The 288,358-nt window shown below is 38.7% G+C and overlaps 2 protein-coding genes and 1 pseudogene across 5 annotated transcripts; all 3 read right to left on the bottom strand.

Moving 5' to 3' along the window:
* Positions 1–10,891: 10,891 nt before the first annotated feature.
* Positions 10,892–11,122, bottom strand: LOC113183246 (TP53-regulated inhibitor of apoptosis 1 pseudogene; annotated as a pseudogene).
* Positions 11,123–57,416: 46,294 nt separating this feature from the next.
* Cdca7 (cell division cycle associated 7) lies at positions 57,417–67,621 on the bottom strand. The gene is made up of 10 exons (XM_026389578.2): positions 67,548–67,621; positions 64,042–64,164; positions 63,388–63,624; positions 61,254–61,508; positions 60,691–60,768; positions 59,751–59,954; positions 59,234–59,371; positions 58,548–58,697; positions 57,986–58,122; positions 57,417–57,465 (listed from the first exon to the last, which is right to left on the bottom strand). Exons 1-10 carry the CDS (start codon positions 67,566–67,568, stop codon positions 57,435–57,437), a joined length of 1,374 nt encoding a protein of 457 aa, XP_026245363.1. The 5' UTR covers positions 67,569–67,621; the 3' UTR covers positions 57,417–57,434.
* Positions 67,622–113,059: 45,438 nt separating this feature from the next.
* Map3k20 (mitogen-activated protein kinase kinase kinase 20) lies at positions 113,060–287,679 on the bottom strand. 4 transcript variants are annotated; one of them, XM_026389532.2, is made up of 20 exons: positions 287,529–287,679; positions 276,112–276,304; positions 206,389–206,476; positions 197,444–197,545; positions 193,034–193,099; positions 188,079–188,107; positions 187,838–187,975; positions 180,760–180,846; positions 175,249–175,323; positions 169,806–169,912; positions 162,135–162,270; positions 150,159–150,203; positions 148,336–148,366; positions 148,101–148,240; positions 143,122–143,184; positions 141,753–141,845; positions 125,400–125,516; positions 123,078–123,152; positions 119,011–119,161; positions 113,060–113,775 (listed from the first exon to the last, which is right to left on the bottom strand). In XM_026389532.2, the coding sequence occupies exons 2-20, from the start codon at positions 276,268–276,270 to the stop codon at positions 113,075–113,077; spliced, it is 2,403 nt and encodes an 800-aa protein (XP_026245317.2). In that variant the 5' UTR covers positions 276,271–276,304; positions 287,529–287,679; the 3' UTR covers positions 113,060–113,074. The 4 variants fall into 4 exon arrangements, with proteins under 4 accessions (XP_026245317.2, XP_026245315.1, XP_026245316.1 ...); XM_026389530.2 differs by lacking the exons at positions 113,060–113,775; positions 119,011–119,161; positions 123,078–123,152; ... (4 more) ...; positions 148,336–148,366; positions 150,159–150,203 and adding an exon at positions 153,007–158,500 and having other exon boundaries at positions 287,529–287,663; XM_026389531.2 differs by lacking the exons at positions 113,060–113,775; positions 119,011–119,161; positions 123,078–123,152; ... (5 more) ...; positions 150,159–150,203; positions 287,529–287,679 and adding exons at positions 153,007–158,500; positions 286,832–287,328.
* Positions 287,680–288,358: the final 679 nt, after the last annotated feature.

Genomic DNA, 288,358 nt, shown 5'->3' with positions numbered 1-288,358 from the left:
CAAGTTCTGTTGTAGGGACAAACGAGGCAAGGCACCAAAGATAGCAGGAAACAGTTTTATTTGGCTGCAGCTAGGTTCAGGGGGCACAGCTTTTGCTGTAATCAATTAATCCCCTGAACCCCGAGTTCAGGGAGTTTCAGAGTTTTATACCCATCGTGTAAGGGGAGGGATTCAGAAGTTCACATAAAAGCAGCTTTTTCTTTCCACTGTTCTGGGCAAGTTAATTCTTCAAGGACAACACCTAAGTAGGGAGAGCTTCTTCTCCCCTTTTTATTCTCTCCCTGCCAGCTGTTACCATGGAGCCCAGTTGATAACTTATCTTAAAAATGTAGACATCTCTGTGAAGCCCAGCTCAAAGTCAGAGCCTTGTTTGCACATTTCTTCAAAGTACTATACTGGATACGATTGTGAAAAACTAGTAAGGGGATGTCCAGCACCTGGAGTGCTGGTATCTTCTCGCCCAGTGACCAAGTAAACAGGTCGACACGAAAATAGGAAGTTTATCTACAATGGACTCTTTTGCTGACAGTCCTAAAATCAGCCATGGTGAAGAGGGCTTTTCTGTGGAGAAAGGGGGTGCCACTTCAGTTCAATATCAGGTCAATATCCAGCTGAATGGAATATTCTAACTCTTTAGAAAGAAGAGGAAGGAGAAGGAGAAGAAGAGGAAGAGGAGGAGGAGAAGGAGAAGAGTAGGAAGAGGGGGGAAGAATAGGAAGATGGGGTAGACTGGGGTAGGAGGAGGAGTGGGGGAGGGGGAGAGGGAAGGGGGAGGAGAAGGAGAAGGAAAGAGGGGGAGGAGGAGTAGGAAGGGGAGGAGGGGGGAGGAGGAGGGGAGAAGTAGGAAGGGGGAGGAGGAGGAGGAGGAGGGAGGAGGAGGAGAAGTCACACTCAATAAACAATTTAAAATGCTGGACCCAGGGCAAAGGCAACTGGGCAAAGCCAAGAGGCATTAACACTGGGACCTCAGGAATATTAACTCAGAGTGTGTGGCGTGATGGAGAGTTCTGGGGACCAATTTGTTTACATTCAGAGGCTAAAACACCTTTTTAAAATGCCAAATGTGTGGAATATAAAGAGAAAGAGCAAGGTGAGTGCAATTAGCAAACATAGAAAATGGAGGACAGTGGAATTTTGGTATTTGTGTTTTGACCTCAAGTAGTGATAAGCAGGGCTGAGTCAACCCAACTTGGGGACTTCACGTCCAAGGCTTGTCCTCCACAGCTGCACTGCAGAAGTGCCCCAGGGAGGCCCACAGGCCACAGGCTGCCAATAGCCTGGGCTGCTTCAGACTCCCCAGCCAGGGAGCCCAGTGAACAGCAATGGTGTCGCACACTTCAAAGAGTATGGGGGCATTAAGTTGGAAGACCACTAACCATGCAGTTTTTTGACCTAAAATGAGTTATTTGCATATTAAGTAATGATAAGTAGCATTTCAAAATAGCACTTAAAGAGACATTACAGTCCACCGTGTCGATTCTTAGGCATACCTGTAAGGTTCTCTGTGGGTTTTTCTAGTCTTCCTAACATGAAAGAAAAAAATTTTCCTACATCTTTGAACAGGTCCCTGATTGGTGTTTCTTGATGGTCCTTCATGTGGAGTAGGGCAAGTGCATGACATATAATACAGTAACATTTTGGGTAGATTCCTTTTTCATACAATTTTCATTAGTGCTATAACCTATGCAGTTTATCTGAAAATGAAAGAATCAATTATTTGTCATATGAATCCCCATCGAGAACCTTTGCAAATGACCTGAATTAAAGAAATTAGAAAATTCACAATATGAGAACAGAATTTATTCAATAAAACATCTCTTCCAGGCATAACTGTACTGGGTAACCTCAGGGGTGCAAAGATAAATAAAATAGGACCCTTGCTCTTGAGATGTACATGGTCCCCATGCAAAAGGCTGACTAAGATACCAGGTAGAAAGAACGAAACACATTAGCCAGGCATGATGGCTCACACCTGTAATCCCAGCAGCTTGGGAGGCTGAGGCAGAAGGATTGTGATTCCAAAGCCAGCCTCAGCAAAACTGAGGCACTAAGCAACTTAGAGACCCTGTCTCTAAATAAAATATTAAAAAGTCCTGGGGATGTTGCTTAGTGACTAATACCCGCTGAGTACCAAAAAAGAAAAAAGGAAATACCGTAAGTGAGGGCTGTCTGTGTGTGTGTGTTTGAGAGCAGAGAGTAAGGAGCAGTTTGGGAGGAAATGAACTTATATCAATAAGAATGACTCTACTTAGGGGGGCTGGGGTTGTGGCTCAGTGGCAGAGTGCTCACCTCGCACATGCGAGACCCTGGGTTCGATCCTCAGCACCACATAAAAATAAGTAAGTGAAATAAAGGTATTGTGTCCAACTACAACTAAAAGTACACATTTTAAAAAATAAATAAAGGATATATATATATATATATATTTTTTTTTTTTTTTTTTTTTTTAAGGATGACTCTAACACCTGAGGAGAGGCATGTCACTATAGATCCCCAGGAAACGGTGGCTCAGTCCCTTTGAAGGTTGGAGGAAGAAAATGAGAGGGCAGCACTGAAGCAGGGAGGGCCCAGGTCCCCAGCTGTGTCTACCTGGCTGTGCCAAGGTGGAGTATCTCTGGATCTGAATTTTTCGCCATCAAACATCTTGTCCAGGCCAGGAGCTCTCGATGCTGGCCTCCTACATTACAGCAGACTCACCACTCTCAAACCCAGGTGTCCTCTGCAGGCTTCAGCCTCAGCTGGTCACCATGTAATAATTCCAGAGTAGTTCCAGGAGGACCAGTTTTCCCCAGACCTTCTCAAAACCTCAAAACCTCTCAAAAGTCCAGGAATTCACTCTGCCCCAGAGATTCTTTGGATTTTTGACATCTTGAGTAACAAGATGAGTAACTGACAGGCATCTGGTTAATGGTGATGGCACTTATCTATCTACCCATTCATTCATTCATTCATTAGCCAGGCACTAAACACCCACGTGTGGCTTGGGAATGTAAAGAAAAGCTAAACTCTACTGTCTTTATGGGAACAGATGATTCAATTAGCAACGAAGGCATTATCGTTTAGGTCTGAAACATTCCCCAAAGGCTCACGTGTGCAAGACTTGGTTCCCAGCTGGCGGCATTGGGCAGTGGTGAACACTTTAGAAGGTGAGGCCTAGTTGTTGGAAGACGTGGGTCACTAAGCACATGTCCCTGAAGGGGTCATCTTGTGCTGGGTCCCTTGCTCTCCTTATCTCTCTCTCTCTGCTTCTCTGTGGCTATGAGGAAAGCCATTTTGCTGCTCCATAAGTTCTACCATGACGCTCTGCCTCACCTCAAGCCTAGTTTTTCCTCAAAAGAAAAAGATTTCCCTGCAGGTTTAGTTTCTGAAGTGCCAGAGGAATTTCTGATTGGTGAAGATTTAGTTGACCGTTAGAGACTCGTCTCTGGGGCAGGGCAGTGACTTCCATGATGAGCCCAGCTTGGCCAGGGCCTGTCTTATGATCCAGTACTTCCTACAGATCAAGTGAGGTGTCCTGCAAAAGCATGAACTCCCCCACATGACCCATAAGGATTAGAGAGAACAACTCCCTGAAGAAAAGAGGTGCTATTTCCAGAAGATGGGAGGAATCCTAGGGAACACAAAGCAATAAACACCCACCATGTCAGGTCTCCCCAAACCATTCCAAGTTCCCAAGTGTCCATGGATTCTTCTGGTCCGGGTTCATTTCACAGCCGCAAAGTCAACATGATTGTGTGAGCAGCTTCTAACTGGATGCCGACAGTGCCGGTCCCTTCAGTCTGCTCATGAGTCACAGCCTGCTAGAGCAGCTCTGAAATAGAGCCAAGAGGAAAATTCAGGCAGAGAAGCCAAGCTGAGCCCCAACCGGGGAGGAGCCCTGGAATGCTTGTATCTTCAAAGCTGCAGTCAAGGTCACTGACCTTGACTGAGGAGGATGGACTAAGGGCACAGTGAGTGCTCAAGTTTGCAGAAGCAGTAAACATTTTATGGGGCTAGGTGGGGGGACTGTGGGATAGCTGAGCATCAGAGGTGTTGGGGTGATGGGAACCGAAATGGGCAGCATGTTGAAGTGGCGATATTAACTTCCTCACCTCTATTTTACGGAGGGAGGATTTTTCTATGTCCTTTTGGACACTGTATTAGACAGCTTTCCATCACTATAACAAGATACCTGAGATCATCAATAAAGAGGAAAGGTTTATTTGGGCTCACAATTTCAGGCGTTCCTTTCCAAGATGGAGCAGACCCATTGCTCTAGCCTCCGGTGGGCAGCTGGTTAAGGTAAGGAGCACGTGACAGAGCTATACACCTTGTTACCAGAAATCAAAGAGAGAGGCAGGGGCCAGATTCCCAATTTCCCCTTTAAGGCATGCCCCCAGTTATAGGCGGACCTCCCACTAAGCCCTGTCTCCAAAGGTTCCACCACCTCCCAGTAGCAACTCCCTGGTGACCAAGCCTTAACACATGGGTACTGGGGGGACACTCAAGATCTAATCTACAGCAGATACCATTCCTCACAGTCCCTCCCTTACTCTTCTCCACCTGGCAGTTTCTCTTGACCCTTCATAACCATCCTTACTGTAGTGGCACCCCTTTCTCCACAGAAAATCTTAACTAAGTTTCACCATAATTGATTTTAGGACTATCAGCAAAAGAGACTCTACAAAAGAGTTCAATGTAAGTAAACTTCCTATTTTCCTTTTGCTCTATTTTACTTGGCTACTGTCCTGGAAGAAGTCAGCACTCCAGGTGCTGAATGCCCTTTTACTAGTTTTTCACAAACATTTATCCAGTATAACAGTTTGTAAAAGTGTGTTTGCAAATGCAAAGTATGATTTAAAAAAAAGAATACAAATTCTTTAACAAGTCCTCTGACCTTGAGCTGGGCTTCACAGAGATCTCTACATTCCTAAGATAAAAGAAGTTACCAATTGGGCTCCATGGTAACAGCTGGCAGGGGGAGGGAAGAAAGGAGATAAGAAGCTCTCCCCTTCTCAGGTGTTGTCCTTGAAGGGTTAACTTGCCCAGAACAGTGAAAGAAAAAGCTGCTTTTTTTGTGAACATCTGCAGACTGTGAACTTCTGAGCCCCTGCCCTTACATGCTGGCTATAAAATTGTGAAACTATCTGAACTTGGGGTTCAGAGGATTGATTGATTACAGTGAAATCTGTGCCCACTGAACCTGGCTGCAACCAAATAAAACTGTTTCCTGCTATCTTCTGTGCCCTGCATCGACTGCCCTACAACATTACCACTGCACTTTTACTTATTTTCCTTGTTTATGCTTTGGGTCACTCAATAGATTATAACCTCCATGAAGACAGGGATTTTTGCCCATTTTGTTCACTTCTGAGTCCCCTTAGATAATGCCTGTCACAAAATTGGCACCCAATAATTTTTGTGACATTAATTTGTTAATGGATTGAATGCCCAAGAAAGAGACACAATCTCAAAGGGATTGCCATCTGTGAGAGAGAGACTGTTTCCAGCGTAGCACCCTGAGCTCTCCTCTCCCCATCATTCCTGTCCTGGGAAGTTATAGTGATGTACAAATTGATGGGCTTAGGACAAAGAATGAGCTGCCTGCAGGAAGGAAGCTCTCCTGCTCTGCTCCTAACCCCCGTGTGTGTCCAGTGGAGCAGACTTTGGGCAGCATTGCCAGGGCTGGGGGCAGGAGGACTTCCATCTATCTCCTGCAGATATGTCCTATCTCAGTACCACATTGCCCACTAGCCAATGTGATATTTGGATTCTATTCTGATACTGACCTAACTCTTTTGTCTTATTTCTCTGTTGGTTCAAAACTATTTATTGGTCCCTGTTGAGTTCTCACTCTTCCTCGTAATACCATGAGTAGTAAGAATGGGCTGTTATGAAGCATCATAGGATGGCTGCCCAGCTGCAAGTTGGATTTCCCAGACCTTAAGATGCTGCATTTCAGGGCTGGGGTTGTGGCTCAGTGGTGGAGTGCTCTCCTACCACTGGGTTGGATCCTCAGCACCACATAAAAATAAATAAATAGATATCATAGAAGTATTGTGTCCACCTACCACTAAAACAACAACAACAACAACAAAAATTAAATGCTGCAATTCACATGCAAGAGATTTTAGGGGACGCTTTCAGAGGCAAACCCCTGTGAGGAGGCAGAGAGAGGAAGAGTTGAACTGTGAGGCAGAGCAACCTGGGCCAGTCCCACATGGGCCCTGGAACTGACTGTGCCTGGGCCTGGGCCCTTCCTCCTCTATAACAAGTTACTGAATGTGGAGGCCACCAGGCAGAGAAAAGTCACCTTGGCCAAGGGCAAATCCCCTCCAAGTCCTGAAGGGGATTTGTAGGGGAACCTCCGAATGGATCCACTTGCAATCCCCCAATGGAGAGCCCTGCGGGAGTTTAGAGGAAGACGTGACTGTGAGCCATTGAGATCGTGAGAAGTTTCCTGTTGAACTGGAATCCTGTCTAAGCCTGAGGACCTACAGGCCTATTAGTGGCACAGAGGGCATCAGATTGGCCGGAGCAGAGGATTATTTCTGGGAAACAGCTAAAGGAAGTGAGGTAAGGCAACTCATGTATGCAGAATTCACCTCACAGTAGTTACCAACAACACCCAGTGGTGTGCACAGCTCTACAGTTCTAGAAGTGCCCTCAGCTGCCTGATCGCACACACATCATCATGACAGCAAGACCCATGGGGAAGGCAGGAAATGGGGCAGTGAGGCTTTGTACAGGGGCTGCCTCTTTCCTATCTCCCCCAGAGTGAAAAAAGGAATTTTTTGCAGGGAAATTAATATGGTGACTGTGGGAAGGATAAATCCACATGTGGGGACAGGAAGCAGGAAACGTGGTTGGCGAGCTCTAACAGGTGCACAGGTGGAGAGTGACAAGGGCCCGGAAGTGGAAGGAAAGAAGAGAAGGGGTAGATGTGAAGCCATAACTACCGATCCAAGCAATTCAGCCAGTGCCCAGAAATGGTGAAAGGAAGAGACGGAGGAATCAATGATCATTCACAGGTTTTGGCACTGGGAATTCGGATAATGATGTTCCCATGAATATGAACAAATGCTAATCATATTATTAATAGTTAGTCATTGCTGAGTTCTTACCATTGTCGGCCGCTATTCTAACTGCTTACATTAATCGTTCACTCAAATCTCAAAAACTCTAACATGAGAGCTATTATCATCCCCATTTTAGAGATGCAGAAAACAAGCCACGGAGGGGTCGTTTGCTTTCCCAGGGTCTCTCATCTGATCCGTAGCAGAAGTGAGAAGGAATGGAACCAGAGATGGAAAAGGGAAAAGGGGGTGATGAGCTTGATCTTAGACTCTTTGACATAGTGCAATGGCAAGTGACCCAAATGGCCACGAGTGGTAGACAGTGAGAGATGTCACAAAATGGGTCTAGGCTAAGGACTAGGCTGAGCCCTGATCGGGTTTGCTGGGGAATGTTGGTTCCAGAGTCCTGATTGTCCTGCCCAGTCTCCAGCAAATGTGAGAGTTGGTGACACTAGGCAAGTGAGAACACACTCTGACCTGGTCTCCCTGGCTAGTCTGGTGATTTATCTGTGTCCACACTAGATGATAAACTCCATAAGCAAGGATCCCTATCTTATCTTATCCCTATCCACAATGCTTTGTGCTGTGTTTGACAATAAGTATCTGAGAATGGAAAAAAGGCAGAAAGAGAGAGGCCGACCATGGAGTCAAGATCATATAGAGAATCTACAGATTCACTAGTGGAGTAAAAGCAGAGGCTCAGCAGTGTTAGATGGTCAGAAGACACCAACTCATAAGAGTTGCTTTTGCACATCTCTTCTCAACATTGGTAGCTTAAAATCAGCATTAGTGGAAATATTTAGATTGTGGGAATGGACAATTGCTATCTGTCAGGGATTCCTTTTTTTTAATATCTTTATTTTTATTTTTGTTTTTGTTTTTATGTGGTGCTGAGGATCAAACCCAAACCTCACATGTGAGGGGCAAGTACTCTACCACTGAGTTACAACCCCAGCCCCACAGGGATTCCTTTTTTCAGAAGAGATGGCTATTAGTTACCGTCACACCACTAGATAACACCCAGATACCATAGAGGAGGAACCCTAGATGTAGTGATTCAGAAGTTGTAGACAAGGAAAGGGACTGTTGCACAGACACTAGCATGTGATCCCCTCTGCAGAGTCCACACTTTCCAGAAGAGTCCACCCGACCAATGCTCAGGCCTTCATGTTAAGGGCATTTTTTTTTTCTTTCCCTCTTCTGCTTTTCTTTTTCCCTCTTCTGCTTGTTTCTGCTTATTGTTATCACACCTGGAAAGTGAAGATGCAGATGAGGAGTTGATCAAGAGCAGGCAACAGAGAAATGTAGGGTTAGGATCTCTTTTAATTTTTTGAGGAATTTTTTGGTTTGGATCTTTAACTTTCGCAAGGAGGCGGGGAAAATGAGAGAATAGTGTTCTGCTTTATGCAATATGCTTTGTGCACAGACCAGAGGAAAGGGCTGTCATCCTGCTGTCCTGGGAGGAAAGGCACTTTGAAGGGAAATATCTGACTCCTCCCACATTTAAGCACTATAACCATAACCATTGGCAGGAAGAGTTGAAAATATCTGCACTTCCTCACCTAAGGCAGGCAACAGTCTTAAGGGTTTTTTGTCCACAACCCACCCAGCTCTGTATGTCTTGGTCATACATATTAACATGGACTCAAAATTCAAAGAAAAGCAAATCCAATCATAGTTAAGTATGGAAAACACAATGTTTACGAAACCATAGTATGACCCAATCATACCACTCCTTCATATTTATCCTATAGAATTAGAGTCAGCATACAGTAGTGATAGGTGCATACCTATGTTTATAGCAGCACAATTCACAAAAGCCAAACTATGGAACCAGCCTAGGTGTCCATCAGTGGATGGATGGCTAAAGAAAATGTGGTATATATACAAAATGGAGTTTTATTCAGTCATAAAGAAGAATGAAATCATGTCCTTTGCAGAAATTTGGATGGAACTTGAGGACATTACATCAAGCGAAATAAGCCAAACTCAGAAGGCTAAGGATCTTAGGGGGAAAAAAAAAACAAGATGGGGGCGATCTCATGAAAATAGAAGAGAGATCAGTAGAGTATAGGGAATAGGGAAAGAGAGAAGAGGAGGGAAGGAGAGATAGTGGGAAATAATACTGACCCAATTATATTGTTCTATACACGTACAAGTATGTAACAACAAATCCTACTATTACATATAATTATAATTCAGCAACAAACTATGGGAAAAGACAAAGTTTAATGAAAATTCACAATCTCCCCAGGGCCCACCTTCAGTCTGATAAATAATAGAGGCTATTACATTACTGAGTATAAGCTTTACATTGACAAAGCCGAAGCTCTTTTATGGGAAGTTAAAGAATTTTTATGCATACCAGTAGATTGTCATAGCATGTGCTTGTACCAACAGCACACATCAGAATTCAGATCCAGCAATGCAGCCGCGTGTTTGTGGTCTGTCCTGGCTGTGGTGACATACCACAGAAGTTGTCCCATGTATATGTCTTACATGCAGATAATTTTCAGTGAAAAAACTAAAAGGTCCATTTGAACTGAAGAATGTTTATGCTCAAAAGCAGTAAAAAGGAAGCAATAAACCAAGAAGTATACCCTTTTTTAAAATATATGCATTTATTTTTTAGTTGTAGGTGGACACACAATATTTTCATTTCATTTTTACGTGGTGCTGAGGATCAAACCCAGTGCCTCACACATGCTAGGCGAGCGCTCTACCACTGAGCCACAACCCCAGCCCATATACCCTTTTTGAATGATAAAAACTAATGTTGAAACTTAATCCATCATCATGTTTACAGACATTTTGGGGGAGGGTGGGCCAACAAGGCAAATGAAGAAAGCACCTTTTCCTCCATTCAACCAGACGCTGTATTTTGGCTTTTTTATGATACACAGGATGACTTAATTTATTAACTTGGGTTGATAACTGGTAACAGCAAGTCTTTGTAGTTTAGATTCTTTTTCTACAGCAACCCCAAACAACGCAGTTCCTGAACTATGCTGTGAGCCTGAAATGGTGTTCATGTCAACATTCTAGAAGCATTCACGTCCTACTCTGACACCTCTTGGTAAGGCAGGGAGCAGTCGTTAAAAGCTGTCTTCCTCTTTGCTAACCCAGGCCACCAGCAATTTTAATTGTATAAAAATAAACTGGATGAAACTGTTGTGCCTGGATACCTTTTTAAAGCATTAGCTCCTGAGAGAAAAGAGAAGTCCTAACCAATTGCTCTCATAATAATGACCCCAATTCAGTGTACATAATGTCCTTTGCAGCAAACACCAAGAAATCAGGCAACTCTGATCACGATAAGTAGTTTATTATTATTTATATACAAGATATATTCAAAGTTGATTCCAAACTACCTTTTGCAACCATAATACCAAGAAACTGTTCAATTTTAACACACTAAGGGTCTGCAAATGAGAAATTGCCTCAAAGAAGGGAGTGGTTCATCATCTTTTAAAAGTGAGAGGAAAACATCAGAAGGAAGAAAAACACAGCTCCCTCTGAAACTCATCAAATCCCACAGCTATCTTCACAGCCTTGGTGGACAAAATCCAGAGCCCTCAGTTTCCTAATATAGGAATCCTTTTTCTTTCTTTCTTCCTTTCTCTCTTCCTTTCTTTCTTTTTCAGTTGTAGATGGATACAATTCCTTCCTTCCTTCCTTCCTTCCTTTTTTCCTTCCTTCCTTCCTTCCTCTCTTTCTTTCTTTCTTTCTTTCTTGTGTTGAGGTTCAAACCCAGTGCCTCACATGTACTAGGCAGGCACTCTACCACTGAGCTACTACTGCAGCCCTAGAATTCATTTTCAAGGTAACCGTCAAGGTCAAGAAGAGCTTTCAGGCTTTTCTTTGCTGCGGCCCATGAATTCCAGTTCTTCAATGGGACTCTCTTTCTCTTTCATTGCTTTCTGAACATGCTGCCGGTAGCAATTGAAGAGATCTGTGCACCGGACCCTGGAGCTGTCTCCCTTGAGGAATTTCTCAGCAAAACAGCAACTGAAGCATTGGTTGGACTTGTGCTTCATATGGGTGCATGCTTCCCTGACACTGTTCATGGCTATGATCAAGAAGTACATACTTTTAAAACAAGGCAATTAGGGGAATAAACCTAAGAAAAAGTTTAAGTGTCACAAGTAGGTCGATTCTTAATTTTTAAGGCATAATTCTTAAATTTTGATTTAAAATACACATTCTGAGGTCTTTTCTACAAATTTAATTTAGATTTTAAAACCAAAATTTTCCAAGGAAATTATGAAGTGGGATAAAATATTATTTCACAGTTAAACTTGGCTATTAGAAAATCAGTGCATATATTAATCTACACATTTTAGAGTTTAAATTTTGATATTTCTTTTATATATATATATATATATATATATATATATATATATACACACACACACACACACACAGCATTTTTATGTATACCTCTATTTTATTATTTTTTTATATGGTGCTGAGAATAGAACCCAGTGCCTCACATGTGCTAGATAAGTGGTCTACCACTGAGCCATAACCCCAGCCCTAAACTTTGATATTTCTTTATTACTCTTCTATAGTTTGATGCTTAGGCCATTTATGGAATGTACAGAGTGTATCATAATATCAGAATAGGATATCAGAGTTTAAGTTAAAATATCTAATCTAATCACTTATATTCTCTACTAGATTGTTTAAATATTCATTGAATCCCTAAAAAAATGAAGTTATTTAATAGCTATTTATATTCTTAGATAAAGGTTTTTCAGGTAAACATTCAGTTTTCTGTTTGGTCTGGGGATGTGGCTCAGAGGTACAGCACTTGCCTAGCATGCACCAGGCCCTGAGTTCAATTCCCCCAGGACTATGACAAAAATAAAATTTTAAAAAATAAATGTCAGTAGGACACAGTGGCACACATCTGTAATCTCAATGGCTTGGGAGGCTGATACAAAAGGATCGCAAATTCAAAGCCAGCCTCATCAACAGTGAGGTGCTAAGCAACTCAGTGAGACCCTCTCTCTAAATAAAATACAAAATAGGGCTGGGGATGTGGCTCAGTGGTTAAGTGCCCCTAAGTTCAATTCCTAGTACCAAAAAAAAAAAAAAAAAAAAGTAATATGTCTGTTTGATGAAAACTCTAGTTAACTGGCAGTCAAAGCTACTCAATAACATCTGGGTGAAAATGTTTACATTCAATGATGAATTAATACTCCTATCTTTTATATTCTACTCAACAGTGGGTTTTTCCAAATGGTAGGGTTTGCAGATTAAACTCAAAATGTAGTTAACTTTATTCTATTATTCGACTTCTCATAATACAGACCAAGAAAATAATTCTAAAAATAGAAAAAACTCATGTTCAAAGATGTTGGCCTCAGCATTATCTATCATTGAAAAAGTAACCAAAACGTCCAACAGGATAGGAATGCAATCTTGAGTTCACCAGCTCCATGGAGTGACTTGTGAAGTGTGAAGATCATGGTATCTGGAGCATATCTTGCCTAAAGTCAAGACCAGATATCTTTTCTTCGTTTTTGTTTTTGTTTTTTGTTGAGAGAGCAAAAGGGCAAATGGTGATGTTTTGATATGTATAACTGATCTCCTGTGATTCATTCTCCTTTGGAAGTTCTGAAAAGTATAGTCAAGTCAGTATAGATATTTAAGAAGACCCTGTGGTTACCTAGAGAGAAGGGAATATGGCAAGAAACACACAGTTAATTCCTCTTTCTCCATTCATTTATGTTCTCTCTAGGCTTGCATACTAGAAAATATTTTTGGAAACATAAGCATTTGAAAATTTAACAGTTCATTAAAATATAGTATAAATGAAATGAAATGCACTGAGGCCAAGAGGCAGAAGTGTAGAGGTCACCAGACCAATGGCGCTCACCAGGGCTGAACGGCAGCCTGGGGGAGCTGGGCAGGACCACACAGAGCTGACCACAGTTACCCGTAAAGTTTTAAGGAATGGACAACGTGCAATTGCTGATCCAGTCAGAGGATCTTTGCTCACTTCATCATCTGCTTCCTACATAAGCTGTTCCTGAATGGGAAACAAATGCAAGCGCATCAAGTCTGGGAACAGATGGTGCTTCTGTATGATGAAGAAAAAACGAGGGTGAGACGGACAGCAAGCAAAAAAAGATGGGCTCTCTTCCCCTGCCCCCTGTCTGCCCTGCTTCCTCCTCAGCTCCTCCCACCTTTGTGAGGATGAAAGATGCTATAGGTTAGAGAGACAGAAGACAAGGCTTAACCCTAAATCCCCTTTGTGCACGTTAGTAGAGCTCTTGTCTCCCAAAGTAAAATAAAGAGGCGAGGGCAGCTGTAAAATGGCAGCGAGGCCGGACACAAAGAGCTCAGGGCATATGGTGACCTTCCTCTCTCTGGGATGGGTTGAGCCTCACTTGTCATGCTGGGGGGTTGTTGTGAAATATCATTTGGATGCTATTGTTTGTCTGTGGCCCAGAAAAAAAAAAAAAAGTGACTGTCTTGCTGAGCTGGAGGGAAGAAGAATCTAAAAAGGATTTATGGAAATGCCTGGAAATTTTGCCAAAATGTCAGTGTTTTAATTGTCTGCTGAATCGCATCTGAGGCGGCTCTCTCTCTCTGTGGATAGGTTTGCAAGTGCGAGTGGATGTTTATTTTCCTACTTGTTCTCTGGTCTTCTCAGCCTTGTTTTGGATCCGGATTTGGATCTATGGTCTTACGTAAAAGTGGTGTGGTATGTGTTACCATGGACGTGGCAGGCTATGGTGACAAGAGGCACACAAATTAGATTTTCCAGGGTAGTTCTCATTTCGAATGCTCTGTTTTGGGGCCTATTAGTACTTGTCAGACCATATGTCACCCAGGTTTTGGATGCCAAAAATGAATCAGTAAAGGTCGTTGTTTATTATAAAACAAGTACACAGTAAGCATGAAGAAACATTGGGGAAAGGAAGAAAGAAGGCAGGGAGGGAGGGAGGGAGGGAGATGGGGGGAGGGGGAGAGGGGGGAGGGAGGGATGATCAGGATGCACAGGTGGAGTCACAAAGCTAAGACTTAATTCTAACTTTACTATGACCTGGTCGTGTGTCTGGCACTTGGCCAAGAAAAGTAAGTTTCTGAGCCTTTCGTTTCTTCGTCTAGAAAAATGTCTGGACAAACCAATTTATTTCTGAAACCCATCCAACTCTATAGTTTAATAAAAGAGGGCTTTACCCAATGCTTTTAAGCCTCTTTCCTTGGCTTTTTGTACAATGAGTTCATTGTGACTAATCAGATCGACCAGTCCTCTAAGCAAACATGGGATATAGCACCTAGGTACCTCTATCCTACGTAGGTGGCAAGCCCAGCACTGGAAGTCGCTAAAAGCACAATCTTTAATTGGGGCGAGGGAGGGGGACACTGCAGAAACAGAATTATTTAGATTTATTGCATTTCTTTCAGGAGAAAAAGGAGTATTATTTTTAGGGCAGAGGAGATTCCAAGTTGCAGAGGCAAAAGTTAAAGGAAAATTTAGTTAAGAATTCGAATAAATGACTTAAGAAGAATATACTAAGTGAATCCAAAAAAGTATCAAAGTGAAATATGAGAAATTTGGGACTTGCACAGGGTTGTTTTATAATGAAAAAAAGACATCTGAACTTACAGTCAAAGAAAGAATGCCTTGTAGTTAACTGCATGCACTCAAAATGTGGTCCGACTTAGAAGACAGGAGAAGTACTCTGGAAAATATTTTTTTGATTCCCATATTTAATAGTGCTGGAAAGAGTACTGTCATCTCAGGCAGGAGTTAAGTAAGAGCTGATAGAGATATAAGAAATGCATTCCTTCACAGCCCATGAGCTCAGATGAGCCCTCAGAGCTGAGACAGAGGTAAGAAACCACAGGCCCCAGCGGCCCTGGCCGTGCCAGTGCTACAGCCTCTCCCTTAGCAGTCTTGATCCCAAAGCAGATTAGGTGGAGTTTTCCTCATGATTAAGAAGCAGGAAGCAAGGAGACCGGGGAATGAGGAATGCAGGAGACTTGGGAGGAAAGGAGGCTCACCTATCCCAGGAAGGTATACATGCAGCAGAAAGCCAGTATCAAGCAAGCAAGTGTTTGCTACTGGCTACATTAGCCACGGTTATCTTTTCAGTTGCTTTTAGTTAACTTCTTCTGTTTTTATCCGGTAATTTTTCTTGATAAGTTGGCAAACAGTTAAGTAAGTTTATATAAAGTGATTTTTTTAAAAAAATAATTGATCATTTAAAAAAAAAAAAAGATACAGTGGTGCATATCTGTGATCCCAGCTACTTGGGAGGCTGAGGCAGGAGGATTGTAAGTTCAAGACCAGTCTCCTCAAAATAAACAATAAAAAGGACCTGGGATGTAGCTCAGTGGTAAAGGGCCTCTGAGTTTAATCCTCAGTACTACAAAAAATAAATTTTAAAATATGAAAGGAAAAGAATAAGAAAGGAAAGAAGAAAGGGAGAGAGACAGGGAGGGGAAGATAATGCATCATACCCCTTCTGGACCCTTATGTAAAAAAGTCTTTATATATTCTAAGTCCAGGCTCAAAGCATGATCTGTAGCTAAAATTCTTGCCTATGATCCAGGCCAAGAGAGCTCACTGCTGGTCACCAGGACATAAATCTGCACCTGTCTTTACTACCTGTGTAAGTTCCTAAGGCAGCATCTAGGAATGGAAACCAAACAAAATGACTTAGTTTCCGTATGGCACTAAAGTGTGACATGAAATAGTGATTCTACTACTCTTCACCCTCTACCCAGTGAATCCCCTTCTTCCTTAGAAAAACTTAATAAAGGCCAGGTATTGCGGTGCACTCCTCTAATCCCAATTATTTGTGATGTTTGAAGCAGGAAAATCACATGTTCGAGGCCAGCCTCAGCAACTTAGTGAGACCCTGTCTCAAAAAAAAAAAAAAAAATACAAAAGGCCAGGGATGCAACTCAGTGGTACAGCACTTGCCTGGCATGTTTGAGGTACTGGATTCAATCCCCAGTACCAACAACAACAAAGCTACCCACCTTAGAGTTAGTACAATTTTGTTTGCTCTCCTACTGCTCTAAGTATCTGTTCTGTCTGGAATAATAATAATAATAACTGTCATGTCTTGAACACTTTCTGGGTAGTAGTCTAAGCACTTTATACCCATTACATTTTTTGACCCTCCTAGTAACTCCTTCAGGAAGTTGCTAAATATTAGCCCCGTTTTACAGATGGAAAAAAAGAGCCAAATGAGGTTTAGTGATGCCGTGGCCACATGACAGGAATCAGTCACAGGCACTGCAACTCCAGCATCTGTCTCCTTAATCCTCACACTGTGTGATGTAGAAGATTTTTTGCTGGAACTAAGTCTCTTTATTTTAGTTTAAATTCTTCCTCATTAAACTACATGTAATGCTTCTACTTTTATTTCTTCAATGAAATCTGAAATCAGAATCAGGTAAAAAAAAATCAGGATATATATATATATATATATATATATATATATATATATATATATATAAGAGAGAGAGAGAGAGAGAGAAGTTCAAACAACTTCAAGTCTGAGAATGCTTTGGAAACATATTTGTTCATTTTAAAGGATTTTCAGCAAAAAAAGTTAGTGTTTTTAATCTCTACTCCCACATGTTTAAAATAAAACGCTTTTATTAGAGTAAGTCATTGAAATAAGATGCAAATAGTTTGAAAAAAAAAAGGAAAAGGAAAAAAGACTCCTGAAAATGACCCTGTGCCACTGTCTTGGAAGAGAATGGTAAGTAGCACACAGATATATAAGCAGTTTTTTAAATCTAAAAAAAAAAATTAATTTGGGGGTTTAGTTTGGATATTTTCCACACACGTCTCTCATCCATAAGGATAGCCACTGGGAGCGTTTTGAAGCACTTCTTCCAGTAAACATTAATATTTCTAACAACAACCATATTGTTTATATAATTTAACTCTTGGACCATGAATGTTGTTTTGGTTGTCTGTTCTTTGTTTGTTTGTTTAAGGACTTTGTGCCATATAGCCTTCGCAGCCTTGGGAGAAAGTGATTGCATTAATATGTCAAGAGAGAATACCCACAGTACCAAAAGAGCAGAAGGTTCCTTGAAGAAATTAGCTCTGATTCCAGTGCAAGTCCACATTCAGCATCTCACTATTTCTCCTCACAGCAAGGGCCACTGCAGCCCCAGAACAATTTGCCAAGCAAAAAACTAGAGCCTAGTTATTGAAATAAACCAAACAAAAATCTAATCCTGCAAGAGTTTCGAGGTCCTGAAAATGAACAAAGGAAATCAACCATTGCAAATGTCTGAGTTTTAAACTTTTAACCCAAGGTTTGACCCTGTGGAGATACAGCCTCATTTGATCATTTCCTCTCTTGAGTTATTTTAATATGCTTGGTATGACATAACCACTACCAGAATACAGTTCAATGCACTTGTTTAAAACATCTTAAGATGTTGAATTGGAATGAGAAAACAGAAAGAGGTCAGTACAACCCACCATGGCATTCTAAAGCGTGAGAAGTTCATAGAAAGGAAGTTCATAAAGTTCATAATTAACTAAAAATAGTTAATTAATATAATTCACTATTAGTTCTGTCAAGGACATCTACTTTTTATTGTTTGTCCTGCAGTGTAGATGACAGAATATCCAATGATTAGGAATTATTTGGTTCAGGTAAATATACATGACTTACACAGATGCTCAACGTAAGATGGGGTTGTGTCCTGATAAACCCCTGGTAAATTGAAAATATCAAGTCAAAAACACATTTAATGTGGGCTGGGGATGTGGCTCGGGGGCTCGCCTGGCATGCGTGCGGCCCGGGTTCGATCCTCAGCACCACATACCAACAAAGATGTTGTGTCCGCCGAGAACTAAAAAATAAATATTAAAAATTCTCTCTCTCTCTCTCTCTCTCTCTCTCTCTCTCTCTCTCTCTCTCTCTCTCTCTTTAAAAAAAAAAAAAAAAAAAACATTTAATGTAAGCCAGGCATATGGGCGTGTACCTGTAACCCCAGCAACTCAGGAGGCTGACACAGGAGAACCACAAGTTCAAAGCCAGCCTCAGCAACTTAGCGAAGCACTAAGCAAGTCAGTAAGACCCTGTTTCTAAATAAAATACAAAAAAGGGTTGGGGATGTGGCTCAGTGGTTAAGTGTCCCTGAGTTCAATCCCTGGTACCAAAAGAGAAAAAAAAAAATAACACACATACACACATTTAATGTAGACTGACCCAGGGTTTCTTTTTTTTTTTTCTTTTGTAGTTGTAGATGAACAGAAAGCCTTTATTTTATTAGTTTATTTTTATGTGGTGCTGAAGATCGAACCCAGTGCCTCATACATGGTAGGCAAGTGCTCTGCCTCTGAGCTACAGCCCAGCCCTCACCCAGGTTTCTTAACCTGGCTGTTGATTAGAATCATTGAGTGGTTTTCTTAAACATACTGATGGCCTGGTGCCAGCCCAGACCAATTGCTTCAGAATCTCTGCAGGTGGAGCAAGAGCAACAGTGTATTCTTAACCAAACAATAGCATTGTACAGTGTGTGATGCACTGGTATAAACAGCACAGGCTTTGGATTCTGACAGTGGCTCTAACCCTGGTAACTGTGCACATTGAGGGCTGGGGATGTGACTCAGTGGTAGAGCACTTGCCTAGCAGGCACAAGGCCCCAGGTTCACTCAAAGGTAATTGTAACCATTAGACGAGAATATACTTGGAAAATGTTTGGTAATTGTAGATATGAATGTAGTTTCTTTCCCTTTACTCTTTAATGTTTTTTGTGCTCTGAAAAAAAGAATCTGATTTTGCTAAATTATTTCAAGAAAGTTGTTCAGATATCCAAAAGTCTTTTCATTCCATTCCAGAATTGACTTGCCAAATGCTTCAGAGTCCCTGGCTAATCAACCACCTGGTGACCCTGTGCGGGAACAAGGAAGTGTGAGTACCATGTTAGGGAGCAATGAGTCCCTATTTAACAACACTGTCACAAGCCATGCCATGAAAGGAATAGAGATAGAAAAGTCTCACTGTTTTCTCTAACCGATCTGAGTCAAAATGCAGATTCTACCCTGAAGCAGCCCATAGCATGCTTGCAAAAGTTCCTTGTTCATGACTCACTAAATAATAAAATTCTGATTTTCATTTCCAACAGTATACTACTGTTGGCTTGTGACAGGAATATGATAAAGGAATTTTCTTTAAAATAGGGTGCATAATGTGATCATAAGTCCACAATATATTTCACCTTAATGCCTTGAGAAAGGTCAGGACCTTCTCTAGGAGGCACAGAGGAGGTGAATCTTTTCCAAGTGGATGCTGCTGGATAAATCAGAGATTGCTGGTGCACATAGTGGGTCTTGCATAGAAGCAGACATGCTTTCCTGGTAGCCTGTCCAGTGGAGGATGAGGAGTTACCATGTGCTGGGCCCTTCTCTTTAGCAGTGTTCTTCTTCCATCTTCAACTCAAGTCTTAAACCACGAGACTTCCCTGCCCCACTTAGCATTCCAGAAAGAATTAGGAATTTTGTTGACATCTATTACCACTTCAGAAAATTGAGGAAAAACTATTTTATTTTCATCATAATTGAGTGCCCTAAGCTAAATACTATCCTCCCTTAGTGTTCATGATTTTGATCTGAAATGATATGTATGCTTTGAGGGTTCAAGTGTGGATTTTTACCAGTCAGAAAAAGACTCATGAGTATCCTTGTATCAAAGACAAGAAACTTTAGCACCAACAGCCATGACAACTGCATCAAAAGAAGGCTACTGGATTATACTTCAAATAAGTCCACATTTCTCATTGCATCTGTGGTATATTGCAAGACTGAAATCGAGCTTTTCAACATAATATGTGTCTAGATCAAACAGTATTAAATAATCATTAAAATCTGTTTTGTCCTTCTTGAATTGTTGCTCATAGCTTCACATTGTCCTATGTGTATTAATGGCATGTTGGATATTATAGCAAATGTGAATTGCAACTGTCTTGTGTGGTAGACAGTTTACTAAAGTATTATCCAGAACACAGGCTATCTGATTTACTAACTTATTATCCATTAAAAAAAAAAATCCCTGGGTAAATAAATGTGTAACTAAAAGAATTGTTACTCTGTATAATCAGATGAATAGATACAAACAGGGAAGATTGCTGTCATTATGTTGTATATTGTGCTAAACAGATGCACATGATTTTTTTCAAATAGTGTGCTATGTCAAACTGCTTCCTTCCGTCTGGGCTGGACTTTTATCAATAAGATGCTTCATATTTCAAATCAATCGTTGTTCTGAGAAGGCTATTCTTCTCCCCATCTCTCCTCTGTCTTCTACCCTCCTGCCCTTGTCTTGCCCCACACTCTTTAGCCAACAGGCTCAGCACAGCTGAGCTTTATAGACCTGTTGTTTCTAGTCATTTCTAGTCACTGGGTCTGCCCTTACCCTCAACAGTACATCATGCCCCAGGGCACATCAAAAACACCTCATCACAGTGAGCAGAAACTGAGTCTTCAGGAGCTTGCCAGCTGTGCCTGATAACTACTCTGGCAGTCATGGCTGAACCACATGAGTCTCATTTGTGCTTTGGATTCTCGAATAGGAAACAGTGGTGATGCCACTAATCCACCCGGTCCTCATTCATTCTGTCCTGGACACGTATCTTTGATGCAATAGGTAGGATTTCTAAGAGCAGGTAGTGGTCATGGACAGGGACAGTAAGAGGCTCTCTCTTTCCATCCATCCCATCCATCCATCCCAGCTGTACCAGAAGCTCTCAGGCCCCTCAGGAGGCAGGCAGTAGGCAAGGATGTGGAGGTGAAAGCTTCTCAGTAGATTAGAGTCCAGCAGCAGGGCTTGCTGGCAAAGCACCAGCTATAATATAGATAAGTGGTGTCAGGCTCAGGTATCAGATGTTTTTGGAGCACAGAGGAAAGAACCAACGACTGCACCAAAAGCTGGAATCAAGGAAAAAGGTAGCCTTTGGACTGAAAAAGCAAGGGATGTCAGAATGAATTCTAAGGTTTTAATTTGGCAAGATGTGCTAAAAAGCAAAAGGCATTTATTAAGATAAATAACTAAGGATGACGTGGTTTCTGCTGTGTCCTCAGCCCTATTCCCGAGAAAATTGCTTCTATGAAATCCTTTAAATTTTTCTTTTTGTTCAGAAATAATTCACTTACCATACAAATGTAAGAGTCGGTGGCTTTTAACAGAGTCACAAAATTGTACAACCACCACCACAATCAATTTCAGAACATTTTCATCACCACAGAAGAAAATGCATATTCTGTAACTGTCCCTCTTCAGTCCCCTACTCTCACCCCTAGCCCTAGGCGACCACTGATTATTTACTCTATCTACAGGTTTGCCTACTTTGAGCATTTCATGTAAACGGAATCATATGACTACCTTTAATCATATAATGTAGATACCCTAATATCTACATTAGGTGAATAAACCTAACATAGATGTTTGGGTAACTGAAATGTTCTGGAAAAAGGTCCTACCCTTGGCCACAGCTGACAGATTGGATCAGTATGCTCTTGACATGAGGGTAGCCGATCCATACACTTTGCAACAACCAATGAGGTGATCTGGCAGGAAACATCTGTGCTAGATGATCAGATTCTCTCTCATTTGAACTTCAAAAATACTAAGAGAATGAGGCAGGCTTCAGTAAAATCTAAAGCTGCTCCAAGATTCCCTGAGCTGGAGTTGCCCTACCCACGAGGGTAGGGAGGCAAGCTGAGTTATGCAGAAGTAGACACAGCCGTGAGCAAAATGAGAAAGAAGAGTCTACCCGATAGCAGAAGCTTTAAGGTAGAAACAAAAATGCTGGCCCTCAGCAAGTGCCAAGTGGGGCAGACCCTGGAGGAGAGCTGGGAAAGTTAGCAATGGCACCCATCTGCCACCTGCTTCTCCACAGCCACCCCCACTTCCTGGGGTCATTTTATAGCTCGCCTGATCCAGTACATGAAAGTGTCTTCTAGACAGTAAAAAGCGTATACAAAGATTGCAGTTTGAGCCATTTGGGGAAATCAGCCAAGTTTAGCTTTGTAAAACAGTTTTGGGTATTCATGATCAATTTTTCAAGTAAGGCTGCATTTGGGTCGGGACCCGTTCTAAATACTTCATCAGCCCTGCCGGGCTTGGGCAATGGGACTTTGCAGCAGGAAATCTCTAAATCAGAAAATGAGATTCTGGGAGAGGTAGAGACAGCACCTCCGAGGTGGGAGAGGGTGCTAGCAGGAAGAGAGAAAGAAAGACAGAGACACATCCACAACCAAATTGCATATTTCCCCATGGGCCTCTCTGAGGAGCCCAGACATGGCAGCCCCACCAATCTCTGGGCCACCTGAGGTGCTAGTGTCATCTGTGGCTACATCATCTGATCCAAGTCCACATAATTAGCCGCAAGATGGTGAAACAGAAAGCCATGGGGAAAGACCACATCAGTGCAACTTGCCTTTGGAGATGAATTCAGACCACCCAGAAAGGCACTCAATTCTGTATAATTCAACAAATCCTAATGCACAACATCATCAATAACAAATTGGTGTAAACCCCAAATCAGACCCTCTAATTCTGAAACAAACAGAAACCAACCTAAAGAAAGAGAGATGTTACCAATAGATGCCGCAGTGCTTGGGCAGCACGTATACTATTGACTCAAAAACCAGAGAGCGGTCATCTGAAGGATTTCCCAGACTCTGGTGATTTGCTCTCATTTGGTGAATTGTATACATAGGTACAGCACGGGCAAGGGAAAGGTTGTTAGGACATAGCTCCTGCTCCCCTGAGGCTCACAAATGAGTTAACATTCATATGAAACCACAGCAACAAAGCAGTACATAATGAATGCTAAATTATATAACCCCAGCTATACCGATTTAAAATTTACCAAGTAATCAATTAAGGCAGGCTGGAAATATCAAGAAGACTGCACAGAGTAAACAAAACTTGAGCCTCAGAGCTTGGAAAGAGGACTTTGCATTTGATGGGAATAAACATCTGGCACATAGTAGGTGTTCAAGCAAAATTTGTTGGCTAAACATTGTTGAACAAAGGAATATAGATAGGCATGGGCAAGGTGGATGGTCAGTAATGTCAAACTGCAAAACCACATATCCTTGTCTTCCATCTGAAGCATTTTCTTTGTAAGTGCCCAAGAAAAGGCATTTACAAAGCTGGACACAGTGGTATATGCCCATATTCCCAGCTACTCGGGATGCTAAGACAGAAGGATTACAAGTTAGAGGCCAGCCTGGACAACTTAGTAAGACCTTGTCTCAAAATAAAATAAAAAGGGCTAGGAATATATCTCAGTTGTAGAGTGCTTACCTAACATGCAAGAGGTTCTGGGTTCAACTCCTGGCACTGTAAAAAAAAAAAAAAAGACGTCTATAGTAATTTTATTTCTTTTTACATTTCCACTCCAAGTGAAGGAGATATAAAAAAGAAAAAAAATGCCCTGATAATACAGAGAAACTGACCACTTCTGCCACTACCCTTTATAACTATTTAGAAATAAAATTTCAAGTCTACACTTTACAACTTGCACTATTTATTACTGTGGTTCCCTAACTCATGCACTCTGCACTTTAGAGGAGACTATCTGCTCTGGAAATCTCTAGAACCTCCCTTTAAAGTTCTGAATGAATGTTTTCAGTATTTAAATTTCTTTATTACCTAAGTTAAAACAAAAGAAAAGTCTTTGTAGTCTTTTCCATGAAAAGCAAAGAGAACCCTCGTGCAACTCTTCCATAGATTAAGCAAAGCAAAGACACAAGTAGTCACAGGACTGCAGTGATTAGTGATTTATAAACCAAACACAAAGAGTTTGTGTTTGCTTCCTCTTGTCAATTGATTTTATTCACTTGTAGACGAAAGTCTACAATCTACTTTCAGTGTAAATGTGTGATCAATTTCCATCTTCAGAAGCACAAATTTTAGAAACTCTCAGTGTATTGGGGCCACTGCCATTTCCCTTCCAACCAGGAGTCACACAGGTATGTAGAAATGGAGGAATTATTATTTTACACAAGAGGAAACTGAGGGCCAAAGAGGTTACCTGATTTGTCAAAGCTCATTGCAGCCCTTAGGTTCAGGACCAAGCTACAGAAATGCACAATTTTCTTCACACCTTGAACTTCACTCTCTCATTCATACTCAGCATTTCTCAAAGTGTGCTGCATGGAACACAGGTGCCTGGTATAGGGGAACTCTGTGGATGCAAGGAAGAAATTCATGGTGAGAAAAGTTTGGGAAATGCTGGATTAGATAAAATTGGGTGTTTGGTGTTTGGTTTGTTGTTTTTGCTGTTTCATATTTTTCTTTGAACTGCAGAACTTCTAGGACTTGTACCAAGCTTTCTTTCCACAAAGTTGGGCACCACATATACTGACTCAAAAGCAGTGTACTCGTCTGGATAGTGTGCACAGCTTCTTTAACTATGACCACAGAAATAACTGGGAGCTCCGGAGGGACAGCAACAATCCACCCAACACAGCTTCAAAAATGCTACCCGAGCTCACTGCTTCTCTGGTATTTCACCGACTGAATGGTTTGTATATTATGTGTCGGCATTTTGTGATGCTTCCATTTTGTGATATCTCCCTGCAAACTATACTGTAGCTGAACACGGACCGCATAGGGAGTGGGGTCTCTTGGCACTGATATCTACGGTGGGAGGGTTTTCTGTTTCTCCTTCCTAGAACCCAAAGTGAGAGCTGCAGAGACCCAACAGTGACCCAGAGCTGATGATTGACTGCACGAGGAAATCCAGCCCATCCTAGCCACAGGCACCCACCGAATGTACCTTCGCAGATGTCACAACAGAGTGCAGTTCTGATAGAGAAACAGAGTTGCTCCTGGCGGAGGAAGGGAAGTGGAGGAAGAAGGGCCCTTATTTCCATATCCATCTCTCTCTCTCTCTCTCTCTCTCTCTCTCTCTCTCTCTCTCTCTCTCTCTCTCTCTCTCTCTCCATGCCTTTGCAAGACTCCAGTCACTTGGTCTTAAAATGCCTTTCCAGCTGTTTCTATAAAGGTATTAACTGTTTTCCTTGTCCAGAGACCGTGGGAGGGGAGACCTCTGTTTCTGGTTCAGCGACATCATCTGTGGACCTTGTTACCAACCTCCGCGACCAGAGAACGCAGAACTGGGGAAGGTTGGACCCGGTTACCCGGCGTTGGGTGACCGCCGTCGGGTTTCCAGAGTCAGAGCTCCCCCTGCTGGAATCCGCGGCACTTGGTCGCCCGGTCAAGATGTATTTTATCTCAGCAAGAGGACCCGACCCGCAGCCCTGATTGAGCGAGCTTTCAGCCAGCCACTTTACCCTCATACAGAGGCTGTTTCCAAGGACTTGAGCTGACATCGCTGTTCAGCCATTTGCGACTCTTCCTTCCCCTTCGCTCGGTCCCCTTTACTGAAGGGTACTCCAGCTGGCCCTGCCCACGTCTAATCAGACTCCCCTAGGCTGGGAATTGAGGTTTGGGGGATTTCTCAAATTAAAACAAGGAGATCCTTACAGGACAAGCTTCTCAATAAGAAAATACGTTTTAAAAAAAAATCAGACTGTATTGCTCACCTGGATGGAAGAGAGACCTGCTTTTGTATCGTGGTTTAAAAAAAAAGTTTTCCTTCATTGGGAGCCAGGGGATGAGTGTGAAAAAAACATCTCAAGGAAGTTCCCCCTTTGGAGGGAGGACAAATGGCACAAATGTTGGAGACCTGGTTCCACCTTGCTCTGATTGCTAAGCCTGTCCTTGCTGTAGGGCCCTGTGGTCTCTGCCGAGTAGAAGAATGAATGTGCCTTTCTCTCACTTCTAGCGTCATCTGAAGAGACCAGAGTCTCCATAATCTCTGGTGGCTGAGAAATGTCATTCCCCTCAATCTAGAAAATTCCCCTAGATAAAACCAGAATAGACGCCACCTATTTGAAATTAAGAATTCTGTGCCTCTTTTCATTTGCCAAAGGGGAAAATGAAGGGAAAGAAGGAAGGAATAGAACTGAGACCGTGTGAAATGGTTATCTGGTTTATCATGTGAAATAGGAGCAAGGTTTTCTGCTGTTTTTCTCCACCAGATGAGGACCCGTTATGATCCATTGGCACAGAATTTGGAGGCTCTTTAGGATCTTAGAATTAGGGGGGCATACTGCGGTTTCCCTCCTCTGAGGGTAAAATATGTGCCCGTTGAAAATAAGAAACAGAAAGACACAAAATGAAAAAAAAAAACTAAATAAAGGCATACCTCCTCCAAACCAGTGAATAATTATTCAGATTTACAAAAATGAATAATAAAGAAGCAGATCTTCATTTTACAGAAGGATGCACCATGGGATTTCTTTACATTCCAAGTTCCTCTAATGCATAAAACATATGATTAGATTTACAAAAACTTGATTCACACCGTTTTTTTAGGAAAACATCTTTGAGGCAAGATTAGGTGTGATTAGATGCAAGAAGAGCTCTTCTCAGAAGGGAAAACGAGCTGAGCTAACAGGCATGGTAGAGTTAATAGGAACTCTTCTTGCCATCTGACAGAATTGGTTTCAGTTTGGGGGAGTTCTTGAAGATTTCTCAGGTAAGTCCCAATGACTACTCACAGGGATGGGACTGTATCTCCTCACTTCATGAAATGCATGTTCGACCTTCCCTAACTTGTGAGCTCTAGAAAAATCCCAATGAGGTCTGTCTCCTGCAGGGTAAAGAGACCCTGTAGAGTAAAGGTTTTCTTGTCTCCTGAATACAAGGTCTTCCATTGCTACAAGACAAAACACCATCAGCAGAGAGGGAGAAAAAAAGAAAAATCTCTGGGTGCCATCAAGTACATTTGGCTGAAGCTAAAAGAAGAAATCTATCATTCTAAATTAGTAAATTTGTTCCAGGGAGCACCAAGAATACTCTCTGAGCCTACAGAATAGAGCTGGGTTTTTAGTTGTAATTTCCACTATTTCCACAGGCCTGTCTTTCCTATGAAGTTCTGCCAAATGGCCATGTAGAGAATATGTACCATGATTTCTCATTTCACTCTCCCTGGTCAGAATCCAGCATACACACACATACACACACACACACACACACACACACACACACACACACACACATATACATATATGTATGTGTATGTGTGTATATGTATTTGGGGAGTGACTGGGGACTCAACTCAGTGATTTATCACTGAACTACATTCTACATTTTCTGCCCTATTTTGAGACAGGGTCTCCTTAAGTTGCTGAGGCTGGCCTTGACCTTGTGGTCCTCCTGCCTCAGTCTCCTGAATTGCTAGGATCAAAAATGTATACCACACCACGCCCAGTTTGGAATCCAATTTATATTCAAATACAGATTTAGGATAATTGTCTGTGCTAACCTTTAAGAAAAAGAGTTCATATATTCTCCTTTCTGATGAGGAAATACTCCCCTGCTCCATTTTGAAATGTCTAGCAATTTTTTGTCATCTTCTGGTCTAATTCCTGATTTGCTTTGCACTTTCGGATCTGCAGGAAAAAAGGAGCTATGAGAATCCACACTCAGGTTTCTCTCTCACCCTTGTATTCTCCCCACAGCAGCAGTGTAAGGAGGAAGAGAAGGGGACATTCTATTCCTCTCTCTTCTGCTTTCTTCTTACAGACTCAGAGCGGCAACGATGCTGGAAACCTGTGCACACGTCCACTTCCGGCAGATTCCATTTCTGTTCGTGCTACAGTATTTGTTTATGATCGTGCACAGTTCTGGTGATGCAGCACATTTGCAGCTCATGAATATTTGATACTGAATTAAACAATTTGTCATTCTATTACATAAAGAACACAATTTAGTTCAGAGCAAACCATTTGAAAGAGAACTCATTATTATGATACCACGATTTTATTTTATTTCATTGTAGTGTTTTGATTGTTAAATAGACAATACATGTCTTTCTTCCCCTCTCTCTCTTTTAATTTTTTTTGTCTAAAAGATGAAACCCTGCCTTTTACTTTGCAAACTACATTACTTATTTTCATTTAAATAAGAAAAAGTACTTTTCTAAAATATGAAATTGTTTAATTTTGGACAAATGGAAAAATAATGTTTTGCCATGAGACAGTACTTCAGAAATTAGAGAGGGAACATGAAGAACATGTGTTCCTTTAATAAATAATTTTTTTAAAAGACCATGTTTGTATTTAGTAACAATTTAACTAAAAGACAATTCTGAAACTCCACAGCAGCCCCCTTCAAATGTGTGTCAATAGAGAACCTGTGATTGCATTCTACACAGGTTGCTTTAAGGCAGGCGTGGATGTCTTATAAATGTTGGGTCTTTTTCAACGTGACCGCTCCAACAGGGTCTTTCTTTGCACTTCTGATCAAGGTACCTCCTGTGAGCAATGATGAAAATAACTAGAATTTTTGTTAGGAGAGCTGGAGAAGCAATGTGCTCTTATTTCTAGAAATGACCTGGGTTCAGGGATAAAAGATTACCTTGGGAGCCCCTGCCCATGTACCCCACACTCTGCTGTCCAGACTAATGTGCTGGCAGTGACTTTGGGCAGCCTGTTCTGCAGCCTGGGCACCTGTCACTGATGAGAGGAACATGGTCAGTAAATCCAGAGTTGCTCACAGGGAAGGGCCGTAAATTTACAGAGGTAGAAAATTTTTCACAAAAGTGGTAAGTATGTGTGTTCTTCTGTATGCTCATCGATTTCACTTAACATAGCTATTTTCTGGTTTGATTTTCTTTTCCCTTTAATTTGAGAAAGCAAAGCAAGAAACGGTTTTGTAGTTTTTTTTAAAAAAAAAGCCAATAAAATGAATCAAATTACTTAAACCACTCTTTGAAATCATAAAGATTTTCCCCTTTACTTTCAATAATCTATAAGAATTGTCCATGTAAGATATTTTGTTAAGCTAGAGAACTGGTTTTCTTTTTTTTTTTTTTTTTAAGAGAGAGTGAGAGAGGAGAGAGAGAGAGAGAGAGAGAGAGAATTTTTAATATTTATTTTTTAGTTCTCGGCGGACACAACATCTTTGTTGGTATGTGGTGCTGAGGATCGAACCCGGGCCGCACGCATGCCAGGCGAGCACGCTACCGCTTGAGCCACATCCCCAGCCCGAGAACTGGTTTTCAATGTACCCCAAATATCTCTTTGTTTTACCCTGTAAGAATTTTTCCCTCAAGAGTCAAATTGCTTTATAAAGGTCCAGGATAATATTTCTCATGCCCAATATTTGCTGATTCGCATACTAATAGTGAATTGTAGGGGTTTTTTTTAATTCAAATGCTTTTTTTGGTGTACAATTTAGATTAATTTATGTTCAGACATAACTAGGAGAACTAGACCCTTGCCTTCTACTTTACTGTGTAAAACATCAGAAATATTTGGAATTTCTCGGTTGTCTCTTACACATAATGATCCTACTGTATGATATTCGTTAAAAACTGACAAAGATGAATGATCTATCCTTGCCACTATCCAAAAAGAGCAGAAGGTTCTCCATAATTTTTGTTAAGTTTTCAAGAATACAGAGGAAGGACAATACTAATCAAGTCATGCTTTCTTTTCAATAATCTGCTTTAAGTCAATAGATAACTCTACATGTGTTTCTCATTATTTTTCGCATGATTAATCAATGCCCAGCCCATTGAAATTTGAGTTTTAATATCAGTTGCCCATTACTGATGCCTAATTCTCAAAGACAGCTAATGCAATTTTTTTTATAACTGTTATTAGCACAGAAACTGGAGTGGTGGAACCCGTTCAGACCAAGCTCTGTCTCTCTCTTGGATTGGGTTTTTTGCTTGGTAGGTGGGTTGGGTTGATCAATGTGGGTCATTTCAGGACCCAGTATCTTCAACTAAAAAATTAGGCAGTTGGAAAACGTGATCTCTAGACTGATTCAATTGCCTGTCCCTTTAAGGATCCGTTTATCAAACAAAACTTGGGCTTTGGGGGGGCGGAAGAGCTTTAAGATAACCCTTGTGTGGTCTCATCAGCCACCTGGTGTCACTGTCAGCTCACCTGCTGGATGTTGCTTACCTTCGAGAACTGGGGTGGGCCTGGCTGTGCTCTGTTGTTTTGTGCTCAAGTAATCTGATTTCCTTTCCTGTGTCTTTTCCCCTGCATCAGTAGGAGCCTAAGCAGGACTTCCTATTTGTTCTCTCTCCCTTCCTCCCTCCTCCCCCAACACACACCTGCAGCCTCTCTCTGGCTCCGTGGTTTTCCTCCCTTCCTCTTTCCAGGCCTTGCAAACGTTTTCTTCTCTGACTTTTGTTCACTGTGCCATTTTCCCCAATTATTCCCTTCTAAGTCACTTCAGATCCAGGCCTTGAGGCGGATCAGTGTGTCCCCAAAACTCCTAGGGCTCAGAGGATCCTGTAATCTGTTGGAATCAGGTTTATTTATTTTTTATTTTGTTTTTGGGTGCTGGGGATCCAACCCAGGGCCTCATGCATATCAGAAAAGTGCTGTTCCATTGAGCTATGTCCCCAGCCCTCAGGATTATTTAATTCAAAGAGTGTGGTTGTTCAGAGTTGTAAAGCAGAAGATCAAGAAGAGAGAGAAAAAATAATACTGTGATGTGGGTTCTCTAGGATCTCAGTCAGGTCCAAGGCCTTCAAAAGACAAAGGCTGGCCTCAGAGAGCAGTTTCTTGGCAGGCACTTAAATGTGGAAGGATCCACACCTGTATCTGGCCTTCTCCCATGGGCCAGGTGAGGGCTTCACTTCACAGGGTCTTTGTAAGCACCAAATCAGTGACTATCATAACTGGGTGGTGTCATTCCCATTGACCAAGAAAAGCACACCGATGGGCATGTCTTATTGTTCCCTACATCCCTCTAAATGCCAGTGGGAACAAATGGAAGGGTCACCAGTCTCTTACCCAGTCATCCTTAAGGAAACAGCTTTATAAAAAGCTTTATATGAGGGGCTGGGGATGTGGCTCAAGTGGTAGCGCGCTCGCCTGGCATGCGTGCGGCCCGGGTTCGATCCTCAGCACCACATACAAAGATGTTGTGTCCGCCGAGAACTAAAAAATAAATATTAAAAAAAAAAAAAAGCTTTATATGAGATGCAAACCACACAGGAATCCAAGGTTAACCACATGAAGATTCAAACTGCTTTAAGACTCAGTAGAAATTAAAGCATTTTATAAATATAAAGGGAGGTAGGTCATGCCCAGGATGTAACAGATATCCACGGAGTAGAAGGAAACACTGACCAGAAGTGTTTCCCCTTGTTATTACTGTTTTGTTTTCTTTTTAAATCTATTGACCTAATTTTCTACCAACACCAAATCGTGGCCAGAGTGTGATGTCCCTCACGTGGTCAGTGCTTGCATCAACCTCAGGAGACTCTTCCCCACCCCTGCCAATACCTGGCTTTTTCCCTGGCACATGTAAGAACCTATCTTGATTCTAGCAGATGGGAGGGCTTTTGTTGGCCCAAGCTAAGGTGGTTTGGGATCTCTGTCACTCTCTGAAGAACCTAGTCTTGGGCCATTTTTCCACCCTGGAAATCCCCAGGGTCAGAACCTCAAATATGTCCTTGCTGAACTGGTTGGATCCAGAGGATTTTGCTTAGGTTCCAACATGTGCAGTGGGAAAGACTGGAAAAATCCAAAACTGAGCCATAAAAGCCAAGTTCACGTAGGCCAGTGGAAAGCAATCCTAGAGATCTGTGGACTTAACCAGGTATATAGAGGAGAGACTCAAGCTCAGTCCAAATCCTGTTCTAGATATCCACTGCTAAATGAGAGCTCCCCTGGGAGCCCTCGGCACTTCTAGACCAACCAAGTTCATACACATTTATTGAGGACCCACTCCAGGTCATACCCTGAGGATACACAGGAAAGACTGCCTGGCCCCAGGCTGGGTTCTGCAGGGAACCCTAGGGATCCAGAACCACATCAGCTCAGGCCAAAGGAGCCCTGCCACCTGTTAGACATGGTCTGGTTTGCCATGGGCCAGAGACCCCACCCCAATAGCACCATAGCGGCTGGGAAAACTGTAAAATGCAGGGTCAGTGAGCAGAAAAGGGAGTGCTCCCTGAAGCTGCTCGTGGGCCTCAGCCATCTGTCAGAGCACTGTGCAACACAGCATACTGACTTCCACTATTCGCTCGAGAAGCGAGCCTGCCAAGATGACCTGAAATCACTTGAAATTGGTGCCATCCTTGCAATTAATGAGGGGTGACAGTGGCTGCAGTTGTGGGTAAAGCCTCTCTGGGGGACAATTTCCTATTTGGATACACTCTAATTCATTCTGTTTTGTATCTAAATCACAATAAACACCCTCCAGCTCCAGTACACAAACTCTGGTTCTTGAGGCTCTGCCAGACCCGGACCCCACTCTGGATCACATGCAAGAGCAGGGGTTCGCCACTCGCCAACTGCTTTCTTGCTCTGTGTGGGACCTATCTTCTTGTGCAAGCTACCTGCAGTCTCTAAGAGCGCCTGGGGTAAGGCACCAAGAGCTGGGAAGCACACAGTATTTCAGGGTCTCCTGTAGTTCTCCGTGGGACTGATCAGAGGACTTTTGCTGTCATCTAAGATCTTTGCAGGCACATTCCTTGTTCAGACCAGCTCACCTTTTTAAAATAAACAAGCCTCATCAATTGTGCCAGCCGAGGTTTTCTTTGCATTTCACGATTCAGCTACCTTATGTGTTTTTATGGCAACCTCCCTCCCACCCCACCCCACCATTTATCACGTCATCTTATCACAGTCTCTTTGGGAGACGCAAATAGCACACTAATGTTTCCTTTTGTTAGGGTGAGTTGTCAATCTCCTCCGAGAGGGAACAACTACAGACAGCTCTTTCTTTTGATAATCTTCCTGACACTTGCCTGCGACTGGCTTATCCATCACACAGAACCCAGCTCTGGGAGAGAGGTGCATGCCGACAGTCAATCAGTGTGGATGTCACTTTGTGTCCATCAAGAAAATATGTAATGTGAACTATCATGTATTTTGTTCTAGTAAATAGCCTTCCTTTCTCCCTAAATCTTGTCTGGTTTTCGTGGGCTGACAGTACAAACACAACACGCAGAACTCTGCCCTTTTAACATGCACGTCTGAAAGCTGTCTTCTTTGTGCAGTTTCAGCCTACTGATGTGCTCTGTTATTTTCAGTGATGAAGGAGGGGGAACCACAAACATGGAGACTCAAAATGCTGTCAGTTTGGATCAAGAGCACCTTGTTGGAATTAAGAATGCTGGGCTTAGTGTGAAATTGCTACCAAGTTACTTTGTCAGCCACGACCTTCCAGCCACTAGACATCTTTCCATATGCAAAACAATCCAAAGAACTTGTAGAAGCTTTATTTTTATTTAAAAATTATTTAAAAATAAAGAGCCATACAAATACAATGAAGTCATAAGTTTGTGTAGATCAGCTCAGATCAAGCCCCCAAATTTTTCTTGGCAACTTTCCTTTTCCCATGTGATCAGGGAAGCAAATCATATATGAAGGGGTTCAGGGATATGGGGATGGAACAAGAGAAGAGGTTTCATATTTACATTTGTACTCCGGGCAGGTATGCCAATCACTAGCTACGGATTACCCCATTCCTTCTTTTCTAGAAATAGAAATGGACAAAAGCAGCCACCAACCGCCAATTGTGACTGTCCCCAAAACTGGCTAAGATCTGTGGCTAGCATTATAATGAGACCTCTGACACATTTAGATTCAATATCTAGGCTTTTAAGTAGAAAAAATTGGTAGAAAACCTAGTTGTCTAGGTTAATATATCATAGGGATCTGTACTCTGGGATCCTCTGCGGTCTTTCAAGCACAAGGCTGGTCTTTGTATTTACCATGAAGAAGCGTCTAATATAGGGTGGAGGGGAGCAGCTGTATCTCTACTAAAGGACAGTAGGGACAATGCACCCCATCTTCTATTTCTAAATCATCACACTGATGTCAAGTATCAGAGATTGGTACCATGAGAAACCTAACTGCATTATTTAAATTTTTTTTCAAATGTTTAAATCTTAAAAATAAGTATTGATTTGCTTGGTTATTTAAGACAATAAGAAAGATTTGCTTGCTTCTTACTTTCACTTGCACTCAATCTCTTGGCCAGGAAGGGTTTTAGAAGAGAAACTTTGTGTACCTTCACTGCTTTAGAGAGTGTTTTTTTGTTTTGTTTTGTTATTGTTTTTCTAGGCATGTGTTAGGATGGGAGAAAAGGAAAAAAAAAAAATCATGTTCAAAACCCTCTCAGGCCAACTTTGCTCTCCTTGGCTGAGAAAATTAAGGTTTTGGTGTGCTCTGCCAAAGCGAGTGAATTGAATTGAATTTGTTTAAATGGAAGAGAAACTGGTGCTTCTTGGCCTCCCACAAAGATCTAGGGATTCCATGACAAAGAAATAATAATCCCCGTGGCTTCTAGACTAAAAAGAATTCTGTTGCATTGATGTAAACAAACATCCTAATAAAACACCCCTTCTTCTTTAAATACATATCTCTAAGAATTATTTTTACTTGTCTTTTTGACTGAAATTAAAAAAAAAAAAAAAAGTCTTTCAAAGATAAATTAAGTGACTGACCAGAAAAATGAACCCCCGAATGAAAATTCAGCAAACCTGCCAACTCACAGTGCTGGGGTTTTGTAAGAGAATCTCACTCCTAATAAAAAGCATAGAGCATTACACGGAAAGCCTGGGCTGGGCTGGGAAACAAGGGCAGTGATATTCATGGAGGAGAGAGGAAAGCCATGCGTGTATGTGCTCACGGGCACTTTCCAGTCAAGTGGAAGAGGTGACATTACAACCACTTCACTCAACCACAGCACTGGAACCAGATACATTTTTTTTTTTTTTTTTTAGTTTTTTTGTTTTTTCTCCCCTGGGAATTGAAGGAATCGAATGATCTGTGAAGAAATTCTCCAACCACTAGAAATGAAATCTGGGGAGAATTTTTAAATGACACACATAGTGTGTGGCTCCAAGCATACTTTATGTCTCCTGCTCCCAGGTTATGTTGGATTGGGAAGGCTAGAATAACAGCACTATAGACAGTAACACACACACACATACACATACTCACACACACACACACACTGTCCTCTAGCACTGGCTACAAAATGGGAGCAAGCTACAAAAACAACAAAAGAAATGGAGATTCTAAAATATAATATTTCAGAACATTCTTAATTGCCAGGCCCAGAGGCACATGCCTGTGGTCCCAGCTACTTAGAAGACCAAGGCAAGAGAACCCCTTGAGCACAGGAGAGTGCAAGGCCAGCAGCCTGGCTAACCGAGCAAGACATCATCCCCCAAAACATAAAACAATAAAGGAATACTGGGGTACTCATAATTAGTTACATTGAACAGGATTACAAAGCCTTTGGAATATGTTGGTTCTTAGATGTTACCCTAAGGGAAATTTTTAAATATAATCATGAGGGAACAAACAACACTAAATGTAGAAAAAGAGATTTTATAAAAGAGATAAAGAGTCTATAAATTATGCTATACCTAACAGTGAGATGCAGCCACTAAAAGTGATGGTTTTGGAATTGGAAAATTAACCCAGTTGTAGAGCATTGACCTAGCATGTGTGAGGCCCTGGGTTCTATCCCCAGCATCATCCAAAAAAAAAAAAAACAAATATATATGAGAAAAAAAAAAAAAGAATAGCGTCACCTTAGATTGGGTAGAGAGAAGTGATAGCGGGGGAGAGGAGGGGATGGGGGAAAGGAACGATACTAGAATGAAACAGACATTATTATTACTGTGTGTATATACGTGACTGCATGACCAATGTGATTCTGCAACCTGTGCACTCAGAAAAGTGAGAAATTATATCCCATCTGATTCAAATGTATGATATGTCAAGGTCATTGTACTGTCATGTGCAACTAATTAAAACAAATAAAAAAATTTTTTAAAAAGTGGTAGTTTAGTTTCATATTTATTGACAGGTATTATATAAAGTAATAATTATATAAATTATATACTTACAATAACATAAATATCATTTTGCTGATATTATATAATAAAAATGCATGCCTAGTATACTATATAAACTGATATAGAGATCAGATTGCAATATTGAATGAAGATCTAATTCATTTTGTGCAAATGTGTAATATACCCAAAACAAATCTTAAAAGATAAAATATAGAAAAAAATACAAATGTAATCTGTATTATTTGTCATATATTTTGCATAAATACATGTATATATTACAAAGTATACAAAGTATAAAAGGATAAGAGTGAAAGAAATCAGAAACTGGTCACTTCTCGGGGAGAGACTTCAGAGATTATTACTAACAGACTACATACAATTTGCTAGGGTACAAGAAACATTTTGATGCAGGTAGTGGTGACATGTGTATAATTTTTAAAATGTTGAGAAATCCACTTATGATTTGTATAGCTTTTTTATATGTACATTATACTTTGATTTAAAAAAAAATCCACCAAGTGCAGTGGCATATGCCTGTAATTCCAGCAACTCAGGAGGCTGAGGCAGGAGGATCACAATTACAGGTTAGCCTGGACAACTTAGGGAGACTCTGTCTCAAAATGAAAAATAAAAAGGACTGGGGATGTAGCTCAGTGATAAAGTGCCCCAGGTTCAACACCCAATACCCAAAACAAAACAAAACCATAGGACCAAGATGCTAAGATTACTGTCTTGGAAGATTTTCATCTTTTGCAGTCTGTCTATATCTATTACTTGAATATCTTACAACAATCGTTATGTGCATTTTTTTCTTCCTCTTTTTTTTATTGGTATCAAGGATTGAACCCAGGGGTGCTTTACCACTGAGCCACATCCCCCGTCCTTTTTGTTTTGAGATGGGGTTTAGCTAAGTTGCATAGGATCTCGCTAAATTTCTGAGACTGACCTCTAACTTGCCATCCTCCTGCCTCAGCCTCCCGAGTCACTGGGATTACAGGTGTGCACAATGGCACTCAACTATTTCTTTTAAATTCTGAAAATAATAATAATAATACAGCAATTGTTTTGGAAAAATAGTCAAGCCATAAAAAAACAGGATCATAATGACTTCAAAATCAAGATATAATTTCTCTCTGCCAGCCTCTTTTCTCAATTGGTGGTAGGTATATAATATCAATATCATGTTTTCCAAACATTCTAAAAATGTTCCCAACCTCAATGAAATCAACGGTTTTCACTCGGTGGTTAAAAGGTGTAAGTAACATGGAGACCTAATCCTCCTGCCTCATTAGGAAAATATCCAGCCCAAAGAGGTCATAAACCAGAGCAGTGTCCAGCCCGGGAGGGAAGTGAATGAGAGAGAGGATGAAGGAAGCCCTGTCTCAGATTCCTGCCGCTCTGGCCTAGAAGTTGAAGGGCTCCGTTGAGGTGTGTTGCTGTGTACGTGCCAGGCTCTGTTTATTTCATGTTCTGAATGATTCCTTTTTAACCTACCAAGTATTTATAGCCCATAGAAACTCAGAGATGAAAGTTTTTTTTTTCCAACGTGCAAAAGCCACAAATGACAAAATCTTGTTAGAGTGGCCAAAGCCAGGAGGCCTCTCAAGCCCGTGTATGTGTCTGTCCGTCTGAAGCCCCGTTCATTACAACGGAGCTTTTCTGGGCTGGTCCTCAGAGGAGAATGGGTGACCCTAGGAAACCACTGCCACCACTGTGTTGTGAGCTGAAGGAGAGCCATTGAACACAAACAAAAAGAATGCTTCAAGGACGCATTGCAACACAATCAGAACCATGCCACAGGCTCTGATGGCTAGAGGGGACAGCAGGAGTGACACAATTAGGGACAGGAGTGGTTCAATTTAGGGGGAAAAAACCAACAGAAGTATGCGGTCTGCCGGACAAAGAGGCCTAGTTCTAAAGCACCCCCAGAAAGCAGCTTCCACAAAGCGCTGACCATGTGCACGGAGCAGGCTCTGCAGATGGCTCTTTAAGCCCCACTCAGAGCTGGCACTCTAAAAAGAGTTCGGGGGCAGCAGGCTTGCAGGCAAGGGAGAGTGGAGCTGCGTGAGAATGTGCGTGTGCCCTCACGTACCAGAGACAGTGCGGGCCAAACAAAGCCCTACCTGGCAGGACTGGTGAGTCTCCAGCCTGCTTCTGCTCTCTTCCTCCTCTTCCCTGTCCTGTCCACCCCCCCAGCACTCCCCACTTTATGCATTTTGAAGTGATAAGCCAGTTTAGAATGCCCACATCTCATTTATTCAGCCATTTTGGTCACCAAGCTCACTCAACCCATCAGTGAACACTTCTCCTGTAGACAACGGTCCTCAGAAAAGAAGAGCTTGTGGTGTTCTGGAAAAAGCTGCACCATAGCTACCAGGAATACTAAGGGGGTACATTATACCCGCCCCCACTCCACCCCACCCCCTGTGACAATGACTAATATCAAGAAGAACGAGGGAAGCTATAGATGAGCAGGATACTTGGAATAAAATGCCATGTTTTAACCAAATTGTTCTCCTGGAATTCCAAGCCTACATTAGTCCTTTATCCAGATGCTCACGACCTACCTCCCCAAAATGAATTTCCACCAGCCTTCAGTGTGCTCCTGAGTGGGGGGAGATGAGAGGACTCTTGAGTGCTTCATTGTACCACACTGCTCCTGAGCAGGCAGAAGGAGAGCTGTGGGCGGCGGAGAGCTAACTACAGACTCTAAACATTGATGTTTACCTTTTCTTGCAGTTCGTGGGGGGACGTTTTCCTTCTTCAAATATGAGCACAGTTTGCAATAACATGAGTGAGAGGAATGTACTCGCATCTTGTGGAAAAGATAAACACTGTAAATCCTGTCTGCTTTCTTCCAGAAAAAGGCTCTCTGGAATAGCAGGCATAAGAGCAAAAAAAAAAAAAAAAAGTCTCAGAAGGAAAAAAAAATGCAGACTTCAAATTTACCATTGCTTACTCAGACATGCAAAAAAAAAAAGTGGGGTATTGGATTAGGGGCCTCTGAGCATGGCTGTGCAGTTTGTGTTCTGAACAAACCTAGGGAGCAATTCTCAGAGAGGCCGTGATGGGCAATCTAATCTCTACAGCAATACGAGGATGTATTGCTCGATTCTACCAAAGTAAAGGAATGTGTACTGAGAGATGTTGTTATTCTGAATCCATGTCAGTGCTTGCTCTTCTGTCCTCTTCTGCATGGAAACCCAGGTAAAATGACAGTGTCAGGCCTGCACATGCCTGTCCCTTTGTCTAGCCTATGCCCCCAAAGCCTATCTCCCACACAATAAGGATGTGTCTTCATACTGCCATGAAAGCCATAGCTCACCATCCTGCCTCCCGGTAACAATAATGAGTGTTCCCATGCATTAAATTTCTACCGCGAGCCAGGGCCTGCTGTGCAGAGGGCCTGTGAAGTCTGTGTAATTTAAAGAGGTATGTGGCCCAAAAGCAAACTCAGGTCTCCCTAAGCCTGGAAGCCATACTCCCTCTCCAGTGACAATGGGGCCACTGCGTCCCTCTACTCTCTCTGTCCTTCTCTCAGTTCCCAGGGGCTCAGAATTTCTGCTACTTTCACCTCGAGCATGATTTACCATCCAAACTCCTTCTCCTCCTAATGAGTTATTAGCTCAGTATTGCTTCCTCAAAATAGGCCAGCCCCCTGTCTCCAGTTCCCTTCTTCCCCACGGCACGGTGCACTCTTGTGTACATGCTCCTTCCTGTCCAGAGTCTGCCCTGCTGCACTTCGAGCCTTTGGAGGGCAGGGCTGTGCCTGTCACATGGACCACTGGGTGCCTAGTGCCTGGCACACAGTCAGGCCTATCAACATCTGATAGAGTGAGTAAATGGATGGTCAAGGAGGGGCTAAGAGAGGCAGATACTGAAGCAGATACTGTGGTTTCAGTTGAATCCTCTTCAGATTGCTACTAGCCTAATGGGATCCTAACTGTGAAGAAAATCCATTCATTCCTTCCTTCAGGAACCATTTTCTGAGTGCCTTGGAGGGGGCAAACACTTCAGTCAGCCTCCCTGTGCACTAGCCTCCCCAGGACAGCCTTCAGCTGGCTACCTCCTCACCTCCCTCTTCAAAGAGATTTTTCTAGACATTCCCTGGATGAGGAAATCCTGGCCTTCTATCCCACAGGGCAGCCATCTTCCCTAGATTCTCCTGCATAAAACGCAGGCTGCTCACTGCTTTTTAATGTTACTGTGACTCTGTCCCACCACTAAGTACAATATTACTCGTTAGTTTCATGTACAATGATCATATTATAGTGATATAATACACTGTGACAATCTTGATACTCTCGTCTGACAAGCCAACAAACCTGACAATCTCATTTTAAGGCATCTGCAATTTAAAGAAAAAAAAATGTACACTCTAATGTCATTGCGCCCTCCCCATTAGAGGAGGGGTTGGACCCACTTGGAGTACGACATTCTGAGATGCTGTCAGAATTTTTAAAGTTAAACAAAAACCCTCTTGGTATTACAAGTGAGAAGACAATAGCAGCCACTACCTGAATAGATAGCTGTCACTCCAGAAGACAGCCTTCGGGCTATTCAGAGACGTTGCTTCTAAGGGGAGATATGCTGGGCCTTCAGAGGGTGTTTCCACTGGGTACCAGATTCCAGCTGCCGATGGGGTAGGGTCCTCCCCTGGCATGGTTGGCCCCTCATTGCACGGATTCCTCTGTGTCTAGGGAACAAAGGCTGCAGGGGAGGAACTGAGGTAGCCTAGTTATGTTGTAAGGCTAGATTAATCCAGAAAACTGGTGTCACAAAGCTCTGTCTGGCCATGCCCCCCCAAGACTTAATGCTTCCGTTTAACTCCATGTATTTTTTAAAACCATGCCTGCCCTCAGATTTTTTTTCCTGCCTTTTGTACATATAAACTCCTAGTCAAAATTAATTGCTTGCATTCTTGGAAAAAAAAAAAGAAAAAAAATTACTTAGCTCCATGTTATAAATAGAAGAGCAAACATTCTAGCCAGTTCTGATCCCTGCGAGGAGGAAGAACCCCCAGGTGCTTGTAAAACCATCCAGTGCGCTGGCATCAGAGCAGGCGCCATGCTCCGCAGCTGGTTTCGAAAGAGCCAAGCGGAACCTGCAGCTCAGCGGTCAGAGTCAAGGCCTCGCACTTGCAGGGACCGCGCGGCGCGTGTCTGGAATCATTTCCCGGCCTTAATCAGAAGCTCTGTCCTTTCCCAGGCAGCAGCCGAGTGCCCCTCCGTGACCCCAGCACGCAGCAACACCGACTCTGAGAAGATGCTCACCTTTGGGGAAAAGAACGCTCTAATCTTGATCCTGTTCCCACGGCTGCAAGAATGCCCCCCGGTTGTGTGTCCTCAGTCTTTTTTCTTGTTTGCTTTTGTGGTCTGGGTACACTGATCCTTTCCTGCCTGGGTGAGAGAGCAGCGCGGCCCGCGGGGCTCCCTCCCTCGCCTCCTCATCTGGGTAGCAGGCTTTTTTTCAACCCCCAGTCCTTCTTCACAGGTAGGAAGCACATCACAACTCATTAGTAATTTACTGCTACAGTAATTTTTATAATTACTGCCAGGAGGCCTCATTAAATTTGATCTAATGAATAAATATTGTATTTTTCAACGTGATTACCAGAACAGCTTAAGCTGAGTGCCATAAACAATTATTTTCCTCACTACTCAGGATGTTGGTGACTATTGATTTTTATTTCATAAAGAATTTACTGTAGTAATACCAATATAAATGACTTCAGGAATAGGCAGCGGCCCCCGTGTCAATTTGCAAAGCAACATCTATCCCCAGAAACAGCAAAAGGGCACGGCTGGGAGGCAGAAGCAAAGAAAAAAAATCTGTCCAGAAGAGAGGTATGTGGAGTGTGTGTGGCCAAGGACAGGGCTACCTGAGCACACCCTGGGGCACAGACTTCAGATCCTGGGCTTGAGATTTTTTGACGGGTTGGGTAGCATGCTCCAGGGCTGAACAATAAAACCGGCAGTCGATTTTTTCTCATTTTACAAGAGTCAATAAATTCTGCTCAGTTAGAAATTTCCAAAGTAAAACATGAAAACAGGCCCTAATAGGAGACTCCCACCAAACCTTATTCAGCTGTTTTTCTTCACCTTTCAGTCACTGTCTTGTGCTCTCCTAATTCCTCCCTGCCCTTTTTCTGTGTCAATGGAATTTCACATTTTAACTAGTGGGATGGATATTTCTTTCTCTCTTTTGGTTTTTATTCCATCTAATGCCCCATCCTTTTTATATCATAAGCCATGGAGAAATGTGTTGGGAATCTCCTGGTTTTGATTTTTCTTTCTCTAATCCAAGAAGCACTTTGCTACCGCAGGTGACATTTATTTCTGTGGCTTACCACTCCAACCTCTCTCCCCTCAAAGAACAATGGGCCTCAACACTGGTGCCATATTAGAATCATCAAGAAACTTGTAAAACATGCTGATACCCCAGGCCCTTCCCCAGAGACCCTGATTTAATTGGCCTGCAGGTCAGGATATCACTACTGTTTTTGGAACTCATCACAGTTCCAAATAGGCCACATCCCCTATGTCAATTTGCAAAGCAACATCTACCCCAGAAACAGCAAAAGGGCATGGCTGGGAGGCAGAAGGAAAGAAAAATCTGGCCAGAAGAGAAGTGCAGCCACGGTCCTCTGCCCTAAAGGGATAAGTAGGACAGGAAACAGAGTTCCAGCCCACAGACGGCCAGAGAGCCTGGGAGTCGCTGTGATGAGGTCACTTGGTCCCTCTCAGAACTTGAATGGTGAAGTCCTAACCCCTTCTACCTGAGAAAATGGCCCAATTGGGAGAAATGGACTCTTTAAAGAGGTGATTAAAGTAAAATGAGGTCATATGGGTGGGCTCTCCTCCAATAGGACTGGTGTCTCTATAAGAAAGGAGATTAGGACACAGACAGGCACCGAAGGAAGACAGGGAAGAGAGGACAGTCATTTACAAGCCCAAGAGAGGCCTCAGAAGCAGCTCACCCCGAGACTTTTTTCCAGCACTAGGGATGGAACCCAGGGCCTACATGCATGCTAGGCAAGTGCTCTGCCACTTAACTACGTCCTCCACGCTTTTTTTTTTTCTTTTGAAACAGCGTCTTGATTACTTGCTAAGGATAGCCTCAAATTTACAATCCTTCTGCCTTAGCCTTCCCAGTAGCTGAGATTACGAGTGTGCACCACCTAACCCGGCTACTGCTAGCATCTTGATCTCAGACTTCTAGCTGGTAGAAATGTGAGAAAATATATTTCTGTGGTTTAAGCCACCCAGTTTGTGGCACTTCGTTTTGTTTTATTTTTAAAAGTTATTTTTAATTGACACATAAGTATGGGGTACAACGTGCTGACTTCGATACATGTATCTATTACACCGTGATCAAATTAGCATACCTATCATGTGGTACTTTGTTCTAGGAAATTATCACAGGAGTCTTCACAGACTGCCAGTGGAGCCTAATGGAGTCATCTAAGCCTCAGCCTCTCAAGGCTGTTCGCTTGTATTTAAAAAACAAACAACAAAAAACGTTCAGGGCAAAAAACTAATTTGTAAAAGCAGCTGCAAAACAGCATATCCAATACAATCCAAGTTTTGTTAAGAAAAAAGTTGTACATAACCAACCAAATGCAGAAAAATTTAAATGCTAAATGCTAAGTGTTAAAAATGTTAATCTCATTTCAGGGATGAGATTAAAATTACCTTTATTTTGTCTTTTGTGCTTTCAGCATTTCCCACATTTTCTACACTACACATGGTTTAACTTTGTAATCAGGAAAACAAAAATAACACAACTACAAAAATGTAGTTTTGGTTTTTTGTTTTTTTTTTCCTATAAGGAAATGAATGGTAGAATTTCTGTTGTGGTAGAGGAGGAGCGGATCTTTGAGGTCATTGGTTCTCCTCATCAAGTGACTCCAGTAGGATCACCATATCTGATCGTGTTTACTTCCCTGGTTTTTGGAAATCTTTATAAGTCTTCCACATTTTCAAGATGGTTATACTAGACCCTCAGTTCTCAAGCACAAGATGTTATTTGTGCCCACCTGCAGTCAGACCATTAACCAGATATTCCTAGAGAATCAAAGTTTAAGAAGAATTTGTGAAGAGGGGAATATAAATATGAATATGTCTCCCTTCACTCCAAGATGAAGGACCACAAAGGGTGGGGAACTACTCTACCCAGCAGGATAGTGAAGAAGCCAACGTCCACCTGTTGATGTGGGACAATGATAAAAGTGTGAGTGGGAAAATATTAAAAGCATGTATATGAATCAGGCAACCAACACTTCTGCCTTCACTCTACAGATGGAATGATAGGCAGCTAGGAAATGTGGGGAAATGTGGGCTACAAATGATGGCTTATTTACCTGTCCTAGGAAAAACAACGGTGTAGCTAAGTGTAGGAGTGATTCAATGCCTTCGGAAAAGGATGAAGAGGTTCCAAGTAACAGGTAGAGTGACAAAGAATGAAGGAGAAGGTGAAAGAGATTAAATGCACAATAAAGAAGGCATATATTTCAATTTCCTTTCAAGAAAAAAGAAAGGCAGGGGCTGGGGATGTGGCTCAAGCGGTAGCGCGCTCGCCTGGCATGCGTGCGGCCCGGGTTCGATCCTCAGCAGCACCACATACCAACAAAGATGTTGTGTCCGCCGAGAACTAAGAAATAAATATTAAAAATTCTCTCTCTCTCTCTCTCCTCTCTCACTCTCTCTTTAAAAAAAAAAAAAGAAAAAAGAAAGGCAATCTGAAAATCTGAGAGAAATGTCACAATTTCTGTAAGAAAGTTAAGAGAAAAACAAAATTTGGGTTTTGAGGGTGCAGGTGAATGGTAGAGCACTTAGCTGGCATGTGTAAGACACTGAGTTCAGTACCCTGGTGCCAAAAAAAAAAAAAAGTAGTAGTATTTTGAGATTATAATAGAGAATCCCATTGATGGTGACACTGGGAACATTTTCATTTGAGAGACCAAAGGCTGTGATCAGGAAGGGAAGGATGTAATTATGAACGTCACTCAGAACTCGAATAAAGGGACCTACATTGTTTTTATTAATGTAAATGCTATTTACTTCCTCTTGTTCTTTAGAACTATCTTAGAGATCGGGCTCCAAAGACTATATTGACAGGATAAAATATAAATATTATCACCCTTAATCACAGAAAAAATAAAGAGGTGCCAGAGGTTGTTGCAGAAGTGGAGAAGAGAGGTCAGGAGATCAGTGGATAGTTTCTCAAGTTGAGAAATCAAGAAATATTGGAAAGAAATATTATTTAAGATATCGAGATTACTCCTTGAAAGATAAAAACTGAAGTTAAAAGTGGTTGCCAGGGGCTGGAGATGTAGATCAGGGGTAGAGCACTTGTCTGGTATGCCTGAGGTTCTGGGTTGGATCCCCCACACTACAAATTAAATAAATAAAAAATGCTCTCCCTCAGGACAGTAGGATTGGGGTTCTAGAGAAACAAGTAAAGGAGTAGATTCTTTTCATGATAAATCCTTCAGAACCATTTGATTGTTTTTTTTCTTTTTTTCCACATTTTTTAAAATTGGTGCATTATAGTTTTTTAAAAAAATATTTATTTCTTAGGTATAGTTGGACACAATACCTTTATTTCACTTATTTATTTTTATGTGTTCCCACCCGTGCAAGGCAACTGCTCTACTGCTGAGCCACAACCCCAGACCCAATGCATTATAGTTTTACAAAATGATGGGATTTGCTGTTACTTATTCATACATGCACACTATTTGATTGTTTTAACCAAATATGTGCACTTCTTTAATTTAATTTTAAAAAAAACTTTAAAAATGATCCATGAGGGGCTGGGGATATAGCTCAGTTGATAGAGAGCTTGCCTTGTATGCACAAGGCCCTGAGTTCAATCCCCAGTACTACAAAAAAAAAAAAAAAAAAAAAAAAACAAAGAAATTTAAATAAATTACTATTGCTTCTTATTTTATAGTGTATTTAAATTGATTTTCCTAATAGTGAGTCATTATTACATAACTCAAATGTAAAAAAAATGGGAGGGATGATAAAATTATACTGACTATAATCTTAAAAATAATAACAATACTTATGTTTAATACCCATGAGTAACCAAATTCTTAACTGTGTTGATTTGTGAGTAGCAGGATTATGGGTGATTTTAATTATTAAATTCCAATTTTCTATAAGAAGTAACTAAAAGATATTTTACAAACTTTAAAATATACTGAACAAAAATAAAATAATGATAAATTTAAAAACATAATGAAAATAGGCTTATTTCCCATTTTGCTCTTTTTTCCTCTTCCTCAACATTTCAGTCAGCATGGTCAAATGGAATTTTATCTGTGGTTAGTTTCTTGTCAGTGTTGCAGTGCCTGCATCACTGTGGGTAAGACTAAGTAGGGCAGTAATAATCTTCAGCATTTACAAAGACAGAGGGTCACTGAGTGGCTGAAAAACCCAAAGAATTAGCAAAAGTCCTTAGGAATGCACTGGTGGGAAAACAGTCCCTCAAAAATAATAGTAACATCAATATGCAAAATGAGCTGTATGTCTAGAAATAAGCAATGAACAATCTGAAAGTGAAATTAGGAAAACAATTCCAGCATCAAAAAGAATAAAATCTTTAGGAATAAATTTAACCAAAGACATTCAAGACATGCATAGTGGAAACTATAAAGCATTGTTGAAAGAAATTAAAGAACACCTAAATAAATGGAAAGACATCTGTGTTCATGGACTAGAAAATTTAATGTTGTTAAGAAGGCAATATTCCCTCTATGGAACTACAGATTCAGTGCAGTCTCTATCAAAACTCCAATTTCCATTTTTTGTACAAAAGAACAAATTGATCTTAAAATTTTTAAGGTATTGCAAAGGACCCCAAATAGAAAAAAAGAAAACTGGGTGGATCATCCTTCCCAATTTTACAACTTACTTCAAAACTATAGACCAAACTATCCTATGTACATATATGAATAAACCATAATGAATTTTACCTTCATGTATATCTATAATAAACTAAAAAAGTACTGATATTGGCATAACGACAGACATAAAGACTAATGAAATAGAATTGGGAACCCAGGGGGTTGGGTTTGTGGCTTAGTGGTAGAGTGCTCACTTAGTATGCATGAGGCACTTGGTTTGATCCTCAATACCAAATAAATATAAAATAAATATATGTGTCAACCTAAAAAAAAACTAAAAAATTAAATAAAACACAATTGGGAACCCTGTAATAAATTCTTACAGCAATGTTCAATTAATTTTCAATAAGAGTGCCAAGATCATTTAATGGGGGAAAGAATAGACTTTAACAAATGGTGCTGGGACAATTGGCTATCCATACACACAAAAATCAAGTTCAATCCCTTGTCCACACAATATACAAAAGTTAACTAAAAACAGGATCCAAAATCAACATACAAAAATCAATAGCTTTCCTATACATCAATAATGAATATGTTGAAAAAGAAATCAGGAAAACAATCCCATTTACATTAGCCTCAAACAAAACAAAACAAAAACCTAGGAATAAATCCAACCAAGGAGGTGAAAGACCTCTACAATGAAAACGATATAACACTAAATAAAGAAACTAAAGGAGACAATAGAAGATAAAAAGATTTCTCCATGTTCATGCACAATCAGAATGAATATCGTTAAAAGGGCCATCTGGGGCTGGGGCTCAGCGGTAGCGCTCTTGCCTGGCATGTGTGAGGCACTGGGTTCGAGCCTCAGCACCACATATAAATAAATGAAATAAACATCTATCAACAACTTAAAAAAATTTTTTAAAAAAGGGGCCATTCACATGGGCTAGGATTTTTAGCTCAGTAGCAGAACACCTGCCTAGCATGTGAATCACTGGGTTCGAGCCTCAGCACCACATAAAAATAAATGAAATAAAGTTATTGTGTCTGTCTACAATTAAAAAAAAAAAGGAGGAAAAAAAAAAAGGCCACCTACAGATTCAATGAAACCCTCATCAAAATACCAATGATATTCTTCACAGAACTAGAAAAGATAGTCCTAAAATTCATTTGGAAAAATAAAAGATCCCATATAGCCAGAGCAATTCTAAACAAACAAAGCAATGCTGAAGGCATCACAATACCAACTTCAAATTATACTCCACAACTATAGTAACAAAAACTTGGTACTGGCATAAAAACAGACATATAGACCAATGGTACAGAATAGGAGACACGGAGACAAATCCACACAAATGCAGTCATCTGATCCTTGACAAAGGAGCCAAAAACATACTGTTATGGTTTAGATGTGGTGTCCCCCAAAAGTTTATGCAATACAAGAAGGTTCAGAGGAGAAATGATTGGGTTGTAAGAGTCTTAATCCAACCAGTGAATTAACCCCCTGAGAGGGATTGAGTGATAACTGTAGTAGGGTGTGGCTGGAGGAGGTGGAAATTGGGGCATGGTTTGGGGATATGTATTTGTATCTGGCTAGTGGAGTCCACCATGATGTGAGCTGCTTCCCTCTGCCACACTCTTCCGCCATGATGTTCTGCTTCACATGGAGCCCAGAGGAATGGAGCCGGCCTTCTATGGACTAAGACCTCTGAAACTATGGCTCCCAAATAAACTTTTCCTCCTTTAAAATTGTTCTGGTCAGATTTTTTAGTCACAGCAGCGAAAAAGCTGACTAAAACATACATTGGAGGAAAGAGCCTTTTAAACAAATGGTGCTGGAACAACTGGTAATCCTTATGTAGAAGAATTAGACTACATCCTTATCTCTCACTCTTCCCAAAAGTCAATTCTAAATGGATCAAAGACCTAGGATTTAGAGCAGAAACTTTGCAACCGTTAAAAGAAAATGTAGGACCAATTCTCCAACATATAAGTACAGACAAAAATTTCCTCAATGGGATCCTTAAAATTTAGGAAATAGTACCAAGAATTAATAATGAGGTGGTATCAAGTTAAAAGGCTTCTGTACAAAAAGAAAACAATTAAGAATGTGAAGAAAACTTACAGAATGCAAGAAGATCTTTGCTAGCTACTCTTCTGACAGAGGACTAATATTCAGAATATATAAAGAACTAAAAAAACTTACCACCCAAAAAACAAGTAGTCCACTCAGTAAATGGGCAAAGCAACTCAACATACACTTACTCAAAGAAGAAATACAGGGCTGGGGATGTGGCTCAAGCGGTAGTGCGCTTGCCTGGTATGCGTGCGGCCCAGGTTCGATCCTCAGCACCACATACCAACAAAGATGTTATGTCCGCCAAGAACTAAAAAATAAATATTAAAAATTCTCTCTCTCTCTCTCTCTCCTCTCTCACTCTCTCTTTAAAAAAAAAAAAGAAGAAGAAATACAAATAGTCAACAAATATATGAAAACATCTTCGACATTTTTAGCAATCAGGGAAATGCAAATCAAAACTATACTGAGCTGGGCACGATAGGTAGTTCAAGCCTGTAATCCCAGCAGCTCAGGAGGCTGAGACAGGAGGATCGTGAGTTCAAAGACAGCCTCAGCAATGGTGAGGTGCTAAGCAACTCAGTGAGACCCTGTCTCTAAATGAAAAATGCAAAATAGGGCTGGGGATGTGGCTCAGTGGTCGAGTTCCCCTGAGTTCAACACCAGTACCAAATAGTAATAATAATAATAATAATAACTATACCAAGATTTCATCTCAATCCAATTAGTATGGCAGCCACCAAGATTACAAACAATAATAAATTCTGGAGAGGTTATGGGGGGAAAGGAACACTTTTACACTGATGGTGAAACTGTAAATTTGAACAACTGCTATAGAAATAAGTATGAAGTTTCCTCAAAAGAGTAGGAATAGAAGCACCATATGACCCAACTATATCACTCCTTGATATTTTTCCAAAAGAATTAAAGTCCTAATAATATAATGATATATAGCAACACAATTTACAATAGCCAAATGATGGTATCAGCCTAGGTGCTCACTGATAGACAAATGGCTAACAGAAATGTGGTATATGTACAGAATGGAGTTTTATTCAGTCATAAGGAAGAATGAAATTATGTCATTTTCAGGAAAATGGATGGAACTTGAGAGTATTATGTTAAGCAAAATAAGCCAAACTGAGAAAGTCAAAAGTTGTATGTTTTCTTTCATATGTGGATGCTAGCGAGGAACAAAAAAAAAAAAAAAACAATTTGCCAGGAGATCTCTTGAAAATAAGAGAGAGACAAGTAGAATACGGAAAAGGACCATGGGGAGGGAAGAGAGAAGGAAAAGACAAATTTCTAGGGAACAATATTGACCAAATTACATCGTTTTATGCATGTCTGAATATATAACAACAAATTCCATTATTGTGTATAATTATATGAATAAAAATATAGAAAAAAATGAGGAAATGATACTCCTGAATCTCTCAATTACTTGTAAAACAATTCACAATTTTGTACATTTTAAAATGGTTAAGATGGTAAACTTTGTTATGCAGATTTATTTTATATATATATATTTTTAATTGTCAATGGACCTTTATTTTATTTATTTACATGTGATACCAAGAATCAAACCCAGTAACTCACAGATGCTAGACAAGCGCTCTCCCACTGAGCTATAATTCCAGCCTTTTGCTTTAGTTTTTTAAAAAGTTAAGGAAAAAATAATAAAATAACAAATGAGAAACAACAGGCAGAGACCTAGCAAGCCTGATACTGTTTCCAAAGCCCAGTTGTCTGATGAAACAAACTAGGTTGCAACAGAACCTCTGCCTTACCATTTCCTAAGCTCTCCATTTCCTAAGAGTCCCACATCTCGCCTGCTAAAATCATTAATAGAGTTCTTCATGTCTGTCCTAATCATCCCACCGACAGATAAAATTTAGTTAATATCCTTTTCTCCCTCCCCAACATTGAAAAATAAGATAAATAGAATCTATCTCCATAATTTCACTTAGTCATTTAGTTCAGTAGCATCTGTTTATCATGATTTATAAGAATTTGGCTGGCAATGAGAGTTGCAGGATGCATTTGCATAAAGGAATTTTATTTACATATTTTTCCTCCTTGAGCACTAGGATGCTCAAAATGGCCATGTCTTGGAGACTTGAGCAAGCTCCAGTGGTGATTATTACTTTGCTAATATGCAATGGTCATTAAGAAGTGAAAAACATTTACAGCTATTCAATTTAAAAGACAAACTCGAGGATCAGTCTATTAAAGTAACCAAATAAAAATAAGAGATAACCAAAATACGGATTCCTGTTGCTATGGCTTGCCCACGAAGCATGAACTTAACTTCCTTCGCAGAAGCTCACAAAGCAGACTGTCTTTTGAGTGGCCAGGGAGGAGAGAAAAGCAGTCTTCACGGGTATTTCCTTTGCAACTCTGAAGCTAAATTCCATGTTCATATAAGGAAGTGTATTCAGAATTCTTTCTGCAATATTCTTTGTATGATAACCTTTATTATGCTTATCTCTCCTCTACATATTAAGTAAAAGAGGAGAAAAGAATACCGTGCTATGCCACCATGCATCTGAAAAGCAAGAGGAGGATACAATAATACATATGTTTTTGCTTAGATTTTACAAAATCAAAATACAAATCATAAAAATGATTTTTAAAGTGATTACCTATAGAACGAGAGAATGCTCCGGGTTTGGGCCAGGGATATGATTGACTCCACTAAAAACACCTTATTTGGGGTCAGGCACAATGCCACATATCAGGAATCCCAGATTTTGCGGAGGCTGAAGCAGGAGGAACACAAATTCTAGGCCAGGCTGGACAATGAAGTAAGACCCTGTCACTAGATAAAAAATAAAGAGAGCTGGGGATGTAGCTCTGTGGTAGAGCGCCCTTGGGTTCAATTGCCAGTACCACAAAAACAAAAATTAAAAACCAACTTACTTTATAGACTTGACTTCAGAAATGTGTATCTGTTTAAGATGCATTACCTTATAAGACAAAACAAAATCTTAACATTTAAAAAATTAAATATTTTTTTTAAAAAATAGATACTGGAATATAAACAAATCATGTGTTACAACTTATTATTATTACTTTTTTTAAAGAGAGAGAGACAATTTTTTAATATTTATTTTTTAGTTTTCGGCGGACACAACACCTTTGTTTGTATGTGGTGCTGAGGATCGAACCCGGGCCGCACGCATGCCAGGCGAGCGCGCGCTACCGCTTGAGCCACATCCCCAGCCCCCCAAAATTAAATCTTTAAAATCAAAAGCCAAAAGGGGCTGGGGTTGTGGCTCAGCAGTAGAGTATTTGCCTGCATGTGAGAGGTGCAGGGTTCGATCCTCAGCACCACATAAAAATAAAAAAAGCCAACAATTTAATCTAAACATGTATCAAGTTGGCTTAACTACATAAAGAGGGACTATTTAAATTATTTTAACATACAGTTAAGTTGACTGTATCTAGAATTTACACTAAGGACAAAAAAAATGTTTTAAGTAAAAATATTAATCTTTTTAGTAATAACAATGGTATTACAATTCAGAAATTATATATATGTATATATAGCAATATATCTATTAATATATTTATGTAAACATACTAATATATAACCAGATGCACATGAGTATACAGATAAATAATGGATTATTGAATTGTTTTGTTTGTTTTACAGTAATGAGGATTGAACCCAGAAGCACTCTACCACTGAGCTATATCCACAGCCCTTTAAAAAAAATTTCTTTTTTTTTTTTAATATTGAGACAGTTCTTGCTGAATTGCTGAAGCTGGCTTCCAGCTTGCAATCCTCCTGCCTCATCTTCCCAACTACCTGAGATCACTGTCACTGCACCCATCGAGGAATAGGTTTTAAAAACAAAGGGCTTTGAGGGCTGGGATTGTGGCCCAGCGGTAGAGCGCTCGCCTAGTACGGGCGCGACCTGGGTTCGATTCTCAGCACCACATTAAAAAAAATAAAATAAAGGCATTGTGTTGTGTCCATCTACAAAAAAGATTCTCTCTCTTAAAAAAAAAAAAAAAAAAAAAAAAAAAGGGCTTTGGAGAAATGGCTAACTCAAGGTTTGGAGCAGAAAGTACATAAGGTCTTCTTGCCTGGAACCGGAAAACAAACAAAAAGCTATTAAAGACCTCTGAGGCCAAATCTTAGTGCTGAAGAAGTTGTACACATAGTATAAATGCCACCATATACAAAAAAAAAAATGCAAGGAGGGCTGTAGATGGTATTCAGTGGTAGAGCGTTTGCCTAGCATGTGTGAGGCTCTGAGTTCAATTCCCAAAACTGCAAAATAATTTAAAAAAAAAAAAAAAAAAACTAGTGCTAGTATTAATGGATTTTTGTCATCTCCCTTTTACCTCACTCTTTCTCTCCAAGTCTTTCATCAGCTGGATATCTTACTAGATAAAGGCCTCTCCTTGGAACAAATCCATTTCTCTACAAATTCCTAACTCCCTGCTGCCTCTCCAAGCTGGTGCCATCTTGCTTTGTCTCGTAGCCAACAGCTCCTAGTCATTTCTGCCCTCTGCTTTCCTTCTTCCTTCTCCATTCTTGTAGGTCTCTAAAGAGCCCTCTCCTGGATGTTCATGCCTGTAGTTTAGAAACCTCAGGGGTTTCTAGCATCTATGCTGGATGATCCTATAACCTTGTTTCTGTCCATCCCACTCCCTCACTCCTGAGCCTGCTCTCCATCCACCTTTATCTCCAGCACAAGCCCTTGGTCCTTATGAGCCCTGTGGCTACCTAGTCCCTTTGCAGTGGGGTTTCTCAGCCAGGCTTGACCTAGTACCCAAAGGACCTTGCTCTCCTACACAACAGGATCAACACTCTCCTCTGCATTTTCTACTCCTGCTATTTGCTTAAATAAAAGATAAAGTCCTCTCCCTGATATCCAGTTCAGTCAGCTCTGCCACTTCAGTTGTATAATGTTGGGCATTTTTCTCAACTTTTCTATATTTACTTCCTCATCCTGCAGATACCTGATAAATGTTTGGTTAACATTGACATAAAATAACCTGTGCTCATTTTTTTTTTTAATTGAGAACTTGTTCTTTTCAGTACCTAATATTTTTCCCCCAAAAAGCACTGAACTTTAATTTCATTCTCTCAGTTTGTAAAAGACCAAATTTCCTACCTTCCTTCAGGGAGTAGCTCCCTTTCTTCTAAAAGCAAAAAAAGCACCATGAAAGTTTTCTTAGTCTCTTCAGAGTAAGCGGCAACGAAACGAAATGGTAGCCACCACCTCTACCTCCATGAAGAGCTCGTGGAGCACAGCTGTCATGTACCTCCTTCCACATCCACTGTTCAAACTCTATTTTTTACAAATCTGATGGTGTGGAGCTCTGCAATGGGACCTGTAGGTTCCAGTCAAGGCCAAGACCAAGCAATTGACCTGAGATTTCCTTATTGTTAAGTTACCACAAAGTCCATGGCTGAGAGCCAGTCCCACGTATGCAAAGCTGAGGCAGAATCACTTGAGCCCAGGATTTCAAGGTCAACCTGAGCAAGAGACCACGCCTTTAAAACAAAAGGAAAATCCCACAAAGAAATCCATATATTCATCCAAGATTGAAAAGGTTTGATAAGAAGACACCTGTTTTCTTTCCTTCATCCCCCTTAGGACATTATTTTTAGATTTTTACCTTAGTTCCTCTTCTAGACAAAATCTTTTAACACCTAAAATTTTCCAAACAGGCTGGGGATGTAGCTCAGTGGAATATGGGCTTGGCCAGGAACAAGGTTCTAGGTTCAAATCCCCAGCACCACACAGACAGACTCCAAATAAGTACCAATTTGCATAACCTCTGAACACTTAAAGCTTCCCAATTACATCTCTAACACGGTTGAATTACAATTTAAGATCCCAAGGGCTGGGGATGTGGCTCAAGCGGTAGCGCGCACTCGCCTGGCATGCGTGCGGCCCGGGTTCGATCCTCAGCACCACATACCAACAAAGATGTTGTGTCCGCTGAAAACTAAAAAATAAATATTAAAAATTCTCTCTCTCTCTCTCTCCTCTCTCACTCCTTAAAAAAAAAAAAATAATAATTTAAGATCCCAAGAATTTATGAAGAAATATCAATTTAGTTTTACAACTTCTTTTGGCTTGGTCTTCTCTCCAGGTGTGCATAAGTAAATATAGCTTTTCACACAGTATGGTGTAAGACATGGTCAGCTTTTTATGTAAAGCTCCAGGCTATAAATATTTTAGGTTTTGATAACAATGCCTGTCCCCCCACCTTTTTTTTTTTTAAAGACAGCAAACCTTTAAAAATGTGGGGGGGAAAGGGGAATTGCACGGAAGAAGGAAGGAGACCCTCATATTTATACAGATTACATGTATGATGATGTGAGGGAAAAGGAAAAAAAGTGTGTCACATTAGATTGGGTAGAGAAAAGTGATGGGAGGGGAGGGGAAGGGGGGATAGGAAGGACAACAGAATAAAATAGACACTAATATTAATAAAATAGACACTAATATTGCTGTATGTATATACGTGACTGCGTGACCAATGTGATTCTGCAACCTGTACACTCAGAATGAGAAATTATACCCCATTTGATTCAAATGTATGATATGTCAAGATCATTGTACTGTCATGTGTAACTAATTAAAACAAATTTAAAAAAATAGAATTTTGTAAAGAAAGTTAAAAAAAAAAAAAAAGACAGCAACCCTTTAAAAATGTGGGGGGAAAAATTACATATGCACCATTAGAAGCTAGGCTATAGCAAGATCTGACCCAGGCTGTGGTTTGCCAATCCCTGATCTAAAGAACTGGGTTATTCAAGCTTTTAGATCAGTACTTTTGTGTCTTCTGGTATTCAAGTCCTGGAACAGGCCTCAGGGAACAGCAAGCATTTAATATTCAAATGATTGATAAAAGCAGCCAAGTATTGCAAAATCACCATTAGTTCCTGGGGCAGTATATAATAAAGGAAAAAAATAATACTGTGTAATTTCCTGAGAGCATATTGTGTTTAATCAGGTGACATGGTTGCCTTAGTCCACTTTCTGATCACAGGTACTGGTCACATCACCAAGAAAGACACTGCTCAAGAGAGGGTGGCCCTTAACCTTCAGAAACAAGCCAAGAGGGAAACTTCTAAAGTTTAAATGACATTTGTGTAAATATGAGGAAGACATTATTTTTTTTAAAAAAAAAAAGACATTTTATGACAAAATGTTTTACTATTAAAATAAAAACCTTTGTATAAAAGTATTACAGATCAAAAGCTATATTTACACTTATTGATTCAAAGTCCAATTAAGCATCAAACTCTGAAAGGGTACAGCAACAGGCTATACATGCAATACACTGGACACACAAACACTTAAAATTCCACTTCTACAATATAATGATTTATGTGAAAGGAAAGAAAAAGACAAAATCTTTTTTAACAACCCAAATTTTCCAAACAACAGGCTGGAATATGGGCTTCGCCAGGAAGAAGGTTCTGGGTTCTAATCCCCAGCACCACACAGACAGACTCCAAGTAAGTACCAATTTGCATAACCTCTAAACATTTAAAGCTTCCCAATTACATATCTAATAAGGCTGAATTACAATTTAAGATTCCAAGAAATCTGCCCAGAAACTACAATGGCAGACATACCAAGTTAAAAAACCATTGAAAGTTATTCATCTCTGAAAAGGCACTTCTCATTGTTATAAAAAAATGCTTACAACCTGAAAAAAATCCCTGTACACAGCAACACCCAGGGATAATATAAGAAACTGCAAAGAACAATAGTCTAGTTATTATCAAGTTTCTAAAAACTTTTACAGCAAGAATTTATATCAGACTACTCTGAGGTTCCCCATCCTAAATTCCCAGAATTTCTCTTAAGACAATTGTTTTAAGTAGTGCAGTGTCATGTTGCCCACAGACCTTTGGAAGATTGTAAACAGGATGCACCACTTCACTTTAGGGTGGAAGAAATCAGAGGCAACAAAGTCTCAACTGTGACAAGTTATATAGTAACCACAATACATGCTGGTATTCTCATGAGAGGCATTCACAGGAATATACTTCATTTCCCAACAATTACTAGTTTTTCCACATTGTTCTAAGATTTTCATGCCTTGATTCTGTTAAAAAGGTCAATTAGTGTGAACATTAAAGTCATAACCATTGTTTTTGTATAAACAAGTCAGAGGGCTGCTCTCTGGAACTCGACAGAACAGTTAGTATTTTTATACCATGTTTTTAAGTGCTCAGGGTTTATGGGTAGATTTCAGGGCTATTTCAACACCAATTAAATCAAATATGCTGTTAAAACTCTGATTTAAAAATAATTCTGAAACTAAGTGACTAGAGAGGACTCCTGGAAAAAGAGAGAGGGGCTATGTGATGGGGTCCAGGGGAAGCAGAGGAGAAACTACACGAGGGTGAAGTATAACCAGCCACATGTCTCCCGTGATGTTCCAGAAACATGTGCCAGTCTAATGAGATGAACTTGACTCGAGTTTCCCATAAGGCAGACTGATGGTCAAGACTCTTAATCAATGACAAAACCGAGAACTTTAAGGGCGGTGCGAGAAGCAGAAGGCCAGCATCTGGTGGGTATCACGCTTGCATTTCAAATTCCTGTTTCAGGCTGTGAAAGAGAAAGAGGGACATATTAGGATATAGTCCGTGACCTAAGAATTGTCTTTTGAAAGCCAAATTCAACTGTTGAAAACATGTTTTGAGATATATAACACATATATGGTCAAGTACATACATCAAGTGTTCAACCTGAACTTTACACACCGGCCACCCAGTCACTACAACCCAGATTAAGATATACCGTTTCCAGGCTAGGGATATATAGCTCAGTTGGTAGAGTGCTTGCCTCGAATGCACAAGGTTCAATCCCCAGCACCATCCAAAAGAAAAAAAAAAAAAAAACCAATATACCCTTTCTAACACTACCTATACACCCATTATAGTCTTTGGTTTTGGTGCTGCTAGGGATCAAACCCAGGGTCTTGCACATGAGGTAACCATTTCTATCCCTGAGCTATATTCCCCGACCCTCCTTGGTTCATATTTTTTTTTGTATTAAGATCTTTTTTGTATTATGGGTCTTTGTATTAAGATTCAGGTGTGGAAGAAAGACAAATAACTGCCATTACCTTTTCAAGTAATCATGAACATTCCCAAAGCCATGATACTTGGCTAAATACACAAGGACCCCAGTTGCACACCGTCCATCTCGTTGGCGGCAGAAGCTGCAGTTGCAGATTCCTCGACAAGGTGGGCAATGCCAGTTCTGAAAGAGCATTGTGTAAAAACACCATGAAATTAAGCCTTACTTTCCCCATACTTATCTACTCCATTTTATTTCATCTTTTTATTTAATGTGGGTATCATCAATCCATTTTTTAGATTAAAAGAAGTCATAAAATAGCTAATATGCATGAGTCATGCCCATTGTTTCCTTAAAAAATGCAGGAAAGACAGTTACACAACTTCCAGGAATAAATAGGGTCAACTTTCTCTGAATAGCTGGGTCTGAGCACTCTGGATGGGGCTCGTACCTGTGCAGCACTAACACTGAATTAATCTGACTCCCCCAAAAGAGCATCTCAAAACTCTAGGGCCTTAATCCCTTCCTACTACCCTTCTTCTGGCTTTATCAGCTTATGGCTGGACCTTCAAGCCCCCATGACCAACCCCTTTCTCCAAGGCACCTACTGGATTTAGCAAAGCATCCTTGACCTCTTCACCATAACGGTTTCGAAGGCAGGGACCACAGAACTGGCCTCGAATGCCCCAGCATTCTGGGTTTCTGCAGTTTGTTTTGGTATCAATGGTTTTCTGTCGGCACTGATGACAAGTAGATCCCTACCAATAAAGAGTAAATAAGAAGACATGAAAACACAGCTTTATGTAGAGAAATATCCTTGGGGCTAGGGTTGTGGCTCAGTGGTAGAGCGCTTGCCTAGCATGAGTGAGGCACTGGATTCGATCCTCACATTTTGTCTTTGAATCTCATTTCATATCTCTATACGTAGGTATATGCCAGGGCACAAAAAGTATCTCAAGCAGGATGATTGGCAGGTGCAATAGTTCTTATAACTAACATAGTTAAAAAAAAAAATCCAGCTCCAATATATTTTTATCTTTAATACACCCACCACTGTATCACCCACATGTATATGTATCCATGTACACAACAGATACACAATAAATGTGTCAAATAAATACATTTCTAAATTAAAAGATTTGCCACTACTTCATATTTACCAGGAAGATAATTCAAGTGACAGAGGGCATCCCTCATGCCCAGACCTTTAGAACATGAGCACCACCCTAGGGATAGAAGCTGTCCCTCCTCTCATGGATGTTTACATTTCCAAACATAATTTAGAGGCTCTCACCAGTGAGCGGTTATATATCTTCTCTCGAGAGTTGCTGCAGATGTTCTCCAACTCATCCTCTGTGATTTCTTCCACTGGGCGAATTATATGCGGAAGGGTCATGGATCCTGGGCGCCGACTTCTGGGCGTATCATCATCCTGAGAAACAAGAAGCATGAAACAGAGTTCCTTACTGGCTCTCTCCAGTTTTGAATCTTCAGATACTTGATTTGTCATTATTCTGTACTGAAAATTCAACCTGGAAAATGCCTCTTGCTCATGGAGAGCGGGCCAGTTGTAAGTTTAGTGTACGGATAACTGGACAACATTATGGAAATGATTCCTACAATTAGAAAAGCAGAACTACCTCTCATCTGCTAACACAATCAAATAAGTTTATGTGACATTAACAATTATGGATGGGTCATGAAAAGCATTTAAATTGTATCATAATTGGTGTTGAGGCTGTGTGTGTTCACGAAACAGGGCCGACAGAAGAAGAAAAACAGAAGAGTGAGTACCAATGTGGAGAACTCACGTTCATGTATCCGTCCACAGTCTTCCTCTTTCTCACCAGCATAAACTTATCATCTTCCTCTTCTTCCTCCTCCTCTTCTGTGGGAAGAGCACTAAGGGACCCCAGGATCCGGGACCTTGACCTAGTCAGAGGACGAGCCCTCCGGTCAGGGTTCCTCCTGGAAGCCACACCTGGGAATGTACGCCTTCGGGGTGTCTTTGACTGCTGAAAAATACATGCAGGAGGCACCCATTCATTCCATAACAAAAAGAGGCAACCCTTTGAAAAAATGTCACATTACACAGAGAATGAGCCCCCAAATCCATATTATGGTCTTTGGAATTTTAAGCCCATTTTCTCTCAAATCAGTCTACGTATTACTCTACTTAATGCAAAAAAAAAAAAACTTACCTCCTGTTCCAACAAAAATTTCTCTCTGATTCCGCCTGAGCTCTGAACCCACACTCTACATTGCATAGAGTGTTTGGTTTCCTTCTCCCCTTCCTTGTTGGCTGCCCTTCCTCCTCCTCATGGGAGTCAGTATAAAGCAGACTTTTCTTTTGTTATCACAGTTGTCTGAGCTTCATTTTCAGGAAACCATCATACATGATATTGGGCCATGAGCTGATAAACTTTTTCCTTTTTTCCCCTCACTCTTGGATTTTAAATACATCAATCACCCATCTACCATGAAGGAGAAATGTGCTAAAGCTGAAACAAGCCTTTAATCCTCACCATGCTGAAGGGCTTTGCCTAACTGGGAAGGAGGGAAATAGCCACTCTAAAAGGGTATGAGCTCCACAGGCAGTAGGAGCTGTAATCCAGAGCTACCAAAAAAGAGTCTTCTAGTTACCCTTTGACCATCTAGAAGACCAAATAGGAAACTGCATTGTAAAATCTCACACAAATCTGTCCTAGGCTTGCCCAAAACAATACTGTACAAACAAGGACTTACATTTACTGATCTTGGGCCTGGGAGGGAACGTCTTCCAGGGAAGGAACCAGGGAAGCTTTCTAATTCTGACATGAGTTTTGCAAGCTAAAAAGGGAAGAAATTAAATAGAAATTCTTGGTTAAAATAAGTGCTAAAGGGGCCGGGGATAGCTCAGTTGGGAGAGTGCTTGTTTTGCATGCACAAGGCCCTGGGTTCAATCCCCAGCAAAACACACACACACACACACACACACACACACACAAAAAAAAAAAAACCCTGAAAATGAGCAACTTATTTGTGAAAACTACACTAGCAGCTTTAAGTTAACAAATTCAAAAAGAGTTTCTGATGTCACCTCTGTGCTTAATAGATTTTAAAAGCAGTTTGAGGGGAAAAAAATTGGGGGGGAAGGGAGTACATGAGATTGTACCCAGGGCCATGCACCTGCCAAGACTGCTCAATCACTGGGCTATATCCCCCATCATGAAGACTTCACAGCTACACAGAAAATAAAGAAACGAGTCTAAGTAACAAATTGCTTAGAGAAAAATTGGAAAGTTAGTTCTGACATGTTCAAAATTATTACATACCATTGCTTTGTTCTGCTTTATATTTAAAGCCCTTTTCTCAAGAAAGTTCATGCCACTTTCATCTTCTGAATCAGAATTGGAATCAATAGTGAAATTCTCTGAGGGCTTGGGGGGTGCCACTTTTTTGTTGGCTGCACTCCTGGTGTTTCGTGCTGGGAACTTCATCGCCACCCTGAGAGGTCCAGAAAGTTTGTACTGGCTGCGGGTCCTATACTGGCTGCGGGTCTTACAGCCTTCCCGGTTTGCCTGCGATCTCTAGTTAATGAGAGCAATTGAATCATTAATCACTTGATGGGCAGACAAAGTTGCATCAGTGTGAGTATAAAATCACTTCTGAACAAAAGACACTTTAACAAACAAAATATAAATGAACTGACAGTGCTGGGTAACAAAATCAAGAATTGCTCAAGTAAATGGAACAATCTGATTATAGTTTGGCTACATGTAGCTTATCTGGGACACACTGTTCTCAATCTGTGCTTTATAGGCTCCTGGATGGTTCAGAGTCAGTTTTTAAAATGTGAAGAATCCTGCTCTTTTTCATTTCTTTAAAAAAAAAAATCTTTCTGCATTTAAATAGGATTCTTGGAGGAACAACTGTATTCTCTCATAAATGTGGTTTCAATCCTTATGGCAATACATTAAACTATATTAAGATGTCTCAATTCTCTGTCCACTTTTTTTGGGGGGAGGGTGATAGGAATGGAACACAGGTGTGCTCTACCACTGAGATACATTCTCAGCCCTTTTTTGTTTGTTACTAGAGCTTGAACACTTTACCACTGAGCTACATCCCAGCTTTTTGTTGTTCTTATTTAGTTTTAAGACATAGATAAGCTGCTTAAGACCTTGCTAAGTTGCTAAGGCTGGATTCGAACTTGCCATCCTCCTTTCTTCAGCCTCCCAAATCACTGGGATTATAGGCATGCAGCTTCTTCTTTTATTTAATTGAGACAGGGTCTTACATCACCTCACCTGGCTCAAACATTTAATGAGCTACGGGTGTGGCTCAGTGGTAGAGAGCACACTCAGCATGCATGACGCTCTGTGTTCAAACCCCAGCACCAACAAAAAAATGTTTCTCAAAGCCCAACAAACAGTTCTTAGTACTATTCATGGATAGAGAGAACACTAAACAAAGATCTTTCATGAATCCTTAGCACTTTTAATCAACGGACATTATATTAATCACAAGAGGTAGTGTCTATAAAAAACTGAAACATTGAGCACAAATTATTCAGGGCATTGCCAACAGGTCACATCCAGATTTACAGAATGGTCCCTGTGATAAAATGTTCCTAAGTGCCAAGGTAACTCAACATCACTTATTAGAGCAAATACATACTAGGATGAATAGACAGTGATAAAACAGTCACGGGGCAAGCGCTGTCACTCAGTGCTACTCAAGTGGTGACCCACAGGCAGTGGACCCATCTCAGACCACAGTGAGCTGAAGAGCATGCATCTGATTCTAATAACACACCTTCCTTTGGAAAAAGTCTCTGGGACAAGAAAATGTTTGCAGAATTACATGGTGTGCTCAGGGTATGGGGTCAAGTAGAGAAGCAGCAGCATCAGTCTGAGCAAGGTGACAGAGCTTAAAGAGGACAGAACAAGCACAGGAAAAGACTATCCAGTTGCAAATTCAGAAGCAGAAAGGATTCTACTTGTCCTTGTATGCACTTGAGCTCTTGTATAGGAGTCCTCACACATTCTCGGGATTCAGGTAATAATCTAACTCTGGAAACTAGCTATTATCAAAGGCCTGATCTCTGCCAGGTATAGGGCTGGGCACCTGCATGTAAATGTCAATGTAGCTGATCTTTAGGATGTGTGTATTTCCTCTGACTAGGTTGGATCTCTGTGACAATGAGAATTGGGAGGTTGGCCAACTTTAGTTTACAAGTTTCTAAGATTGTCAGGCCCTACAAAATGTTTTTAGACTTCAAAGTAGGACTACATTAGAAAAACTGCTTTAAGACATGAAGAAAATACTCAAAATTTTAAAAAGGTCAACAAAATCTTCTGGCATGACTAAAGGGAAAAATCGTAAGAAAAAAAAATTTTCAAAAAAGCGAGTGTGTCATGCCTCTAAAATCTTACTTCTTGACATTGGTGAAACTCTCAAACTCACCATTCCGTCTTGTATCTCACTCTCTGAGAAACCGCAAAATGATTCATCATCAGAGTCGGCATGAAAAATACTGGCCAGTTTGTTAGTGACATCTGGCCTTGGTTTCTGTAAAAATCCACAATGGTCTAACACATCTTGCACCTCACTTTCTGAAAAGCCGCAGAAAGATTCATTATCAGAGTCCTCATAAAAAACATTTGCCAGTTCTTCACTGATATCTGACCTGAATTTAGGTTTCTGTAAAATAAATAAATAAATGTGGTTGTACATTTTTTTTCTTTTTCAAGAACCAATTTTCCATAAACCGTGCAGAGAGCAAATCACATTTACAAGTGCACTACAAGAGAATAGCTTTTGTTACAAAGAAAAATGGTTCTGAGGTTTACAAATGATTTCTAAGTTGTTATGGCAAATCATCAGGCATGTTAGGTTAGGCGACATTTCAAAAGGATAGAATAAGTAGCTAATCTATCTCCAACAATTACTACCTAGAACCACAGCAAAAAGTGAAATGAAATTACAGTGCATACTGTATTTTCATAACGGCTGTATAGAAATGTAGGCAAAAAGCAAGCAGTTTTAATCACGCACAAAGCATTTGGGGCATTTTGAGCACTGCAGACTCAATTCTGTTTATTCTCAGGCAGCACTTACCGTGTTTGCAAAATTATCAGAAGCAAAGCTGTCACAACTGTCATCAGAGGATGACGAGGTTTCCATGGAAATCAACTTCATATATCTGAATTTCTTTAAGTTCTTTACTCTGAGATCCTTTTGCTGCAAATGGAAATGGCAATACTATTAAGTGGATGTTTACTATAGTATCCAACTAAAGACATCACTTTTGAGTTTAGTAGGTTTAAACAGCAAAGTAGGTATGTCCATTTCTCATACTATACAGAGAAAAAGGAAGATTTGCAATTGCTATAAATATCTTCAAAACCAGGTCAAATTCTACCTTATCCCTTTGGAGACAATTTTAGTGATATTTATCAATTTATTCAAACATCTTCCCAGCTACCTCTTCCCAACCTTAAATGCCCAAGTTCTTAGCATTATAATGAGCCCCACAGGAGCTTAATGCTAAATTTTTAAAATCCAACCTCACTTTTAAAAATTAAATAGCACTACTAAAAGAAAATTTCAAAAGTACAAAATGCCTGAGCGATTTTTCTCCCTCAGCCAAAATCAAGCTAATGAGGTCTTTTTTGATGTAAGCTTTAGGCTCTGTACTGTGATGCTAATTTTCCAAACTATGAAAATCAGTCAGGACCTCTACTTCAAGATGGCAGGCTTCCCAACAGGCCGCATTCCCATCAGGAGTATGATTTCAGCACAAGTCCTTACAAATCAAATGGTATAAGAAGTCTTAGGGGCTGGGGCTATAGCTCAGTGGTAAAGTGCTTGCCTCACATGTGTGAAGCACTGGGTTTGAGCCTCACGACCACACATAAAATAAATAAAGATACTGTGTGTTCATCTACAACTCAATAAATATTTTTTTTTAAATCAAGTTATAGTTCAACTAGCACTCCAAAGCTAGGCGGAGTACCTGATTCTCTTTTAGCACTCTATTACCATAGATTGTCAGTTGGTAGAATGCTCATCTCACAAGCACAAGACGATGGGTTCAATCCCCAGCACCACACACATGCACAAAAGACTCAAGTACTTTAGGGCTGGGGGTATAGCACAGTGGGAGAGCACTTGCCCAGCAAACAGGAGGCCCTGAGTTAGATAGTCTGGGAGGGCAGGGGACTTGAGGGTTTTTTTTTGTTTTTATTTTTTAAAGTCCTTTGATAACATGCAAATTATTGGTAAATATGAAAACGCTTCATTCATTCAATGAACAGTCTTGCATTGCTTATGAGAAAACACAACTGGGATCTATCTTTTGTAAAAAGAGTAGTCATTTCTACCATTTCTTTAGTCTTTTTTTTTTTTTTAAAGAGAGAGTGAGAGAGGAGAGAGAGAGAGAGAGAATTTTTAATATTTATTTTTTAGTTCTCGGCGGACACAACATCTTTGTTGGTATGTGGTGCTGAGGATCGAACCCGGGCCGCACGCATGCCAGGCGAGCGCGCTACCGCTTGAGCCACATCCCCAGCCCCCCCATTTCTTTAGTCTTTATCGAGACTTAAGCATTGCTTTAGTTTCTATGCTTCTATTTTCTTTCTGTAAGACCATGGAATAACAGTTGAGTCCTTACACCCAAATCTTTGAAAGTCAACTTTGGTGTCTCACAAAACAATGCTAAGATGTGAGGTGTCAGGTAAATCAAAAGAACATTCTTTTTTTTTTTTTTTGAGAGAGAGAGAGAGAGAATTTTTAATATTTATTTTTTAGTTTTTGGTTGACATAACATCTTTGTATGTGGTGCTGAGGATCGAACCCGGGCCACACGCATGCCAGGCCAGCACGCTACTGCTTGAGCCACATCCCCAGCCCCGAACATTCTTTTTTTTAAAAAAATATTTTTATATGCAGTGCTGAGAATCGAACCCAGGACCTCACATATGCTAGGCAAGTGTTCCAACACTGAGCCACACCCCCAGTCATGGAGAGAACATTCTTGATCACCTTCACTCCACATTCCACATTTCAGTCTCGCAAATTACTGGCAAGAATTTCCATAGTAATTTCCCTATGCCCCTAAGAGAATGCCATTCAATCCTCTTAAGAAGTTTCTGTCTTTTGACCTTTTAGCAAGGTAGGAAAACATGGTAACAGGCAGAGCTACAAAATATAAAAGGTTACATGTAAATGTATACAATTCATGTTAGGAGCGGAAAGGTATCTCAGCGGAAGCAATTCATGGCCCCAGGTAGGTGGAAAAGACTGCCCAAGATCACAGGGCTGGAAAAACTCAAGTCTGCAATCTCTTAAAACAGCAGTGCTCTATGCATTACTTCAGGGATTCTCACCAATCTACCTGCAAGCCATGAGAGGCCCAAGGCAGCCTCAAGGGAGGCATTTTACTGGAGCTGTCAGGGAAAGACAAGCGAAGATTTAACAAGTCAGCGCGTGCCAAGAGTTATTTACCTGGCAAATGTACTTTTGGAGGAAAAGACAGAGACAGCAAATGGTCATGACAGACATGAACTTTTCTGGCAAGCAGAACAACTAATACCATTTATACTGGGTTTTGTATTTCATACCAGGCACTAAGTCTGCTCTAAGTCTTTGCAACAAAGGTGCTATCATTACTTTCACTAAACAAATGAGGAAACTAAAACTCAGAGGGCATTACTCAAATCACAGGGTGGCCCAAACACCAACCCAGTTAAATCAGATTCAAAGCTCAGCTAACATGTGGCTTTCTTCATTCTGGAAGCCCGAGCCCAGTGCCACCCGGCCTACGGCCAGGCTGAAACCACGCCCCCCTCCCACCCATCCCAGCCTCCCCCACGTGGGTCCTTAACCCCTGCTATTTATTTTAAGCAGTCATTCTCTTCCTTTCCACCCAACCCCCACTCTACTATCCGCTTCCTGGGCAGGCCTACATTCTGGCTTCCGTTAGAGCAAACAGTAACGTTCCATTGAGTGCAACTCGCTACTGCGAATTGTGGTTGGGAGGTGAGAGAAGAAAGTGAGGAATGAGTAAATGGTCGCACATGGTTTGGATTATCCAGGAGGCCTTAAACTGCAATTAACCACTACCTGGGACAAACGAAACAAAACTTCTCCCGTATACAACCCAACTTCTAAAAAGATGCGTTCGCAAGACGCTCAGCAGTTAGAAGCAGCCACCGAGGATGCGCATCCCACGGCCACCCACTGGCCCAAGAGCTGCATACAGGAGAGAGCTGGGCTGGCGGCTGCCGTGCGTGTGCCCCGAGTCTGGCCAGTCCCCGGCCTCTGGCCAAGAGCACGTGCATCTCGGGCACACGTGCCGAGGCTCCCCAGCGTGGCCAACCATCCTACAAACAGCTCTCTTCTCCGCAACTATCCGCACGCCGGTGCGCATGCCGGCGGGTTTGCCACTGGCCCTAAATTCCCCCAGCGGCACAAAAATCCAAGACTTGCCCCAAAGGGCGACGCCCAGGGCGACCACCAGTTGATAAGCACACTCCGCGGCGGACTCGGGGGTGTAGCCTCCAGCCCGCTCGCGTCCAGCCCCCAGCGCACCCGCCCCTCAGGTTCGCCCGCCCAGCCCTCACCAGCACGCGGCGACCCTTCATGCTGGCGGCGGGCACCCAGGCTGTGCTCCGAGCCGGGTGAGCCGAGCAGCCACGCGCCGCGGTCCTACAGAGGAGCTGCTGAGGGAGCCGAGCTGCTGGCAGGAGGGGCGCTCAAACCTGGGCTCGGAGGGGCGGGGCTCGGGCCGGCTTTCCCGCGTTGTGGTGCAGGTCCTGCAAGGTTAGCTAACAACCCGACCGGGCGCGAGATCTACTCAAGCCCAGATAAAAAACCTTAGCCCCCCACATATTCTGAGCTCAAAGGATAGCCTTGGTGACTCCTAAAATTACCTTTGAAAAAGTGACTCTTTGGGAGCTGTGAGGACGATGCTCTCTACACAGCTACACGGTCCTGAGCGAGTGGCGCGAAAGTAGTTCGTATTGCCCCGGGGTTAGAAGACTGATTTGCATGAATTCCGTGGCTGGGGAGGAAAGCGGAGACTGGGATATTTGGAGAGCGGCGCTGGAGATCGGTTTACGCGTTGGGCACTGGCCACTTCCCTTGCACCTTGCGGTTTACATAATTAAAATATATTTATATCAAAGAATCCAACAGGAACCACCCTTTATAAGCCGAAGTACCACCTTGAGGTGTAGCCCCTCTTTATCTGGTAACCACACCATTGTCTGAAGCACTTAAATGATTTAAACCCCGACCTTTCCAGAAAGCGCAGAAAGTTGACTTGTTTTACTTAAGACCTGTAGTATTCAAAGTTAAAAACAGCCCCTGCAGTTTAGTGAAGACCTTTAAGTGGGATTAAAAAAAAAATTAAAATAAGATTTTAGAGAACATCCGTTGGAGATAGAAGCTGCAGGCTACATTAACATGGCTTAGAGATATTTCCTTCTGTCAGAATTAGGATTAACTGAGTCAAGATATGTTTAATGCCCTTTGAATCAAACCAGGCAAGGCGACAAAGTAAAGTGTGAAGCTTTTGTTTGTGTATGGGTGGGGTGGATACTGGGGATTGAACTCTGGAGCACTGACCAGTGAGCCACATCCCCTTTGTGTTTTATTTAGAGACAGGGTCTCACTGAGTTGCTTAGGGCCTTGCTTTTGCTGAAGCCGGCTTTGAACTGAGGGTCCTCCTGCCTCCGCCTCCAGAGCCACTGGGAATTGCAGGCGTGCACTACTGCGCCCAGCCTTTTTTTTCTTTTTTTTTTTTTTTTTTGTAAAGAGCAAAAAACTTGCTTTCAGAAGAAACAGCAAGAATTTGGGTTGCTTTAAAAGGCCCCTAATTATGACTTTAAATTTTAAAAAGTGCTTCAAGTGAAAACATTAGCATTTCCCCAGTATTTCAAATTTTTTCTGTAGGGACTAATTCCTTGGTAGTTAACAGCATGGGAGGACCTACTGAGTGCCTCTCTGGATATATGGAAGATAACAACCTATAAATAAATAATGCATAAGAACAATGGATTGGGAGGAGTCTTAGAGCTTTTCTTAAACACTCCAGCCCAAAGGTCACTTTGTCTCTGTGCAAGAGCCAAAGAATTCAAGATCTGGAAAGTAGGGGCCAGGAGGAGAACCTGTTGGTCTGTCTGGTGAAATTACTGGTAGTAATAAATATTTGTTGAATGAATGAACAACTAAATGAATGAATTAAAATTGTCCTTAGTGCAGTGTCCTTGGAAGATAGTTTTCTGCCATTAAGATTAAAATATTAGCATTTGTAATTGCCAATCACATAAACTAGGGAAGATTAAGTCACTTTGCCTATGAAAAGTTCTGATAAGAAAATTCTTAGTCCTCCTGAGGCACTAGATAATAGTTTGGCTTACATGCTTTTTAAAGATAAGCTCTGATTCTTTTTTTTTTTTAATATTTATTTTTTTAGTTTTCGGGGGACACACATCTTTGTTTGTATGTGGTGCTGAGGATCCAACCCAGGCAGCACGCGTGCCAGGTGAGCGCGCTACAGCTTGAGCCACATCCCCAGCCCCTCTCTGATTCTTTTTTAAGAATATTTATTTTTTAGTTGTAGTTAGATACAATACCTTTATTTTATTATGTGTGGTGCTGAGGGTCCAACCCAGGGCCTCCCACTTGCTAGGTGATTGCCCTAATGCTGAGCCACAACCCCAGCCCAAGCTCTTTGATCTTTTTAAAAAAGACATGTACTATTTTTAGTAATCAGGAAAATGAAAACTTAAAACAAGGAGATACAGTTTTGTTCTGACTGGCAAAACTATAAAGTCTGATAAAACGAAGTTTGAGTAAGGATTCAAGCAACTCTCACAATAATGTTAGTACTGTAATTTTTTTTAATATTAGAGAACAATTCAGAAATATTTAGTAAAAACCCAGCAACAGCATTTCAAGATATATAACTAGAACTGTTTTTTCTAGAATAGGTTTGAATCTGTTGGTGGATTGTGACATCAATTCAGTAGTTTGCAACTAGCATATTTTTCTATATCATTCTATGTGTGTGTGTGTGTGTGTGTGTGTGTGTGTGTGTGTGTGTTCATTTACCTTAGTAGTTTTATTTTATTGTGATTGGTAAGAAACACTTAACATGGGCTGGGGATGTGGCTCAGCGGTAGCGTGCTCGCCTGGCATGCGTGCGACCCGGGTTCGATCCTCAGCACCACATACCAACAAAGATGTTGTGTCCGCCGAGAACTAAAAAATAAATATTAAAAATTCTCTCTCTCTCTCTCTCTCTCTCTCTCTCTCTCTCTCTCTCTCCTCTCTCACTCTCTCTTTAAAAAAAAAAAAAAGAAACACTTAACATGAAATCTACCCTCCTAAGAAATTTGTAAGTATACTGTTTTGTTGACTATAGATACAGTGTTGAAAAGCAGATCTCTAGAATTTATTCATCTTACTTAACTGAAACTTTATGCCTGATGATTAGTAGTAACTCCTCACTTCCCTCTCTCTCCCCGCCCTAGATAACTACTATTCCATTTCAATTTTGTGAAATTGACTATTTTGGATACTTCATATAAGTGGAATTCTGCAGCATTTGTATTTCTGTCTTTGCAGTGAAATAGAATATGAGAGCAGTATGAGTGTTGTATCCTGAAACTTTTCTTTCACTTTTGTGTATAAGTTTGTGACTTATATAAAATGTATCTCTTGCTGTGCTGTGAAGGACCAAGGTATTGCCTTAGAGAATGTGCAGTGGTGAGTCATGTACAGATGGACCTGCATTTTTTCATTCCGTCAAGAGTATTGAAGGCTAGTAAGCCAGACAGGTTCTGAATACTCAGAAGGCAAAGTCTAGACCCTTTACAGTCTGTGGGAGGAGAAGAAATAAACACATAAGACAATTTTAGGTGTGATCACTTCTGAGAAGAAAAGTAAAAGATGAAAAGCAGAAGCAAGATAAAGAGCAAGGAAATGAAAGAGGTACTCATTTCCATAAGTTAAAAAACTAATGTTAGGCTAGGCATGGTGGCCTATAATCCCAGTGGCTTGGGAGGTTGAGACAGGAGAATCGCAGGTTCAAAGCCAGCCTCAGCAACTGCAAGTCACTAAGCAACTCAGTGAAACCCTGTCTCTAAATAAAATACAAAACAGGGCTTGGGATGTGGCTCAGTGGCTGAGTACCCTTGAGTTCAATCCCCAATGCCAAAAATAATAATAAAATGTAAGTTGTGGGCTGGGGATGCGACTCAAGCTGTAGCGCACTTGCCTGGCATACGTGCAACCAGGGTTCGATCCTCAGCACCACACACAAACAAAGATGTTGTGTCCGCCGAAAACTAAAAAATAAATATAAAAATAGATAAATAAATAAATAAATAAAACGTAAGTTGTGAAAGTTTCAAAAACTTTTTTTTTTTCAAAAAACAAAGAGGAGAGGTTTACTGAGAGGAAAGAGGGGAGGGTGGGACCTTTGACTATCATAAATGCTTTCATTAAAAATAAAACCAGTATGAAGCAAATATAGAAAAGTGGTAAATATGAGCACTTGGGTATCTTTTATATTTTTAGTGTAAAATATACAAAATTTTTTGTAAAATACAAAAAATGGACTAGGGATGTGGCTCAGTGGTTGAGTGACCCTGAGTTCAAGCCCCCATACAATAAATAAATAAATAAATAAGTCTTGAAAAGAATGTATCCTGCAAGTATATATAGTGTGAAATATGCATTTCATTTACAGGGTCCAATAAATGGGAATTAAAGGTTTTAAGTCACTGTATTAATCATACACTGGTATATATTTTTATTTTGAATGAAAGACCCACAGTGAGTAAGCATGGGTGGAAAATCAGTGTGTGGATAAAGAGTGAGGCCCAGGCTTCAGCAGCAGATAACAGGGAATGACATTTTATAAACACATGCCTGATGTATACAGGCAGAATTTGATATAAAGGCTGTAAACACAACAAGTACTCAGTAAATACTTACTACCAACTAAAATGATTGCAAGCAAATTTTTTTTTTCAGTACTGGGGATTGAATCCAGGGGTACTATCCCTTGTCCCCAGCCCTTTTCATGTTTTATTTTGAGACAGGGTTTCCTACCTTGCCCACGCTGGCTTTGAACTTGCAATCCACCTGCTGCAACCTCCCCCGTTGCTGGGATTACAGGTGTGTGCCACCAAGCCCTCTTAAATGTGTTAAGCATTCTAAAATATCAGTCTCCTGTTACAGAGCTTTGAATTGCTTGAGCTGTTATGAATTTTAAGGATTGTCATGTATTGTCCTGTAGCTTTTATTCACCTTGCACAAAGAATTCTATTTTCTGTTGTCTGAAACTTGACCTTAAGGTTCTGAGCATTCAATACTTGTATAGTGAGGTGAGCTAAAGTCAAACTTTATCAGGATGACTGGTTTTAGGACAAAGAATGCAACATGGAGAAAGATGTATCATTTTTAAATGAGATTTCAATACAATGCTAATGTCGGGGTAGCTATGCACACACCTCAGTGCACACACCTCAGTCCACACACCCTGCTCAGACAGAGTAATATGAACCCAGCAGCCAGTGGAAACCAGAGACCTAGAATAGACTAGACACCCCTGGAGACAAAGGGCTGGAAAGAGTTTTCACTGTGGCATGTACAGACAGGTGGCAGTTTGTCAGGTCATAAATCTCTATTTTAAATAACCCCCTAATTATAGATTTACCTCTGCTGTGCCTGCTTTCAGGATGCATAAAGGCAAGAAACCTAAAAGGCCGAAAGTTATGCTTCCATTGCCAGAAGCCACTCGGTGGGAGGGCCCAGTCCTTTACCACCCAGGCTCAGTTCACAAGTACTAGCCCAAGAACCATATCAGTATGTTTGCTTTTGATTATATGTCAACAGTGTCTCAGGTAGGTCAGTTTGCTGACATCCAATACCTGATTAGAGAGAGGACTATGGGAAAATGAATGCAAATCTGGCCATCTTTAGAGAAAATATTTGCTTTTTTCTTGGATGAGCATTGTCCATTGTGAAGTACATAACTGCAGGTGTTAAATACTTTTAAGGCTTTTTCCTTTTTCCCCTGTGGTGCCTGGGATTGAACCCAGGTCTTGTGCATGGCCTTATGTATATTAGGCAAGAGCTGCGACATTGGGCTATACTCCAGGCCCTGTTAAGTACCATGGATAAGGTAAATTCAAGCTTTAATTACTGAATCAGTCAGTTTTAACATTAAGGAAGATAAATTACAACTAAAATTTAAGTCTGCCTATTTTTTTTTAAATCATCTGTAATTCCCCTCTAACTTAAAAAAAAAATTGCACTTGGCAGAATTTTTGTTCATATTTACCTAAGAGTTATTTGTTTATTTTTAATCTGATCATTTCCCCCTTTGGGAACAACTGGAGTATACCCAAAACAAGTTGTGAAAAACCTCTGTCCTTTGCATTTGTCTTAGTTGTGGCTTACCAGAGTCATTGATTTCTTCCTCAAATATTTTTCCTTTTAAGCAACTCTTTGGGAAAAGAATCATTGCAGAGAAAGGAAGTTTAACTATTATCCAAAAGGAGACTTAGAATCATTTGAAGATTGTTTAATTTCTGGAGTGAATGAAATGTAAAATATTGGTGAGGGGCCCCAGGGAAAAGCAATTCTTTCTTTAGGTATATACTCAAAACATTTGAAGACAGGAACTCAAGCAGATACTTGTACACCAGTGTTCACAGCAGCATTGTTCATAATAGCTAACAGAAATAATCCAAGTGTTCATCACAGATAAATGAATAAAAATAAATTTATAATATGCATACAATGAACTACTATTCAGTCTTAAAAAGACATGAAGTTCTGATGCATAATATAATGTGGGTGAAACTTAAAAACATTTAGCTAAGTACAATAAACCAGACACAGAAGGCCAACTATTGTTTGATTCCACTTATATGCGGTGCCTAGAATGGGCAAATTCATTGAGATAGAAAGTAGGATAAAAGTGGAGGGGAAGAGGAATTAGGGATTATTGTCTAATGGATACAGAGATTCTGTTTGGGATCATGAAAAAGTTCTGGAAATGGAGAGTGATATGGTCTACAACCTTATGAATGTACTCCCTGTTACTGAATTGTATACTTAAAAAGGTAAAAGGGTCATTTTTATACATGCGATTTTTTTTTATTGGTATCAGGGATTGAACTCAGGGGCACTCAATCATGGAGCCACACCCCCAACCCTATTTTGTATTTTATTTAGAGATAGGGTCTCGCTTAGCTCCTCACCATTGCTGAGGCTGGCTTTAAACTGTCTCAGCCTCTGGAGCCGCTGGGATTACAGGTGTGTGCCACCATGCCTGGTGCTGATATGTGAATTTTACCATAGTATTTTTTTAAAACCTACCAAAAAAACTTTTTCATAAAGACTTATGAGGTCTGGTTAAAGATGTTGACAGTAAAGAGAACCACATTCTAATCCCACCCTCTCCTCTCCCAGCTTTTCAGAGAAGAGAAGAAAATACTCTTGGAAATGTGATCTAATTATTAATACCTTTTAAAGTCATCATAATTCATAGTTTCATAGTTTCTTATCACTATAACAGTATAAGGGGTTGTGATTTTTTAAAAAATAAAAATAATTATGTTTCACCATCATGGCACATAATCTCTACACCCACAAATATGTATTTACATGATGGGCCATCAGGAAGAAATGTGACAAAAACATCCAGAATTATCACTTTGGCCCAGGTGTATAGAAATCAAGCCTTGCAAAAACAGGCATCCCTCTCCATTGGTGAGGGTCACTTAGGATGAAGGGAAATGACCTTGACAGGATAATCCATCTGAGTTAGATTCTTAGAACACTAAGGAATATTTGATACAAAGGGATGTTTTTGAGAGGTACACAGAATGAGTCTATTCCAAATGTCGGAACTTATCCTTCCTGGAATTATAATTGAGAATGAACTACTTCTTTAGGCATTAAATAAAAGAGCTATGAAGCTGGGCATGGTGGCACTCACCTGTAATGCCAGTGGTTCTGGAGACTGAGGCAGGAGGATCGTGAGTTCAAAGCCAGTCTCAGCAAAAGCAAGGCACACAACTCTGTGAGACCCTGCCTCTAAATAAAACACAAAATAGGGTGGGATATGACCTGATTTTTAAAAATAAATAACAGCAGCTTTTACCTCAAGGCCTGTCCTAAGGAAGGGGGCGTGACCCTTGTCCTTGGAAAGACCCACAGAGCACTCCTAGGCACATTCCCACCCAGCTGAGTTGTTTATCTACAAACAACTGGAGAGGTCTGTGGCCCCAGGTGTCCCTGACTCAGTCAGGCTAGGTGGGGATCCATAGCAACCCCCTAGCAGCCACCAATCAGTATGAGACAGAGAAATACCTGGGATGCCAGATAATCCTCCCAGTAGTTTATGGTGTTTGATAACATGTTGGGAAGCCACGTAGTTCAGCTCGTACTCCCCTCTTGGCTTAAACCAATCAGTTCAAACAAATTCCCCTCTTGTACTAACCAATCACCCTTACCCAACTTGTTCCCGCCAGTGAATGTGCTAATCATGTTTTAGAGTTGTTATTTGATTTTCCCGCGGTGTGTGATGATTTGCTAAGAGATGCTATGATGTATGTGAAGTCCCTGCCTTCCCCAAAGAGTGAATAAAACTGCTGCAAACCCTGGGCTTGGGGCCTCTCAGCGTCACCAGTTGCTGTGTGTGTGCGTGGAGGACCGAGCTAGCTCGCAATAAACAACCTCTTTGCTGCTTATATCAATACTGGTCTCTGGTAGTCTCTTGGGGGTTCTTGTAAGGGTCCGGCGGAGCGTCGGAGGGAGAGACCACACAAGAGACCAGCCTCATGCAATTGCAGGGGGGAAGTTTTATTGAACCAGCATGCTGGGGCTCAAGGCTCACTCAGGAAGGGAGAGCAGCCCAGAGCCCAGAGCAGAGGTCAAGCAGAGCTTAAGTACACTTTTTGGAGAGGGGGGGAGGCTTTGCATACATCAGAACAAATCATCATGAGGTGCGGGAAAATTGAACAACAACTCTGAGACATGATTAGTACATACATTGGCGGGAACAGATTGGACAGGAGTGATTGGTGCTCCTAAGTGGGGTACACATTTAAACTGATTGGTTTTGTGGCCTGGATGCCTACGTCTGAGCTATTTGGAGCCCTTAGCTAATAAACAACCAGGGAATCAATGGAAATATTTACTGGGCAGTTCAGGTATTGTTCTAACAGCTACAGAGATTACAGGTTCCGGGGGTAGCAGAGGAATTTCAACAATACCTGGCCTATTATTATTATTTTTAGCCCAAGCCTTTCAATTTAGAAACTTTACAATGCCCAATCTTTTACATTTTAACTCAGACTCTTGCAGCTTAGAATCAGCTTAGAAATTTTACCTTTACATTCTGAATTCTAGCATAACACAATTGTCAAGGGATTTGGGGCTCTTTGGATTTGGGGATGATCTCATCTCAAGATCCTTAAATTTAATTATATTTCAAAAGACACCTTTTCTAAACACAGTCACATTCATAGAAGTTAGAGAAGTGTCATCCCATAGCAGTTTATGTTTTATGTCAGAAGAATAGGTAAATAAGCTTTTTTTTTTTTCCCAGTGATTCAGATTGACCCCAGGGCCTCAAGCATTCTAGGCAAGTGCTCTACCACTGAGCCACAACATCCCCAGCCTGGAAAGTGACTTTTTTTTTTTTTTAATATTTTTTATTGTAAATGGACACAATACCTTTAATTAATTATTTTTATGTGGTTCAGAGGATCAAACCCAGTGCCTCATATGTGTGATGCAAGCACTCTACCACTGAGCCACAACCCCAGCCCCTGGAAAGTGACTTTTAAACACAATTTGATCAGGGTGTGATGGCACATGCTGATAGTACTAGCTACTCAGGAGGCTGAAGTAGGAGCAAAAAGTAAAATAGAGCAATAGGAAAGTTCATGACCAGTTCCAAACCAGCCTGTACAACATACCAAGACCGTATTTAAAAAAAAAATTAGAAATATAAATAAATAAATATCAGTTGGTTAGAATGAATCATTGTTAATCACAGGATTACCTCTGGAGATTCCAGAAAGACAAAGAGAAAAGGCTGAAATCTTGTCATTTGACCAGCAACAGATACTTATACAGTAGCTTCAGAAATCTCAACCTAGGATCACAAGCCTGTGGTGTCTAGAAGACAATTTAGGTTACAGGGAAAAAAAAAAAAAAAAAACAGAAACCTGTCTGAGATGACTCAAGTAAGAGGAATAAAAGAGATTCATGAAAATCTGTCCCAACCGGCAGGACACATCAACGTGGGCAGAGAACCTAGATGGGGAGGAATGAAGGGACAAGAAGACACGAAAGGTGACAGCAAGACAAAAGTTCTGATCAAGCTGCAAACTTTTATTGTTCACACAGGGGTATTTATATGCTGGGGATGGGGAAGCTCTCTAATCAGCAATTGCTGGATGTGGGTGGTAAAACTGCCAGGTGCAAGATGTCTGATGATCCTGATAACCAGATGTTCCAGGGAGATAGGTAGCTGCAGGATGCCTCCCAGGCAGGATGTCTCCCAGGGGGCTATCAGGCTAATCTTTGAAGGAGAATTTCCTTCTAGTCCCCAACAAAAATCCAGGATCAAATGTTAGGCTGTAATGTGTCTTGTTCATGTGGGGAATGGGGTTTGGGTTTGTAGAAGCTCTCAGAGTTCTTCACCTGATTCTCTACCAACAATGTGATTGGCCTACGCTCAACTGTGTTTCTGTCTCCCCAAAACATTATTCTTGGAAACTATAATCATCTTTGTACATAGCTGGTTAATGTCCCAGAGGACCAGCAGACCACATCCTTTATAATTATCTTTTCTACTAAGAGAAAATCATCATTGCTTATCTGTTTTATACAATTATAGAATGTCTAGTAGCTAATCCCATGAACAAAGTCCATTTCCCTACAGAGTTGATGATCCTTAAATCACATAATCAAAACAGTATCCCATAATCATCTTTTTGCCTTATTTCTAAATTTTGGGTAATTCTTCAAAACATCCTCCCTTGTAATCAAAAATAAACTCTGAGCATCCTTATGAGATAGTCAGTAAATATAGAGCTATATGCTGTTTTTTTTTTTTTGAATTTTTAATATTTATTTATTTATTTTTTTGGTTCTCGGCGGACACAACATCTTTGTTGGTATGTGGTGCTGAGGATCGAACCCGGGTCGCACGCATGGCAGGCGAGCACGCTACCTCTTGAGCCACATCCCCAGCCCATTTTTTTTTTTTTTTTTTTAAAGAAAGAGTGAGAGAGAGTGAGAAAGAGGGAGAGAGAGAGAGAACTTTAATATTTATTTTTCAGTATTTGGCGGACACAGCATCTTTGTCTGTATGTGGTGCTGAGGATTGAACCCGGGCCGCACGCATGCCAGGCGAGCGAGCTACCACTTGAGCCACATCCCCAGCCCAAGCTATATGCTGTTAATCAGCTACTAAAACCATAAAATTAAATTCTATCTAGAGATTATGTTAGGAATCTAAGGCTGTATGTTCAAATAATCCACAGGAAGGCAGAAAAAAAAATAAGGGAGAAAATAAGGAGGGGAGAACCCCCAAATAAGGTGGCAGACCTAAGCCTTAACATATAAATAATATATTAAACATAAATGGTCTAAATATACCAACTAAAGAGCAGAGATTTTTCAGAGTTAATTTTTGAAAACAATGCAACCATATACTGTCCACAAGAAATGTACTACATATGAAATAATACTGGATAGTACATATATGTGTATATATTGCATAGATAGATCATGAAAACATCAATAGAAGGAAAGTACTAGGTGCAGTGGAGCACGCCTGTAATCCCAGTGACTCAAGAGGCTGAGACAGGAAGATTTCAAGTTCAAAGCTAGACTCAGCAAAAGAGAGGCGCTAACCAACTCAGAGAGACCCTGTCTCTAAATAAAATACAAAACAGGGCTGGGATGTGGTCATCAAGTGTCCCTGAGTTCAATCCTCAGTACCCACCCCACCCCACTTCCCCCCAAAAATAGTAAAGTAAGAATGGTTACATCAATATCAAAACAGAATTTGGAGGAAAGAAAAATTTAAAAGACAGTGAGGGGCATTGTGTTGAGAGCCACAGTTTAGTCGGAATGACACCTGGCATTTTGCTAGTGGGAATGGTTGGAAGGTGACCCTGCTCCGGGATTAGGACGGCTCTGGGATTAGGGAGGATCCTGGGGGGGGAATAGGGTGGCTCCAGGATTAGGGTGGATCCTGCTGCCTCACTACTTTTGAGTTCCCATTGAGTTTTCGAGGGGTTCTGAGAGAATTGGCACGCAGAGCCCAGTGGAGGGAGTGTGTTCGAAGGAAGTGTGTGTGGAGTGCCGGTGAAAGTTCGGGAATAAAGACGCTGTTTGAACCAACAAGGCTTTGTGGCGGCTCGGTTATTTGTGCCCAGCCAGACTGCGGCAGCATTGTATTGTGGAAAATCAGTCATTTTAAAATCAAAACATGGTATTATTATTTGTATATTCCTAACAATGTAGCCTCAAAATGTGAGAAGAAAAAATTAATAAAGCAGAGATAAACAAATCCATAATTACAGTTGAAGACTTTTAACACTCTTAACCAATGATAGAACAACTAGGCAGAAAGTCAACAAGGAGATGGATGAACTCAATACCATCAATCAATAGAACCTCATTAACTTTCACAAAACACTCCACCCAATATCAACATTATGCTTATTCTCTTCAAATACCCAGAGAATATGGTCAAATATACCATATCATGGGTGAAAACACAAACCTTAAGAAAATTTAAAAGAAAGAATACTACAGAATGACTTTTCTGACCATTTTGGAATAAAGCTAAACAGCAGGAAACTAAAAGGAAAATCTCCAGATATCTGAAAACTTATTTGTGCCCTTCTAAATAAACTCTGTGAAAAAGAAAGCCTCAAAGGAAATTTTTAAAACATACAATTCTTAATGAAAATGAAAACTACAACATATAAAAACACGTGGGGTACTGATAAAGCAATCTTGATAGGAAAATTCATGGTACTAAGTGCATATATTGAAAAAGAGGGCAAGTGTCAAATCAGTAGTTAAAGCTCCTCCTTAAACTATCCTGAAGAAGAAAAGCAAATTAACCCAAAACAACTAGAGTGATAATGACTTAAGCATAGGTCAGTGAAATTTAAAACAGAAAAACAATGGAGAAAACCAATGAAATCAAGATCTGGTTCTTTGAAAAGAAATCTCTAATAAAACTGCACAAAAAATAATAGAGGATACAAAATCAACAATATCATAAATGAAGTGGGGAATATTGCTACAGACTCTATAGACCAAAAAAAAAAAAAAAAGGACAATTAAGAAATACCTTTAGGGCTGGGGATGTGGCTCAAGCGGTAGCGTGCTCACCTGGCATGCATGAAGCCCGGGTTTGATCCTCAGCACCACATACAAAAAAAAAAAAAAAAAAGATGTTGTGTCTGCCGAAAAACTAAAAAATAAATATTAAAATAAAAGAAATACCATTAATATAAATTTGACAACTTAGATAAAGTGAACCAATTCCTTAAAAATTCAGCAAATATAAAACTGATAATTTTAATTATTAAGGAAATTGAGTACATAATTTTAAAATTCACAGCAAAAGTCATATGCAGGCTTGTATCCTTTACCAGAGATTCTAACAAATGTTTAAAGAATTAATATCAATTCTATACAATTTTCTCAAGATAATAGAAGAGATACCTCCCAACTCAACTTACAAGGACACTATTCCTGATGCAAAAAAAATAGATAAAGATTATGTAAGCCTATATTTTGTTATGCTCGAATTCGGGACCCCCAAAAGACCACCAGAGACCAAGATGGATGTAAACAGCAAAGAGGTGTTTATTGTGACTGAGCTAGCTTGGTCCTCTGCGAACACACACAGCAACTGGTGACGCTGAGAGGCCCCGAGCCCAGGATTTGCAGCAGTTTTATACATTCTTGGAGAAGGCGGGGACCCCCACATACATCATAGCATCTCTTAGGAAATCATCAGACACCACGGGAAAATCAAATAACAACTCTAAAACATGATTAGCACATTCACTGCCGGGAACAAGTTGGGTAGGGGTGATTGGTTAGTACACGAGGGGGATTCGTTTGAACTGATTGGTTTAAGCCAAAAGGGGTGTTCGTGCTGAACTACATGGTTTCTCAACACTTTATCAACCACCATAAACTACTGGGAGGGTCATCTGGCATCCCAGGTATTTTTCCTGTCTCATGCTGATTGGTGGCTGCTAGGGGGTTGCTATGGATCCCCACCTAGCCTGACTGAGTCAGGGACACCTGGCTCCGCAGATCTCTCCTGTTATTTGTAGATAAACAACTTAGCAGGGTGGGAATGTGCTTAGGAGTGCTCTGTGGGTCTTTCCAAGGACAAAGGTCATGTCCCTTCCTTGGACAGGCTTTGCTCTGAGGTAGAGGCTGGTTTTTCAATTCCTCATGAATAAAGAAGCAAGAAATTCTCAACAAAATATTAGCAAATAGAATTCAGCAACATATAACAAGAATTACACACTATGACCAGGTGGGGTTTATTTCAAGGGTGTAAGGCTGGTTTCATATGTAAAGAGCAATCAGCAAAATCTACCAATCTATAGGCTAAAGAAGAAACATTTCATGATCATATTAAATATGCAGAAAATTCATTTGAGAAAATTGAGTACCTACTAATTAAAAAGAAAAAAAAACTCTCAGAAAAATAAGATTGGAGGGAAACTTCCTAGCTTCATAAATGTTATCTACAGGAAACCTACAGCTAACATTTCACTTATGGTAAAAGACTCTTATCTCCTATGACTGGGAACAGTCAAGGATGTCTGCTGTCATCACTCTTATTAACATAGCTTTAGAAGTTCCAGTCAGCCCAATGAGTGGAGGGGGGGGGGGGAATAAAAGTAATCCCAGTGGCTCAGGAGTCTGGGACAGAAGGATTGCAAGTTCAAAGCCAGCTTCAGCAAAAGCAAGAGACAAGGAATTCAGTGAGACCTGTCTCTATAAAAAAAAAAAAAAAATACAAAATAGGGTTGGGAATGTGGCTAGGTGGTGGAGTGCCCCTGAGTTCAATCTCCAGTACCACCCTCCAAAAAAAGCCATAGAAGGAAAAGCAAAACTGTTCTTAAGTGTAAGTGGAAAATCCCAAGGAATCTTTTAAAAAAAGAAAAGACCACAAAAACAAAACCCTCTAGAATGAATAAGTTGCTCAGCAAGATTTCAGGAAACCAGGTGAACATAAGAACATAGAGCACTTGCCTAGCATGTATTGAGGCCCCAGTTTTGATCCCCTGTTCTCTATTGGAATTTGTAATTCACTGGTTAATTTGGGAGATAATCTATTTCTGAGATCTTCTGGTAGCATCCCCAAAGTCTGGATTACTTTGTTCCTGTGGTGGGTGTGTCCTCAGAGACAGATAACTCTGCCTAAATTGAGGAAGAAAGGTAATCCTATTTCCCCTGAGATTAGGGAGGGGGAGAGATTAGGGAGGAGCAGGGAGAGAGGAAGAGAAAGAAACATGTCCATTTTAAAAATAAATTACAGTGGCAGAGGGCTACATTCAAAGCATAAAGTGGACGACTGTGACAAAATCACATCAAGCTATCATGGCACGCCTCTCAGAATGGCTAAAATCAAATATAGCAATGTCATCAAATGCTGACGAGGATGACCAACTGGATTACTTGCACATTACTGGAGGGAATATAAAATGATATAACCACTCTGGAAAACAAAGTTTTCTAAGATAGAAAGCATGCAACTACCATGCAAGCCAGCTTTTACACTCAGGGTATTTATTACAGACACATGAAGACTCATGTTCACACAAAATTCTGAACATGAGTTTTCATAGCAAATTTACTTATAATCGTTAAAAACTGGGGAGAGGAGCAGACAACCCCCAATGAATGAATGGTTAAATAATCATGGTACATCTGTCTATACCTTGGAATATTGCTCATAAATAAAAAGGAACAAGTTGAAACGTACAGCAACCTGGATGCATTGTGAGAATCATGCTACGTGACAAAAACCAAATCTAAAAAGTTACATGTGGTGTGATTCCACATGTCATGTTTTTTAAATAATAAAACCATAGAACTGGAGAAGTGAGTAGCAGTTGCTAGGGGTTAAGGAGTAGGTTAAAGCAGGAAGAAAGTGAATGTGACTATAAAAAGGCAACTTGAGGGATTCTTGTGAAGCAAATATTCTGTAACTTGACTATGTTAATGTCAGTGTTAATGTCCTGTAGTTTTGTAATATCTTCCCATCATGGAAAACTGGGCAAAGGGGATGTGGGATCTCCATCATTTCTTATAACTGCATATGAACCTATTATCTTAAAATAAAAATTTTCAGTCCAAAAAAATGAAGAAGGGCTTTGGATGTAGTTCAGCAATAGAGTGGTTTGCCTAGCATGTTAGATTCTCCAGCACTGAAAAAATAAATAAATAAATAAAATAAGTTGAAAAATGAAGCTAATAAAGAATTATCTTTTAAGGCTTAAAGTAAAAAGATCCTCTCCTTTTTTAAAAAGACATAGATACATTAAATCAAATATAATTTTTAAAAAATACTTAGGAGATTCTGCTCCAGTAATGATGTGGAAAGCTCGCTTGGGACCAACACTCCTCAACAAGATGTAAAAAACAATTACCTGGAGGCACTTGAAAGTGACTGAAAGCAGGCAGGTACTGTAGAGGAGTCTGTAGTGGGTTGGAGGGAACAGCTCTGTGTGTTTCCTGTATTTTAGCTTTTTACTTACAAGTAGTCCTAGGTTGGCACTGACAGGTTAGCTACAACTCCAAGAAGCTCGCAGTCTTACTGACTTGAAGAAACGAGATGGAAGAGTTTAAAGTGACTATAGCAGCTATAAACTGAGGGAGAAATTTCAAAAAGGAGTGGTCACCAAAAGATAGCCTCAAATTCTCCAAAAGACCCTGCACATAGAATTCTGCACACAAACTCTGCTGAAATTTCTGGGTGATCCCTAAACTACACATGTGGAACAGATCCAAGTAGTTCAGCCAAGGATAAGGGAAAAAAAAAAAAAAAAAAGCAGAGATTTCAGCTGCTGCCAATTGCAGGAATATTTAATTTTGGAGTGTGAGGGCAGGTCTTGTTGACTCCCCATTAAAACAAACACTTGAGACTCTTTGGGAGAATAAAACAGAATCCAGAGTCTCTACAATGTATCATTTATAATATCTTGAATAAAATCCAAAATTACTAGACAGAAGAAAAAAGAAAATATAACTTATAGACAATCAGTGAAGAGTGACTTGAAGATTCCCCAGATGTTGAAGTTAGCAAAAAAAAAAAAAAAAAAAAAAAGATTGTCAAACAGCTATTAAAATCATGTTCAAGAAAAGAAAGGAAAATATAATTGATAGACAAATAGGAGATATCAACAGAGAAAACCAAAGCATGCAAAAGAACCAAATGAAAATTTTAGAAATGAAAAATAAAATAACTAAAAGAAAATATTTAAGAGAAGGAATTAACAGAGAAGATAGGAGTTGATGTAAAAATAAATGAACATAAAGACAGATCTTTAGGAACTATCCTATCTGAAGAACACAAAGTTTGGAATTGGGGAGAGGAAAGTGAATAGAATAGGAGCTAAGTGACCTATGGGACCATCTAAATATTTCTAACGTGAGTAGTTAAGAGTTCTAGAAGGACAGGAGAGAAAATGGAACGAAGAAAATTTTTGAAGGAATAGTAACTAAAAATTTCCCAAACTTACAGATTGAAGAAGCTCAGCGAACCCCAAGCAGGATGAATACAAAGAAAACCACATCGATGGTGTTTTAGTAAATTTTATGAAAACCACAGATGATGAGAAAAGTCGTAAAAGCAATTTTCAAAAAATCAATGCATTACATGTAGGCGATTGCAACACAAGTGACTACCAACTTATAAAAAAATACTTGTGTTTATTTCGCAGTCCATGTTTTCAGTGTAATGAAACTTTAGGAGACCAACAGCCAGTAAAGGCAGTGAACCATGTGTCCATGATGTTAGGCCCTTAGCAGAATTATTGGTATTTTTTTCCCTTCAGTCCCATCTTCCAAAATAGATCAAAGAACCAGTTACTCCATAGTAGAATAACAAAAACCTAGTTGTTTAAGAAAATAAATCGTGCTTTTGTTAAATAAATGTTAGCGCCAGGTTGTCATATAAACACTTGAAAAGCCAGGGTAGGAAGGACTAGGAGCAGAGAGATCAGAAAAAAAAGTGTAGCTGATTTAATTGGATTATCATCCTTGCAGCCCCTTCTTCTAATCTCTAGTCAATGCTGTCTCTCTGGGGGTTTATTTTCTTTATATTCTTTGGATAACAGAAGTGTTCCGTTTTCAGGTGATATTGACCTGATCCAGGACTAGAGTCGAATGACTTAAAAGGAAATTTTATAACTCTCTTCAGGATCAAGATCAATGTAGAGAAAAAGAAAGATAACAATAGATACTTCTAAAATTGAAGTTTTCATCAGAGACATTCAAACAAATGAACTTATAGAGGTATTTTAAAGCTATCCTCACAATGGTTGGAAATATAAAGCAAAAATCAAATAAAAAAACATAAATCAGAAGTGGAATTGAGCATTTTATACTGATTCTTACAAAATGTAACAACCTATAAGGATAAAAACATCTCAGGGGACCAAAGATAGAACCTCTTAGAATGGTTATATTCTCAACAACCTTTACATTAAAGTGTGAAACCTGATTCTAACAATGGCACTGGACTGAAGGTCTGAAGTCTTTGAATTCTCAAATCTATATTTCTTACCCTGACTTCTTTTCCTAACTCTAGATTGCCAGGTACCACTGTTTCATGGTTAGAGGAAGTATGTTACTGGACACTATTTTCCTAACTTCAGTCATTCCTACACCATGGACACGTTTTGCCTTCACTGTTTAAACCTGTACTATCATGTCTTAATTATTTTCTTTAAGTTGACTTATATCTTTTACTGTGTGAAATTTAAAATCATAGCTACAATTAGGAAAAAAGCCAGTATTAGTAGCCACCAATAAAATGATAGATAAATGCAATATAAAACCTTATTATTAAGCTCTAATTACATGTTATTGTCTTCCAAAATCTTACACTTCTCTCTCTTTGATGAGATAAAAAGTATTTAGTGTCAAAAAAAAATCATCAGACTAAGGCTTTCTTCTTGGTGTAGTTAGAAGGACTTCTACAGGACTAGAAGAGAACTGACCCTTTTTTTTTTTTAAAGATGGAAGAAGATAAAAATAAGAACAGCCCAAAATGTTATATGCAAATATTAACCAAAAATATAGCATTAAAGAAAATGAAGTCATGCCTAAAATTGGATAGTAAAAGAAATCAATCTATTTCTTAAATCATGCTGTCTCGACCTCAAGTTGCCTTTGATTATTCTTTGAATAAAAATATTGTATTTGCAATGATAAAAAGTAAATTAAAATTGTCAAAACAATGACAATATGAAATTGTGCAGAGGGCAATAAAAGGTGCTTATATTTAGAAGCTTATCTTCTGGATAAGTTTGATTTTTTTTTTTTTGACCGGCAATTCACCAAATCTAATTTTCTCAAAGTGAAATTAGTTTTCTTTGATCTTTGATTTACTTTATGGGAAGACAAGTTTCATATTTTCTTTTAAATTTTCAATGGGGTATGAAGCCTTTGTAGACTTAGTAAGGTTAAACTAACAACTGCTAGAAATTTCTTCAGACAATAAATTAACTTTAGGTTGATTTTTGTTCAACTTTAAACATCTAGAAGTGATTTTACACAAGTCATTCCATAAGGAACTAAATAAAATATATTAAAGCTTAAGAAAGGAAGGAAGGAAGAGGAGAGAAGGAGGAAGGAAAGAGAGAAAAGCAAACAAAACAAGTTATTTCCAAAAGTTTACTGGCACATAGAGGTCAAAATGAAGAAATTTAATGCTTAAAGATCTCAAATTATTATTGCACAAATGTTGTAACAAAATGCGATATGCTTAGAACATAAAGTTACGTTTAAAATACAGTTACAGGGCTGGAGGCATAGCTCAGTGGTAGGGTGTTTGCTTAGTGTACCTGTGGCCCTGGGTTAAATCCCTGGCACTGCAAAAAAGGAAAAGAAAACACCATTACTGCCTCATTCAAAATAGGCTTCGAAGTGGGATGAGAACCAAGGATCCTAAGTTGACAATGTCAATTTAGTTAGTACCACAGAAAACAATAATAAATTATAGACAAAATAACCAACTATTTGAAGACAATGAATGACAATAAAAGTGAGTAGAAGTTAGAATTTCAAGACTTAAAAAGGGAACCACACTCACTGGATGAGATCCACATTTATATAAAGGTTCCCCATGTCTTTGCAACTTGGGTCAGTTAGAATGCAAAGAGAATTCTGCAGTTGCATTGCCTTGAGATGTTAGAAGCTGGGATTTTAGAGCTGCAAGAGTGGCTGGAAATCCAGGGTGAAATTCCAAAAAAGAAAGAGCCACAGTATGAGAAATCCTCAAATCTGCATATAAACTCCTGTCAAATACTTGGTTGATCTCAGATCTGGGATTGTGCAGAAATGACTCTGAGGAGTCCAGTAGAAAATGATAGTTGGAAGGTTGGAATGTTCTAATATCACCCATACTAATATATATGTAGTTGACATGGTGGGGGGGGAAGAGTGCAAATGAGGCAGAAAATTATTTGAATAAATCTTAGCTGAAATTTTGCTAAAGTTGGCAAGAAATATCACTTTACAGATATGTGAAGTTCAGCAAGCCCTAGGGGATAAATATAAAGAAAGCACACTTAATCAGTCAAACTGAAATCCAAGAGAAAAAAATATCTTGAAAGTTGCCATAGAGGAGAAAAGAGTAATCACATGCATGGGGACAGTGTTAAGAATGATGGCTGGCTTCTCATCTGATGCAATGGAGGCCACAGGACGATGGAACAGTCTTTCATGAGACAGGCAAAGAACTCTGCCAAATAATCAATATCCAGTGAGATCCTCCTTCTAAAAAAGAAGGTATAAGGTAAGGCATTTTCAGATACTAGTAAGATGATAGAATTCATCAACAATAGACCCTGGTACAAAAAATGAAATAAAAAAGTTATTCTGCATGTGTAACTAATTAGAGAAAATACAAAAAAAAATCTGCAGAAAAAAAAAAGTTATTCTGACTAAAAGGAAGCAATATAAAATTTCTTTTTTTTTTTTTATAAATTCATATCCTTCTTTTTTTTTTTTCATTTTATTTTATTTTTTCTTAGTTCTCGTCGGACACAACATCTTTGTTGGTATGTGGTGCTGCTGAGGATGGAACCGGGCCCCACGCATGCCAGGCGAGCGCGCTACCGATTGAGCCACATCCCCAGCCCGCAATATAAAATTTCGATCTACTGACAGGAAGAACACAAGAAATGGGAAATAAATATAGAAAAATATGTAGGCTTTTTTTCCTTCCTTAATTTCTTTAACAGCTGACTGCCTAAGGCAAATAATACTGCATCACGTAACATATATACAGTAGTAAATAGGATAACACTAGCACAAATTATAAGGGAAATAAATGGAATTATACTATTACCAGGATCCTAATTTTATGTGAAGTGGTGCAATATGAACTTGGAATACGCTGTGATAAATTAAGAATCCATAAAGTAATCCCTGAAGCAACACTGAAAATAACATGATATATAGTCAAGAAGTCAATAGAGAAACCAAAATACAAAAGACATTTGACTTCCACTGGGCACAGTGGCACATGCTTATAATCCCAGCAATTTGGGAGGCTGTGGCAGGAGAATAATGAATTCAAAGCCAGCCTCAGCAATAGTGAGGCGCTAAGCAACACATCCCTTGTATTTTATTTAGAGACAAGGTCTGAAAGGAAACAAGAAATATAGAGACTGGGTCTCTAATTAATAAAATACAAAACAGGGCTGGGGATATGGCTCAGTGGTTGAGTGCCCCTGAGTTCAATCCCCGGTACTAAAAAAAAAAAAAAAAAAAAAAAAAAAAGATATTTGACTTTGCAAAATAAGGAAGAAAAAAAAAACTCAGAAATAATAGAATTGAATCTGACATACCAATAATTACATCAAATGAAAATGAACTGAAACACACCAATTAAGCTGGGTATGCTGATGTGAACCTGTATTCCCAGCTACCCTAGAGGTTGAGGTGGAATGATCCCTGTAGACTAAGAGTTTGAGACCAGCCTGAGTAATGTAATAAGATCACATCTCAAAAATGAAAACAACCCCCCAAAATAAACAAACAAATGAAGCAAAGATGGAGGAACACAGGAGGACCAAATTTTGGGTGTTTGGGATGTAGCTCAGTGGTAGAGTACTTGTCTAGCATGTTCAAGGCCTTAAGTTTGGTACCTAGCCATACTCTGCCCCTCCCAAACACATGCATGCTTTCTCTCTTTCCATTAGATTTCCAGTGCTCTGGGTCTGCATGATCCTTCCCCTGGCTCTGTTCTATCTGATACCATATCCATGGCCCTTTGCTCAATGGGATCCAGCCAGAGGATCCTCAGACTCATAACCATCTTAAGGTCTTGCACATGCTAGTCTATCTTCATTAAATGATCTTTTTTTTTTTTTAAAAGAGCGAGAGAGAATTTTAACATTTATTTTTTAGTTTTCGGCAGACACAACATCTTTGTTTGTATGTGGTGCTGAGGATTGAACCCGGGCCGCACGAATGCCAGGTGAGCTCGCTACCGCTTGAGCCACATCTCCAGCCCCATTAAATGATCTTTATTACTAAATGATCTGATATCGTCTCAGGATTTAAATCTAAGTTCAAATGTCACCTAAACTCTTAATTTATTTTATTCTATCTCAGCATTCTATTTATTTTCTAACCACTTGTCAGAAATTTCATGGTTACATTTTTACAATCTATCTCCCTGATTATACCCAACACACACACACACACACACACACACACACACACATACACACACACACACACACATACACCCCTATATAGAATGTAAACTCTAAGACAGCAAAGATCCTGCCTAATCCCATGACTCTCATGGTCTTATCTTTTTTTTTTTTTAAATATTTATTTATTTATTTTTAGTTCTCGGCGGACACACCATCTTTGTTTGTATGTGGTACTGAGGATCGAACCCGGGCCGCATGCATGCGCTACCGCTTGAGCCACATCCCCAGCCCTCATGGTCTTATCTTAATGTGGTAGCCAGAATGTTTAAAATGTTAAATGAATTAAGATGCCGGAAAAGCCAACTGAGAGTTTCATAGTTACAGTACTTGTAATCGTCTCCTATTTTGTTAAAACCTAATAAACCATCTCCTCCTGCTCTCCCCTCCTCCTTCCTCCTCCTCCTCCCCCTCCTCCTCCTCCTCCTCTCCCTCTTCCTTCTCCTCCTCTTCCTCCCCTCCCCCCCTCCTCCTTTTCTCTTAGGGAGAAAGACTCTTGGCTTGTTACTTTCATTCTGATAATTATAAAAATAAAGAGTCAACCCACACAGACTGGGGGGTAAAAATAAATCTCTGGACTAGGCCTTTCAAGGATATTATAGAGAGGAGCAAAAATGATGCCAGAGAAGAAAGGAGGAGCTGAGGAAACTCAGTCACCTCCTGCCCCTTGTCTCCCCCACCCCCAATCCAGCCAGTTCCCGGCCAGCAAGTGTCTGTAGCACAGGCATGTGACTGCATAGCTCCCTCTGGAGGGGAGTGAGAGGTCCCCTCTACCCCCTTAGTTCTTAGGTGAGCTCTTTGGCTGGATCCAGGGATCCAATTAATATAAATACTTATTAAGTTTTTTTTTTAACATAGAAGTTTTACTAATCTGACACATACATGGGGTTTGTCACAAGAGAACAAAGTCCTCAGAAATGACCAAAGTGCAATGCTCTTCTATTTTTCAGATGAAGAGCAATAAACTTGTTAGGGAATGAAAGGACAAATGATCACCGGTCTAGGTAGTCAATTCCAGAGATGTTACTGAGAAACTGCAGGGGGGTGTGGGAGCCAGGGGAAGGTAAGTGTGACTTTAGAGTGTGTTGATTCCGACTCACTGCGGGCCCCATGACCAGTCTCTGGTGATCAAGGCTATTTTCAAGCCTTGGGTGTCAAGGACATCTTCCTAAAACAATTTTTATGGCTTCCTGCTTGTAGGAAAAGGTGGGCCAAATAGCCCTTTGAAGTCACAGTTCCCCCTTGCAAGAATCAGTGTCCCCAGGAAGTGTGTTTTGCCTTCTCTCCTTCACCCCGTTTGCAATTTCTCAATGAATCTCTCTGCTAATGAATAAAAAATTTGAGAATTTCAGCCCAGTTAGTTATTAGTCTTTAGTGGTCTGTCCCCTCCAATGACAGCCTGCCTTTCACTTCTTAAAGCTCTCCCACAGGCCATCCCCTATGACTTGCAGTTCTCTTCTCCCTTTCCCAAGATTAGGGAGTGGGTCACACTTCCCCAGCAACTCATAAAGGGTGCTTCAAGGGGATCAAAATATGCCACCCCCTGCTATGCTAACATATAAAAACTATTTTGAGCTGGAGGCAAAGAAGAACCAATAGACAGAGAAAATCACCTTCCAGGAGCTTCCCTCATCTGACTAAAAGCAAAAACTTGTGAGAAATGAGGACTGTCATAAATCCCCTCTCCCAGGGAGAATTTATGGCTATGAGGAAGACAGAGTTGGTGCCAAGATGGACCTGCACAAACAACCTGAGCCCAGGGGCCTTCACACAATTTGCCACCCTAAAAACTAAGAGTCTTTTCCTTGGTTTTCTCTAAAAATTCATTGTCCCTTTGCTAAGATGCTATGTAAGGCCAACTTCTAACCAATCCTGTGACTTACTTGAAGGTTTCTTCAAGGTAAGATAGATTCTATGCATAGATAATGTTTTTCTGTCGTCCATCTTTCTTTGTCAGGACAATCTACAGGGCCCAAGCCAGAAAAATCTGAAAAGATAGTAGGAGAAAAAAATTTTTTTCCCTACATAGGCAATCTTTTCATTTCCTCCAAGTCATTTCCACTGCCCACACTAAAAATTGATTTTGAAAAGGAGATAGAGATAATGTCTTTTCTCAATCCTCACAGGTTCTGAGTGGGAACAGTTCCTGTTAACCAAAAGGCAAATTAACAGGAGAGAAAGAAGCAGTTTTAATGGCCCTTGCCATGTCTGTCAAGGGAAAGAGGCAACTTTCTTTGAAAAGTGACTCTTTCTCAAAACAGTCGAGTGGGACAGTCTTAACTAGTATTTGAAGAAACAGCAATAAATCTCAAGAGTGACAAGGCAAAGGAGCATAAAGTTTCAGGCTTTAGAAGTGGGAAAAGTATGGGAAGGTGCTAATATCAGCTCCCAGATTTCCTCTGATGTCAGGAAGCAGCTGTCCTTGGCTTCAGAGAGGAAGAGGGGAGAGGTAGAAAGACCTTTGGTCCCTGTGGATCTCTGTTCTCTCCTCAGGCAAATGGAGGGAAGATGCTCCGACATTCTAGGGAAATGTATTTTGGTTTCCTCTGGTGCCGTTAGGGTCCAGTCTGGGTGCCCTCTTCCTTCACACACAGGGAAGTGATCAGAGCGGGTCCTGCAGGCTCCTCTCTGTCCTTTATGGCTCCCCTGCTGCTTACACCTTCTGGGACCAAGCCTTATGAGTTAGAGGGTGTCTGCTTTTAAAGAAAGACCAGTAACCCCAGAGGTGAAGTGAAGGTCATCGATTGCCAGGAACAGAACAGCCCATTTGTTTCCCTATAAGCTTGATCACCCAGTCTCAGCAAAGGCTCCTGTCTTTCTAAGGCACCTCTGAGGGCTCAAGCCTGGGACAAGTCTACCTACCTCTGTCCCCTGACTCCCTTCATATAGCCTTCAGCTCACTCCTCTTCTCATAAAGTAGGTCGGAAATAGTAGCCAAAGGTAATGGGGACTTTTGTCTTAAATAGGTTCTTTGTGATTTGAGGACTTCCTTCCCAGGACACACTGATGTCAAGCAGCTTTTGACATATGGAAGTCCTCTGGGAGGCGTTTTCTATTATGATCTCTACACTTCGGTAATTCTCTTCTGCGCCCACATCAAGAGTGCTTTGTCTCCTAGACCATCCTCACCTGCCATTAGGATCCTTGAGAATAGGGACTCAGCATTCCTGAGGCCTAGCATTAGAATGGCAACAGTTTTAATTGTGAGTACAAACACTGAGATGGGTAGTGATTGCCTGGGTCAATCAACCCAGATTGACCATGACCTTGGGAAATGAAGACTATGGCTGGACCCAGCAGCATTAACTCCATGGGAAATAATTAATTAATGAATGGCACAATAATGCACCTGCTGATTCCTGGTGACCCTTCATCCTGGCTGACAGCTGCTAGGTTTCTTGTGTATCCAAAACTACCCTTTAGACTCGAGGCTTTTCTGAGAGAACTTCTATTAATCTCTAAGTCCCTGTAGGAATGACCCTCCTTCTCAGCACCTGTAACTCCTGTCATGTCTGGATCCCCATCACAGATACCCAGATGCCTCCATGGTCTCCAGCGAATGCCGTCAGCCCTCTGCACCTCATCACCACCAAGGGAAGATGGTGTGTGGATTCTCCTAGCTCTCTGAGGTTTTCTTCAGTTCATTCATCTCCCATTCCAATGCCAAAGCCTTTTAGAACAGCCTCTGCCTTCCATTCCACTCCCCCGACACTGTCCTCATTTACCAACCTTCAAGTCACCCAGCCTTTGTCATTATCCTCAGGAATCTTAAAGGAAACAACCCATTTAAAAATTTACCTTCAGACTTCCTTGATCGATTCTAATGATCTCCAAATTCCTCCTGCTGTTCAGAGCTGCTTCTCCATTTAGAGAATCTCAAGGATAATCTCGTGTCCCTCCAGCTCTCTCCCTCACGAACCTCTGCAAGGTCTGCTTTATTTATCTATTTTTTAGATTTTTATTTATTTATTTTTTAATGTGGTGCTGAGGATAGAACCCAGCACCTTGCACATGCTAGGTGAGTGCTCGCGGAGTCACAACCCCAGCCTCCTCCTTTATATTTAATCAAATCATGCTACCTTCACCTTGTCCCTTGGTAAGTGTCCCAGTGCACAAGAGCATTCACCTCTGTGCCGGGTGTCAGGGAACATCACTTCAATCTCTCTCTCGCCACACACTCAGTGATCACAGAGGGTCCTGCTGGCTCCTCTCAGTCCTGCTCAGCTCCTTCTGCCCCTTGTACTGTGGCCCTGTTCACCCTTTAGGTCTTTTCTGCAGCTGAGCACTGTTGGAAAAAATAACCTGACAGTGGAGACAGACACCGCTTTTATGATGCCTAACTTAGGCTGGTTTCTCAATGGTCCCATTCAATGCTTCATAGGCAAAAATAATAAAAACTTGGTGAAAGATTTAACTGGTTGTGGGGTTTTTGTCTTTGTTTTTTTGTTTAGCAGTACCAGGGATGGAAACTGGGGCCTGAAGTATGCTAAGCAAGAGCACAACCATTGAGCTCCACTGAGTTACATCCCCAGCCCTTTCTATATTTTCTCTCTTTTTTAAAATTTTATTTTGAGACAGGTTCTTGCTAAGGTGCTGAGGCTGGCCTCAGAATTGCAATCCTCCTGCCTCAGCCTCCTGAGCAGCTCTGGGATTATAGGCATACACCATCACATATAGCTCTAATTGATTTTATTTGGGATTCATGAATGGGGGCCACCTCTGTTACACAACATAAAATGAGAGCTCCCATTGAACAATGGCAAAGCAGTGGCTTTTCAAAGGTAGGAACAAGGAAACAGAACAATAGAAAAAAAGTTTGGCAGTCAGGCGCAGTGGAGCATGCCTGTAATCCCAGAGACTCACCGGCTGAGACAGGAGAATCATGAATTCAGAGCCAGCCTCAGTAATTTAGCAAGGCTCTAAACAATTTAGTGAGACCCTGTCTCTAAAAAGAGAAAGGAAGGAAGGAAGGAAGGAAGGAAGGAAGGAAGGAAGGAAGGAAGGAAGGAAGGAAGGAAGGAAGGAAGGAAAAGAAAGAAAGAAAGTTAGTTTGGCTAATACCAGGTAACTTTTTTTTTTTTTTTTTTTTTAAGAGAGAGGTGTGAGAGAGGGAGAATTTTAATATTTATTTTTTAGTTTCCGGCGGACACAACATCTTTGTTTGTATGTGGTGCTAAGGATTGAACCTGGGCCGCACGCATGCCAGGCCAGGGAGCTACTGCTTGAGCCACATCCCTAGCCCCCCATTTGTTCATTTTGAAAGCAGAAACTCACAGAGGCCAAAGAGGGTAAGAGAGGAGACACCAATAACATCATTTTAGAAAATGGAAACATGTTGGAGTAACTTGAGTAACTAGAGAAAATGGATTCTGAAACTTGCAGTGAGTTAGAGCATAAAACAAACTCCTTATACTACAAACTCTCAGGAAGTGGAAACATGGCTTACCTTTCTAAACAGCGGTGCACGTGAGTGATGAACAGTTGAAATTTGGTTTGAGGAGCAGCTGCAGCCCCAGACTCCTCTTCCCCCAGGGGAGCCACTGAGGGGCTGCCTCTTCCCCAGAGGACTGAAGGTCTTCCACAGGGGAGAGGAGAAAGGATCGCTGAGATGAGGAACTCCATGCCTGGGAGCAGGTGATGCATACTAGTTCATGAGTAAATATGGAGGCGCTGGCTCTGCCCTTTGGGCTTCCAAACTTCAGCCATTTTGAAAGCTAATGCTCCTTGGTTGACAAGCCACAGTCATGTGTTCAGAGCTTCCTATCAACTGGGAATATAAACCAGGTTACCTGATTAAAAAAATCTATCACACCTGAATAATATAATAAATGTACAAGAAAAAAATTAAATGCCAGAGTTTTGAACCCAGGAGTGCTTAACCACCAAACCACATCGCCAGCCCTTCTTATATTCTATTTTTTATTTTTTTTGTTTTTGGTACTAAAAATTAAACCCAGGGCCTTGTGCATGCAAGGCAAGCATTCTGTCAACTGAGCTATATTCCCAGCCCCTTATATTTTGTTTTGAGACAGGGTCTCATTAACTTGCTTAAAACCTTGCTAAGTTGCTGAAGCTGTCCTTGAACTTGCGATCCTCCTGCTTCAGCCTCCTGAGCCACTGGGATGACAGATGTGCAACATACATTTTGTTTTACTAAGCATATGCCTGGTTACTTTTTGATGTATGGTAGTCAGGAGAGTAGGCTGAGGTGGGTGTGTCATTTGACCACTGGTGTTTTCATCCTGAACCACCATCTCTTCTGTCATATGGATAGCATCATTTACTCTGTGCCTGTCTTTGGGCTGCTGGAACTAAGTACCAAGGACTTGGTGGCTTATATTCATCAGAGATTTATATCTCATAGCTCTGGAGGCTGGAAGCCCCAAATGGTGCCAGTATGATCAGATACTGGCAAAGGCCCTCTTGTGGGTTGCAGACTGCTAGCTATTCTATCCTCATGGAGTGAAGAGGGCCAGAGAGTTCTCTTCCATAAAAGAAGCCTCTTCCATTTATGAGGGCTCCAGCTCATGACCTAATTACCTCTTGTTATACTGATACCGATACAGAGACCCTCAAATAACTCTCACACATTGCCATTCCAATTAAGCCTTTATTGCTGGCCAGCAGTGAACACTCTGCTCTCCAAGGAATGAGATAGTCAGAGTGGTGCACCCGCCTTCAGTAGGCCTCATATTTAAGCCAAAAAAAAAAAAAAAAAACCCACAAAAGGGACGTTTGGGGGTTTAGCCAATGTAAGCAAGCAAGTACAGAAGCCGAATTGGGCAGTTAAGGAGACAATGCAACGGGTACATTGGTATTTTCTACAGGACTTTCCAGGTTGGCATAGCAGAAAGCAAGCAGAAGGGAAGTAGGTCAAAATGACCCTAGTTGAGTACAAGTTAGAGAATGGTTTTTAACGTCTAGATAATTAATCTCTGACAAGGTATATTGCCCCCCAAAAATGGAAAGTAAAGAGAACAATTTTACATTGTATAAGAATTGCTATGCTAGGTAACTATTAATGGGTGCAGAGGTGGGGCTTTCCCACGGGAGAAACATTTCTTACATGATATGGAGTCTCAGGGTAAAATGGAGTCTGTTTGGTCATTGTCCATATAACCTGGCCCATAACGCTCCCAAAGGCTTCACTTCCTAATACTATCACATAGGAGGTTAGGATGTCAACATACGAATTTGGGGGTGACACCAGCATTCAGTCCATAATGGTGCCTATTACTTTTGTTATTGAATTAATAGATTTTCAATGATCCTTCTGACGAGAGAGATACTATGTAGTGAGAAAAACCAATCTGTAGAGTCTGTTTGATCATTTTAATACTTGTTTGCATATTCTGTGCTAAATCAAGTGTGAGAATATAAAGGTCAGATCTTTATAAGAGGTCTAGGAATTTTGAGAAAGGAAATTCCAACTTTCTGTGAGCTGGGATCCTCAGGGAAACCCAGGTCACTGAAATTTCTCCTCTGATAGTCTCAGAAGAGAAGCAGGTACACTTTTGGTCTTCAGCTAAATGCTCTGGTACTTTCCAGCTGGATCTAACATTGGGCCTATTCTGTTTTTCCATACAAGACGTTTACACACAGTTAAACATAATCTTCACAGGCTGTTACTAACTTTAAATATGTAAAACACCTAGATAACCTCCAACCTGTCACAGGCAAGGATGTGACTCTTGGAGCTCTGGAAGTTTACTGGAAGAAAAAAATCAGAAAAAAAAAATACTTCTATACTATGTGTAGCCCATTTTGAAATATTTCTGCTGATTTCCATTTTCTTTGTGGGAACGTGGTGGTTTTCTTCTAATTTATTGATATGGAGTGTCAGGAGGTCTTTCTGGTTCAGGTTTTTTCCTCTCAATGACCAAATAAAGCAACTTGTCTTTTTTCTGGCTCAGAATGATAATAGTAATTAGGCCAAAGGGCATTTCACTGTGGAAGTAAAAATTCAAATGAGTATCTTTGAAACATGTTCCCAGTATACTTAGGAGTTTGTGGAAAACTTGAGCTTAAAAGGCAAAGATTTGATCCTCAGCAGTATCACCTGAATCTGGTAACAGATTCACTAATAGCAGGTGCACATGGAAGTCCTTGTTTTCAGTGGTTGCACACAGGAAGAAGGGGAAGAACAAAGATGGTTCAAGAAACTTTATGTGGTGCTATTAGCTCAGGGAGTGTACAGATAATGGTCAGGGAATAGTCTGTCTATCTATCTATCTATCTATCTATCTATCTATCTATCTATCTACCAAGGATTGAACCCAGGGACCCTTACCCACTGGGTCACATCTCCAGCTTTTTGCTTTTTAAAATTTTATTATTATTTTTTTTTAATTGTATTTGGGAGACAGGGTCTCTCTGAGTTGCTCAGAGCTTCGCTAAATTGCTGAGGCTGGCTTTGAACTTGCAATCCTCCTGCCTCAGCACCCCCACACCCCCAGCCACTGGGATTTCAGGTGTGTGCCACCATTCCCCGCCAGGGAATTGTTTTGTTTTTGTAATGGGTATTGAATTCAGGGGCACTTGACTCCTGAGCCATACCCCCAGCCCTATTTTTGTATTTTATTTAGAGACAGGGTCTCACTGAGTTGCTCAATGCCTTGCTTTTGCTGAGGCTGGCTTTGAACTCTCCATCCTCCTGCCTCAGCCTCCTGAGCCTCTGGGATCACAGATGTGCACGGAATAGTTTTGATGTGGTCTTATGGAGTATGATGATTCTGTTAGTCTTCCTCTAGTACTGCCATATATGTGGGGACATCTACTGGGGGATGCTGGAATGAAGGACATGAAACCAAAGGTTAAAAATATAAGAGACTCTGCATTCATACCCTTTCAGAGACGCCTGTCATGCTAAAATTACTTTGGAGACTGCCCATATATGTCCTGTTCTCTTCCCTGTGACAATTGTATGCACATATAGTGATTTCATGACAGTGGTCATCATGAAGCAGAATGACACACATAGGGAGTGCCATTCTGATGGAATGATGGAGTTGCAGATGTTAGTGGACTACTTTTCACCTTTATAATATCGATCGCACATAATTATAGTGACACACTATATGCTGGGCTCTCACCTTTCTAAGCAATTTACCTTGTAAGACAGGCTGGGTACTACTATTATCTTATTATGCTGTTGAGGTAACAGAAACACAGTTAAGTAATTTGTTACGTAGTTTCAAAGTGGAGAGTTGGAATTTGAGCTCAGACTGTCTGATCTGTGAAATCTCTGGCTTTAGTCTTGAGAAATTTATTTACTTGTTTATTTATTTATTTATGGTGCTGAGGATTGAACCCTGGGCCTTGTGCAGCCAAACACATGGTCTATCACTGAGCTACATCCTCAACCCAAGAGTTTTAGATACAGAATTAGAAGATAATTGGCTGGCGGGGGCCGGGTGGGGGTTGAACAGGGGGAGAAAGAAATGATTCTTCTCCCCTCTGTTCATCATTTTTACAGAGACAGGTTTCTCAAACAGGAAAACATTTTTGTTTTGAGGATTTTTGAAATTGTGAACACTACCCAGAAGCCTTTTGGTTTTTTTTTTTCCCCCTCCTTTTTTGGTACTGGGGTGGAACATGCTACGCAAGGACTCTACCATTGAGATACATTCCAGCCCTAACTCTGTTGCTGTCTTTTCTTTCTTTCTTTTTTATTTTTGATATTGCTTAGGGTCTCACTAAGTTGCTTAGGTTGGCCTTGAACTTGTGATCCTCCTGCCTCAGCCTCCTGAGCTCTTCAGATTACAAGCATGCATCACTGTGCCCAGCAGTTTTTCGTTTTGTTTTTTTTTTTACAAAAACAGATCTTCATTTTCAGTCTTTTTAGTTCAACCCGATAATCTAAAACAACAACAACAACAACAATAACAAAAACCTATTTGCTTTGGTAAATGAGCCAGAACCTCCAAGGGTAATTTTCCTTGCCTTAAAGATCAAACCCAGGAAGTTCAGGAAATGTTGGGAATTAGTTTCCTTCCCTTACCTGTAAATGATAACATTCTGCTTTTCAAATTTTACAACCAGCAATCTGCTAAAATTTTAGCCACCAAGACATCTCTGAAACAAAAGGGTTTTATTGAGCTGTGACAGACACTAGCCATAAAGAAAAGGACTCGTTCTGGGACACAGCAGGGCTGGAGATCAATCTGGAAAACATACGTGGGATCCAAGAAGCCAGAGGACTTTATAATGAAAATTAGGGGAGAATAAGGCGTAAATCCCTTATTGTGGCAAGAGTCCATGATAGGAGCAGGACCCATAAGGAGGCTTGGTACTTCCTGTCTGGCTGATTCTCCAAAGCAGAAAGCCTTGTGGTCTTGATGCAAATCTTGAACATACAGGAAAGGAATGTGTTTGGTTTTTTTTCTTCTTTTCTTTGTTGGTTTAGCCCAGAGCTATCAATGAAATACACTTCTATTATCTTTTCTTTTCTTTCATCTTCTGGCTTGTAACTAAATTTAGGACATCTCAGAATTCTTATTAAAATTCAGGAATGATAATTTTAAAAAGAGAAAGTGCATGTTGATAATGACTGCTTTTTTGTGTTTTTATGTTTTTAATCATTTGTTTTTAAATGAGAATCATGTTGTCATTCATTTCAACCTTTATATAACATCAACTAGGGATCTGCAGAACAAATATAACTTAGATAAGCTTAAACTTTATTTAGTTAAAGTAACTTATTATTAAAATTCTAGCTATCCATCCCAGATAACAGAATAATTGGTATTGGGAATCCATGACATAGTTCTTCTCTAAGAAATTCTCATTTAAGATACACATACAATAAGAGAAGGAAATTTTTCCATTATTATAAAATACAAGTGAATAGAATTCACAGCCATTCCCCACTTTGGGGAAGCCATTCTTTGCCTTTGTGGCACCGAGGCCTGGTACCTAGTCTGAGGAAGCTCCTATAAGATGACTAGACTGTTCATTCTGATTTTTCCATAGCTATGATTAGAGTCAATCTTGCAATGATAATATTGTAAATGGGACCACAATACTCTAAATAAAATACTAAACTTAAGTTCTGCCGCCTTCTAACCTCAGTGTTTCTAATATGATCAGGGAAATCCTTGCATCTCTGAAGACTAGAGATAAGGGTGATAAATGCCTTGCTAGCCTGTCTTGTTGTGGGGCCCAGCATTGGTGGCTTGCCTGTCACTCACCCGATGAAGGAAAAGCATTGTTATTTGATTGTTTTCCTGTTTGAGAAATCTGTCCCTGTAAAAATAATGAACAGAGGGGAGAAGAGGAAGGGAATTTTCCTTCAGGGGACCTGACTGAGGAAAACCCAGCTCAACTCAGAACTCTGTAAAATGCAAAGGTCTCACGTGCATGGACACTCTCTTTTATTGAGAACCAAATTATCAAGGTCGTATACAAGCAAAATGAACGGTGTCTCTCTAGGGATAACAAAAAGCTCTCAAGATAATGACTCAACAAGTATCATGAATTCCTGATTCCAGTAATAGACACAATGGCTTAATTCCCTCAGCTGCCCTTCAGCTGCTCAGCAAAGAAACAGGCAAAAGCAGGAGAGTAAACAAGACCCAACTGAAGATAATGCAGGATTTGTGGGCTCTAATGAAACATTACACAAGACCATGTTTATAAAGCACTTGGCACACAGCGAGCCATAGTTAATTATTACTAGTCCTCAAAGCAGAAGAGAGAAGAAAGGCAGAGAAGAGAAACGAGAAAGTGACTAGTTAGGTGATCCAAGAAAACAAACACAAAAAGACTCCCAGGGCGAAGTCTAGGGAAGAATGTGTGTCCAGGAATGTAATCCCTGGTCTGTGGTTATCTTCCTGTGGCCTTGACCTCCACCACAGTTGGCCAGGGGCCAAGTTTTGGGCACTTAGGGTGAATACCACAGTTGCTGACTAACTCGGAGTTTCTTCACGTTCCAGGGCCTGTCCACCATCTAAAAATCAACAGGGCTGACCTGAATTAGTGTTCCTCAAACTTGAGCAGGTACAGCATCTTTATTTTTTGGTGGGCAATGGTGAAGGTACCAGGGATTGAACTCAGGGGCATCGACCACTGAGCCACATCCCCAGCCCTATTTTGTATTTACTTAGAGACAGGGTTTCATTGAGTTGCTTAGAGCCTTGCTTTTGCTGAGGCTGGCTTTGAACTCCGGATCCTCCAGTCTCAGCCTCCTGAGCTGCTGGGATTACAGGTGTGCACCACAAGGCCTGGCTAGGTATGGCATCCTTTTAAAATAAAAGAATCATTACATTCTCTGAGTAGTGTTAAATTGCTATGTTTATGATGTGTCTTCAATAAACACCCTTTACCTTAAGAGTCCTTCACCTGTAACATTCTGGCGAATTTACAAACTGAAATGTAAGCCAAGTCGCGTCTTAACATTAATTGCACATGAAGAGAATGCTTTTTAAAACAGAGTTGCCCTTTTTGTTAGGAATGCAGTCCTCTCACCACCTCAATTCTGTCCATTTTTTTTTTTCTCTGTTTAAACTACTGGGAAACCAAACTGCTGCCTGCAGTGAGTTTGGGGATAAATGCATTTCTTGGCGTTAAGGTTTCTTCTCTGATTCTTGGCCCACAAAATTAATGTTAGTGCCAACAACAAAAACACAGACATAGAGGCTGAAATTGCAGGGCAGTGTCCAGGTTTGTGGCTGCACAGATGACTCAGAATAGGTTCATATTCATTTTTTCAGATTGCTCTTAGAATACAAACACAAAATTAAAAAAAAAAATCTCTTAAAGATTATGTGATCATTACAATGTATCTGACCCCAGTCTGAGCAACACTGAACCAAGTGATCCCAAAGTTCTTCCCAACTCTCTTACTTTGAAGAAGTTTGTCCTTGATGGTGCTGTAGGCATAGTAGGTGCTCAATTTAATATTGGCTTAAATTGATTACACTTTGGTCTATAAAATTATCCAATCCAAGCATTTAAGAAAAGATTTTTTTTTTTAAAGAGAAAGTGAGGGGGGGGAGAGAGAGAGAGAGAGAGAGAGAGAGAGAGAGAGAGAGAGAGAGAGAGAGAATTTTTAATATTTATTTTTTAGTTTTCAGCGGACACAACATCTTTGTTTGTATGTGGTGCTGAGGATCGAACCCGGGCCGCACGCATGCCAGGCGAGCGCGCTACCGCTTGAGCCATATCCCCAGCCCAAGAAAAGATTTTTATTTGCATAATTTTCTTGGTACAGTTCTTATGAATGCCACATAAAAATATATATTACATTTAGCAAATTTGTTTAAATATGCAAACTAGATTAAACACTAGAGAAAAACAACATGCTGAGGAGGTTCTACCTAAACCCTATTCTAAGAGAAATCATTGCACCTGCAGCCTACATGGCTGTACTTTATCACTTGCCAACCTGTCTCCTCTTCATAGGCCACAACCACAAGGCCAGGGAGGGGCACCTACCAACTGACATTCACTGAGCCACCTGTGACTTCTGAGGTCTGTCTGAAAAACATGAACTGAGCCAAATATCTTCTCTCTCTCTGGGGACTTTGAGACAAGCGTCTGGAAGGAATTTACCAGTTAAAGGTGACAGCAGCATCTATACCTTCAGTTCAGGGGCAGCATTAGGGAGAAGTCCTGTTGGTGCAACTGCGGCACGGGAGAGCTCAGGGGAGGCTTGGGAAGCAGTGCAAGTCGGGGTAGCTGAGTCACATTAATGGTGGAACACAAGGGCGGGGCCAGCTACCCACCTATCCCATAAAGCTACCTCAAATCTCATCCATGCTCCAGTTTCAGTCTGTACGGGTCCTATCCTATTACGGTTCCATTTCTTGGAGTACCTTGAACAAATAGCTAACCTCTCTTAGCCTCTGTTTCTTCAACAGTAAAATGGAGATAATAATAGAATCTATTTGTTGGGCTAGTGTAGAGATTAAATGAGGAAAGAATTTAGAACTGAGTTTGGCACACACATAGCAAGCACTCAATAAATGTCAACTCTACTCATGATTATTACTTCCACGATATATTTTATACCACATTGCATAAATTCAAATGTGTTTGAACTTTAGCTTTGCTTTGTTTGCAGTGCTGGGGATAGAACCCAGGCTCTTGAGCATGCTGGGCAAGTACTCTACCACTGAGCTGTGCACTCAGCCCAGGATTAATTCAGTAGAGCTTCAGTAAAAGAAAAAGGTGTTAATTGCTTTCCTTTCGAACTTCATTTCCTTAGAACTTCATCTGTGTTGGGGAAGGATGGGATTTCCGAAAATGAACTGCTGTCTTAGTCTGTTTGGGCTGCTATAACAAATAAGCATAGATGGGGTGGTCTAAACAAAACAAAGTCATTTCTCACAATTCTGGAGGCTGGGAAGTCCAATAGCAAGGTACCAGCTTGTCGGTTTCTGGTGATGGCTTCTTCTCAGTTGCAAACTACCAACTTCCTGCTGTACCTCACATAGACAAGAGGAGGGAAGGAGAGGTAATGAGAGGAAACCTTGTTGCTATGAAAGGTCTCATCCTCAAATATCATCTTCAAATATCATATTGTGGACAAGTTCTCAATATATGACTTTGGGGGGTATAAACATAAAATCCATAACAACCATCTAGCATAGTAAACTCGTTTTGAAACTCTGATACAATAAGATGGTGATTTGCTATAATGGCCCAAATTGAAAGAAGGGTCATCATTGAGTATGACATATTAAATTCAGGAACTAGTGACTTTTAGTTTCAGACAAAGACACAGGATAATAGAGCTGGGTCCTAACAACTTCAAGTTCTAAGAATTTGGGGGACTTGAAGTTCAAGAGCCTCAGGAAAGGGTGATGTGCACACATGGGAAGAGGGGAGTGAGATAGGATGCAGAAGGAAGCCAAGAACTGGCCAAGGAATTTCTGTTATTTCAACCACCCAGAAAAAATTATTTCTTTTGCACAAATAAGTGATTTTTCTTTTTTCATTTTATGTTTCAATCTCTTTTTTTTCCCCGAAGTTTCCGATTTATAGGGAAATATTCTCCTTACCTCTGAGACTTGTATCTGAATGAACAATGGAAATCAGAGTGAGAAGAGGGCCAGCCTCTCACTCACATAGATGTCCGGCTTGTTTGCTTGGCTGAACTGAGCATGAAAACTCATTGTACAGACATCTTTATTAGAAATATTTATTGCATAAAACAAATACTCTCTCTATAATACCATAAAACTCAGAGGAAACCAACACACACCTGATGAAAGAAATAGGAAATCTATTGCCCTTGTGCTCTGCCATTTAGAATCATTTACTCACCTATGAAATCCACACGGACTCTTTCAATCTCTGTGAAGACCCAAGAAGGTTCAACTGCACCATTAAAGTAAGTGTTAACTCAGCCCACCAATCTCATGATCACCAGTTTCACAAGCAATTAAGCAGTTCACAAAGCCTGGGCTTCCAAGAGAACCATGCATCCTCCCATCCTTACTTGCATAAGCAGGAGGATATTTCAGAAGTGACTGGCTGTGATTTCTGAGGCTCTGCCATCAGAAATATTGTGGTTCTCATATTACCCTCTCAGATCTCTCGTTCTTTTGGATGAGTCAAGCCACTGTGCATGTGGATCCTAGGGCAGGTGGAAAGACCCACATGCGGAGGAACTGAACATCCCGCCAACAGCCAGCACATCTGAGGATCCACCTTGGAAGCAGATCCCCCAGCTCTAGTCAAGCCTTCAGATGACTGTGGCTCAGTCAACACCCCAACTGATACCTCCCTAGAACCCAAGCCAGAGCCCACCAGCTGAGCCACTCCGGAAGTCCTGACCCACAAACACGGCATGAGAAAATAAGTGTTTATTCTAAGTCACTAAGTCTTGGAGAGATTTGGTTAAGCAATCCATAGCTATTAACATGGTCTATTAACACACTGGATATTTCACTTTCATTCTTTAATTCACTCATCAGAAAATTTATGGAGAACTCATTTGGCCAGGTAGTCGACATTCAGGAATAAATACAGTTTGCTACTTTCTAGAAGCTCACAGTCTGGGGAGCTGGGGGTGGGGTTGGAGGTGGCATAAATGCCTACAACAGATAACTCCATAAACACCATCAATGCCTGTAACAGATGTCACTTATACCCTTGCTTCAGTATCACATTTTCAGTTTTCGCCTGTGATCTGGGGACATCAAGTTTGGCGGTGACTCCAGTGGTGGAAGAGAATGCTCATCAGTTCCTGCCGCATGATTGTTTTGGGTTTTAATAAGAGTGATCAATACCATCAGCTCCCCCTTTAAATGCTAATGAATGCTTTAACGCAGCAGATGCAGACATACAGTACACTGCAGATTAAAATTAGGCTCGAAATTAAATTGCTTACACATAGCAAAGGAGCCAGTTTGGACATCTTGATAATCAGCCACAACCAGCTGACAAATCTTGAATTGTCCCTACACCAACACACAAAGCCTCTCCCAGTCTCAGCCAGATCAGGCATCATCAGGCAGCTAATGAGGGGGCCTGGGGCCTCTGGGCAGGAGAAAGGAAAACTGCCAGGTCAGACTTTCAGAAGAGCTTCGCCTGCGTTTGGAAGCAATCGCAGCAGGACCATAGAGGGCACAAGGATTAGGAACAACCTAGATTCATTAAAAAGACAGATCTTGGGCCTCTGGCAAGAAAAGCCATATAGTGAGATTTTGTAAATGTCCAAAAGAACTATCTCTGTGTGTAAATATTTCTTGAACATACTTACCATTCTTATTATTTTCTATTCCTGTGACAAGTGTCTATCAAGAGCCTACATTTATACTGCTATGTGTAGTGTAGAAATTAAAAATGGAAATCTAACCGGGTTCACTATGACTCAAAGAGCAGCTTCTTGGAAAAAAATAGACTGGCTTTTTTCCTTGGGAGCCTTTGCACACCCAGAACCTGCTCTTAGCAACATACCCTGAAACCGAATCACTGTGTGAGAGTCACACTCAGGGGCCAACTCCCATTGGTAAAGCTCACAAAAGACTGATGTATAAAATCAGAATGGTAATTATTATTTTTTTATGTCTTAATTTGCTAATTTATTTGACCAATTCCGGATTGATAGGCATTTCTTTTTCTTTAATAGATAATGCTACATTGAAAACCCATAAGAATGGCAATTATTTTAACACTTGGTCTGATTCTTGATAAATTGGACATGACTATTGAAAGTCACTTAACGAGTATGTTTGGAACAAAAATTTAGAGAATTTGATAGTTTGTAAGCCTGATTAATCTATCAATCAATTAATCCATTGACTTAACAAATAGATGAGTACTGACTATGTTTTAGAGAGATACTGGTGACCAACGCAGGCACAATCCCTGCCTTCATGGAGCTAATGGTCTAGTGAGGCAAGCAAATACAGAAAAGCAAGTCTGGGGACAATTATAATACAGAGGGATAAATATGATCAAGTAGGCACAAGGTTCTATGTGAACACAAGGGGCAGGGATGACTCAGGCCTGGGGATCAGGAAAGTTTTCCTGGAGGTAGAATGACTTAGCTAGACCACACAGCGGACTTAGCTAGACCAAAAATTTGGGGGGAGAACAAAGCTCTGAAAGCAAGAGAGAGTAAAGCGTGGAATTCGGTGTGGCTACAGTGTAATGTTTGACTGCTTCACCTTGGTGGCAAACGGTGGCACAGAAGAGGTCTGCAGGAGCTGGGTCACATGACCATCTCCACACAGGTTTGCATTTCTCAGATTGAGTGCATTCTCATGTCACTTTGGAAGTCTCACTGGTCCTGCTTACAGACCCACCATGTGTGATTGGCAGGTTGTGCCCTGCATGAAAGCATGGTGTGGCTGAAGGCTGAGTGAGAGGCGGCTAGGTCACGTGGAAGGAGTTTCTTTGGTAGAGTGGAGCAACTGGAACATGGTTACTGATATTAAATCTTTAGTTTTGAACAAACTGTGAGGTTACATTCTTTGACTCTGCGGGTTTGGTCATGCATTATTTGGCCTGCTGATTAAGCAAAGAGAAAAGACAGGAGAGTGAGAAATCACTGGCATCTGATACATCAAGAGCTTGTCAATTTTTTAAAAAATTGTTTTTAGTTGTAGATGGACACAATATCTCTGTTTTATTTATTTATTTATTTTATGTGGTGCTGAGTATTGAACCCATTTCCTCACATATTCGAGGCAAGCGCTCTACCACTGAGCCACAACCCCAGCCCCCAAACCTTTAATTTTGACCATGGATTTGGTGCTTTTTTTTTTTTTTTTAACCTCAACAACCTCATAAACCAATTCCAGTAATAGCAAACAAGAGGGCAAGGAGCTGGGGCCAGAGGTGATGTTCTCATTGCCTAAGGACACCCTGGCTTCACTGCTTATCAAATCTAATGATGGCAAGAGATTTTTATAAGCCTCCTAAGTACACTCTCTAGATTTTAAACTTCAATCACACTGCATCTGGAGCAAGCTGGCACATCCACATCGTGGTCTTTTACAACTGAGCAGTTTCCGAGAGCCAGAGTTCCAGAAGTACAGCATACCTGTGCCAACTTGTTGTGGTGAAAGGGTAGACTATAGAGAAAGGCCTTGGGAAGTTTATAAAATATTCTGGCATGTCTGTGTTGGAGAGGGTGCAGTGAAGTCAGAATACTTCCATGTATATCCAGGTTTTTGACCATGCCATTTTTAACTATTGGACATTTTGCCCTCACTGTTTTGACCCCAGGACATCTGCACTTATGGATAAAATATTTTGATCAAGGGCTGGGTCACATGACCATCTCCACACAGGGCTGGGGATGTGGCTCAAGTGGTAGTGTGCTCGCCTGACATGCGTGCGGCCGGAGTTCGATCCTCAGCACCACATACAAATAAAGATGTTGTGTCCGCCAAAAACTAAAAAATAAATATTAAAAAATTCTCTCTCTCTCTCTCTTAAAAAAAATTTTTTTGATCAAAAGTATAAAAGTCCAAAACAGAGGGGAATGAAGAGAGGGGAGGGGGCATTGGGTAGGCATGATAGTAGAATGAATCAGACATTATTTCCCTATGTACATATATGATTACATGATCTGTGTAACTTTACATCATGTACACCCAGAAGAATGAGAAGTTATACTCTATTTATTCCTGATGTGTCAAAATGCATTCTATAGACATGTATAACTAATTAGAACAAACAAAAAATATATTAAAAAAATACAAAAGTCTTGCCGGCAAGGTGGCACACGCTTGTAATCCCAGCAGTTTGGGAGACTGAGTTTGGAGGATTGTGAGTTCAAAGCCAGCCTCAGCAAAAGTAAGGCTCTAAGCAACTCAGTGAGATCCTGTCTCTAAATAAAATACAAAATAGGGCTGGGGATGTGGCTCAGTGGTCAAGTACCCCTTAGTTCAATCCCCAGTTCCGAAAAAAATAAATATAAAAGTATTGAGGAATGTTTTTGTCAAGAACTTCATAGAGTGAATATCATTATGTGAATTGAATTTTCTGCTTAATTATCTAACAAAATGACATTTCCCATATTTGTATTGTTTTTTATTATACTTATTTTTCCTCATAGGATCAGTCCTTTTCAATTTAAGTTTTTTGTTGTTATTGTTTCTAGCAGTACTTGGGATTGAACCTAGGGTCTTCAGCATACTAGGAAAATGCTCTACCACTGAACTACATTCATAGTGCTTTGTTTTATTTTGAGGCAGGGTCTCACCAAGTTGCCCAGGCTGGCCTTGAATTTGTGAGCCCGCTCTTTTCAGCTTCCTGGTAGCAAGGATTGCAGGCATGTGCTGCCATGCTCAGCTCAATTTAAATTTTACAATGAAGATTTTATACATCAATTTTTTTTGTTTCATCCTGAATTGGACCAATTACTTTGAGTTTTCTTTTATGGCCAGTTTCTTAAGTAATTTTCCCGGGTTATGTTTTACTATTCCAAAAATTATTGTCAATTGTTTTAAACACTAAAGTTTAAATTTTTGAGCTATATTTATTATAAATTGGTTGAAAATAGTTGATAGATTCTAATTCTTTTCTTTTATTTTTTTCTTCTTCTCTTTTTCTCCTGGTGTTGGGGACTGAATCCAGGACCTTGTGCATGTTAGGCAAGCACTATACCACCGAGGTATAGCCCCAGCCCCTGTATTTATTTCTTAAAAAAGTTCTTGATTTACAAAAAAAAAAAATCCCAGTTTTACAGTTTTGGGGGATTATTTAATTTTTAATTATTCAGGATAAGTTATTATACTGCTAATCCAGTGATTTTTGTGCAAAGAGAAAAACATTTTGCTTTTCTCTGGGCTTTGCCTAAAAGAAGGACTAACTCTATGGTAGCAGATGACATTAGATTTAGCAGTTCTAGATTAACTCTGAAACCTATTTAGGGACCACCAAATCTCCACATTCGGAAGTGTTTTGTTGAAGATGCAAAGGTATAATTTCTTGAATTTTTTCCTAGTATAAGTTTTTCTCCTAAAATTTATCTTTCTGTTCTCTCTCTTTTCTCTCTGGGTGGTGGGAGGTATGTTTTAATCTCAATCTGTTGCAACTAATACAGTTACTAATTGCTGGCAACTATTTTATTTTGCAGTATTAGGGATTGAACCCAGGCCCTTGCACATGATAAGTACATGCTCGCCTATTAAGCTATATCCCCAGCCCCTATTTCTAATTTATTTTATTTTTTTTTTGGTAATTGATTTTTTGTGGTGGTGTATGGAGTGGGGGGATCTGCTGATTCCTGCTCTGTGCTTGACTTACATTCATCTTTCAACCTGGCAAGCCACTTTTGGTGAATAAGCATCATTAGAATCAAAAGCAAAGACAGAAAGAACATCCAACTCTTATTATTTCTTCACAATCAAGGAGCAGACTGCAGATGTTCGTGTTTTGATTTTGACTGGGAGCACTGATGCTGACAAGAATTTTTCCATGCGATATTACAAAGTGGTCAGTTCTATGGGCTGTTTGACTAATTTCTTTGTGGTCACCCCTGTACTAAAATGGCTGAGACCATGGAGTTGTTTTAAGACTAGATTGGATTCCCTAAATTCTGGGTCCAGAAAGCAAGGTGGGGCAAAGGGCACGAAGCATGCCATCATTTGAACAGACCGTTTTAAACCAGAGTCATCAGTAATTTCCCAAAATGCACATTTTGTTTAGTAATAAAAGCCATACTCTGTGCTTCTTTCAGAGTGACTGAGCCAAGACTGTATTCAGCTACTTATCCAACAATTCTAATTGAAGAAAATATATTATTGCTTTTTTTGGAAACAGCATGATGTTAAGATGCCATACTTTGTGTTAATAGGCTTTTCTTTAAATTTAACATGAACAAAGGAGGAAAGTAATTGAAAACAGACTGTGGTTGATATAAATAAGCTTTGTGAGAAAGGATCCCAGTGGATAAGGCTTAGAAATTTTGGAAGAAGTTGGTTGTCTGTGACAAAAATGAGTGCTGGGCGACGGATCTCACCCCTCCCCTCGCTTTGCCTTTAACTGCTTATATAAAGGCAAGTTGTTGAATCAATATTTAGGTTGTGACTGCTTCCCTTGTAAATGAAGGTCATTTCCTATAATCTTGACTTTTAAAAAAATACTTACTTTTCAGTCTTAGGTGGACACAATATTTTTTTTTAATGTGGTACTGAGGATGGAATAGAGTGCCTCATGCATACTAGGAGAGCACATTCTACCACTGAGCCATAACCCCAGCTGTAATCTTGACCTTGATGCTGCTCAAACCCAGTTTTCCCCAGCAGGCCCCAAGTACTGTATTAAAACAGGCCAGATCCTCTGAGGACATGAGCATGCACTTTGATGATGGGTTTCTATTAAAAGAGAACACACCCCCACAGAATTACCCGTGTGTCATCTAGATTTCAACAGAGCATTAAGAATCCTGGGCAGGGCAAAGGACACTGGAATGCTGAACAGAATCTCAAATACTGAAAGGAACATTTATTTGATATAGGGTTGTTGATTTGTAAAATATGAAGAATTTCATATTTTTTTTTTTTTTTTTAGAGAATTTTTTAATATTTATTTTTTAGTTCTCGGCGGACACAACATCTTTGTTGGTATGTGGTGCTGAGGATCGAACCCGGGCCGCACGCATGCCAGGCGAGCGCGCTACCGCTGAGCCACATCCCCAGCCCAAGAATTTCATATTTAAGTTGAATTCCTGACCTGAACTGCAAGCAGTTTCCTCTCTACCTCCAGCTGCTTAGAGCTGTCTTGCTGCAGGACTGGTATTTACTGTCTTGTTCTAACAAGGATGCAAGTAATTTTAAATTTCTCTGATTTTTAACTTGTGATGTTATTATTCTGTGCTTTTTTTTTTTTTTTTTTTTAGATTTTAGATTTCTGACAAGGCAAGGGCACTGTATAGACTGCTATTTTCACCTCCTCGCTCTTTCTTTGGCAAAATGTGGAAAACTACTCAAAAGGACCCCTGAGAACTTAAGGGAAAAAAAAAATCACAAACCTCCTCAGCAATTTAGGTCTTTGGTTTCTGAGGAACCGTGGTGACTGATATGTATCAAGACCAACATTAAGTTCAATAGCTTTTTTTATTACCTAAAATGGACAAATCAGACCAGTTCAATTGTGACCATGGTAGAAACACAAATATCTTACTCAAATAAATACTAACTAGCAGGGCTGAGACAAGGGTGAGATGAGTGAGACAGGAGCCTTAGGCAACTAATATAAAAAATTCAAGATGAACAAAAAATCGAAAGTTTAAATAAATAAAGGATCAGTAGTGGTGTCTTGCTGAGCCATACAGGAGCTTTTAACAGAAGGAAAAATTCAATATTACTGTTCCTGTCTTTATCTAGAATTCTGATTTTTTGTTGACCTCACTTCCTTTCCCAGGTCTCAGTCCTGCTAACCAGAATGTCAGTGCTTAGGGTAAAGAGATGGCACAGCCCCTTCTCCAGCAAGAGTTTCAAGTCTAGTTACCACTACTAGGCAACCGACATCCATAATTTTGGCCCTGGTTTGGCAGTAGTTTCATTTAGAAGGTATTTCCCAATCCAAAACGTGGAAGAGTTGTTGTGAGTTTGGTAACTGAGTCTGAAGACATCCTGTTATGAAAATCCTTTGCAAGAAACATCTGTTCAGAAAACTCGGGCCTAGGTCAATTCTCAAAAGTTCCTCCGCCCACGGTAGTTTCCTCTGGCCCTTTCTTTGTTAGTCTTGGCTGGGGAGGCCCTGTGGGGCTTCTTCCGGTATTCCACCTTGGTCCATCCTCCTTCGCTCACTTTGCTTTCCTCTTCACTGGCTTTGGAGTCAGACTCAGGGTGCAAGGGCATCCCTGGGATGGTTCTGGGTACGCGGAGTTCACTTGGTTTTCTCTTGAAGTCAGGTGACTGGTAAAGACTAAGTGCTGACTGGGACAACCTGTAGAGCTTTCCAGAATATCTTTCTCTTGAAGGAGTGGAATGCTGACTTTTCCCACTGTATCTTCCTCTAGGAGAAGAATTGAGGGATAAACTACCTCGGTCATATTTGTTCCTGTTTCTGTCTGAGTAGCGGCCCCTCTCTGTAGAGCTGTCAGTGTTGAGACTGGAGTAGCCACTGTCCCTGGAGTTGAGATGCAGAGAGGAGAAGTTTTTGGTCAGGCCATACTGAGTTGGGGAGGAGCTTCTGGACTGGTTGATAGGCGTAATCTGTTGATACTTAATGGGCCCCTGGGTCCGCCTCACAGCCGCAGCGTAGGAATCCTGGTTGTCAAAGTATGGGAAGAAGGATGACCCCAGAATAGGATTGCTCTGGGAACACGGCAGAGAAGAGTTGGATGCAATCTGCCGCATCCTCAGAGTGTCTAACCAGTGGCAGTCAGCACCTGCGGGAGAAATGGAAATGAGCATCCTTTAAGGCATTCGGAAGCTGTATGCCTAACTCACAAGACTGTCTCAGGGGAACGCAAGGCTGTTTGGAACACGCTAAGCTTTACCATTCATAGAAATTCTAGACTAGTGTAAGGGCATTTCCTATATTAGTACAAGAACCTTTTTTTCCCCCCAATAAGGACATTGGCACTGAGTATATGTCATGTGCTTGGCATTGTTCAATTCTTCTGCTGATTTCTCAGGTAAACACTAATAATCTTATTCTATCAATGAGGAAGCTTGAAAGGTCAGGTAACTTGCCCAAGTTCACTTATTCAATTACCCCAGGTCCTTCTGCATGTAAATCCCATCTTCCTCCTATGTAGTTGTGTTTTCACTTGTCGATACTGCTGTTTGTGCTTGGGTGTCAGGGGCATGTTTTATAAACCAAAGGCTTTTTGCCAACCTGGTGCTTTGAAACCCTCAAAGACCCAAAGGCAGTAAAGTTCCAAAGGTGCAAACAGTCAGGTGTTTGGAAGGAAGATAGCGTGTCTCCAGAGAGCTGCCAGTAGGTCAGCAAGGAGGAGAGCTTTCAGTAATAAGAAATGAAGCTGTGTGTCAGGTAGGAAGAAGTGAGGGTAAAGGAAAAGGCCTAATTCACAAGGAGCACTTAGTAAGCTGTATTTCAGTGTCCACGCAAGTTCCTCTCACTGGGATCTCCTTGTCTTCCCAGGGCCTGAACCATGCTGCCCACCGTCCAGAGTTCTGGGTGGTGCTTCCTGCCACACTTCCTCCCCTTCTCTGGCTCTGCATATGCTGATGGAACTTTCTGGAGGGGAGCAGCACGTGCTCACTTCTCTTTGCCTCCCTCTCTGCCTGGGCACAGATGATCAGCATCCCGGGGGTAAGGGACTTGAGCTGACACCAGTGGCCTGTGCATAGGAATCTTCAGTCAACCTCGATGCCTTCTTTTGTTGTGTCTTACCACAACAAAACATATATTTTTAAGAGTGCAGTTCAGAAATGATGAGTATATTTACATTGTTGTCCACCAGATCTCTAGATGGTTTCTTCTTGCAACATGGAAATTCTGTGCCCACTAAACACCACTTCCTCCTTCCCCTCCTCCCTCTTCCCACCCCTTGGCATCTACCTTGACTTTGTTTCTATGTTTTTTTGGTTTTTTTCCCCCAAACCAGGGATTGAACCAGGGAAGTTTAACCACTGAGTCATATCTCCAGCCTTTTAAAAATATTTTATTTAGGATCTCACCGAGTTGCTTATGGCCTCTCTAAATTGTTGAGGCTGGTTTTGAACTTGTGATCCTCCTGCCTCAGCCTCCCGAGCTGCTGGGATTACAGGCATGTGTCACCATGTTGGCTTGTTTCTATGGTTTTGATTATTCTAGAAACTTCATACACACAGAATCACACAGTGTCACAATGCCATCTTTCCCTCACCTTGACTTCTCTGAAAGTTTAGCTTCCTACAGAGCCCTGATTTTGTTTGGTCTCCAGCCCCAGTAGCCACCTTCTGGCTTGTTTAGTCTAAGCCAGACATGCTGATGGTAGGAATGGATGAGCCAAAGCAGAATTGGTGAGGGGTAGTCTGCTGGAATCTTCTAGGAAAGCTTTCATCATTCCTTAATGTGAGAACAGGAGCGGGGACCTCACCCCTCATTTCCTCTGGGCACTGTCATATCTTTACATGACTATAAACACAAGAGGGTCTAGACTGAGGGTAAAGCCAACAGGGTGAGTATGATAGAGTGGAAGGAAGGAAAGGGGGTTCTCTGACCTCAACATCACTGAACTGGTTCATCTTCCTGCCTGTGCCCCCTCTGGACCTCTTAAGGAAGACAAAACATTTTACTGTAATTTAAATCAGTGGCTGAGGGACTTCAGAATACCTCTGAATTACCTGGAGGGCTTCTTAAAATGTAGATTGCTGGTTCTACCCCCAAATTTCTAACTCAGTAGGTTTGAGACTGGGCCCTAGAGTCTGCATTTCTAACAAGTTCATGGGGGTAATCTGGATGCTGTTGGTCTTCAGATCACCCTTTGACCATCCTCGAAAGAGGTCAGTGGAAATTGAGTTTCCTGCTACTTGCAGCTGAAAGAGATCTTGGCTGATTGTTAGGAGGCTGAGGCAGGAGGGTTTCGAGTTCAAAGCCAGCCTCAGCAACAGTGAGGCACTAAGCAACTCAATGAGATTCTGTCTCTAAATGAAATACAAATAGTGCTGGGGATGTGGCTCAGTGGTTGAGTGCCCCTGAGTTCAATCCCCAGTATACCCTCTCCCCCCAAAAAAGAGATCTTAGCTGATTGGGTGGAATCCTCTGGGGCATCACATCATATTGGATAAAGGGATAAAAATGAATACAGGGAGGATGGAAGGGAGGTGAACTGGCCCAAACTGGAGTAAGTCAAAGAGAAACCAGTGCTGCAAACTCTCCAGTTGATATTGAGAGGGAAGAAATTCATTTGGAGCAACTCCAGATAGAAGTCAAGATAGAAGTGAAGATAGAAGGGCATTCACTGACCATTCCTGCATACATCTTTAGAGAAAGAATAACTTACTGTCTCTTAAAATATTTTTATTTAAGAGAAATAAAGGGCACATTGGAAGTCTGCCCATTGCACTGTTCGGAGAAGGGTATCCCTGCCTCCATCCCTCAGGTCACAGCATGTTGCTGTGACTCTTTGCCATCCACCACCATCTCATTCTAACCACATGGTTCACTGGTCCATGGAGAATGCTTGGGAGAAAAAAAATAGCACCCATAGGCTAGAGGTACCATAAGATCCCCCAGGGAATTTGGAATCAGGGCTGATGGCGTTTCTATTGGGTGACTTTGAACAGGGTAGGATTTGAACTGTGTAAAACTTTGAAGGTGATGGCAGACATTTTGTGTCCTGGAAGCATTATATTGGAAACCTGGGGAGGCTGAGGCAGGAGGATCACAGGTGTAGGGAAATAGAAAACCAGCTATGGAAGAGAAAAATACAGCAGAAATGTAGAAAGAAGGCCCCCACCCTGGTTTCACAGGGGTAGTAGGGATCAAAGCTATGAAGCCTGTAGAAGTAACACATGCCGTATAAACGTTAGTGATTATAGAAAAAAGTCCTTGAAGGTATGATAGTGGGCATGCCAGGCAGCACTTGTTGAATTAACAAATAGAAAATAACTTGGAGGGGGAAGCTGATGGGAATCCATGTCTATGGTGTAGAATAGTTGTTTGTAGAAACAGCACACCTAAAAGATGTTTCCCAATGTGTTTGTAGACAAGACAACTTGATAAAAACTTAAGCCCAATCAGCATGGTCAGAATGGCCTCGTGATTATCAGAACATAACCGAACCAACTGTGTGGATAAAGGTGGATAGCTTTGGCATGCTGTCAGAAAATGTCTTGGTGGATAAAAGCAGGATTCTGGGCACATTGGTTAATGGACATTTAAGAATAGCTGGGCTGGGCATGGTGGTATACACTCATAATCCCAGCAGCTGGGGAGGCTGAGGCAGGAGGATCCCAGGTTCATAGCCAGCCTGAGCAATTTAGAGAGACCCTAAGCAATTTAGTGATACCCTGTCTCAAAATAAAAACAAAAAAAGGGCTGGAGATATGGGTCAGTGGTAAAGCACCTCTGGGTTCAATCCCCAGTACCAAAAAAAAAAAAAAAAAAAATCCAGTCATCTTGGCAGGTTCACAGAGGCCCTGGCTTGTTTCCGGCCACCAAAGAACCTTCTCACATAGCTCCACAGGCATATTCTTCCCTTAGGAAAACAATGCACTATTCAGAAAACGTGTATTTCTGGTTTGTTTGGCGGTTGTATTTCTCATGGTGAAGAGGGAACTCCGCATGGGTTTTTGTCTACATCTGTCTGCAACATGTTTGTTAGATTGTCCCAGTTCTGCTGTTATTAGTGTTTCTGGATCTACAAAGCTGAGGATCAGAACCTCTTCCTTGAATCCATCAAATAAAGACCAATTTGATGCCAGTCAGCTAGCCTTCCTCTCTATTATTCTAAGTTGTTTCTTTATATCATTTGTACTTATTATCACCACTATCCATTGCTGAGGGCCATTACCAAGTAGGTATTGACGCATCGTAATCCTTGCCAGTGTACCCCATGTTAAATGGACTTGCCTTGGAAATTTGCTGCGACCTTGCTTGTGTGTTTGAGAAAGGTGACCCTGCTCAATCACCAGGGTGGATCCAGGATTAGGGTGTATTCCTGCAGGAAGTATCCCCGTCCTTGGGTTTAGGGCGTGACAATAGAAGTTTTAGGGAAGTTAGAGGTTGAAGATTATGGCTGCTGGGATTAGGGTGTTCCTGCTGCTTGTTACCGTTGAGATAAAAATGGGATTTGGAAAAAGCCTTGTGGAGGAGGATTTGGGGACGGGTATATTAGGGATTGCCCCTGAACATGTGTGGAGGCTGGTGTGAGATCCGGAATAAAGAATTGCTGCTTGAACCTACAAAGCTGTGTGGTGGCTCGTGATTCTGTGCCAAGCCGAGACATTGGCATCTGGCAATCCATCATTTGCATTTCAAGTTTTCCCAGTCTTCTCTATTCTCTCTTCTTTCCTTCCTGACCCTTGTGTGTTTTCACTCCATCCTTCCCTCATCATTCCCATGCTTTGATGTAGCAATGGTGTTCAGGACTCAAGAAGTTGTCCCCGTGACAGCAAGGGCTTTGTAGGGATGTTTGCTACACATGGAGAATTCATATTGGTATAGACACTTTTTTTTTGTACTTGGGATTGAACCCAGGGCACTTAACCACTGAGCCACATCCCCAACCCTTTTTTTAATATTTACTTAGAGACAGGGTCTCACTAAGTTGCTTAGGGCCTTGCTAAATTGCCGAGGCTGGCTTTGAACTCGCTATCTTCCTGCCTCAGTCTCTTGAGCCACTGAGATTACAGGTGTGTGCCCATTGCACACAGTTTAGACACACTTTTGGAAACTAACCTTGCAAACACATTTTTATTTGCCAATGTAATATAATCATAAATATTTATCTTTTATCATAGGTATTTAAATTTATTATAATATGCTCATTTATGTCTATAAATGCAACTCTCCATACAATCTGTTTATAAAACCAATATTATAAAAGTATAAGAAGGAAGCATTATATTGGAAACCTGAGTCCATACATAGACTGGCCCTTACCTCTGCTATGAGAATTTTGTAACTTTCTGGAATCCAGCACACATGTGTTCTGAGCATATTAACTTACTTGAGTTGGACCTGCTGCCAGGATTGCCCTCTGTGTTGGGGAGCGCGGTCTGGATGGAGAGCTGGACAGCTTTCACCTCATCCTGAGGCTTGGTTCTGCTCCACTGAATGGAATGGACATGTTTTGTGATTTTTGGAGTTCTCACATCATTCTGATTAAAAAAAAAAAAAAATAGAAAAAGAAAAAGAAAGAAACCTGTGAGCAAACATATATTTAAAAATGGAAAGAAAGGGGCTGGGGATGTGGCTCAAGCAGTAGCGCGCTCGCCTGGCATGCGTGCAGCCTGGGTTCGATCCTCAGCACCACATACCAACAAAGATGTTGTGTCCGCCGAGAACTAAAAAATAAATATTAAAAAAAAATTCTAAAAAAAAAATGGGAAGAAAAGAAACCTGGGTTATTATGTTACTTTAATTTCACTCCTTAAAACACTTATCTTAAGTAAACTATTTGAATAGTTTGCCTAAATATGCTAAATTGATTAAGAGGAAAATTTTAACTACTTTATTCCTTAGTGGATTATAGCACTTTTTTTTTCTCCTTCTTCCCTCCCTCCCTTCTCCCTTCCCCCTTTCTTTCTTTCTTCCTTTCTGTGCTATAATTGAATCCAAGGTCTTGGAAATTCTAAGCATGTATTCTTAATGCATTTTATTTCTTCAATAAAATAATTTTATTTCTTAATGGATTATGACAAATTCATCAGTAGATTCCTGTAGTAGTTACATTTGTGATTATCTTCTCTCATAATGTGTATGTGACATTTGGCCAATCTCCACTTACCTCTTTGATAAGAAATGAAAAATAATTTCTTCTGTTTTTAGTACTTAAAAACAGATCTTTTATTGAAGAAATGAACATTTAACACCCTTTTGGTCAAGCCAGCCTTTGGTCACAGAGAATTTGGGTGCATGTGGGCAGCTCGATGGAACTAGTCCCCATAGGAAGAGCCAAAGGTAACAGGTGCCAAGTGAGATGGGTCAAGAGTAAGAAATCAGGATCAGAAAAAGGAGAGGATACCAGATCAAGGCATGGCCCATTTCTGTTCTGAAATCTCCCTCATCACCAGGCTTCCCAAAGCCATGCAGATTAAAGGGTTAAAGTTCTGGGGAGTTAAGTCAATGGTAGAGCTTTTGTCCAGCCCTAAGCTAGATCCCCAGCACCCCAAAACAAAACACAGCAACAATGACAACAAAGTCTCCAAGATTCAGTACAGTTACAAAAGTCAGAAGTGAAAAGCACAGACACAAGTGGCTTATATCATCATGGAGTTTAAAAGGGGAGGTGCAGGAGGAAGAGCAAGGGGAGTGAGGGAGAAGTGAAGCCAGATTTAAAGTTAGGTAGTCAGTGTAGTTAGGTAAATCCGGTCTAATATCATATCGAGTGAAATCTAAAATGGAGGCCATGCTGACAATGATTCCAGAAACGCAGGACAACTCATGGAATGTTAATGAAGTCCGGGAAAGGCCCTAGGCCAAAGTCCACCCCAAAGGAATGTTAATGGAACCCAGGAAACAGCCCCCAACAGATTGGGAGATAGCCCATCCCAAAGAAGTGTTAATGAAGTCCTTCCAGCCCAGATTACTTGTTTGGCCCACCTGTGTCCCAACCCTTCTCCCTTACATTCCATCACCAAAACTATAAAAAGGGGAGACAACCGCACTTCCACGGATTCCACCTCTTGGGTCCCCTTCTTCCTCCGGGAGAAGTCTTTTCTGCTGTCCTTTAATAAACTTCTAATTTCTACTCTGACCTTGCCTCGGTGTGCTTTTCTGGTGTTATTCTTCAACATTGGGGAAGCAAGGACTCGTCACCGGTCACCAGCAGTAACAGAAGCAGCAAGGAACAGATGGAGGTGTGTGCAGAAACACCTACAGCAGGGAGTGAAATCTGCTGCTCCAACCATCTGCTTACTAAGAGGAGGTTTTTTTTTTCTGGGTAGTAAAGACCTATTAACAGGTGCCAAAGGGTCTAGATGACAAGATCAAGACCAACTAACCTCCTTTTGACCTCCTGTTGACCGTTCTTGCTCCCCGATGTTGAAGAATAACACCAAAGAAGCACGCCGAGGCAAGGTCAGAGTAGAAATTAGAAGTTTATTAAAGGACAGAAGAAAAGACTTCTCCCGGAGGAAGAAGGAGACCCAGAAGGTGGAATCCGTGGAAGTGCGGTTGTCTCCCCTTTTTATAGTTCTTTCAGTAATGGAATGTAGGTTGGAAGGCCCGAGGGGTGGGACACAGGTGGGCCAAAGAAGTAATCTGGGCATTTCCGAGTCAAGTTTGCTGTTCATTAACATTTCTTTGGGAAGGCATATCTCCAAATCTGTTGGGGGCTGTATCCTGGGCTTCATTAACATTCCATGAGTTGTCCTGTTTTCCCTGAGTCATTCCCAGCATGGCCTCCATTTTAGATTTCACTCGGTATTAGACCCGATTTACCTAACTACACTGACTACCTAACTTTAAATCTGGCTTCACTAGCTATGAAGATGTTGTACATTTCCAAACATTTATTGAGCCCGGCCCAGTGGCACATGCCTATAATTTCAGTGCTTGGGAGGCTGAGGCAGGAAGATTGTGAGTTCAAAGCCAGCCTCAGCAATGGTGAGGCACTAAGCAACTCAGTGAGACCCTGTCTCTAAATAAAATACAAAAAAGGGCTGGGGATATGGCTCAGTGGTCAAGTGCCCCTGAGTTCAATCCCTAGTACCAAAAACAAACAAAAAAAGTCTAGTTTCAATACATTTATTAAACATATTATTTTTATTTATTTAAATTTTTCAAGTTATAAATGTATACAATACCTTTCTTTAAATTTATTTTTATGTTGTGCTGAAGATTGAACCCAGTGTCTCACCCATGCTAGGCAAGCGCTCCACCCCTGAGCCACAACCTCAGCCCTGAACATAGATTATTAAAACATGTTTATAGAGAGATCATTCTCTGTTAGTGTAATTTTTTAAAAAATCAGTAAAATACATGAACTCTATTTGCTTACATTTTGAGTACAAAGTATTGTTAACTATATACACAGTATTTTACAGAAGATCTTAAAAACATAATTAGGTTCTTTCTCTCTATGGCTTAAAATGTCCACTGACTTCCCACTGTGCTTAAAGTGAATACAGGCTTCTTCCTGAACCTCCTGGCTGAGCTGGTATGGCTACTTGGCTAGCTTTGTCATGGACTCTGTTCCATAGAGTTCAACTTGCTGTTCCAGTTCCACTCCCTGTCTCCTCCTGGAGGAGAGCTCTTCCCTCCAATCCAACACCCCAAGTTATTTCCCATCTTCTACCTCTCATTCTTTGTTGCGTAGAATATAAGTCTGAAGAGAATATAGACCTCATCTATCCTTATCACAGAACAGTGCAGGTCAGCAGGTACTAAATGTTATGAATTTTAATTTCAATAGCAATTTTTTCTAAAAGAATCCATTTTTCTATATAAAAATTTATGGACTCTGTTCATTTTTCTTTCTCTTCTTTTTTGGTACTGGGGATTGAACCCAGGGTTGCTTAACCACTGAGCACATCCCACAGCTGTTTTAATATTTTTTATTTAGAGATAGGGTTTTGCTGAGTTACTTAGGGCCTCGCTAAGTTGCTGAGGCTGGCTTGGAACTCGTGATCCTCCTGCCTCAGCCTCCTGAGCTGCTGGGATTACAGACATGCACCACTGCGCCCAACTGTTCATCTGTTTTTGATAAATGCACTCTCTTCCCAGGTGGAGTGGGCATTGTTTTTTTGAAGAATCACTGATCTCTTCTCACCCTAAACTCTTAGTTCCAAGAAGGCCAAGATCTGTCTCAGTTCCTCTTTGGCATTTCTCATACCTAACTTACTACATTCAGTCAAAGAATAAATGGGTGAAGGGTTCCGCAATCTCTATCTAGGTACTTTATTCTGTTCTCTTTTCTTTCCAACACTTCGTTAGAGAAGTTACATTGATTTCCATATTTGTGCTGGTTAAATCATGTGTCTTCCAGTAAGCGAGGTGCACTCTGAGAGACCCGATGAATCCTAAACTACTCCCTGATGGTGGAGCCACCAGCCTTTCTCCCCAGGAGCTTACCTCATACGTGACAGTGCACTCCACGGTCAGGTTTTTCACAATTCCTACAATCCACTTCTCCATTACGAACGGTGGCTGGAAAACAAAAGTCAGGATAGTATGGTACCGCAATAAAACCGGCTCGGCTATAGTGTGTTTCATTGAGGCCAGTTGTGCCATACACAGTTGGAAGATAGGGATATAGTATCAGATTAACATGGAAGTCATTTTGGTTCAAAACACACTAATGTTCTGGGTTTTGTTTTTTATAAAACATCCTTTCACACATTTGTAAACAGCTAGTCCTGTTTCCCACAGTCTCCTCTTTTGTGATATAACATTCACTATCACTCAGTCCTATTATTAGCTGTTCATTCATGCTCATGTTTGAAGCATCAGCAGAAAGCTTTCTCAAAATTAAGAGAGAGCCATAATAATATGAGAAGACTGGGAAGTGTCTTCCTTGGGCAGTAGCTGGTACAGAGGCACCAACAATCCCTGAGCATCCCCTCTGTCAGGTTATCCTGAAAAGCTATGTATGCAAATAAAGACACTGTGGCTGCATGGAGGTAGGAAAGACAGTGGAATGAGAGGGACATAATTACCTTTAGTATATGTATGAAAACACAAATGGTGTGACTCTACTTTGTGTACAACCAGAGACATGAAAAATTGTGCTCTATTTTTGGAATATAAATTGAATTGCATTTTGCTGTCATATATAACAAATTAGAATAAATAAAGTTTAATAAAAAAACAACAAAGGATTAGAGAAGAAGCCTATACCTTGGATCCTATGTTAATTTTGATTAAAATAATCCTTATAGAAGTGAGTTGCCCTCTGTTCCCATTTTCCTGTCCCTCCAGGTTTAAGGCAACAAAACAATGACTGCCTGAGATGGGTACAGAAACGTGCTTGATAATTGCCCAGGCTGGTCTCAAACTGGCAGTATTTCTACCTGAGCCTCCCAAGTAGCTGGGACTACAGGCCTATGCTACTGAGTCTGTGTTTTTGTTTGTTTGTTTTTTAATTAGATTGATATTACTTCTGTTGGTATTAAAATGTTGTACACATTTTGAATGGTCTGCCCAATCTCACTTTTCCTATGAGCCTTGTCATATATTGGTATTCGATGTTGCATATATGGTAGTATAACCGAAACATCCGTATTCAGTTTTATGAAAAAGCATCTATACTTCCTGTCTTCAAGAAACATCAAAATAATATGCCCCCACAGCATCAAAAAAGTTAAAATTAAATCATAAATAATGCCACTGAAATACCTTCCAGTTATGCAAAGGAATCCAACAACGAACATTAAGTCAGTGTACTTGATGATGAGTCTGCTCCTATATTAAAAGGTTGGGTGTTTAGCAATCTCATGCCTGTGTAGAACAGGAGAACGCATTTACAAGTCTAGTGCTGTGGCTCTGAACACTCATTTTTCTGTTCTACTTGTGTTTTTGTACCCTGGTTTTCTGTGACAAGTCCCGTTTGCTTCCCTGAAAACAAATACACAGTCACCGGTGTCCTGGAGTTAACAGTTACTTGAGTGTCTGGCAATTGTCCCACTGTTCTTTGCCTGAAGTTGTTGCCCTTCTACAATTAAAGTGTCATGTGTATGTTTTGCAGCATGGTTGGGACGGAATGGAATTGTTTTCCATTCTGAGGAGCCAGCGAAGCATTTCTGCAAGTCTCTCTTCTGTGTTTCTATGGCTTGCTTCATCCAGTGACTTTGGAGTGGTAACATGTTCTCAGTACTTCAGGAATTCCTAGGTGTAGGGCTGGGGACATAGCTCAGTTGGTAGTGTTTTCCTTACATGCACAAGGCCCTGGGTTCAATCCCCAGCAACACACACACACACACACACACACACACATAAATAAATAAATAAATTCCTTCCTTAATGGCAAGGAAGCCATTAAGACTTTAAGGTGTCCCTCAGAAATAGCCTCATTTCAGTCCTTCAAGAAAGGTCTTCCTCCTGACAAGTTTTCTGAAGTTTAAAACAATCCCAATTTGAAGTAAATATTTTCATCAATAACATTTTCTTTCTTTTAATAATGATAGAGTAAGCATAAAGAAATGTAAAAGGAAATTTAAAAAATTAAACGATTCTTTTTTTTTACAGTGCTTTTTAGTTCACACAGCATAAGTGGAATTTTAACAAAAAACTATTATAGTCTCAATCTGCTAAATAAAATGTGCCTTTCAAGAGCCAGCTTGAGGCTGAGCTGATGTGAGCATCGGCATGCACAAAAGCTCACTGCTGGGTATTTTAATGTCTTTGTTTGATATCTGTGAATTCAAAAAAGCTTTTAAGCTGTAAATAGAACCTTACCTTTGTCATCTTCAAAATCTCTGCATCAGGTAGGTTAGTGTTGAATGTCACATCTTTTATGTAGGTTATTGCAATTTCATCCCCATCCATCTCCATATACATTTTCCACTTACAATCCTGGAATTAAAAAGCAAAATTACAGAATTGAGAAAGTGAAACAATTTTTTTTTAGTCTCTATGTTTTATAACACACCAAGTATTCTAAATAAATTATTATGGGAGGAGTGTTTTTTTTTTAATCCTTTTTCAATATGAGGACGTGAAATTAGATCCCTTTGTATATCTAAATTATCCCCAGTTAGTGCAGCCTTGAGACATGATTTGTCAGTTCAAGTGTTTTATTTAGGTGTTGCAAACCCCAAACGCTAATGGGGCCAAGCAGCTAATAAAAATAAGTGAGGCCAGGCAGTTTCATTAGAGTCTCAAAGTGTACCCTTTCAAAATAGATCCATTTATTTTAAATTCTTTTTCCCATATTTCCACTGGTGCCTTATAGTTAGATATAATAGTAGGATCTGTTGTTACATATTTGTACATGTACATAATATAACAATATAATTTGACCAATACCAAACAAACCTCAGTATTCCCCCCCCCTTCTCCTTTCCACCTCCACCTGGCTCCTCACCTCTACAGATCCATTTGATTTACACATTAAACATAGGAATATTTTCTTATTGCTACAAAGAAATATGATTTTCCTCCATCTGGCCCTTTTGGTCTACCTTTAATTTTCCCAGTATTGATAATGACATGGGTTCAAGAAACAGCTCACTTTTCTCTTAACAGGGAGGAAAACATACTGCCAATGTGATGCATGTGGGAACTGACAACTGGGGAGCAGGGTGGAGGGTTAGGGACTCTGGGAGCTGAAGAGCAGTTGCCCTAAAGGCACAGCCACTACAGCTTCTGTTGATTGTTCCCAAGTGGGAATAGGAGTCCAGTTTTTCTAGGCCCTTAAATGTTTCATGGCAATCTTAGAAATCTGGGTTCTTATGTAAATCTTAATTTTTAAATTATGCTATATCAATTAAATTTTCAATAATGTAGTGAATGTGACAAAAAAAGCATTTTACATTATTGACCACCAGGGGAATACAAATTAAAACACAATGAGGTATCACCACCACCACCACCACAAGAATGGCCAAGGTCAATAAATCAAACAATGGCAAGGATTTGGAGCCATTGGAATGCTCATACATCACTGGTAGGAATATAAATGGTGTATAATCACACAATAAGTTGCAGTTTGGGCAATTTGTTATAAAACTAATTACATACCTATTTTATGGCCAGGAATTCTGTTTCTAGGAGGTATTTACCCAAGAGAAATGAAAAAGACTTAGGTCTAAGTATGTTCTTAGCAGCTTTATCCCAATAGACAAAGAACTGGAAGTAGGCTAACTGTCCATCAAAAGGAGAATGGATAAACTGTGGTATACTCATGGAATGGATTACTCCTTAGTGATATAAAGGAGCAAATTACTGAGGTATGCAACATGGATACATCTCAAAGTATTACACAAAATACACTCAAGTATTGCACAAAAGAGAATGTATTAAGAACTCCATTTATATTACATTCTGAACAAAATTAATCTATGATGGAAATCAGAAGATGGTTGCCTCTGCCAATGAAGAGTGACTGGGGTGGGTATAAGAAAACTCCCCAGGCTGGTCGCGCTCTGTTAATGCATGTTAGGGTTACGCTGGAGGAGGCACTGGTCAAAACTCAGTGATTGTGCCCTTGAGATGTGTGCACTTCTTATTGAATTCTGGCATACTGAAGTATTTAGGAGGAAATGTACTGATGTCTGCAAATGACTTTGAAAGGAATTTTAAAAATAAGGATTGTTAGACAGCTAGGTAAGCATAGTGACATGATAAGGACTGAATTGGGGGTGCATATAGGAGGGTTCACTATAAAATTCTTTCAGCTTTGCTCTATGAAGAATTTAGTAATAAAAATGTTGGAAGGTAAACATTGTATGCAATCCAAAGGAAATATTAACCCGTGTCTTTGTACCAAATTTGACCCCTGGACCCTGAATTCACATTCTCTTTTACATTTTTATTTTTAATGAAGGATTCTGAGAGATTAAGGAAAGTGGACCAAGCACTTCACATACTGAAACTAGAAAACACTCCTAAGAGTGAACCTGGGGTGTTTCTTAGAGCAAGCTCAGACACAGTTCTCATGGAAGAGGATCAACAAAGAAGCTGTTGAAAACCTGTTGGCTCAAACAGAAGCTGGGGGAGGCTGATGTTTTGGGGGAGGCTCTGGACCAATTGCACAACAAGTGGGGCTCACGTCTGAGGGGATGGATCCTTTTTGCCCAGCCACATTCACAAGATGGAGAGCCAATTAGTGAAAGAAAAGGTTAGTTCAGTAAAATAAAAACCCAGCTCTAGTCTTACAGAAGTCAAATTAGTGGCTGAGAATTGACAAATCTCTCAATACTTCTTTGTTGTGGAGCCACTGCTACCCAGGCAACGTGGACCCTGAGATAACTGGGCAGGATAATGACTGTTTGGTGTCACGACTGCTCTTCTCTGAAATGGAGAGGGCCTCCTCCAAGCAGGGCTGAAATAAAAGGTCTTAAGTTTACTTAGTTCTGTTTCTTTATCCTGTCAAGTTTGGGAATTACATTAGACAAAAGCACAGACTTTAGACTTTGAACTGTGTGTAATGCCCAGGCTCCTGACAGGCTCCTAACCCTGGTGCTCTTCCTTGACCTTGTGCTCCAAATCAGAGCCCCCTGGTGTGCTGTCTGAGGAGCGCCATGTTAAGAGGGGCTGGTGGGAGGACCCTCACATTTGGAGGGCTTACTATGCTCTGTGTATATTGCTGGGTACTTACATCATGCTAGTTTATTTGGTATTCATGAGAACCCTCAAGTCGGGCCTATTTCCCCGTTGAATGATGAGAAAAATGAGGCTCAGACAAATTGAGAAACTTCCCTGGGTTTCTTGGCCAGTAAATGGTGGAGGTGGGATTAGGGCAGCCAAGGCCACCTGACTCCAAAGTTGGAGGAGACCCTAATGGAGAAGGGCAATCAGAAGGGGTGACGGGCAGGACTCAATGAGTAGTTTTGTCAGACTTCAAGAGAGGAGTCATTCACAACAGACAGGAGGGAGAAGGAGCAGAGAAGATTTTGCTGGTAAAAGAACAACAAAAACCCAGAAGGCCAGCGGGTTTCCCTGTTCCCCAAGCCAACTCGGAGGGACACCGATCCAAATAAGAGGGTTATAGATCTTTTAATCAATTAATTAATTATTATTATTATTTTAAAATATTTTTTTTAAAGTTGCTGATGGACCTTTATTTTATGTACTTATATCTGGTGCTGAGAATTGAACCCAGTGCCTCACACATGCTAGGCAAGCATTCTACCACTGAGCCACAAGCCCAGCCCAGATCTTTAATTTTTTTAAACTCTCTTTCCTCTTATTTGAAAGAAAGCCTTTTAACTGAACCATAAGGTAGCTACAGAAGCAATAAAACTGTCATCAAGGAAGGTATAAGACAATGGGGTATTATCCATTTCATTAAAAAGTAGGTAACGCTTATTAGAAAGCTGAGTAAAAGGGACTACATAGAGTTCACCTAAAGCACTGACTTAACATGCCAAAGCCTTGACATCCTCCTAAGAATTTCCAGGTGTCCTCGTCACTTAGCTTAGAAAAGTAATCTACAAATAAAGCAACAGAATTCCTTAAATTTTGCTCAGTTTCAAATTAACCTCAGGTATCCTTGGCATTTTGGCCCCCTGGTGAGACATAAATTGTCAGTGAGAATTGTCCACAGGTTACTACTGAATTCCAAGTTCTTGACCAACTCATCCCTGAGAAACTGTCAAAACAAGTAAGATGAACTAAATCACCGACAATGTCACTAAAAGTCATAGTTCCACATGTTTATGAGCCTAATGCAGGGTTTTACTTGCACAGTTGCTTGTTGGTCATGATAGAGGCCTGGTAGCCTGGTGGGCTCTGATATAAAAAATATCCACTTCTACCAGGGTGAGCTAGAGTTGATTTTGGCTTGTTTTTTTTTTTTTTTTTTTTTTCTGAGTGGGAGATTTTCAAGGGTAACTTTGGCTATCTGTGAACAACTCTCTATCCCGACAGGCACAAATCAAAAGCAGACAGCTCTGGATTCTGAGAGAGCCCATGGGATCCCCGAAGGATTCCTTTTCCAAAACCACCTATCCCTGAAAGTCTGAAATGTCTGTCTTATTCACCCAATTGGATTAAGACATTGAGTATTCCTATTAAAATGGGAACAATTTGGGAAAAGATTATATATTAAGGCCTTATTGTGGGAACTTGGAGGGCAAGGTGGAAGATCACAAGTTTGAAGCTCCTTTATCTGGGTTCGACTGCTAGTCCCCCCCCCCCCCCCGCCCTTAGCCATAATGAACTTTTATAGCTATTCTGAATCTTAGTATTTTTTATTTCACAAGTGGGTTGTTGTATTGGGTGATGATTTAATGAAATAATATAAATGCAATACCTGGCATTGTGTCAGAGCCAAATCAGGAACTCAAAAAGGAGTAATTATTATTGTTTCCAGTATGGTCATCAACATAGCTCCAATTAGCTCACTAGACTAGCCAGCCTGTCACCAAGCAGTGATGTAAGAGAATGAGACAAAGAGCAAAGGAGCGCTGGTGGACAGAATAGTGTAAAGGGTCATCTATACCAGGGATCATGCCAGAGTAGGCAGGCTGGGTCAGAGGATCTTACTTGGGCAGGAGTCTGAATAATCCTGATACCAGGAAATGACCAGTGTTGAAGAAAAGAAGGTGTAGCTAAGTGGCAACATAACAGTGACTTGTTTTAGGAAATAAATAGAAATACATTTTTTCTCCTTACATAGATGGGTCATATAACACCAATTCTGCCCTTCTCTGCTTTAGCAGTCCTCATCAGACCATCAGATGTCTGGAGGTACAGTGGCTATTCAATGTGATTGACAGCCAGAGTCTTATCTTAGTCAAAGAAGTTGAAGCACAGAGAGATGAGATAATCTGACTGACAGCACACAGGTAGCAAATGGTGGGTTGAGGTCAACCTAATGAAGTCTCTTGGTGTCACGAAGAGCAGGTTTCCTATGCTAGTTAGCTTTCCATAACTGTAACAAATGCCTCAGATAATCAGCTTATAAAGAGAAAAGGTTTATTTTGGTTCAAAGTTTTGGAAGTTACTGCCCATGATCAGTTGGCCCTGTTGCTTCTGGGCCTATGGCAAAGAAATACATCATGACCAAAATATGTGGTGGAATAAAACCATTCACCTCATGGCCAGGGAGCAAAGACAGAGACCAGGATCCTACATTCCCTTATGAAGACACACCTCTAATGACCTGAAGACCTCCCACTAGGTCCCATCGCTCACCACACCACCTCTCACATCTCCAAGGTGAGGACCAAGCCTCTAACACAGAGACCATTGGGCATGCCAGATCCAAAATTATAGCACTTGTCCTCAGATTTTCTTGAATCCTGAACTTTCCCTTGTTATAGGTTAAAAAAAAGGATGAACAACAGTGCCAGGAGTCCCAAGTTAATGTGAAAGGCAAAAATCACAAATAGTCCAAATTCTCTTGGTGAATTCCTCTCTGGGGCTCCATGGCAGAGATGAAATACTATCTCTGTGAAGTCTAGCATAGCCAATTTTCCCTCCATTTGCACTGTTCCAATGTGTATCTTTTTTAAAAATAATTTTTTGTTGTCAATGGACCTTTATTTTATTCATTTATATGTGGTATTGAGAATCGAACCCAGTGCTTCACACATGCTAGGCAAGCGCTCTGCCACTGAGCCACAGCATCAGCCCTCAAATGTGTATCTTGACACAGCTTTCTGGAGAGTGCCAATTACTAATCCATAGGGAAGAGGCCCTGGCCGAGGAGCAAAGTTGGGCACTGGGATGTGGTTTTGCTAGGGCTTGGAGTAGCAAAAACCAGTTACCTGAAACTTTCCACGAGCTAAAAATCTGCCCCTCCACACAAATCTTCAAGAAACAAATGGAATTTTGCTGGGGAGAAGGAAGTTGTACATTTGAAACTGAAGAAAAATAGGACAATTCTGATGGGTGACCAGGATGTGTATATTTCTCTGGGAAGCTGTTGAAATACCTGGATAATTTTAGGGACAAGTCTGTAGTTCATGGAGGATGAGATTCATCCTTATTGATCTGCTTCAGGAATGCCAATTTTGTCAAAAAAGAATTCTGAATCAAGATTCCTGGCCAAAGAAAACAGAAACTCTTACCCTGAGAAGATAAAATCCTAAACAACACTCAGTTCATGCTAAATTAAGTATCTCTTCATGAGAAACCACTGTCACACACTTTGTGAGCAGTTTAAAATTCTTTATCATTCCAAGTGATGTCAGAAGTAGACATGCAAATCTTTACATGTACAGTTCACTGAGTTTTGACAAATGTATACACCTGTGTGACCAACAAAACAAGCAAGTCATTCCCAGTGCCCTAGAATGTCTCTTCCCAGGCAGCCCCCTCTACAACTAAGAAGCCCATTACCCCATGTCTACCACCACAGATTAAAATTTTACAGTATGTACTTGTATCTGCCTGGCATCACGCTTTTGAGATTTGGGTACATTATTAACCCTCAGCCTTACACTGTTCTAGAGAATGCTGTCCCCATTTTTCAGATGAGGACACTGAGCCTCACAAACCAGAGAGATCTGCAGCAAGACCATTCAGCTTGAGGGAGGTGGAATTCAAGTCCTGGGTACATCAAGTCTAATCTTAGAGACACTGGTTTTCAAAATCCCCACCCCCTCCTCTCCTCCCATGAATGGAGAAAACAAAATCACTTGAGAATACCAGGGTTTCCAGCAAAAAGACCTGTACCGTGGAGATACTTTTAAACACAAAACAGAGCGGTGGGAATAAACTTTTCAAGATTCAAGAGGGGGAAACAAAGTCAAGAGTCATAGCAGACAACTGACTGTTGCGAAACGTTAAAAAGTAATGCCAGATGAAATGAAAGCAAGATAAAAATATTGGTCAGGCTGGTGTTAACAGCAGTGAGATGTTGAGATTGAGGCCCCGGAAGGCTCCTTTGCATGCGTTGCTATTATCTAGCTCAGCTGCCGAAACCCGCTGTGTTAAAGGCGGGAGAGTGGAGCATCCCGTGATAGCACCTGGGTTATTTATCATTAAGTATCACCCCGCTCCACTATATTTTATTATGCTGCCTTTAAAAGGAAGATAATACAAGTATGGTTAATTTGCTTCTCTTCTTTATCTATACAGTGTCATGACCCACCACGGCTTTGTCCCATGAGATCTGTTTTTCAACCCCAAAGAAATCCACAAGAAACTCTCCCTAAAAATTCCATTAATAACCTCTTTCAGCGCGTGTAGGTTGCAGGGTCTGGAACTAAGAATGTTTTAATCTCTTCAGCAAAACAATGTCTCATAATGATGTACAGGACTATTGCTGCACCGATGCAGGATCATACATAATTCAGCACCTTTCACTTTGGCACCACTGTGATATCCTCATTAGCCGTGGCTCACAGTGTCTGTCAGATGGTGTCCATGCGAACGCAGGCATTATATTGTCTTTGAGATGTGCAGCTGCTTCCATGACACTGCCAGTATATAAAAACATGACGCCAGTTTGTTTTATTTAGTGCTAAAACCTTCCAGTTTGTAAAAACAAGGCTGACACAGAGCCTGACATGAGGCAGTGAAAATAATTAGCTCTCATTTTCTCAGCCTCCTATTTCCTTCTCCCTGCTGTGTTCTCTTTCCACTAAACCACCACATGTCAGTCGAAATGGGAGGCAATTAGTGGGCTCATTTCAGTCCCCACAACTGTGCTGAAAAGAAAGTATTTATGATGGCACAATGAACAGCTGAAAGATTAAATAACATTTGCCTTTTGAAAAGAAAATGACTTCTAGCTAAATGGGCAATTTTTGATTATTCTCAAACAAGCTTAGAGTAGTTGGTTTTTAAAATACAAGAAAGGAAAATGAGTCATTTTTAGGTGAAAGAATCAAATAAAACTTGACACAGTAATGCAAATAACTGATGTTTTATTGCAAAATATGTAAATGCGTTATACCCTTAACAATGGCTTGTGTCTAAGGTCAGGGCAGATCGGTGCCAAGTAGACACCAGTGGAGATAAGGTTGTTATGTTGCCTTTTGGGGGGTTGTTATTGGAGTTAGGTATGCAAAAGGGGCTTAGGGATGATATTAAAATAAAGTGAAACAAATCAAGTGAGATACTTTCATAGGATGCATTACACACTTGACTATCAAAAATGGTTCAGATGTTAGTTGACATCTTTGGGAAGGGCTGTTTTTTTTAAACTGTATTTGAAATTGGAAGGTATTAGGTATTCATCTTACAAAAACAAGAATAGTAAATCTTGCTGTTCATTTGTGAATAACAAAGAATCTACTTGTCTTAGTCTGGGTTTCTTAACTACTATAGAAGGTGACTTGGCTTACCTAAGTGCTGTTTAATTTTTTTTTAATACTGGGAAATATGCTGCAAATAAGCTTTTACCCAGGACCCTCAAAATGTAAAAACAGCTGTTCTATGTACTCAGTTCTTTTCCCACCTCCATTACTCTAGGGGTGACGACAAGAAACATGGTTTTTGAAAAAGCCCTGGTCTAGGTAGCAGGCACTTCTTACCAGCTGGGCTATCCTCAGTTCCAATTCAGATGTCCAGGATTGCAATAGTTGTCACACATCCTTGATTTCCCAACATAGTGCTTGTAATTCTACTTCAAATAATCTGTCCCTTTTATAGTCAATTATTCTCAAGACCTAATTTTTGGTTTAGAAAACACAAGTCACTATGAGTACAGAGGTTTTCTCTGCAGAACTTATAGTGATCCTCAGAGGCCTTTGAAAACCTACTTCTAAAAGCAAAGAGCTCCTCTCTCAGTTTCAACACCTGTGCCTGTCATCATGGAGTTATCAATTAGGACATTTTCCTCATTTTTAAAAGTCAGCCACAAATTTAAATTGTTTTATCTCCATAAGTTCTAGTTTTACTTTCCACAAACTCAAATCCCAGTTTTTGACTATTTTTACAATATGGTCAGTATCAAACAAGGTGATAATATGAGACAACAGTGACCCAAGGAGACCTAAGCCAGCAATGGACTCCATAGGAGACCAGAGTTCTCTTTGAGTTAACTACACTTAGTATAGCTGGAAACCAGCAATAATGGGTTTGTATTTTTACTCAAGCCTATGTTTTCTCATCTATGCTACATCACTATTCTCTCAAGCAGATTTGCACATAGTTTTTCCCAACTTCAAGTTCAATGACATCAGATTTAAAATCAGCCATGGGAATATTTACACCATGGAAATCTGCAAATGTACAGATCAGGGCCATTTTCTCCAGTCATTAGACATTCCCTGGCATGCTAACTGTACACATGGCTGTCAATCCGTCTGCAGGCATGCGCTGAGACCTTGCCTAGCTCTGCTCTGGTGCTATCGGCGGCTGTCCAACCCATCTGACAGAGTGCATCACCACACTGTAATTAGAAATCAGTGGTGAGTTATGCAATTGTAAAATTCTGAGCTGCATTGGCTTCTTTGCTGTCAATTAAAACTTGTATTTCTCTTTTCAAAAGACCACTCCACAGAGGTGTGAGTGACATACAAAAAGCAGGTCATATTTAAGGTAAGCAATTTGATCAATGTGGAGATAACATTTGTGAAAGCATCACAATCTATGCCATTAATCTCCAAAAGTTTTTCCTGTTCTCTTATTATTATCATTGTTTTTATTTTTGGGATAAGAACACTTAATAATATGTCTTCTCATCAAAATCTTAAGCATACAATGCAATATCCTTAACTATAGGTGATGTGCTGTATAGCTGGCCCTGGAAACTTAACCATTTTGTATAATCCAAGCTTTGTACTCTTTGACTACTACCTCCTTGCTTCTTCTTCCCTAAAACTTGTGTTTTCTTTCTTTTTCTTTTTTTCCAGCATTGGAAAGTGAACCCAGAGGCACTCTACCACTGAGCCACAGCTCAGCCCTATTTTAAAATTTTGAGACAAGGTCTCGCTAAGTTGCTGAGGCTGGCCTCAAACCCTACCACTGCAAGCTTACATACTTAGGCACAAAGATATATGTCGGTGTACATCTGTCCACTGCCTCTCTGCATGGCTGATCATGAGACATGAACTTCCTTATACTGATTTTTTAAATAAATACAACATATATCGAAGTGAAGAAAAACTCTGCTTTTAGCTGTTCTGAAATTTACAAAAGGTATTGGCTTTATACTTCCTTACAAAATCCTTTTCTTTGTGCCCTGTTATTTTATTCATGTTTATCTATCCATTTACAAAAATTACACAATAGGAAAAAAAGCTCTATTTGACAGTTTTTGATATTTATAGTGCTCTGAGAAAGGGCCTGGAGATTCAATTAAGTTTATTAAATGCAACATTTTACAAGCAATCTAATAAAGACCTGAGAGCACAATACAAGTGGGAAGCATTTGTAAAATGCAGCATTTTTAACCTATAGATGAAACGACTGGAGAAGCAGAACTATTGATTGAATTTCTTCTGGTGGCGGGTGGGTGGGGAAGGGGCCAGGTGCTAACAATGAGGAGTCTGGATGGAGAAAGAGGGAGAAAGGTAGTAGGGGAAAGTCCTCCTGAGACAACTGTCCATTTTGAGGGGCTTCCTCAGTCTGCTTCGACCTCTTCAAAACATTCCTCTCATTTTCTCTTCTTGGATCTCTTGACCCCTCAGAACACCTCAAAAAAGGAAATTGGAAGTGGTGGGCCATTTGAAAGAGATGGCTTGATGTCAACAGCAGACCCCTATTTTAGGGCCCACTGTTGGAGAGTGTTGGGAGACTCGGGGTGCTGTCTCCTTCCACCTTCCTCTTCTCTGGGTTCAGTTCAGATTCACAAGAACTGGGCTGTGTGAGGTTTCCTTTGTCTCACTGGGGACATAGGGAAATAAGGACTCACTTAGGTCTGACTGTTCAGCACTCACCAGCAATGGAGTTCTCCCGAATAGTTCCTTCCTCTGCTTTTGAATTTTTATGACACAAAGTCTCAAAAAGATCTTGGTGAGAAAACTGCTGGGTGATTTGATAGTTTATCCCTTAGCAATTTGAGAATCAATATTCCTGACTGGAGAGCTGATAAGAGATATAATAATAAACTCTATGCAGCTGAATATTTCAATAAAAAAGGGTGGTTGCTACCCTGGGGAGTGCACAAAGCTGCCTGAAATTCAGAAAGCTGCTTTCCTTTTGTGCCAAGTCAAAGGCTTTAGATTACAAAACACAAGGCGCTTTCCACACAAAACAAAAATTGTGGTAATGCAGTATTATTAACTGACAAAAAAAATATTGATTACCAATGTACCTACTTTGGGGGACGATGGGACTTTCCAGAAAGAGGTGATAATTACACAGTGGCTAAGCCTGGGAACTGGATCTTTCCCTTACCAGGTGGGGACACTGGGTGAGGAATTTCACATCTCTGTTTTTCCTCATGAGGAGGCTAATACAGGAATGGTGCTCCCCATCAGGTTGAGCTCTAATGATGAAAGAATGTTTGCAAAATGCTCACCGCAGTGTCAACCAGAAGTTCAGGTAATAATAATTATCACAGGCATTTCCTGCCCCTCACATGGGAGATATTCAGGCTGAAAATGACCCTATTTCTGCCAGACTGATTGCATAACTTCTAGGCTGCCTCAACATAAAATATTATTTAAATGAATAAATAACTTTACTCTCTAGAAACAGATCAATTGAGTAAAACTCATTCTCATTTATTAATTAATTTTTTTTGGCAGTGCTGGGGATGGAACCCAGAATCTCACCCATCCTGGGCAAGTGTGCTACCACTGAGCTAGTCCCCAAGCCCCTGACTTATTAATTTAAGTTGCTAGTAAAGTTTTTGTTCAATCATGTATTTTTGCCCCCCCCCCACCCCGTCAGGTTGTTTCAGAAAAAAAAAAGAAGTGAAAAAGGGCATTTGATTGTAAGAGAATGCTTGTAGCATGTATGCTGTTGGAGCCTGGTTGGGTCCTGGTTGGGTCCTGGTTCCCTAGGGGATACAGCTGTAAAGACTAAGGTCATGGACTAGGTGTCACTGCACTGACCCTTGATATCTGAGAGGGCACAGGGCACTCAAACGCCGAAGGCTTTTCAAGATTCTGTGAATCAGCCTTGTTTTGTGTCATGATCCATTTGGTTGTCAAATGAAGTTAAGAAAAATAATCCAGTTTGAATTTTTAGAAGAAAAGGTTGACAGATCTTACAATGAAAGCATTTCTCCCCTGCATCTATTTGTTTGTGTGTATAATAATCATACTTTCACTGTTTGCTCTTAATAGGCTTAAAGTTGCTAAAACCGCAAACCAATTTTAAGGGGTATTAGCTACCAGTCCTTCTCAAAGGCAAAGGGAAAATGTAGTCACTTTTTTGATGATAAGGTCACTGTCAGGCATTATTCCCAAAGGTTCCTATTAGAACACACCTCTCATTTTACTTGTAAAAGAAAAGGTAATATCAAGCAAATGTCTCTGATCTGCAAACTCAGGTTTGGGGAGAACATCCAAAGCTCCAGCCTACTCTCAGTGCTCATCCTAGTAGTAATAGAGTGGGGTGGATGTGAGGCTCCGTCTGTTCTGGGGAGATGGGTACATTACTCAGTTAATTGAGGTTTTGAGGAAGTCTTTTACTTTTTCTTCTTCATCTTCTTCTTTTTTTCTTCTTCTTTGTCTTTTTTCTTTTTCTTTCTTTTTTTTTGGTGGTGGATTCTAACTTTATAGGTCAAAGAAACAGGATTTTCACATAGGGAGTTAGAATTTCAATTCAAAGCACATTTATAAGATAGTATTTTATAATGTGAAGGCACAGGTTGGCATAATTGGGTGGTTGATCTATTCTAGGATTGTTTCATTTCAGTTTGTAGATGGCTTAAATATCTCGGATCAGGTATGAGAGCTAGCACGTATTTAATACAAAGACAAAAACAAAGTCATACTTTCTGGTCTCAGCTCTGTCCTCACCTCACCCCAGGTTGGCCACACACTTTCTCTTGTTTTTCCTTTCCTAATAAGTGATGGCAATACTGTGCCTTGGGCACCTCACATAAATGTTAAGGGGACAAAAGGGACACATTTATAAAATACTTCAGATCTTTATAAAAAAGTGTTCTCCAAGCATAAGCTTTAAACATTATATTCAGGCAATTATTTTGCAATTGCCCATCAACCTCTTCAAGCTTCGATTCAATACTTATCCCTTCCAAAAAGTTTTTCCGGATTGATCTCACCCATGCCAATGACTTCTTTATACATTTATCACCTTGGCATTGCAATTTTCTTTTCGTTTTTTTTTGCGGTGCTAGGGACTGAACCCAGGTTTTTGTACTCACTGGGTTCTATCACTGACCCACACCCCAGCTCAGCTAGTTTACTTTTGTGTGTGAGTGTGTGTGTGTGTGTGTGTGTGTGTGTGTGTGTGTATGTGTGTGGTGCTGGGGATTGAACCCATGGCTTTGTGCATGTGAGGCAAGCACTCAAACAATTCAGTTAAATCCCCAGCCCTCAGCTAGTTTGCTTTTGATCTGTTGTGTTATAACACCATCTATCCAGTTGCTCACACTAGACACCTTTGGTATCATCCTGGCTCCTCCCTCTCACACCATCTCCACCTAGTGACAAGTCTCATCAGTTCCATCCCAGTGCACCCTGGGATACACAGCACTTCCATGACACTGCCATAGCCTTGTTGCTTATCACATTCCAGTTGCTTTTCTGCATTGCCTACTCATGGATCTTTCTCACTCTGGCCTGGTCCTTCCCAGTTCATCCTCCTCTGTGTTTCTGAGAGATCTTTAAAAGATAAAAATCGGATCCTGTCTACTCTGTTTAAACACTTCAAACTCCTTTAGCTTAGCACAGAAGATAGTTCTTTTCTACCAGTCCCCCTCTCCAGCCTAAACTCCTATTACACTATTCCCCTGCTCCCTGCCAAGTCTTCCCAGAGGGAGGTGAGTTGTGAGGTCCCATGGAAAGGAGCCCAAGAAGAGTTCCCCACGTTTCCTTGGCTTCATTGCCTGAATGCCTGCACACACTGTTCCTTTGCCTTCAACACCCACTCCCTAACTAGCAAATCTTAATGGTTTTCACATTTTAGTTGAAGCATCTACTTTTTTTTTTTTTTTTTTTTGGTGCAGGGGATTGAACCCAGGGGCACTCAACCACATCCCCAGCACTTTTTGTATTTTATGTAGAGACAGGGTCTTGCTCAGTTTCTTAGGGCCTCACTAAGTTGCTGAGGCTGACTTTGAACTTCTGATCCTTCTGCCTCAGGTTCCCAAGCCCTGGGATTACAGGTGTGCCCCACAGTGCCCAGCTAGTTTAAGTACCACTTCTATAAGGAGGACTTTAAGACCCCCCCTGACCCCTCTCCCATCTGTACTAGATGTTCATCCTCTTCATGCTCTTCGAGTGGCACTGGAAAGCCTCATCCTTTTGCACTATAACCATTCATTGATCTTGCCTGCTTCTCCTAGCAAGCTGTGCGCTTCTTGCAAGCGGGGACTATACTTCTTGACTTTGTATTCTGAGCATGTAGCATTCTGAGTCAGGCACACAGTTGTCCTTAGTAAATGTCTGCTGCATGAATGAATGAAATTATTACTCTGGATGGGTGACCCAGGAACCACAGAACATGGAAAGTTGTGTAACTTTAGGCTTGTGGATCAACCATGACTCAAGAAGCCTATAGGATAATGATCAAACATAGACCATTGTATTGGTCTCAAATATCACCTACACCTTCTGATTTTTATTAAAAATGTATTTTTTAGTTTACCATGTTAGGAAGTCATTTCTTCATTAACTGAAAATACTTTCTTATTTGAGATCTCTTTTGACACATTTCTTTCAAGGAAATTTTTCTCCTTTTTGACTGTATACAAGCCATAAAAAGGCTTAAACAAAGAGATTCACAAATTTTAAGTGTTATGGACTTGAGGATATCAACAGACGCAAATTGAAATCTGCACTCTGTTGACTATCAGATGGACTTGGGGGTGCAGCTACATAATTTCAGGATAGAAGGGCTGTTTACTGTTGTTGGAGAAAGAGGGACTTTTGCTCTCTGGTCCCCTTTCTAAGTCTGCTTTTAACTATAAGAATGAATAGACAGTGACCTGTTCACAGAGGGAAGAGAAAATTATTCATAAACAAGAAACTTGGATTCAGAGTGGCTCTCCTTCCACCAAGAGTATGGCCAGAAGCATCAGTACCCCTGCAGTGGTGTAGGAAGGACACTCCCTGTCAGGTGTCTAGAAAGGGCAGCTTTTGAAGGCCCAGGTGAAACACAACCCTTACAATAACTTCCAGTCTCTCCCAAGAATCAGTTCCTGGACTGGTGTGGCTTTATTGACAAATACCCTCTGGGCCACTGGGCCAGGGCCAGCCTTCCCATGGCAAATGGTTACAGGTATGAAGACTTGCATTGAGACTTCCCTTGGCTCCTTAAGGGAAAAGAATAAGCCGTGCAGTAGCTAAGAGCTTGGGTTCTGGTGACAGAGGCCTGAGTTTGAGTCCTCATTCTGCAAATGATGTCCACGTACTCCCTGGGCAAGTCATTTAACCTCTCAGGGCCTCAGTTTCCACATTTGCAAAGTGGGGGGAAGTAGCATTTATGCTTCAGTTCTGTATGCTTGGTACATGATAAGAGTTCAAGTAATAGAAGTTATCTGGATTATTCGCTTTTCTGGTCATCTGAAATAACACAAAACTACTGAAATTCTAATTCACATGCTACCTAGACAAATCAGTTTTTTTCCAGATTCTAAAAAATGACATAAAGCAAAAAACCTGATTGAATGAGTGTTAACCTAATGTCCCACCCACCCTTTTTGGAGCTGATAGTTTGGGTCTCTCTATTATCTAGAATTACATCCTCAGTGTTATTTTACTCTCAGTATTATAGAGCTGATTTCCGTCAAGACTCAGAGATCAGGAAGCCGTGATACTGAGCAGAATGAATATCACTTTGGTATCCACCACCTTCCCTTCCCTTCCATACTTTGCTGAGAGTCACCTTGAGAGTTTGGTGGCCTCTTGTAGGATTCTTCACTGACTGAGAAAATAAGCCTCCTGGATTGGATTACAGAGGCTGCCAGCAGTCTGTCAGTTCAATTCTATTTTATAAAGTCTATAAGTTACTCAGAATCAAGTTACCAGGTGGCTGGCGGGTGGGAGTTACAGGACAGCAAAGGAGTAAATTAGATTGAAATTCACCCAAAAGATCTGAAATGTGATTTACCTGTGGGCCAGTTCCTGGTTTCAAGTGAAAACCAAAAACAAGTTCAAGGTTCACTATTTTTTCCTCATTTTCTTCAGGTTCACCTCCTGAGTCCTAAAACAGAAAACCAAGTCCCATTTATTCTGTGTAGCTTTTTAACTTTGACTTCTTATATAAAGCAGATGACTTCTTATGGCTAGTTTTTTTTTTTTCATTCTAATATACTGGAAAAAAATCTATTTTGGTCATTTTGGATTAAGCTACAAGTTACAAGTTACAATCGCTCAAAGCAAGAGAAATGATAGGCTTTTGGGAACTTTGCCAAGTGACTTATCTACACACTTCAGATTGAATGTCATCATCTTTTTCACAATATATCTTGCAATTTCATCCTAAAATGCACTTTGTGGAGGTGCATTGTGAGATTTCAACTTGAGAGTTTCAAGACACCCAAGAAGTACACAAGTTATTCCCAAAGAGGAATTTTGCAGTTCCTAGAGTATATATGGATGGAGGACCCAAGAACTTGCATATGGAGAACCATGGTAGTTGCTGAATGAGTAGAGGTCTGTGTATTAATTCAAAGTTTTTGCTGACTTTATAACAAAGTATGCCATATGCTTAGATTATGTTTAGAATAATATGTTAAGTACAATAGTACTTAATGTTTTGTTAATATTTTAACTGGTAGAGGATAAGGATACTCCTTATCCTAGGTTTTGTTTTCCTGCAGTCAACTGTGGTCCAAAAGTTATTAGATAGAAAATTTCAAAAATTAAAAATTCATAAGTTTAAATATCTTTTATTCGAGCATATTGTTATAATTGTTCTATTTTATTCTTGGTTATTGCTGTTATTTCCAACGATGCCTAATTTATTTTATAATAGGTAAGTATGTATAGGGGAAAATAGTAGATATAGAGTTTGATACTAACTTCAGGTTCAGGCATCCACAGGGAATATTGGAATGTATTCCCTGCGAATTAGGGGGACTGCTGTATGAATATGTCACTCAAACAATAACCCCTCCCTTAATGCGGTGACAACCCAGAGTTCTAGTGTGTGAATTCCTTTAGTGATTGACCAGTCGCAGGAAGGTCTCCAGAGCAGGTGGGAGGCCAATGTCACCTATAATATTGGCACTTCCATCTTCTAGCCACTCAGGTGAGATGTGTTGTTCTTATCATGAATGTTTTGTTAATATTTTAACTGGCATAGAATAAACCAGGTATGCACACATCCTAGTCTTCAAAGGGCCTTTTGTTGGACAGATATGATTACATTTAACTTCAAACATCAGTTTCCGACATTGGCAAATTTAGGTGTGGATGTGGCAGGTGCATATGTCAGTAAAAGTTGCACACTTTCAGTAAAAAAAAAAAAAACTTACCTTAATTAGTGGTGGGAAGTGAAAAAAGTTCAGATAATCATGTGTTAGTTTCTCAATGGCCGACTATAAAAAAAATACATGATTTCATTAATAGCTGACTAACAACAAGAGAGGATTAAATTATTGGTCCCACATAAAAGCATCCTTTATTTTATAGTTCATAAAATATCTTGGGGATGTAAATATCTATCATTTATGGAGCACATATCTGATTGTCCAACGTAGGGTAGGCAGTTATAATTACTTAAAGGAACAGAAAGACTTTAAAGATGTCAAACTTTAGACTACGCATTAAATAAAAACCATTCTTCAACCCCTGGTATTGTGTGACAAATTAGTGTCCTAGTGTATGAAGTGCAGTTATCATTCTGCGTAACTGTAGGGAAAACCAAAAAGTACAGGAATAGAACACCAGAAGCATTCAGAAAGGCTACAGCCTCACTACAGGGTTTGGTTGCAAGGACTTTCCTCCGTGCAGGGGTCCAGCACACCCCTGGTGAAACACAAAGAAATCTTAAAAGATAGTAGGCTAGTTTAGAGTATGAGTTTTTGACACTCATTAGAAAATATATACTTTTTCTGTAAACTGATCATGTAGGGGAAAAAGAAGTACCAATCTGAGAAAAACTGGATGCATTTTTTTGTCCTAAAGCAAAATGAAATTGCTGACACTTGACAATGTAATGAACATTTACTGGATGTTCAATCTTCTTCCTTACACCTGGCTCCTCCACATCAAGACTTGCACGCTCAGGGGAGAAGGGAGTCCCAGACAGGCTTAGAGGGAGGGCCAATAGTAAAAAAGGAGAGAGGATATACTGCTCCAGTTTCTAGTTTCATCACCTCCCCTTGGGCAGAGAGACTCTTCAAGAAGGTATACAGTGAGGATTGTGCCTTCCTTAGTGAAAGAGCAGAAAATGAAGGTCACGATCTCACCACCAGGCCGTGTATACTTGTGTGTATGCATGTGCGCGTGTGCATCCACGTGCATACAATAGATGTTCCTGACAAGTATCAGGAGGGCTCATCTAGCCTGGAGATGCTCACAGGGCCGAGTCCCCAAAGGCCCAGCTTGAAGCATTATTCATTCTAACTGCCCTAAAAGTATGGTAGCTCCCCTTGGAACAAGTTTGTTTCCACGACCTTTTCCCTTCTTTTTCCCTCTCACAGAAGTGTGTCAGAAATACCCACGCTCCAGATGGGTTTAGTGGAGCGCCATCTGTTGGCCAAGGCCCCACCGGGAGCCATTCTAATGCAGCCCAGCTGTGGTGGTGAGGTGGCCTTGCATTCCTGACTGTGGAGAATCACCCCTGTGTACTGTTTTTATATGCATGGGCAGACTCACCTAGGTCCTGAGACAGAGCTGACCCCCCAGGGAGACCCTCTGGGTCCTGGGGAGGACACTGCTCTTACCCCACCCCATGTGCTGCTTCCCATGAGGGCATTTTCTCCCTGGATGTTTTGGTGGCATCTCTGCAGCAGATTAGACCCTTTTGGTCACTGTTTCTATCTCGCAGCTATTTCAACAGTGGCCTCTGTAACAGCATTCTCCCCCATTCCCCACTTCCCAGACACACACCCCTTCTTCTCTCTCCTGCCCAGGCTCCTTTGACCCTCCTTGCTACCTGTGGCCTTTATGCAGGTCCCTAGTCAATCAGACAGACAGCTGCCCAGATGGAAGGGGTCCAGTCTAGATCAGGGGTGTTAAGTGTAGCTGTGTTTTCCTTCTTTCTTTTAGTATTAAAAAAAAAAAAAAAATATATATATATATATATATATATATATATATATGGACACAATGTCTTTATTTATTTATTCATTTATTAATAGAATTCTTTTTTTATACCTTTATTTTATTTTTATGTGGTGCTGGGGATCGAACCCAGTGCCTCACGCATGCTAGGCAAGCGCTGTACCACTGAGCCACAACCCTGGCCCTTGTTCGTTTATTTTTATGTGGTGCTGAAGATCGAACCCGGTGCCTCACATGTGAAAGGCAAGCACTCTGCCACTGAGCCACAACCCCAGCCCCTATTAGTAATTTTTAATGGTGGTAAAATTCATGTACCATAAATTTAGCCATTTAAAAATGTGCCCCCGAGTGGCATTTGTACCTTCATGGTGTTGTGTAACCACTCTCTCTAAAACACATTCCAACACATTTCCATCACCCCAAGGGGACTCTGCACCCACTGCCCATTCCCCCCTCACTTCCAGCCATTTCTCTGTTTTCTGTCTGTATGGATGCACACAGCCCAGATACTTCACATAAATGGAATACAAATGTGACCTTTCGTCCTGGCTTCCTTTACTGAGCATCAGGTTTCAAGGCTCATCCACCTGCAGCAGGATCCGGATTTCACGGGTCTCCTCCAAGAGCCTGTGAACAGCTCTCTTCCCCGTGCCCCATTCTCTGCCCCTGTTCACAGCCTGCTATCTGACCTGTGCCTCTCTAGATTATAACCTCCTCAGTGTTTTTCAAAATCCAGCCTCTCTTTTCTAATCCACTTTAAGACATCCAGAAGTGAAGTTTAAACACATCCATTCTCTCCAGCTCTGGTCAAATTCCAGACCTCTGGCCTAAAGTTGGAAGCAGGCCAGGACCTGGCCTGACCTGCCTTATACTTTGGCCATGATGAGTTCTAGTCCCCGCCCAGGCTCCCACCAGAAAGAGCTGCCCGCTGCCCCTTCTAACACAACCAATCTGCTCTGCTCCTCTCCGTCTCTTCCCTGCCTCCTCTCTTCCTTTTCCCACTTCTGTCTATATTCCAAATTCTGTTCTTCCTCCAAGATCCAGCTCAAAGCCCCCATTCTGTGACGTTTCCCCTTTCCTCTCCCCTTTCTGCTCCTCCCCAGTAATGAATTGCCTCTCTTCTTCCAACTGCTCATAAGAAGTTGCTTGTGCATGTTTTATCTCTCTTCAGGCATATAAATTCCTTAAGGGCAGGATGATTCTCTGACTCTTCACAGGCCAAGTCTTGCAATTAGTAGGCATTCACTGAATTTGTTGAGCAATAAACAGTAAATTTGAACATTACTTGTCTCGATGCTAACAACCAGCATGAATGGGCCACTTTGGTTGTTCTCAGCCAAGTCTGGGAATATTTAAATCTCTTGCGGTTTGTTGAGGTATCACGGCTTACCATTCCTTTCCCTTCTAACTAGTACTTAAGGAATACTGGTTCTTTTTAAAAGATAGCAGAAGGGAAGGGGAGGTAGGAACATCTTATTTGGCATTTGCTACATAGGACAGGGTTTATAAAATTTCTCTTTTGGAACTCTGGAACTTCTCTGTATATTATTGAAATTAATTTTTCCTACTGTAAACATCTAAGCCAGTATAGCTTTTCAGGATGAACCTGGCATACCCAGAGGCCAAGATTAAGTTCTTTGCTAGCCTTTGAGATGTATGTTGATGCTTGAGCTTTCTTGCCCATCTTGTAGGAGGGAAATGTCAGAAAGTTCTTGCTTTCTGCCTTATAGATGGTCTCTGGTGGTTTTGTGCCAAGCCATTGTCTGAAGTGTGCCAAGAGACTGTAAGATGTTTCTTATGTGGATCTGGGTCTGTGAGATGAAGTGAGTGGGTTTTCTTTGGACTTTGTGGTGATTTCTCTAGAAAAGCCAATATGAGTGGCTTCAGGATAAAGGGAAGTTAGCTGGCATGTTCACAAATTGTGAAGGTGTGGATTGTTTTTTTTTTTTTTTTTTTAAAGAGTGAAAGTGGAAGAGGAGAGAGAGAGAGAGAGAGAGAGAGAGAGAGAATTTTATTATTTATTTAGTTTTTAGTTTTCAGTGGACACAACATCTTTGTTTGTATGTGGTGCTGAGGATCGAACCCAGGCCGCACGCATGCCAGGAGAGCGCACTACCACTTGGGCCACATCCCCAGCCCTGAAGGTGTGGATTTGGATGGGAAGTTGCCTTTTTTCTACTTTTCCTCTTTTATTTGATTTCTGCCCTTTCTACCCGTGCATACCCCTCCCCCTACCCACATTGCTGGTGAGGGCTCTGGGAAGCAAACTTGATTTTATCCTGGCTAAGATCTCTCTGGAAATTGTCCTCTGATCAATAACATTGCTCACAGGTATCTGCAATTCCTATTAGATTTGAGGAACTAAAAAACACAAAACCAAACACACAAAACCCAACCTGATTCCTAAATGGCAAAAAAGCAACAAAAACAAAAATGAAAGTAGAGGTTTAGTTTGAAATTATTCAGGACTGAAGTTTTTGGGGAAACATTAGGAATTCCTGAGTTCAGTGGGGCATTAGAATACACATGTGTTGATGTCTATTCCAGGTGACAATTATGAAGATTACAAAAGCAACCACACATTCCCATGACTTCAGGTTACCTCTCTGGCTTAGGTTCACTCAGGCCACGCACAAGTTCCAGTCCCAGAGGGACTCCTAACAGATATTTGGCTTCCCCAGCATGAAATGGATTAAGTGGCCTCCTGCCAGTGCGGGTGTGGTGCCATATTGCTTGGCTCACAGGTCCTCAAGCACACTGAGCTTTCTCCCACACCCAGGCCTTGCCACAGGCAGTGCCTCTCCAGACGTCCTGGGGAACACCTACTTGTCTTCAGCTGTCAACTCCTTCATCACTTCTTCACAAAAGCCTCCCTCATCCCAGCCCACCTCGCCTGTGTGGCATTGCTCAGAAGTCATTGCATCATGATTGCACGAAAACTGTTCATCTTCCCCACTAGACTAGGAACTTCCTGAGGGCACAGGAGTGATATGAGGGTACACCCAGGTCACACCTGATGTGTGATGGGTTAACTTGTCTGTCGTGGGATTATGAGGGGGGGAGGGGAAAGGGGGAGCAGCTGAATATGGACAGATACAACAAGAAGCATTTCAGCTGTAACTCCAGCACTGACTGTTTCTACCCCCAGCTGCTAACACCACCTGCTGCATGCATAGCAGGTGCTCAGTAAATACTTGTGGATGGGATGTTTTTCTTTGCAAGGTACCTTAAAATGAATGATGTGTCCTTTGGAGACGATGCCCATGTCTTTGAAGTCTTCCTCCTCCAGCAACAGCAGTCGCTTGCCTGTGATGTTGTTTTCTTTAAACAAACTTGCATAGCCACTCATCTCCACTGAAGAGTCACCTGGGGGAATCGAGGAGACGGAAGAAGAGGTTAGAATAAGTCACGTCCCCGACAAAGTTAACTCCATGAATAAAAAGGTAACTTATTCCACTTGCCTTTTCTGACGAGCTGCTGAACCCAAAAATACTGTGAAGAGAGGACATACATGGTTTGGAAAATTCACACACAGCATTTTCAACAGGTGAAAATATCTCTAATTCCTGGCTCAGCCACAAAGGTAAGATGGGAGAGTTTCTCTGATTTTAAAATCTCAAGCTTTTAAATTGGAGAGATCCCTCCCTTTGTGGGGCAGTGGAAGGACTTCCTTGGGAGAAATGTTAAAATGTTTTCAAGAGGGTGGTTAAAATGATTTTTCCACAAATGTGCCCATGGTCTCTGGACTGCCCAGGGGCACCATATTCAGGAGTTGTATGAGTTATCAGGGATCACACAGCAGTGCACAGAGAGATGCACAGAATGAGTCCTCTGTCCTAGGCCTGTCTGGTCATGACACAGCCACGTGGCCCTGGACAAGTCAAAGCATGGAGTTTCCTGTGTGGAGTGAGGAGGCTAGACCAGGGAACCCTTATCCTTTTATCTCACTTGGCACCTGATCACGCTGGCCTCTGACATTACCTGGGTGAAGGCACATAGACAGAAGGCCAGGTTCAGTCCCTCTGACTCACTGGGAAGCCCTTGACCCTGAAATTTTATTTAAATGGCCTAGAAACCACTCAAACTCAGAGCAAAGACTAAAAATAACTGTTGTAACCCAAGTGCTTTAAAAACAATTTCTTTTCAAAGCAGAGGGGCCAAGTTTGCAGCTAGGGATAAAGAGATTATGTGCAGGCTTGGGAATAAAGGAGACCCTAAGTCCTCTTTCCGTGGTAAGCAGGGTTGGCAGGAGAGTTAGTGTTACTGGGGCTCAGAACCTGAGAACTGGTGCCAAGTTTCCTCCCCTACAGGAGCCAGAGACAACCTAATGCTGAAAGTTTTACTTCAGAGGAATACAAAGGGCAGAAAGGGAAATGCCCTGGCCCACAAATCGGGTTGGGCTAGGTGAGTGGAGCTTCTGAAGGGGATCTAGCAGTGAGAGTATTCTTGGAGGCACTGGGTCTATTCCCTGAGATGGGGTCCAGCCTGTGAAGACTATGCTCCATCTTTATATTTTTTCTTCATTTAATGATGCCCTCTAGCTTGTAGAACAGACCTGGACAGGCCTAAGTCCCTGAGGGCTCCGATCAGGAATTCTCATACCTGTTTTGTCACTAAGGAAACAGATATGGAGATAAGTAGGATTGTTCCTCAGGGCTTCTACCTGGAGCGTGGTGCGGAAGACTTCCTTTGGACTTAAATATTCTGCCCGCATCCTCTCAGCATCCTCTCATCCTGGAGCTCCTCTGGCTATGGCTGCAGAGGATGTCTGAGAGCACTGTGTCCATTCCTCCTGGGGAAGGCCAGAGCAAGGATGGCAAATATGAAGCTGTCACTTTTGAGCAGGCCTAAGGCGGGAAGGAAACCCAGTGCAGGGGAAATCCCAGACCAGCACTGCCTTTACTAGATCCTTCTACACCATGGCTCAAGTCCATACCTGGCATCTTAGGAAGGTTTACAGTCAAAGTTTTTCCAAGAATGTTCATTTGGTTTCCTGGGTCACTGCTTTAATTTTATTATTGGTACTTATTATTATATTCTGGAGTAGTTTCATGACCAATGGGAAGGTGAAGATTTGGAAGATTTGAGGAGATAGTTGCTTGTCTAGGGAGGCCTCATTTTCCATTATTATTGTATCAAAAACAGGGAAAAATGAAATTTGTCAACTTCTGATAGTTAGATTTTCCTATGGCCCAATTCCCTCTAGTTGCATTTTTTAACTTGTGGACAAAAATGTGTGAGATACCTGCCCAGGTGCACTGAGGCATTAACAGAAGCAGCTTACCACGTCCTCTTCAGTCCATGCACCAATCTCAAAGGAAGGCAGCAGCTGCGTGGGAAATATGAATGACATGAAAAAAAAAAAGTAATATCCTCATTTTTTTGGTTTAGCCTCTCATCTTACTCGGTTTTCAGTGGCTGCTCTGGCATGGTTCCTCCTGCAGGTCAGGGTGAATGGAAAGCAATTTCCCTGACCTTACAAGGAAGTTCTCTGTTCTAGGGATTTAGACTCCAGAAGCCAATAATGTGTATCAATCTCTAGTAACAATCTGTTGCATTTTGTGAGCTGTTTAGGGGGGGATTTTCTACAACTTGGTATGTACTTCTCTTGGTCCTTAGCACATTAGGAATGGTTTTATATCCTGTAACAAAGCTTCAGCAGTTAAGGAATTTTTGACGTTTACCAGATACCAAGACTTCCTCAGAATTCTCAGTCAACATGAGGATCAATTTATCAATGAAAATTCCAAAGCAAGCACTTGGTAACCAGATGACTTATTATGCCTATTCTCATAGGTGGAGGGAGGTTTAAGTGTTTAACTGTATCACTTGCATTATATTCTTTAATACCAAATATCAGGATCCAGGGAGGAAGTAAGACATGCAAAACTAGAACTGTTCTAAGAAACCCAGGTGCAGAGTTGCACTAACAGACTAAAACACCTCACTTCCAGGTGCACAAGCACGAAGGAGACTTTCAGCCCACACCATTTTCAGCCCAAAGAGCTTCCTGTTCAGTGTAGGCCTGATGATCACAGTCTAAATAATAAATGCTTACCTAATTAAAAAAAAATCTGTGTGTCCTATGGGTTGGATTAGAGCTCAAGCCACAATGCTTGGCTTCTTCACAACATGTCAAAGTGTCACTCAACCTGTTACAAATCATAATTTTTGTGTGGATGAGTTGAAAAGCAGCAGCTGAATTTTGTTGCTTTTACTATTAATGTTAATGACCAGAGGGTGGATTATTTAATCTTTCTAACCTGCAGGTATTTATTCACATACTCAAGACTGCTAGGAGAGGCATAGCTCCTTCAAGAGCTTATAATAGAACTAAAGGTGAAACAGGTGTGGATGATTTGTGGGACAGTCCAAGGCCACCTTCACCATTGTTTATTCAGTACCTAGAATACCAAACCATACCTGGTACATTTTTGTTGAACCATTTTGTAGAATGAATAAAATTGAAGGCTGCATGTACTGAAATGCTGAATTCTCTGGTATGGAGTTTAGTGTCTGTGGTGTACAAAAGCCAGTGTATTAGCAAAGGGTTCCATATGTAGCATGGGAGAATGGAAGGCACAGGGGCTTGAGCTGGGTGCTGCAGGGCGAAGAGAAGTGATTCCAGATGAGAAGTAACAAGGCAAAACCTTGCGGGGGCCAGGAAGAGGGAAAGAGGGAGGATGGGTGTGGCATGTTCGCCTAAGTGAAGATTCTGGGAGCTCACATTTGGAGGAAAAAGGGGGAATGCAAAAGATGGGAGGGGGTGGCAGCAGTGTGCAGAACAGGATTTTTTTTTTAAATTCCTACAGGTTAAAATCAATATAAATGTGTAGGTTTGAGTAATATAGACAAGTTGCAAAGACACAAAGCTTACACTTCAACCCAAACTATTCTATGTATACTCAGCTACCCTCCACGTGCTTCGATTACCTCAAGGAGTATCCCTTCCCTCCTCTGAAACACTGGAGTTATGCAGGAATCATCCAACACACTCACCTGCTATAACAATGTGGAGAAGAGAAAGACTCAAGGGATTGAATCTAAGGCTGAACTTGATCAAAGAAAATACATGACAAGTTTTATTTCTTCACAGTGCAGCTGTATCCAGCTGCAGAAATATGTCGTTCCTTCTTCCATCATGGACACAAATGTGAAATAAGGAACTTTTCTCATTAGTTCAAGAAACACCAGGCTGCATTGTGGAAATATTTCCCTGCATTGAGGCCAGCTTTTACAGGAAACGGGGGCATGTGTGATGTTTTGATTTTTGTACAATTTCCAAATGTGCTAAATTAAATTGAGAAATAAGTATTTTTTGAATAGAAAAAAGGTTGCAAGTGAAATAACCAACATCTTTGGTTTGAATGTCAAAGGAGAGTGGAGTTCTCTGAGGAGGGCTCAGCCCACACAGTGCCAGGGAAAGACACTGGACTGGGTCTGACTCACTCCAGCAGGAGTCCTTGCATGAGGCACACAAAGATCAGTGAGAGGAAGCTGGAGCCAGGCGCTGCTTCAAGACGGTTTGAATTTGGCAAGACAGGGGATAAGAGTTAATGATCTCCAGCCACATAGTGGTTTACCATTTCCTTTATGTTTTCTGTACCTTGTTAACATATCAGTGTATCTGCTGAAGGATGAGTTCTAAGCCTTTCTTTCTTTGGGGATAAAAAAAAAAAAAAATCCCTCATGACTGCCCCATCACTTTAGAAATTCATTATTTACACTCCAACTGACTTCAGGAGAAAAAAGCTAACACTCATGTGCATGTGTGTGACAATGATTCCTTCAAAGGATGTTGGGAATCCACTTTAACAAAGATCTTATATACACAGCAACACATAACAAAGGGATTTACTGTCAAAACGTTTATTGCAAAATGGAGTCTTAGAACAAAGGAAAGCAAAGTAAAGTTCACATCAAAATGAAATGTATGACACCAACTTGGATTTCTGAATACATTGTGGAATTTTTGCTGGAATATCAAATTCCAACTATGAAGGCAGTAACTGAATAGTCTTACCACACGAGAGTAAAATTTAATCTTCCATACAAACATTATACACGATATTTGGCATATGACTTGCTCAGAATAACAATGCATTAGAATAACTAAGAGAAGGTTTTTGTTAAAAAAAAAACAATAAAGTGATAATGCCATCTATTCAAAGCTCACACTCAAAGAATATAAATATTTTCTATCATTTAGTACAAAATTTTTAAGAGTGCAAAAGCAGTATGTGCAGTGTATCATATCTAATATTAAAAGATATATTATTCTGCACACGATATAAAATAATTAGTGTAAGTGCATGAAGTAAGTAATCACATGCCAGAAAGTTCCTCACAGGCAACAGAGGTCTTGTGAAGCTAGGGTCTGAGAAAATGACCAGCCCCCAGATTTCAGATTTTCTGATAGACCACTCATTTTCATCATAGAAATACTGCACCTAGAGTTTTCAGGCTATGCTACAATCAGATGAATAGAGCAGATTCACCTCTCTGGCAATGCTTAAAATCTAAACAGGAAAACAGTCTTACTCAAAGCAGCAAAAGGTGCCTGATCATAGAAAAATTATGCTCTCTTATATATGTGTTATAGTGAGACACTACTAGTTTTACACAGCTAACGAATGTAGTGGAACAATGATCCAAAGAAAAATAGTGTCAATATTTAATTTAGACTGTTTTAAAACTGTCTTTTATAAAACTCTTATCTCTCTAATAAAAACTCTGAAAAACAAAGTTATGTACATAGTAGGCTAAGAGAAGTCATTCTGGGTCTCTCCTAAACCCTTCTCCTACCTCCAATTCCTTTGATTTTAATGGGGACCAAGTTTGAGTATGTCAGTTGGTGTTGAAGTCTAAAAAACCCACTGCATGTTAAAACAAATCACTCTCAATATTTCCAGAACATTAAAAACAGTTGTGCTATGTGCCTTCAAACTCTTCCCACTGGTTATTTACATAAAATATTAAAATGTGATTTTGCTTTAAAAAATATGCTGTTAGGAAAAGGGCCTTTTAAATTAATCTGGCAACTTTTCAAAGAACTATAACTAACATAATGAATACTTTTTCTTTTTATATATTGTGGCATCATTGATCAGTATAATAGAGAGTGCCCCCTCTGCCCGCCCCACCATGAAACCATTTCCACAAATGGTGGATCTGAGATGAAATCACAAAATTTCGATTGTGTAGTTGTTGTAATTTTTTATACATTTATTTTATTTATTTTTATGTGGTGCTGAGGATCAGACTCAGTGCCTCACACATTAGGCAAGCACTCTACCACTGAACTATAACCCGAGCCTCTAGTTGTTATAATTTATTTTATTTCCATTCTTTCTTTTTTGAATTTGGGTAATTTCATTTGGGGAAAACAATTAAGAGGTAGAACTCTAAAACTGCCAGATCTAATGAGTTTCCTACTGGGGAAGGGACGATGCTATGGAGATTGTGGGCAGAATTCTTTACAGGGTGGGAATGTCCCTGGCTTGCAGGATGTTACCAGTCTTGGCAGGAGTACTATGTACCGCCCTGGTTATTGTGACAACTGAAAATGTGTCTCAGCCCCAATCTCCACCCCAAACACCATCAGGTGACACACTGCTGCTCCAGGTGAGAGCCACTAGTAGGGTGTTATCAAATTCTACATGCTCAACTTTGTGACTAAAGAAAAAAAGGCAAAAGGTGATACATTTTCAATTGTATGACTCTGACAATTATTACAATTTAGAGTTTCAATTCTCATTTTGAATCTTTACATTTCTGTTTCTTTAACTCGTCTCTTTAGAAATGTACATTTTTGTTAAGAAACGAACTAAGTCTAATACTGATAATTTGCCATTTCAAAAACTGATCTGAAAAGTGAAATTTGAAGCTGTACAATTAACATCTTTAGAAATTCTACACATGGTTAATAGGCATTTCTTTTTAAAATTAATAAAATTAGCAATATCTAAAGTCTTTTAAATAATCTTTCTAGACAGAATGAGAGCACTGCAAAATTCTGTTTATGTGATTTGGATTTCAGGGATGTTTTACCATTTTAAAACCACTAGGACCCTGATTTGGAACAAAAAGTTAAAAGAGCCAAAGCCATATAGTCCAATTCCAGATGAAGAACAATTTTGAGCCAATTCTGCTGTATCCTAAATCCTTGCAATTTTTTAATGGCACATGTTTAGAATCCAGGACTATTATGCTCCTCTGGAAAGCACAGCATGTATTCACTTCATACTATTCTGAATATTTTATAGTTTTCATTTGACTTTTATTCTCTCAATTCAATTGGTCAAGAAAACTTGCATTTTGAATAAGCATCCTTTATTCCTAATTCTTCTTTGACACTTGATTCTTCTGTAACGTACTACATGTCTTTCCTTAATGATAATACATTATATTACTAAGCAGAGTATTGAGCTATGACATCTCTGGAATATTGGTGAGGAAAATGGCAGCAGTTAAGAGGTGGGAGATGTGCTATCTAATTAATGATAAACCTAGGTCTACATACAGACTCCTATAACTCTCCTTTTTTGGTCCTATTTGGCTGCTTTTAATGCACCACAACTTTATTTATAATCACAAGGATTTATATGATAATTAAGAAAATGTCAGTTTCATTCTGTTTATATGTTCTAGATTTACCCTGGATTGTTCTTAAGAGGTGGTAAGGTTGGTTCACATTCTTACACAAGATCCTGCCATGCACAGAGATGTCCTGGCTTCCTCAGTTTTGCTCAAAGTCACCCATCACTGGGGCATTTCCTGACCACACTTTAAAAACCTCAGCCTCCTCCACTGGCAATCTCCTCCTTCCTGAATCATTGTTCAGTAAACGTTAACATATCACATGATGCATTTTCTCTGCTCATAGCATGTATGCTCCATGAGTGCAAAAAGCTTTCTTCCCCTAGCTCTTCCCCAAAACATTACCTGTAACAGAGAAGGGGTTCAGTGAATATCTATGGAATGAATGGCTTTATTTTTGCCTGGAAAAGATCTACGAGCTTTTACAACCCCACACCTTCTGCTCTCTCCTTTAGGTTCCAAGGGACCCTGAAAAGTGAGGAGCTACAAGGTATCTCTTCTGCTCCACCAAGATGTTCTGATTGCACAGCCTGGCTAGTGTGGGGAGCACGTCTCTGTCTCTGAGCAGACAGGCTGCCCATGCATCTGGATCTTATGTGAACAGACAGAGGAGTTACAGCAGAGGTGTGAGGAGGACCCATCTTCCAGGGCAAAGGTTTACCTGCTCATTCTGTATATGCTCAATTTGGTGGTGCAACCTGCAAACTACACCGTCTGGGGCACCTGTCAGGGCTCAGAGTTTCCCCAAGAGCAACTGAATTAAATCAGTTTTTACAGTTTACATTCTAAGAATATTCTCTTTCTTTCCTGAGAGCTACTCATTTTTAATTTTCACTTCATGTACTAAGCAGTATCACTTGAAATTGACAGTTCAGTTTTCCAGAAGGTTACTAAAACCACTTATTTTTCAGTGTCTTTTCACTGGCACAATTAATAGGAGCTGACATTAACTGGCCACTTACCATGTGCTTGGTATTGAGTTAAGTGCCTTATACATATTATTTCTTTTAATCCTCATGACATGTCTTTGAAGTAGGTTACTATTATTCCCATGTTAATGATGAGCAAACAGACTCACAGAGATTAAATACTGTGCCCAGGGTTGCACAGCAAGTAGAGACCTACAACATTTTACTAGTGATTTCTCCCTATATAATGATCAGTGGCACAGCACACTGACCATTTGGTAGAGTTTTTAGTTCTCAATGGGAATTAAAAGAACATCATAGTTCAAATTCTAAAAGACCCTTTTATGAATATACTTAGAAATAATATTAGATAATATCCATGATGACATCCTTTCTTTTAACTTTAATATAATAAACTGCTAAAAGTAGTTTTGTTTAATAGTCAAGTTTAATTTGACTATTTGTTTAATTGTCTGCTTTTCAATTTAGGTTAGAAAAAACTTGGTTCTTTTGCTTTTCTTTATCTAGTTACAATTTTAAAAATGGTGTTTTATAATTTAAATGAGCTCTGACAAACCTATGACATCATTCTGAGTATATTTCTGTAGCCTCATATTTAGAGCAGCACCTGTGTCAATTTCTCTGAAATACCAGCATCACTGAACAGGTTTAAAACAACAACAACAACAACAACAAAAAACTACTCTGAAAAACTAGATTGGATATAGAAAGCACCCTTCAGAATTTGCTTATACCTAAGTAAGGGTGACTTATCTTTGCTTTCATTTTAAAACATTTACTTTCTTCTTTAAGATATCGATACATATATTTTGAAATCAGTATTAAGACACCCCTCTGGAAAACCAAGAAAAGGTCATGCAGAGTGCCCTTACTGGAAGTGAAGAGCAGGCCGGTGCTTAGTATGTGCTTACCTGGGAGTATCCCTTTGGGACAGGTGCCCCCCCACACCCCCTTTCCGTGGATAAGCCTTATATGATGGTGTGTTGTTGTTAAAGTGCTTCCTGGGTTAGCTCTGGTATGCAAGCCACCACCTACTGTTGGCTTCAGAATAGAGTATCTACCTTCAAATGGACTATTGAAAACAGTTCCCAGGTAGCACTTTGAGCAGCTGTGCTGTTAAGTATTAAAGATTCTTGGCATTTAGGTATTTCTGAAGAAGCATTTTCTTACAATCTTCTTTCATGTCAATCTTTTTGTGGTTGAATTTTATAGTCACTATCAATCATTTTTGACATTACAATACATTGTCATAAGAAAAAAAAATGTAATATGTTCCAGAAGAATCAGTGTCAAAAAAGAATTAGGAGTGAAGGGTGCTTGTTCAAAATGCAAGTTTTCTTATCTAAGTGAATAAAGGGAATAAAATAAAGTCAAATATAAACTATAAAATATTCATTAAAAAAAGAAAAAGCCAGAATGTCATTAGTTTAAAAATACTATATTGTATATAGAAGCACAAATTTCTATAATCAGGCACCGTATTTGCTGATTCATAAATATATCTTTTTGGTTTAATCATTCCCCCTTTCTATAAGCAAAAATCAATCAAAAGTTAAATAGATAAGGAAATGACTGTCCTGTAAATGTGATTGGCCTAACAATGCAGTGCTTGATTTTCTGCCTCCTTACTGTTATTTATGTAGACTGAGAGAACAATTTTCTTTCCTTTTTTTCTTTCTGAACATTTCCAACTTTAATACTTTGCTTTCTGCTTTCATTCACTATTATTATCCATGTCATTCTCCTCCTCCTCACCGTCATCATCATCATCATCGTCACCTTCTGACAAGTCAAAATCACTGAACCCCAGGGCCATGTTGACTTTCTTTCCCCTTCTCTTAGATGTGGTTTTGGAAGAATTCTGCTTGGCTTGCATGTTTATCTGCATCCCAGAATGCAGCACAGCTCCTGCTTTGTTCATTGAGAAGATATCCCCAAAGCCCATCAGCATCATGGCCTGCAGACTTGGGTTGATGCCATGGCCCTCCCCGTTACTTGCTGCTGTGATCTGACATGACATCTCTGCACTGTTTGACTCCTCTGTTTTAGATTCAAAGTAAGACTCCTCAGACATTCTTGCAGCAAGAGGCAAGAGAAGCTATCAAAGGGGAAGAAAGGACAGAAGTAAAAAGAGAAATTAGGACCAATTTAAATAAGAAAATAGATACCACAAAATTAGTTGGTACTACACAGGAAGTAAGTGATTAGTGAAATCCATGAATGTAGGGAAATAGGTGAGAATTTAATTAATGGCAGATTTAGCTCCAGCATATTTGCCGTAATTTATGAATGACAGAGTAAATCATAAACAAAAGTTTGCAAAGCACCACAGGAAACAAAATTTCAAATGGACAGGAAGAGGCAAGTCCTCAGCCTTCATTTTGCTTAAAACAAAATAGTTTTTGAAATTTCTCTTAATTTTTCCCAATTTTACTTCCACATAGAAACATTTAGTAAACCATCATATCAAAAAAAAAAAAAAAAAGAAGAAGAAGAAGAAGAAGAAGAAGAAGAAGTTAAGCAGACACAAAATCTCAAGTAAAAAATTAAGAAACTCTGTACCAAGGAAGAAAAGCTCAGAGGAAGTATAAAATCAATTCTGTTCTCAATGTAGTTCAAGGAGAATTTGAGTAGTTAATTACCTTTTAAATTGATTTAGTATTCTGATTATGCACTAAAAATGAGCCTAGAATCCATGTGCTTCCTTGTATTATTTACTTCAGCCAGATGTTATGTAGTACTATTTGTCCAAATTATTCAATAATTTATTTGTGAATAAATTCTAGAATGTGTCTAACTTTTCAGTTCTACACAAGTATGTAAATGTATGTGAAAATGGGGGGAGGGAATATTCATTTAGATTACTGTTTTCTTCATCCTCAAATATTCAAGTTTCATCCTTTTAATAGAACTTGTTTTCCCCCCTAAGATTTCTCTTTTGCACAGGTTAAAAATGTTTTAAAAAAATCTTACATAATTATTTTCGACAGCCAACCTATTCCCATAAATGTTCAGTCATATTCATACCAGAGTTAGGATATGTAAAATGTTCCAGCCTCCTCTTAAGAAATAAGCAAATGAAGGCTTGTATTTCTGGTGTGGTTTAATATGAATAAGTTTATGATCTACAAGTCACCTAACTCTTGGAGGACCCTGACTTTCTGGGTATAAAGTTACCCAATACTTAGTACCAGTTTCTTAGTTTTTAAACTGAAGTTGGATCTGAGTTGTTGTTGTTTCTTTTTTTAAACAGCTCATTCTATTAGGAAGACTCCCAGAAGTGTTAGTTCAGAAATAATTTCATATAATTCAGCTAAAAAGCACCAGGTATATGGAAGAAAAAAGCTGCTTTTGATCCTTAAATATTGGAAACAGGATGTGATTTCCCTTGTTGGCACCCTTCTTGGATTCTCAAATTTATTTTTAATTATTAGATCCTCTCAGGAACTTTTGGTTGCTTATTTATTTTATTATTTCAGAGGTCTTTCCTCATGTTATGTTAGACACCAAAGATTTCTCCAAATGTCCCTCAAATAAGATTTTATTCCTAAAATTTTACAGCAAGCTATAGTAGTTAAAAAAGAAACATCATCCTTATTTATGCATAGAGAACTCATCTTCTCAAGTATCTTTAACTTTTAATTTTAGAAAACAGTGTCCCTGAAATCAGTTCAATAAATGGTTTTTATGAAGTTACATAAATGTTAAAGTTTTGTAATTAAGACGAGGCTACATACAGAAAACCTCAGCTTCCAGCCACTTCCTTTTTCAAAGATTTATTTTATCTTTCAGTAATCTCATTTAAAGCCAACTAGAAACTGAAGTGAGGATAAAAGAAAACAGCTACTTATAAAATATCTGAGCATAAACTTTCTTTCCTTCAGAAATACCAGCTCTAAGCAGAGGAGACATTAAAAGCAGGTACTATAAAGAAAGAAAACTTAGACCTCATAAGTAAGAAAAGCAAAGGAAATCTCACTGAGATTGTGCTTCATGCTGTCCATTGTTAGATGGTGGCCCTCAGAGCAGTTCCTTTACAGAAAGTTTTCTGGAGTTAAAATGCAAGCATACATCCTACTGAGCACTCATAGCGTTTTATTATTTATTACACAACTATGTTACTAATAGCAATAATGTGTGCAAGGCAGCCCATAATTTCTTAGCAAAACTGATGCCAATAATTCAAAGAAAGGTTCCAAAGCATACTCTAATAGGTGGTTTAAAGTTTTTTTTTTTCCTTAAAATACTACATTTTAGAAAGAGTCAAGCCATGCAGTGTGCTTTAAGATTTCAATGCATTTGAAAAAAAAAAAAAAAATCCTCTCAGGCTTCAGAGGACGTGCTTGCAGGGACAAGGGCCCATTCCTGCTCCTGTCCCTCATCAGCCTAGAAAAGTAGGGCTCTTGTGCAGATCCCTGGGGTAGTGCTTTCTAGTCTGCCTGCCAGCACCAATTCAACCTCATCAGGAAACTTCCCTCTACTCCTTACTTGAAAACCAAGTGAAATCTAGAAATTTAGAAAATGTACCTTTGTAATGTCCCAAGATAGTCTTATGTATAGCTATTAAACTCTTATTTTGGGGTCCACTGGATTATAAAAATCTTTTTTTAAAAAAGTTAAATTTGATAATGGACATTTAATTTCTTTGTGTTTTCATTTTTGGATATCAGGTTGATTTTCTACACAAGTTGGAAAAGAAGACAAACTATTTTACTCTTTAGACATTGGGAAATATTTGCAATTGGGCACTGACTGCTTAATGAAGATTAAGACTTATAGAAAAGCTTTTCAAATATTTCAAAAGGAAGAGCATTTAGGAAAATTGTGCTTTATATTTGTACTATGAACTGAAATGCATTCATTCTGCTGTCATGTACAACAAATTAGAATAAATATATAAATTAAAAAAGAAGGGAATTTAAGTTATTTGGTATAATTGTCATAGCAACTATCAAAAATATAAAAATATAAGTTTACTTTTACTCTATCATTGTGATTTTGAGTGGGAAAACATTTCCCATTAAAAGTCCTGGAAAAACAGATAAATTTGTACTTAGTTGCTAGAAACAAGTCATTTAAAACAGAAAAGAATGCTGAAATCTGCTTAGACTTTAACATATTATGTTAGAATGTAAGCTCAAGGCTAGTGTGTACATAGTAAAATCCTTAAAAAGAATTTTTTTTCTCTAAATATAATACTTGGGAAAAATCAAGACTCTTCCTGGATATAGAATATATTAGAAGCATATCCTAAGCTTTTCTAATATTTTGCTGCCATGGTCATAACATTAAATTGAGCAAGGAATATTAACACCATCAGGCTAGTTCTATTTTAGAAGAAAAATGTGGTTGAATTGTGGCACAAAGACTTTCTTAGCTACCTTGGAGTTAGTTATTAATTACTGATGAAGTTAATAAAGAGTTAATCAGCATTTAGGCACATGTTCTGGGGACCTAACAGATGGTGTGAAAATACATCAGATTTTATTTTTGTAAGTCTAATAGACAAGCACATGGAGAGAATAACATTTCTTAGGGAAAAAGCCAGAAATAGGACAGGACTTTTCTTTTAAATTTCTGGCATTTTGATCATTTATACTAGTTGCTACAAATGGAGGCCTTTAGCACACAGGCGTAAGGCAGGAAGTGAGGAGGAGGCAGGACAGGAGAAGAGCTGCCATGCTCAGCCACATTCTAATGCTGCACGTGGGAAGCAGGGTGCGAGTACTCACCGGGGTGTTAGACTGCTCTGTCAGTTTTTGCTCCCACATCTTTAACCGTCTTTCCCGTTCCTTGAGCTCCTGTTCTTTAAAGCTGAGATCACGCTCTAGTTTCTTTAGTCTCTCCAGGGTTGCTTCAATTTCACACCTGCACAAGGACAACTGGTAAGTCTCAACTCTACTACAGGGTCCATCAGAATGCTCATCAGAGTAAAAGACTAATGCGTGTGTTTTGAAGTTGACCAGGAAATAACCAGGGAAGCAGGCATCTTCTATATCCTTAAAAATCAACAGGTAGCTTCTGGTTTGGAAAAACATGCTCAAAGTATTGCAACAAAGCATCAAAGAGTCGTGGGATGCAGCGTAACCTGGAGCTGGTGTCCTAGGATAGTCGTTAGTGAGTGCCTATAGTCAGAGAGCTGTTTATAGAGTTTATAAAGCACATTACGTATCTCATCTTATTCCCAGAACAGCCCAACAAACAGTTACTAATTTGTATTATGGATGGGAAAATGACACTCAGGTTAGGCTATCAGCATCATACTGTTGGCAAGTGATTGAGATGGCACTTTAGCCTACCTGTGGCTGAGCAACCCTAGCAATCAAAAGATTAATCTGACTCAGCTTCCTTGATTGGAGGGGTGGTGGTTATAGCATATCAAGACTCTATAACTTGCCTGATCCCAAGATCAGGGCAGCTTGTTGAAAACAACAAAACAACAAAAGCACAGATTCCCTTTCCTTGGAGCTCATGATTCATTAGACAGGGGGCTGGGAAGGACCTGCATTATTTGATAAAAACTCAGGAAAGTCTTTACAATCAGGAAAGTATAGGACACTGTGGGCCAGAGGAGCTCTGAAGATCTCTTTCTTAATAATGTTTAAAGGAAGATTTCTGCTTCATCTCTCTGGGCCCACCAACCTCACACTTGGAACAACGTGCCCAGTAATAGAAACCTGTTCTTCACAGCAAGGGAAATTGCTAACATGGCTTGGCACAAATTTTTTTCTCCTGCAGGGCTGTCATGATGTCTAAATTTACGCTTGGAGAACTGGAAGTTCTTTCCTTGAGTTTCTGAAGAGCTGGTAAGTAAGCCACAGTAATGAGGGGATGAGACGGGACTGGGAGAAGGGGAGAGGGAAGGGGAGGCCAGGAAGGAAGGCCCACAGATAGGAAGACAAAAAGGAGGAACAGGTGGCAAGTGGGAAATCGGTGCCATGTCTATTGGCTCCTGAGTGCTGCCAACAGTTATGCCCCCGTGCCTTAGACTGCACCCTCAGGGAGATGGGAAGGTGTGAAAGGGAGAGCCCCCTGGTCAAAGTTAATGAATATGTGCAACCAAAATCTGCCTTTTTATTATCAGGGAAAATCAGAGGATGTGAGAGGCTTATTCTAATACTCTTACAGATAAGAACTTAATGAAGGAAAACAAGTGGTTTCCAGGTATTCACTGGCAAAGTCCAACTCAGGGAACAGTTATTGAGGTGGGTCTGGATGTGGGCCCAAGACTTTGCTTCTCTGCTTGACTGGAAAGTTCTTCAGCTAGGGAGGCAGCAAGTAAATGCCACCCACAAATATCAACACTCTATCCCTTTCATTCATGCCATGCGAAAAGGCATAAAGAGAATCGCGTCACAGTTCCTAATAAGGCCCGGAAGCAGCAATATTTCAGAATCAAAGACTATTATAATATCCAAATTAAACCACTGATATTTCTAACAAGGATATTATGCCCATTCACAGACAGTGTGCTTTTATTTTTCAAATGAGGGATTGAGGAGAAAAATCAATATGGAAAATGTTAGGATAAACTTTGTAACCCAAAAAGAAAAAAAGAAAGAAAAAAGCAATCTATCTTCAGTCAGAGGTGGCAAAGAGGCCTCACAGCTGGGCATGCTCAGAGGTGAGATGGCAGTGGTGTGGGCCATTGGTCTGTACAGCTCTTTTTTCAAGCCAGTCCCAACTCTCCTGCCAGTGAGACTGATCTCACTGATGTTCTTTTCAGTCAGGGTAAATGGCCAACACATTCTGTTTCACTTGTAATTGAACCCAAGAGCTCATCTCAAGTTCCAGCTCTGGGAGCCCACTGCAGTTTTTTGAGCCCTTCTGGAAAAGAGATCAAAAGTTAAGTAAGCTGAAAATTGTGACACACAAACAAACACTGACTGAACAGATCTTCCTCCATCTGCTCCTCAGGCCCAGGTTCCCAGCTGTGTTCTGGCTCCTGTGCCCAAGGCTCTGAGGTTAGGTACCACAAGAAACTCAAGCCCAAGGACAGACACTGATCCCCTAGATGTTCCCTTTTTGTTGGTGTGTTGTTCTGTATCAAGTGCATTTGTTGGTGCATTTATATAAACTTCCTGTTCTAAAATTATACTTTAAGTGTCTTGGTTGGTGAAAATTTTGTGTTTTCTCTTAAACTAAACCCAACCGAGGTTGATTTCAAGTAGTATTACTATGACCAGGCAATGAACTGTAATTAACTTCTTTCATTAAATAGATACTTACTTTGAAATAAAAGATCTATTTGCCAAAATTACACACACACACACACACACACCATATATATATATATATTACATGATAAATATACATTAGTGTTATGTATCATATGTTTGTGCTAAAATCTAAGTTGGAACAATTACATTTTCTGATCTCAGCTTTTTGTTGTCAAGAAGGCATGTCACGGTGAGAGGACTTTGGTCACCAAGGAAAAACACAACAAACAGTGTTTTCCAGAGACATGGGTCTGAATGCTCACAACCCTATGTAACTCACTCGATGCAGACTGCCATCGTTTGTAGATAATCACAGGGATTAATAAAAACTGCAAAAGGACAAACAGGGTACACTTTCGGTTCTTAATGCTCACTGCCATTATTGCTCTTATGTTAACAGGAGGAGAATCAAGATGAGGATTTGATGAACAGGGAAATGGCTGATACTAGATTTCTTTCTTATCATTTATTAGACCAACAAGAAGGACACAGTTTATGTGGATTTTAATAATCTAGCTTTAAAAAGAATTTTAGAATCATTTAATTTTCCAAAAATAGATGTTCCATCTGGTCTATGTGTAGAGAAAGCTCTACCAGAAAACAATCATCTGCCAGACACACCACAGCAGGATTGGAAGCAGACTGCACTGTGACTCTCATTTGCTAAAATAGTCTTTGGACCCCAGTCCCATGGCTTTAGGCACCACACAAAAGTTGGGGAAAAGCAAGAAGTAGTCTGAATATGTTGTCCTTTGAAATACCCAGATGATTTGATAAAAACATCATTTTTTTCAGCACTTGGCAGATTGAGTAAGACAGTCTTTTGCTGTAATGATAACCTAAAACAATCATGCCCTGTAATATGACTCATAGCTAAACAGGATCCAGTTAAATGAATCCTGCATGTTAATGGGGAGTTGGCATAACCAGTGGCCACAGTCCAGCAAAAGCACAGTGCAGCATACATGCCGGAGTGGCCTGTGTACCAGACCCCCTGGGTCCCATTACAGGCTTCATCTCAGTACAGTATGATCTCGGCAAGTTATCCAACCTGCCTGGGCTTCAGTTTTTGTATCTGTGATACAATTAGGGTTGCCATGGGGATTTAAAAAGATAATCCAAATGAAGTACAGGCATCTGGTAGGAACCTCATGAACAGTAACTGTGTTTATTATTATAATTGATATTATTCCCCATGTCTTTAACCAATTACCAAGTTCAGTTAAAACAGCTCTAGGATTCTCAATCTATGGTTTGCTGGTTCAGGAAAATACACATTTTCTCTCCAGCCCTAAGAGCAGGGTCAATAGTTCCTGAAAGAGCCACTAAGGATGCCCCCTGGCCAACTGTATTTTCCAAAAACATACTAATATATTTTCCTCCATCCTCTATTATCAAATTTATTTTGCTCATTTTTTACCTTGAAGTATTCTTTGTTTGAGACAGGGTCTCCCTATGTTGCCTAGGATGGGTCCAACTTGTGATTCTCCTACTTCAGCCTCCTGAACAGTTAGGATTATAGGCATGTATGACCACACCTGGCCTGAAGACTTTAAAAAATTAATCATTCAACTAATCCAGGCTTAATGTAAAACAAGTAAAAAAATAAAGATATACAAAAAGAAAGCACTCTTCAATAATCTCACTACCCAGTGATTACACTGTGGATTTAAAAAAAAAATTTTAGTTGCAGATGGACACAATACCTTCATTTTACATATTATTTTTATGTGATGCTGAGGATTGAACCCAGTGCCTTACACATGCTAGGCAAGCACTCCACCACTGAGTCACAACCCCAGTCCCAACACTGTGTTTTGTTTTTGTTTTTTTGATAGTGGGAATTGAGCACTCCCCTACTGAGTCACAACCCCAGTCCCAACACTCTGTTTTTGTTTTTGGTAGGGGGAATTTGAACTCAGGGGCACTCTACCACTGAGCTATAGCCCCAATACTTTGGATTTTTTATTTTCAGGCTGGGTCTCACTAAGTTCCTGAGCTGGCCTGGAAATTGTGATCCTTGCCTCAGTGTCTCAAGTAGCTGGGTTTATAGGTATAAACCGCCATGCCTTGCAAAAAATGTCTTTTTGGTACTTTTTCTTTGTATTTATATACATACTATTAATGCACCTTTATTTTATAAAAAAATGGAATCATTCTAAACAAACTGGACTGTAGCCTCTATTTTAAAATCATTTGTCGTGTGTGTGTGTGTGTGTGTGTGTGTGTGTGTGTGTGTGTGTGTGTTTATAATGGTTCTGTTTTACTTAGTATATGGCAATATTATCATTTTAAAAAACTATTTCCATATTTTGTACTTAAGACCACTTCTAGTTGTGCAATTCTAAATTAGGCTGCCTGAACAAGTGCCTATACATTTTTTGCATACCATTCTTGTTTATTTTCTTAGGAATAAAATGGTAGAGGTAGGACTTCTGGGACATAGAATAAAAACATTTTATAGGAATCTAACTGTCCCGGCAGCTAGTGTTTCCCCTGTTAGCAATGTATGAGAAGGCTTATAACACTAGGCATTTTCATAATGTGAATTTTTGCCAATCTAATAAATTATGGTTACTTGTATTTACTTGATGACTAAGAGAGGTTGAATATTTTTCATATGTTTATTAATCATTTGATTTCTTGTTTTGTGAAATGCTCTTTCATGTCCTTTAGTATATTTTAATTACATTGTTCTTTTAAAGATAGTAATTCTCTATCAAAGTGTTTTTCAGTGTACGGTCTGGGAACCTAAGAGAACTTTTCAGAGGATTCTTGAGGTCAGACTGGTTTTCAGAATACCTCTAAGACATATTTGCCTTTTCTACTCCAATTCTTTTATAAATGTACAGAGTATTCCAGGGGCATTATGTGATAGGGCCATAGGCTGAATTGAGAAGCAGGATTTATTATTGTTTTTGAAACAGATCAATAAACACATATTTTAAATTTTTCTCAGTTCTATTTTTTAATGTGGTAAATATTGTCAGATATGACTTAGACAAATTTTTTTGAAGTCCTCAATAATTTTTAAGAATGTAATAGGATCCTGAGACCAAAATGTTTGAGAAGTACTTGGAAATTTATTTATGATGGACATTGCTTTTGGCCTTATACATGTTTTGAATTTTTATTTTTAAAGGGTTTAAATTTACAAACATCAATTTATTTTCTGATTTTGTTGGCATACTTTTAGAGACTCCCTATCTCAAAGGTATTGATACTAGTGTTAAAATCCTATTAATCCTTTGGGTAACAGATCAAATAGCATTTCCTTGGGGAATTCTTTTATTATATCCCCAGACTAGATTGGATTTCATGGTTAATGCTCTCAGATATCCAGTACTTCTGTCATAATGCTTGTCAAAACAGTAATTAAATAGTTATTTGTACACTTATATTTAGCAGTTTAACATTGGCCTCTCCTGCTGGATTGCACCATGAGCTTTGGGATGGTCATGCTCATTACTACAGCCCAATACTGAGAATGGCACCACCCTTGTCTCCAAATGCAGAGGTTCAAGGAACACACCAACAAGTGAATGTAAGAAAGACTTCTGTAGGGAAAATTAACTTACGTATTTATATTTTCTTGTGCAAGAGCATAATGTCTTTTATGTTATCATCGTTATGGTATTTTCTTCCTTCCCTATGTATTTATTGAGCAACTACTATGTTCAAGGCACATGCTAGATGCTGTGGGGACAATGAGTGATAAACAAAGATAATGTAATGCCTATCCCTCCAATGTTTCAGCCACTGAAACATTAAACAATAAACTGTAGAGCATGCAGGTGGGAATGGTCTGACCTAGAGTCAGGGTACCTTCCTGGCTCAGGGTACACTTCCTGGTCCAGTGGCCACTGAAGCCAGTAGGAGCTGGGGTGCGGGATGGGGTCAGGTGTAGTGTAACTGAGATGGGATGGCTTTAAACTAGGAAACTGAGCTTGCAGAGACTCTGAGTAAAGCAGAAATGTTCCTCTGTTGTGGGACTGCAGGCCAGAAACTAAGGGGCAGACTGGTGCTGTTAAGATGAGACTAGTGAAATCAAAGTAGGGGGTTTCCTGACTCTGAAATATTTCCTGACTCTGAAGTATTTCTCTTAGGAGCAATGGGAACCCATGTATGGATTTCAGGGGAGTGAATTGATTAGGTGTGCACTCACCTCTTAATATAGGAAACATTACTTTCTTGTTCTGTTTTGTTAATTATTTCAACATTAAAAAAAAGTCCCTCATAACTATACATTTAAAAAAATTTTTTTCTGGTCACAGATGGACACAATGTCTTTATTTTACCTATGAGCTACAACTCTAGCCTCCATACCTACACTTTTTACTGTATTACATTTGTATTCCTAAATAAAAATTCATTGAATTCACTGGCCCTACACAGCTATTTCAAAAGAATAAATAAATAAGAGCACTGTAAAACACCAACAGAATTCCCTAAGAAATGTCTAACAACAGCAGTAAACAACTCATATTTTCACAGTATGTGCAGTATTCATTTGGCATCAGCAGATGGCGTAAGGCGTCACTTACTGCCAGGGCTGTCAGGAGCAGAGATGAAGTTACTTAAAATCTCTGCAGCGTCAGGGGAGGAGTAGTGTCAGCTCCCAAACACGCTATTTATATTCCTGCATCATGTGACCTGTTGCAAATGTTTCACCCTGGCTTACTTTTTCCACTCAGATAATACGATTTTCTCATTACTAAGTTTGTTTTACACTTAAGAAATTTTAATAGGATTTATAACATCTAGAGTTTTCTTTTAGAAGTGTTTGTATAGTCTTTCTAACCTCTAACTAGCACATAGAGAGAACTTCAAACTTCAAGGCTAATGGTATTTTTATTTCTTACTGGTTAGAGGCCAAAGCTTCCTAACAGTGTATATACAGAAATGTCTGGTAACCATCTTTTGTCTCAGAAGATATGATTTCAATATTCTTTCCAAATACTTGGTAACATACTAAGGCAACAAGCTTAGAGAAACACACTTTCTTGCTTACTTATGAAATGGAAGACTAATCAGATCTCCAAAATCTTATGACTTTTTTTATGTGTTGTTTCTGTGCTATGCTTAGCAATCAGACTGTGGTCAGCGTCTCTGGTCCTTTTCTCTACTGAAGTTAGTGATGGACCTTTGAAGCCAGGGCTGGGACTGGGCACCAGGGTCACCCACCTCCATTCTGCCTTGTGGTGCAGGAAAGAATTACACTGGTCAGGAAGGCTGGTGTCATTGGACATGGACTCCAAAATAGAAATGATTTGCTTGAAGGATGGCCGTTTCTGAAGAAGAGAAGAAAAGCAATCAATTGTGGACACTTAAGAAGAGAGATCTTCAAGAGGAAAATGTAGTAATAAGCTCAACCTACTGTAACTAAAAGAAATGATGCAGTGTTCTGGTTTAGTTATTTTACAACCATCACATTGCTCTGGTTTAGGGAACTGTGTTCTCCATTTTCAACTAACAATTTTTTTTTGTTGTTTTTGGTACCAAGGATTGAACCCAGTCGTGCTCAACCACTGAGCCACATACATAGCCCTTTTCATTGTGCTCTTGCCCAACTGCTGAGGGCCTCACTCAGTGGCTGAAGCTGGCTTTGAACTGGAAATCCTCCTGCCTCCAGCCTCCCCGAGTCACTGGGATCACAGGTGTGCACCACCATGTCTGGCCCAATCAACTATTTATAAGAAATAGATTTAGACGTTATTTTTCTATTATGTGGCCTAAAACTGGGGTAATTAGTAGTTTTCTCTAGGCAAAAAGAGTGCTAATTCTCTCTGAAATGATTAAGGTCCCTAAAAGGAAAAAGTTAAGTCATTTAAATATTTATGTGATAAAGCTAGTAAAATGTTACTAGCATGGTGGGCACTCTAGTCATTGTGAAATCTCTTTGACTTTCCCATATGTTTGGAAGATTTTATGTAAAATGATGGGGAAAAAAATCTACCAATCAATCCATCTGAACTAGTAAAATTTCCCAAATCAGTTGGTTGGGAAGAAACCCCAATTTTAAAGCTATCTTGATGTCATTGCTCTCAGTGTATATTTCACATTAGAACCAGCTTTAGTGCTGGGACAATGGAAGATCCTGTTCAGCAGAAACTGAAAAGGCAGTGGTTAAGTGTACTTCTTCAGTGAGCAGTAACTACACTAATCTTTCTCTTTAGACTCTAGCCAAGGTTGAAACAAAAGGTTAAAACAAAAATGGAGAAAGATAATAAAAGGATGATGCATATTCTCTCTTCATCAGGCTTCATAATTATACCATTTCTGAACAAATTACAGTTGCAGCAATTAAAACATGCATTTTAATTTAGGAGCATAAAAACAAGAAGGAACAATGTTGAGGTGGCTTGCTCTTGGGACTTGAATGCTTCCTACATTATGAAGAAAAGTATTTTTTTTCATTTCTCAGAAATATAAAACTGGAATATTTATTGAGTTCCACTGATATTGTTCTCTCTTAAAGGCACATGTGTGAGTTATGTTTCAAGAGAATGTAGTAGCTAAATGTTACTGGTGTACATTAAGCCTTCTAATAAAGAAGAAAATGACTGAAGTAGGAAACTTGAGAAATATTGTTTGTCTTCTTTACCTTTGTTCCTACTCTAATTTCTCCTACCATGTGTCATGTTTTAAAAGAAAAAAAATGTTTCATTTGCAAGGAATTAATTATATAATAAATACAGGATTTTCATTTTAGAAGGAAAAGGAGGAGAAGCTAATGAATTTTTAAAGAAAAACATGTCTCCCTATATTTAATTATTCTAAGGTGATGCTCTTTTGTAGTTGGATGACAAGCATTCCTAGAAAAATCTTAATTCTATAGCTAGCAACTACTCTCAGACAGAAATGATCAATGCGAGCATTCAAAATATAGCACAGCCAGGTGTGGTGGCATGTGCCTGCAGTCCCAGCTACTGATGAGGCTGAGACAGGAGGATCACTGGAGACTACCCTGGGTAACACAGTGAGACACTGTCTCAAAAAAGAAAAAAATAAATAAAATGAAGAAGAAGAAAGAAAAATGCAACAACAGTATAGAATTTTATGGTAATATCTTTGAATGTTCTGTTTACACAATAAAACATTTGATCTAGGTTCTCATGGACATTCCTTTGAGGGGGCTTAAGTGCCTTTTAGGTATTATGCAGATTTGGTTTATTTTACAATACCACATCTAGGAATATTTATTAAACATCTACATTTATTTTTTCTGTGTTTGTTATCTCCATTTTATAGATAAGGAGAACTAGTCTCAGAAAAGTCTGAACTGCCCAGCATCACACAGGAAGCAATCTACACAACCTGGAGTCATGCTCTTAACCCCTTCACACCTTTTATTACAGAAGGATGAGGTATTCTTACTAAACTTATGGCTTTAGCTATTCTTTTTCCTTATTTAAAAATGTTCTTTTAAGACTTAAATTAATATTCATTAATTCTTTCTTCTATAAAATATTTTAAGCACCTGTCATGAACCATTAGAGTGACCCAACATTTACTTAATACCAGCTTTCTTTTATATACATCTCTCCTCATCACAAAAGAACATCAGTCCTAGAGGTGAGGTGAATATTTCAATCTAGGTGTTGATACTCTAGAAAATACCAATTATGGCTCTCCATATATGCACAGGACTGGCACCAGCTCCTGGTTGAACTGCTACATATTTCTAGCCAGAGAACTAAAATCTACCTTCCAGAAAATGTACTGTGGTCCAGCTTCTTCAGGCAACAACAAATTGGACATCTATGTACTAAACTGATGTAAAGTGCTTTTAGGAAATACAGAAGAATTAGTGTTCTATTCACTCTTAGAGCTTGCAATGCATTTAGGAAGGAAAAAGATATTTTAAAAATAGCACAGTTCAAGTAGGGCAGTGGTCCAGACTGTGGTTTGGAACAGGAGGCTAGACTAAGCCTGGGCTGGAGACAACAGAGTAGTCAGGGAAGGCTCCATAGTGAAGTATCAGGGAGAGAGACAGAAGGAAGAGAGCATACTCAGGAAATGAAGGTACACAAGGTGATCTGGAGGAGATGAACAATGATTGGGTGGGAATGTGGGCTGCAACCTCTGTGCAATCAAACCCCTCATAGCGGGCATGGAATAGTTGGATCAGAATGTCATGAAAGGAAGTAATCCAGACTTTGGGGTACCAGAAGATCTCAGAAATTACTATCTCCCAAATTAAGAAGTAAATTACAACTCCAACAGAGAACCTATGGAATGTAGTCTTTGAATCGCCTCTTTAAAAGCCCCCTGTTCCTGCTGAAGGGAAGAATCACAGTCTTTGGGACAGGAGTCCCTTGTGTTTCTCCTTTGCTAGCAAAGCAATAAACCTCTTTTTCCTTTTTCTCAAAAAAAAAAAAAAAAAAAAAAGAAAAAAAGAAAAAAAGAAAGAAAAAGAAAAAAAAAAGAGATGTCATGAATTGAGAAAATAAAAATCAATCTTAAACTCTCTTTATACTTCACATGGCTAAACACTAAATTCTTTAGTTCCCAAAGAAGGGTCAACTAACTTCATGTTAAAGACATATCAACTTCATGGCTTCAATGTTGGGCCTAATGTCCTTGTTGTATGAAGTTTTTATACTATTATTTAATTAATGAGCAATAAATATATGTTCTTAGAATTTTGATTAATGTAGTGCCAAGTTTTCAATAAAGAAATTACAAACTTGCTTTGCATACTGAAATATAATTACAATTATACAGATCTATATGCATTAATCTAAGTTAATACAAATAATTTCAGGCAAAATTTCTGTTGAAGTAGTAGAAAAAATAGTACCAAAATCACTGTATATATTACAATGGTTATGTAACTAATAGAAGGAGTAGGGTAAGGGTAATATACCATGTTTTAAGCAAGCTTACAAATATCTTCTGGATTAGTTGCAAAGCGTAGGCTTTTCTCTTAATGTTTTAAAATACCCACATTTTGTAAAATCATGTACAAAAATAATAGGACCTAAACAGGGGTAGGAAAGACCATTGAAAACCCATGCAATTTTGTCATTGAGTACTAATAAAATAATTATTCCAAATAAAAATACTAATACAGCTTAAAAACATATTAAAATCTTTAATAAAATAATACTGAGTAAATATAGGACTCAATTTGAAAAAAACTGTAGGCAAAATAAATTTGAAGAATAGGACTGACAGCAAAGATTGAAGCTGCTGGACACCAGGGCAAAGGCAAATGCTCGTGGCTGGGGAGAACCAGCAACAAGACTTCCACACCAGGCCAAGCAGGACCATATGGAGTGAAAGCGCCCCACAGCACCGGGTTGCCTCACAGGCTACATTATTGTACTTCGCTCTCAGTGTGGAACAATGTGCTGGAAAACATTCTGCATGAATCAACATAAATTCTGTGTCACACTAACAGTCTGATACACACCAATAGTTTCTGAGCTACTCACAACTAAAGATGTATGTTGTAGAAGAACAGACTATGTGTTGTGATCACTCATGCTTCCTGGATATCAGACCAGAACTGGGTTTAAATTAGGAAAGAATTCTACTTTTTAGTCTTTCTTTTTAGGCCTCTATTTCAAAAGTCAGAAATAACCCTATTTCTATGAAAAATGGCACCAATGTGAACCTGAAGATTTCTGTTCCTTCCTTGAGTTTAAATGCTCTCTTATTCCAATGTTTAATTTGTGAGAGTCTTATTTATTTTTTAACTTTTTAATGAAAAATTCCAAACATACACAAAAGTAGAGAAAACAATGAAATGAACCTCCATGTCCTATCACTGAGCTTTGGAAATTATTAGGGCAATCTGGTTTAATCTATATTGGCATCCATTAGCCTTCACCTCATTTTGAAGTAAATCCAATACTGGCCTACCACTTTATCTGTAAATATTTCCATATGTATGTGAGAATCTTTTAAATGATCTTTGCAGGAAAAGGAAACAGGCTATTCATGCTCAAATGCGATAACCACAAGAAAGGCCAAATTTTGGAATTTCTCCAACTCTATTGTGATAACTAAAAAACATCCCTGAAACTGGACAGGGAGGACATAACAACATTCTCTGGAAGTGCTATTTGTGCCTGCTCTCTGGTTAGGCAGGCAACACAGCTGGGCCTCATGCCAGACTTCTGGGGTTCATGATCAGCTCCTACCATATCAGCTCAACACTAGCAGTGTGGCCTTGACTCATTATTTAACCTCTGTTTGCTTTGGTTCTTTATGTCTAAGATGAGGGTAATGACAATACCCATTTCAAAGACACATTCTAAGAAATAAGTGAGTTAATATATACAAAGTGCTTAGAACCAATGGCATATAAAATGTACTGTGATGTGTTAGCTATTTTTATAACATAGAGGTCCAATGGTTATTAAAGGTTAAAAACAAAAGAATAAAATTATTTTTACTGAGTAAAGAATACCAAAGAGTACTTTTAAAAAGAGTCAATAATGAGTCTCTAGAGATCAAGATAAGCAGATGCCAACACAGGGCCTTAGCAGTCAGGCTGGGGCTCACGGGAACACCAATCCAACTTTGCTTTGTAATGGATTTTATTACTCAAATTTTAAAAACTCAAAACCAAACAAACAAGTGAAAATTCAGAATACTGAACAACCAAAAAATATACCTTGGCATCAGCTTCCCAACACTGGTGTAACAGTTCAGCAAAACTTCTGGGGCAACTGCTTGGAATGGTTAGTCTCTACAACAGAGAGAAGGAAACAAAACAAAACAAATCATAGGATTTACTCATTACAGTAAGCAAAGACTATTTGAAAGGGGGCCCTAAAAGAGCTAATTTGATAGCATAAACAAGATATGAAATCTGAAGTCTCCATGGATTAATATATGACAGGGGAGAATTTACATTCAGATTTGTATCACCTAATCTCCAAAGACTCCCACTTTTTCCTTCACAGATGAATTGTAGTGGATGGAGAATCAGGTTCATCAGCACAAATGCAATAAAACAGGATCAAGACTATAAGAAACTATAGTAGGAGAGGGGCAGGTTGGAACTTAGATACTAAATCTAAAACCATAGATTTAGTCTGTATTTTTATTAGCAACTTAAGAAATAATGCAAATAGGCCAGTAACTAGGAAACCAGTTTAGTTTTGGCAAGAGGTTTACAACTCTGAAAACATCTTTGGCACAGAAAATTACAGAGATAATTTTTTAAAACTCTGCATTTTCTCATTGGAAAGTAAAACATTATGAATATATGACTCATAGCTTTGCTTTGGTCACACCCATCTACTGTAAGGACCCGAGACAACACAAATTATCATGCAAACATCAATTCTATTCTAGCATTCTACAGTAGTGGTTGTCATAGAACATGCCAAACCATTATACTGAGAAGGTATTTTTTTGTTTGTTTGTTTTAAAGACTGCAGAGGATGGGGCTGTAGCTCTGTGGCAGAGTACCTTGTAGTATATGCAAGACTCTAGGTTTGATCCCCAGCAGCACACCTGTAATCCTAGTAGCTTAGGAGGCTGAGGCAGGATGATCTCGAGTTCAAAGCCAGCCTCAGCAAAAACGAGGTGCTAAGCAACTCAGTGAGACCCTGTCTCTAAATAAAATACAAAATAGTGCTAGGAATGTGGCTCAGTGGTGGAGTGCCCCTGAGTTCAATCCCTGGTACTATAAATAAATATATAAATGAATAAGTGTTAGACCTCCTCCAATATGCCATTAAGTCCGACATGATCAAGGACTCTCTTGCAACCCACAAATTTCAAATGCCCTATGTGCATTCATGCAAACAAACAAGTAAACAATGAGATTTCTAATTTTCTGTGCCTAGAATCCAACTCTGATTTACAACATATTTACCAAATAAAACAAATCAAATTTTTGCATTATTCATAACCTTATCAAGAGTTTGAAGACTGTCACCAAGAGCAGTGCTGCTCTTGGTACCAGAGTCATTAATATAACCCAACTCTGTGGGACTGCATTTGTAGCTATTGAATTCTATTTAGCCACAGGTGCAAGCACCTAAAATCGTCCTATTAGTTCCTCTAGTGGGGTCATGCCTGAGCATTTGTACACTGCAATATGTATTTCAGTTTCTCCTTTATATTACAACATTTTACTGACTCAAAATATAACGTGTGTACATGTTGTGTTTCTCTGAATTTCCTTTCAGAGGTGTGTTGGTTGTTAATAGAGTTGTTATAAAGAGAGCTCTGGGTGTGATAGAGTTGAGAACTGTTGCACTATGAAGTACTAAGATTTTTCCCCAGTACTGTCTACCAAAGAAACTGTACAAACGGAAACTTCAAACTGAACTTGGTTGGACTGGGGAAAGTTATGTGTAAAACTAGAAAAACAGTTGCCTTGGCAAGAAAGCTGAGAAGTCTATATTTGGAATTATAGATAATCTCAAAACAAAATAAAATGAAAAACAAACTTCTCCAAATTAAAGGTTAAACTAAATAGTTTTAAATGTCTTGTCTTAATGATCTCACATTAGAGAAAGGAGTATTAAACTGTACTATTATTTTACTATAATGTTGATTTTCATCAAGAAAAATCATGTGTTCATTTTTTAAAATATAAGATGGCTGAGAGATGGAGACTAATAAAAACAGATTATAATTGCATTTATGCAACTGAATGTACTCCATATATAACTAAAAATAATGAGTTTTTGGAAAGGGTCAATTAATACTTTTCAATATACCTCAACATTTTTTCCATGAACTGAAATGAGAACTGGCTGATATGGATAACGATTTCTGTCATATTTTCATATTGAAAAACTTTTTTGACACAACATCTGACAAAGTACACAAAAACTCACATCATTTAAAATAATCTGACATGGTCAAATATCAGTTAAATCTAGACCAAAACACTTTATGTAAGGGATTATTTTGGTGCATTAAAAAGTACTTTAAAATAGAATCCAAAGCATGTAGGTCCTGATTATGTAACTGTGGACATTCCTAATGCATTAAAACATTCTGGATTAACTAGATCTCAGCACCAGGTTTGTGGTGCTGCTTACAATATTTTTAAATAAAGATTCACATTTAAAATTAAAATATTTCCCAATCATTCAATTAGTCATGACATTTTTAGAAAATCACATCCTTTTTTGCACCATATTCTGCATAAGATAAAAAAATTACTTTTTAAGTCAAATTTTTATCTTTCAAATGTACAGTCAAGAATAGTGAATTGTTTTATGAAGATTTCTACGTTAATCAAATTGTTTTGCTTCTTAGAACAAAACACATTTTACATAAGAATCTAAATATTTATAAGTGTAGTAATTATGCTGCCAGAACATTCTGAATGCCCACTGATGGAGTTTCATGGAAATGACAACAGCAAATATACTCATCTGTTGATGAGTATATTTAAAAACTCCTTAGTAATGCCCTCTTAAAGCCAGGCCTTCCATAAGGGTTCACCGTTTACTTTTTTAAGTTTAACAGGACTTTATGCATCTAGCTTTAGTAAGATTTAATATTAGGAAAAAAAGATGGTTTAAAGTCTTACATTTCATTATTAGGGGTTTAGAAGCAAAGATCTTCAGATATATTTTTAGAAAGTACTAATTTCCTATAGATGCAAAAAGCAGTCCTAAATGGTGAGACTGAATCAGGACTCACATCTAGGTAAGAGCAATGTGCCAGTCTCAGTTCCCCGATTCTGATACTGTCCTATAGCTATGTAAGGTACCAGGGGGAAGCTGGGTGATGGGGATGATTCTTTGCAATATTTTTACAAATCCCTGTGAGTCTGTAATTATTTAAAGATAGAAAGTTAAGAAGAAAAGCAACTCTAATAACTGGATGTAGACATTACAGGTGACTAGACCACATTTAAAATTTTTCCTTGATGGTTTAAATACATCATTCTTTATTTAAATGAGATCTGTTAAAAATACAGCTACCTTTTTTCAACCCAATAACCAAAGGTACTCAGCATTAAAATAAAATAATTAGAAACTGAAAAGATTTTGTACATTATATTTCTTTAAGTCTCAATTTTGTTACTAAATGAAATCAACCTTTGGGAATTACCTTAATGCTATGTCAACAAAATTTGTTTTGTAAACAGGTACCTCCAATTTATGAGGTGAGAGGAAGATACCTTCTTGAATGACAATGAAAACTGCATTTAAACTTAATTTATATGTTTTTGACCAATAAGTACTGTGCAGAATGAAAACAGCAGATAAGTATCCCTATAATACCAAATTTTACTTAAATTCATTAGAAAGTTGAGAGAACTCACATCACATGTGGTTTCTTTCCACTTGCTGCTATATTTAATACATATAGTATGGAGGTCTCCATGCATCACAAACTGATCATCAAAACAGACCACAGCTAACGGGTGTGATCCTTGGATGGAGGGAAGGCTGCATCCTCGACTATAATGCTAAAGGGGCTCTGAAGGTCCTGCATGAGTAATTGCCAATCCTTCTCTTCATCTTTTGATATTCAATGTTTTAAAAATGCTTTAGATTAGATTTACCCCTATTCTGCCATTCTTCAGCTAAATTTTATTTTTAAAATATTAATTATTCTGTCTTACACTTATCTGGATGGTCCACTTAGCTTTAAATACCCTTTTCTCTTGGTTTATCTCAGTGCAGGTAGTGGGCAAGATCACCCCGGGTGCTCTGCACTAGAGTCAACAGAAGGTCAATAATGCTCTTCACTTTCATTTGTAAGCCCTGAATCAAACATTGAATCATCTCATTGGCAAAATAAATAGAACAGAAATAAGTAGGCTCTCATATCCTAAAAACATCAGCTGTCCGTGTGTGAGGTCTTACTTAACTGCACACTGGGACTTGCCATCACATCTAATTAAAACTGAGCAGCTCCTGTGAAACAATGGGGAAGGCACACTCTTGCACACAACTCCTTTTCATTTCTTAAACAGGCAGTTCTCTCCCATCAAGTTCAGCTGTCATCAACATTTCATCCATCCCCAATGAGTCAGGAGGACAAATTAATAAGGTAACTCTGGATTATGTGACCTTAAAGAAGTAAACTTGGTTTCTCCTAGTCAATAGCAGCTTTTTGATTAATCCAGCTTGTTCCTGCATTCACCTGGGAAGCAGATCAAGCTAATTCTTTTAAGGCATTAAAAAGGGGATCTTTTCATATATTCACTGTTTGGAAAATTATTTTATATTAAGGCTACACTCTTACCATTGTGGAGGGCACAGATAAGATTGGGAAATGAAGAAGTTTTGTGAAATAAAGTTGTTTCACCTTGCAAAGACAACTGCATGCTTCCATTACATGATCTAAGTTCTTATAATACCTTGATATTGGATGCTTCATCCTTATGCTGAGAATTTCCATGGCTCTGCGTTTCAGGCACAATTTTAAACCTTTCAAAATGTAGTTGCTCTCTTTGATATGAATGTGCCATGTTCTCTGATGTAGGCTCATAGGTCCAACTAACTGAAAGCCTCAATTTGTGGGAAGAAGAAAAGCGAGGCTGGGGACACAGCACAAACGGTGTTTACGCCACTGAAGTTCTTTTGAAATGGAAAGGCTCTGCATGAAGAAGCGAACAGTTATGCCACTGCCTCGCCAATTCCAGTGAGGAGCTCATCTTCAATGTAGTGTTCAACGTAGGTGGCAAAACTGTAATTTTTCCCTTTTTTGAAACTATTTTTTCTTCTTTTATTTTTGAAATTCTCATCTAAGCGACAGTTTCTTGTACTATAGTGACTCCTGCTGGGAGAGGTAAGTTGAAGTAGCTGAAGGTCTCTTACAGATATATCAACTCCCGGCCAGTAAAAAAGATGTCCTAAACGCAGGAGATGGAGTTAAACTGTTCCCCTACCTTGGACGCAATGGCTTCTTTCATCACTAAGAACAAACCCCTAGGTTTTACAATTGAGACTGAGAAACTAGTACAGTACTTGTACAATTTTTGATCTACAGCATCACGACGTGAAGCTGCAACAATTAGATGTAAAGGGTCCATTCATGAGGAATAACATCACTTTGACCCTTTGTGTTAGCTCCTACTGCTAATCTTTCCATAAGCGTGAACTTACTTTCAATTTGAAGAAGATGAAAAAGTCTTTTGCAAAACCCCAATACTGTTTTCTGATCTATGTACCTGAATGGAGAAACGTAGTCTTACCTCGTTTTTTTCCACTACAAGCCAAGCTACTTGTAATCCTTCCAAACCTTTAAAGGGGACCTCCCTTGTTAGCATCTCCCAGAGAACCTGGAACAAAAAGAAAACGGAATTTTATTCTTGTACTTTATATTTTTGGTATATTACTGAAACTTTACGTAATATTTAATTGTATCCAATTACCAGATACAACCAACCCCATCTGTAGAAACTTGGACAAAATATATATTGATGCATAGGACTTCTTTCACGTATTATATACTTTTAATGTTCTTTTTTTTTAAAATATAGAAACAAACTTAGTCAAGAAGTTAGATTATCTAGAGCCACACTTAAAATTTTATGAAATTAATGGGCCTGAGTGATTTAACTTAATCTCATGAGTTACTAGAATTTTCACCTATTCCCACAAATTAGATTTTTTTTGTTTTGTTACAAAAAGTTAAAACTTTTTCTACCTTCAATCTCTGCTACATTTCTCTATACAATAAAAACTAGAAATGCAACTATGTTTTTAAAAGTTCAATAATGGTCTCATTAAAAAACAAAAAACAAAAAACTTGAGCCCCTAATCCAAATCACTGGCAAACCTATCTATCCCACAATGGGAGATATATGCAAAATTATAACATTTAGATTTTGTGTTTTGAACAATTTTCTCTCAAAATGAGGCAGTCTAAAGGATCCGTTCTTAGCTACCTATAATTTACAATACCATTTTCTAAAATGTAATAAACACTGTAGACACATAATAGCTGATTGTGTATATGTGAGTTTATATGTGTATTCACCTTACACAATTCTTAAGATCAGTACAGTTAGTAAATCTGACCTGTATTGCCCAGAGAAAGAAAACTGGTACCAGAAATACTATTGATTTTGGTTTCTCTAAACACTGAATGATGGAGATTGGGAAACTCAGTTATTTTCTCTGTTTAAACAAATGTACATCCAAAATTTGAGTCTACCAATATTTGTAAAGTACAAAAAAACCTCAAATTTTTTATTTATTTATTTTTTAGTTTTAGGTGGATACAGTATCTTTATTTTATTTTTATATGCTGCTGAGGATCAAACCCAGTGCCTCACACGTGCTAAGTGAGCACTCTATCACTTGAGCCACAACCCCAGCCCAAACAACTCAAATTTTATCAATAATAATAACTTTATCAATGTCAATGACATTATCCTCATTTTCTAGGTGAGGAAACTAGGCTTTAGAAAGTTAAGCAAACTTGCCCAAAGACACTCAGCTTTCAAGTGGCAGAGCCAGAATATGAACTTGCTCTAAAGGTCAAACTCTAATCCCAGGGAATTCTAGGGAAGGGGAATCCACAGCGCTAGAGTGACATTATAGTCACGGAGCCACGGCAGCAGTGAGTAAGGAGAGGACTCAGTAGCTTAGGTTTAGATTTCCCTTGTTCAAAACACAAAACGAGAATATTCAAATGAGAATATAGATAATGGACATGTGCTCTATTAGAATAAGTCCTATAAACCTTTAGGTGTATGTTCACTATTTCCTCAGCCAGTGCTCAGTCTCTTTTGAGCCACAACATGTTAAACGAATGCTGGCTAATACGAAGATAATTAGAAGGAAAATCAGGGAAATTGGCAGATGCTGCTCAAGCAAGAGAAAAAAATCCACTGAAGCCTCTTTGGGCTTTTAATCAAGTGTGTAAGGTACTTCTTTAGAAGAGCTACTGAATAATTCTATTTGAGTCACACAAGTGATTAGGAAAAGGTAAGGGGCATCCCAGAAGGGGACAATTCTAGTGGAGGCTATAAGGAAGGAAGGGTGGGAGCCAGCACAGGTATGCAATCACCCCGACACTCCATCTGCACCAGGGAGGGGGTGGGGCAGTGAATGGGCTGGCAGGAAATGAAGCCCCTCAATTCACAATTACCACTCCACTGGTGTTGGGGATGGGAAGGGAAGGATATGAAGAGCAAGTAAGTTAATGAATTTGGCATTCCTGAGGAGAATGGGAATAGGTAATCAGCCTCAAATAAATCAATGGCTCCAGATCCCAAAATGTTCATATGAGCAGTCTTGCATCTCCTCCTTTCTTAGTTTGGCCTGCACACACCTTATATACTCACACATGCATACTCAAATGCGTTTGCACACACACACACAAACTGGATACTGCAAGGTGAAGTGCAACACTGGAGTTTGAGAAAACAATATCAGAATGCTATTTATTCTTCATTCTTTATTTCAAGATACTCTGCTGGAAATGTCCTAAATTTGATAAGATCCAAGTTATACTTCTCTAAGAGCTCTAACTCTGAAAAAACAGGGAGATTTCATTTCACTCTCTCTTGGTATCGCAGATGAGCTACCATAGCTGATGGAGGCAGGCACTTGATGGGTGTAAAACTGGCGATGGCAGAGTGAACTGCCAGATAGGGTCTTTGGTTTGATTCTAGTATCAGCACATTTCAAGATTTCCTTTTATTAATTCTTCAGATTTGGGAAAGTACCAAAAAGCAGGTGGTATAAGATAGGATGGCTTTTTCTACACTCAATAAAATGGCATTTGGCACAAAAAACTAACTAAGCTGAGGAAGTCACTTGGAGGTCTAAAAATATATTAAATGATGCCTTAAAATATCAGTTGGGAGAATATAAGCCAAATATTATCGTGATCTTTCACCTTAAAAATATTTTCCAACTCATTGTATATTGGGACATCCTCACACTTCAACTGTGCTCACAGGAAAATTTCTATTTTCAGTTTACAGAACAGAAACTTGGATGAGGCTGTGGACTTCTCCTGCTTTTTCTCTTACAAACAATAAAAAGCCATTACCTGAGCCTGGCTGGTTCTGGAACAGGGCTCACAGACAAGCATGGCTGAGAGGCTGTCTCTTGAGCTACTGTTTTTAAAGCTGGTTTTGGCTGAGAAGCCTCATGAAAGCTAATCCTTTCTGCATTGTCATTAGGATGGCTTTGTTTTTAGAGGGTGGTGAGACCTTGTGTTCTCAGAAGGCTTATTCTTCCAATGCTTTTCTGAAGCTTTTTTTTTTCTTGTGGATTACACATCAAACACTTTCTGGTTTGGTCCTTCAAGAGAAGTTATCATAAGAGAGTAGAAACATGTCCTTTTATCAATGGAGAGAGAAACAATTGCCTGCCCAGCAATGTTTACCAGCTTAGAAACAAAGATCACAAGATCCATTTCTGGCACTGGGGGAACATTTGTTTTAAGGCAGTACAAGGCTAGTTAGTTTTGCCATGTGTTAAGAAATAACACAAGTTTATCAATCTGGGGAGCGCTAGTATTTTTGAGAGTTATTAGGGAACTAAATCTTGGTAGAAAAAATTTAAAAACCAAGAGTAAAACTACATTGCATTTTTGAGGTTTCAATAAGGACAACTCTTCCCTATCTGCCTGTGACTTGTACAGAAGGGGGAGATTACAATCAACAGAAGAAGCTGTTAATGAACTGTGGGATGTGTTAGGCAAACAGATGCTCCTGCTAACAAATAAGTCTTGGCTATGCATCTCTATTTTAAAATGACATCAAAAAAATTCTATATCACATTGTTTTCTTAGATAGGGACTATTTTCAAGGTTTTCAAACCACTAAAGTCTAAAACTAACATGGACCCAACCTTAACAACTGTCCTCTCCTGCTCTTTGAACCCATAATGCTTCCTTCATTAAAAAAAAAAAAAATTGTGCAATTGTTTAAACCAAAGAGTTCTAGGAAAGCATGTGTGTACTTATTCTTTCACTAATGATGTTTATTTAGAACAAACAGAATGAGAAGGGGTCAGAATTAAACAATCTTGAATTCTTGTTTAAAATTAAATTAGTATTTGCACATTTTTCTGAATGGAATTCTGTTGATGGGAGTTCTTTGCAGGAGGCAAACCAGTATCCGACTCAAACCTCTCTCACTTCAAGAGAGACAAATGATAGAAGCTGTTTTAAAACAGAGTCACTAAGGAGGCATTTCTGTTCCCCCCAGATAAGGGAAGGCTCCAATATGAATGTGGATTGATACTGATACTGTCATGTGGCAGGGACCAACAGGTTCTGTGGAGTGACGTCTGGCGTACAAATGTCAATCGACCCAGGGAGTGTTCTGCTGGCTGGAATAAGTTAAACTACTTGAGAGAATGACTTGATAAGCATTTGTTAAATTCCTTCCTCAGTTAAACCAAATCAAACCAACCAATGGTAGGGTCAGTAAACAAGTAAATGGAAGGCCTAATCTACAAACAGATCCACTCAGGTCCTCTGGAAAGTGGAGCCCAGTTGCCTGAGTGAAAGTTTTCAACAAACTGAACACCTGCAGCTGCAGAAAGGCAGACTCAGACTGTGCTTAAGAGAAGGGGTCAAGGTTTGAAAGGGACTGTAGAGACACAGGAAAGATCCTAACCTCAGTAAACCAAAGTCATCTCTCAACAACTTTTATGGCTTATGTGCATAAAGGCATTTGTTCTTGGTTCTTGGAACCCAGTCATTAACTTCAGTTAATCAAGAGTAGATAGGTGCACCTCACATCAGAGGCCTGGGCAACTGAAAGACTTTGAGAGAAGGTAGCATGGAGTTTGTTTTCATAAGTGAAATAATATTAAGAATTACTAATAATATGAGAATAACTTACAGTTATATCTTTATATCAAAAATTTCTAACAGGGAAATTCTAAGAGTTGGAGAAAATTTTCAAAGTAAAAGCATAGGCAGCCAGTTCTTATTCCTTGTAGAGTGAAAATAAACCTCAAATCTTCTAATTCATATAACTATGCAAAATAATTTAAAAACCATGACCATCAAATTATGTTTGGAAATATATATATATATATATATATATATATATTTCCCACATAATTTTTTGTAGGTATTTATGCATCAGATGTCATTATAAAAACATGAATGGGGGCTGGGGTTGTGGCTCAGTGGTAGAGCGCTTGCGTAGCACATGTGAGGCCCTGGGTTTGATCATCAGCACCACATAAAAATAAATAAATAAATAAAATAAGGTATTGTGTCTATCTACAACTAAAAAATAAATATTAAAAAAAGTGAATGGAACATAAACCCCAAATTCAAAACAGCAGTTTTGAATATGATATCACAGAAAATACAAAAGGTATTAAACTATCTTGTGTATATATGTATATTAAGTAAACTTTATATCTAATTTGTTCTAATTAGTTATACATGACAGTAGATATACAAGTTTTTATATTTTTATATGCACATGAAACGAGTAAAAACTGGCTGCCTATTGAATTGCTATTGAACAGTCAGCTGGCACAAGCTGCAGATAAGCTATGTTGCTTATTTTTCCAAGTCTCCTTGTTCCACAGTGGGGCCTGCAAAGTATGGTCTTTTAAAGAACATGAGCAGGATTGTTATTTTTAAAGGGTGTGTAAAACACAAAGAGGGATATGTATCAGAGACTGTGAGTGGCTCTCAAAGCCAAAAATATGTACTACCTGGTCCTTTGCAGAAAAATTTTGTTACCTTTTGTTCTGGTACCAGTGAGTAGGCCACATATAATTTAAATTGCCCTAAGTTGGTGTCCAGCACAGTGCCTAACTCAATACATTAATTTTGCTTAAATATGAGGGAACATAACCTCATAAGAGAACAGATCCCCATTTTCAGAATCCTCAGAAGATGAAAAAGTCTAATGATTAGACTGTAGTAAACTTTGACATAGAAGACCTATTTTAGAATCCAGTCTCTGAAATTTTCATTTTACTTATTTTCCTTTTTTTCAGTGAGAATTATTTCATCACTATCTATAATAGTGTATAGTTTTCATTCTTAGAAACACTATGAGGAATTGGAGATTTAGCTTGATGTTACTGTTGTCATTTAACCTTTAAAATTCTAGCCTTCAGCCAAAACACATATTTCATTCTAGAAATGATTTTTTTCAATAGCCAACAAGACTCATCTCTATTAAAGTAATTTGGTACATAGGCTATGTTATGATTTAGAAAGATCTAGCCAACTGAAAAAGACCAAAGTGTAATGAAGCCAGCAGTAAATACCCAGAGACTGATTAAAGAAAGGGAACATGTTTGCCCATGTTGACCTCCTCTTATGCTGTTAGTAGTACCTTCAGTGAGAATACACATAACTTCAGGAAGAAAAGCATGCTGATTTGAGCCCAAACTGGTCTTCTTTTCCTATTACAATGAAAATGTCCATTTAAGAAGTAATGGTACAGAGAGGTAGCACACATAGAATGAATATAGGGAGATGAGATGCAAAGACAAGGAGTTCCAAATACTGTTTTGGATTTTTTTAAAAGGAATATAGAACTCATCCTCAAAGAAAGGCAGCAAATGAATTCCTTTCTCCAGCAAGATGTGCTCCCACCTTGGGTTGCTTTTTCCAGGATGATCCATCTCCTCACTCTTGTATAAGTTCCTGCTCCCTAACTGGCTCCCTCCTGTGGTCTCTATTCCCTGAGCATCTTCCCCACACTTCCACAGGATTCCATTCTTCTTTGATGCTCTGTTGTCATTCTCCTGTAATACCTCAGATTCTTGTTCCAGTTGGTCACTACTACTCTGTCACTTGCAGTAGACATCTGCTAAGTGCCAAGTACATTTTCTTTTGTACTTTTAGAAACTCACTAATCACTTTAATAGTTGACACTCAAAAGTTTCCTATTAATTAACTCACTTGGCATGTCTATTGTTGGTTTTATATTGCTTGAGAAATCAAGCAATATAAAATCATACAGAAGTCCTATTCCAAATGATCTACATTTCCCCTGAATTACAGAGATAGTCTCTGGTTGTATTTCACCTAGCAAAAAAGCACTCTGCAGGAGAGCCTTGGGCCCGACACTAACTCAGGTTCTGTTTCTTGGAAGTGGTACTGCTTTCGTCTCAACACAGTATAAATAACTCAGATGCATAAAAGTGATAAAAGCACACATTTCAACAACTGGGATGTGTTCTCCCCATGCCTCAGCTTTAGACATTCCTCCAAAAACAGCTGTACCACTCAACACCAGGTTCAATTATGAAGTCTCTCTTCTCTAGGCCGTTTTGTTTCTGCATTTCCTTTAGCAAACAAGAAACAAGAAGTGAACTCACCACACCATAGGAATAAGTGTCACACGTTTCAGACACAGGTAGACTTTGGATAACTTCTGGAGCCATCCATGGGAAAGTTCCCACCAAGGACATGTGTGTTGTATGGTTATGGAACCGAGAGGCACCAAAATCGCAGATCTGAGAACAGAGGAACCAGGATCAACTTTGTACTTAGTGACTAATAAGAGAATTATCAGACGTTCAAAAAATCTTTTTTTTTTTAATTAAAAGAGAGTCATACCTTCAATACTCCATCAGCAGCTATAACAACTAAAAAAAAAAAAAAGAAAGTATGACAATCATCTACCTATTAAATTGTCTTATACTGAAAAAAGCATAACCTTCTATTTCTAGCTTCAATGTTAAATTTCTAATTTGATATTATAAAAGACAAAAATCAAAATATTTACCACATTAAAGATTTTGCAAAAGAGATCTGACATTAAAATAAAAGCTTAATTCCATGAGGTGCTGACTTAAAAGGCTTTTAAGACACTTGATATAAACAAATGCAGTACTGTCCAGTAAAAAAGGCACCAAATTAGAGTAGTTAGGAGAACCAAATTTTTACCTGGGTTCTGCTGGTAGATTGCCAATATGATACTGAGGAAATCATTAGCATCATTACTTTATGGTATATACAGTTCTTTCTCTCAACTGAAGAATAATTTTCTTTTTAATTTCTTTTTATAGTACATTGTTGTTATATATGATTGGTGGGATTTACTTTGACATATTCACAAATACATAGTACATAGTTTTACAAATTTCAATCGGCAGTACTGGCCCATTCTCCTCTCCCCCATCCCCCTCTATTCTACTGATCTTCTTTCTATTTATTTTTAACTGGTAGTTATATATAATTGGAATGCATTGTGATATACTCATACGTGCACATGGCATAACTTAGTCAACTTTATTCCCCAGTTCATCCCCTTTGCCTTTCCTCCTCCCTCAGCCCCCCATTTCTACTCTACTGTTCTCCTTTGTATTTTTGCAAGATACCTTTTGTTTATTACTTTTTTCTCTTTAGCTTCCGCATAGAGAAAATATCTGACCCTTGACTTTCTGAGTTTGGCATATTTCACTTAGCATGATGTTCTGTTCTATCCATTTACAAGTAAATGACATTATTTCATTCTTCTTATGGCTGAGTAGAACTCCATTGTATATGTACCACATTTTCTTTATTCATTCATCTATTAATGAGTATTTAGGCTGGTTCCATAACTTAGCTATTGTGGATTGTACTGCTATAAATACTGGAATACATGTATCTCTACAGTATGCTGATTTTTTTTTAATCTTTTGGATAAATACTGTGGAGTAGGATAGTTGGGTCATATGATGGTTCCATCCTTATTATTCTGAGAAATCTCCATACTGCTTTCCAAAGTGGTTGTACTAGTTTGCAGTTCCACTAACAATGTATAAGTGTACCTTCTTCCCCATATCCTCACCAGCAATTATTGTTATTTGTATTCTTGATAATTGCTGTTCTGAGTGGGGTGAGATGAAATTTCAGTGTAGTTTTGATTTACAACTCCCTGTTTGCTAAGGATATTGAACATTTTTTCATATATTTGTTGACCATTTGTAATTTGAAAAATGATATTCTTTTTAAAAAATTAAAAAAATTTTAGTTGTAGATGGACAAATACCTTTATTTTGTCTGTTTATTTTTGTGGTGTTGAGGGTCGAACTCAGCTCCCTACACGTATGAGGCAAGAACTCTACCACTGAGCCTCAACCCCAGCCCCCCAAAATAATATTCTTAAATGCAGAGACAATGTTCACTTATTTCCTTATTCATACATTCATTCATTCATTTAACAACTATTTGCTGAATATCTACTCTGGCAACAGCCATGTATATGCTTTATACAGAAGGTGAATGAGACTGGCACTGTCTTGGCTCTGGTGGAGTTTATGGTCTGATCAGAGAGAAAATTAAACATCAACAACAAAGTGAAAAAAAAATTCCACGATGAGAGAGAATGAGAGTATTATGGACCCAACCCACAGGGATATCCAAGTCTTCAGAGGTCAGATGAAGTTTTCAGGAAGAAATGATGCTTTTACAAAGACCAAAAAAATGTAGGGGCTAACTAGAAATGAGGAGTGCTGGAGGAGGAAAGTAGTTTTCTGGGCAGAAAGAGAATCTATGCAAAACCTCAGGAGCAGAAGACAAGGCATGGCAACTTGGGGAGGTAGGGTCAAGTAAAGAAGAGCCCTTGTGAGAAATGGAAAGTCAACCAACAATTTTCAGTGAAGAAAGGAAATGAGCAAATGTGCAGGAAGCAGACCATGTTATAGAAGAGAACCAGAGACAAAGAGGGAGCTGTGCATGCAAGAGGTTGTGGCCCAAGTGACAGATGAGGATGACAGTGCTAGTGCTGTGAAAAAGGACATGAAAGAAATAGTGAGTCGAGAAATACTCAGGACATAAGGGTGAAATTCCCTGTGGTATTTATACATACACATACAATGATTTTAAAAAATTCATTCTGCATTTCTCCTCCTTTTCCATGCCTCCTCCCTCCCTCAAGATCTCCTTCTTCTACACTACTGATCTTCCCTATTTCTTTATGGTGGCTGATCCTCCTCCTCCCTCCTTTTTTCCCTTATTTTGCTCAAGGTTCCACATCTGAGAGATCTGACCTTTGATTCAACTTTGATTTTCTGAGACTAGCATATTTCACTTAACACAATGTTCTCCATTTTCATTCATTTATCAGCAAATACCATAATTTCATTAATTTCACCTTTAGGTATAAGTAGAAAGAATCAATCAAAATAAATTAATAGATGAGTAAAAGGAGGATCAAGTACAGTCAAGGAAGGAGAATGGGGAGAGGAAGGAGAAAGGGAAAGGGGGAGAATATGAACTAAAATCGAATTCCATGCATGTTTGGTTTGTAGGGATAAACCTAGCTATTATATTAAACTAGAATGCTCGAATTTTGAAAAGTAAAAAGAAAAAGGGTGGGGGAGAAAAAATACTCAGGAGACAGGATCAGTGAGGCTGGATGAATAGCTGGATATTGGGGATAAGGTTTCAAGGATGAAAGCAGATATGGAGTGAAACAGCTTAATGGTTAGAATATGAGCTCTGGATTTAAATGGTTAATTCTGTATTATTTAATCTCTGTCTTGGGCAACTGTACTGCCAGTCACTGGCAGAGGGATGCAGGAATAGTCTTTTAGGATTGAAGGAGAAGATGAAAAAATTTGGACAAAATACATTTTAGGGTCATATAAAATATATACACAGATGTCTAATAAGCAGATAGAGAGTTTTGAAATTGAGACCTACAAGGGAATGTTAAGGTGTAAGTGGGAGTGGGAGGATAAGACCATAAGAGGAGATAAGGCCAAGGACAGAATCCTGAAGTACTGCTTCTGGTATTTCTTTTGTAAGCCACGCATTGCCTGAACATGGTAGATAATCAGTACAGGTTTTTATTAGCTGCTACTAATGATTTTGATAAATGGAGAAAATAATCTTTGCATGACCTCATATGTAGAAATAGCCTTGGGGTAAACATGGTGTTAGACATTTGCTACAAACTTTTGCAAATAAAAATGTAATTACTGCTAATATTACATTCAATTGTTTTTGAAAATCTCCAGTGCTTTCTCTTATTGTAAGATTAACAAATAGTTTTAAAAATAACATTACAAAAATGTATAACATAGAAACTAGAATTCTTGTTCTTCTTCTCCAGGGGAAAAATGCAAAAAATTGAGTCTTTATTTTTTCAATTTGAGTTTTGTGCTCCTATCAAATAACTGTACAGATTATAATTTTTTAAAATGGTAAAGTAAAATTCTCCATTATTATATGGTCTTCATACTGACAGTATAGATAAACCCACAAATTAGTTAATTTATTCTTTTGTGGAAGATATAGAATCTACTGAAATCAAATAACTTGTTTAAATTGAAATTAAGAGCATGAACTGAAAATTTCCAGACACAGAACTCTGATACTTCCTAATAGATTCTAGATTATTTCCTAATGATTTCCTATTAGTCATTTATATCAAGAATGTTTAGCTCCAGGAAGCTTCTAAGATGAGCCAAAGGATAAATGATGACTTAAAGAGGGCAAGATAGTCAGGCAGAGTCAAATGGGCTAGGTTGGGGGTCTAACCTGGGCTCCTGAAGAGGGGCAGCTGCCAACAACTTTCCTTCCTCCCCATCTCTCCCACCCGTCCCAGTCAGACCTCACAGTCCTAAGTATGAGCAAGCATACCTTGCTCATTCCCTGGTCCTCCTCCTCTACTTGCTATAGCTACCCATTCTAAGAAGCACACTACTATCAAACACCCCTTTTTGCAACACTGACCTAAAGATTTTCTTAAAATAAATAATTCTCCTCCTTACTGCAAGTTGCTTGGAAATAATAAAAAAAGTAATTGATACAGAGATTTTTTTTCTTTAAAGGAGCAAACTTTGATGTTTGCTTGAGCTAGTTCTGCTATAGCTAAATAATCTTACTGCCTTTCTCCCATAACTTTGAAGTGATGTAATGGAAGAAGCACTGTTACTATTCCTACTTGAAGGTAATGTCTAACTGAAAGTTATTTTAAAATGTTCACTCTCCAAAATATAAAACAAAGAATCATAAATAGACTATAGAAAGTACAAAAGTAGAGAAGGAAAAGAAAAAAGGCTTTTATTTCCAAACTCCTAAGCATACTGATCATTTCTGGGCACTATTCCAGGTAATATGGGCAAGGGTGACATAAAAATTTATACCATATAATGAAGAAGTAACAGAAATGAAACTCAAAAATGCTAGTACAGAGAACCATGTAAACATAGAAAACTAAAAATACATGACTACACACTTTGACCCAGCAATACCTCTTTCAGGAAATGACTCCAAGGAAAAATTAGGGATGTGTTGAAAAATTTGGCTGGAAGGTATTAAACCAAACATTTCTTATCATAGGAAAAAATGTAAACAATCCAAATTGTCCACATTCTGTGCTATATTCATACAGTGGAACATTATGCAGCTTCCTCAAACAATATAGAGAATTTTGATATTTATTAACAGTGGAAAATTTTCATGGTATCAGTAGTGAGTCAAACATCAGGAAACAAAGGATAAATAAAGCATGATCCTTATTTCTATATACAGGTGCATGTAATCTGTAATGTGTAAAAAAAATATGACTACATTACCATTTCTTGACTTGAGATCTCTGTGAATCACCTTAACAGGAGCCTCCATATGTAAATAGTGCATTCCTTTTCATACAAGAAAGAAAAAAGACCTATTAATATTTTTCAATACTGCATCAGTATTACCTTGCATATTTTCACAAAGAATTCAATAGCAAAAACTAATCCACATGCTCTATTCTTCCAGGATTGATAAAACAGAAATAGGCTATGTCTACATTAGTAACATTTATTTAAGCAAAATTTATGTCTTAATCTCTTAAAGGTTGGAATTTGATTGGTACAGCTAGCTTCTTACAATACCTAGTAAGGATACCTTAGCTTTCTGGAGTTTGTATGAATATAGCATGGGAACCACTGGAAAAAGTGCTCCATGACTAGGTATCCCACTACCAACTGCCTTCTGCACTTGCTAAAGTTGTTTCCCACTTATATATGAATATCTGCAGGTTTGCAGTTACCCAGCTGGTTTATTTTTCTCAGTACTCATTATAATAAGACCTGGGAATGAAGATAGGGTAGGAGTGGAAGCCGGGAGGACTGCTGAGTTATGACCGGTAAAGGATTTTATGATCTTAAGATAGAAAAATATACAGTAGTTACAAAATATTTTATTTTGTAAACTAAAATATTTTCACCAGGATAAATCTTTGAAATAATCTTTATTTAAACATACTACAAAATTCTCTCCAAAATATTTATAATATGAATCAAGATACATAAGTATAAACTAAATGCATTCATTATTCTGAATAAAAAATTAGACTTTTGATAATTTTTGTGGTAACCTCCTTAGTAGTGTTTGACTCTTTTCATTAGTATGTATTAGCTACACCTTTAGAATAAAGGAAAAAAATATTTTCTTTTTTTTTTTTTAAGAGAGAGTGAGAGGGAGGGAGGGAGGGAGGGAGGGAGAGAGAGGGAGAGGGAGAGGGAGAGAGAGGGAGAGAGAGGGAGAGGGAGAGAGAGAGAGAGAGAGAGAGAGAGAGAGAGAGAGAGAGAGAGAGAGAGAGAGAGAGAGAGAGAATTTTTAATATTTTATTTTTTAGTTCTCGGCGGACACAACATCTTTGTTTGTATGTGGTGCTGAGGATCGAACCTGGGCCGCACACATGCCAGGCGAGAGCCCTACCGCTTGAGCCACATCCCCAGCCCCTGAAAAAAATATTTTCTACTGAGTATTTATTTCTCCACTTCTCTGTTCTAAATAATGGAGAAAATTGCCTCTTCCACTGCCAAAATCAAACAGGTTCCTTTTGTTAATGAACTATCCACTGAAAACAATTTAATAACTAGGCTTTCATTTTTAAAAGTATATAGAATATTTCAATCTTATAAAAGTTAATTTATTAATAATCTATTATTCTGCTACTATTATGATTATTATATATTGAAGAAACATGAAAAGAACGAACAAAGAAAATAAGAAAAAGTGTAAACATCATATAATATATCACTGAAAAGAAGGAAGTTAACAAAAGTATTAGAAATTAAATGTTCTTAAGAAAGAAGCAAATGGGACAAAGGGAATCTCTTAATATGAAGTTCTACATACTTCAAACTATAAAAATTTAATAGTTACAACATAGGTAACATTTAATAATTTTATGATCCAATTTCATAGCTACCTCTCTCTTGATTTAGAAACAAATCCCTGAAATTTTTTCAGGTAGAATCTGTTTAATTACTATTAGAAACAAAGACAGTTTCAAGTATAAAAGCTTAAAATACAGGCAATTTCTTCCTCATGGCAGATTATTATTAAAAAAGTATCATAAATTACTTATGTGCAATGTATGGAATATACTTAAATAATATTTAGTGTACATATTACTATATAGTAATCACAATCATATAAAATTCTATTTAATTTGTTTTTATAAAATCAACTATAATTAGGCTTCATTTAGAAGGTTGAAAAATATGTCAATCAGGCTTAATGTTCAGGGTTTCCTAAAAGAAAAAAAAATCTGATGGTGTCATTGAGAAGACTTTTGGGGAGGATTTGGAATTAATGGTGACATTTCGAGGCTGGATCCAAGTTGATCTGCTTAATTGTTCCTTTATGCACTGTTGACTGACTTGTGACAATTTCAGATGGACTGCTTCAACTCCCATTCCTCCTCCCATCCAGAAACAAGTGAATCTTTTTTAGCTTTGAGGACGTAACTCTTTCAACAGCAATGATGGTGAGCAATGCCTACTTCAAAATGCACAGGTCCTCTCTCATTCATGGAATGAATTATTCAGTCTCTGATTTCTCAACATATAGTTGTTTCAGTAACTTCAAATCACAGTTAAAACTGAGAGGTGCCTCGCTGAACTTGATAGAATCAACAAGGTCAAGCTTTCCTATTTAATCTCCAAGTTCTACTCCTAGCTTTCTAGAGAGGTTTGAAGTTATTCCTAAAGAATTGTTTCTTTTTCCTTTTTATAGGCCATCTAAAAGGATCTTTTAAAGTTAAAAAATTATAATTATAAATAGGTAAAGACATCCTCAGCTGAGGCCAGATACATTAGTGCTTGCCTTTTGGACCAATTCATCAATCTGGCAAAGGGTTTTTATTACTTCATAGATGTGGTCTCTGTTCAGGGTGTCTACTCCCCCGCTCCTTTCCTACCCTTTACCTCAGGTTCTACTTTGCTACTTTATTCTGTTCTGTTCTTTCCTGCCCTTCTAATGCTAGTCAGGAACTCTTGAAAAACTCCAGAAGGTCACAACTGTGCTAGAACCAAGAGACTTGCCCCAGATACAAATGATGTGGTAGGGGTGGGGTGGGGTAGTGTGTGTGTGTGTGTGTGTGTGTGTGTGTGTGTGAGATAGGCTATTAAGGACAACTCGAAGCAGAATGCTGATGTCATTCTGTCATTGTTGTCTATCCATGCTAAGTGCCATGAAGTAATATCATGGATGTAATTGGCCAAGCACCTTAAATATAAATGTCTATAAGGTTAAGTGTCAAGAAGAGCCATGTGTGCATTTCCATTTGTGTAAATATATTTCCATAATACTGCAGGCAACACATCATCTTGCTTACACACAAGTGGTTCCTATATACCTCTGACATGCAGAGAAGTGACTGTGATGTTACATGAAAATATCTTTTTTTTTAAAAAAATATTTTTAGTTGTCAATGGGCCTTTATTTTAGTTATTTATATGTGGTGTCATGAATCAAACCCAGTGCCTCATGCATGCTGAGTAAGTGCTCTACCACTGGGCTACAACTCCAGCCCACACGAAAACATCTTAATATGAAATTTCAAGATTGATTTGAGATGTCTGATGCATGAATACACAATTAAGTTCATTAATATAACCCAAGCTTTACGTAGTTCATCCGAAACACAGAGCTTGATATTCTCATAAGGTAATAAAACATCATTTAGTAGCAGAATCTAGCATGAAACCTTAAGAAAAATTTTAATTCTCCATATTTGAAGAATTTGACAGGTATGCATAAAACTTCAGTTAATTCCCAGAAGGATAGACTACTGCTTTCCTAAGTCACTGGGTGACCTTGCATTGAAAGCAAAGTATGAGCAGTTCTCTTTACATTTGCTTTGTAAAGAGATGTTTCTAAAGAATAGAGTAGCAAGATGCAAAGGAGTTAAGTGCCTTCAGTAAAATGAGGACACACTTGCTTCCTAGAGGTTACCAGAATACAAATGTAACTACCAGCATTCATTACTTAGATTAAGTTGTTTCCAAAGTAACTCTGACAGTTACAAATAAAACTAAAAATGTTCAGTTCGAAAAATGGAAAAAAAAAGATAAAAATAAATGGAATTTGAATTGCTTTAGAAAGCATTAGTCCCTGTAGGAATTTATGGTAGGTGGTGGGGGAGTAGACACCTTGTTTAGGGATTTTGCATATTAAAACTATTTTATTTCCAAAGGTGATATCCAAATTTACATTGACTATAAAATAAAATCTGAGTTGCTCTTACATGGCAAGAGAAAACTTTTTTGGTGAGTAATTACTATTTTTAGTATATTACTATGTATACAAAATGAGTGGAGCTAATCCTACAATAAATCATGTTTTTCGATACTAGGGAGAGACTCTCACATGGACAACAGAATTATAATTTTTCCACTTAAAGTGTCAAGCAGCTGGTCAATTACAATGTCACAAAACAAGACTAAAACATTCACCCTGAAGTTTACTAATTTTGCAGAACTCTATTTTAGGAAAAGAAATGAATGATGAAAAAACAGAAGGAATTCAGGAGTTGAAAGGTAGTCACCTAAAATATGTACAGTGAATTGCAGAATTTTTTTATATTACTTTTGTTCTAAAAAAAGAATATCTAAGAAACAGAATAAAAAATGTTCTGTCTTAAGTCCCCATGTCAGAGTGAGGAAATGCTCCCACCAATTCTATAAGAATTCACCAAGCAATGTTACCTTTGGCTACGTCAGTGGCCCAGGTCATAATGTGATCCATGTCCATCTCCTCACTTCTGTTACTATTAATATAATCATAGAGTGATCCCAGAGAAGCATATTCTATTTTAAAAGGAAAGAAAAGCACATAATCAAAACCAAGGAGCATTTCAGAAATAAGACTTTATATTTTCATCAACAAACAAAGTTAACAAAAGACATCCAAAGTATACAAAAATTTATTCTATGCTGTGTTTTCTTTCTTTCTTTTTTTTTTTTTTTAAATATTTTCTTTTTAATTTTTTTTTAGTTATCAGCGGACACAACATCTTTGTATGTGGTGCTGAGGATTGAACCCGGGCCGCACGCATGCCAGGCGAGTGTGCTACCGCTTGAGCCACATCCCCAGCCCAATGCTGTGTTTTCTAAAAGTTAATATCATTGGGGGTAGGAGGAATCTGTGAAAGACAAGCTCACTAACACAAAATGAACAGTAAACTTTAGTTGAGAATCAAAAGCCATTTAGAAGGAACTGAGAAACACAAAGAAGTGTTGGAAAAATGTACTTGAAACACAGACATGCAGGCAAATAGGTATTTCTTTAAAAGTTGTTATTCTTGTGAGATAAATACTATTAAATAAATAAATCAGAGTTTATGTTACAAACTGTCAACAAACCAATCCTTGTTGCATCTGGATTTAGAAGAGCTCTCAAAATACAAGCACAGAAGGTCAAGAAAGTGAGAAGATTCCTTTAAAAATGGCTCTCCCGAAGAATAAATTACATGCCATAAAATTCACTGCCTGTAAGTACACACTTTGATGATTTTTAGTAAAGTCAAGAGTTGGGCAATAATCATGACAATCCAGCCTCAGAGCCTTTCTGCCATTCTAAACAATTCCCTCACGCCGCTTAGAGTTAATCACTACTCTCACCCCCAGCCCGACAGTCTGCTTTTTCTCACTACCCGTGTGCCTTTTCTGGATATTTCAGATAAATGGAATCAGACCAATTATGGTTTTTGTGTCTGACTTTGCTCTCTCAGCAGTTTCCAAGGTTCATTCGTGTTGTGGCATGTATCAATACTTCATCCCTTTTTATTGCTGAACACTCTTCTATGGTATGATATACTACATTCATTTACCAGTTGAGAGACAACTGGGTTGTCCCCAATATTTTGTTAATATTATGAATAATACTTTTCTCAACATTTGTGTCTGTGTGTGGAAATATGTACATTTCTTAGATAGATTCTTGGGAGTAGGGCTCATACGGTAAGTTTATCTTAATAAACTATGAAACTGCTTTACAATTTCAACAAGCACTAAGTGAGGGTTTCAGTTTCTCCATATTCTGTCAATACTTGGTACTGTCTTTATGATTATGCTTCACTTGTACCAACAAGTGCAGCATACTTTTACTGGGTATACTTTTAGTGGTATCTTGTAGTAGTTTTAATTTGCATTTTTCTAGTAATTAATAAAGTTAACATCTTTTCTTTTTGGTTCTTTATTTTTATATGTATATTTTTTCCTTCCCATTACTGGGGATTGAACCCTGGTCACATACACTAGGCAAATGCTGTACCACTGAGCTACATCCTCGAGCTCCTTTGTGTGTGTGTGTGTGTGTGTGTGTGTGTGTGTGTGTGTGTGTGAGAGAGAGAGAGAGAGAGAGAGAGAGAGAGAGAGAGAGAGAGAGTGTGTGTGTGTGTGTGTGTGTGTTGTTTTTTAAGCAAAATATCCATTCAAATCTCTTACCCATTTTGGACTGGGGGGTACTGGGGACTGAACTCAGGGGCACTCAATCACTTAGCCTAATCCCCAACCCTATTTTGTATTTTATTTAGAGACAGGGTCTCTAACTGACTGGTTGCTTAGCACCTCACAGTTGCTGAGGCTGGCTTTGAACTTGCAATTCTCCTGTCTCAGCCTCCCAAGCCTCTGGGATTACAGGTGTGCGCCACCTCGCCTGGCTTCTCTTGAGTTGTTTTATTGAATTCTAAGAGTTCTTTATTCTAGATACAAGTCCTTTATTAGATATATGATTTGCAAATATTTTCTCAATCTGTCATTTGTCTTTTCATTCTCTTAAGAGCACGATTTTTCAAAGAGTAAAAATTCTTATTTATAGATTTTTCTTTCATGGGCTTGTACTGTTGGTGTCATATCTAAGAACTCTTTGCCTAATCCAAAGGCATGAAGAATTTCTCCTATTCTTCTTCTAAAAGTTTTATAGGTTTAGCCCTTATACTTAGCTTATGATGCATTTTGAGTTAATTTTTGTCTAGGGTATGAGATAAGGATTTAAATTTGTTTGGTTTATGTATGGATTTTTAATCATCTCAGCATAATTTGCTGGAAAGACCATCTTTTGCTTATTGAATAGTTTTGGCCCCTTTGCTGAAAACCAATGCACAAATATTTTTCCCCCTAGACTTGCTTTTGTTCCACTGATCTATATATATTAAGCCAACATTACACTGTGTTGATTATTGCAGACTTAAAATAAAGTTTTGAAATAAAGCAGTCTTACACCTCAAACTTAATTCTTTATAAAGACTGGTTTGTCTTATTATAGGTCTTTTGTATTTCCATATAAATTTTAAGACTGTCTTGTCAAATTTTATAAATGCTGAGATTTAGACAGGAATTGTACTGAACTTGTGGATCACCTGGGGAACACTGCTATCTTGTTAACAGTGAATCTTTTAAACCATGAACATGAAATATCTCTCTATTTAGATTTTATTTTTTCTCAGTTATGTTCCCTAGTTTTTATTGTACAAATTTTACATTTATTTTGTTCAATTTATAATCAACTATTTTATTCGTTTTGAAACTATTATGACAGAATTGTTTCTTAATTTCATTTTTAGTTTGTTCCATTTCTAGTATATAGAAGTAAAATTAATTTTTGTATGTTGACCTTGGATCTTTGTGACCTTGCTAAAAATGCATACTAGACTTAGAAATTTTTATTTTTGTAGATACCTTGGGATTTTCTACAGAGAGGATGTTAGAAAGACAGTTTTACTTCTTCCTTTCTGATTTGGATGCATTTCTTTCTTTTTCCTGCCTGATCTGATGGGCTAGAACCTTCAGTACATGCTGAAGGGATACGGTGAGAGTGAAACCTGTTGTTTTTTCCTCAGTCTCCCTGAAAACATCAAGCATTTTGCCATTAAATATGATGCGAGCTGTGGATTTCTGTAAATGTTATTTATCAGGTAAAGGAAATTTCTTTCTACTTTAGTGTGTTGAGAGTCTCATTATCAATGGGTGTTATACTCTGTCATATGCTTTTTCTGTGTCTTGAAAGATTCATATAAAGCTCTTATCTTTTATTATATTTGTATATTCTCTCCTTTCTTGTTCAATCTAATCAAAGGTCAATTTTATTGATAAAAAGATTTTTTAAAACAAAATTTTTCATTGAATTTTCTCCATTATTTTTCTGCTTTCTAGTTTATTGAGTTCTGTTCCCTTCAGTGTCTTACTTTAGTTCTACTTTGTTCTTGTCGTTTTCTCCAGGTTGAAGAAACTTAATTTATCAATACTAAAACTGAGAACTATAAATTTCCCTGTAAATACTGGTCCATCTGCATTCTATAATCTTTCAACTTGAAACATTTTAAAACCCATTCAAATTTTTTTTCAGGATCAATATCCCATTTTTGTCCCAGGGGTATTTAGAAAACATGTTGTTTAATTTCCAATATTTGGAAATTTTCCATATTTCTTTCTATTGTTAAATTCTAACATAATTCTACTGTGGTTTGAAAACATACGTTGCACAATATCAATTCTTTAAGATACACTGAAACTTATTTCATGGCCTTAGGATACATTCTGGAGAATGTTCTATGTGTACTTAAAAAATATGTATACTTTGTTGGGTGCTGTGCTCTTTATGTGTTAGGGAGAAAGAGGGTAGAAAGGAGACCTAGAGGTACAAAGATTAACACATATTAAGAAATGTCTGGAACTATAAGGTCTGAATTATGACTTTAGGAAGTTATTAAAAGCAAGTTTTCTACAAACAACTTTACAAAGCAATGAGTCAGCCAGGCACAGTGATGAACACTTGTACTCCCAGGAAGTTGAGGCAGGAGGATTGCGAGTTCAAAGCCAGCCTCAGGAACTTAGGAAGACCTTGTCTCAAAATAAAATACAAAAAAGGACTGGGGATGTGGCTCACTGGTTAAATGCCCCTGAGTTCAAACTCTGGTACTAAAAAAAGAAAAAATAAATGAGTCAGGATTATTATATCTTATGGGACTAAAATATCCAACTGTGCCTTTGGGTACTTGTAGCTTAGGATAAAATTACAGATGTTAACAGACAGAGATCCAAAAACAACTATATTTCAAACATATTAGACTGTAGTGAAGGTCATATACTCTGAAAACCATGTAAAAATAACTTTAAAAGTTATTCTAATGATGAACTAAACAATTTATTATTTCACTGAGTCACCAATTAAAAATTAACCCATTTCATCTCATAGATAATAGTTGAGAAAACAACTTGAAATTACCAGGTTTACTACACTATTACCACCAGTCTTATTTCGGTAGTTAATGAAGATAAGACCCTCCCCACCAGGATACTAAAATTCCTGGATGCATGTTTTATATAAAATGATATATTGGGGCTGGGGTTGTGGCTCAGTGGTAGAACGCTCATGTGTGAGGCACTGGGTTCGATCCTCAGCACCACATAAAAATAAATAAAATAAAGGTATTCTGTCATCTACAACTAAAAAAATTTTTTTTAAATGACATATTATTTGCACATACCATAAGTAATCTTCCCATATACTATGGTCCCCAACTTAGAATAGTTCAGCTTATAATTTTTCAACTTTATAATGGTGTAAAAGTGATATACATTCAGTAGAAAACATACTGTGAGTTTTGACTTTTTCCCAGGCCAGTAATATGAGAACAATAATTTTTCTACTTTCTTGCTGAGCAGGAGTAGCAAGCCATAGTTCCCAGTCAGTCATAAGATCACAAGATTACAAGAGGAAAACAATCGATACTCCATGCGCACTGCGTTGCTAAGCTCAGATGTTCAGTAGGTTAGGTGCATTACATGTATTTTCAACTTAGGGTATTTTCAACTTAATGGAGGGTTTATCAGGACAAAATCCCAACACTAGAGGAGGAGCATCCATACTTTAATTCAGCTCTAAATTATTTATAATGCCTAATACAATGTAGAAACTATGTGAATAGTTGTATCATTCATTTATTTGTATTGTTTTATTATTATTATTTTAAAAATATTTTTGACCCTCTGTTGGTTTCATGAATGGGGAATATTCAGATACAGAAAGCCAAACATATTGAGTACTGTTGAATCAAATACCATTATCATGAAATCTCTTTATAATAAAATATCACCAAGACCAAACTTAGTTTGGATCATAACCAGTAGAACAAATGAATTTGGGCAAATGTCTGCAAACTGCTATAATAAAAATTGACATGTCTTTAATTGGCTAAAAAGATCAGCACAATATCAAAATGCAAATTAAATGTGTCTGTGCTTAAAATAAATCAATATAAAGTTAAAGGAAATAAGATTGGGCACTTAAATTTGTATGCTTTCCATGGTCAGATTTAATGAGAACTTGGGCTTGCTGACAAATCATGCAGAATTAGTATCCTCTCTTAATGTAGTGGTAAAAGGTAACACAGAGGGGCTGGAAATGTGGCTCAGTGGTATAGGGCTTGTCTGGCATGCATGAGGCCCTGGGTTTAATCTCTAGCACTACAAGAAAAACAAAAACAAAAACAAAAAAATGGCAATATGGAATAGGTGACAAACAAGAGGTGCTAGCAGCCCCTGAGAACAAAGATGCAGCCCCCTAGGTCTCTGGAATCCCAAATTGCTTTCCCTGAAACCATGAGACTCAGTCTGGCAGCCCTTTTTTACACTTGGAATATCAGGTACTTTGGGTGGGGGTTCCCCTCCCATTCAGCATGCAACAAAAGGGCTACATGATCTAGTATCTAACAACTCCTTCCTCCCTCTCCTAGGAAAGTATTTATGATAGTGTGTATGCATGTATATTAAAGAATGAGACTAGTACAGAACTGAGCCGTTTCCAAAGATCGAAGAAAAGAGAGCCCATTATTTTATCTTATCTCTTGACTTTGGAGTTTCTGCTTATTCCATTTCTTTGTAACTGTTCATCCGTTCTAAGGGAAATAAATTAGCAGCTGCTTCTTAGACATTTCCCCAGGCCTCCTTATAATCAGGTAATGAAAAGTTTCAGCAAGCACACATACATAAATGTGCACATACATTCTCTCTCTCAGAGATCCTCTCCTTTTATACCTTCATTTACATGATAAAACCGAGATATACAGAGATCCTCAGTGACCCATCTAGGAAGCTTTGGCAGAGTCAAGACAAGATCTCAGATCTTCTAATTCCCATTTCAGCACTCATTCCATTCCATTACTCTGATAAATCATTCTATCAAACCCTCAGTATGACTGACAATAGCTGCTGGCTGCAACAACATTTTCTATTAACAAAAAACTCAAGTTATACGAACTCAAAAGCCATTCAAACATCCTCTTTCGGAGTCCAGAACATCTGATACAGATGACAAGATTCACAGAGGGCTATCTAGCTAGGCTGGGTGAGCAAGGTCTGTTGGCTGCCTATCTTTATTTTTTCCCTTCACCTCCTCACACTAAGACTTGTATTCATTTCAAGAGGCAAGGTAAGTGCTACCATCCCTAATCCATTGGATTATTTCACCCCAAAACTTGGCTTAGTTGGTATATGTACTGCTATCCATGTACAGAGCATAGTTTTATCCTAATGCTGCACAAGGTTGACTGAAAAGGTTTGAATAAATAAACACTGAGTTAAAACTAAATCTCTAGCAAAAACAACAATCACTAAAATAACACATTTAAGAGCACTGAAACTTCTTTAATAGATCTCTTTAATAATCAACTTTAACAGGTAAATAAGAGAGCAATAAGTATACAATTTGTTATTATGCTTCAATTCTGAAATGTTATTTTAAAGAAATGTTTAATGTTAACAGTTGCTTACTTATTGGCTCTGGAGGGAAACAGATCCATCAAGAACTAATCAATTTAAGCAAAGAATTTGGGTAGGTATAAGCAGGAAATGTTAAAAGGATGCATGAAATAAATGACTAGCTAATTTGATACAAATACTAAATAAAATCAAACTTATCACTCCTTTCCCTCCTTTGAATGAGGTAACTCAGATTGAATATGCTGGCCAAGAATGAATTTGTTCACATCTTCCTTGGAACTGACAGTAAGAAAAGAACCTGCACCCCGACTCAAGTTCCCATTTCTACAATTCATCCTCACCTCAAGATAACTAGAAAACTCCATGAATAGCCCATTGACCTACTTAGGCTAAAATCTTCTCCAAAGCATTACACATCAAGGGTACAATAGAAACAGCAGAGTTTCTAATCTTTTTGGTAGACAGGAATAGCCTCTACTAGGCAAGAATAGCATCAGCCACCAATGAGGATCAGAAAACTAGATTCACATGTATAAAAATTAAAAAAAAATTAATTTGGGAAAAAGGTGCCATATGATAATTGAATTAGGAAAAGGTCTAATTCTAAGTCAGAAAACTGATACAAAAGGTTAGGTATGATTTATCCTTAACACCAAACACAACTGGAGGTATCCATGTTAATAAGCAGCACAGGCTCAAGAGGAAAATTGCAGCATATCCCATTTCTGATACAAGCCTAAAGGTAGCAATTTGGGCTAAAAGTCCCTCCAGCTAAGAACCTATGTAAAAATGCTACTAAAGAGCAAAAGCATGTTAAACTACATATCGCCAGAAGACCGAAGTAACAGCAAACATGTCCCTGTGAACTGAAGAACAAGTAAGCTCATAGCCTTCCAGAACCTGGCTTGCATTCAAAAGGAGCTTCAAGAAAACTTAGTCTGGGAAATGTGAACCCCTCTGTTTCTACCACTAGCTGGAGGACTCTGGGAAAGTCACTTCGATTAGAGTTTTAGTTTCTTACTTGTAAAATAGAAATTATTTCACCTTACTCAAAGAGTTATTGTAAGCATTAGGTAAGATGATCTATAAGAAAGTACCTAACATAATTATTTGTTTAATGAGGATGTTTTATTGCTATTTTCTTTAAAGACAATCCAGGCTCTTACTACTGTGGTAGAAGAAAATAGAGCTATTCTTTCAGAGGTTTTATTTGGTTTGCTTTTAATCAAAGAAATGCCATGATAAAGAACTGACCAAAGTTACTTACTTTAAAATTGAACTTATAGTTACTGTAGACCTAAAGCTTCCCATTGGATTGTACAAATATAATCACAGAATATTAAAAATAGGTCTTTCTGTTTTCACATTGCAAAATATTCTATGTGCTCATTTTTGAAAAGGGTATTTCCATCAGTTAAAAAAAATCACTGCTGCAAATTAAGTGATAATTTAGTTCAAGGTCATTATCAGATCAGATGACCAAACCTGAAAAATACTGTTCTCAAGTCAGAGATCTTGAAGAAAAAATGCTCTAATGGGATTAAAATGCCTTGCAAAGAATTACAGCATGAATAGCTCAAGAAATCTTAATTTATAAAAGGTCACAGAGTTACAAAAAACATCTCTCATTTCAACTAATTAAATGAAATTTTAGTTAAACGGCACCTTTAAGTATTGGCATTGCAGCTGCGAGTGCATTTAAATAGCATTTACGCAGATATAATTAGCACAATTAAACATGGGTAGAAGTGGAAACACTATTCTTAATTATATTGATATAATCAGATTTATTAATGCTTTATAGCAACAAAAGTGACATCTGACAGTAGTACACAATTCGTGAGTGAACCTAATATTAAGCATTTTAGCATATTAAGCAATCTAAAGCTAGGTAATTAGGGAAAGGAAGAAGTCAAATAACGAGTTCCTACCTGTGACGATACCATAGTTGGGAGGTTCAAGAATTACTCCATAAAACTGGATGATGTTTCTGTGACTGAGGACACTCAGTATTTCTGCCTGTACAAAAATCAAATGCAAAATTATATAAAATTCCATTTATAATAGCCTAATAAAATAGGATTCCTATTCAATTTTATTTACTTACATTTACAGAGATATACAACAATATGTGATGCTGAGAAAATTGTCTTTAGTGAAATGCTTGAAAGTTAAAAATTTTCTTTTGAAGCTTTATGAAAATTTAAAAAGGAAATGAGGCTGAAGAGGCAACCAAAGAGGTGGGTACTAGACAGTCTGCATGACTGACAGTGAGGAGGGTGAATCAAGAGGTAGATGCCATACAGTTAAAGCCCTTCTCCTAATAACCAAATATGTATATTTTTTCTGCATAATATCTCTTTTGGGAAGCCACAGCAAGTCTAAACTTCTGTTGATAGTATGAGTCAAAATTAAGGTAGAGATTTTCAAATATTACTGGAAGAGATTCAGGTAATACCCATTTATATTATTACCTAATAATTTATTCCAGATATAATGTTGTTCTTTTTTGTATGCAAGTTACTGTAAAAATTAAAGGTAGGCTCTTGACCTTCACTGTGATCTGATAGGACACCATGTTTGTATACTTTGAAATATATTAATACAGAAAACTGCACTGAAGAGTGACATTGCAAAAAATAGTTATTAAACTTAATTGTTAAAACAGAAAAACAGACATACCACCGTGCATACTTGACAATGTCTATAGAATATTAGATACTGCCTAGATAAATCATATATATTCATTGAAATTTTATTAGTTTTATGGAGATAAAATATAGTTAATCAATTATAAATATAATTTACTTTATAATTTATTATAAAATAAATATAATGAAGCATAAAATCATGGGAGTTAAATATAAAAAATGTTTTATATTTTAAGTGAAAGTTATGTTACTAGCAATAAGAAAATAGTAGATTTTTAAGATCCCACCCCAGAAAGGAGATCATCAAGAAAAATATCTTCATTAACAAAAATGGATGACTGGCAAGTGGTGCACACCTGTAATCCTAGCAGCTCGGGAGGCTGAGGCAGGAGAATTGCAAGTTCAAAGCCAGCCTCAGCAAAAGCAACTCAGTGAGACCCTGTCTCAAAATTTAAAAATAAAGCACCAAGTGCTGGGAATGTGGTTCATTGGTTGAGTCCTCCAAGCTCAATCCTCAGTATCCCCCACCCCCCGAAAAAAACATGGAGAAGCCCTGGTCAGAAGGGGGAACTCAGATGCTTGCCTAACAGGTGTGAGGCCCTGGGTTCAATTTCCAGTACTATCAATAAAAACAATTTTTTTAAAGAGGGAAGAGGAAGAGGACAGGGAGAAAGAGGAAGAAGAATGGGACCTGCCCTTTGGGAATCTGCACATATGAATTGATATTTTTTTTATAGGGTAAGAGTTAAGATTTCATTAAAAACATAATCTGGGGTTGGGGTTGTGACTCAGTGGTAGAGCGCTCACTTAGCACATGCGAGGCCTTGGGTTCGATCCTCAGCACCACATAAAAATAAATAAAATAAAGGTATTGTGTCCAACTAAAAAATAAATATTTGAAAAAAAAACATAATCTGTGAAACTGTTTTTGAGGGTGATACAAATAGGTAGAAAACAGATTTGAGGAATGGCAGGGGGTTAATATGGAATAGAGAATGGAAAATTATCATTGATTAGATAGGACACTTATCAAGGCTGAGCTGACAGTTTTTTTCTTTTGTGTTGAAGGGGGCTATTGTTGCTTAGACAAACAATTCCTTAGCACCGTCAAGTGCCTACTAGGTGCAGAGCCTCTATGTTTACTAAGAACCACCCTCACATACTTCCCAATCAGGAAGAAAATGCCTTACTTGGGCATCACAACTATTCACCTACATGGCAATTCTAAATTCTCATTATGAAATGATGCAGGATTTCAAGGATGGTGGAATGTGATGAACATCATTATCCAAAGTACATGTATGAAGACACGAATTGGCTGTCAACATACTTTATATAGATATAAAAAATTGTGGTATATATGCGTATTAAGAACTGTAATGCAAAAAAAGTACATGTATAAAGACATGAATTGGCATGAAGATACTTTATATACAAAGATATGAAAAATCATGCTCTATATGTGTAGTAAGAATTATAATGCATTCCACTGTCATATATTTTAAAAAAATAAAATCAATTAAATTTTTTTAAAAAAAGAGAATTCACACAAAGTTTGGAAATCACAAGCTGCCCTATTTTCAGTGGCAGATCAACACTTTGGGAATAAAGTATTAGAATGCAATGTGAGAAAAGCAGTAGAGTTATGTCTGGATTGGTATTTGTCAAACCGGGAAATACCAACCTTTGGTATATTCTTTGGGGTATCTGAATTCTGTGACCATTAAAAATTTCTGTATCAGTAATGAACAAATATGGGAATATTTTTAATCCTTGGATGACCACTTTATAAATCAGAAGACTTTTAGCGTTCCAGCTTATTTTCATGTTTATATTTAAGGTTTTGCCAAGCAATACCTCGAGGAAGATAGTGTTTATTCCTTTTAGAAGTTGGTAAGTATGAACACAAGACTACCCTTTTGCAGTGTACTTTGAAAGTAAAGGACATTTTCCTGGAATAAGGATTTAGGTTTTTATTTAATGAACTCAGAATCTGATTTAACAACATGAAAACAATACAATACTTTAGAGTGCTGTTCTAGTTTCATGGAAATAGGCTAATAATCAACAGGCAGACAATAAGTGACGTGTTTTTAAAAAATAAAAAAGTCAAATGATATCAGGATGCTAGCAATTCAGACAAGCTCCAACAGAAACAAGCGTGGAGTTAACTGAATGATGAAAACCTGTGCTCCCAGCAGTCAGTACCTGATAGTAAGTACCTACAGGTGTCTGCTTGCAACAGTGTTATTATTCCATTATTTCCTAGATTTACATTCTGGGACACACTTAGTAGATGGACTGTCCATCAAAATAATGTATTAGTGTTTTAAAAATAAGCTTGCTGTTAAAAAGGAAACATAATAATGATAACAGCTAAATTAATAATGGTCCATCATGCCAAAAAATTTTTACATTATTAAAACCAACATAAACCATTTGCTTTCAGTAAATATAATTTTATACAAATTGCTGATTTCAATTGTATTGATTTTGTTTTTATCTTTAACTGAAAATTTAATTTTGATTTTTATAGGTATATGAGCTATTCTCAACTTCTTGTGTCTACTTCAGTTACAATGAGTAATAATTTTTGTCAACCTTGAAATCCAGAAGGCTTAATTTTTCCTATATAGGATCTACACATTTTATACTTTGCAAAACACTATTCTAAGGACTCAGACACTTGTACCCAATTTCATATAGCATTACTAACAATAGCCAAAAGTGATAACAAGTGTTCATATGCTGACAAACATGTGATGTGAAAATACTACTTCAGCCATAAAAGGAATTAATTCTGATACATGCTGTTAAATGGATGAACCTTGAAAACTTATCTGAAATGTACATAGTAGGTAAATTCAGAGAGAAAGCATACTAGACAGATTAGAGGTTACCAGAGGCTAGGCAGAGGAGGAGATGGGGAAGAGTTACTTCTTAATAGTTTCAGAGCTTCTGTTAGGGGTGATGAAAAATTTTGAAAATAGATGGTGTCAATGACTGCATAATGCTGTAAATATAATTAAATCCTCTGAATTACACATTTAAATAAAGTTAAAATGGCAAATTTTATGATATATATATATATATATATATATCTTACCACAATAAAAAAGCTTGAAAGATGATTAGACTTTTGCAGAGATTATCAGAATCTATGTATTCAATAATCATCTTAAGGTCTAAATAATCATGGAATAAATATGTAATTGTTCAGATTAGGATTTGAGGATCTAAGGAGTAGCTGAGACTGCAACAACTTTAACTCAAGCTCCAACATACTCCAAAAAGTAAGGGTCTCAATCAGAGGAATAAATGGTGTAGCGAAAACTCTACCTATAAAAATATCTATGAGGAATGCATGTATCAATGGTCAAAAATGCCTATGCTATCTTTGCAGTGAAATGTGTGCCTGCTCTCACTGTTTACAGCTGAGGCCAGTTCCTTCTTCCCTTCCTTCCTTCTTACGTTTTTTATAGAAAAAATTACAAGAGTTTCAGTTTGTTAATAAACCTGGAGAGGAGGTAGGTGTTTTGTTGTTCATTTTCATCTGGCATTTCTATTTGTTTATATGCAGAGATGAGCTATTAGCTCAGTGTGCCATGTTCCCAGAAGTTGACCAGCACACAGGTTCCAAAAGACCAATTCCATTGGAGATATTAAAAGAAGTCAAAGATCAGTTTTAATTCCCTTCCTTAAAGGACTTTCTCAAACAGTTTAAGATAAGATTAGTATCTCCACTTCCAGAGATCCCATCCCCTTCCTTAATCCAAAATTGTTTTTCAGGGAGGGGAGGGGAGCCCAGTGATAGAACAATTGCTTAGCATGCCTCAGGGCCTGGGGTTTAATCTCTAGCATCATGGAAAATAAAAAAAAACCAGAAAACTTTTTATCACCCAAGCCCCAAATTAAAACTTATTTAATTTTGGAAAGCTGCCACAATATTCTTAGAGATTCGACATCTTGGGCTGGGGATGTGGCTCAAGCGGTAGCGCTCTTGCCTGGCATGCATGCGGCCCACATTCCATCCTCAGCACCACATACAAACAAGGATATTGTGTCTGCAGAAAACTAAAAAATAAATATTAAAAAATTCTCTCTCTCTCTTAAAAAAAAAGATTCGACATCTTTAAAACTTATTTTGTATCTTCTAAAGTCCATTGATAAGTCTATGTGTGTTTATATGACAAAAATATTAAAAATAAAACTGAATTCAGTGGTGCATGCCTGTAATCCTAGGGACTTGGGAGGCTGAGGCAGGAGGACTGCAAGTTCCAGGCCAGCAGCAACTTAGCAAGACACCATGTCAAAAAAAAAAAAAAGGAAACTGAGGGGTGTGGCTCAGTGGTTAAGCACCCCTGGGTTCAATCCCTGGTACCAAAACAAACAAGCAAACAAACTGAATTAGCTTCTTTTTGTGAAATAAAAGTAAAACAAAGATATGACAACAACCTATTGATTGTTATAATGAAAATTGTAGTGTATGAAGCCCCACATCACTAAGCTAGAAGTCTCCACTCACATCCTATATTTAGAACAAGCTTTATGGCCCTATGCTGAGCTGGACCATGTCTCAGCAGGGTACATGTTTCCACCTATGATGTGGCTGGCATGAACACAGGGTATACTCTTACTGCCCATGAATGGCAATGGCTCCTTTTTGTTCTCTTTTGTATTTGTTTAAACATACTACTCCACAGACCCTGATCTATAAGATCCTTATTAATTCTAAGATTCTGGATTGCATGTGAGTATGAAAGTAAGAAAAAGAAAAGTGGCTCATCCAGTCATTCAGCTGACACAGTCAACTAAGCACACTGTAAAAGTAAGGTCAAAGGCCCTCTCCAGAAACAGCTCTGTCTCCAAAATACCAATATGGGTCTCAAGTCACTATATTCTGCCAAAATTCAAGAAAAGATATGTGATGATCCCATATTTAAAAAAAAATAGGTAACAAGAGGAGGGGAGAAAAGAAGATGGTATTGGGGATGAGACTGATCAAATTATATTATGCTCATGCAAGAATATGGCATAATGAATCCTACTACTATGTAGGATAATAATGTACCAATAAAATAAACTAAATGATATATACAGAAGAATGGGAAGAAATAAAACAAAACATTAATTGTGGTTATCTATCTCAAGAAAGAATCATAGGTTATTTTAAATTTTTTATATTTCCTAAACTATAATAGGCATGTATAATTTTTAAAACCAGAAAAAGCAATAAGAGCATGTTATATGTAATATATAAGAACATATAAATATGGAGTTGAAAATATTGATTTACAAGGAAATTCACATTCTCCCTAGCACTGAGGCATCAAAAAGTAAAATTCTATCTTCCCAGGATACTATAGGCATATAAAAACTAGGGTAGTTAACCTGTGACCTGTCAGCTTCTCCTGACATGGATCTGGAACAAACTAATATTCACCCAGGTTCCTCCTACAGAAGGCCATGGGTTCCGAGAGCCACAGCGCTGAGGACACTTTAGATGCATTTCTACCTGCTCAGTACCAGGCTCTGAATGTTTTTACATGATACTCCTTTTTCTTCTTTTGTCTGCTCCTGTGACCTCTGCCTTTTGGGAAAACCTTCTCTACTCCTTTTGTGAAATGACTAGTTTAACAGCATATGTGGGGAAAAGGTCAGATTCCTTATATACAGAAAGTACTCAATAACATTTGAAGGATGAAGGAAAAATAGTGATCAATGAAAGTATTTAGTGTATTTAAATAATTTTTATAGATAGCCTAGGTTAGGACCTGTTTACTCTGAACAATATTACGAGAAGAGCAAAATACTAGAGGAAATGAATTTATTTTATATTCATTTTGTTCTTTTATATCTGGAAGGATAATTTAATCTAGATTTCATAAGAATGACAGTCAATCAACTATACAACAGTAGAAGCCACACCTGAAATATATTTCATCAACTCATTGTTGATTTAAACTTTATGAGGATTTGGATGGGTACACTTTGCCTTTTGAAGGTTCTGTGTCCAAGACAAATACAGTGAACACAATTTCTTGAGCATCCTTTCCTGCTTTGGATTCTTCAAGCATGCTCAAGCATTGGACATTTTAAGGTTAAGAATGCAAAGGTTTGCTTAGTCTTAAACATTCCATTTTATATTTTCTACCCAAGATATTTCCAGAATCCATCTGTGCAGGTGAAGAGGCTTGGGTCAAGTCTGCACTTTCCATACCCACTATGCTCCAGAATGCTCTTGCAGACAGATGCTCCTCCAAGGTGTACTGAAAGATGGAGCCCTGATTCTCAGCTGGGCTGCATTTCACACAGGCTCCCTCCCTGGACCAATACATAAATGCCCACAACAGATGAATTAGGCCCATATAAAAGGGCAGGTTGTAAAAGATGAAAGCACTGGTCTTCTCAGTACAGAGCACCTCTTATCTTTATCACCACAGAGCTGAGAACCATTGTACTTAGCACAATGTAAGGACAATGAGAAATTATTGATTTAAAAACTCCTAGGGCTGGAGATGTGGCTCAATCGGTAGCGCACTGGCCTGGCATGCGTGCGGCCTGGGTTCGATCCTCAGCACCACATACAAACAAAGATGTTGTGTCCTCCAAAAACTGAAAAATAAATATCAAAAAGTTCTCTCTCTCTCTCTCTCTCTCTCTCTCTCTCTCTCTCTCTCTCTCTCTCTCTCTCTGTCTCTCTCTCTCTCCTCTTTCTTTAAAAAATAAAAATAAAAAAAAAAACTCCTAAAATTGTATTTATAAATCCGTGAGGTCAGAACATAGAGTTCTTTCAGGGAAGAGATAGGTAGAACTTTCCTTCCCTTCCCTGCTAATTGTTTCAGGTTCTGATTATAAAGATAACTGGGCAAAGTTCTCAAGCTCAGCTTTTATGCATCAAATTCCTAGGGTCTTACTGGATCAAAACAAAACAAAAATACTGTTTAATTCACTATATTTTTACTCCCAAGATTATCTGTAGCTACGAGTATTTTTTTTTTAAGAAGTGGGGATCAAACCCAGGATTTTACACATGCTAGGCCAGCACCTGGCTACAGAGGTATACCTCCAGCCCACTAAAATAAAAATATATATATTTTAAAGAGAGTGAGAGAGGAGAGAGAGAGAGAGAGAGAGAGAGAGAGAGAGAGAGAGAGAGAGAGAGAGAGAGAGAATTTTTAATATTTATTTTTTAGTTCTCGGCAGACACAACATCTTTGTTGGCATGTGGTGCTGAGGATCGAACCCGGGTCGCACGCATACCAGGCGAGCACGCTACCGCTTGAGCCACATCCCCAGCCCTAAAATAAAAATATTTTTTAAAAAAAACTCATTCTTACATGTGTGGTAAAATGGAAAACCAGCCCCTCTACTTTTGAAAATGCTATGTTACAAGAACAACTTAAAAAGTAGACTTGGAGGATTTTCAATTGTCTATTTAATCACCCAAGTGTCATACTCAAGTCATGCTCTTTGAGTCACTTGAACTTTATGAGATGTTTTCAATAACTATCACATGATAAGCAGCAAACTTCACAATTCTACAGGTTCTCTTTCAAGGGGTGTGCCTTAGGTATTTGGGGAAATAAGGAAGGGTAAATGAACTGAATTTTGGTTCTATAATGTAAGATATCCTATATTCTTAATGATGCTTGATGTCAGGAAGGCTTTTCTTTGGAAAGAAATTGGCTATGAAGGCTAAGAAGAAAAAATAAACCAGTCATTGAGCAGATGACAGGCCTTTGCTCATGCTTCTTGAACCACTGAGATGCAGTCATGTGTGATTTTTACCACAAACATCACCAGTGCTGGGAAGTCTCTGGTTGCACAATGGTTTTCCTGCATGGAACGTTGTAGAGACTCACCACTTGGAGAGGGGCCTGAGCTCCTTTCAGGGCTCATGTTGTTCTCTAGTTAAGAAAATAACTGGCCAAGAAAAAGGACAGATAACCTGGCAGGAAAGGAGGATGACTAGAACTGAGAAAAGCAAATAGTGAAGAGTTAAGACCAAGGACTTGAAAGAGACCACCAAATCACAAATAAGCTAAGAGAGTTTACATTCATTGTGCTCACCCTGATTCTCACTGTGATGATATGAAACAGCAAAATATATTGAAACAACCTGCATTTGAGTGACAAAAATATTATGAGAATCTGACTTTCCACTAAACAAGTTATATAACTTGGTGAATGAAATGATCACTTTATCCTAAACTATTCAAAAAATCTCCCCAAAAAACATCTCCCTTAAAGAAGGCTTTAAGAACTGAAAGATCATTAGGCTTCTAAAAACTGAATAGAAACATCATTAAATACTGGCGTACATAAGTGAAAATTCAATTCTGGTTCCAAAATAGATGGCCCTAAAGCACTTGGTCACTCTGGACCTTGCTTTCTTCCTAGAAAATGACTTGGATGAACAAAATTACCTCCTAGATTCTTTTGTGCTTTAAATTGCTATTCATCCGTATTCAGGAAAATTAATGCATTACTAGTACTACTTTGCACAGAGTGAGGAGCTTAACAACAATCTGATTAATTAACTGTGGTGTATTTGGATGTCCTCTGCAAACAGGCTTTAGTGAGTCTTGGCTATTCTACCTACAAGCAAGGGGAACTGCTGTAATTTAGGTCTGAAATCCCCCACAAAGGCCCAAGTGGAAGAGGCTAGTGCCCATCCTGGTGCTATTGGGAATCGGTGGAAATCTTTAAGAGGCAGGGTCTAGTGGGAGGTCTTAGGCCCCTGAGAGCATGCACTTTAAAGGGAAAATGGAATCCCAGTCCCCTTCTCTTCCTCTCTTTTGCTAGCCAGGAAGTAAAAAGGCTTCCTCTGGCAAGTACTCAAGCCATGATGTACTGTGGCATCACAGTACCCAAAGCAATGGAGCCAACAGGTCCTGGACTGAAATCTCTAAAACTGTGAGCAAAACTAAACCTTTCTTCTTTTTAAGTTAATTCATCTCAGGTTTCTGTTTCAGTAACACAAAGCTAACTAACACAGGGACTTTGAAGAAATTAATCTCTTAGGTTACTCAGTTTCCTCATTAAGTCAATGGGCTCTGTAATCCTATCCCAGTGCCAGGAAAATACCAGGTGCTCAACCAATGCCAATCCCTTTCTCTGTCATCCATCCCCTTCCTTTGTAAATCATTTATTGTTCTGTCAAGACAAGTTTCTGAGGAAATTCCTCTCTCTTGCAATAATGAAGATCGTACTTCCATATTTCCTTGAATTTAATTAGCCTCAGGTATTTATCAACTTTCCATGTTTACTTATGTTTTTACCTAAATATAGCACTTTAACATTTCCAAACATTTACCCTACATGAATCTCACCAACAAAATATTTTATCATATTTAAATGTTGAGAAAATTGGATCTTTGTTGGTTTTAAGCTCACTTGCCAGCAGTCAAATGTCAGTGATAAAATCTGAATTCAAATCTCTTACCTCTTCTCATATATATATTTTTAATTTCTGGTCTTTTCTTTTTAAAAAATCCAATAAAATCATGAATGCCTTTAAACATTTTTTAATTAAAAAATGCCATGCTTAAACAGATTCCAATTGTATAATTCCTCTATATTAATAGCTAACATTTATTGAGTGCCTACTATGAGCTAGACTAAATGCTTGATGAAGATTGAACTTTTAAATTGTCACAAAAACCATAGGCAAGGGCCTACTATTATCAAACATTCACAAGGAAAGAAATCTAGGCAAGGAGAAATTTTAAAACATGCTCTAGGGCACAGTAAATGGGAAGCCAGGTTTTTAAAAGAGTCTGATCTCCACCTCCAGCTACAATCACTACATCACTGCTTTACTTTCAAACCTAATTTAAGAACAGAATGGAACATCAGTTTATGCAGCATCCAAACAGTACAAGAGGCCTAGAAAATTCCAAAGCGCTCTTGAGTTAGTTACAGAAGCATGAGAAACAACTCCTCATTGAGTCTCAGCCATTGTCCCCACTACAAGATTTCCATGCCTTCCTGACACTTGACTGCACAGGATTTTGGTCAAAAACCAAGATCTAATTCTTCACAGGCTCTGGGCCATTAGGCCAGCCAGCAACAACCAAATTTATAGCTAATAAAACCAGTTAATTGCACAGCATGAAGCACCCTCTCTCTATGCAAAAATTACATGGTTAGGAATTTTGAGCAACTCTCACAATCTGATTAGCTAAGTGCTTTATAATATTACTCTACAGTGCAACAGAGTTTAATTATTTACATCCCATAAGAGAAATGTTTGCCACATTTATTATGGAAATCTACAAAATCATTTAGAAGAGTTTAGGCAAATTTACTGTTAAAATAGTCTGAAAAGTCCTTTAACATCTTTTAGACTCCAATTAGATAGTATTTTGAATACCTGTATTCCTCAGCTAAGTGACTAATTATTTTACTATTTTGGGTTGCTGTTAATGCACTCAAAACAATAACTAAAAGCAAAGGCAAGCGTTTCTCATAAGCCAGACATTTTTGGTTTGTTGAATGAAAAAAAAATAAAAAAATAAAAGTACCAAACTCTAACAAATACATAATGCAGATAATTTGGAATCAGAATTCTAAGAATGAAGGGATTTGAAGTCTTCCAGTCTTTGTATTCCTAGTCCCCAACTACAACCAGAACTTAAGACAATTCCACTCTTAACAGAGATTACTTCTCCCCTAATAGCGTGATTAAAAAAAAAAAAAAAAGCTAGCATCCACTTGAACAAACCTCTGATACTTAACAACCACCAGCACAGGCCACCGTTATTCTTTCACTAACTTCATGTGGAAACCCAAGTCCTCATTTGTGTTTGGTGAAGATAGTGAAAAATAACATCTGAAGGCTAAGTTTTACATTAGTCAGTTTTTCCTAAGCTTAAAAATTATAATTCTTATTTTTCTTGACCTATTCTTTTAGTTATTTTACCCCTGTCTATGAAAACACATTGGTCATTCTGAAGATACATTCAAATAATTGGTCTTAAGTAAAATCACCAGGCTGAATACATTCACTTTTTATCCTGATATTGCTTTATGACAGAAACTTGGTTATTGGAATTCTCTTCAAAACCAACTTTAAATTCTTTCCAGCTGAAAGAAAAATGTTGTTGCTCTTTAATTCAATCATGCAAAGTTATAACCGATGTATAATGGTCTTATTAAAAAAGAATATTTGTGCTTTTCCTAAACACCAGTTTGTTTTTACCCCACTGCTTCAGTGATTACTTTAACAACCTATTATCTTATGCTCCTCCAGTTGGTTGCTAAGAAGGCAGACCTAAGCGTGTTGCCTACAACTGGAAATACACGGAGCCTTATGGGTGCTTTTCCTCACATATCCATGATTCAGGGGTCTCTGTAATACTGCCTATTGACTGTCTATGACTCCCAAGAGACAGGGGCTGTTCTGACATAAGCAAATATAACTGGCGATGACTGATGCAATATGCCAACAACCTGCACCAGAGCAACTTTCTGGCTGATCAAGACAGTTACCTACAAAATGCACAGAAGGTCATTGCCAAGCCGAGTTGAGATATCATGGTTCCACAGTGAACCCAGAGACAAAGAAGAAAATAAATTAGAAACTCCTGTTTTCCAGGAGACAGAAGATGGAGGGCTATGAAGCCTGAGAAAACAGTCTGCTGAGAGCCTATAGGAAGACATAAAATTTTACACATATGAACCCAACCACATAAACAGTTTCATTATTATAATTCTTTTGCAATCCATGTACCATGTCTTAAGTTTCAGAAGTTGTAAACTGAGTACACTCTTACTCATACAGTCACGGAGCACTTCCTGTGTATCAACATTGGCTCATCACTTTATATGCATTGACTCATCCAATTCATGCAGAAAGTACCATCTCATCCCTAGTTTATCTCTAAGAAACCAGGGAGCAGAGTGGTTAAGTAATCTGCCCCACAGTCAGACAGCTAAGAAACAGTGAAGCCAAGATTTGAATAAGGCAACCCTGGCTGCAAAGCCTATGATTTTAACTGGGAAATATGAATGTAAATTTTTAAAATCACAAAGATGTACATGCCCACACATTTCTATAACATTACACATGAATAAACAAACCCACCTGTGACTACACATACATCTAAAAATTTGTACAGAGTAAATGCTCTAACACATTTATTTGATTTGAATGTGGAAAGAACTTGTAGTCTTGGTTCTGATACTTGATGGTTGTGTTATTTGGGGCTTCAGCTTAACTACTAATTAAATGTCCAAATGTGGAGGTAAAAAGGACAGACAGAATGAACTGAAGTCTCTTCAAGGCTAATATTCTGAGTTCAATCTAATTTAATTGGTATGCGGTAGAGCACAGCAATGAGTGCTTCTTAAAAGCTCCCAGGGAAAGTTAAATCTGCAGCCAGGACCAACAGCCACTGGCCTCAGAGCAGTTCTATGACAACCTAAAACTGCAGCCTCACTGCTTTTGAGTCAGAAAACCCTAAAGTTGAATTTCAGTTTTGCCATGTATGAGCTGTGTGGCCTTGCAGGTGTGTTAATGTCACTAAATTTGTTCTTCACATGGAAAATAAGAAAACCAGTATCAAATTAAAACAGTTTCATGGACCAAACTCATATGTGAACCTTATGATGGGCATATCTTTTCCCCAATTATTAGCTGCTAGAAACTGTATCTAGAGTGAACAAAGAACATTTCAAAAAAGAAATGAACCCAGATATACAGAACATCAGTCAGAACTAGAAACTTCTAGAAAGCAGATCCACAGACTGACAGCAACAGCACAGAGAAAAAATCATGAAGAAAAGAAAAAGGCCAAAACATAGGGTCTGTCCAGGGCACTGACCATAAACCAAAGAGTGTCTAGAAAACACAAAATCAGAATAGTTAGGACATGCGTTAACCTATGCAGGTAATACTGCAACAAGTATTACTTGAACCCACAAATGTCAAACAGGCAACTAAAAACAGGATATTAAAAAAAAAAAAAAAAAACTTGGCATCTCTACCTTCATTCTCCAACTGTCCCCTCTGCTCTGAGTCACCTAGGATTCCAAGAACAACAGGGCTCATCTTGTTTTAAGTGGAAACTACCCCTCAGGCAAAAACTTGACCAATCCTGAGGTAATGATCAACCAGGCCAGTGTGACCAAGACTTCTTGACTATGCATATTTCTGGTCCCCAGTCTGTATAATCTGAAAGCTCAAGTTGCTACCCACGAAGACAGTTGGAAATGCTGATGATCCTCTTTTGCTTCCCCATATAACTATAGTAATTTAATAAGTTCCTTTCCCGCATTTTACCATTATTTTCTGTTTGGTTTTTGTGGCAAGTAGTCAGATCTGATTTGCTTTGACCCCTTGCTAAAGTCAGCCCTCTGGCCTAGGGCTCTGGTAACAATAACACAACCAGCAAAAGAATCTATAAATTCAAAGACCAAAGTATACCCAGATGACCAAAAGCCCGGTTCTGCAAATTTCTAAGTAAAACTATTAAAGTCACCCTACTATATGAAAAATAAGCTGCTAAGCTGAAAGAAACTGAGCAGTACTTCTCTTTTCCACTTCCAGGCCAGGGAATCTGGCTTGCCATCATTACCCTCACAACTGCTACACTTGCAGAACAAATCTGAATTTGATGGAGCAGTTCCTATGTTTCTATTTTCTGCCCATTCTCAGATTCCTGGGTCAGGGGTCACAGAAAACCACCCTATACTATCATCCTTTAAAAAAAAAAAAAAAAAGGCTTTGGCCCTTATCCATCTTTCATCACATCTTCTCTATATGTTCCCTAAATGAGGTTTCTGTTGTACTGGTTTAATCAAATAGGTCTCAAAATCCGTACTGTATTATCCATTCAAATATGGAAGGACTACTGACTTAAATTCAATAGGAAATATGTTTTTGAATTATTTTTCCACTAGTGAACATGGATCACAATGATTTTCTTATCTATAATATGAGAATGAAAAATGTTTAAGGAGATGGAAATGCTAATTAGCTGGGTTTGGACATTAAACACATATGGAATTATCACATTGTACCCTATAAAATGTAATTTAAAATAATATTAAATTTTAAATATTTTTTAAAAAATAAAGATAAATTATTCTTTCTAGAAACCCTCAAAGGCTGTAGGGAGGATTCATGGAGATCACAGACACAGAGCACAATGCATTCTCCCTAACGCAGCTCTGAATGACAGGCACAGAAGGGTTTTGGTCCTGGTTTTTCACCACCTTCCATGTGTGATATCGAACAAGTTACTTATCCTTTCTAAACATTAGAAATCTGTAGAATGAGGATAATAAAAACTTGCCTTGACTAGATCCTAAGGTTTTTAAATAAATATATCCTTTTTCTTTTGGAATAATTTTATTTAAGAGAAAAAGACAATTGAGCTTGATATTCCCTTACCCAGTTTCCCACATCGCTAAAATTTTATGTCACTATTGAACATTACCATGAACTAAAATCCAGACTTTGTTTAGATCACCAGTTTCTCCACTAATATCCTCTTTGTGTTCCAGGATTCAACCCTGGGTACCACACTGCCTTTAGTTGGCATGTCTCCCCAGTCTCCACTGGTCTCACAGTTGCATGGTTTTAGTAAGAATCAAATAAATGTAAAAACACTTGTAAAATGAAAAACACTGCAAGAATTCAATTTATTATTGTTAGGCATAACATTCAATAGAGTTCATGCATATAAAGCACCAGAAAACTGACACATTAAGTTCCAAGTATTGATTATTAGCATTAGCATTATAAATGTTGTACCTATCATACATTGTGATCATTTCTACATGTCCTCAATTTTTGTTTGGTGTTCAGAATTCCCTGACTACAGGTTTTACTTTGTCTATGAGCATTCAGCCTAAGAGAATCAGCCCTTGACCTGACTTTCATAAGAACCTTGCTCAGTTTAGGCAAGTGGGAGAAGAAATAAGAGACAGTACAGGCTGAACCATTAATGGGAGGGACTTCAGAATGCCCTAGGTTTTATTTCATCAAACACCAATCTTACATCCCAGAGTTACCCAGCCAATGAAGCCAAGAACTCAGCCAAATTTAGCAAACCATGAAATGTCCCAAAAAGGAATATTTGGTAAAGATCAGCAAAATAACCAATATCCACACATTTCCTATTAAACTATCTGCACACAGCCTTCAAGCACCATGAGGAGGTTAGGAAATATGGCAGGAAGTACTGCTTTTCTTCCTACCTCAGTCTACCCAGCTTGTAAATTCACCTGGAAAAAAGCTCCCCCAGGGACAGTGCTACTCCCACTCACCCAAAGTTTATGAAATAGTGGGATTAACTCCAACTGGCTTTAGAACAATAAAATAAAGGAAAAACTCTGAGCTGAACCTGTACTGAAATCCACTGAACATCCTGCCTCTTATAGCGTAAAATTTTACCCAAAAGTAGCCAGAAGTTTTTATGACCCCAAGGGCCAGGGAGGATAACTAAGTTGTTTTTCAATAGAGAACCAACATGCCCACTTAAGGGTATGTTTGTTGAACCTATTAAGAATTATGTAACATTAGTGGATAAAAGCAGATAGACTAGAACACAGTGGGGGGGGTGGAGAGAGAGAGAGAGAGAGAGAGAGAGAGAGAGAGAGAGAGAGAGAGAGAAAGAGATATGGTGGGGGAAGGGAGGGAGGGAATTTTATTTATTTATTTTTTAGGTAGTAATTAGATAGTTCGTTGAGTGAAAGCATAAGAAACAGTAAAAAAAACTAATAAATAACAATTCGTATCGGTTTTTCAGCATTGTCTTCAGGAAAATTAGAGTAACAACAACAACAACAAAAAAAAAATAATTAAGGAAACTTCCTTAAAGTTTCCATGTGAGGTCACTTATGGATAATGCTCCTTAATTAAGTTCATGCATTTAGAGTGGTTAGGATAAGATCATATTAACAAGTAAGGTTAGAGAACTTTCTCTTTTAGTCCTTTCTGAGGCTTATTATAGATAATGCTTCCTGATCAAATTCTTATTTCAGAAATGTTAGGACAATTTATTAAATTTGGTGGTATACTATTTTGAGTTAAAAACATCAATGCTGTGGCAGGTAGTGAGGGCTATATTCTATTTTGTTCAGGGTAGCTATATCCCCAAACAAAAATTTCATTTCCCAATATCCCCAAGAATATTATCCACATACAAAAGAATGGAGTTGAACCCTTCCTCAAACAAAATATTAACTGAAATGGATCACAGACATCAAGGTATGGGATAAAACTATAAAACTCTTTTAAGAAAATATAGGAATAAATCTTTATGACAGTGGGTTAGGCAAAGTCTTAGATATGACACCAAAAGTATAAGCAACAAAAAGTAAACTGAACTTTGCCAAAGTTAAAAATGTTTGTGCTTTAGTAGACACTGTCAAGAAAATGAAAAGGCAACCCCAGAATGGACTTTTTAAAAATCTGATTGTATTTATAATACTTAAAAACTCCTACAACTTGGTATAAAAAGATAAATAACCTAATTAAAAATACACACAGAATCAATATGGTTCTCTAAACAAGGTATATAAATGGCCAGTAGGACATAAAAACACATTCAATGTCATTACTCATTGGGTAAAGTAAAAACCCAATGAAATACCTCTTTACACACAGCATGGTAGCAATAATTTTTAAAAAAAAATAACAAAGTGTTGGTAAGGGTGTGGAGAATTAGAACCCTCATACTCTTCTAAGAGAAATAAGACATTGTACACCTGCTTTAGAAAATAGTTGGACAGTTATTCAAACAATTAAGCAGAGTTACTAGTGACTCAGCAATTCCACTCCCAGGAAACTACCCAAGGGAACTGAAAATACATGTTCACACAAGAACTTGTACATAAATGTTCATGTCGGCATTATTCATAATAAAAAAAATTTAGAAACAATCCAATGTCTACCAACTGATGAACTGATAAACATGGTATATCCATACAATGGAATATTAGTTGGCAATTAAAAAGAATGAAACAGAATATTCTGTTTTCTTTAAACCAGAGTATATCTAAGTCTATGATACATGAATAATAAATAACATTAATATTTTTCTTACTAACTATAAAATGTGACCTACATGCTGACAACAAAAAAAGAATAAAACAGATAAATGCTGAACATGAATCTTGAAATCATGTGAGTAAACGAAGGCCAAATATTATTTGAAATATCCAGACTAGGCAAATCTGTAGAGAATAAAAGCAGATTAGTTGTTGCCTGGGAGAAGTATGAGGGGAAACTGAGGCAATATGACACATGATTGCTGATGGGCTTGGGTTTCTTTCTTTCTGAAGTGATGAAAATATTTTTAAAATAATTGTGATATGAACACAAATGTTCTCGCACACGCACACACACACACACAGTTATGCATTGATGCTTCTGGAGAAGCCCTCCCTCTACATTATTATTTTGTGTGTGCTTTTAAAATATCAAACTTTTGGGGTTTTTAATTGAAGTAAAATATATAGAACTTAAGTAAAAGTTCTGATGAATGCATGCACCTATCTACCAATGTATTGTCACCATTGAGATAAAGATTATTTCCATCTTCCCACGCACTTTCCAGTAATGCCAACCCTTATAGGCTCTGTTTTGCTTTCTATTATCACAGTTTTGCTTTTTCTTGAATTTCATATAAATGGAATCATACTCTATTTGGCTTTTTTTTTTTTTTTATTTTTATTTTTATTTTTTTTTAATTGGTCGTTCATAACATTACATAGTTCTTAATACATCATATTACACGGTTTGATTCAAGTGGATTATGAACTCCCGCTTTTACCCCGTATACAAATTGCTGTATCACATCAGTTACCCTTCCATTGATTGACATATTGCCTTTCTAGTGTCTGATGTATTCTGCTGTCTGTCCTATTGTCTACTATCCCCCCTCCCCTCCCCTCCCCTCCCCTCCCCTTTTCTCTCTCTACCCCTTCTACTGTAAATCATGTCTTCCATTTGTATTCTCTTGACTTACCCCTCCTTACCTCTTATATGACATTTTGTATAACCCTGAGGATCGCCTTCCATTTCCATGCAATTTCCCTTCTCACTCCCTTTCCCTCCCACCTCTCATCCCTGTTTACTGTAAATATTCTTCTCAAGCTCTTTGTCCCTACCCTGTCCTTGTTTACACCCCTTATATCAAAGGAGTCATTTGGTATTTGTTTTTTAAAGATTGACTAGCTTCACTTAGCATAATCTGCTCTAATGCCATCCATTTCCCTCCAAATTCTATAATTTTGTCATTTTTTAATGCAGAGTAATACTCCATAGTGTATAAATGCCACATTTTTTTTATCCATTCATCTATTGAAGGGCATCTAGGCTGGTTCCACAGTCTTGCTATCGTGAATTGAGCTGCTATGAACATCGATGTAGCAGTGTCCCTGTAGCATGCTCTTGTTAGGGCTTTAGGGAATAGACCGAGAAGGGGAATAGCTGGGTCAAATGGTGGTTCCATTCCCAGCTTTCCGAGAAATCTCCATACTGCTTTCCAAATTGGCTGCACCAATTTGCAGTCCCACCAGCAATGAACAAGAGTGCCCTTTGGGGATGTGGCTCAGGCGGTAGCGCGCTCGCCTGGCATGCGTGGGGCCCGGGTTCGATCCTCAGCACCACAAACAAACAAAGATGTTGTGTCCGCCAAGAACTAAAAATAAATAAATATTAAAAAAAAAAAAAAAAGAGTGCCCTTTTCCCCGCATCCTCTCCAGCACTTATTGTTGTTTGACTTCCTAATGGCTGCCAGTCTTACTGGAGTGAGATGGTATCTTAGGGTAGTTTTGATTTGCATTTCTCTGACTGCTAGCGATGGTGAGCATTTTTTCATGTACTTGTTGATTGATTGTATGTCCTCCTCTGAGAAGTGTCTGTTCAGGTCCTTGGCCCATTTATTGATTGGGTTATTTGTTATCTTATTGTCTAATTTTTTGAGTTCTTTGTATATTCTGGTTATTAGGGCTCTATCTGAAGTGTGTGGAGTAAAGATTTGTTCCCAGGATGTAGGCTCCCTATTTATCTCTCTTATTGTTTCTTTTGCTGAGAAAAAACTTTTTAGTTTGAGTAAGTCCCATTTGTTGATTCTATTTGTTAACTCTAGCGCTATGGGTGTCCTATTGAGGAATTTGGAGCCCGATCCCACAGCGTGTAGATCATAACCAACTTTTTCTTCTATCAGATGCCGTGTCTCTGATTTAATATCAAGCTCCTTGATCCATTTTGAGTTAACTTTTGTGCACGGCGAGAGATAGGGATTCAGATTCATTTTGGTGCAAATGGATTTCCAGTTCTCCCAGCACCATTTGTTGAAGATGCTATCCTTCCTCCATTGCATGCTTTTAGCCCCTTTATCAAATATAAGATAGTTGTAGTTTTGTGGATTGGTTACTGTGTCCTCTATTCTGTACCATCTATTTGGCCTTTTGAGTCTGGTTCTTTTGCTCAAATTTTTGAGATTCATATATGTGATTTGTATGTATCAGTAATTTGTTATTTTTATTGCCAATTAGTATTCTATTTTATCAATGTTTGTTTATCCATTTTGCTCTTAATATTTTATATTTTGGGCTATTATGAATAAAGCTGCCATAAATACACTAGGGTTTTTTTGACATATTTTATTGCACTTGGGTAAATAAGTTAGGAACTGAATTGGTGAATCATAGAGTGTTAATTTTTGAAGAAACATTTTAAAAGTATCTCAAAGTAGTGGCATTTCACACTCCCCAAAACAGTGAATGACAATATGCCAGTTCACATTCCTGCCAAAATTTGAAACAACCTCACTGCGGTTTATATTTGCATTTCCTTAAACACAAATACTGTTAAGCACTTTCACACACTCTTATTGATTATCTAATCCTGTTCAAATGACTATAATGGTTATATAATGACTGTTCAAATCTTCTGCCTACTTTTAAAACTTTTTAATTGACTTTTTAACTGACTTGTAGAGGTACTTTAAATACTCTGGAAACAAGTTTTCAGCAGGTGTATCTATTATAAAATTTTCTCCCAGTCTGGATTATTTCTTTATTTTTAAACAATTTATTTTCAGTGATAGAGTGCTTGCCTAGCATGTGTGAGGCACTGGGTTCAACTGCCAGTATCGCACAAAATAAAGGTCCACTGACAACCAAAAAAATAAAAAATAAAAATAAAAAATTATTTCTTTTCTTGAGGGGGAAGTTTAAATTGGAAGCTTCAGTGATTGATTTTCACTTTTATTTTTAGCACTTTTGATTTGTCTAAGAAATATTTGTCTACCAAAGGTTGTAAAATACTTTCTTTGTTTTCTCAAAGCATTATAATTTTAGCATTTACATTAAGGTTTATTAAGAATCTTGAATTAATTTGTGGCTCACTTTATATAACCTATTGTTCCAAAGCTATTTATTAAAAACACTTTCCATATTTAATTGCATTGGCACATTTGTTAAAATTCAATGGATTGTTATATGTGCAGATCTAAATATAAAGTTCTGTTGCTTTCATCTATATTTTTGTATGTATGTTAATACCATACTATCTTGATTATTGCCATGTAGTAAGGCTTCAAAGCTGCCAGTGTGAATCTTTCACCTTTGTTCTTATATAAATAAATTTTGTGAGAAAAATGACATCTTTATACAGTATTTCAATATATGGATAAGGCAGCGCTGGGGCTGGGGCTCAGTGGTACAGTGCTCTCCTGGCATGTGTGAGGCAATGAATTCGATTCTCAGCACCACGTATAAGTAAGTAAATAAACAAATAAATGAATAAAGGTCACTGGCAACTAAAAATATTTTTTAAGAAAGAATAACTTTAAAAAATATATAGATAAGAAAGATCTTCATTTATCTTTATATTTGAAAAATATTTCTCAGTAATGTTGTATAGTTTTCAAAAAAGAGGTATCTCTGTTTTGGGTATCTTTTTGTTAAATTCATTTCTGTGTATTTGTGTGTATGTGTGTTTTGTGCTATTGTAAATAAAATTGTTTTCTAAATTGTTTTTTGAATTTTTTTGCTAACATACAGAAATAGAATCAAACATTTTTCCTGTAATTTTGCTAACTTAATTGACCAATTCTAGCACTTACTTTGTAGATTTCTTAAGATTTTCCATATCATCATAATAATTAAAAAAAAAAAAAAAAGATACTTCTACTTTCTTTTCCAAACTGTGTGCCTTTTGTTTCTTTCTCTTGTCTAACTGCATTGCCCTGGACCTCCACCACACTCTGAACAGAAATGGTGAGAGCAGACATCCTTGAGATCAGACATACTCTTGACCTTAGGGAGAAAAAAACATTCCATATTTCACTGTTTAGTTAAAATGTTAGCTACAGTTTCTTGGTGGATGTCCTTTATATGATTGGAAATTGTAGAAACTCATTTTGTGGACAATCATATAGTCTGTCTTGGAGAATGTTCTATGTGCCCCTGAAGAGAATGTATATTTTATAGATGTGAAGGATAATGTCCTCAGTTGCTCAATGGGGGTGTTGAAATTTTACAAATGTAATTGTGAGTTTGACATATCTTTAGTTCTAGGAGTTGTGCTTGACATATGGTGAAGCTCTGTTATTAGATACATACATACTTACGGTTGTTCTATCTTCTAAGATATCAACTCTTATCACTATTAAATCACTATCTGCTAAAACCCTTGGTTCTTGAAGTTCATACTTTGTGATGACATATAGTTGGGTCTTGCTTTTTTATCCAGCCTAGCAATATCTGCCATTTAATTGGTAATGCTTGATTCATTAATACTTAATGTAATTATGTATACTTTTGGGTTTAAGTTTACTATTTATTTTTATTTCCCCACTTGTTCCATCTGTTTTTGTTGTTTTTTTATTCTCCTTTTCTACCTTTGTTTTGATTAATGAATTATCTTGGGAGAGTGGTATTTTATTTTAGTATTTCATTCCTATTCCTCCATTGACTTTTTGGCCTTTTTTGTTGTTGTTGTTCTGATTTTTTGTTTTGCTTTTTGAGGGGGGTTAGTGGTGATTCTAGGACTTCAGTATGTATCTTTATCACAATCTACTTGGATTTAATTTTGTACTATACATAAAATGTAAGATTGCTCTCCTCCCTATCCTTTGTATTACTATTAAATATTTTAACGTCTATACTTAAAAAAAAATCCATACTATAACATTAAAACTTTCCTTTAAGCAACCAGTTATCTTTTGAAGAAATTAACAAAATGAATAAAGATCATTAATATTTACACTCATATTTACCATAATTTTTGATCACCTATAATAGTGAAAATCTGATGGCAAAGAATTATCTCAAATTATTTTAGATTTCATTCATCCAAAAATGTCTGTTTCACCTTCAGTTTGTTTTGTTGATTGAACTCAGAGGCACTACCTCTGAGCCACATCTCCAGCTGTTTCTATATTCTTTTGAGACAGGGTTTCATTAAGTTGCTTAGGGCCTCACTAAATTGCTGAGTCTGGACTCAAACTTGGAATCCTCCTGACTCAGCCTTCAAGTCACTGGGATTATAGCCATGTGCCACCACACCTGGCCTCACCTTCAGTTTTAAAGAATATTTTAATTGGATATAGAATTTTAAGTTGGCAGGGGTTTTTCTTTTTGTTGTTGTTTTCCTTTCAGCAACTTAACAGTGTCATTCGACTTCCTTTTGGCCTCCACTGTTTCTGATGAAATGTTATCAGTGATTTGTATTGTTCTGCTTTATGTGTCATTTTTCTTTTCACTTTTTAAAATATTTTTCTCTTTACCTTTGATTTTAGCAGTTGAACTATGTATGTCTAGATATGGTGGTTTTATTTTTAATTTATCTTGCTCTGGATTGTTGGCATGTACTGCTGCACCCAGTTTTGAACATTCAATCTTTTTTCCCTGTATTCTTCAGATTTGGTAAATTCTATTAATCTGTCATCACATAGGCTGATCTTTTCCCTTTGACTTCCACAATCCACTGTTAAGCCCATCCAGTAAAATTTATATAACAGAAACTACAGTTTTAAATTCTAGAAGTTTTAATATTCAGACTTTCCTGAATTACCCATTCTATTCTCTCAATCTAGCCATGGTTTTCTTCAAATACCTGAACAGGTTTATAAAAGTCACTTTGCAGTTTTTGCTAATTACAACTTCATGTGTCTAATAATTTTTTATTTACACTCTGAATAGAAATATAATTTAGTATAATAGAGTAAAAGGTAAACAAATAAATACTATTTAAATACAAAAGATATTAAAAAAGAAATGAAGTGGCTCTATATGTAGCCACATGAAAAGGGGCCTCAAAATACTAAGTTAAAAACCCAAGTTGCACATATGTATATTTGTGCGTGTGTATGAAATACCATGATATATATATTTTTACATTTTATTTCAAGATTATTATAGATTAACATGCTAGTATAAGAAATAATACAAAAAGATCCCATATAGTTGTTTTTTTTTATTCAGTTTCCCCCAAAGAAACTGAAATGGACACAATCCACAAATTTTATCAGATTTACATGCACTGGGTGTTTAATTCTATACAATTTCATCAGAAATGCACATTCAGGTATATAGTTAAGCTGATATGCAATGTAAAGGATAGTATAAGGAGTAAAATCAAAGAGAAAATACAGGAAGTGAAACATCCCTTCAATAAAGAGTTAGAGATTACGAAAAAAATAAGCAGAAATCCTCGAAATGAAGAAATCAATTTAAAAAAATATAAATTTAATAGAAACCATCACCAACAGACTAGACCACTTGGAAGACAGAACCTCAGGCAATGAAGACAAAACATATACTCTTGAAAATAAAGTTAACCATACAGAGAAGATGTTTTAAAAAAATAAAAAACATGAACAGAACTTCCAAGAAACATGGGATAACATGAAAAGATCAAATTGAAGATTTATTGGAATAGACAAAGGTATGGAGATACAAACCAAAGGAATGCATAATCTTTTCAATGACATAATATCAGAAAATTTTCCAATTCTAAGGAAAGAAACTGAAAATCAACTACAAGAGGCTCACAGAACTCCAAATAGACAAAATTACAACAGACCCACACCAAGGCACATTATAATGAGAATGACTAACATACAGAATAAGAATAAAATTTTAAAGGTTGTGAGAGAAAAAAATCAAACTACACATAGGGGGAAACCAATTAGGAGCTCAGTGGATTTCTCAACCCAGACCCTCAATGCCAGGAGGTCCTGGAATAACACATCAAGCTCTGAAAGAAAATGGATGCCAATGGAGAATTTTATATCCAGTAAAACTAAGCTTCAGATTTGAAAATGAAATAAAAGTCTTCCATGATTTAAAAAAAAAAATTAAAAGAATTCACAACTAGAAAGCCTGCACTAGAGAACATTCTCAGCAAAATATTCCATGAGGAGGAATTTGGGGGTGGGGTGGGGGAAGAAAACCAGCAAATGGAGGAACTACACTAAAGGAAAAGTCAATCAAAGGAGAAACTAAATAAAGTTAAAAACCAACAATAAACCAAAGTGATGGGGAATACAAATCATATCTTAATAATAACTCTGAATGTTAATGGCCTAAACTCATCAATTAAAAGACAGAGTGGCAGATTGGATTTACCAAAAAGACCCAACAATATGTTGTCTTCAAGAGACTCACCTCCTAGGAAAAGTCATTCACAGACTGAAGGTGAAAAGTTGGGGGAAAAAAACATATCACTCACATGGACTTCCTCTTATCAGATAAAGTGGACTTCAAGTCAAAGTTCCCATTGAGTTCTCGCAGGATTCAGAGAGTATTTTGGGATGCAGAGCCCAATGGAGGTGTGGATTTTCCCAGAACGTGCGTGTAGAGTGCCGGTGAGACTTCAGGAATAAAGAATTGCTGTTTGAATCTACAAGGCTGTGAGTGGCTGGTGATTTTGTGCCCAGCCAGACTGCGGCAATGAAGCATCTACGAACATCAAAAAAAACCCTTCTCAACTTCAAGAATCAAATAAACCACAATAATACTGGGTGACTTTAACATACCTCTCTCACCACTGGATAGATCTTCCAAACAAAAAACTAAACAAAGAAACTATAGAACTAAATAATACAATGATAATTTAGACTTAACCGACATATATAGAGTATTTCATCCGTCATCAAGTAAATACACTTTCTTCTCAGCACCACATGGCAACTCTTAGCAAATACAAAAAAATAGAAATACTACTCTGCATTCTATCAGATCACAATGGAATGAAACTAGAAATCAATAATAAAATAAAAAACAGAAGCTACTCCAACATCTGGAGACTAAATAACATGCTACTGAGGGTAGCAGTAGAAATCATAGAGAAAATTAAAAAATACTTAGAGGTAAATGAGAACACTGATACAACTTATGAAAATCTCTGGGACACTATGAAGGCAGTGCTAAGAGGAAAGTTCATTGCATTGAGCTCACTCACTAAAAGAATAAAAAGACAACCAATAAATGACCTAAAATGACATCTCAAAGCCTTAGAAAAAGAACAAATCAACATCAAAGGCAGTAGAAGACAGGAAATAATTAAAATAAGAGCTGAAATCAATGAAATTGAAACAAAAGAAACAATTCAAGCAACTGACAAAACAAAAAGTTGATTCTTTGAAAAAGTAAATAAAATTAGTAAACCGTTAACTACACTAATGAAGAGAGAAAAAACTCAAACTACTAAAATTTGTGATGAAAAAGGAAATATCACAAAGGATGCTACTAAAATACAGAAGATAATTAGAAATTATCTTGAAAATGTATACTCCAATAAAATAGAAATATCTCAAAGACACTGACAAATCTTTGGAGATATATGAACTACCTAAACTGAATCAAAATAACATACACAATTTAAACAGACCAATTTTAAGCAATGAAATTGAAGACTCCTACCAACCAAGAAAAGCCCAGGACCAGAGGGCTTCTCAGCTGAGGTCTATAAGACCTTCAAAGAAGAATTAACACCAATACTACTCAAATTATTCCATGAAATAGAAAAGGAGGGAACTCTTCCAAACTCATTCTATGAGGCAAGTATCACCCTGATACCAAAACCAGACAAAGACACATCAAGGAAAGAAAACTTCAGACCAATATCCCTGATGAACATAGACACAAAAATTCTCTATAAAATTTTGGCAAATTTCATATAAAAACATATTAAAAAGATAGTGCACCATGATCAAGTGGATTTCATCCCAGGAATGCAAGGTTGGTTCAACATAAGGAAATCAATAAACGTAATTCCATCAATAGACTTAAAAAGAATCATGATCATCTGAATAGATGCAAAAAAAGCATTTAACAAAATACAGTACCTTTTTCATGTTCAAAACACTAGAAAAATTAGGGATAGTAGGAACATACCTCAACACTGTAAAAGCTATCTATGCTAAGCCCAAGGTCAACATCATTCTAAATAGAGAAAATTGAAAGCATTTCCCCCTATAAACCAGAATAAGACAAGAATGCCCTCTTTCACTTTTTTTTTATTAGTTGCTCAAGACACCACTTCTATTCAACATAGTCCTTGAAACTCTAGCCAGAGCAATCAGACAGACAAAAGAAATTAAAGGGATACAAATAGGAAAAAACAAAACAAAACAAAACAAAAACCTCAAACTATAACTATTTGCCAACAACATGATTCTATATCTGGAAGATCCAAAAAACTCTACCAGAACACTTCTAGAACTAATAAATGAATTCAGCAAAGTAGCAGAATATAAAATCAATACCCATAAATCAAACACATTTCTACACATCAGTGATGAATCCACTGCAAAACAAATTAGGAAGACTACAAAAAAACAAGCAAGCAAGCAAGCAAACAAACAAAAAACTTGGGAATCAACCTAACAAAAGAGGTGAAAAACCTCTAAAATGAAAACTACAGAATACTAAAGAAAGAAATTGAGGAAGACCTTAGAAGATGGAAAGATCTCCCATGCCCTTGGATAGGCAGAATTAATATTGCCAAAATAGCCATAGTACCAAAAGCATTATACAGATTTAATGCAATTCTTATTAAAATCCCAAGGACAGGGGCTGGGGTTGTGGCTCTGGTAGAGTGCTTGCCTCACAATCGTGAGGCACTGGGTTCGATCCTCAGCACCATATAGAAATAAATAAATAAAATAAAAACTGTTGTGTCCATCTACAACTAAAAAATATTTAAAAAAAAATCCCAATGACATTCTTCATAGAACTAGAAAAAGGAATCATGAAAGGGTCAAAGTGAGCAAAAGGATGAAGTAGAAAAAAAAGAAGCCATGCTGCTGAACTTAGGAATCTACTTTTCTACTATTAATACATTACATTTCATTGGCTTCCCTTAATTAAGAAAGCAGTGGTCACTTTTAATTCTTGGAAGAAATTCCAAAAAACAATAAATTTATTTTAAAATTCACAGAAAACTAAAAAGCTGAAGTGTGTAGTTATTTTACTTATAAGTAATAATTAGGGGAAAACTGGCATAATAGATATTTTGTAAGAGTTTTCTGGGATGCATAATTTTGCTTTTTAAAAAGCACATTATAGTATTACATTGATCCTTTTAATCTTATCCCAAACAAGGGTGGTTAGACAGAATGTGGTGTAGACTCAAAGAACACAGAGAACTTTCTAACAGTCATGGTTTTCCAAAGATAAAATGGACTGTCTCAGGAGGTTAGTGAGTTCCCATCATTGGTAATCAGAATTCAAACAGAAGCTAAATGCCCATTTGTGGCAGGAATGTTTCAGAGGACATTTAAGGCATCAAAATTGTGGTCAATTAAGGTCTTTTCCAAAGCAGAGATTCTATTAAGGGTAAAGAACACTGGGTCAGGGCCAGAAAACCTAAGATTAAGCTCTGGTTTCTTCACTGTGATTTTGGAAAACATACTATTTCCTCACTTATAAAAGTAAAAAATATAAGTTAACAGAGCTTTATAAATGGTAAGGCACTATGGTAGGGATATAACTGTTTATCATTTGAAGATGATGCAAGGGATCACGGGTTAAAATCTTAACAGAAGTTACTTAAGTCAACCTTTAAGCAGAACTTCTCAATGGTAAGGATTAGAGAACCACTTTCCAGACAGCCTGTGGAACTTTAACACAGATATATAACTCTCAGTATCTGGGATGATTTAGACATAATCTTGATCTAGAACAAAAAGATAAATTCTGACTTATGTGTGGTACTATATCCCCAGCTCTGTAGAAGTACTAGATAAAGAAGGCAAACAAATGACCCTTTTGCTGCTAAAGCAATATCAAATGCCTCTCATTCAGGAATATTCAACTTTCTCTCCTATAACAAGGATAGGGCAGGTAGCTGAGTGTCATTTTAACAGACACAGTGAGAATCTGACTGTGTAAGAGTTCCAAAGGGGCAGACCAAAGACTGGGGCCTTTGTTAGTAACTGAATCTACTGCTATCCAACTTTATCTATATAAAAGTTCAAATTACTACTTTTTAAAATGATGATTTGTAGGGCTGGGGATGTGGCTCAAGCGGTAGCACGCTCGCCTGGCATGCGTGCGGCCCGGGTTCAATCCTCAGCACCACATACCAACAAAGATGTTGTGTCCGCCGAGAACTAAAAAATAAATATTAAAAATTCTCTCTCTCTCTCTCTCTCTCTCTCTCTCTCTCTCTCTCTCTCTCTCTCCTCTCTCACTCTCTCTTTAAAAAAAATGATGATTTGTAGTTGCTAGACTAAAATTGCTATTAAAATTTCAGTATGAGTATTGTGATAGACTTCTAAGCTAAAAATTATACGCAAATACCCATTAAGCAAAACATCTGCTACAGTAGCAATCCTTCATCATCCTTCATATCTTTTCAATATTATATTGCTGTGACAATGTACGAAATAGCCAAATCTTGACCCATCCATCACTAGGAATTCAAAACACACAAAAAAGAAAAATATGTATCTAAAATTATGGGCACTTTCAGATAGTTAAATATTCCCTTTAAAATTACAAATATTTATTAATCTGGGACTGGGGGTGTAACTCAGTGGTAGAGTGCTTGCCTAGCATTCACAACACCTTGGGTTTTAAACTCAGCACTATAAAAACAAAAAACAAAAGAATTTATTAAGCTACAAACCTGAAATAAATATGAATTACTAAAAGCAGAAAGAAGGGGCTGGGGATGTGGCTCAAGAGGTAGTGCGCTCGCCTGGCGTGCGTGCGGCCCGGGTTCGATCCTCAGCACCACATACCAACAAAGATGTTGTGTCCACCGAGAACTAAAAAATAAATATTAAAAAAAAAATTCTCTCTCTCTCTCTCTCTCTCTCTCTCTCCTCTCTCACTCTCTCTTTAAAAAAAAAATAAAAAAAAAATAAAAGCAGAAAGAAATGACTAGGCAACTATTTAAATAGCTGTACATAGGTCTGATGGTTAAAGAGCAATTTTATTTTCTTTTGCTTAAATCTTGCTGCCTAAGAGCCAATAGTCCTAGCATTACAAATTTTAATGTAAGTTATGATTCCAGTTAATAATTTAAACAGAATATAAATGAAATAAAACCTTCTTCTATTTTTGCTCATGGACTATTATTTCTTTCTTAGAATACACAGATTTTCAACAGAACATTTTAGAAACTACAGTAATAGCAACATAGTTATTCACAGCAAAGAGGGAGGAGGGAAAGGAAGAGAGACAAGAAAAAACTCACATAACACTTCCTTTTAACTCTTAAATATGATTACTAGACAATTTCCCTTACACATAAAATTACTCATCCAGGAAAAAAAAAAAACTTCTCAAAATGACATATTTTTTGCTGTTTTCTTTTTTTAAAAATTTTTATTTATTTTATTTTTAGTCATACATGACAGTAGAATGCATTTTGATATATAGCAAATTTTGATATATATCAAATTTTGATATATATCAAAATGACATTTTAATTAAAAACAGATGCTCTGTCTTCTGCCTTTATACTAAGTAAGGACTGCCTCACCAAACAGAGAACTTAAGAATAGTGTTAAAGAAGAACTTTCTTCTTTTACACATCTGCTTGACACTGTGTCCATCAATAACAAGGTGACTGCCAAGGTACAGAAGATTTAATATAGCCATAATCACTATTATTGTTTGGGCCAAGTACTTTGGCAAACTCTTAATTTAGATTCTGATAGTAAATGAAGAATTTTACATATAAATTTTATGGTAAGTCATTATTACATATAAAATGTTAAAAATGGAAAGAAGAAGAAAAAGCTTAATAAAATCTAACACTTGAATATTCCCTAGCAATAAACACAGGAAACTGTTTTTCTGTGCAAAGTTCACACACAGAGCTATTGATCCTTTTTAGGTTGGGGAGAGAAATTGGGAAGAACAATCTTCTGGACATTTTCATAGCTACTTTCCCTGAAAGCTGGTGCTTCTTGCAGGAAAAGGATAGAACAAAGATCTTAATGTTGCAGGCCTGAAAGATATCACATCAAAACCAGGCAGAGTGGCCCTAACCCAAGCAGCTGGCAAACCGCAGGATGGATGCGGGCACTCTTCTGCCTAATAAAATCTGAATCAAACACTTTGCATCTGATTCTCCATGTGAGCTTTTATGCAAACTTCTAAAGTGCAAGGAATCCTGGGGTGGAAGAGCTATTCTGAGAGATTTCACATAGTTCATGTAATTAGGGAAACCACTTCCTTTGATTGTAAGTGTTCAAAACAGCCGAATTTCTCCTATCAAAGGCACTCTGTGATTTGGGTCACCTCTTTTACTTTCTCTTTCATGTTTCTCAGGATGAGAGGTGAAGCTGGAGAGCACATTATTTAGGGGAAAAAAGATCTTGCTTTTTGTTTTAGGGATTGAACTTGCACTATTCAAAAGACTGTCATTTAGAATCTTCCTTTCTTTCTCACCCTCTGCCTCTTCCCTTCTCTATGGAGGCTCTTCAGGTGCTACAGAGCATGCAAGCAAAAATGCCAATTTAGGGCTGATGGGAAACTGTCATATTGTGTGTAAAAGGATTCTAATTTTCATGTTTGGGTTTAAAACATAATTAGAAAGAACTATAATCTGCAGGATTTTGATCTCCATATAATACATTTCTGTTGTCATAACAAGTGAATAGGAGAAAGAGAGCTAGGAAAGGAAGAGAAGGAAGAGGATAGACAGACAGGAAAAAGAAGCCCCACCCTACCCCCACCCCATCACATGCTGCCATCAGCAAATGGTGTAAAAGAAACTACCACTATGTCCTTTTCCTATTTCTGGGGTATCCCTTTTTCCTAAAAGTGGAACTGAGGCTCATTCAGTGAGGTGGCTGGTACTGCTTTTGTTACCACATCACATTCAAAATACCTCGGTCAGTTTTACACACGGTAAGGTTTGTCAGTGAATATATAAACTAAAAGAGAAAAAAATAAATAATGTACCATTTACCAACCACTTTGGTGCTCACATTTCCATGAAACATAAAGTCTAACAATATGCTACAATCTCTTAAGATTTTATTTAATTTAAATTTCAGTTATTTAAAATTCCAGAGAGCTAAAAATTAGTGATATTGTCACTCTCATCAAGGAAAAGGAGTTTGAACCATATGAATAAATGTAAGAAAATTATCTAGAGGGACAACAGTGTAGCATTTGCATTCACTATATTTGGCCTTTACAAAGTAAGGGAATAATAGTGAGCAGGAATTATTCCCATGATATGGAAAAACAGTCCTAGAGACGTAAGCTTATTTGCCAAGCATCCAGTTAATAAGAGCAAAGTAGGAACAGATCTAGAACTCTGGACAGAGGAGACCAGGAAGAATTCCCCTTGTTCAGAATTCTAAAATTTTAATCACAGTTTAAAAATCTGACTAATATATCACATGTTAATCCATCATAAACTGAATATAAAATGTCTATCTTCCTCACCCTCTAGTTACACTTAGCTTTCCAGAATCTACATGTAGAATTTTTTTTTTTTTTGGATGGTGCTGGGGATTGAACCCAGGGCTTTGTGCATGAGAGGCAAGCAGTTTATCAACTGAGCTATATTCCCAGCCCTACATGCAGGATTTTTATTCCATCTATCAGGCTCTTGCTCTTATCTGCTGGCATTTTTTCAGGGTTTGGTTCTTACTGTACCTTTTAATATGTCAACTACATTTCCTATTATCATAATAACTGCAGAGCGAGTATGATGCTATTATCAATGGAAGGGTTAAACAGGAGACTGAATAAAATTACTTAATTCCATAAGGACTAAGTACTCTTTATGTACTAGGAAAAACGTCTATAAACCCAACTAATATGTTCGTGAAAACTTTATTTCAATATTCTTATTTCAGGTTCTCAAATGCCACTCTACTGACCTATGACACCAGGCATGCATGTTTAAAAGAAGAATATCATTCATATATATATATATATATATATATACACACACACACATATATATATACATACACACACACACATAAGCCTAGACTCTACTTTGGAACTTCTGAATCAGAATCTTGGTAATGTTTGTTGTATTTTAAGGAGTCCACTTGGTCATTTTTATGTGTAGCCAAAATTAGGAAAACTGGACACATTGTGCCTACTCCAAAGATGTGTGTCATTTGTATAATAGGGCAGAAAAGCACAACAAGAGAAAACTGACTCAGAAATTCAATGGATAAACAAATTGAGTACTGTGAAAGAAAGTATAATTCTTACTGAGGTTTTTAAAAAGTTTTTTATCCAGATATAAAACCATAATAAATCAAAATACTATTATAATAGAAATGTTGCTATCTTTATAAGTAAAATTTAATTTGTAAATAGAGTTCAAATCAAAGTATAACAAAATACTGATTCAAGATTAAATTTAGGGCTGGGGTTGTGGCTCAGTGGTAATGTGCTTGCCTAGCACATGTGAGGCACTGGGTTCAATCCTCAGCACCACTTAAAAATAAAAAAAATAACATAAAGGTGATGTGTCCATCTACAACTAAAAACTATTTAAAAGAAAAAAGATTGAGTTTAAAATATGCTAATTTAAGGGGCACAGGGGTATGTTTTTGATGTGTTTCTGTTACTTCATTTTTGTATGCTATGATAAAAGAAAAATGGGAAGTGCCAATCACAATGTTGTGTCTGGGAAAAATCATGTGGATTGTTTTGTTTTGTTTTGTTTTTGGGGGGGGGGGTTCTCCATGAAATAAACTTACCCTGGACATTGGCTATTAAAGAAAAACAGGTTCTATAATTCTATAATTGAAAGGTGTGATCTAAACTGTCAATTTTATGATCACATTTAAAATTCTCAGGTACTGTAGATGCTCCAGTCTTTGAATGACTCACTTTCTACATCAAACTTTGGCCTCTCCTCTCATTTCACTATATCCTTTTAGTTACAATTATTATGAGAGAGCGTCTTTCCAGGAATCATCAATTTGAAAATAGGTAGTTTCAAATTATTATCATATTTTACATGTTACCCGATCCATTTTCAGATCTTACACACTTTTTATTAGCATGGATAAAACACGAGATATCAGCCTCTTTGGGTAAAAGAGTTTTAAAAGTTTGTATTGCTTTGTTGATAAAATTTTAGAATTAAAAATTTTAAAAAATTCTTCACTATATTTTGCATTTTAAAGTATAGAAAAATCTAGAGAACACATGTTAAAAGTTTACTCTCTAAATTTATATCTCTATCACCAACTTAGGAGAGAAATAGTTATTGAGGATTATATTAATAAGCTATGTTTTAAAACCAATGAACACTTTGGAGTACTTACTATATACAAAATATAATACAATTGGAAGCTTAGAGTGAAAGAGAAAGAAAGAAATATATATTTATTTAATGCTTACTATGCACTAGGCACTGTGCTAAATACTTCTTGTGTGTTCTCTCTGAATTCCTTGAACAAGCCTATGAAGTAGCTACAAATATTATGTTCATTTTGCAGATAAAGAAAGTGAGATATAGTGGATAAGTAACTGGCCTTGGGTCACAAAGCTGAGTAGTAGTCCAGCTGAGATTCAAACCAGGGACAACACCTTTGGAGCCTGTATTTCTAGCACTATATACACATCTGACCAGGGAAGAGAAGGGGAAAGGCTTACAGAAAGCATCCTAAGATAAGGACTTGATAAAGAAGTAAACACATCTACAAAAACACAGAGGGAAAATTTAACTCTGCTGTAAGGAAGGGAGGGGACAGGAGAGCTTTGAAGGAGAGGTATTTTTAAGGACAACAGGCAAGGAGAGGGCAAAAATGCATTTCAGCTGGAGTCCAAAAAGGGCACTGTCCACTGAGAGAATGTTCTGTCCTCTCTTTTTTCCCCCCCGTAATGCCTGGTGAGTGTTTTGTCCTCTCTTAAAGCTGATACTCAGGGTACATGAGATGCAGGTAGCAGAAGCTGAAAAGGTTTGTTGGGGGTAACTTTTTGACAAAGACCTAAATGCCTAAGGAACGAAAAATTTATTCTGTAGGTAATAGAGAACATCAAAGGTTCTGGTGTAGAGATAACATGATTTGATCCATTTTTCTTTTTTCTTAAATTTGGTGTCCATATGGCAAATAGATCAGAAAGGAACAATAACCAGATGCCGGCAGGTAATGATGACTTGAACTAAGGGTGGCAGAGATGGAGATAATAGGGAAATTTTAAAAAATTTGCACTCCCTTATCAACAAAGCTAATATGGTTGAGAAAATAGCTAAATACCCATTGCTTCAGAAGTCTTGCCCTTCTATTCCCAGGACTCTGTTTTGGAATCCATGGTACTGGATATGTGAAATCCACCAGAGAAGATGAGGGGTGAGATCAGGGATATTTCCAGAAAATCCAAAAATTAGACATCTAATCCCAATTACAAACTACCCTTAGAAATGGGAAAACATGAAATCCCATCAAACCATTTGTGCCATTTTTGCCTCTGTTTTGGTCACATCACATCTGTTCTTAAAACTTGCTTCTTTTCCAAATTTTTGCTTTGTCATCAATCCAAAACCTACCTGAAGTTTACAATACTGAGTGCACCTGAGTGACCCTTGGAGAATTTGCAGGCTATGGTCCTCCTGTATTCCTTCCATATTTCTACACTGATTTGCTGAGTTTTATTCAATCTTGATGAAAATATTTCTCCTAAGAATACCTATCAGGTCACATGATTTACTAGCAGAGCCAAAGACCTCTATCCAGCCTTTTAGCTTACAAAATAAGAGTCAATATAAAGTAACTGCCATTAATTGATATTCATTTTGAAACATGCTTTCAACTGACAATTTTGAAAACAACTCTTGATACATGACAGATTTAATGGTTCCTATCTCTGGATAGTTTATTTTCACTCCATCTCAAAGTGAAATTGTCAAATTCCTATGCAACTCCCCATCTTCAGCACACTGGGTATCCATGGCAACATGTCCTAAAGAATTGGTATACTGTGGCACTTGGTTGTTTAATGGAGCACCAACTACTGATTACTATACACATAACTTCATATGTGCATATGTTTCTTAATCTCCTTTATATTCTCTAAGGCACACTGACAGTTTTTGATTCCCTGGAGACAATGCATTATCCCCTCTAGTGGGTAAAAGCCAGCAGAGAAACAAAACGAGAGCACACACAAGGAGGACTAAAGATTTTTGGGCAGCCACTCTTTTTGCTGCTGTTATCAAGTTAGAAGACATAGCTAATTGTTTTTGTTTGTTTTATCATGACACACAAAAACTGTACAAAGGCCACTTACTCTGAGAAATAATTACATTCTCTAATAAATTTTATGCACGTTGTTTCCAAAGGTGGTGAAAGACAAGGCAAAATATGTTTTTGGAAGCGTCTTGTTTTAGTTATACCTACATGTTTTAGTAGAATTTTGGTAGATTTTAAAATCCCATCACACTAAATCCTGGTGCAGAGAAAGTTCTTGGTTTGCTTTGATATGATGGTACTCTGGTACCAGCTACAGTCAGCAGCCAGACTTTCCCTCTCCCTCGAGGCTGGGGGTCTTATTTCATATACCAGACAGTTTGCTCAGAACAGAAACACCAACTCCATGCTGCATTGGAGCACTTTCCCAGCTAAGTTTTTAGCCCTGTCTAGGCTGACCATGCCCTAACATTTTGGAATCCTCAGTTAACTGGTACACTTTGGATGGGATCCAGTGCATCTCACATCATATTTAATTCTGTACTTTAGTGATTTTGCCTTTAAACTTAAGAGCTGAAAAGATTTTAATCATTCTATTTTTTTTAACTCTCATTTTACAGAACAAGGAACCAGAGAGGCAAAGCAATTCTTTCCAGAATCCAGAACAAAAATTTGAGTACCTCTGTCTACTTGACAGCTTAGAAGTACTGACATATTCTCATTGTTCTGTTTGTCTGGGTTTTTTTGTTGTTGTTTGTTTATTTTTGAGAGTGACAGAAATTAAATAGGTATCATTTCAAAGCAGTTATTCATTAAGCAAATGTACATTGTCTACATGTTATAAATATTTATGCATATATATACATATAAATAAAATGGACATTTTTCTAAGTCAGCAAATATAGATCTAGATTACTGTTTTCCATAACAGCTTAATTTTTATTGAACAGGAATACACTACTATTGTTGAACACTTAGGCTATTATTTTTTGCATAAAAACACATGAACATCACTACACATTTATCATATGTAGTTGTTTACCCACAACCTTAGGATATACAATTTTTAATTTTTTTTTAGTTATAGTTGGACACAATATCTTTATATTTATATTTTATATTTTTAAATATCTTTATATTTATATTTTTATGTGGTGCTGAGGATTGAACCCAGTGCCTTGCATGTACTAGGCAAGCACTCTACCACTGAGCCACAACTCCAGCCCCAGAATATACTTTTAAGCATGAAATGCCTAGGTCAAAAAGTATGCATGTTTTGATACATAATGCAGTGCTGCCCTTCAAAAATATATGAATTTATGCTACTACCAACAATTTGAGTATCCGTTTCCCCAGGCTTTCCAATAGTATCTGAATTCATTTTTATCTTTATTAACAGTAAATAGTCTATTCTTTTGTGAAATGTCTCTTCATATCCTTTTTCCATTTTTATAATACTATGTTTGGCCTTCAGTTCTTGACTCCACTCTAGTTAAGTGGGTTTCAATTACAATTTCTGATTTTAGAAATGGCTATTTCAATGTGATTTGGATAGGTCAAATATAAATAAAACATCTAGTAAAGTTTCACTTCTAAATACCAAAGCTCTACCCCCCACTTCCCTCAATGACATCATTTTTGAAAAAAATAAATACAACAGTAATAACACAAGGTCCATGGTCACAGAGACCCTGGCTTGGATCCTAGTTCTCCTACCCCTGATCTGGAGGATTTCAGGTAAGTTTTTGAATTCTGTCTCAGTTTCTTCAGATTGTAAAACAGTAATAATGACACATTTTGGATTCCAAGATGCACTCTTCTTCTAGTATCATTGAAATTAGGTTTGTATACAACTGGTGGCATCATCCAGTTTTCACTGACACATTTTTTTCTTTCTTAGTGATGCATATATTTAAAATCAAAGGCACCTTAGCTTCGATAAGATTGCGGTGACCACCTTGCAGAACTATGTGGAGGTTAAAATGAAATAAGCTTAGTATAATAAGCACTCCAAAAATATTACTAATTATTTATGCAGTCTTACATGTAACTATATTTTGTTTTCAATGTTTAATATTTGTAAAATTGATTTGAAGAACATTTTTAGTGCCTATATTTTATGTGATGCAGTTGTAAGATTTTTTTATTTTAAAATTACCACCAATTGCCGGGCGCAAGGGTGCATGCCTGTAATCCCAGCAGCTTGGGAGGCTGAGACATCAGGATTGCACGTTCAAAGCCAGCCTCAACAAAAGCAAAGCGCTAAGCAACTCAGTGAGACCCTGTCTCTAAATTTAAAAAATATACAAAATAGGGCTGGGGATATGGCTCAGTGGTTGAGTATCCCTGAGTTCAATCCCGGGTACCACACACACACAAAAAAAAAAAATATCACCAATAAAATAGTTCTTATTTAATGTAATTCAAAGGGAATTCTATTTGAGAAGGAAGTAATCATGATTTTTCACTTTTAGGAAAGAATCAACTCAACAGCATACTAAAAACATAATCTTAAAGTCTCTCAACAGCTATGGGAGAAATAATACAAATAATAGCATGGAAACTTTTGATTAAGGTCAACCATAATGTTTTCCATGTGCTGCTATTACAAGATCTTGTGCAGATGTATAAACTCAAATCAATGTCATCTCTTGGAAATTGCAATTAGAAAAACACCACGAGAAATACTGGAGAAGGCATCAAGCAGGAGTGTGAGCTGAACTTACCATTAGAGGGAAAAATGCCTTTCTCTTGATTTTAATAATGTTCATGATGTTTTTGCTTCAATATGAAATCATTATATTTATCTTGTTAAAAAGAGAAGAGTAGGTGTGGGAAGACTTAAACTAGTATGATATAAGAGAAAAGGCTACATATGCTTCAGTTAACAGAGATACTAGTTGAAAAAAATCTGTATGCAAAGGAGGCAAGCAGGTCTGGGTTCAAATTTGAGATCTACCACTTACTGACCATAGGACTCTTGGCCTATGAGATCACTTCTCTCTTCATCTGTGTCTTGGTAATAATACCTAACTCACTGGCAGGTCACCTATGCACCCAGAACACTCAGTACAATGCCTGACATATGGGAAGAGTTCAATAAAGATCACAAGTATCATCAACATTAATTGACATGTATAAATTATGGGACTTCTCACTCCCTCTTTTTTTTTTTTTGCCCTAATTTAGGATAAATTTTACTAACATATTAGTTGGGAAACCAATAGATACACTCTGGATTTAACACTCCCATCTCATTTAGGAATTAGACAATTAAAAAAAAAAAAAAAAGCTTCCTCAAGAAAGAAGCAGGATCTGATATGTAGCACATTTCAGATTTTTCTTATATCTTATACCAGCTGCTTCATATTGTATTTTTTCCTTACCAAAAACTCTTCAAAATGAAAACATGCTTACTTTTAGCTGGGATCCTAAATGTGAAAGAGCTGCTAATTCTAAACATCATCTTTTTAACACAATCCTCAGAAAAGCAAAATTTCTGTTTCTGAAAAAATTGTTTATAAAGGTATTTTTCTCCTATCTTTCCCTCATTTGGAATAGCAGTGCAAGGCTTACAAAGAGTGAGAAAGCAGTAAATCACTAATTAAATAGGAACAGATTTCTTAAATTAAGTAGGAAATGGACCGGAGGGAGTGGGCCCCAGCCTCCAGAGAGTTTATGATCATTATTCACCCACCTTGTTGTCAGTTAGAAGGAGGTGGCCACTGGGTGGTCCTCCGAAGCGGAAATTTGCTTTCTTATCCCTTGTTTTATCCATTTTGCAATCGAAATCCTGATATTTACTGAGTGGTCATAATGCTAGTCCCTACTTCCTATTGTATGTTTGAAAAAACCCACAAAACCAAACCAATTAGGACTGTGGTTTGGCAAGGCAATACATGTCCATTCTAAAGCCACATGGCTGTCACAACTAGAACATCATCGCAGCTCTGCTCCATCTTCTGAAATCCAGAGCCTGTTGTCGGCCTGTTGCGTGGCCAGTGGAGCTGGCAGTGTGGACGCTGCCCATCTGAATGCTTACTCTGCTTGGCTAAGCAGAACTCCCTGCCCAAAGAGCCTGTCAGAGTATTCTGTAGTTGAAGCAGTTCACCTTCCCTCTAGGCCCACAATAAAGACAGGGAGTGGATATTTTCTTTGTGAAGCAGTGTTCTTTGTGACTTTGGACACGGCCCTTACTCCACGCAATGCTGGAACACTACAGCATTATTTTCACCTGTGATTCTTCTCTCTGCACAAAACTCTTAAAATTCTATACCCTCTCCAAAAACATCATACACAGTGTGTTTCAAATATGTACATTTAGAGACAATATCTCATTCTCTGAGTTAAACACATTATAGTTCCATAAAGAAATTTAACTATATTGCTTCTAAGCATTTGTTTTCAATCATTCTAGCAATATAATTTTCTGCTTAATTATAATGTACAGATTACTGCAAAATAGCACTGGAGAATGTACGTCCTTCAATTAAAAAATTAACAGGAAAATAAAAAAGCCTTCTGAGAAATCTCCTCTCTGGAATGAAATGCTACTGCTCAGTGTACGGACATTTTTAGTGATGGACAAGACATACTAGTATATTCAGTAATGTAAGGTTCTATTTTCAAAGAACATGTCTGAAATTTAACTTCATTTTCTATTTTCAATCTGTGAGGTAGAGATGTCTAAGCAGAAAAACACAGTGAGTGAGGCTGCTGAAAGGGTGACCTGAGATCCCTGTTCTTCTGTGGTGCAGTGCGAGCGCTCACCAAGCTAAAAGATGTGAGACGACACACATTCTTCACTCCTGGTCCCAGGACCCTCAGATGTATTAGTGATTTGAAGACTGAAATACACAGACAAAAAAATGCACTAAGAAAGTGCTTTCCTTTAGGAGGTGATAAATCTGACATTCTACAACAGATAGTTTTTAAGGGTGGATCAAACATATATATTGTCCACAAAATATGTAAACTAATGACTAGGCAGTGAATTTTCAATGTAGAAATAAAAAATAGTACATCCATTTTTTTTATTAGAACTTGCTATATTATAAAATGTGCTAGACGTGAATCACCTGCTCCTCAGTTCCAAATCCACACCTTGCCTTCCTATGGGGCACCTGAGCTAGATCCTGTAAACATTTCTCCTTTTGTCATCTGGTACAGTTTGTCTTTGTTACTAGTGGGTCATCAAAGAGGAAGGGGCTTTTCTTTCTTATTTTCTGTTGCTTTTTCTTCTTATTATGACATAGCTATCAGCAGGGTGCCAGAGATCAGCTGAGCTTATCTTCTAGCAAGTTTCTCTAACACCCCAGGAGCTGGACTCTTGTGCATAAGCTGCAACATGTCAAATTCTCATGGGCAGCTTCCTGCTGGCCAGCTCTCTCCCACTGCACCCAAGGTGGACTCTATGTTCACAAGCTCTGGCCCACAGGCAACCTTCTTGAGGAACAACTCCAACCTACAGCAGTATATTGAAGATCATCGGCAGCTTAGCAGTAGCTTGTCAACTAGTTCTAACCCACAGAACCCCAAAAAACTCCTCTATGATCCATTTTCAGCCATCACCTCTCCTACAGTCTCAATCACAGCCTGGGACACAGCCCTCTTCCAATTCTGCTGTTTCCTTGGACACACTTCCTCAATGCTAGAGTTAATTGCAGCTCTCTGTATTGTTATTTATTTGGGGGTACTGGGGATTAAACTCAGAGCCCTGCGCATGCTAAGCAAGTGCTCTCCCACTGAGCAACACCCTCAGTTTTTATTCCTGGGTTCTTTAGAGTCTCTTTTATCCCCTTTAGTAGTTAAGTATCTGTACTAATTAACAATTGTTTATACTGATTTTCCTGACTGACAGAGATTCAGTTTCAGATGTGGTCCCAGACTCTCAAAAACAGGATGTGGGGATTAATTTGGTCATGGGCTTGGACTGGAGGGCAGTGCAAGTTCCCTGATGGTAGGAAGCAGGATGTTAGTAACCTATGGCTTAAAGTAGCATCAAAATTTATCAAGTTATAACTTGGGATGAACTGCAATGTAGTACCAATTGAAAGAAGAACTGGGAGTCAGAGCAGCTGCTGCCCTTGACCCTTTATGACAGTAATGATGAATATAAGGAATGTAGGGTGGGATGGATTCTTTTCAGTGTAATGAAGCATTTACCAAAACAAAAAACAAACGTGACAAATTCAAGTACTTTAACCCCCAGACAAGTCATGGTCTAAGAACTTGAGAGCTCCTATAGAAGTTTTAGAAGAACCTTTCATTTCCTATACTCATGGGGCGAATATCTCCAGAAATCAAAAATTAAGTTTATTGTATGTGTTGCTGGATCACAACATTTTCTGAATTATAATTTCACCAAGTCTCTCATGTGAGAATTGTGTACTGATTGGGAAAGAATAGAACTCGGAACTGGAAAGGAGAGCATCTAGTTGGATTCAAGATAAAACTGACAATTTCAAAACCCAAAGAAAGCTGTTTCAAAAGAATAGTCTTCTTTTGCTACACAGCCTCACCTAGAGTAGATACCTACTGTTCACTATTCCCAAAGCTGATATGCTCCAGGGTACACAGTATCACCCAGAGGAAAATGGATCACAGACAAAAAAAAATAATAATAATAACCGGCAAAGCTTTTGTTAATATAGCCCCAGAAATATGTGTAGGAAATAGCAATGATGTTAGAGAAAGAAGCAGGGGAGATATACAGCAGATCAAGCTGTTTCATGAATATAGATGCATTTACTAGAGATGCCAGAACTCCCCTCACATGATAAGGAAAAGGCTCAGGGAGATAGGAATGTTAGAGTCATTTAATATGTGTGAATTTCACACCCACCCATCTTACCTGCCACCTCAACTACACCTCCTGAAAAGGATACTCCCTGCACGATGACAATGAAAACACAAGAGTGAGGGGGAACTCCATCACTGAAGCACTCTGTAGTTATTCTCTTCCTAAGCCAGGTATGGATGGCCATAAGAGATGGAAACACTGAGATGGGTTTCCTGATTTCCTTAGGGATGATGGGATAGAGGAGTAGCAGAGGCCAAGGAGCAGCAGCTAATACCAAAGACAAAACTGGTGCATTTACCATCAATGGCAGAAGGGCTGTCTGACCAAAATGCTCTCTGGTTCACAGAAATCTTTGGTGGAGGTTAATTTATCCTGGTGATCCAGGAATGAAATCGTTGTGGAGCCTACTATAATATTACATGATCTATCTAACATAAAAGAAACTCTAGGTCTGGTGGCCATTAAAATGGAGTCACAGCATCACACCAAGTTTCTAGGCTTAAACTAATCTACAGACCTAGAAGCCTTTGATGGAAGGGAAGGCCAGTTTGCCTTGAAGAAGTACCTTCAATTTTGCCCCAGGAATACACCATAAATTCTCCTCAGGACTTCACCAAAGGGACTTGCTGCCATTGACTAGAAGGACCGTGCACTGGGGAAAGGAAATACTTGGACATTTCAAGGATTATTAATGTCTGGCCTTGAATCAATACTGAGTTTCCCACAAAAAGTAGAATGAGAAGAAAAAAAACACAAGCTCAAATTATAAACAGTTCTATGTGACAAATTAGTATCAAATGAATGAAAGTAGATGTCTGCAGCACCACATGCCCAGGCAGGGAGATCCCCAAATTTCCCCATTTAAGGAAAATCCTTTCAGAGGGTAGAACTTTGACAGGATATTTGCTGATTCACTTTGTCTGGAATGAGAAATGACCAAAAGTATAAATTTTGATTAATTCACAGGTGACTGTTTACAGTTTGGCTTGATTATCAGGGACTTGAAGGGGACAGGGTTAGAAGATCCGTACAAAGAATTTAAGGGATGAAGTATGTGGATGGGCCGTTCACACTGGGCCCAAGCTATGTCCCATGTGAACTCTTACTCCAGGGAATCTGCAGAGGAAGTGCTCGATAATCAGGTGAGGGCTGGAGTTGTAGCTCAGTGGTAGAGCAACTTGCCTAGCACATTTAAGGCACTGGGTTTGATCCTCAGCACCACATAAAAATAAATAAGTAAAATAAAGGTATTGTGCCCCTCTTCAACTAAAATAAATAAATAAATAAATATATATATATATATATATATATATATATATATATTAAAAATAATAATTATCAGGTGAGCAAAATTATCCACAGTGTGGATGTTATTCAGCCTCTTTCCCAGACTTTTCAAAGCTTGCTCAATGTGCCTGGGAACAAAGTAGTCACATGGCAGTGCTGGAGACCATACCTGGGCTCAGTAATCTGGACTTCCCCTCAGCAAGGCTAATGGCCTGCTGCTATTGCCAAGTAGGTATCTATCTACTAACAAAAGTGGCTCTGAGCCTGAGAGATGCCACTCCCAGGAGGGCATGCTAATTATACTGGATGTGGAGGCAGGGATTTATTCTCACTGGTGTGGACACAAGACCTGGAGATGTATCTGTTTTCCTGGACTGTAATGTTTCTGAAAATCCCTTCATTAGCACCTCATGGGATGCTTTTATTCACCATTTAGTATTCCACACCACAAAGCTTCCAATGAAGGAAACCACTACACAGCAAAGGAAGTGAAGCAATGGGCGCATGCATATGGGATTAACGAGGACGCATCCCTTCCCTCAAGAAGCAGACAGCCTAACAAAAAGGTGGAAGGGTGTACTGCAGACTCGGTTACGGGATATGGCGTGAAGTGAGGGACACCACCTGAAAGCATTTCTGATTTACAACATAAACTACAGCTTTGAATCAGAAGCACTATCTCCCTTACAATAGAATATATCTATTTGGAGGATCATGGAACCAACGTGGGACTGGTTCCTATCATCTTTATACCTAATAACCAGCTCACAGAATTTTTGTTCCCCATCCCAGAAACAATGAGCTCTGTTAAGTTGGAGGTCTTAGTCCCCAAGGATGAAGTGTTTTTACAAGGAACACAATAATGATCTTATTGAATTGGAATATGAGAATGTCACTTGCCTATTTTAGTTACTTTTATTGTCACTGAACTGACAAGCAGAAAATAAAGCTCCTCTACTGACTGGAGAGACTGATCCCAATTACCAGTGAAAAACTGGGCTATAGCAAGTAAGTTATGTTAGTCAGCTTTCCATGGCTGGGACAAAATACCTGAGAGAACCAAGAGAGACAAAGTTAATTTTTGGTTCACAGTAAATTTTCAGTCTTTGGTTGGTTGACTCTGTTGCTTTGGGGCCTGTGGCAAGGCATACCATCATGGCAGAAGCACACAGCAAAGTAAAGCTGCTCATCTCATGGTGGCCAGGAAGCAAAGAGAGGTGGTGGGGGGGGCAAATTTGCCCTTTAAGGGCACACCCCTAATGACCTAATGTTGTAGTCAGCTTTTTCGCTGCTATGACTAAAAGATCCAACTAGAACAATTGTAGAGGAAGAAAAGCTAATTTGAGGGTTCACCATTTTAGAGGTTTTATTCCATAGAAGGCTGGCTCCATTCATTAGGGCTCAAGGTGAGGCAGAACATCATGGCAGAAAAGTGTGGCAAAGGGAAGTGGCTCCACACACCCACACACACTCCATTCCCCAGATACAAATATATACCCCAAAGCCACATCCCCAATGCCCCATCTCCTCCAGTCATACCTCACCTGCCTTCAGTTATCACCCAGTTAATCCCTATCAGGGAATTAATTCACTGATTGGGTTAAGACTCTTACAACCCAATCACTTCTCTGAACTTTCTTGCACTGTCTCACACGTGAGCTTTTTGGGGATACCTCACAACCAAACCATAACACCTAAGTTCCTCCCATTAGGCCCTACATCCTATAGGTTCCACCACCTCCCAGCAGCACTAAAGCCTGGTGACAGATTTTAGCATAAGAGCCTTTGGGGGACATTTAAGAGTCAAACTATAAAAGAAGTCTATGTCTAAAACACAGAGAATTCTGTGGGTTCCTCCTAGTACTTCTATGATCAATAATAAATGTTAATTAAACACCAACAATAAATAAAAGGCAGGACTATTCAGGATGGAGAACCTTCAGGAATCAAAGTTCAGGAAACCCCACCAGGTAGAGACTCCCAAGCCAACAGAGACTTTTGGCTGGGGGAAAAATAAAATATGGAATAGGTAGAAGAAGGAATCCAAAGGTCAATAATAGAAATGAGGACTGGAGTAGCTTTGAGTGTTTTCCCTTTGCTTGTTCTTTATATATGTACATATAACTTGTATATATTGGCCATTTCCTTTTTATCTTTCCTTCTCCTTAATATCTTATATTCAAGTTGTTGAAGGTTTACTTTATGATACAGCCTTCAGACAACAACATTCAGTACTATAAGGAAATGAATTTTAGTGTATCCATTCTGTTGCAACCATGCATCTCATCTCCCAAAAGGGAGAGAAATTCACTTACACAAAGGGCAGCTGATCTTCCAAAGTGGAAAAAAAAAAAAAAACACAGAATTGCTTCATTATTATATGAAAGTTCAAGTGTGTTGAAACTGTGTATGGATGCTGAACAATTAAAAAGATGAACTGTGCCAGTTAATTTCTTGCCTCTCAGCAACAAATCTATCGTTTTTTGCCCTGTCTTGTGATACTGGAGCTAGACTCTACAGTTTTTCTTCGTCAGGTGGCACAATGTTAACTTGTGATGATACAAGTTGCTGCAGCAACACTGCAAGGCATGGCTGAGGAAGACACTTATGTCCTGTTTGATTTTCTCCCTCCAGTGGTTGTGGCTGCCAGCAGCATGTGCAAGATCCAGTATTACACACCCTCAGTGAGTTTTACTGGCATCCAGCGGGAAGATTCTTAAATGCTAGCTTCAGCCTCTCAGTACCCAGAGGGTAGCTTGCCGCATTCCAGCAGCAATCCACAGCACACCTGAGAACTTCACTGGAACCCCAGAAGATGGCTTCTTAAGAAGCAGCTCCAGGATTCCTTGGAAAGCTGGGAATGGAACCACCATTTGATCCAACTATTCCTCTTCTTAGATTATATCCAAAGGACCTAAAACCTGCATACTACAGGGACACAGCCACATCAATGTTTATAGCAGCACAATTCACAATAGCTAAACTGTGGAGCCAACCAAGATGTCCTTCAGTGGATGAATGGATAAAAAAATGTGGCATTTATACACAATGGAATATTACTCAGCACTAAAAAAGAACAAAATCATGGCATTTGCAGGGAAATGAATGGCATTAGAGAAGATAATGTTAAATGAAGTCAGCCAATCCCCAAAAAACAAATGCCGAATGTTTTCTCTGTTATAAGGGGGGTGACTCAAAGTGGTGTAGGGAGGGAGAGCATGGGAGGAAAATTACCTCTAGATAGGGAATAGGGGTGGGAGAGAAAGGCAGGGAGAAGGAGAATAGCAAGGATAGTGGAGGGAGATGGTCATCATTATACAAAATACATGTATGAAGATGTGAATTTGGTGTCAACATACCTTATATACAAATAGACATGATAAATTGTGGTATAAAGGTGTATTAAAATTGTAATGCAAAAAAAATGAGAGCTCATGTATGACATAATTTGGTGTGAACATACTTTATATACAGAGTTACGAAAAATAGTGCTGTGAATGGATAATTATGAATGTAATGCACTCCACTATTGTCATGTAATAAATAAATAAATAAATGGGAAAAAAAGCAGCAGCTCCAATCTGACACCACAGCAAAGCCTCCACCATCTGGTGGGCAGCAGTTACCCCCTCTCCAATGAGGCCTAAATTTCAGCTGTGTAGAAGTCTCTGCCTAGTCTTCTCCCTCCTCTAGTATCCTCTCTCAACTTGTCCTCTATAGTCGCTATACCTATGTCTTCTATATTTTTTTACACTATAATTACCTTTACTCGTTAATGATTTTATGGTGTTTTGTTTTGTTTGCAGTACTAGGGATTGATCCCAAGGCCTTACACAATATCAAAATTTCCTGTTCAGTCAGTTGTGTGCCACAAGCCTATAGCCCCAGCTACTTGAGAGGCTGAAGAAAGAGGATCACAAGTTCCAGGCCAGCCTCAGCAATTTCGGGAAACTCAAAATTTAAAAAAATAAAAAGGGCTGGGAATATATTTAGCTCCCCTGGGTTCAATCCTCAGTCACACACACACACACACACACACACACACACACACACACACACACCACTTCCCTATTTAAATTACTGGTGTGGCTCCGTCTCCTGAATGAATCCTGATTAATATAATCTACCATTTCTGTACTGAAGCAATACTGTATCATGATATTATTCGTTTGACAGAATACACAATTGACATAATACACTTCCCAAAATTTAACTACAGCTACTTCTAGAATGATTAACTTGATAATATTTTAAGGAAATGACAGGAAGAGGTTGTAATTCCTTCAATGAAAGATGACAGAAATCAAGTCCAATGTACCATGATGATGTCAATGCAAAAATGATGGTGAACTATCATAATTACCACTAGCATCTAAGTCAAGTCTTGCAATTAAGGACTCTCTCATCTTGAAGGAATCCAGGAAACCTCTTTGTCAGATATATTCTCCAGATCATGCATTACCTTACACTGTACAATCATTGTATTCAGAACAAAGTCTTGTGAAAACCCAAGGGAGAAAATGCGTGGGCACACCCATCTATGCACTTGGTATGGCTCTCACATGTTCATGTCTTTAGTAATTGACACTTATAATATTAACATTTTTTATTGGTTTCTTTTCTAAGTTGATCCTCTACCTCAAGCTTAGAATATAGATATGAGTCTATAAAGAATTTCAAAAAATTAATAGGTTTATAAAATTCTCTGGTCAGCTCTTGCTCCTCCAACTAAATTCATTAATGTTACTAATTTCAGATCTTGTTCTTTCTGGAGCATATATAAAGAAAATTTTTTTTCTTTCTTAAATAATACAACAAACTAAGAAATATTCCAAATTGACTGAAGGAAAATGAAATTACAAGGAGAAAAGACAGAAAACAATTTTAAGGCCTACCAAATGCTGGATTTCCCCATTCATGAAATGATAGAAACAAAATAGCTGAATCCAGAATTTTTCAATTATAATTGCATAAAGACCAAAAAAAAAGAAAAAAAAATCTTTTGGGTAAGTCTTCTGCCATCACAGAGATTCAGATCCTTTACTCTGGTCACCCCTTTCCATTAAATTTCCCCTTCCCTCCTTCCTGTCTGTGAGAAATAACAGGCACATCACTCTGAGGCAGGGGAGGACCTTACAGAACTTAGATGTTTCAACATATCTTAGGAGGCAAGAGGAGAGATTCTCTGCTCTTAGGTGCCAGAAGTGATTAATAGAAGTTTCTGTAGCCAAACATGATTTATATCTGTTTGCCTCACTCAGATGTTTTTTCCTGGACAAGCACTCCTCTCAAGTATCCTAACATTTGTTCTATTCTGTATTGTGTAATCTTGGAAATTATTAGCCAATTCTTTTTGTGCAATTAAGAATAAACTTCATTATATTTTATTGGAAAATAGAAAAAGAAATGAGGAAGTTTAAAAGTTTACTAGAATATATCACTACTTCAAAAAAGGAACTCTTTTGGTATTTTAAGAGATTCGGCTTAAACATTCCTTAATCTTTCAGATATACCTCATGGACAAATTTTTAAAGGACCAATTCTTTTATTTATTTCACTGTCTGCATTGTTAAATACTAATGAAAATTAGACCTTATTACATGAACCACAATATAAAACAACAGAACTGCTGTTTCCTGAATCTTTTAGAACTGATTCATTCAAACGAGCCTTACCCCATCAATAAGACACCCAGTTTCACCACTCAAGAACAGAAATCCAGTTTGCTGCTTTTTCAAGGCGGCCAGAAATCAGAATTTTTCTGTAAAATCATCTAATTGCAAAATACTCATGTTGGACCAAATAAAACATAGCAGGAGGACAGATACCCCTGTGTACTACTGTTTATCATAAACAGCACAAACTTCAAGGAGCAAGAATGGCGATCCTGATGGACAGGCATATAGATACCCACAGCAGAGGCGCTCACTCCACTTTCCCCCAGTCCTCACCTCCTGCCATCAGGCAACGTTTGGCTGGCCTCGCTCTTTTAGATCACCAGTGTAGACTCCGGAGTTCGTACTCATTTAAACTTTAGACTCTGCAATTCCATTCATTATGTTCTTCAATCTCATAATTTTCTCCTGATGTTGGGTTTAACATTTTTTTAAATCTTTTTTTTAGTTGTAGATGGACACAATACCTTTATTTTTATTTTTTTATCTTTTGATGTGGTGCTGAGGATCAAACCCAAGGCCTCACATGGGCTAGGCAAGCGCTGTAACACTGAGCCAAAAACCTAACCCCTGGGTTTAATTTTTGACAAAGCCATAAGTTACTTAAACTAAACCTATGAATAGACAGGTTGTTTTAATTCTGTACAATTGTTTTCATTCACCTAGCCCAATTAGCTATAATCATAAGATCAATTTGTAATACATCTTCAGAAACACATTTATGATTTAGATTTTTTTTAATGAAAACTACCTTTCCTTTTGGTCCCTATTTGGTAGAGTAAGTGCCCCTATCATCCTGGTAGATCAGGAGATTCAGTTGTAAGATAGGGTGTGAGATATGTATCTCCCTGGAGGGAATGTGTGCAGATCATCTTCCTGAGACATTACCTCAGTTCAGTATTAACTAGGACACAAGCTTCTTTTTAGCATTAAAGAAAAATTCTTTTATATACAACTTTTTATTGTGTATTTTAATTGACAAGTTTTATATATATGAAAACAACTTGATGTTTTAAAGCATGTAGGCATTGTGGAATAGCTAAATTAAAGCTATTTAACATATAAGTTATCTCACATATTTATCATTTATTTGTGGTGAGAACACTTAAAATCTAACCTGTAAGCAATTTTCAAATACACAATATATTGTTATTGACTGTAGTCACCATGATATACAAAAGATCTCTGAACATATTCTTCCTGTCTTAAGTAGAATATTGTGTCCTTTGACAAGCATCCTCCCTGGATCTGTCTCCCCAAAGTTGATTTTATACAATTTCTAAATCAAAATGAGTGGACTGAGTCTGTTCATTAATCATGGAAAAAATAGTTGCATTTTTTTGTTTGCTACCAACACTCATCACTGCTTTCTTCCACATGACTACTTAAATGACCTTGGCTACAGACTCTTATCTTGCAAACATTCTGGCCTCCCTTGAGTTCCCTGCCTGCCTCAGTTCTCACCATCCCCATCCTGAGTGAACCTGGTGTCATGAAATGGCTGCTGGGCCCACTGCAAACTTCTATCACCCCTACTGTGGAGACTTTCAGCTTCACATCCCTTCAGCCACTTTCTGAGCTAGAACTGTTCTACCTTCAAAATGGCAAGCCTGGGCCTCCCATCTTACCCAATCGCCAATGGCTGAGCTTTGTCCGTCCTTATCAAGTCATTGCTGTCAGTGCCAAGCTCAGCCCTCCCTCTGGATTCACCTGCCTTCACTGTGGATGGTTCCCACCAACCACTTATTTCAGTGCTCACTTTTTCATCCTATTAAATCCCTTTCTTCTTGCCTCCTTGACCTTCCTCTCCTCAAGGTAAAGATAGTGACTTTGTTTATTACCTCGCTCAGTGTTCATTACCTGTTTTTAAAACAATAAATAAATGACAAATATATCACATCCCATCCCCCAACTGAATCTTTTAATTGATCAGGATGATAGAGACATACTCCAAATAGGGACCAAAATGAAAGACAGTTTTAATTTTTAAAAGATCTAAATCCTAAAGTAGTTTCTGAAGATGCATTACAAATGGATCTTATGATTATAGCTAACTGGATGAGGTGAATGAAAACAATTGCACCGATGGGCTCTACCAGAGAACAGACAAATCTAGGAAGGGTTTTGTTTGCAGACAAAACCCCTCCAACTGGCTCTGAGTGCTCTTTCCCAGAGGAGACAAGGTCACAGGATTCTGTTTCTTTTCTAAACTCCTCTCTGAATGGAAGAGTTTATGGAGACTCACTCTCCCTCTCTGCAGACCCTGCTAAGATAAACAGGTGCCAAATGCTTTTCTCTCTTTATATAGAGTTCTTGAAAAGGAAAAATTTTTCCTCCTCATTCTGACAAATGGCTGTGGGTAAAACATTCCAGGACCTGTATGGGTTTGCTAAAACAAATGGGGTGGGAGAGAGCCCCCAGAATAAAGGAATAGGGGCATTTCAAATACCACCCAAGTACTAGTTACATGTTCTTTATAGGCTTCACCTACAGAGCAACAGGGAATTTCTCCCTTGTATAATGACCAGGTCTGGTGCAAGCTATAAACAAAGGCAAAATTCTTATGCATTAATGACTAGTAAGCCAAGGTTTTATTTGTATTTCTAAAGAATTCTAAAAAAGGTGCCTAGTGCCCAGATAAATGCAAATCACATTTTACTTAAAACGTCTGCAATGTTTCTACAGCTATCAACTAAGCCCTACAGAAACTCTCTACTAGAATTCATGTTTACTTTATACCACAAACATGTAGAGCTTCAGGATGACAAAGGACTTAGAGGGGGAAAAAAAGACAAATAAGGAGATTAAAATTCTGGGCCATCAATGACATTCTAGGAGAGTTGAAGCAGAAAATATCAAAAGCATATAAATGTACTTTCAAAGCATTTTGCATGATTTAAAATTGAATAGAGGGGTGAATTGCCAATCTGTATAAAATAGACATTATAAAAAAACAATTATAAAAATGTTTCTTAATGTCTGTCCTGTCACAATCCATGTATTTGGTTAGCTTTGTTTTTCTGATTATAATGGAAGATGATCACTGTATCCAGCTGGCATTAAATTCAATGACCCTTACCCATTTTTTCCTTAAAACAAATTCCCAAAAGTGAGGGTGGGGGGTATAATGGCATTTCATGTTGACTATCAGTCTCCTAAGTTGTGTTCAGGAGGCTACACCATTTCAGACTGCCACCAAGGATGTGAGTGCCTGTATCCCATACCTCAGCGGCTCTAAATATTCTCATTGCTTTCCATTCCCATCAAGTTTACACATTAAAAAAACAACTCCAGACCACTCTACCAGACAACCATAATGATCCCATAGGACTGTGATTCTCAAGTAGGAGAAGGTCTCCATTTCCAAAGGACAGGGAACATGTATAGTTACAAAGATATAAAATAGCCCAGTAAATGACAAAATACTGTTTGCTTGTGAAAAAAATAGGATGAGAAAATGCCACCAAGAACATGAATTTTAAGTTGGGAACATCATACTACAGGGCAACATAACAGCTAGTTATTTACATGTCTTAAAGAAAGATATGCTGAAATATGTGCTAACAAGCCACAGAGAAGGGTAGAAATACTGGGTGTGTTCTACCTGTAAGTTGTTGAAATAACAGTAATAATAGCAATATAGGAAACCAACAAGGTGCCAGGAACGATGAGCGTGTACTTATGTGGATTACCTCATTTGGTCCTCATGACATCCTTATGAAGCGAACCCTATCATTACCTACATTTTATAGAAGACAAATGAAGGCTTGGTGAAGTGACTTGCCTGTACATCTAATACGAGATGGAGCCAGGATCTGAATCTGTTCTGTTCGGTGCTAGAGCCCAGGATCTAAACTCTACAGCTTCCTAGAATTTAAATGCCTCCATTTTCAATGAAAAATAGAAGACATTAATTAAAACATGCATTTCATTTTAAAGCATGTAAATGAAAATCTATTCCAGACTTTTCATAAATATATGACTGCTATTTTGGAAAAAAGACTAAGTCTCCATTAAGTACATGCTAGCCAGTATAGAGATTCCTTGGAAATCTGGAAAGGGAACCACCATCTGACCCAGCTATTCCTCTTCTCGGACTATACCCAAAAGACTTAAAAACAGCATACTACAGGGACACAGCCACATCAGTGTTTATAGTAGCACAATTCACAATAGCTAAACTGTGGAGCTAATCTAGATGTCCTTCAGTGGATGAATGGATAAAAAAAATGAGGCATTTATACACAATGCAATATTACTCAGCATTAAAAAAAGAACAAAATCATGGCATTTGCAGGTAAATGGATGGCATTGGAGAAGATGATGCTAAGTGAAGTCAGCCAATCCCCCCCCAAATGCCAAATGTTTTCTCTGCTATAAGGGGGGTGACTCATAGTGGGGTGGGTAGGGAGAACATGGGAGGATTAGATTAATTCTAGATAGGGAAGAAGGGTGGGAGGAAAAGGGAGGAAGATGGGGATTAGCAAGGATGGTGGAATGTGATGGTCATCATTATACAAAGTATATGTATGAAGACTTGAATTGGTTGTCAACATACCTTATATACAAACAGAGATATGAAAAATTGTGGTATATATGTGTATTAAGAATTGTAATGCAAAAAAAATACATGTATAATGGCATAAATTGACATGAACATACTTTATATACAGAGAGGAAAAATTGTGCTCTATATGTGTAATAAGGATTGTAATGCATTCCACTGTTGTCGTGTATTTAAAAAAATAATAAAATCAATTAAAAAAAAAACATGCTAGCAAGAAGTTTTGGCTGGGTTTAGGTTTCGTAGGTCCTTAAGAATTATCTTGTTCTCAGACAGTTCATCTGCTCAGAGTTAGTGACAAATTCAGATTACACAAATCCCAGCACCTCAAGCTAAGGTGAATCTGTGGAAAATCCTTCCATCTTTAAACAGATTTTCACAATCAAGGTGCTCTTCCCCAGATTTCATATGTCCAACTCCTGAGGCCAGGGGAACCCTAACTCTGACCTTCTGAATCCCCCAGCCAGCCATGACTCTGCCTTGAGTACCTCAGGAATGATCTCTCTGAGCACAAGTCCCTGTTTATGCCATCACCATGACGGCCCAGCTCCCAGGCCCTAACTTCCATATATTAATGCTACATGACTACCTGTACTGCAGATGGACCCCACTCTCACCTTTCTCAACTCCTAGAACCCTTCTGTTGTGACCTCAGGCTCCATCACTGGCTACACTCCCACTATCATGAACCCCTTCTCTCAATTTTCCCTTCCCTTCTCTGACAGAAACCAGGCCCTCGTGGCAGCCCTCTTGATGGCTGCTGCTCTGTCCCTCTCAGCACTTACTCCACTGGGCATGGCAAGGAGCTCCTTGGTACCACTTTTAGACAGTTCTCCCTCCCTCCTCCTTAAAAGCTGGATCTTTTGTCATGAGATTGCATCAATCAGTATCTTTCACTGTCGCCATCATATCCCCATCCTCAGATAGCTCCCCTCACATCCCCATGATTTTAGCCTCTATCTCATTGCCACTTTCCCCAATTATTTTTCCTGTCTTATAGGATGAGAATTGTTACACACACATAAATGAACCTCTGACACCTGTTCTTTCAAGTCTTAGAACCCTTTTCCTATCATCAAACCTCAAACCTCTCAGCCTACCTCAGTCACGAGTTCCTTTGGTCACACAGTAGACCCTACACTTTTTTTTTTTTTTTGAGAGGGAGGGAGAGAGGGAGGGAGGGAAGAAGGGGGGGAGAGAGAGAGAGAGAGAGAGAGAGAGAGAGAGAGAGAGGGAGGGAGGGAGGGAGGGAGGGAGAGAATATTTTAATATTTATTTTTTAGTTTTCGGCGGACACAACATCTTTGTTGGTATGTGGTGCTGAGGATCGAACCCGGGCCGCACGCATGCCAGGCGAGCGCGCTACCGCTTGAGCCACATCCCCAGCCCCGACCCTACACTCTTCTATAATCAAAATCTATGCAGCCCACCTACTGACCACTGCATCGTATATTTTTATCTACCTGAACTCATAAACCCTCAACCTACAACCACTGGTACCTCTACTTTGTCACTGCTGTTCTCTTCCCTAAAGTTTTTCCTTCCCTCCTCACCTAGCTTAACTTCCAAGGCAAATCATATACTTTTCCCCTCACAACTCCTTTATTTGCTTTTATTTCACTGTATTCAGGAAAACACAACCCTGAAGAAATCTACTTCTCTGTCCACTTTACCTGTTGAGCTGAATATGGCTACAAATAACACACAACTTTATGGTCCCTTAGCTCCCATACTACATTCTCCTAGTCTGGTGGTTCTCAATTCTTTGAACATAGACATTAATTGCTCCAACACCATTTGCTGAAAATTATATCCTTTCCTGCTGAGTTGCTGGGCATCTTTGTCAAAAATCTATTGACAAAATATGTGTGGGTCTACTCCTGGTTCTGTTGTGCTCCACTGGTATCTACACATGAATGCTACACTGTCTTGATTACTGTAGGTTTACAGAAAGTGTTTTAGTCAGCTTTTTCACTGCTGTGACTAAAGGACCTAACTAGAACAACTGTCAAGGAAGAAAAGTTTATTTGAGGGCTCTCAGTTTCAGATGTCTTATCCATAGAAGGCTGGTTCCATTCCTCAGGGCTCAAGGTGAGACAGAACATCATGGCGGAGGAGTGTGGCAGATGGAAGTAGTTCACAAGATGATCAGAAAGCAGAGAGAGAGAGAGAGAGAGAGACTCCACTCCCCAGACACCAAGGAACATATATCCCTAAGCCACTCCCCCAATGTCCCACTTTCTCCAGCCACACTCTATCAGCCTTCAGTTACCACCCAGTTAATTTCTTTCAGGGGATTAATTCACTGATTGGGTTAAGGCTCTCACAACCCAATTATTTCTTCTCTGAACCTTCTTGTATTGCCTCACATGTGAGCTTTTAGGGGACACCTCACATCCAAACCATAACAGGAAGTAATGAAACAAGGTATTTATAAGTCCTCCAGCAGTTTTTTTTATAACAGTTTTGGCTACTCTAGATCCTCTGCATTTCCATATGCATTTTACAATCTGCTTATCTACCTCTACAAAAAGCAGAAAGGAAACAAACAACAAAAATAAACTAGTTGGTGCTATGATATGGGATTATATGGAACCTACAAACTAACTTCAGAATTGACATCTTAATATCAAATATTCTGACCCATGAACAAAGTATGTCTCCATGCTTTATGAATATTTTTTAGTTTCTCTCAGTAATGTTTTATAGTTTTGATGTAAAAATCGTGTAATTATTGTTGTTGCCATTAATTTACCCCTTAGTATTTCATATTTTTTAAGAAATAGAACTTTTTAAAAAAATTATAATACATAAAATGTATCCCTTTGACTATTTTAAGTGTAAATTCAGAAGACTGAATATATTTACACCATTGTGAAACTCTCACCACTATCACCAGAATTTTCCAGTCATCCCATGCAGATATCCTATACCTACCAAACAATAATTCTCCACTCCCCCTCTCCCCAGCCTGTGGTAACTTCAAGTCTACTTTCCATCTCTGAATTTGCGTATTCTAGGTACCTCATGTAAGTGGAATCATACAAAATTTTTCCTTTTGTATTAGGCTTATTTCACTTAATTTTTTCAAAATTCATCCATGTTATAGCATGGATCAGAACTGCAACCACTTTTTAAGGCTGAATGCTTATACGTTCTGTATACACTATATACATATACCACATTTTATTTATCCAGTTATCTGTTGATTGACATTTGGATTGTTTCCGAAAGTTGTTTGTTTATTTATTTATTTATTTTGCATTGTAAATGATATTATTAAATGGCAAATTCTAATTGTTCATTGCTTGTATAAAAAATAAATTCTTCATCTGCTCACAAACCTGCTCATTCATGAAATTATTCTGAAATAATTTTAGATTTACAGAAAAGTTATAAAGTAAAAAGATAGGGGAAACAGGGTAACTGGCACTAACATATCACATCACCTGGGTAGATTTGTCAAAACTAAGAAACCAACATTGATACATTACTATTGATTATACTTAGATTTCATTTGGATTTCACCATTTGTTCCACCAATGTCCTTTTCTGTTCTAGAATCCAATGCAGGATAGCACATCATATGAAATCATCATGTCTCCTTAATCTCTTCAGGCCTGTGACAGTTTCAGTCTTTTCCTTGAGATATGGTTTGAACCTGGAATGTCTCTAGTCTGTGGCACTACAAAGAGGTGGTAGAAACTTTAAGAAGTGGGACCTAGTGGGAGGCTTTAGGTCATTGGAGGCATGTGGGCCCTGGTCTCTTCCTCCTCCTGTTCTTTTGCATCCTGGCTGTGAGGCAAATGGTTTTGCTTCACCACCCAGTACCCACCATGATATGTTGCCTCCCCACAGGCCTAAAAACAATGAGGCTCATCATGGACTGAAACTTCCAAAACCGTAAGCCAAAATAAACCCATTCTCTTAATAAACTGACTGTCTCAAGTATTTGTTACAGTAACAGCTGACTAACATACTCATTCTCCAAATAACAGCAATCTTGAGGAGTATTCAGATATTTTGTAGAATGTCCACCAAATTTGTATTTTTCTGATATTTTCCTCATGACTAAGCTGGGGTTATAGGTTTCAGAGAAGAAAAATCACAGATGTGAAGTGCTTTTCTCATCACCTCACATCATAGATACATGCTATCAATATGACTTTCACTATGTTTATCTTGATCACTTGGTTAAAGCAGGAGAGATGCCTTGACTTTAGCCACAACCCCCAAGTTTCTTTGTGCAAAATTTTTCCCAAGGAAGAATACAGGCTACACTGAGGGGGGTAAGCCTTACTTTGTGGTTAATACAATATTCTAAGATTTTTAGGGAGAAAAAGTTCTTCACTTTCACAGCTTTAAAGATCTGGCCAGCAGCTGATGCTAATGAAACTCTATTATATTTTTAAAGGCACATCCAAATGATTAAAATAAAAATGAGTACATATTTCTTAAAGTAGACTCTACATTCCAATAACAGAAGCAATTTGCTTTCCCATTAAAGGAAGCACTGGTCTGCATGTTTTAAAAATGTACTGAGTAAAACTGATTTTGTACATTAATTGCTGAATATAATCTCTCTGGAAAAGCTGAGCAGCCATACAGGCTCCTCCCTCTTTAGCAGACAGCATGAACACTCAGAAGACATTTTCATCCTTATCAGTGAGGCTTCTCCAATGAAGCTAATTTTACCAAGCACTCTTTTCCTGAAGAAAGGCATCAGAGATAGCAGTCTTATTTCATTTAGGACACCTTAATTTTTATCAGGTCATGAATCAGTGAACATCTGATATTAGCAGAGCTGAGAAAAAAGCATCTTGAATTCTTTCTGGAAATATGTCCAAAAACAAACCAGATGATAAGCATGGCCAGGAAAAATCCCTCCTGCTGCTCTAGAACAGAATCCTTCATTTAGAGACAAAGTAAGCTAGTAAGAGCTTGGAAATTCAGCTAAACACAGAGAAGGAAAGGCTACAAAGTAGACTATTAGTGGCAAGCTGCACTCTTCTCTATAGATTCAGAAATAGCTGTAGCTTTTCTGCAAATCTTGAAAAAGAAGAGAAGGTCAAGATGTCAACACTGCTGTTACCACTTTGTTCATTTACAGTTTGCTAGGGGACAGGTGCTACATGCAGTCCCATGAGACACAGATCCTGTCCTCAGGAAGCTGACCTGTAAGAGCAAGATTTATCTCTGTGGCCTCAGAAGCAGGATCAGTAACAACGGCTAGAAGGCGCCTTGTGAAGAACATCTGGAGAATTAAATCACTGCAAAAGTGAGCAGCCTGCACCTCACATGCCATCAGTGGTGGGGTTCAAACAGAAACTGGATGTCCTACCCAGCAGCAGGAGTCAGGCATCAATGGGGGGGGGGGGGACTTTATAACATGACCTTGAATTACCCAAGAATCAAGAAACTTGAAACTTAAGTTCTTGGGTAATTTCATGACAGTGACTTCCTGTCTTCACCAGGGAGCAGAGATGAAAAATCTAGGCAGCTTTTAATACCCAAGTGAGAGAATTCTATTTCTGAAGATTAAGAGCCAATCATATCTATTTTGAAACTATCTAAATAACTCATAGGCAGCTCTTCCTCTCCTCTAATTTGTCAATTGTTCCATTGTCCTCTAATAGGCTTTGAGTTTCTCATGCTGCATACTGTTTGTTGTTGTTCTAGCAGCAAAAGCCCAACTTTGTATCATACAGTTAGTCAGGGCAGAACATTTTTACTGGAATATATTAACTGATTTGATTTCCACACAATATTTATAGCATGGCTAGAGAACAAATATTAACTGAGATGTTTATTGCTCAATATACCAAGATCAATAAGACTTTAATGAAAAGCTCAAATAACATTGCAATAATGCTCCTCTTATGGCAAATGAAAATAACTGCCACAGATAGTAAATATGTAATCTAACAAAAATTTTGAAAGGATTTGTAAAACTTTAAAAGACTGAATAACAAAAAAAGAGGCATTCACTTGTAAATAAAACATTTTTATGGTCACCTCAATGATCTAAAAAGTACCATACAGTAATGATTTGTGTCAGTGTACCTGCATTTCATATACTGAGAACATTATTTATAATTCAGGTAATTTTCCAAACTCTTCTTGGTTTCAGTGGCTTTTCTTCACCAAACTCTCCCATAAGGTTCACATTATCAACAGATATATTGGTAATACATATGTATTCATTTAATCTATATATTTGTTCAACATGTGTCAAATTTTCTCTCTTTAATAGTTCACCTTGGAGTGTCGTAGATTACAAGCTCCCAGTAACAGAAATATCAGAGAAAAGAGCTGAGTAATGGATGGCTATTCAATATATACTTATGGATGATGAAACTAATTATCAAATAAAATTATTCATTATTCTAAATTAGTTATTTCCTAATTTAAAGTGATGATTTAGAACAAAGTTAAGGCACTATGAAATGTTTAAGATTCCTTAAGCGGTAAAGGCATGACTATCTAAAAGGCACCAAAGCAAAGACATTTAAAAATTCAAACATAAGGTACCCTAAAGAAAAAGTGAAAACTGAAAGTCCTGCTACTATGTAGCTGAATGCCACCCTATTGCTGTATTCACAGTGATACAGTAAAGACAATGTGTTGCACTGTCCTCACAGATTCAAGCAGAGTAAATGAAGAAAATAAAGGTAACTGGTCTTTGACCATACTACCCTGAACTCGCCTGATCTCAGAAAATATAGGTAACTCAATACAAGATACCTTTCCTGGATGAATGAGAATGAGAGGGAAGCCAACTGCAACAGGATACCAAGTGTCAAGGAGCAAATATTTCAGTGTTTTCACTGAACAAGGCACTGTGTCCAGGGCTGTGAAGATTTCCAAGGAAGATTTCCACAAAGGATGCTGTCTATGTTAGCCACGTTACTTAACCTCTCTGAACCTTAATTTCTGACCTGGCAAAGGAAATTATAAAATTACAAAGGAACTGAAGAAGCAGAGGGCTCAGCCCAAATTTGGACTCATAATGATAACCATACTTGGTGTAGTGTGAGGAGCAGGATGGTGACAGCGTCAGCTGCAAAGACTAACCCTGCTCTCAGATGTGAGATATGAAATACACTGCACACATGCTTGCCCACTCACAGTCACACTGAGCCTTACTATGACTCCCTTTCCTGCTAAATATAAAGGCAGCACCATGCCCCTTGATGTTCTGCCTCACCTTGGGTCCAGAGCAATGGAGTCTGCAATCTATGGACTGAACTCCTGAAACTGTGAGCCCCAAATAAACTTTTCCTCCTCTAAGCTGTTCTTGTCAGGTACTAACACACACCTGATCCCTTCTCAACATGAGGTCATAGGCATGAACAAACCAAAATCTTCACAAAACCCGACACCTACCTGCTAGTCTGACTTCAGAGAGCATTGTGAAGATACACCTGGTAATTAACAGTTACCCAAGTCTTCCCATGTGTCCATCGCTCTTCTATATATTTTATGTATACTATCTCATTTAATCCTCAACAACCCTATTTGATGTGAGCACTATAACTGGTCAGACCATTTTTAAAACAAAGGTGGAAATGAAGGTAGCACCAAAGTGGGGAGGGACTCAAATATGAAGGTATTTATCTAGGGTCTCACATATCTTTGCATTCCTAAGTCAGCCCTTACTTCCTTATGCTCAGTGACACTGCAAAGCAGGGCCTGTACCCAGGTGGTCATCTGCACAGGGGGCATTTAAGGGCTTAAGAACAAAACGTTCTCTACCACAAGTTTAACAAGGTATCTCAAATTCCAAACAGAAGCTAACACACTGATGTTCTGAATGTGACATGATTGACTAGGTACAGCCTAAGCCATAATTCTCAAACTCTAGTGGCCTCAGAAGCAACTGCAAAGCTTTCAAACTCAGATTACCAGTCCCCACCCACCAGAGTGTCTAATTCAGCAGGTCTGGGGTGGGTTCCAAGAGTTTGTATTTCTAACAAGTTCCCAGATGATGTGTGATGCTGCTGCCAGGGGCCACATTTTGAGAACCATTTTCCTAAAAGAATGGAACCTAGAATGGACAAATTTGATTGGGGAGAGAAAATTTTTGCATGAAATTGTCTTAACTAATGCATGAAAAGTCTCCTTTCATAATGAGAGAAATAGCAAAAGGGAAGAGTTTAGGCATATGGAGATGCTGTAATAAACAACCTAGGTAACATGTTATTATGGCAACTCTATTCCTAAAAATACCAAATGGCCACTCTGAGCCCCCTTTGGACAAATCATTACAGAAACTGCCAGAACTCAATAGCAGTTGTCAAGTATCTAAGATATTTAATTTTTATTTATATTGATCCCATTGATATATTTATATATTGAAAGGATTTGAAAAGAAAGTAAATGTAGTATTATTTTTCTAAAAATACCAATAAAGTGATAATATTTAACTATCCTTGTAGTATCAAGTACTGAATACTGTCATGTTGATAGACTTTGTATAATAAAGGCTTTATTTTTGGCTGTTTCTGAGTTTCACATCAATTTCAAGATTTCATTTTCTAATTCACACTGATATTTTCCCCTTTATATGAAAAATTGATAGTTTCGTTGTTATAACCAGTTGACATTTTAATCCTGTTTATACATATTTATAATGTAAAAAAGGTTTAGAAACTTGAATTTATCTGGCTTTTAACATTTCTACAACAGTCTAAATTGGTGGGATTTTTTTTCCCTTAAAATAAAGGGAGTGGTGTCTTGCATAAGCCAAGGCAAGTAAAAGAAAAGGTCTTTTGTATTTTACCTCTAGAGGATTCTATTTCCTTTCTATTCTTTTGGGGAAAGAAAAAAATGTTTCTTTCATATCGAATACTTAATTGTGGTTTCCTAGTACCCGATGAATATCAACAAATTTCAAGTTAACATAAAGGCTTTCAGGTTTCCATCTTCCCAGAGAAAACAAACAAAAAACAAAAAACATGCAGACATGTCTGGTTCAACACATCATCAAATCTACTGCCAGAGTAAAATTAAGCTGTGTGATTAATCCTTCTCAAAGCTCTTTTTGGAGAGCTGGTGAATTCTTTGCAGTGTAGTATGGGGCTGTTCTACTCAGGGTCAGTAGTTCTCATAAGACATTGCAATCACAGTGTCTTTCTTTGGCACCTCCCCTCCTTACTTCAATTTCTGCCAAAGCAGTTCAGTTCTATTCCAGCTCCTCTGGCCTTTCCCAAGAATCAATAAAGGTTTCTATTCTTACCTTTGGTATTTATTCTTAAGATCATATTTTTTTCCTGTTGAAAACATTTGTTTCAAACAAAAATAAACTGTGCAGTGTAAGTAAATCTACAACAATGTAAACAAGCTCAACTGCCACTGTGCTCTGGTAGTCCTGCTATAGAAAAGCAACGCAAAAGTAAAAACTGAATTTTTAGAGGTACATATGAGACTAGAAAATTAATGTGTGAAAGAGGTTTATAAAACTCAACTTACTTGAACCTCTTTAGTCAGTAACAGACTGTTAGAGCTATACTTTTTTCCATTGAATTTTTCTGATTATAAAAGTAAATACAGGGGGCTGGGATTGTGGCTTAGCGGTAGAGCGCTCCCCTAGCACGGGCGGGACCCGGGTTCGATCCTCCGCACCACATAAAAATAAAGGCATTGTGTTGTGTCCATCTACACCTAAAAACTAAATATTAAAATAATAATAATAATAAAGTAATTACAGGTGTTATATGATATCCACATTTCTCAAATCTAGCAACCTATGTAGTTCCTTGTATATAAATTTTGCCACAAAAGAAAAATGTACTTAAATAAACTATTTAAGGGGAAATATACTGATTTCGTAACTTAGTTGAACTGCATCAAAATGAACTGAGGGGTGAGAGGATAGACAGCTGGCTACACATGTGATTGAGTTAGTAATTATATCAATGGTAGACTCTCCATGGTATGTAGATAGACATCCACTGTAAAACCCCTTTAAATTTTACTTTTGAAAGTTGTCAAGATCATTGTGCTGTCATGTGTAACGAATTAAAACAAATGAAAAAAGAAAGAAAAAAAATAAGCTCAACAAGCAGGTGAAAAAAAAGAAAGTTTTCAAAATAAAATGTTAGGGAAAAGGAAATATGAAAGTATCATAGAAAAACTCCAATGTTCAAGAAAAAAAGAAGTGACATACAGACATCAAGCACATACTTGGTTTTGAACTTGCTTTCACTACTTAGCAACCAATATATTATAAGTGTTTTTCTAAACTTTAAAATACTTTTCTAAATGGAATGAAATTTCATTATATGGCTATAGCATCATCTGTTGTTTCCAATTCTTCACTATTCTACACTAGAGATACTCTATTATATCCATATTTTTGTACATCTCTGATTATTTCTTTAGGATAAAGTTGTATAAGCAAGATTTCTGCCTCAAAGAAATAAACATTTAAAGATTTTTTTCTGTGATACATTTTGCTAAACTCAAAGAATAGCAGTGTATCACAGATCTTACCTATGCAGAGGGATGATTTTAAATTTTAAATTAAATGCTTTCACAAATAAAATTTATCTAATGCCTTCACTTCTGCTGAAAGGACAAAGACTCTTTAAAAAAGATAAGTCTAGGGCTGGGATTGTGGCTCAGTGGTAGAGTGCTTGCCTAGCATGTGTGAGGTGCTGGGTTCGATTCTCAGCACCAAATATAAAAAAAAAATAAAGTCCATTGACAACTAAAAAAATTTTTTTTAAATAAAGTCTAAAATAGACAATCCTAGTAGTCAATGAATCTTGATTCCTAACCCAGCCATACCAACTCTAGGATTCCTGAAGGAATGGCTGACTATAGGAATTGGCAATGAGTGTTCTTTAGAACATCTTTTTGTGCCAGAAAGAGTATCATTAAAAATTAAGGAGAGGGGCTGGGGTTGTGGCTTAGCAGTAGAGTGCTCACCTAGCACGTGTGAGGCCCTGGGTTCGATCCTCAGCACCACATAAAAATAAACAAAATAAAGGTATTGTGTTCAACTAAAAAATAAATGTTTAAAAAAAATTAAGAAGAGGAGGGGCTGGGGTTGTGGCTCAGCGGGAGTGCACTAGCCTAGCATATGCAAGGCCCTGGGTTCAATTCTCAGCACTGCATAAAAATAAGTAAACAGGATCCAGTCTGAAGGAGCTCTTACTTGCTAACTTTGTGACAATTTAAGTACAAAAATGAGTAACAAGCCTGCACAGTGGTGCACACCTGTAATCCCAGAGGCTCAGGAGGCTGAGGCAGGAGGATTGCAAGTTCAGAGCCAGTCTCAGCAATTTAGTGAGGCACTAAGCAACTCAGTGAGACCCTATCTCTAATAAAATACAAAAAAATAGGCTAGGGATGTGTGGCTCAGTGGTCGAATGACCCCGAGTTCAATCCCCAGTACCCTCCCCCCAAAAAAAAGAAAAAACAGTAACAACAATAACAGACTCAAACACTTTGAATATCAAAAACCTTTAAACCTATAGTCAAATAATAAATAAATATATGAGTGAGTAAGTAAATAAATAAATAGAGGAAGAAATAAGTTAGGAAAACTTGTAAGGAGGGAACTTTTGCTTTCTACTTCATAAACTGTCATAATATTTAACTCAATCAAGAATCATCAATGGATACTAAAAAGGTGCTTTGTTGAGCAAAGACATTTACAACCTCAAAGATCTACCTGCAGCTTACTTATTAATTACAAAGGGAAAATGGATATTTTTAATGTGGAAAAACTGGATGAACTTCTCTTCACCAAGGGTTCAAACTTACCATCACCCATAATGGGATAAACTGACATCATGTAATTCCCATGAAGCCAAAGGGAGGACTGCCAAGGACACATGACCAATGCAGCATTCTTAGTCAAACTTCACACACTTACAGTAAGTGAGGGGAAAATCAGAAAAACTCAAAACGAGGGACATTCTGCAAAACAATTGTGCTGTACTTTTAAAAATATGTCAAAGTCTTAAAAGACAAAGGCAGAGAAACTATTCTAGACTAAAACAGACTAAATAGATAACGCTAATTAAATGCAATCTGTCAACCTGAATTGGAGCCTGGGTTGGAAAAAAACTGCCATAAAAGGCTAATGGGATAAGTGGAAGAACCTAAATATAGATTGGATAATAAAATAAGAATTTTTTAATTGTACTATAATTATGTATTGAGAGATGTTGAAGTATTTATGCATAAAGTTTTATAACATCTGAAATTTATTCTCATGGTTTAACAAAAATAAATATGATTACATATAAATCAATAATGTATATATATAGAGAGAGAAAGCAAATGTAAAATGTTACTAAGGGGTGAGTTTAGGGACAGGACATACTCAAGTTCATGGTATTACTGTCATTTTATTCTAAGCTTAAAAGACTTTTGAAAATGAAGTTTAGTTGTAGTTGGACACAATATCTTTATTTCACTTACTTATTTTTATGTGGAGTTAAGGATTGAACTCAGGGTCTTGCGCATGTGAGGTGAGCACTCTACACGAGGCGAGCGCTCTACCGCTGAGACACAACCCCAGCCCAAAAATGAAGTTTTAAAGAGAATTTTAACTAAATGCTGGTTTTCTTCCCTCCCTACTAGAAAAGTAATATATACTCACTACAACAATGGAAAGCAACTCATTAAACTAGAGGTCTTCAAACAAAGTGGAAGCAAATTGTCTTTCTTTACCCTCCCACATAAGCAAAGTCAAGCATTTGGTATACGTTTCCTCCATGTTTCACTAAGTTCACAAAACATGCATTTAGTCTGATGTCAAGTCATTCTTAAGAGTCATATGAAGTGAGTTATAAATATTTTACTAAATGTTCTGTTCCTTCCCAAACTCACTGGCAAAATATGACCAAGTAACAAGGGATTGAATCTATAAACCAGAAAAAATTCAGAGCTTATTACCTTTATTTTATCATTTAGAAAACATGATAAAATAATGTTTTATGTATAGGCAGTAGCCAATACATATTTCATAAAGTATAATAACAATTTCCACAAGAAATGCATACTTCTTTTCCAATAACTGCCAGCACCTAGCCAAAACTGTTCACATGTTAAACTCATGCTGATTCAGCACTTATGGTGGTGCTTTACCACAACGATAATGATCTCTCCATACTAGCCCAAGCCCCTATCTACAAGTTTATGAGTTATGCCCTTGCAGTTTATAGTAATACACTCCATTTGTGAACTGTACACACTTAGGTTAAATACCTAAACAAAAGCAAGATTTGGCAGTTTCCAATTCCTTCTTGTCCTATGAATTTTCTTGTCTCTCTCAAACATAGTAGAAAAAGTATTACAAATGTATTTTTGCAGGATAGGGAGTAAATGGACTGCAACTGATATTTCCTATCAAAAATGTGTGTTCTGTCTTATAATATCCTTTTTCAAATCCAATAATCATGTAAGAACATGTTCATTGTATTGAAGTTCCATGACTTAATGCTTAAAAATATTATCATAAACTTCTTTTAATACAAGCAGATAGAATTGTTTATTTTCTATTCTTGCCTGATCAACTAGAAATTTCAGAGTTAAATACTAAAAAATAGGGGTCTGGCTTCCTGAATTTCAATTGCCCCTCCTGGGACATCTTAACTATATTTCCCATTCTATAAAATGGGGACAATAATGCAAAGTTTACTACATAAAGGGTTTAGACAAGAGTAAGAAATGGCCTTATTACTTGGCTACTCTGAAAATTTTTTCTTGATCAAGAAGTGGGAGAAAAGAGAGCAAATTTTTTCTAGCCAGGACCCTTCTGTTTTACATACACCAGTTTTGAAAGTTTTCACTTGTTAATGCTTTCTAAAACTTACAGACACCCTAATATAGAGGTATCTTAGTCCTTCTAACCCAACTTCAATGATGGGAAACATGGCTGGTAATCAGCATGATAGAGGTTACTGGAAGAAAACCCACAAAATGCTCCCACTTGGGTTTCCTTCTCTAATCAATTGCTATGGTTTACTGACAGCAATTAATGGGGAAAAAAATAAAATCACTCAGGAGATTAAAGGATATTTATGGAAAAGTTCACTTTAAAAGGATAATGGAAAGAACAATAATTAGCTAAAACCAGAAATAAATAGAAATGACCAAAACAAGTTCCAGAGCTAGGAATTAAAAGTTATTAGTAGGATGACAGTAATGATAACATTGTGTATATTTCAAAAAGCTGAAAGAAAGGGTTTTGAATGTTTTCACCATTAAAAAATGACAATGTGTAAGGAGATGGACATGTTTAAGCTGATTGAAACATTACATATTATGTACATGTATCATATCAAAACATTACTGAGTACCCCCAAAATATGTGTAATTTTTATGTTTTTAATGCATCAGTTAAAATACATTCAAAATTTTGAAAAGCACTTAAAAACAAAAATTAGTGCAGCTGAGCCCCCATAGGTCAGCTCTGCAAGTAGATTTATTCTTGAAGTACCAAACTGAATTTGTGGACCATGTTGGGCCATATTACTAAGAAAGATGAAAGGTCTCAGAATTCAGAGCCCATCTGCAATCAGCAGGAATCCCATACTCTGAAAACCAAGGCCCTTTTCTGATATTACAAAGCAGGGCAGCTCTCTGTCTAGCCTTAAATAGAGGTGAAATACAAGAACAGTACTGCCTATTTCAGTAGAAAAACATTTATTTTTTAAAAGACAACTCCCAAGGACCACAAAATCAAGAATATATAAAAGGGGGAATGAAAACATTACACATTACTCTTTACTGACCCCTGTTGGTTGCCTTCAGAAGTGAAATGCCCTGAACTCCAGGAGAGCCAGCTCAGAGAACAAGGTTCTTCCATGTCATGAAAAAAAAATCCTTTCACTTCAGATGACCCCTAGTAGAACTCAACCCTAAAGCACACGCTGCAATAATTTCTATTTATGGGGTTCCCAGAATGGAAATTGGGAAACGGCCTCATGGATCAGCCCCAAAGACCTTGCTAGGTCCCTTGCAGTTCTGTGACCCTCTACCTCTAGGTAGAAAAGCTTATATAAGTGCTGTCATGAACATTTCTGATAGAAGGAAAAGATTTTTTACCTCTTTCTCTATTTTGAGCAGCTTCTTTACAGCCACCTCCTTGTCCTGTGATATCCATTTGGCTCGATAAACACTCCCAAAACTTCCTCCACCGCAGTTTTCAAAAAACTGCAAGTCATCAAATTTAATTTGCACAAAGGAGGTACCGAGAGACGACATCTCATAATGACAAAGTAGTATACTTCCACAAAATCTGCAGGAAGAAAGAAAAAAATTGAATTACAAATAAGTTTGAAAAATCCTTTGAATCTTACTTTAGATGGTGAATAACGAGTCCTCTGAAACTTCCAGAAAGGCCATGATCACTTAGGAAGAAGAAAAGCAAGACAAATCAAAATAAAAACACTCACTCTGGCAGCCCGTGCAAAATTCAACGGCAACTTGTCCAGACTTTGAAATGCAGCTGTCCACAGAGAAATGGCTCAGATTTCCCCCCAACAAAACCTGTAGCAGCACTTCCTACACCGGTATCCCAAAGAGCTCTGCCTAAAGGCTACTGTGTCACCAGGTCTCCTATCAGGAAGCCTGACAAACGGGAAGCGTCTTTCAGCAGCAAGCTAGCACAGCTCTCCTGGCAGCTGTGGTTGGCCACCTCTAATACACATAACCTAAGCCACGGAGCATCCCGCACCAGCCCAGCCAAAATGCTGCCAACAAAATGCACAGTCAATGCTTAAACTCCCATAACATACTTCCAGCTTAGAGATGATAGAAAAGTTGGCCAAGTATCTTCCAAATGTGGCTTCCTGAACTGTATACTGTAGCAGAACTTAATTAAAGAGTAAAAAAATTTGCCCTTGATTACAATATATTAAGTCATCCAAAGAACACTGCCAAGGATGTTTTAAAAAATATTATGTTTGTTTCCAGAGTAACACGCTACTCCTCCTAGAGATTATTACAATGATATTTTCTGTGGTTTGAGGAGTCTTCCTATTCTCCACTAAGAATGACCAGGTAAATGATTCGGGCATCATACCTGGCCCCACCTTCCAAAAAATGTGTGTGTGTTGCGGGGGAGGATGAGGGGGAGAGAGAAAGCAATGTAGCAAAATGTTAAGAACTGACAAATCTAGGTAAAATTTTTTTCTGTGAGATTTGATTTCTTTTTCAAAATAAAAAGGTTGAGGGGACAGTTTGTATCAATATAAATTCACCAGATTTTCTCCATAAACAACTTGAGGCTCAGAATAATGTACACAGTCAGCTCAGAGATCTTAATATGCAGATGACTAGGAACATCAGGTCACTAAGGAAAGCTGATTTCTTGCACAAAGCCAAACTGTGCTCTACTTTGGTGAGAGGGCAAGAAAGGGAAAGAGTTGTTTGTCTATCCTCTAAAATTTAGAAACGGTCCACAAAAAAATTGGGAGTTTGGGGGAACCATGTATCCAGTTATAGACTAAAATAATATTCATCCTACCGGCTTTTGCTACAATTCATACTCAGTTAATTGTACAAAAGAAAGTTTGGATAAAATTTAGGATTGTGCCAAAGGTAGGAACATACTTAAGCTAAAAAATTTGTTTAACGAAATACAAAATACATGTGCAAGATTTTCTCATGTTACAGATGCTATGTCTATATTTTTTTCTTAATTAACAATCATAAAAAATGAAATAGGACTATAAAACTATGAAACATTAAGTCTTTTGCCCTACTGTTCCCCACATCTAATTCTCACTCTCCAGAGGCAACTAATTTCAAATTCTTTAGTATTTCTTTCTGGTATTTAGCTCCACATTTCTAAACAATAAGCTTATATTGCCATTTCTTGATTTTCCCCATTTTAGATAATATCTATTAATTTACCCCCATGAAAAATAAGGATTTAGTTTTCCTATATCATCCTCATTCACCTCCACGCATACAAATGTCACACTTGCCCAATCCTGTTTTCAATCATACTGGAACATTTGGTTAAGTAAATATGCAGAGTGTATAGTAGTCTGACAAAGTAAATATTATATCCAGCAGTGCTATACAGGATTTAATGCTTACATTTCCCTTCTTGAATAACATTTTGCCTCTTCTAAAGTTATTAGTTATCCTGTTTTTTGTCATTTGTTATTTATTTAGCTTTTTATATTCCTAACATGAAAAGGCTATATTCCTAATAATACTCATCAATTCTTTCAAGAACTGAAAAATGTCTCTTAATAAACTGAAAACAGCAGGTTCTTTCTTTCTTCTTCTTTTTTTGTGTAGCAGGTGAGGGTTCTATTTTTTTCTTGGAGACATTTTCTCTGTACACCTCATCCTGCTTCAGTGTGGCTGGAATGGCTGCTCTCTAAGCCTGACCTAGACTAGGCCTTCCCTTTGCTACCATTCAAGAATTTTCCTTCACCTTTTTCTTTTGAGGAAATCCCTGTCCTTGGACCTTCCATTTTCTCTTTCTTGGTTTATTTCTGTGTTTTGACAACATCCCTCCCATTAGATACCTGGACAGAATTCACAGACTGCAACTCTTTTTGAGAACCTGTATATTCTGAAATGTCTTCTTTGGTAGCCTGGCTGAATATGCAATTCTGTGTAGAAAACCACTTTCTGTATAATTTTCAAGGTATTACTTCTTCTTCTTCTTGTTTCTAACATGGTTATTGAAGAGTCTGATACTACTCTTATAAGTAATCCCTTTTACATGATTTTATCTCTCTGAAAGCTTTTAGGATCCTCTATTCATCCCTGGAACTCCAAGTTTTATTGGGACATGCTTAGGGGTGAGTCTTTCTTAAATGCTGGTAGAAAATTTGAACTCAGCTATCTGTAACTCATGTCTTTGATTCCAGGAAATTTTCTGGTGTTGTTCCTTTACCATTTAGAGCCACAATTTCTTCATGTCTTCTCACTGCACATATGCACCTGAAGAACAGCTAGCAGCTCCCCATGTGTGCTGAACTATCTCACACCTCCATATTTTGCACAGGCTAGTGTCTCTACTTCAAATGCCTATCTCTGCCCAACAAACTTGTGTGCAGGGTACCTCTTTGAGCCCCATTAAGAAAACTTTATATTCTTTCTCTTCTGTACCTCAGCATCTTTCTAAATCCATTCATCTTTCCCACTAAATTCCCAACAGGCATACATTTCCAAATTCACTTCCATTTCCATCTGGTTATTTGGCACCCTGTACATAACCAGGCACACAGTGTGTACCTTTTCCATTCAAAACATTTGAAAAAATTAATAGTTTGTGGTTATTCTTTCATTGTGCATTTTGCGGCTAGTTTTCAAAGATTTCAATCATCTAGTTTTCAAAGATCAGCTAGATTTCAAAGATCTAGTTTTCAAAGATTTCAATCAAATTAAGTAAAATCTGAGACCTGTAGATTTTACAAGTGCCCTCGGAGGATTCTGAAGTAAATCCTGATTTGGAAACTGCTACCTAGGCTTTCTGGGAGATTGAGGAGAGTGTGTGGATCTTCACAAGGTCCCTCTGAGTCTCGAGGACTAGAGAAATCCTTTTCAAAATAAAGGTATAGATCTGAACCAGGATGAGATCAATAGGAATTAATCTAACTCCATGTAGAAGCACCATTCTCCAGGATCTTCACCACTTCACATGAGGCAACTAGTCATGTTCTTCCCAGAGTCACAGTTACTCACATTGTGATACACCCTGCCATTTGGGAATTGGCAATGCATGAATGGAACCATGCAATTACTTGAATGTTTTATTGAGACTGTAAAAAAATTAAGTCCCATCTGATACTGAAGAGACTAACAATTCTAGGGTGTCTAGTGAGCTTGGCAAAGCATTGTGCACTTAGCTGAAAAACTTGGTTGAGGTTTCTATTCCCATACCCATATGAATGTCAGAAAAAAATATATATATATACACACACATATACATGTGTGTATGCATACATACCTTCTTCTGGTTTATGACCAGAAGAATAAAAAAATCTGAGTTGTATGTCAGTTATAACTAGAGCATCTTGGGGAAGACTACTACCTGACCAAATTATGTTCCAGTTTTTCAAACTGAGTACACCAGTGGCGAGTCATCTGTGTAGGTTTATTTACACAGATGACCAAATGTTTATTTACACAGGGTACCAAATCACATACAATGTTTTCAACTCACCATGATAAAAAATTGCTTTACACACAAAAAAAGCAATTTTTCTCCATGTAACAATTTTCAGTACTAACTTTTTAGCACTGGCAAAGCTGTTTTAAATATTATCTACCACACAACACTGAGGGGTAACCTAGAACAGTAGTATCAGAATAAATCAAAGAATAGAAAGATGGCACAACTCTGAAGATCCTAACAATGTGGTCAGGTCCAATTATGTGAATACTTGAGTAGTATGCCAAATATTTTTAACCTAAAATTTTTCTTAAATTAAAATCAAAACAAAAATTTAACTACTAACTAAATGAATGAAAACATATACAGCATCATTAATTATCAAAAATAGTCATATGAAAATTAGAAACCTTAAAAGGAGTATTATTCCACTTTTTAAAAAGTTTGCAATCTTCTAAATTCCTTCCATTTAATGTCCCATGATTGATAGTCCAAAAGTTATTATTAAGTATACACTGTATTACTTGACCTCCTTGAAAAGTTTTAGTTTCAAACAACAGATATTTCAGCAAGAAGTAGCACAGTCCAGGGGAAGGAGCCCTACTAGATCTAGCAGCAAATCCAAACTTATAATCTATTAGACCTTGGGCAAAATACTAAGCCTCTTTGCTCTGTTTTCTCACTAGCAATAATAATTTTTCTGCATATAATTTAGAAAGTGGGAGATGATATGAAAGTGCCTTCCTTGGTGCCCAGTACATAGTATACACACAATAAATGAAAATCATTTTTTTTTTTAAATAACAACATATTTAGCCATCTATTCCTTCAGTCTTCGTGGTCAGGTGTGCTTTCCTTGATAGTTTTCCTCTCCCCATTTTAAAAATTGTTTTCTTTTATCTTTCCATTACTTTTGCAGAGAAATTATTAATAAATAAATACTATTGGTCTATAAATCCTTTTCATGTACTTTTCTTTGTTTTCCTAACTCCTCTCTTTGTTGCCCTTTATTTTCTTGTCATTTTTCATTTTTGTCAGATCGATTTCATTAGCAATTATAGTTTTTACTTATTTTTCCCAGAGAGAATATGTAGTTATTAAAATGTAGTACTTTTTTTTGGCACTTTTTAGATATTAGCATTTCTAGAACCTGTTTATTCAATCACAGCACTCACTGTGGTAGAGCCTGAGAGTACACACCTTCCCTGGTGGCACTGTTCTTTCAGATCTTATCTACTGCCTATTACATGGACACCTAATTCTGGAAAACTGTAACCTTCTTCATCAAATAATCATTTTTTAAAATTATGATGTTCAGTTAAGTCTACTTGATAAAAGGATTAATTTTATTAGAAATAAGGGAACTTTGGACATTCTCTGGATGTTTCTACCTTTTAGTGTACATGGGCCTACAATTTCTGAATTTAGATTTTTGGGGGGAATGGGGGCCATACCAGAGTGGAACCTGTGTGTTATCTACCATTAAGTTACATCCCCAGTCCTTTTTTTTTTTTTTTTTCTTTTTTTTGAGATAAGGTCTTACTATATTGCTGAAGCTGCCCTTGAACTTGGGATCCTCCTGCCTCAGTCTCTCTAGTCACTAGGATTACAGGTGTGTGCCACCACACCTGGCTCCTTCCTCTCTTACTATCCCTAATTTATACTTTCCTTTCCCCCTTCTTCACAAAGTTATAAGTTTATTTCTGATTCAATTAGGGAAAAAAAAACTAATTTGTTTTATCATGACCTGGATAAGGTTTTTTAAAAAGATTTTTCAAAAGTAGCCTTTGGCCTTCAACAAATTTTTTTGCCAACCTTGCTGCCCTAATATTCATGTATACAGGTGTTATTTCAGCCTCCTTCACACAGATGATAAATAAATTAAATTTGCTTATCTTCATGTATAAATAAAATGATACTACTTGGAATCATTGGTGTTGTTGTTTTGGTAAGTCTTACATTCAAAAAATGGAGAAGTCAGGCATGGTGGTGCAAACCTCTAATTGCAGCAGCTTAGGAGGCTGAGGAGGAAGATCACAAGTTCAAAGCCAGCCTCAGCAACTTAGGGAGGCTCCATGCAATTTAGCAAAACCCTGTCTCAAAATAAAAACATGAAAAGGTCCGGGATGTGGCTCAGTGGTGAAGTGCCCCTGGGTTCAAACCCTGATACCAAAAAAGAGGTGGGGTGCAGGGGGGGTAGCTCTGGTTTGGTGTAGTTCTCCATAATGTCAGGTCAGGGTCAAGGATTCAAAGACTCTATTACTGAACAAAAATGCTGTTCTACTAGGTCATTTTTTAAAAAATCACTTAAAAAGATAAGAGCTACAAGACTAACTAAAGGAGATTAGGCATTCGATCAATAAATAACTACACTGTGTCTATCATCAACATTTCCTTCAAGACTGCTCTCAAAAAACAACATATCATGCATAGAATATGTTGGGCTGAGTGAATAAATTTCAGATATGGATAACCGGCAGAAGCCAACTTTAAATAAGAGTCTAAAAGACAAAACAGCTATTGTTTCACCACCCCACCACCAACAATCTATGCTTTACCATACATATAATAAAACTCTCTAGTTAAAACAATTAATGAGTCAACTTCCATTGCATGCTTCCTTGCCAGAAATGTCATTGGAAATAAAATAAAGGAAGACCAGGTAAGTGGTCAGTGGGGGTGCTTATGCCACGAAAGTGCTGTGTGGAATGTGTCTTGCTACAACCAAGCCAACTACAAAAGGGGAACAGCTACATTCATGTCATGGACCACTGCAGGGGCTTGCCATGACATAAGGAAGAGGAGACCAGGGTTAAGTCAAATCAGGAGTAGGGAGAGGGCATACTGGGGTTGGCTGGAGGAAGCAGGCACAGGTATATAGGGTGAGGCCTACTTTCTGGACCAGCTTCCCCCACATCCTTGGGGCCTGATGCTGCTCATTACTTGTTTCTATCCTGGAACGACTTTTCTGTCAAATAGAAAGTATCTAACCTTCCTGGCTGCTGACAAATAAGGTACAATTTTACACTAATAACCTAGAACAAATGTTCTCTAAATATGTGTGTTAAAGCCTGGTCATCCCTATGTTAAAGTGAACCATTAACAAATGGGAATGTTAAAACTAGAAAATACTAAGACCCTGTATTACGCTTTGCTGATCCAGAGCAAAACTACCTGTGGATACAAGTTACAGAAAGAATTCTTGGTTCTTCAGATTGCCCAAACAGAAAATATGCTGCCCTCTCAGTCATGAGTGATCCATCTCTGAGTGTTCAGTGGGAGGTGAGGGCATGGAGTGGAGATTTCTGTATCAATTGGGTGAGCAGAATGGATGCTTCTTCAAGATACACTCCAGTCCTATATGTATGATGACTAATCAGCCTACTATGAAGTACTGAGAGTCTCCTTTCTGTTACGAGAATGCAGTCATGAACCTGACAGCAAACATGAAGAGCAATGATTAACATCAGGATGGAAAAATGGAAACTCTCCTCCCCAGGCTGGGAGGATGAGAGATACATTCCAGATTTCCATCCTACAACTCTCCCTTCTCCCACATTCTCAAAGCAAAGAGCTCTCTTCATCTTGAAAGCCAGAGAATAACCACAAACTATAAAAACTCTTCAGATGATGATGTACCCCTATTCTTTTCTTAGCATATGGAATTACATTACCCCATGCAGCAGGCTGAGCTGCAAAGCTTAATGGTGCAAGTACCCTTTACTAGCACCAATCCCAAGTTCCTTATATACACATTCCCATATGTGGAGTACACAGCACTGTGCAGATGATATATGAATAAACACATGCCCTACAACGTCAATTTTACTTTACCATTTGGCGGAATAAGCTTATCTGACACATGGGTGCTTTTGTGTCAGGTCCTTTTTTTGTATTGGTTTGCTCAATTAAGTACAATAAAAGAGGAAAGAACTTTTAAGATTAAATACAGGATTTTAAAGAAAACACTTACATTGAAGGTGCTTATGGCTATATGTACAGTCTCCTGAAGGAATACATTTCTTCTTCACTACAACAGGGCACTTTGGTAGAAAAGTTTAATAGGCAAATATTTACTCTGTGATCTACGCATAACAATTATTTCCTTCTCCTTTTGGTTTTTTTTATATGGAAGTCCAGAAATGAGTAAAAAAAGAATGAATGGTGTTAGACCCAGAAGACAAGCTGTGCTTAAAATCAGCTATAAGAATGACTTCAAATGATTTCAGTTGTAGCCTCTAAGTCTTAAACTTCCCTTGTTCATATAACTACCAAATTATTCATATGGACATTAAATTCATTAATTTTCAAATCCTCCCCCAAAACGTTACAAAGCTTACAAGCACAGAGGTATGTACACAGAGCCACTTTAGAAATCCTTATACTCAAAGCAGAAGAGTAGCATGAAAGCCTGTCCACCCCCAATTACATGTAAGTGTGATTTGAGAGCAGGGCCAGCTACTAAGGGTAAGACTTAGCTATGAGAGATGGGACAAGCAGCTTTCTTTGGGTACAGCTTGAGACACAGAAACACCCCTCTCTACCACTCAGTTATGGTGGCCAAAATTTGAGAGACTGGCTCAAGCATTTCTATGTACTGTCCCATATATTTATCCTTAGGAAGGAGGTACTACTGTACCCAATTTACATGTGAAGAAATTGAGGATCAAGGGTAGAAAAGTTGCCTAAGCTGACTACCTAATTTACAAGTGACACAACTGGGATTCAACGCAGGTCTGCCTCCAAATTCATATCATTTTTTTCCACCACATCATTCTGCCACCTCCTTCTAATTTTCCTTTTTTCCTTTAAACAGATCCTTCTCTTATTACAGTAATTATCAGGTTGCTTACTATCCACCTGAAGTTCAATTTGGGCTTTAATTTCCTTTTAGCAACTATGGCTGCTTTGTAGTCACAGTCTTCTACTGTGTTGGGATTATTTAACTGCTATTAGGGCATAATCCTTGCTTCAGCTGTCTGTAGGAGGGTCTGACACAAAAGCACCCATGTATCAGTCAAACCAATCTAAGCGCTAGCATTTATGGCTCTCTTCCCTTAACAGGTTCAGTTTTCTGATCACAGCTGGAACTCTGCTTATTTGTGTGTGGCGGGGCAAGGTTAATAGCCACAAAAGTAGTAGCCTAAATCTTCCCTGCAGTAAGACCTAAAGGTGTCTTGACTGTTCCTATTACATTTAGATAGACAAGACACCCACCCTGTCAATCTGTCCTGGGCAGAATAAAATGGATAACAAATGATCCAAATTGATTTTTATTTCCAACATCTCAGGATACAGATATAAGGCTGCTTTATTTCAAGAACCACAAACACCTTTTTCTAGTTCAACACACACACACACACACACAGTCTCTCCTCTCCTCTAAATCTGTCAGTTTCTAAAATCCACTGTCCCTTTTGCTTTCCTCCACACTAATAGCTTCACTTTAAGTCTGACCTCTTTTCATGATACATCTTCATAATTTCTCCTGAGTTTTCTCTGATGATTATTCACTCCACGCCCTTTGTAACTCCTGTTTATTTTACCAAAGCCCTATCAAAGTCAGTTTCATTGCTTATTCCAGATAGGCACTGAGCCAATGTATTGCCAATAACACTCACTCTGTGCTAACTTAAAATACACAGTGCAACTTGCCAAGTTTCCTTATTTGGCAAGAAGGTCCCTCAGTTCCCAAGATCTTTGACCATCCATTTTTAGATCCAAATCCGCATGCTTAATATTTGGATATTACTCTCTCCTTAATGTCTTCTAATGTAGCCCCTAAAGGAATAAGGAAGAGACCAATCATCTATTGGCTTTCCTAGGCAAGAAAAAAAAATTTTTTTTCTTCTTACCTTTGTGTTATGGTCATTTACTCTGGAATTATTACCACTAAAGTTTTTTTTATATAAACATTTTCAGTTTAAAAAAAAACTTCCAAAATAATCCCCAAAAGTTAGAGTAGAAATTAAAATATGAAGATTAAAATAAACAGTGCACACTGCTCCAAAAGACCATGTTTCTTTATCTTAATTCTCTCTTTCCAAACAAATCAAACTCATATTCATTTACAATCTCCCAAATCTCTCACTATTGTAGCAGGAATCTAAAACAAAAGCTCTACAAATGACCAAAACCATAATTAAAATGCAGCCATCCAATTTTTTGAAAATCAGAAAAGACATGAAACTTCACTGGGGAGACAGGCCTACTATAAAGAAGGCACTAACGGGTCTCTAGTTTGTTTTTGTCTTTAAACAGTGTGGATACACTGAATCCTGCCTGTTGGTTTCACCTTAGGTCCCGAAAGTGAGAAGGCTGTCCCTATCAAAGCTTTAGAGGTAAAATGGGATTATACTTCGACAACTATCTTGAATACCCTCGAATTCATTCTGTCAGAAAATTCTCATGCACATTATTAGTCTGCTTTTGTAAAATCGTTGGAATGGGCCACCAAATGGTGTGCTTTCATTATTAACCAACAAAAATAGTAATTAAGTTCCCCATAAACAGTGCTTATGCGGGATCTCAAGGCGCATCAGAAACATACATTATCAGCAGTCTAACAATGATTCCCCCATTGTTTTTTTAGGCAGTTCGATGTCATCTACCCAGTTTTTAATTAAAGTTTTTCTGAAAACTGTCATGTGCAAGCGAGGCGTAGCGGGGGGCCTCGGCACACACCTCCGGGCCTGGTGCAGGACTCAGAGCCCACGAGATTCCGGGCACCCGAGGATCTGCACAGCGGACACCCTGGGCTGCCGCGGAAGGAAAGGTGGAGGCGGCGGAGGGGAGGGCGCCCAGGCTGCCCAAGGACGCGGCCGGAAGGGCAAGGAGCGCCCGCGCTGGGTGGGGGACACCGTTCTCGTCAAAGTACCCCAAAAAAGCAGAAGTTGGTTCTCTCTCCCTCACACGCAGACTTCGGCTGGGAAGAGTCCCGCACCCGGCTCTGGTTGGGGAGGCTGGCGTTTCGTCTGGGGAGTGCCCCGTCCCCCCCACTCTCGCAAGGCCACCTCTTGGCGCTGCCCCGGGGGTCGCGGGCTCGGCAGGTCGCCCCCACCACGGCCGCGAAGCCCGACCCGCTCCAGCCTGCGCCCCGCTCTTCCGGCGCCAACTTCTCGGTGGGACCTGCCCCAACTTCCCCGACCGGGCTCGGCCGCGCCGCGGCAGGTCAGGCGCCGACACAGCGAGCGCCGAGCACAGAGGCTCCCGCCGCCGCCGCCCGGGCGGGCCTCCGCGCGGGCGGGGCGCCCTTGAAGTTCCCGGCCGGCGGGGCTCCCCGGCAGGGCCTCTGCCCCAAAGCACCGGGACAACTCGCGAGCGCGGCGGGCCTGGCGTCTCCTCCCCGGCCTCCCTCCGCGGCCTGCAGCCTGGCCCCTACCTGGCTCCCGGGCCGGGTGCGAGCAGCTGACGGGGGGCGCAGAGGCCCGGCGCGACGAGGGCGGGGGCAGGGGTCGGGGGACGGCGGCCGGCGCAAGCTCCCACGCTTCCGCCGGAGTCAGGAGTTGAACATTCCGCCTCTCCGCGCGGCGCCAATGAGGAAGACAGTCGCCGCAACAGCACCACCTACCTCCGGGCGCTGAACCGCGGGCCTCCCTGCCCTCCGCAGCCCGGCCGCAGCTCAGACGCTCAGCTAGCGGGGCGTGGGGAAGGAGCTCGGGTCTCTCCGGCCTTCGTCCTCCAGGGACCGTCGGACCAGAGTCCGGAGCCCGCGGAGTGGGGCTGAGCGGGGCGCCCCTGCCCTGTCCTGGGACAGGAGGCGCGTGGCTCCTAGTCCTCTGCTAACTTTAACATCTTTTTGACAAGTTATCACCACCTATTCTGTCAACTCAGTCCTCCTAACATAGGCGCTGGGGGTACAAAGAGATTGGAGATTGCCTCAAGCCCTACAGGAATAAATTCCCTCTAATTCATTAGTAAAGAAGGGAATAAACATGAAAAGTGATTTCTGGAAGAGAGGGCTGCAGGTGCCTCAGTGGGACCATCGGGAGATACCACCGGAATATTGAAGAGGGCTCGTGGTTTGCTGCTTTAATTGATGACTTTAAGTTCAGGTGCATTCAACTTCAGATGAGGAGACAGAGTCTATTGCATGCAAGCAAAAGGTGCCAGTGGGCTTTGGGAGGAAAAAAGAACTAGATTGTTGATAGTGAGGATGATTCTGTGGAACAAAGTGAGAGTAAGTTGCAAAAGTATGGGCAACATTGTCCA

Source organism: Urocitellus parryii, chromosome 1 (genome assembly GCF_045843805.1).
Source record: "Urocitellus parryii isolate mUroPar1 chromosome 1, mUroPar1.hap1, whole genome shotgun sequence".
In the NCBI taxonomy this organism is placed as follows: Eukaryota; Metazoa; Chordata; class Mammalia; order Rodentia; family Sciuridae; genus Urocitellus; species Urocitellus parryii.
The sequence above is the reverse complement of the archived record's forward strand: the minus strand, read 5'-3'. Positions and strand labels throughout refer to the sequence as shown.

Bases quoted from the DNA above. Each gene is read 5' to 3' on its own strand.
- Map3k20 (XM_026389532.2), bottom strand. From the start codon at position 276,270: ATGTCGTCTCTCGGTACCTCCTTTGTGCAAATTAAATTTGATGACTTG. The intron at 193,100-197,443 runs GTAACATTGCTT...TTGTATGAAAAG, and splicing joins GGCCACTGACGTAGCCAAAG to GAATGCACTATTTACATATG. The intron at 113,776-119,010 runs GTAAGTTAATAT...TTTCTCCCGCAG, and splicing joins TGGCAGCAGGTCCAACTCAA to GTGCTGACTGCCACTGGTTA.
- Cdca7 (XM_026389578.2), bottom strand. From the start codon at position 67,568: ATGAAGGGTCGCCGCGTGCTG. The intron at 58,123-58,547 runs GTAGGTGCCTTG...ATGCTCTTTCAG, and splicing joins AGGATGCTTTGCTAAATCCA to AACTGGCATTGCCCACCTTG. The intron at 57,466-57,985 runs GTAATGGCAGTT...TCTCTTTCACAG, and splicing joins GTTCATGATTACTTGAAAAG to CCTGAAACAGGAATTTGAAA.